The sequence below is a fragment of the Protomyctophum bolini genome, assembly GCF_963924005.1.
Source record: "Protomyctophum bolini genome assembly, chromosome: 11".
In the NCBI taxonomy this organism is placed as follows: Eukaryota; Metazoa; Chordata; class Actinopteri; order Myctophiformes; family Myctophidae; genus Protomyctophum; species Protomyctophum bolini.
Genome location: NC_137872.1, coordinates 19,379,434 through 19,667,791, shown reverse-complemented (window position 1 = coordinate 19,667,791; position 288,358 = coordinate 19,379,434). Strand labels below are relative to the sequence as shown.

At 42.3% G+C, this 288,358-nt stretch overlaps 10 protein-coding genes and 1 long non-coding RNA gene across 13 annotated transcripts; 4 read left to right on the top strand and 7 right to left on the bottom strand.

Annotated features, from left to right (window-relative positions):
- Positions 1 to 15,187: 15,187 nt before the first annotated feature.
- Positions 15,188 to 17,245, top strand: LOC308324355 (protein arginine N-methyltransferase 7-like; the record flags this gene model as incomplete). Its single annotated transcript, XM_080776397.1, has 1 exon — positions 15,188 to 17,245. Exon 1 carries the CDS (start codon positions 15,191 to 15,193, stop codon positions 17,243 to 17,245), a length of 2,055 nt encoding a protein of 684 aa, XP_080632523.1. The 5' UTR covers positions 15,188 to 15,190.
- A 3,463-nt stretch (positions 17,246 to 20,708) lies between these two features.
- smim36 (small integral membrane protein 36) lies at positions 20,709 to 21,452 on the top strand (the record flags this gene model as incomplete). Its single annotated transcript, XM_080775910.1, has 2 exons — positions 20,709 to 20,732; positions 21,153 to 21,452. 2 exons carry the CDS (start codon positions 20,709 to 20,711, stop codon positions 21,450 to 21,452), a joined length of 324 nt encoding a protein of 107 aa, XP_080632036.1.
- A 15,687-nt stretch (positions 21,453 to 37,139) lies between these two features.
- On the top strand, positions 37,140 to 50,599 carry mmd (monocyte to macrophage differentiation-associated). Of its 2 annotated transcripts, none has more exons than XM_080774932.1 (7): positions 37,140 to 37,626; positions 39,080 to 39,161; positions 40,348 to 40,508; positions 41,788 to 41,862; positions 42,645 to 42,746; positions 46,209 to 46,278; positions 48,742 to 50,599. In XM_080774932.1, the coding sequence occupies exons 1-7, from the start codon at positions 37,598 to 37,600 to the stop codon at positions 48,949 to 48,951; spliced, it is 729 nt and encodes a 242-aa protein (XP_080631058.1). In that variant the 5' UTR covers positions 37,140 to 37,597; the 3' UTR covers positions 48,952 to 50,599. The 2 variants fall into 2 exon arrangements, with proteins under 2 accessions (XP_080631058.1, XP_080631059.1); XM_080774933.1 differs by lacking the exon at positions 37,140 to 37,626 and adding an exon at positions 38,291 to 38,468.
- On the bottom strand, positions 50,261 to 53,703 carry LOC308323241. Its single transcript, XR_013964813.1, has 2 exons — positions 52,347 to 53,703; positions 50,261 to 51,687 (listed from the first exon to the last, which is right to left on the bottom strand). It is a non-coding gene; the product is annotated as an uncharacterized lncRNA (long non-coding RNA).
- Positions 53,704 to 55,597: 1,894 nt separating this feature from the next.
- Positions 55,598 to 78,310, bottom strand: LOC308324600 (hepatic leukemia factor-like). Of its 2 annotated transcripts, none has more exons than XM_080776722.1 (4): positions 77,847 to 78,310; positions 74,840 to 75,226; positions 59,854 to 60,071; positions 55,598 to 58,587 (listed from the first exon to the last, which is right to left on the bottom strand). In XM_080776722.1, the coding sequence occupies exons 1-4, from the start codon at positions 77,959 to 77,961 to the stop codon at positions 58,372 to 58,374; spliced, it is 936 nt and encodes a 311-aa protein (XP_080632848.1). In that variant the 5' UTR covers positions 77,962 to 78,310; the 3' UTR covers positions 55,598 to 58,371. The 2 variants fall into 2 exon arrangements, with proteins under 2 accessions (XP_080632848.1, XP_080632849.1); XM_080776723.1 differs by having other exon boundaries at positions 59,854 to 60,068.
- Positions 78,311 to 85,054: 6,744 nt separating this feature from the next.
- On the top strand, positions 85,055 to 86,641 carry LOC308324354 (E3 ubiquitin-protein ligase TRIM39-like; the record flags this gene model as incomplete). The annotated part of the gene is made up of 1 exon (XM_080776396.1): positions 85,055 to 86,641. One exon carries the CDS (start codon positions 85,055 to 85,057, stop codon positions 86,639 to 86,641), a length of 1,587 nt encoding a protein of 528 aa, XP_080632522.1.
- Positions 86,642 to 98,897: 12,256 nt separating this feature from the next.
- foxk2b (forkhead box K2b) lies at positions 98,898 to 120,114 on the bottom strand. The gene is made up of 9 exons (XM_080774925.1): positions 119,390 to 120,114; positions 110,833 to 111,027; positions 108,013 to 108,166; positions 106,336 to 106,482; positions 104,657 to 104,850; positions 102,819 to 103,030; positions 102,342 to 102,575; positions 101,677 to 101,919; positions 98,898 to 100,741 (listed from the first exon to the last, which is right to left on the bottom strand). The coding sequence occupies exons 1-9, from the start codon at positions 119,719 to 119,721 to the stop codon at positions 100,518 to 100,520; spliced, it is 1,935 nt and encodes a 644-aa protein (XP_080631051.1). The 5' UTR covers positions 119,722 to 120,114; the 3' UTR covers positions 98,898 to 100,517.
- Positions 120,115 to 130,460: 10,346 nt separating this feature from the next.
- tmem238l (transmembrane protein 238 like) lies at positions 130,461 to 133,311 on the bottom strand. The gene is made up of 2 exons (XM_080775876.1): positions 133,072 to 133,311; positions 130,461 to 131,927 (listed from the first exon to the last, which is right to left on the bottom strand). The coding sequence occupies exons 1-2, from the start codon at positions 133,248 to 133,250 to the stop codon at positions 131,531 to 131,533; spliced, it is 576 nt and encodes a 191-aa protein (XP_080632002.1). The 5' UTR covers positions 133,251 to 133,311; the 3' UTR covers positions 130,461 to 131,530.
- Positions 133,312 to 141,425: 8,114 nt separating this feature from the next.
- Positions 141,426 to 142,327, bottom strand: pirt (phosphoinositide interacting regulator of transient receptor potential channels; the record flags this gene model as incomplete). The annotated part of the gene is made up of 2 exons (XM_080776395.1): positions 141,426 to 141,789; positions 142,242 to 142,327. 2 exons carry the CDS (start codon positions 142,325 to 142,327, stop codon positions 141,426 to 141,428), a joined length of 450 nt encoding a protein of 149 aa, XP_080632521.1.
- A 24,109-nt stretch (positions 142,328 to 166,436) lies between these two features.
- LOC308323923 (ATP synthase subunit e, mitochondrial-like) lies at positions 166,437 to 166,649 on the bottom strand (the record flags this gene model as incomplete). The annotated part of the gene is made up of 1 exon (XM_080775787.1): positions 166,437 to 166,649. One exon carries the CDS (start codon positions 166,647 to 166,649, stop codon positions 166,437 to 166,439), a length of 213 nt encoding a protein of 70 aa, XP_080631913.1.
- Positions 166,650 to 176,768: 10,119 nt separating this feature from the next.
- Positions 176,769 to 266,512, bottom strand: LOC308324352 (shisa family member 6; the record flags this gene model as incomplete). Its single annotated transcript, XM_080776394.1, has 8 exons — positions 176,769 to 177,532; positions 187,900 to 188,073; positions 190,783 to 190,806; positions 191,656 to 191,718; positions 240,059 to 240,127; positions 243,254 to 243,352; positions 251,267 to 251,421; positions 265,935 to 266,512. The coding sequence occupies 8 exons, from the start codon at positions 266,510 to 266,512 to the stop codon at positions 176,769 to 176,771; spliced, it is 1,926 nt and encodes a 641-aa protein (XP_080632520.1).
- Between the last annotated feature and the right edge of the window lie 21,846 nt (positions 266,513 to 288,358).

Sequence of the window (288,358 nt, the reverse complement as noted above, 5' to 3'; positions counted from 1 at the left end):
TTGAAAAAAATGAAAAATGAAAAAAACGGTGGGTTATAGCCCATGTTTTTTGAAATTTTGAAAAAAAAAGTTAGCCTCGTTTCTCATCATTTTGGACCGTGGGCTATAGCCCATATCGTACGGCATACTATGGCACGCCGTTTTTCATCATTTTTGAGGATTTGAAAAAAATGAAAAATGAAAAAAACGGTAGGTTATAGCCCATGTTTTTTGAAATTTTGAAAAAAATAGTTAGCCTCGTTTCTTATCATTTTGGACCGTGGGCGATAGCCCATATCGTACGGCATACTATGGCACGCCGTTTTTCATCATTTTTGAGGATTTGAAAAAAATGAAAAATGAAAAAAACGGTGGGTTATAGCCCATGTTTTTTGAAATTTTGAAAAAAAAAGTTAGCCTCGTTTCTCATCATTTTGGACCGTGGGCTATAGCCCATATCGTACGGCATACTATGGCACACCGTTTTTCATCATTTTTGAGGATTTGAAAAAAATGAAAAATGAAAAAAACGGTGGGTTATAGCCCATGTTTTTTGAAATTTTGAAAAAAAAAGTTAGCCTCGTTCCTCATCATTTTGGACCGTGGGCTATAGCCCATATCGTACGGCATACTATGGCACGCCGTTTTTCATCATTTTTGAGGATTTAAAAAAAATGAAAAATGAAAAAAACGGTGGGTTATAGCCCATGTTTTTTGAAATTTTGAAAAAAAAATTTGCCTCGTTTCTCATCATTTTGGACCGTGGGCTATAGCCCATATCGTACGGCATACTATGGCACGCCGTTTTTCATCATTTTTGAGGATTTGAAAAAAATGAAAAATGAAAAAAACGGTGGGTTATAGCCCATGTTTTTTGAAATTTTGAAAAAATAAGTTAGCCTCGTTTCTCATCATTTTGGACCGTGGGCTATAGCCCATATCGTACGGCATACTATGGCATGCCGTTTTTCATCATTTTTGAGGATTTGAAAAAAATGAAAAATGAAAAAAACGGTGGGTTATAGCCCATGTTTTTTGAAATTTTGAAAAAAAAAGTTAGCCTCGTTTCTCATCATTTTGGACCGTGGGCTATAGCCCATATCGTACGGCATACTATGGCACGCCGTTTTTCATCATTTTTGAGGATTTAAAAAAAATGAAAAATGAAAAAAACGGTGGGTTATAGCCCATGTTTTTTGAAATTTTGAAAAAAAAAAGTTAGCCTCGTTTCTCATCATTTTGGACCGTGGGCTATAGCCCATATCGTACGGCATACTATGGCACGCCGTTTTTCATCATTTTTGAGGATTTGAAAAAAATGAAAAATGAAAAAAACGGTGGGTTATAGCCCATGTTTTTTGAAATTTTGAAAAAAAATGTTAGCCTCGTTTCTCATCATTTTGGACCGTGGGCTATAGCCCATATCGTACGGCATACTATGGCACGCCGTTTTTCATCATTTTTGAGGATTTGAAAAAAATGAAAAATGAAAAAAAACGGTAGGTTATAGCCCATGTTTTTTGAAATTTTGAAAAAAATAGTTAGCCTCGTTTCTTATCATTTTGGACCGTGGGCTATAGCCCATATCGTACGGCATACTATGGCACGCCGTTTTTCATCATTTTTGAGGATTTGAAAAAAATGAAAAATGAAAAAAACGGTGGGTTATAGCCCATGTTTTTTGAAATTTTGAAAAAAAAAGTTAGCCTCGTTTCTCATCATTTTGGACCGTGGGCTATAGCCCATATCGTACGGCATACTATGGCACACCGTTTTTCATCATTTTTGAGGATTTGAAAAAAATGAAAAATGAAAAAAACGGTGGGTTATAGCCCATGTTTTTTGAAATTTTGAAAAAAAAAGTTAGCCTCGTTCCTCATCATTTTGGACCGTGGGCTATAGCCCATATCGTACGGCATACTATGGCACGCCGTTTTTCATCATTTTTGAGGATTTAAAAAAAATGAAAAATGAAAAAAACGGTGGGTTATAGCCCATGTTTTTTGAAATTTTGAAAAAAAAATTAGCCTCGTTTCTCATCATTTTGGACCGTGGGCTATAGCCCATATCGTACGGCATACTATGGCACGCCGTTTTTCATCATTTTTGAGGATTTGAAAAAAATGAAAAATGAAAAAAACGGTGGGTTATAGCCCATGTTTTTTGAAATTTTGAAAAAATAAGTTAGCCTCGTTTCTCATCATTTTGGACCGTGGGCTATAGCCCATATCGTACGGCATACTATGGCATGCCGTTTTTCATCATTTTTGAGGATTTGAAAAAAATGAAAAATGAAAAAAACGGTGGGTTATAGCCCATGTTTTTTGAAATTTTGAAAAAAAAAGTTAGCCTCGTTTCTCATCATTTTGGACCGTGGGCTATAGCCCATATCGTACGGCATACTATGGCACGCCGTTTTTCATCATTTTTGAGGATTTGAAAAAAATGAAAAATGAAAAAAACGGTGGGTTATAGCCCATGTTTTTTGAAATTTTGAAAAAAATAGTTAGCCTCGTTTCTCATCATTTTGGACCGTGGGCTATAGCCCATATCGTACGGCATACTATGGCACGCCGTTTTTCATCATTTTTGAGGATTTGAAAAAAATGAAAAATGAAAAAAACGGTGGGTTATAGCCCATGTTTTTTGAAATTTTGAAAAAAAAAGTTAGCCTCGTTTCTCATCATTTTGGACCGTGGGCTATAGCCCATATCGTACGGCATACTATGGCACGCCGTTTTTCATCATTTTTGAGGATTTGAAAAAAATGAAAAATGAAAAAAACGGTGGGTTATAGCCCATGTTTTTTGAAATTTTGAAAAAAAAAGTTAGCCTCGTTTTTCATCATTTTGGACCGTGGGCTATAGCCCATATCGTACGGCATACTATGGCATGCCGTTTTTCATCATTTTTGAGGATTTTAAAAAAATGAAAAATGAAAAAAACGGTGGGTTATAGCCCATGTTTTTTGAAATTTTGAAAAAAAAAGTTAGCCTCGTTTCTCATCATTTTGGACCGTGGGCTATAGCCCATATCGTACGGCATACTATGGCACGCCGTTTTTCATCATTTTTGAGGATTTGAAAAAAATGAAAAATGAAAAAAACGGTGGGTTATAGCCCATGTTTTTTGAAATTTTGAAAAAAATAGTTAGCCTCGTTTCTCATCATTTTGGACCGTGGGCTATAGCCCATATCGTACGGCATACTATGGCACGCCGTTTTTCATCATTTTTGAGGATTTGAAAAAAATGAAAAATGAAAAAAACGGTGGGTTATAGCCCATGTTTTTTGAAATTTTGAAAAAAAAAGTTAGCCTCGTTTCTCATCATTTTGGACCGTGGGCTATAGCCCATATCGTACGGCATACTATGGCACGCCGTTTTTCATCATTTTTGAGGATTTGAAAAAAATGAAAAATGAAAAAAACGGTGGGTTATAGCCCATGTTTTTTGAAATTTTGAAAAAAAAAGTTAGCCTCGTTTCTCATCATTTTGGACCGTGGGCTATAGCCCATATCGTACGGCATACTATGGCACGCCGTTTTTCATCATTTTTGAGGATTTGAAAAAAATGAAAAATGAAACAAACGGTGGGTTATAGCCCATGTTTTTTGAAATTTTGAAAAAAAAGGTTAGCCTCGTTTCTCATCATTTTGGACCGTGGGCTATAGCCCATATCGTACGGCATACTATGGCACGTCGTTTTTCATCATTTTTGAGGATTTGAAAAAAATGAAAAATGAAAAAAGGTGGGTTATAGCCCATGTTTTTTGAAATTTTGAAAAAAAAAGTTAGCCTCGTTTCTCATCATTTTGGACCGTGGGCTATAGCCCATATCGTACGGCATACTATGGCACGCCGTTTTTCATCATTTTTGAGGATTTGAAAAAAATGAAAAATGAAAAAAACGGTGGGTTATAGCCCATGTTTTTTGAAATTTTGAAAAAAATTGTTAGCCTCGTTTCTCATCATTTTGGACCGTGGGCTATAGCCCATATCGTACTGGCATACTATGGCACGCCGTTTTTCATCATTTTTGAGGATTTGAAAAAAATGAAAAATGAAAAAAACGGTGGGTTATAGCCCATGTTTTTTGAAATTTTGAAAAAAAAATTAGCCTCGTTTCTCATCATTTTGGACCGTGGGCTATAGCCCATATCGTACGGCATACTATGGCACGCCGTTTTTCATCATTTTTGAGGATTTGAAAAAAATGAAAAATGAAAAAAAACGGTAGGTTATAGCCCATGTTTTTTGAAATTTTGAAAAAAATAGTTAGCCTCGTTTCTTATCATTTTGGACCGTGGGCTATAGCCCATATCGTACGGCATACTATGGCACGCCGTTTTTCATCATTTTTGAGGATTTGAAAAAAATGAAAAATGAAAAAAACGGTGGGTTATAGCCCATGTTTTTTGAAATTTTGAAAAAAAAAGTTAGCCTCGTTTCTCATCATTTTGGACCGTGGGCTATAGCCCATATCGTACGGCATACTATGGCACACCGTTTTTCATCATTTTTGAGGATTTGAAAAAAATGAAAAATGAAAAAAACGGTGGGTTATAGCCCATGTTTTTTGAAATTTTGAAAAAAAAAGTTAGCCTCGTTCCTCATCATTTTGGACCGTGGGCTATAGCCCATATCGTACGGCATACTATGGCACGCCGTTTTTCATCATTTTTGAGGATTTGAAAAAAATGAAAAATGAAAAAAACGGTGGGTTATAGCCCATGTTTTTTGAAATTTTGAAAAAAAAAGTTAGCCTCGTTTCTCATCATTTTGGACCGTGGGCTATAGCCCATATCGTACGGCATACTATGGCACACCGTTTTTCATCATTTTTGAGGATTTGAAAAAAATGAAAAATGAAAAAAACGGTGGGTTATAGCCCATGTTTTTTGAAATTTTGAAAAAAAAAGTTAGCCTCGTTCCTCATCATTTTGGACCGTGGGCTATAGCCCATATCGTACGGCATACTATGGCACGCCGTTTTTCATCATTTTTGAGGATTTAAAAAAAATGAAAAATGAAAAAAACGGTGGGTTATAGCCCATGTTTTTTGAAATTTTGAAAAAAAAATTAGCCTCGTTTCTCATCATTTTGGACCGTGGGCTATAGCCCATATCGTACGGCATACTATGGCACGCCGTTTTTCATCATTTTTGAGGATTTGAAAAAAATGAAAAATGAAAAAAACGGTGGGTTATAGCCCATGTTTTTTGAAATTTTGAAAAAATAAGTTAGCCTCGTTTCTCATCATTTTGGACCGTGGGCTATAGCCCATATCGTACGGCATACTATGGCATGCCGTTTTTCATCATTTTTGAGGATTTGAAAAAAATGAAAAATGAAAAAAACGGTGGGTTATAGCCCATGTTTTTTGAAATTTTGAAAAAAAAAGTTAGCCTCGTTTCTCATCATTTTGGACCGTGGGCTATAGCCCATATCGTACGGCATACTATGGCACGCCGTTTTTCATCATTTTTGAGGATTTGAAAAAAAGTGAAAAATGAAAAAAACGGTGGGTTATAGCCCATGTTTTTTGAAATTTTGAAAAAAATAGTTAGCCTCGTTTCTCATCATTTTGGACCGTGGGCTATAGCCCATATCGTACGGCATACTATGGCACGCCGTTTTTCATCATTTTTGAGGATTTGAAAAAAATGAAAAATGAAAAAAACGGTGGGTTATAGCCCATGTTTTTTGAAATTTTGAAAAAAAAAGTTAGCCTCGTTTCTCATCATTTTGGACCGTGGGCTATAGCCCATATCGTACGGCATACTATGGCACGCCGTTTTTCATCATTTTTGAGGATTTGAAAAAAATGAAAAATGAAAAAAACGGTGGGTTATAGCCCATGTTTTTTGAAATTTTGGAAAAAAAAGTTAGCCTCGTTTCTCATCATTTTGGACCGTGGGCTATAGCCCATATCGTACGGCATACTATGGCACGCCGTTTTTCATCATTTTTGAGGATTTGAAAAAAATGAAAAATGAAAAAAACGGTGGGTTATAGCCCATGTTTTTTGAAATTTTGAAAAAAATAGTTAGCCTCGTTTCTCATCATTTTGGACCGTGGGCTATAGCCCATATCGTACGGCATACTATGGCACGCCGTTTTTCATCATTTTTGAGGATTTGAAAAAAATGAAAAATGAAAAAAACGGTGGGTTATAGCCCATGTTTTTTGAAATTTTGAAAAAAAAAGTTAGCCTCGTTTCTCATCATTTTGGACCGTGGGCTATAGCCCATATCGTACGGCATACTATGGCACGCCGTTTTTCATCATTTTTGAGGATTTGAAAAAAATGAAAAATGAAAAAAACGGTGGGTTATAGCCCATGTTTTTTGAAATTTTGAAAAAAAAAGTTAGCCTCGTTTCTCATCATTTTGGACCGTGGGCTATAGCCCATATCGTACGGCATACTATGGCACGCCGTTTTTCATCATTTTTGAGGATTTGAAAAAAATGAAAAATGAAACAAACGGTGGGTTATAGCCCATGTTTTTTGAAATTTTGAAAAAAAAGGTTAGCCTCGTTTCTCATCATTTTGGACCGTGGGCTATAGCCCATATCGTACGGCATACTATGGCACGTCGTTTTTCATCATTTTTGAGGATTTGAAAAAAATGAAAAATGAAAAAACGGTGGGTTATAGCCCATGTTTTTTGAAATTTTGAAAAAAAAAGTTAGCCTCGTTTCTCATCATTTTGGACCGTGGGCTATAGCCCATATCGTACGGCATACTATGGCACGCCGTTTTTCATCATTTTTGAGGATTTGAAAAAAATGAAAAATGAAAAAAACGGTGGGTTATAGCCCATGTTTTTTGAAATTTTGAAAAAAATTGTTAGCCTCGTTTCTCATCATTTTGGACCGTGGGCTATAGCCCATATCGTACTGGCATACTATGGCACGCCGTTTTTCATCATTTTTGAGGATTTGAAAAAAATGAAAAATGAAAAAAACGGTGGGTTATAGCCCATGTTTTTTGAAATTTTGAAAAAAAAAAGTTAGCCTCGTTTCTCATCATTTTGGACCGTGGGCTATAGCCCATATCGTACGGCATACTATGGCACGCCGTTTTTCATCATTTTTGAGGATTTGAAAAAAATGAAAAATGAAAAAAACGGTGGGTTATAGCCCATGTTTTTTGAAATTTTGAAAAAAATAGTTAGCCTCGTTTCTCATCATTTTGGACCGTGGGCTATAGCCCATATCGTACGGCATACTATGGCACGCCGTTTTTCATCATTTTTGAGGATTTGAAAAAAATGAAAAATGAAAAAAACGGTGGGTTATAGCCCATGTTTTTTGAAATTTTGAAAAAAAAAGTTAGCCTCGTTTCTCATCATTTTGGACCGTGGGCTATAGCCCATATCGTACGGCATACTATGGCACGCCGTTTTTCATCATTTTTGAGGATTTGAAAAAAATAAAAAATGAAACAAACGGTGGGTTATAGCCCATGTCTTTTGAAATTTTGAAAAAAAAGGTTAGCCTCGTTTCTCATCATTTTGGACCGTGGGCTATAGCCCATATCGTACGGCATACTATGGCACGTCGTTTTTCATCATTTTTGAGGATTTGAAAAAAATGAAAAATGAAAAAACGGTGGGTTATAGCCCATGTTTTTTGAAATTTTGAAAAAAAAAGTTAGCCTCGTTTCTCATCATTTTGGACCGTGGGCTATAGCCCATATCGTACGGCATACTATGGCACGCCGTTTTTCATCATTTTTGAGGATTTGAAAAAAATGAAAAATGAAAAAAACGGTGGGTTATAGCCCATGTTTTTTGAAATTTTGAAAAAAATTGTTAGCCTCGTTTCTCATCATTTTGGACCGTGGGCTATAGCCCATATCGTACTGGCATACTATGGCACGCCGTTTTTCATCATTTTTGAGGATTTGAAAAAAATGAAAAATGAAAAAAACGGTGGGTTATAGCCCATGTTTTTTGAAATTTTGAAAAAAAAAGTTAGCCTCGTTTCTCATCATTTTGGACCGTGGGCTATAGCCCATATCGTACGGCATACTATGGCACGCCGTTTTTCATCATTTTTGAGGATTTGAAAAAAATGAAAAATGAAAAAAACGGTGGGTTATAGCCCATGTTTTTTGAAATTTTGAAAAAAATAGTTAGCCTCGTTTCTCATCATTTTGGACCGTGGGCTATAGCCCATATCGTACGGCATACTATGGCACGCCGTTTTTCATCATTTTTGAGGATTTGAAAAAAATGAAAAATGAAAAAAACGGTGGGTTATAGCCCATGTTTTTTGAAATTTTGAAAAAAAAAGTTAGCCTCGTTTCTCATCATTTTGGACCGTGGGCTATAGCCCATATCGTACGGCATACTATGGCACGCCGTTTTTCATCATTTTTGAGGATTTGAAAAAAATGAAAAATGAAACAAACGGTGGGTTATAGCCCATGTTTTTTGAAATTTTGAAAAAAAAGGTTAGCCTCGTTTCTCATCATTTTGGACCGTGGGCTATACCCCATATCGTACGGCATACTATGGCACGCCGTTTTTCATCATTTTTGAGGATTTGAAAAAAATGAAAAATGAAACAAACGGTGGGTTATAGCCCATGTTTTTTGAAATTTTGAAAAAAAAGGTTAGCCTCGTTTCTCATCATTTTGGACCGTGGGCTATAGCCCATATCGTACGGCATACTATGGCACGCCGTTTTTCATCATTTTTGAGGATTTGAAAAAAATGAAAAATGAAAAAACGGTGGGTTATAGCCCATGTTTTTTGAAATTTTGAAAAAAAAAGTTAGCCTCGTTTCTCATCATTTTGGACCGTGGGCTATAGCCCATATCGTACGGCATACTATGGCACGCCGTTTTTCATCATTTTTGAGGATTTGAAAAAAATGAAAAATGAAAAAAACGGTGGGTTATAGCCCATGTTTTTTGAAATTTTGAAAAAAATTGTTAGCCTCGTTTCTCATCATTTTGGACCGTGGGCTATAGCCCATATCGTACTGGCATACTATGGCACGCCGTTTTTCATCATTTTTGAGGATTTTAAAAAAATGAAAAATGAAAAAAACGGTGGGTTATAGCCCATGTTTTTTGAAATTTTGAAAAAAAAAGTTAGCCTCGTTTCTCATCATTTTGGACCGTGGGCTATAGCCCATATCGTACGGCATACTATGGCACGCCGTTTTTCATCATTTTTGAGGATTTGAAAAAAATGAAAAATGAAAAAAACGGTGGGTTATAGCCCATGTTTTTTGAAATTTTGAAAAAAATAGTTAGCCTCGTTTCTCATCATTTTGGACCGTGGGCTATAGCCCATATCGTACGGCATACTATGGCACGCCGTTTTTCATCATTTTTGAGGATTTGAAAAAAATGAAAAATGAAAAAAACGGTGGGTTATAGCCCATGTTTTTTGAAATTTTGAAAAAAAAAGTTAGCCTCGTTTCTCATCATTTTGGACCGTGGGCTATAGCCCATATCGTACGGCATACTATGGCACGCCGTTTTTCATCATTTTTGAGGATTTGAAAAAAATGAAAAATGAAAAAAACGGTGGGTTATAGCCCATGTTTTTTGAAATTTTGAAAAAAAAAGTTAGCCTCGTTTCTCATCATTTTGGACCGTGGGCTATAGCCCATATCGTACGGCATACTATGGCACGCCGTTTTTCATCATTTTTGAGGATTTGAAAAAAATGAAAAATGAAAAAAACGGTGGGTTATAGCCCATGTTTTTTGAAATTTTGAAAAAAAAAGTTAGCCTCGTTTCTCATCATTTTGGACCGTGGGCTATAGCCCATATCGTACGGCATACTATGGCACGCCGTTTTTCATCATTTTTGAGGATTTGAAAAAAATGAAAAATGAAACAAACGGTGGGTTATAGCCATAGACTGTAAAAAATATGGACAAAGCGTTCCGCGGGTCTAACGTGAACGTAAAATGAAGCCTGTCAGTCCTTGCAATGGAAGTCGCCATCTTTCTAGATCCGTTTTGGCCCAGCTGGCCATTGGCTGGCCCAGACAACGAGGCGGGACTTCCCCCTTCTTCTTCGTTGGTTTTTATTTTGACTCGAGTGGGTGGGGGATCCCGTTCATAGACTGTAACGGTAGCCACGCCCCTCAGAACATGCGCGACTTTATGGTCATTTTTCTAATAAATGGGACCATAATTTTCCAAAAAGAATATTATGACATTAGAAATGAGACTTTAAACTAGTGACTGGAAGCAAAAAGTATTCATGACCATGTTTATTAAGGTAATACAGTCTAGGTGAAGTTGGGCCAAAATACATGGACTTCTATGGGGCTATGGGTTTTTTTGAGCCCAATGAGAGCGCCACAACAGGCCATTATATGAACTTTCATTTCCTTAGTGGCTTCACAAAATATCCGTCTGACTGCCCCCCTGGTTATAGCCCATGTTTTTTGAAATTTTGAAAAAAAAGGTTAGCCTCGTTTCTCATCATTTTGGACCGTGGGCTATAGCCCATATCGTACGGCATACTATGGCACGCCGTTTTTCATCATTTTTGAGGATTTGAAAAAAATGAAAAATGAAAAAACGGTGGGTTATAGCCCATGTTTTTTGAAATTTTGAAAAAAAAAGTTAGCCTCGTTTCTCATCATTTTGGACCGTGGGCTATAGCCCATATCGTACGGCATACTATGGCACGCCGTTTTTCATCATTTTTGAGGATTTGAAAAAAATGAAAAATGAAAAAAACGGTGGGTTATAGCCCATGTTTTTTGAAATTTTGAAAAAAATAGTTAGCCTCGTTTCTCATCATTTTGGACCGTGGGCTATAGCCCATATCGTACTGGCATACTATGGCACGCCGTTTTTCATCATTTTTGAGGATTTGAAAAAAATGAAAAATGAAAAAAACGGTGGGTTATAGCCCATGTTTTTTGAAATTTTGAAAAAAAAAGTTAGCCCCGTTTCTCATCATTTTGGACCGTGGGCTATAGCCCATATCGTACGGCATACTATGGCACGCCATTTTTCATCATTTTTGAGGATTTGAAAAAAATGAAAAATGAAAAAAACGGTGGGTTATAGCCCATGTTTTTTGAAATTTTGAAAAAAAAAGTTAGCCTCGTTTCTCATCATTTTGGACCGTGGGCTATAGCCCATATCGTACGGCATACTATGGCACACCGTTTTTCATCATTTTTGAGGATTTGAAAAAAATGAAAAAAACGGTGGGTTATAGCCCATGTTTTTTGAAATTTTGAAAAAAATAGTTATCCTCGTTTCTCATCATTTTGGACCGTGGGCTATAGCCCATATCGTACGGCATACTATGGCACGCCGTTTTTCATCATTTTTCATCATAAATGTAGACGTCTAAATGTAGACGTCTAAATGTGTACGTCTAAATGTAGACGTCTAAATGTAGACGTTTAATGTGTATTAATGTGTTTAATAGTTATAATAGCATATCTGTGTTATAATTAATGGGTTTGATTGATTGATTGATTAAATTAATATTTTATTAAAAATGTAACAAGTACAAAAAAACAGTACAAGTACCGTCAAAACAAAATAATTCACAAAGGCAAAAAAGCACCGGTATAGGTACTTACAATTTACAATTTAGGCATTTAGCAGACGCTCTTAATCCAGAGCGATTTACATTAAGCAAGAACAAAAAAGCATGCAGGGAATACATCACATAAAAACATTTATCATGAAACATGCGTAAGCTAAGAAAGTAACAGTGGAAAATCTATATAATGAAACTATACATATAAATACATCAGAGACACTGGGCTCACTGCTACAATCAAAAAATCAAAAAACCACATATTACACACATAAAGACCCCCAGGAAAGTGTTCCAAAGCTTCTAAATGTCATGAACATGTATTTTTTTGCAAAAAGGGTGAAGTGTCCCTTTAAAGAAAAGACGTGTTCCATAATGTGTGAGGCAACTTGAATTGTATTGAGGCAATAAAGTGCAATAACAGGCACAATCATTGGCTGAAAAATATGTGTGCTCAAAATATCAAAGTGAAATAACAAAATAGGCACATAGCATGAATCACTTGAACAGTGCATTACTTAAACCTGTTGGGAAAAGATGTGCAACATGTTAGCATGAATCACTTGAACAGTGCATTATAAGTAGGCCTACTGTAGCCTACTTATGTAAACCTGTTGGGAAAACATGTGCAACATGTTGCATGTAAACGTGAGGATAGCTCATGTAAACAGGTGTAGATATAAACAGGTGTAGGCTGAGGATAGGTGGAGTAAAGTCCAATACTTACTATCATTAAATACCAACTTCAATAAATGCATATTCATTGCAGGTACAATAAATATACCAAAATGATCAAAAATGATTCAAAATAATAAGTGCAATTTGCTTCTTCCTTTCCTTTTTTTAATAGGAAGGCAACATCAGGAGAAAATACAATGATCAACACACACGCACAGAGGCAGGCAGGCAGGCAGACAGGCAGACAGACAGACAGACAGACATCTTTGTGTAGGCCAAAAATAGCTGATTTCAAAGTGTCTGGAGACATTAGCCAATAACATCACAGGAAAAAACAATCACATTCCGTGAAAACTATAGGATAAAACTCTAATAAAACTATAGGATAAAACTCTAATAATATAATACAACTATAGGATAAAACTAAAATAAAACTAAAATAAAACTATAGGATAAAACTTGAATAAAACTTCAATAAAACTCAAATAAATCTGAGATAAGCGATAGTGCGATAAGTGATAAGCGATAGTGCCATAGGCGATAGGCATTAGGCGTTAGGCGATAGTGCGATAGGTGATAGGCGATAGGCCCATAGTGGCCCATTCAGCCGACCGGCCGACCCATGGGCCAACCAGCCGACCCATGCATGCGACCCATTCGGCCGACCCATGGGCCAACCAGCCGACCCATGCATGCGACCCATTCGGCCGACCCATGGGCCGCCTGGCCGACCCATGAGCCACCCGCCGACCCATCATCATACATCACATTCCGTGCTCAGCCAATCAAATAATTTCCGTGGTACACACAGACACACAAAGCTGGGCATAGGATGTGGCTAGCACCCCTCAAAAAACACTTGTGTCAAGTGAGGGGTGCTCTTATCATCATACATCACATTCCGTGCTCAGCCAATAAAATAATTTCCGTGGTACAAACACACAAAGATGGGCATAAAAAACCCAAATCACATCCCGTGGTACACACTGACCATAGACCCAGACACACAAAGCCCAGTGTCACTGATGTCATGGACACTGGGCTTACTTACGTCCTGGACTACATGTTGTCTCAGGCCCAATCCCAATTGCCTCCCTCAAACCCTGAGCCCTGAACCCTCATTGACTTTAGTGACGTCAGCTGTAAGTGCTTGAGGGTGAGAGGCTGCAAGGGCTCCAAATTGTTGTGAAAGGAATGGGACAGCACTTTGAATATGAGTCCGCCATTCATGACACTTTGCATCACTTTATAAAAACTGTCCTTATTCACAGCTAGTGCCTACATGCCTATATGTCTATCATGTCTATTTTAGTATTTAAGCTGATTACTTGCGCAAGCAGAGCGCGCAAGTAATCATTTCGCTTGGTCTCTTCGAAGTGAAGCCAAGTTTTCTTCAACCGTAAGTCTGTGCCTGGTTTGCTGGGACTAGTTACAAGTTACAACATTACGTCATATACACACCATGTACTCTGGTCCCAGTTCTCAACGATGACGTAATGTTGTAACTGGTCCCAGCAAACCAGGCACAGATTTACGGTTGAAAAAAACTTGGCTTCACTTTTTGGAACCAAGTAACCACAGTATACTGCTAATCAAATTACAACTACATACTCTGTATGTAGTTGTAATGTGATTTGTAATTTGTAAATCTGTGCCTGGTCTGCTGGGACCAGACTACACAGATGACCATATCTCTTACGTCATCACTGAGAGCTAGTCATACATATACACACCATGTACTCTGGTCCCAGTTCTCAACGATGACGTAATGTTGTAACTGGTCCCAGCAAACCAGGCACAGACTTACGGTTGAAAAAAACTTGGCTACACTTTTTGGAACCAAGTAACCACGGTATACTGCTAATCAAATTACAACTACATACTCTGTATGTAGTTGTAATGTGATTTGTAATTTGTAAATCTGTGCCTGGTCTGCTGGGACCAGACTACACAGATGACCATATCTCTTACGTCATCACTGAGAGCTAGTCATACATATACACACCATGTACTCTGGTCCCAGCTCTCAACGATGACGTAATGTGTAATCTGGTCCCAGCAAACCAGGCACAGATTTGCATATACATAAAAACGGTTGAAAAAGACGGCTGTCACTTTTTGGCACCAAGTAACCACAGTATACTGCTAATCAAATTACAACTACATACTCTATATATATAGTATAATGTATATGTATACGTATGTCTAGTCATTAGTCATTGCTGGGACGGTGCATACGCATCGAAAAGGCTGGGACGGTGCATAGGGCGCAAAGTAACCACAGTATACTGCTAATCAAATTACAACTACATACTCTATATAATATATGTATATGTATACGTATGTCTAGTCATTAGTCATTGCTGGGACGGTGCATACGCATCAAAAAGGCTGGGACGGTGCATAGGGCGCAAAGTAACCACAGTATACCGCTAATCAACTTACAAATGACATATAAATAGAGGCAGAAACTGAGATTTGACAGTTTGTAGCGGTTTGTAGCGGTCGAAAGTACTTGCGCGCTCTGCTTGCACACTAGTAGGCCATTTATGGCCTACTAGTGTGCAACAAGCAAGTATGCACTCGGCAGAGTGCAGTTCTAGTTTATTATTAGTTTCGTAAATACACTTTCCTGTGTGATAGGGGTTGTAATATTCATATATAATAATATTCATTACTGCTCAAATTTAAAATATCTAAAAACAAATAAAGACCCCCAGGAAAGTGTTCTAAATCTTCTAAATGTCATTAACATCATATATTTTAGCAAAACGGGTGAAGTGTCCCTAACTGGAAGTGAATGGTGGTTGGATTAGGTTGAAACCTTTCCCAAATATGGAGTCATACTGTACATCATAGATATCTGATGTGACGATGTCAGACATAGACAAGTCACATGAAGTCCGAAATCTATATGGAAGCCAATTTAGTTCAGGCTTCAAGGAAGCATTTCTTGCATTGCAGCCAAGTTCCTTGTTGCTAGCGGGGCGATGAAGGTTTTCTGTGGACGAGCAAACCCAATCTCGGGTGCTTTGGATTGGGTGGAGGAGAGTGAGGAGTACGACTATCACCAAGAGATTGCCAGGTCCTGCTATGCGGACATGTTGCACGATCGTGATAGGAATGTGAAGTATTTCCAGGGAATACGTGCTGCGGTCGCCAGGGTCAAGGCTCGTGGCGAGAGAGTCATTGTTCTAGACATTGGGACAGGAACAGGTCTCCTGTCCATGATGGCTCTCACGGCCGGGGCTGACTTCTGCTACGCCGTGGAAGTGTTCAAACCCATGGCCGACGCAGCCCAGCGCATTGTGGAGAGGAATGGATTCTCCGACAAGATCAAGATTATCAACAAACACTCCACCGGAGTCACCGTGGGGCCAGACGGAGACATGCAAACGAGGGCCAATGTCCTGGTCACAGAACTGTTTGATACAGAGCTGATAGGGGAAGGAGCGCTGCCCACGTATGAACACGCTCACCGGAATCTGGTTCAAGAGGGCTGCGAGGCCGTGCCCCACCGGGCTACCGTCTACGCCCAGCTGGTGGAGTCGGAGCTGCTGTGGAGCTGGGCTCAACTGCAGCCCATGGAGGTGGAGAGCCGAAGGTTGGTGCCCCCGTCCGGTATGGGCCGTTGCGCTGGAGCCCATTCTGCGTGCGACATCCAGCTGAGTCGGGTGACCCCAGACAGCTTCACCCCCCTGGGTCCTCTCTGCACCATGTTCACTGTGGACTTCAGTAAGCCAGTGAGCAGCGCTCCTCGGTCCTACTCTTCCCGGTTCTCGGCTCCGTCCAACGGACGGGGCCAGATGGTCCTATCCTGGTGGGACATTCACATGGACCCTGGCGGAACCATCGTCTGCTCCATGGCTCCCAGCTGGACCTACCCAGAAGCTCAGACCGCTCCGTGGCGGGACCACTGGATGCAGAGTGTTTACTTCCTGCCGATAGAGAAGAGGGTAACAGAGGGGGAAGAGGTGGCTCTGACTGTCTGCCATGATGACTACAGCCTGTGGTACAGCCTCCAGTCAAGCAGCCAACAGGACACAAACACAGAGGCATCTCCATGTCGACCCCGTTGTACCTGCCAGGCCCACTTGGTTTGGACACGGCCGCGGTTCGGGGAGCTGAACGACCACCATCGCAGGGAGAGCTATATCAGTGCACTACGCAGCGTGTTAAAGACAGACAGCGTGTGTCTAGGAGTCAGTGATGGGAGCCTCCTCCCCGTCTTTGCCCACATCCTCGGAGCTAAGAAGGTTTTCAGTTTGGAGCATTCTAAAATGTCCAAACAGGTGATTCAACAGGTGCTAGAAGCCAGCTCCATGACAGGAGGCGTCCAGCTGCTGGAGATCAGACCTGAGCAGCTGACCAGCAAGGACTTAGGAGGAGAACAGATCTCGGTGCTGCTTGGTGAACCTTACTTCAGCACCTGCCTCTTGCCATGGCACTCCTTGTTCTTCTGGTACTGCCGGACCGCCCTTGAGGGCATTCTACGGTCCGACGCCACCATCCTGCCCCGCGCCGCTACGCTCCACATGGTGGTGGTGGAGTTCCGGGATCTGTGGAAGATCAGAGCGCCGTGTGGGACGTGCGAGGGCTTCGACATCAAGCCCATGGACGAGATGGTCCAGCGATCCCTGGACTTCCGCGAGTCCCACGAGTCAGAGCCCCACCACCTGTGGGAGTACCCCTGTCACGCACTGACCCAGACCAGAGCCGCCATGACCTTCGACTTCACGCGGTGTGTCCCTCAACAGCCAATCAGCAGCCAGGGGTCGCTCCCGCTCATAAGGAGCGGACGCTGTCACGGGGTTGCGCTGTGGATGGAGTACCAGCTGACCGTTGACATCGCTGTCAGTGCGGGGCTGACGGGACCAGTCAGTGAACAGGGCGTCTGTGAGTGGAGCCGGCACAGGAAACAGGGCGTGTACTTCTTCAGGTCACCGTGGGACAGCTTAGAGGAAGGCAGGGCTGCGGTGTCTTACAGCTTGACATTTGAACCCAGTTTAGGAGATATCAAAATGGAGTTCACTGTAGAGCAGTGATTCTCAACCGTTCAAAGTTTGATCATTTGTTTCTCGTTGTCGGGCAGAAACTGTGTCCCAAACTGTTAACTGCTCAGGGAATGGAAGAAGAAAAGATAACCTGTGTTCCAATTGATCGCTTTTTTGTGCGACCCTTTTGTATGATAAAGTACAGGGCATTAATTTATGAAAGAAACATAAAACATTTAAACATGGGCTCAATAGACTCAGTATTGTCAGATTGGGAAATGGAAATGTGCCCGATAAGACTTAAAAAATGCCCTTTTATAACATACATGGGGTCGATTCCATAGAGGTGTGTTGATACAGTATGTAACATCAGTCTACAGTAGCCTATGTATAGCCTCTATTATACTTCATGCGTGTTTTCAGACCCTACTGTCTATTTAGGGTGCTGTCACACTGAGTGATTGAACTATGATTTTGCCTATGCTTTTCAATGCAAGCGGTTTGTTGCCATTCGAGTCTTTGCAAAAAAGAATTATAATGATAATAATAAATCTCAATTCTCATTGAAAAGCAATGGCAGAATCTGGACAGACAGAACTAGAACTGCACTCTGTCGAGTGCATACTTGCTTGTTGCACACTAGTAGGCCATAAATGGCCTAGTGCGCAAGCAGAGCGCGCAAGTACTTTCGACTGCTACAAACTGTCAAATCTCAGTTTCTTTGAAATGTTGAATTATTAGGTTTAACTATTTGCTACCTACCTACTTTATGCATGTAACGTAATGACTACTTGTGCCTGAAACGGCAGTGGTGCCAGATTATATACATGTATGCATACGCATCAAAATTGGCGGGACGGTGCATATGCATGGAACGGCTGGGACGGTGCATACGAGTCCCGGGCGAAACTAGTACTTGCGCGCTCTGCTTGCACAAGTAATAAGGCCTAAGAATATGGCATAAGGCAGCAGAAATGTACATGGCCTATTATGACACACACACACACACACACACACACACACACAAGCACACACACACACACACACACACACACACACACACACACACAGTGTTCTCAAGCAGTGTATGGGACTGTCAATTGACAATATTGCACACCCAGGCAATTAGCAAAATCACACTGTGGCTAAACCACATATATGCTGCAGTGTAATTATCAAGATGACATACACCTGCACTGCTCTGCAGACAGCAGCAAACACTGTTTAGAATTCCAAACTTCCAAATAAACATTCACAAAACATATCACAGAAAGATACAATTACTGGATTCACCAGCATAACTTACGACATTGCTTAAAGGCAAGACACACACCATTTTGCCTCTTACTCCCTGTATAAGTCAGCTAAAATAAATATATATATATATATTCACACAAGTGTGTAGTGAGGTGAACTCTTGTCATCATACATTTTCACATTCTGGCCAATCGCAATCTTCACTAGGTAGGTAGGTAGCGGTACCATCCATGTACAACTGTATGAAGCAGGGGTCCAAATGAACCAATCAAACTGTGGGTCCTTGAAATACTAAAAAGGTTGAGAATCAGTGGACCGTCCAGCCTTTCATATTCTACATCAAAAGCTTATTTTTTGCAACATTGTTGTCATTGTCTCATAAGAGCTCATTTGGTTCAAGACTGCTGTTCCCCATTGTTGTTTGCTGCCCTCTGCTGGTCGAAAGGAAATGGCACTATTGCACTATTGCACGCGCTTACACACACACACACACACACACACACACACACACACACACACACACACACACACACCCCAACTGGGCACATATGTGGGCACCTGGAAGACACACCTGTATGTGTGGGCACTTTGACAACTGGTCACCTGGACAAAACCTGTGTGTGTGTGTGTGTGTGTGTGTGTGTGTGTGTGTGTGTGTGTGTGTGTGTGTGTGCGTGCATTTTAAACCCTACACTTAGTTGACTGGATTCCCAAGGGCTCTGTGGGCCCCAACCTGTTTTCGCTCGACACTGAATATCTTTGACGAAAATAGCTGAAAGTAAAAGTATCAAGAGTTACCACTCTCTATTATACTTGTATAATGGGATTTAATTAAAATAATAAAGGATTTTGAATCGTGAATGCTGGTGTTACAAATAATATAGATTTTACAGGTCATGTCAATAATACAAACCAATTGGTTAAAAAGCCTGCGCTTGCTTTTTAGATCCCCCTCCACACAGTAAACTGCTCAGTGTTAATTCATCTATGTGTAACTCTCTCAGAGTTAAATCAGCACTGAGGATTTTACGGTGTGCTCTCTCTCTCCATTTAGCCAGATGGCTCTGTGTTGCAATCCCCTCTCACAATCAAGATTAAGATTACACAGTCGCACACACACACACACACACACACACACACACACACACACACACACACACACACACACACACACACACACACACACACACACACACATACACAGGCAACAAATCGCACACCCACGCACTCTTGCACATATACGTCTTGGTGCACAACATTCAACACACAAGTGCCCCACACACGTGGTGGTAACACACTGTGTGGTAACACTGCGTTTATCCTGAGTTGACTTTTAATTCTGCGTACTGTGCTGATCCACACAGAGAAACTGCACAGTATAACCCTTACTGATCACTTTATCTCTTTGGTACAAGATGACAAGCTTGTGAGCTTGTGGATCAGAAACGAGATTTGGGGTGAGGGCGCTCACTGGCCTAGCGGTCCAGGGGCATACCACGAGGCACCAATGCAGCCTGGCAGCACACCGCAGGTTCGGATCCCCCTGTCTACTATATTGATAAAGGCAGAAAAGGCAGAAAAACAGATCTAAAAGAGAGATTTGGGGGTGTAAAAGAAACCCTATATTTGATCAAGGGTATCAAGTATCAACAGTTAGTTCTTCCATTTGTATACTCGTCAGAGTTACAGACGTGTCCAGAGGAAATAAGGCAAATAACTCAGAAGACACATGAGGGTCCATTTTGTTTCATTTGTATACTGATGATATAACACTGACACTTAATAGTCCGTAGAGTAGCAGCAAGGCTTTGCAAAGGGACAGATCTCTCACCACCGCAGACCCCCACCCCCCAGGCTTAAGTTATTAAACGGAGCCGTAGATTGCGGAAATTCAAGGTTGGAAGAAGGAGCAGTGTGCTGGATTAAAGTATTTTTACCACAAAGCCATGTATCCACGCTCGCTTATCTGAGTGCTGAGGGAGAGAGAGAGAGAGAGAGAGAGAGAGAGAGAGAGAGTGACAGATTGAAGAGGATAGACGTAGAGCCCTGCTGTCGCTCGACTGTCCAGTCTGGCGTTTCTCTGTCTCTCCACTCAATCTCTCTATCTCTCAATCACTCAATGTTTCTGTTTCGCAATCTCTCTACCTCTCCATCTCTGTACTTCATCTCTATCTAACTTCTGGCCTCCTCCCGCCTCTCGTTCTCCCCTCAAGGACCCCCCGGAGGGTGGGCCTCGACGCAGCATGAGGCAGGCGCCATGGGCTTTCTGGCGAACTTCCAGGTAAGCATGGGACGACAATCGTTTATTTAAAAAGAAATGTTATTTAGTTATTATTATTTATAAAGAAATTCGTCATTTCATTTCGTGGAGATTAATTTTTTAAGGACAATGTTATATGTACACTGGGATCAATTCGCTTTTGCCAAGCTGCATATCCGGTACCCTCTTAAACCCTCAGTCTATACTTAGTAAAAACGGACAACTCTGCACCAAATCTCTTCGCCAAAAATAGCCGCTGTTGTAGATTGGCCATTTTTGGGGCGAACGTTCCTCTCTGAATATGGATGCTGGGGAGTCAAGTGCTTGGTTAACAAAAAGTGCTATTTGAACAGTTTTAAGCATATTTTTGATCATCGCGATAATATCGTTAATCGCAAGTGTTTTTGGGGGCCACAATAACCCGTCCCCTTAACCTACCAGGAGATCGACCCGGTCACGTTGAACCTGTGCATCCTCATCGCCAGCTACGTCATCCTGCTCCTGGTCTTCCTCATATCGTGCATCATGTACGACTGCCGGGGCAAGGACCCCACCAAGGAGTACGCCCCGGACCCCCAGCCCGACGACGCGCCGCCCGGCGCCCAGCAGTCCCCCATCCGGCTGGTGGTTATGCAGAGCGCCCCCGCCCCGGCGCGCTGGGACGCCACCGCCAACATGATCACCACCTATCACGAGCCGGCCCGCGCCGACTTCAACGAGAAGAAGAGCACGATGGTCTGAGCGCGGGACAGACACAAACGAAAAGGTGTCAGGACTCTTTAAGGACTCTTGATAAGGACTCTCTCTGGCTGTTGGATAAAGCATAAACTTTGTATATATTGGACTTTTTTTGTATATCTTTATGAATATCTTTTTTATTTTGGACCTTTTTTGCTCCCTATAGTGCTTTCGGGACAATCCTTGGGTTTGATCTACACAGGACCAGATTTGGACGGTAAGGGGAGTGTGTGCGTGTGCGTGTGATATTTAAATGCTGTGCTGGGTCTAGAACTGTCATATAGCAGAGAAATGGCAACACTATAGAAATGTCTTACTCTGAGAGTGTACAGTTAGATTTGTACACTCTCTGAGTTAGACGTGACTCAGGGAAATAATGGTTGCATTTGTCAGAGTTACAAATGTATAAATGAACACCAAGGATTTCACTGGGAAAGAATAAGAGGGGTTTTATTGTTTTATTCTTATTGTTGGCAACTGTTACTCTCTTTTTTGTAAAGCTGGATTATTGCCTTTTGACATCTGAGAAAATATATTTGTCCCACATTGAGGTCACTGAACTTTGCAGCTGAATCAAATTGTACACTTTGTACTGCATGAGGTTGTTTTGTTTTCGTGCCAAGTTCCGACAACACACAATAATTCTCTAAATCAGACCCATGCAACTCTTACATTCCCAATGGGGAATTCAGTTGCTACAGAAGCTATTAAACACAGGACAGGTACAGGAAACTAAATAAGGGTAGATATAACTAAATAATAATACTAATGATAGAAATGTAAAAATAAAATAAATAAAAAAAGAGAGAGAGAGAGTAATCAGATGGTAATGGGATTAGATGAAGAGTACCAGAAAAGGTAGTGCAGATATCTTGCTTTGCCCTCAGTACTGAGAAGTGGGAATGGTGAAAGAGCTTTCAACAGGTGTAGTCAAAGTGCACTCACAGTATATTAACAGTGACAACGTATTATCAATAAAATAGTTATATTTTAGGTAAATGTGTACAAAGACATTAGCTTGCCACGTATAGGCTACTTTATTCTTGTGGCAACACACAATAATAAAAGATTGGACACCATTCAGGGATATAAAGTTCTGTGTTTGTGTGAGTGCGGAGGAACGTGTTATGGCTGTCAGGAAGACCCAGATACACGCCTTGAGCCTTGTGCGAAGATCAGCTCCTGAACTGCATGTGAGGCCCACGTTCTAATTTAGAACATGACAGGAGTCAGGAAGGCATATTCACCTAGCGTTGGAAGCAGTACTCTTGCCAAAATGGGTCAGCAAAAGTATTTCACATCAAACTATATCCATCACTGGATGCAGGTTGATGCTTTTATTTGTGTTGGGGTTTGGGGAAAACAAAACTCGGCTTGTTTCGAAGCATAATCATGTCACGTGATGTGATGTTTGAGTTCTGAGTGGATGTAGGCCTATTCGTGACACAAACAGCAATTTAAATTCACATTAATCGCATGATGTAAACACTCCCAGTGGACCTTTTATAGTGTAAAAATGACCTTGTTAAAACGGTATAAGTACTGCAGTCAAAATATGTACAAGTCAAAGTACCAAAAGTATTAGCTTCAAAATTAACTTAAAGCAGCTAAAGTAAAAAGACTCATTATGATGAACAAACTCAATCTACCAGAGACTCTGTCAGACAAAAACATGGGGTGTGTAATTGATGTGTGTGTGTGTGTGTGTGGGGGGGGGGGGTGTTGTACTATATAGAGACATATATTTCCTATTCAAGAGGAAGAGACAGCAACAATTAGGCTGTATCTACAAGGAGGTACTTCGTAAAAAAGCAAACGACCCCTCTCATCCACTCTGCAGGGAGTTCGAACTACTTCCCTCTGGTAGACGGTACAAAGTACCAAGAGCTAACCATAACATTTTTTTTTAATTCTTTCATACCAAATGCCATTAAGGCACTAAATTATACCATGTCTCGCTAGATTTGTTTGTTTTCCAATGTATCTGCCACTGTTGTCCTGCACTTTTTTGCCATGAGAAAATAATTGTGTTAAGTGTTGTTGCTGTTGTTGTAACCGTTTGTTTTTCATGTTGAGACCGAAGACGAATTTCCACACGTGGACAATAAATGAAACTAACTAACTAACTAACTTATCCACATTAATGAATGTACACATATATGAACCTGAATATGGCATATATATGCAGCATAGGCTATATTCTGCATATACTTGCCATATATTGGCATAATATGTTAATATATTTAAAATAAAATCATAGCATCATGTCGCGCACACCCTAGAAGGTGCCCGCGCACCACAAGGGGTGCACGCACCACAGTTTCGGAACCACTGGGCTACATGGACTATATGGTGATTTGTTATGTACTTATGTTTACACAGTTACTTCAGTAACTTTTTGAATAAACTGTACAGCGCATCTTTTCCAATATCAATTCAATCCAAAGGAGCTTTATTGGCATGAGAGAACCAATGTTTACATTGCCTCTGATTGGCCGGTAACGTCCCCTTCTGACACACACGGAAGGCGGAAGCTTGGCAAGAATCACAAGGACTTACTACAAAATAAAATAGAGCAAGAAATAAATAAATGTGCAAAACAGAGAAACACAGTGACACATTCTGATAATTCAGACAATAAATAAGCTTTTGTGAAGTTACTACTACTGCACATACTCGAGTAGTCTTTTCACCAGATTATTTGACTCTTATTTGTAATACCACTTTTACTTCTACTTGAGTCATTCTTTTAAAGTAACAATAATTCTACTGGAGTATAGCCTAGTAGTTTTTTGTGTATACTCCACCCACCTCTGTGCATATAGACAAATCCATGGAGGGGTACCCTGGGGGTGGCCATAACTGTGGTGTACCATTAAGCACAGCTTTACACCGCAGCACTGATTAGCTACAACTGGACTACAGGGCACTGCTCCATGGATTTGTCTATAGCCACAAGAAAGCAAATACTCCCAAGGTACAAAAGGTAAATATGATCTGTTAAGGATGTGATAACAGATACAGGTTTATGTTAACAAAATGGGGCCAGGCCAAAGTCAAGTGTAGTTATCATACACACACCAGCCACATGCAGATAATGAAGTATGCAAACAAAGTGTGGAGAGACCTAAACTGTAATCTATGTAATAAATACATGATAGCTCTGTTTGTTGTGTTGAGCATTATAGCATTCTCAAGGATACAGCAGGTTGGAATATAGTATCTATCTATAAAGTATAAACGCACCACATCTGTCTGTACGCACGCGTGTACTGCTGTAACGCACGTAACTCGAGAATCGTTCACCCCACGACTTCAAATTTGACACACGCGTTCCACACCCCAACAAGAAGTGCAGTGCCCGGTGTGGAGTCGGTCGGACCCACGGTTGTCCAGAACCGCCACAAAAAGGCCTCTGGACAGGCCCCTGCCCATGCAGGGTATGGAGCTGGCCTGTTCTGACATCACAACACTCCATATTTGGGCTTGCCTGACACAGAACTCCATAGGAATAAAGGGACACGGTAGATACAGAAATCTCTATACTGTATATGGGCATAAAAGGGACACAGACAGATAGATGCATGGGTGGAATGGGTACTGACACGGGTACTGCATACCCAGGTGGGGCATGGATCTCAAACTTCCATCGTTACCGACTCAGTGCTCTACAGCTGGGCACCAGTCTAGTAGATTGATACATTGACTTTGCAGTGGCCTAGACCAGTGAATGAGAGACGGAAACATAGATTGCTGGTTTGAACGTAAAGATATATTGAACTTTTCAAAACCAAATATGCCATTTAAAGGGGGGAAAATGTTGTCCCTTTAAAGGGAGACATTGGGAAAGTGTGTGCGTATTCAAAAGTGCGTGCGTGCGTGCATGCTCTCCTACTGGGTGTAACTGAAATGTATTTTGTGGTTGCCAGACCAGAACCCCCGTGATCTGTGCAGGTCCGCTGTCACTGCAAAACCCTCCGGCCCTGCGATTTGCAGGTTAGATTCTTTTTTAGCAATGTGAAAATGACCAATCTTCAAGTTAGACAGTTTAATATCTAATGGATAGATTTACATGCTACTAGCAAAGCATAACCATGCCATAAGATAAACAGGGGCAGAGATGGGTGGGGAAGACACGCAGTAAAGTTTGTCAGGATCGGGACTCGAACCCACGACACACTGTCATGCTGGATTACCAGCCAAGGTGCCTGGACCTCTTAGCCGGCCCAGGCCACAAGAGAAATCTTTAAATTAGTTATTCTTTTCAGAATCAGAAAGGCTTTATTGTCACACCTTAAAAATAATTAACAGTACAAGACGGGTGAAATTAATTTGCCAGGGCTCCTCAGACTTTAAGTTCATTAATAAAATAAATAAATAAACTTGTGATGATATCACTATATAAAAAACATCAACACAATAAAAAAACTAAAAAGAGTATGCTTTTCTCAACAATAAATACAAATATAATTAAACATGAGTGATGGACTTTGCAGCAGCAGCCAATCTCTGGTCTAGATATAAGCTCGGAGAGTGTGCCAGTTTTTCTGGTTTGATATCCCAGCAGCGGCCCGCTTGCTGATGATGTCAAATCTCAAGTCCACCAAACGTTCGTGTGGTTTCCTATATGGAACATGAACTTGAATAGTTCACATCCGGCTGTGATGATGTCCTCCTTGTTGGCTTGGACGTCCATAAACTTGTCCATAGCCCTCTCCACTTTGTCAAATTCCAAATACATAATTCAATTGGATTTATCCTAACACATGATAAAAAAAAACATCCTACTCCAAAGTACTTGGCACATTCCCAATTCCCAATTCTCAGTAGGATTGCCTTGCCAGCACTGCAGATTAGAGACAGTGCTGTTACCTAATAATGTTGGCAGATGTACACATGCAAAGAAAACGTGCAACAAAACACGACTTATATCACTCTCTCACACACACACACACACACACACACACACGCACACACATCCCAGCCGGCTTGATGGTGATTGACCAAAGGCCCGCAGGAAGTACTTTACACTAGTAGGGGGGGGGGCTGAGCGTTTAGTAGGGGTGCGCGTGGTTTAAGAATACTATTTATTTTATCCTCCAATCAGTCCACTTTTTATTTATATAAATAATAACGTGATATTTCAAAAAATAATTCTCCTGTTCGAGGGGGGGCTGTGCCTGGGGGGAGGGGGTGCTTCAGCCCCTCCAGGACCCCTACTTCCCTCAGCCATTTGACCATCAGGAGCAGCTGTGGGTGCAGCCAAATATTCCTCATTACTGAATGGAGCTGCCCCGTGACAGGTCCAATTAGATTTCCCGCTCAAATTCAGGAGGGACATGACTGCAGATCACAGCAGCAGAACAAACCATGCCAGTGTATACCAGAGTGACAGTACACATACATAACATAGTTTATATACCCCCAATAATAGTGTATCCCATGTGGCAATTATATCTTACTATACTGTTCTGGATAACCTGTCCGTACACTGGGCGTCACCAAGTCAATTGGTTGGACAGTTCTCAAGACGGACTCACAGACTCATGTATTGTAGTAGGCCTATGTACAACCATTTGAGCAATGCGCGCGCACACACACACACACACACACACACACACACACACACACACCTCCTGGTGGCGCTATAATAGGCCAATGTGAAAAGGGTGCCATTTGTTCTTACGCCTTTGATGGCAAGGCGATGATTTGAGGCATTTTGTTAAAAAAAAATCCACCTGTTGGTGGCGTTATAGCAGGCCAATGTGAAAAGGGTGGGATATATTCCTCAGCCTAGTAGGAAAGTGCGTAAAGGATTTCACGTAAATTGCACGCTGCGTGATTTCAGGCTTTTTGTTTAAAATGGGGCAATCCTGTAAAGCTGTGCAAAACAGCCTTCGGCCTGGTGGAGACAAAAAGGAAAGGAAGGAAAAACAGCTATACTGTATCACTGTTATTACTCTATTATAACACTTCTTCTAATTGAACGTGTACAAAGGGAACCAAATGGGCCAGTGAGGGTTTCACATTGTAGCAACCTGCGTGGCTGCCATGCACACTAATCCCGCACCAAAAGTAGCGATGTGCTTTGTACAGAAACACGTTATGTACAGCATGCTAGCAAGTACAGAAGTTAACCCCTTCTGTGAGACTGTGAGAGCAGCACACTTCACTGCTTCCAGTCTGAGAGCAGCTATAGGCCATACCTGTAAGCTTTTTGTTAAGTCATAGTGCATGCAAATATAGAAAGATTGAATAGGTTTGAGTGTGGGGATGTTCATTATATCTCTCTCTTCCACACAGGCGGACGGGCAGGGGTCGCAGACAGACAGACAGACAATACGGTTACTGCTCTTGTTTAGTGTATAGCGGTTACGCCACCACCAGTGGCTGTGGCCCTCAATGTGTATAGCCTGGGCACTATTCCATTTCGGGTTCATGAACCGGTCGGGAGCGGATGATATTGCTACGTCATGTTGTAGTATTGTTTTGTAGTCCGGTTTGTAGTTCCGGTTTGAAGGAAAAGGAAGTTCCGTTTGATTGTTTCTGCCTGCTGACTACAAAACAATACTATACAACATGACGTAACGATATCATCCACTCCCGACCGGATCATACGGCACTTTTGGAACAGAGACCAGGCTTTCCTCCGAGGTGGAAAGCCTGGTGAGGCGAGGTTACCAGAAGGCTATAAAACAAAATATCAAGCTGACTTAGGTGGATATGTGCTTTTACTTCTCAGACAGTAGTCGTAGCAATAACATTTTACCATGTGCTGAATAGAATGCATGGCCGTGCATGGTATGACAGTGTACTGTACTGTGCTGTACTTGGTCGTGTAGGGTTTCCTCCATTATGGATTCCCTGCCCTGCCAGGGGGAAAAGGTGCAACAGGTTGTGTTGCATTCTGACATGACATGGTAAACCAATTACAGAGCTGTTTAACCCTGGGTCACGTGTGCCAAGGAAAGCCTCTTTTAGCCCAGCCATATTCCCACCACTCTCTCTGTCTGTCTGTCTGTCTGTCTGTCTCCTTCCGTCCATCCTACAGGAGCAGTGTGCAAGTTGCACACACACTTTTTTTCTGGGAGGTCCCTGGAACCAACTCGGTCCTTGGTGGTTTTGAGCACCACTAATATAGAAACATACAGTGCCTTTTCAAGGAAACTGTTCTGATTTAGAAGACACTTTGTAGAACCGGCCTCAGGTGTTAAGGGGTTCACCTATAATTTAACCTAGTGACTAGGCATGTCCTTATAGGTGAACATTGTTCACAAATCGCAAGACAGAAGCTGTCACGGCGCGACTAAAGATGTGGAACCCAAAAGTAGAACAGACAGGCAGGAGTAGAGCAGATCATATGCAAAGTATTTATTATACTGAAAACACTGGACAGAACACCATAACATAAACTATAATCAAGCCGGGAACACAAGGGACTGAGGGTTTAAGTAGACACAGGGATCACAATACACAGGTGAACAGAACAAACGATCAACACTGGGATTGGCTGGGAGACTAACAGGACACAGGTGGAGAAAACTAGTAAACACAGGGAGGTGAGACAAGACAGGCAAACACAACTAGGCAGAACAGGAAACACTAGGGCAACACTACATAATAAAAGTGTGCAACAGACTGATATCGTGACAGAAGCTCACAACGAGTTGCAATGAATGTGGTGTGTCGTGAGTTAATTTGTTCTAATAGCTTCTACTGCAGGTTTGATACACACACCTTCACTCAGGAGAGGGAGGAGCTGACCACCAAACTCCTGTGTAACGCAGCGACTGACACCAACCTAGAGCTCCACCCAAGGGAGGTGGAAAGGGTGTTCAAGAGAACAAACCCCCATAAGGCCCCGGGCCCTGACAATATTATGGGCACCTGCTGAAGGTCTGCCATGAACAACTGGCTGAGGTCTTCTGCAATCTCTTTAACCGCTCCCTGTCTGACCACTCCATACCAACCATATGGAAGTCCTCCACCCAGTGTTGCCAACTCTCCACTAACGGAAGTAGCTAGTAGCTCCTCGAAAAGTAGCTAAAAGTCGCCAGGGGTGGGATATGCGCGCCGCCCCTAGCGACTTTTTTGCGTCCCTAGCGACTTTTAGGCGCCCCTAGCAACGAAAATATGTAGCCAGCCCAGATTTTTTTTTTTCATTTATGTGCACTTAGTTTGTATCATCTCTTGCTGTTTTTTTATATTACAATGAGTTTAAACGAGCAGCGAAATTTCAGAGTTCAGACCACAGCACAGAGTGCCTCTGCAGCTGCTGCGTCGAAAAACCCCTACCCATTAAAAAACAACAAAAAATAAAATCCTCTCCAAGGACCATCACCTTACCGTGGTGGCTGCCTGACACTGTTTTTTTACACTGTTTGGATTTTATCTCTGGCGCATATCTGGCGCCTGTCAACACGATTTGTCCCCAATTCACTGAGGAAAAAAAGCTAGATTTCTCGCCAGAAGCTTTTCACTAATTCAGTCGCTAGGGGGGTCTGGAAAGAAGCTAAATATGGTGACAAATCCGCTAAGTTGGCAACACTGCCTCCACCATCTGCCCAGTCCCTAAGAAAACTAACCCCACCTGCAATAATGACTACCGCCCTGTAGCTTTAACATCTCTGGTGATGAAGAGCTTTGAGAGGCTCGTTCTACCCCAGCTACAGAGGGAGGTTAGTGGGTTCACAGACCCAGTTTGCATACAAGCAGCAGAGAGGTACGGATGATGCAGTGATAACCCTGCTGCATCACACCTACGCACAGCTGGAGAAGCCCAAGTCCTTTGTCAGGATGGTATTTGTGGACTTCTCGAGTGCATTTAACACAGTGCAGCCTCACCTGATGGGACAGAAACTCCTCCGGATGAATGTCAACTCCCACCTCATAATGCTCATTCTGTCTTTCCTCACAGACAGACACCAGACCGTCAGATTCAATGGCAACTATACAGCTCTAACCGGGGCACCACAAGGATCTGTCATCTCACCAGTCCTGTTCACCCTGTACACAGATGACTGCAGCAGCCCAGACCCTGACATGCTATTCATCAAATATTCAGATGACACTGTTGTTGTCGATACCACCAACACCAATAACCGCATCATTGGGGTAATGGACTATTTTGCTGAGTGGTGCAATAACAACTTCCTGGACCTAAACCCCAGCAAAACTAAGGAGCTGCTGGTGGACTTTAGGCAGGGCCCGCCCACTTCACCTCCGGCCCTAGAGATAAATGGCCAGGCAATAGTGTCGAAGAGTACAAATACCTCGGCACCACCATCGACCATAAGCTCACATTCAACGCGGAGAACATTCACTCCAAGTGTCAACAAAGGCTGTTCTTCCTCAGGAAGATGAGGAAGCTTCGATCCTGCAGGCCATCGATCCTGCAGGCCTTCAACAAGTCCTTTGTAGAATCCATAATAACCTTCAACATCACATCATGGTTTGGTGTGATGCGTGCCATCAACCGGAACCCTCTCGACAGGGTGGTTAGGATCAGCGGCAAGATCATTGGGAGGGACCAGGAGTCATTCAGCAGCATCCATAAAAAACAGACAATAAAGAAGGCCTCTCAAATAGTTGAGGACAACACACACACCCTCCATAACCACTACGAACTAATGCCCTCAGGCCGGCGATACAGAGCATCAAAACTCACTAAAAGGGGCTCAGCTAGCTTTGTGCGCACCTCCATCGGACTCTTGAACACATAGGCTGAACCCCCTCCCCATTGGAATCCATAACAAACAACCCCCCCTTTCCACCTGATGGACTATATAGAGAATGATGCATAGGTTGCATACAGTAAATAATTAGATTTTAATCATTAGTACAGTACTTATAGAACAGATTTGAAATATATTATGCTTTTAAGTAGTTCCTCTTAAAAAAATCGTTTTTATGAGCTTTTATATAGTAACTGTGTTTGTGTGTACTGTGATCTCTGTTGTCTTTACCACTGCACAAAAGAAGTTTCCGAAAGGAAAAATAAAGTTCTTTGACGTGAAGTTGAAGTAATAAACCCTCACATGTGGCCCCCATGGCATTCTTCTGTTGACAGTGCTAATGTCTCTTTTAAAAGCCAGAAACAAAACCCCTCTTTCTCACACTGTGTGTGAATCGACGCTATTCTTTAGCCCACGGACAATAGACGTGTGTGTGTGTGTGTGTGTGTGTGTGTGTGTGTGTGTGTGTGTGTGTGTGTGTGTGTGTGTGTGTGTGTGCACGCGTGCGTGTGTGCGTGCATGCGTGCGTGAGTGTCAGACTAGATATACAGTAGCATAGTTTGTATAGGCTTGCTGTTGGATGCTTTTATTGCGTTCACAATACATAGACTAGGATCTACTGTTGTGAGGCCTTTGGTGTGCAGCCTTTTGAAAGCAACGAGAAAGACACATACTGTACAGATCTAAACTTGGCATGACGCCAAAGATCAGGAGGGCATGAGGGCTTGTCTGTTTGGAGGTAGCACAAAAACATAATGTTGCACAAGATCATGACTTGCATTTTTGGATCATTATTGTAAAAAATAAGAATATAAGAAATAAGTAATCCCTTTTCTTCTTATTATTTTTTTTAAGCAAAAAGCAAAACAGTTCCAATGACTGGACGCGCGTGTCCCTGGCCGCGCATGTCCCTATGTATGTTTGGAGTTAGCCATGTGGTTCACGTACTCCAACAGTAGTGGTCTCAGCCACCGCGGTGGATATTTGGACATTCCGTTAAAAAATAATTTAATGTTGCCACTACTGTTGGAGCAGCCATAAACTACACAGGTTCATCCCGATGTTCTGGGCATCTTTGTAATGTTAGAGTTTAGTAAAAAGCAGGTAAAAGAGTAACGTTTGAGGCAGACTGACATCAGTTACTCTGCCGTTCACTATAGTAGAAGAGGTGCGCCTGGTGAGGGTTTAAACCCGCAGCTATGTCGAGTCCGCCTACAGGAAATACATAAGCTGCGACCATGAGACCCGCTCCTGGATTCGTCTATCTATACTGTGTAGGCTAAAAGCTCTGTATTATTCAATGGCAAACGATCAAATTACACTGTTAACCGAGCTGTGAGGGTTCATCAGATGGGCCTACAGCACCTCATGTTCTATTCACCATGAAGCTCCATTACCTATTTATTACAGTGGTTCTCAGACTTTTAATAAGCGTTGTCTTTTACAGCTGGCAGCACCGTTCTGACACACATTACTATGGTGAAGACGAACTGCTGGTGCTCTCCTTTTCCCAGGGCCTGAGCATTGTGTTTAATCATTATTGCGCATAGGCCTATAGGAAATATTAGGTGAACTAATCATGACAGATGAACTGATTCACGATAGATGAATGATTTTTTTAGAATATGAAGTTTATTAAATTTGTCTTTTTAAAGTGTATTGTAGGATACCGGCATCTGTAGTCTTGTATAGGATGTATGTTCATTCTGTCTGTTACGGCCTTTTGTCTAGGGGTATAAAGGCCGTAACATAACTAAAAGGACAAAGAATTTAAAACTGTCAAATGTTAACTTCCTGTTAATTTAGCCATTTTTGTTAGGAAGAAAACCTGGACTGGGTCTGTGGATCCAGGTCCAGATCTTCAAATGGGCCTAGTAAAATCAACTGGAAGTTAACATTTTTATTAAAAAATAAAGCGGTAGGCCTACAAGTTTTGGTTATGTTCTATATTACTCTGAATCAACTTTGTGCTTGTTCACATGAGGCATATTTTGAATTATCAATTTTTAATCACTGGAGGAATTATTATTGATTTCTTGTCCACATTTGGAGTTACATCATGGCAAGGTAACTACTCAACCCAAACCTCGACCAAAGTGGTCTTGCACTTTAAAGGAGCATTCAGTGATTTGGAAAAACCCCCAGTCACGCAAGTGACTCACCAGGCCAACAGCACGCACACCAAGGCCCGCCCCCACTCGATCATGATTGGCGGAAGGACCCCCTCTATCCTGATTGGATGAAGGCTGGGCCACCTAGCCAAAAACAAAACCCTGGACCCCAGGGGTTAACTGGGGACAGGGAGGAACTCCTTATATGGTCAGCAGTGCACACTCAGTGAAATCTAGAGAAAGAAATACACCTTTAACTAATAAAAACAAATCAGAATCAGCTTTTGAATGGGCACAACAAGGTGGCTACAAAGCCCAGCAGACCAGAGGCTTAGTTTGGTCGGGTGGAGTGAGACGACAGAGGAAGCGATTCTCTGCTGTCGAAGCTCAGGCTGACATGCAGTCCAAGAGCCATTAGCCAAATTCCAATAACTACAATCTTGGCCATGCGCTTGCTCACTCACACTCGGTCACTACACTAGCATGGCGGTGTTATGGTGAAATTAGTGACCTGCCGACATATGTGACCATAATAAATAATAATAAAACTTTTTTTATATAGCAACTTTCAAATTGCATTACAAAGTGCTTTACAACAACAACAAACAGAGAAATATACAACAAAGACATTTCAATAGAAAACAAAAGCAGGAAAATATATATACTAAAATGTTAGATTGGCAGTGGCAGGCTAATCTATAAAAGTGGGTTTTTAAAAGGGATTTAAAAGAGGACACTGATTCAGCGCGCTTGATGTGTAAGGGCAGTGCGAGCAGCAGCATTCTGTACTAGTTGGAGACGATGAATAGATTTTTTAGTGAGAGTTACAATATACTAAGCGTGAGAATATGAATGCATGAATTACTTTTGTCAAGTCGGAGGTGGATAGAAATTATTTTATTTTGAGCTGGAGTGAACAAATGTGAGTGAACGAGTGGCCGAGATTTGGGGTATTGGAATTTGGCTAACATTTGAGAGTCAGCTTTATTTATTTTTATTTAGGAGAATGGGTGTGGCCCCCAGTCAATCCACTCCCATGTGTCAGTCCATTTCATAATCAAGGCTTTAGTCTCCACCTCCAACTCTCCACCTCAGAACAAAGGAAAATAATAAAATTCCAAAATATAATACAATTAATCTAACTTCAAAATATAATACAATAGACGGCGAGCCGTAATGTAATGTGCAATTTCTGTCTTTTTTAAAGCCGACCCTGGGCGCTGAGCTCCAAGATTTACTATTTGTGCAAATGGCAAATAAAGTCTACCGTATTCCATTCTATTCTATTCTGTCAGTGATCCCAAGGACTGTCTAAAGAGGACGGGAAGTGAAGACCGTAAGGGCGCCGCCATGTTGCTCACATGGTGCTCCATGGAAGGAAAGAAACATGCACAATGGGCTTTATGCAGCCAACACTTCCGCGTTCCGTTCAGCTTCCTTGGTCTGCAACTGCGCATGTTTCTTTCCTTACGGTCTTCGCTTCCCTTCCCGTCCTCTTTATACAGTCCTTGAGTGCTCCCAGGAACTGGCTTTTTTGCCACAGCACCAGCAAGCAATGATTAAACTTTTGGAATGGAGCGTTGCTCTTTTGATCTTCCTAGTCGTGTCTGACAACCTGGCCGTTGAATAGTTATCACAACAATGAGAAGAAGGCCATGCTTGACACTGTTTCAGCTAAGATATTTGTGTCAACGGCAGGATTTTAGAGCACAGCACAGCAACGGCAGGTTTGAGTGATGCGCATGTCAATAAACACTGAGTGCACTGACATGATTATCCAAAGTGCTCTCATAGAACACTCTCTGTAGACATAGCCCCTCTTAGGCCACGGGACCCCCATAACTCAGGCACGTGCACACAGAGACATCAAAGAGGGCTTCAGCACCCAGCCCTTTTACCCGTCTGTAAACAATTGCCCTCTCCAGACCATGAATGCAGCATTACCATTTACTATGGTGAAAGAAATGTAAATGTGGATGCCCTGGAACCCCCTCAAGGACCCCTGGGGGTTCCGGACCCTCGTTGAGCCTATAAGTTGTAGATGAGCTATTTGTGGCTTATTTGTCATACAACAAAGTACATACGTAAGGCTTTAACAAAAAGAGAACCGGTTACATTCCCTGAAACCGGTTCACTTTTGCTGACTTGTAATGTCTCCATTATGAGCAGTAGGTAGCATTCTAGAATCATGCATTCATACATTGATTGATTGATTGATTGATTGACTGACTGGTGTTCCACCCTCCAGAGAGAAAGGAATCTATCCCTCCATTACTAATAATTAGTATATAAAGTGTCATAATACCATGGCATAGGCCTATGCCAGAGAGAAGGTTGCACTGTGCCATATGCCAGAGAGGGAGGGTTGCACTCAGATTTGTCTCTATTTCTGGGTCACAGTGACACACGGGGAGGAAAGACTTGCTCTTGTTTAATTAAACTACATTTCTGGCAGTAAATCTACAGGTTTTCCTTCACGAGAGGGCTCTAGTCTGAACTATCACTGCATGCCTGTCACGTAGAGTATATGTTTTGGTCTCTAAAGGCAGATCTTACTTCCTCCCACACATTTAACAGTATTTCATAAGTTTAACAATAGAGCTGTAGCCTATATTTCAAAATAAGCTTATTGTACAGTTCTATCATCTGAGAATGAGCCATGAGCCATGATGAATTCCTGTTCTGTTCTTTAACTATATAGAAGTGTCTATTTGTATGTCTCCAAATGTTTTGATGAATTGAACATGGTGGACCCAGTGTTGTAAACAAGTGTAATGCTTAATTGGGTCGTCCACTCACAGTTAACAGTCTTTGTATTGAGTTTGTGTTTGAAATGTACTGTAATTCTGCAAACTGTTAATAAATATTTCAATCAATCAATCAATGAACAATGTTCAAATATTTTTACTTGAACGATGAATTATTCCACATTTTGGTGGCATAGGAGCGACATCAGACAGACAGACAGACAGACAGACAGACAGACAGACAGACAGACAAACAGACAAACAGACAGACATGGGCCGCTTAGGCTATACTTATGCTGCATGCACTAAAGCCTAAAGGCAAGGGTTTTTCATTAGTTTTGCAATATTTCACATGGCTGCTTTGGTAGAATCCTACTCTTAATACTTACCGTAAGTAAAGAATAATTGTCGTGTTCTGACTTCCACCTGTGTGACATTCAAACATTACACACACTATTGTTTTTAGACCAAAATGTGCAATACATTTTCCGGTCGCCACCGCCCACATCGATCCCTGATTGGCTTCTACGACTGTTTCGTCATTCACGTTTAACACACTCATTGGTTGAATGGTTGCCCGTCACGAATAGCACGGCATTTCTCCAGAAATGGATCAATGTTGCCATATCTGCTTATTATAAGCGACCATATAGTTTTTTCCTGCAGTTTTCTTTCTCTGTAATCGAAATAACGAATCCCTCAAGACAGATTTAGCAGCCAGAGCCAACAGAGTCGAGAGATTCCGTTTGTTAATAATTGCTAGTTGTGGTTTGCGGTTTTTTGAGGGTTGTTGTGAAGTGTAGCATAATTGCTTGTTTGTGCCCAATGTTCATTAAACCATTGGTGCTCAAACATTTTCATGTCGGACCTCCAAATTAACATAGTATTTGTCCACGGACCCTCATCATAAAAGATGTGTGTACTTAAACATTTTCAGAAATATTCCCCCCCCTCAAGATTAGATATTTAAAAACATTAGCCTACATAGCTGGGTTTGTTTTTGTAGACCTGTCTGCTTCGTCTCTCACAAAACCTGGCGACACTGAAAAACTTGATAAATGATGCGTGTGTCGTTCTGGTGTGCTGTGGATCATTCTTATCGAGCAGCAGGGGGACCAACCTGAGCGACAAGGCCGGCGGTAGTGCGCTCCTCCTCGGCTTGCGAGGCGGGTATCGGATCGGTGTTTTGGTGGAAGCGGCCGGTGGTTGCCGTTGCGTCCTCATGGATGTTGTGAACCGTATAATGTGGATTTAATAGAGATACTCGCGTCACAGAAAGATGGTGTTTAGGAAGAGACTCAAAGCATTGTGCGCTGCTGTTGGCCGCTGCTAGGATTGTGTGCGCGCGTGCGTGTGTGCGCGCGATCTGTGTGTAGTGTGGGGTGTTTCAGACACTAGAGTGAAAGTGAAGCTGATTTTTGTTGTTGCTGCTGCTGCACCACCACCAGGCCTTTTATTCACCGATCTGATCCTCTTCTGATCAGCTGTTGCTTTTCGATTTTTTTTGTTTTGTTTATTTATTTTAATATTATTATTTTCCAAACACGTTTTGAAAGATGAAGAGTGTTAACATCCGCTCCCAGAGGTGGGTGTTATTAGTTTAATTTAAAAGAACGAAAACATTTACCTTCTGTCAGGTCATGATTATTATTGTAACTTCGACAGACAGTGTATAGATATCCATTTAGTTTAATACATTATAGCCTACAATCTAACTTAGTATGGATAGGCATTGCATGAACACACGTTGCTCTGTCTATGGGAAATGAATGTTGTGTGATAAGGCTGTTTTAAAACTTATCTAAAAACCATTATCTGGTGTTTAATAGATTAGTGAATTCAACTGCATCAGAGCTATTTGCACTGCAGTGCTAAATCCTATACTACTACTACTACTACGAGTACTACTACTACTACTACTACACTACTAGGCCTACTTTCATTAATGCTAAGTTTAGTGTATAAGTAATACCAAACCTCTAATGTTGTTAAATTCATCTTAAGAACTGTAGTAGCCGTGCACATTTTGACCAAACGTTTATGGGAAATCTACAGTGGCATGCATGGTTGTCAAACCCTCAAACTTCAGACTACAGGAGTTTGTAGAATTATTAACTTTGTCATATTTATTGCATGTACAGTGCAGGTAATTGTTTTATGATATAGATATTTGGCAATAAATTATATTGAACTAATCAATGTAATCAATTATTGAAACTATTTTAATGGTTATCACTTATCAGTCAATCAATCCCAATTTTCAAAAAACAATAGTGAAATAGCCAATCTAACACTCACTCTCACACACACACTAATGGAAAAAAATAATCAATGGAGTACATCACTGCTTTGTCATGGAAGTACCGTACTAACCCTTGTGTCATACAAGAACCAAAAATAAACAAATCAGCCCCACGATTCTGTCAGGTATGTGTGTATAATTTATATGACAGATTTACATTTGATAACGTCTGTGTTTCAAGAAAATGTGTTTATTCTGTTACTCTTTGGATAAATTAATACTTTTTCACTGTCTGGTGATGCTTCATATCCAAGAGTAAACTTGCGGAGCTGATTCATTTATTTTTTTGGAACATCAAGATCTAAGATGACCCTATGGCATTTTCAATAGAAAAAAACGGATAAGCGACATAATGTACATCAGACTTGTATGTCAGGTTCTAGACATTACTCACTTTGCTGAAGTTTGCAGGCTCAACATGTTTGACATAACTAGAATGATGCAATTAGCAGTTGCAAGTGTGGTTGCCTCTTGTAAGTGGAGATGCTGATGGCATGCATCATAATAATGGAAAACCCCATAGATTATTATGGCATCAGCATGATGACATAATGTAAAATCCCATAGATCCACATGACGTCAGAACTCAGAAGTTACTCTAGAAACAGACAAACGGACAATAACAATGGTGCGGTTGCTCGGCCCACAACGACATTAATAGATAACAGTTGACCCTCGCAGGCAGCTTTCTTTCTTTAAGTTGGACAATTATGTGTTGTTTTTCATGTCTTTGCAGGTTTATGAACAGGCCTGCCTCTGCCAACTGCCGCTACCAGCCCACCTGCTATGAGCATGCTGCAAACTGCTACACTCACGCGGTTAGCAAACAATATATTACTGTCTGTCTATGAACTAATATAATACTAGGATCTCAACCTTGTCTGGAGGATCGGGCCTGCTTGAAGACCTCAAAAGCGTTGGCGGGCTGAGCTCGGCTGACCACTTCAGTCACTTTGCTCTGTGTTTACATAACAAAACAATGCAGTATATAATGTTGTGCCCATTCTTTTCCCTCTATACCAGCAGTCATCAGACACTGGAGTAGTGTGGTGGTGTTTACCTGCAGAAACATACTTGCTTTCTGGCTGTATTTAGGTATTAGTTTGTTTTTTTGGGCAGCCAAAACAAACGGTGAAAATGCAAGAGGACAAAGTGTTTCTGCAGCTAAAGGGCACCACACTCTGTTTGAGTACCACAGACGAAAAACAGTCCAAATTGCATTCTGACCCCTCCACAAAAAGGCCTCGTTGTCCTGAACCCTTATCTATCATTTATACATTATGGATGAATAGTGTGGACTTGGACTGTTTTTCGTCTGTGGCATTGAATGATGGGTAAAAATGTATGTATTGTTTTATGAACACAGGGCAAAGTTATATGCTGTGCATACCAAATTGTCCCATTAGGGTCCATTTGGTTCCATTTGTACACGCATGAGTTACAGACCCATAAGGGTCCATTTGGTTCAAAACTATCATTTAGCTGGGGAGCCCCTGGAACTCCCTCAAGGAGTGTCCCTGGACCCCACTTTGAGAACCACTGCTGTAAGCGACACAACTGCAGCTATTGAAATTAACGATGGGTGTTGTTAGATTTAGGTGCGCGGGCATGGACCCGTGACACACCCATGGCTCTGGACACGCAACGCCTACATCTAAGTAACACCACACATTATTACATTAATTATCTGTTGCGTTGCATACTAGCTAGCCTGCCATGTTTTTGTTTTTTTCAACCCATTAAGGCCTGATGCCTGATGCTCAAACCTTTTTTTTCTTTTTAATGTTAAGGACACCCAAAATATTATGTATTTGGCTGTCTGAAAATGTTTTGTGCTAGCGACCCCCCACAGAAGAGACAGGTTGCATTACAAATGTCAGTTTTTTTCAAACACTTAGCCAGAAGTCAGGTTAGCCAATAGTTGCTCCGGGGATAAATTGAATCTTGACCATCAGATGAGACATGACCTTTGACAACGTGTGTTTTTGTGCATCATGCACGTAGGTCCTCATCGCGCCGGCCATCGTGGGGATGTCACTGCTCCACCGACTGTCTGACGACGCCTGGGAGAGGATGACGGCGTGGGTGTACGGCACAGGCCTGTGTGCCCTCTTCATGGTATCCACCGTGTTCCATGTGGTCACCTGGAAGAAGAGCCACATGAGGTGCGTGCGAGGATGCAGTTATTTTGAGATGACTGCCAAAAATGTGCTGTGAGCTTGTAGATCGGCTATTTCCACCACATATATATATATATATATATATATATATTATTATTATATTATTATATTAAAGAATATTTTTTCCAATCTGCCCAGTACAATTGCTGTTGACGAACCCTAAAATAAATGTATTTTTATATACATGTCCCAATGTGGCAAAACCACAGCCCATTCAGATATACGAGCTCTGATCTGCTGTCACTATTATTTCTTATTTTGTATTGATCGTTGATCAATACAATCAATCGTTGATCGTCATGGAAAATGTCATGATCAAAAAACAAAATCATTAAAAAAGGAGGCGGACCTTTACTGTACACGATTACATCACCAGTTCATTGAAATTGCATTTCAGCCACGCCGCTGTTGCACAAGGTTCCTTATTTCCTTATTGCTCATGTCTGTTAGGCGGCAAACCATGCAATTGGAACAGCAATGTCCGTGTTAACCTATGTGTGAGTGAGAGAGAGAGAGAGAGAATGAACAATGAGAACAATGCCATGCGTTACACAGAATGCACAAAGTGTCTGTGTGTCTTTTCAACAGGGTGAGAGGAAACGATTTCACTAAAATAATCTCTCCAATCTCTTTTGCTTCCCGTTGGACCAGTTGTCCAATCTGATCAGGCATGGAGCCAATTTTAGATGGCCCCAAAGTAATTTTGTCCCAGGCCATTAGTGTTTGAACAAAATCCCATATGACTGACCGAAAATCATTTTTGGATAGTCAGTTCTCAACCACTTAAACCCTCTATTCTTAGTCAAATGGACCTGCTTTGCAACTGTACTTGGACCAGCAGTTATTTTAGTCTATACCAAAGCTCTTCAACAAAAATGGACTATCTACAAGCTCACAGCGAGTTGCAACACAACCCGTTGTTGATTTGCGATACTTATTTTATAACTTTTTAAATGTATACATGAAATTCTTTTGAAAAACTTAAACATTTCTGGGTTTTGTCATTTTGAAAATCTAAAAAAATGAGGGGGAAAAAGGGAACAAACAAAAATTGGCAGTTACTCGTGACCCATAAAAATGGGCCCAGCGACCCCAAGAATGTGTCCCGACCCACTGTTTGGGAACAGTGCTTTAAATTGATGGCATCACAGCAGACACTGGCTGACTTGTTAGTGTGGGTCTTGTGACGGGGACAGTGTCACTCTGCATATCGGTGACATCAAGTGAATTCTATTTCAGGAAGGGGTGTGTGTTTGTTTTGCAGGTCTGTAGAGCACTGCTGCCACATGTGTGACAGAGTGGTCATCTATATCTTCATCGCTGCCTCTTACACGCCATGGTAAGACCCCCAGAGCCAGAATTCCTAAACGTATTATGTGTGTACCGTAACAGTGCTCACCACATGCCCCCATAGGGTTTAAGTGATTTAATTTAAAGCAAACATTTTAATGTCAAGGACCCCCAAAATGTATGTGCATTTTGACAGCGGTACGCCATCTCAAAAGGGCCTGTGTGATGCCAACCTGATGGGCATCACTGATCCTGGTGGGTTGGTCCCTTGACTCCCTTAGAGTATAGAGACGGCACCCGGGTTCTCCTCCCATCCACTTGCATTAAGTTGCTCAAAAGCGCATGAGGCAATTAAACTCCTCCTCCCGGGTAGGAACAGATTGCATTCTGGGATGGATTGGGCCCAAACACATGAACGCGCTGCCGTTGACTATCATTGCACGCGTTCACGTATGAAACGGCGTTCACGTGTCATCATGAATGTGCGCAATGATAGTCAACGGACCAGCGTGTTCATGTGTTTGGGCCAGCGCTACAATACCATTTCGCCTCAGGGTTTCCTCCGGGTGCCGTCTCTATTAATATATACTCTAAGCTTGGTCCCCAAGACAAAGAAACAGACCTGAGGTGTACATGGCTTTCTCAGTTGCAGCCCCACTCCCTTTGAAACTCGCTCACAGCAAAGTTGCGGTTGCCCCCACCCTTTGCCTCATTCAGAATCGCCCCCAGAACCCACCTCTTCTTCAGTCTTTCATCCCCCCACCTTGCACTTGTAGATCAGCTCTTTTTGGCTAAGATAATAGTGCTGATGTTTTGGTGATTGTTTCTCAGGCTGAATCTACGTGAGCTGGGTCCTCTGGCTTCCAACATGCGCTGGTTTGTGTGGCTAATGGCTGCTGCCGGCACCCTTTACGTTTTCAACTATCATGAAAAGTGAGTGAAGCATGACACAACCTCCACTGTGTGGTATATAGCAGGGGTCTTCAACAGGGGGTCCGAGACTGCTAGGGGTCCTCAAGTGTTACCACAGGGGGGCTGCCAAATCAACAACATGAATTCACACAACACTGATGACAGTGCTATCATACAAAGCTATCTATGAAACATATGACACAAGTTTCTGTGCCGGGGAGGGGGGGGGTAAATTAATTAAAAATGAATAAATCAATAAAGGGTTGAAATCTTATTTGAAATGACCAAACCTGCTTACCGATGATAACAGTTCACAGCCCTCCTCTGAGGTACAGGCCATCGTATAATGAGCATTAGTGTGTGTACCGATTATATGAAGATGTGGTCCTTTAATGTCAGCTGTTCTGGCCACAGCATCTTTTTTTACAGGGGTTGTGCGCGGTGGCTGCCTTTAGCATCACGACTGTCAACAACATGTGGCGTGTTGTGCAGTACAGCACCAATCATAGAGATTACCACATGTCCTTCAGGCATGCTTATTCAGTTGGCAACGAGCAGCATTTAGAGAAACGCATGGATTAAATGACTCCGTATCGCCAATATGACGCATTTGAGTCATTTGGATTCTGCCAACGCTGCTGCTCTGCGCACTGAAGTCGAGCCCTACACTAATAGCGGATATTTTATCTGGTCAAACTAACAACAAGAACACATTCAGAAGCATCTCCCATGAACCCTAGAAGATATTTGTTCAAAGCAAAAAATTAGTCTCAATCTGTTATTTCTCCAACTGGTTGGCTCTGTGTAGAACAGTGAGAAAATGGGTTTAGAACAATAATATCAAAACATAAACATGTATTGTGCCAATAGGTTCTTGTTCCACAAATAGCAGATCGGGGCTTGGCCTAACAAAAAATGTTCAGTCATGAGATTATTTTGCTGTTGCTGTAGTCCCTGGTGCCGATTAAATTGAAGTGCCTGAAGGACATTTCTGTGAGTGTTGCTAATCCCTATGACCGTCAAGGAACTGTTTAGCCCGTACACCCGCTAAGAAACTACTAAACTATTACAAGTTGGAGGTTGTGCTTGCATTATCTTGTAATCTTGGAGTAAAATGCCAAACATTTTTAATAATGCATTTGATGATTAACGGGGTGACCCAATACCCAAGTGCACACACCACAAGGGTGCAAAAAATCCCCCGTTTCTTTTACCTGCCGGCCGGCCGGCCCTTATATTCTGCAGTATACTCTCTTTATAATTGTCTTATATACTCTATCTACAAGTAAAGGCTTAAATTATTCCCCCAAATTAATGTCAAAGTCCTCATTTTATATAATTGGTAATATGTGGTCTGATGGGTGGACTGAAAGTGTTTATTTTTTATAGATATATATTTCTTTCACATACACGTATACTTGTTCATATCAATGTTATATTGTCATTAAAATCTTATTGTTTTGCTAATTAAACGGGCCCACTTCATAACCTCACAGCCCACAGGTTGAGAATCAGTGCTTTACTAGTTAAAACGTGTGAAAGTCCAGCAAGTTCACTAAATCCTCCACCTGCTCCCTCAGTTTGCACCGTAAGCAGCAGTGCTAATCTCAGTTATCACACACGCTAACTTGTGACCTTTGCCACCCAGCAAAATCCTCTGTGTCAATTCATCCATTTGAGACACCTGAGAGTCTACCAATGCAACCACATTGTTTCCATTTGTATACTTTCTGATATATGTTCAATTACAAGCGTTAAGCGTTAATTGGTTCTATTCTTCCATACTAATCATTGCTATACATTTATGTTCAATAATGGGTCTTGATTGATTGAATAGTTTATTGAACATAAATGTAAAAACGGCAACAGAGTACAGTCAAACACTCTGTTCATAAGAGATAGCACCATAATAAAGTCCTTGCAGTCTTCTACACTGAATCAGCTCCCAGGAAACTTTTATTGAAGTGGTACAACGTTTCGACCCTTACGGGTCTTCGTCAGGTATGAGTACAAAACACAAGTAGGCGTGTTATCTACAACAGCATATGGGCAGGTCAACAAGGAACAAGCCGTTTTGCAATGAAGGAGATTAAGCTGATACACCCACCGAATCTGTAAGGATAGGGCTGCAGGCATATAAGGGCCGATTCATACTCCTATTTTAGAGCCGAATAAAAGTCGGTTCGGCGCTGTAGAGCCTACAATTTGACGTCATTTGAGGTTCGGGGGGGCGGGTACCGTCCTAAAGTCGGCGCTTCGGTGCTACTGAAAATTTCTGACGAGCCGAAATCATTTCGGCACTACAGCGCCGAAACAGCGGTAAAATAGGAGTATGAATCGGCCCTAAGAGCATGACAAGCAGAGGAAAAAAAGAATTGGAAGTAGAGGGTGAGGTGGTACAGGGCTTATCCGACATACCATAGGACCGACATGCGGAAACAACGATCGGATTAAGGTTGGCGAACATGCGTTAAGGTTGGCGACCGGATTATGGTTGGCGAACATGCGTTAAGGTTGGCAAACATGCGTTAAGGTTGGCGACCAGATTATGTTTGGCGAACATGCGTTAAGGTTGTCGAACATGAGCTGCTCCAAGCTTGCGGTTAAGGTTAGGTTAGGGTTTTTTGATCACCTTTGTTGCTATGCTTTCACCTGTCAGCTTGTTGTCGAGAATACAGCCCAAATATGTAATCTCTTCTTTGCTGTCATCAACTTTAACCTTGAAGTAATTTACATTGACCTTACTGAGGGAATGTTTGGAACCGAAAATAATAGATTCTGTTTTACCGAGATGTAGAGTGAGTTTGTTATCGGTTAGCCAAGTACGGATTTTGGTGAGTTCGGAAGTGAGAGCCTCCTTGACTTGCATTTTGTTCTCGCCCGAGATCAGGAGTGCTGAGTTGTCCGCAAGCAAGAACAATTTGCAGTCATAGGCAGCATTAATGTTGTTAATGTAAAGGAGAAACGGTAATGGCCCAAGTATACTTCCTTGGGGAACCCCACAGTTCACGAGGACATGGTTCCATTGATGTCAACCACTTTTTCTCTTACCTCCAGGTAGGATTTCATCCAGTTTATTGATGTGTTATCAAAACCGATCGCTTCTGCTCTTGAGTGAAGCAGAAAATATATGTTGAGTTTGTTGATACAATTTTATCCAATCAAGAGAGGGAACTCATACAGGATACAGGATGAACAAGGGGAAGTGATGAAACAAAGACATGAGCAGACATTGAAACTGGAACAGAACAGAATGTATTTTCTGTTGTTTATTAGGTGGCACTCATTGTGTTGAGGTGCGCATGTCTGGTTTGAGGCCATCTTGGATGCTAAAGAGCTGGAGAGACGTGAGCAAACACCGTTATATAGAGCTTTAACTATTTTGTATCTGATTCTGTGAAAATAGTATGTGTGCAAAACTACTGGAAAAGGTGAACTATGAAATGTGTTTGAATGTGACAGTTGCCCTTTCCCCCCTCCCAGGTATAAACTTGTTGAACTGGCCTTCTACTTGGCAATGGGGTTTCTCCCTGCATCGGTAGTGACATCGATGGTAATGTTTTAATTTTTTACGCTAGCAGCCACAGTTAGGACAACATGACATGTAAACACCTGTTGCTTCCCCGGTTGAAATTTAACCCATTTAGACCTGAGGCCCATTCTACAAATGCCTTCTAAGCCAGAAGTTCTCAAACTTTTCCGTGCCAAGGACACCCAGAATGTATTTGTTTTGTAAATTGTTTTGTGCCAGGGACCCCCAGAAGAAGAGTTACGTTAAACAATTCAAAATTATTCGAAAAGTTTCAAACACTGTCAAGAGTCGAAGATAGCAATATCACAATGTAGACATACTACAATGTAAGTATCTCTGCTTCCACCTTGTGGATTTCCCATGAATGGCAGACCCTTATATTAAATTCTTATGTCTTTACTGCATTATATAACACACTTCTAAGGCAATATACTCTTGAAAATCTCTCCTTGTGCTAAATTTGGCCATAGCCAAATGTGCTGACCTCACATCATTTGTGATGACGGCTATGGCAGTTTTTAGCCAAACGGCAAAACGAATGCTTGCAATGGATTCCCCTCGTTTGACCCGTCACATGCTACTTAAAGCATAATGAAACTTTTAAGATTTTGCCATATATTGGTTGTTAATGGTACCCCATCTTATGCTAATTATGAAAATTCCCCAACATATGCAAGTTGGCATCCCGCAGTCTAAATGCTGGGGACCCATACTCAACATTTCTAACATAGACATTTCTAACATAGACCTGACGGGGGACTCGCCCTTCCCAACTTTAAGTACTATTACTGGGCTGCTAATATATCCAAGTTGGTCAGTTGGGTTCACAATCCTGATTTGGACTGGTGCCAAAACGAAGCCAGTTCATGCTTGGGCACATCTTTATTGGCTCTTATCACATCCAACCTACCCATTTCCCAGAACCGCTATACCTCCAACCCTATTGTTAGGAACACCTTGAAAATATGGTCCCAATTCAGATCCTCTTTCAACCTCAGAGAACTTTCTCCCTATAGCCCGATACGTAATAACCACCTGTTCACCCCCGCACTGTCAGACCCAACTTACTCTCTATGGTCTAGATCAGGACTCGTTAGACTGGAGAATCTCTACGTCAACAACATTTTTGCTAACTTCAGGCAACTATCATCTAAATTCAATCTACCTAACTCTCATTTGTTTAGATATTTCCAGATCCGCCACTTCGCCCAGTCACATAATCCTTCTTTTCCTAACATCTCTCCCAAATCTGGAACTGAATCCATCTTAGATGCCCCGTTGCAAAAAAAAAGGCCTTCTGTCTTATATTTATAACATTATCTCTAATTTAAGGACCACTTCTCTTAATACAACCAAATCAGGCTGGGAAGGGGAACTAGGTGAAACCATAACAGATGAGACGTGGAGTAACGCCCTCACTCAGGTAAATAGTAGTACCTCATGTGCCAGGCTAAACCTAATCCAACTTAAAGTTCTGCACCGCTCTCACTACTGCAAAGCTAAACTAGCTAGAATGTATACCAGTGTTGACGACAAGTGTGATAGATGCCACATATCCCCAGCTAACTTAACACACATGTTCTGGTCATGCTCCCAATTAACACAATACTGGACTGTTATATTTCGATCCTTATCAGAAATGTTTAGTATATCCTTACTCCCCTGTCCTGAAGTGGCAATCTTTGGTGTACTTCCAAAAAATATTAAGTGTAACAAAAAGGTTCATAACTGTATAGCCTTTCTATCACTACTCGCTCGAAGGAGAATCCTCCTAGAATGGAAATCCCCACTCCCCCCTAAACCAGACCATTGGCTGAAAGATACCATGCTATTCCTGAATCTCGAAAAAATTTAATTCGATCTACGCTGCTCTCCAGGAGGATTCACCTCCTCCTGGGGTCCGACAATAACCTATCTGGAGAATCTCTCAAGTCTGCTGAACATAGACCAATGGTTATAAACCATGATGTTCCCCTCCTACTCCGCACACCTACTCCGCACACCAACCCCACTCCTTATACTTCCGTCTATTTTTCTCTCTTTTCTACTTCTCATATATCCCTGCTGGCTATTACTACTATTTACCCTATTGAAACAAATGTATAGAAAAAGGCGTCAAAGTTCCAAGTGGGAGGGTGGGGGGTCGTTACTCGTCCTGTCTCTTGTTCCGTTTCGTTTAGTCTAATTTTTGTTTTGTCTCAGTGTCAGTTTTGTGACCAAACCAACTAAAAAACAACTCTGTCCATGTACTACCAGAACTGTCCTGTTCCCTGTCTGTTCTCTGTATTTGTAAAAATAGAAAAAGAAGCATGACATATGTACTACATTACTTCCTGTCTATAACCCTATTCTATGCTCAATAAAAAACTCTAAAATTAAACATTTCTAACATAAAACTTTAGGGTACTCAATGTCTGGGTTCACAATGGGGCTCTATAGGCTGGCAAGTAGACTATGACCTAACGCTCATGTTTCGTTGTGCAGAGCAACACTGAGGGCTTCCTGGAGCTGGCGTGCGGCGGACTTATCTACTGCCTTGGCGTTCTGTTCTTCAAGTCGGACGGTGTCATCCCCTTCGCCCACGCCATATGGCACGTGTTCGTGGCGCTGGCGGCAGCCGTGCATTACTACGCCATCTGGAAATACCTCTACAGGAACCCTGGCGTTGGCAACGACATCCCCGTGGACTCCTGACCCGCCCCCGGTGCCCGCCCACCCTACACTCCAGTGGTTCTCTAAAAATGCTGTCGATGGAGACACATTGGTGACTACAAATTCACGCCCACAAATGAGACAGCCCCCCCTCCGCCCCCCGCACCGCACACACACTTCTGGTCCGTTAGAACAGTGTACTGCAGCTATCAATGCAATCCCTATGAGAGGTATCATAAAATACCGTAATTTCACTGGTTGATTACTGAAGCTGTAGGCTGTAGCGCATAATTATTTTGTTCTAATAAAGTCTCCCATTTGTTTGATTTGTCCCTGCCATCTCAATATACAATCCACAATATGCTATAATATACTCTGTAAGTGTGTCAAATGTGCGACCATCGGAAATCTAAAGTTAAAGTCGCCGCATGGGATATACGTCAGTCGCATTCCTTGAGGTTTTCAATACCCAGATACAAATTTGTGTTTAGTTTCATAGGCAAACAGCATCTTGCAAGACTAATTATTAATACGAACCTGGAGAATTCACTGGGTAGTTGAAAATGTCGGGATATGTCACTCCTCCATTTGGTTGGATTATTTCCAACTACATAAAGCCAAGTTAATACAACGGTAAACACACACGTTTTAATTTATCATGTACCGTCAACGCGGTATGTAGAACATTTATATAAGCCTCATAACATGACATGTTCAAATAGACATGAACAAAGTCAGGCAGGAACGGAATGTATTATTGAGAATTGCCCTCTTCAAAGTGGGCGCTCATAAAGACAGTGTAGGCCTACTGTCTGTCTCCCGTCTGCTCTGTTAATATTATGGGTAACCCATTCAATTGGTAAATTAAATGTGAAACATCCTCTATTGAGAAAACAAGAAGATATGTTGACAGACACATTTGGAAACATTTTTATTCAAATTGATATAGTCTTCAGTTAATTTTGTATTATTTTAAAAGTATAGGCTTAACTCTAGTGGAATTTCAATGGGCTTCTATGGGCTGGCCTGCAGTACACCGTTCTAACGGACCAGAAGAGATGGCGCTGTCTCAATTGTGGGTGTGAGTGAACAAATGGAATCAAATGGACCCTTAAATATCTGTAACTCTGAGTGTACAAATAGAACCAAAATGGACCTTTACAGGTCTGTAACTCTGAGTGTACAAATGGTCCATTTGGTTCCATTTGTACACAGAGTTATGGGGTTTCAGCGTGGAGCAGCATGTTGGATATCACGTCCGTAGTGCTCACATCAACGAACGATCCATAGTGAGTTTGTAAAGGACACAGCCTGAGCCAGTTGAAGTGCAGTTTTCTTTTTCTTCAAAATGTTCTTCTTTTTTTTGTTTGTTTGAAGCACAGACTTTATTCTTTTTGGATTCTCACCTCAGCCCACCTGGCATTTAGTGTGTGGATTTGTGTTATTTTTTGTTTGTTTGTTTGAAGCGCCCCCCAAAACGATGCTGGGAAGCGGAGCACACCCATAGACTAAGCACACCAAGCGTGTCTTTACCATAGACATGCATGACAAGAGACAGGCACTGCCAGCTCAAAAATAATTAGTTTTCTGTGGACATGGCCCTCAGTACATACCTAACCTCCTTTTTAATTAAAGGGTCCCTAAACAAATAAGTTTGAAAACCACTGATCTACTTGGCAGCCCCCCACACACACACTCACACACACTGCCCAACACTTCCAACACCTTCGAATGTTTACAGGGAAAAAAAGACTACACATTGTTTACCTTTTCTTTTTTAAACGTGACGGGCGTCAGGCGACTTTCTTTCTGACCACCTCCTCCTCGATCCCCCAATCTGCATGAAAAAATAGGAAAGATAACTTTCAAAGCTCTTTTGTATACAAACGTTTGTTTCTTCCCAATCTGAACCCAAAGGAAGAAAAAACTAGTTTAAAAAAATGTACCTATAACCACATTATTGTTGTTTGTATCCTCTGCACGGAGTGCACGCTGATCATGGACATTTTGTGCAGTGTTTGATATTGGTATTTTTTTTTAAATATTGGTCGAGGTCACATTCCACTTTTATGTACATTTGTGGTGATTTGTTTTTGTCTTTCACCCTCTTCTTCGGTCACAGCTGCATCCCTTCTCTTTATTCTTACCGGTATAAAATTAATGGTCTGAACAATGGGGTTGTCAGATGTTACAGTAGACTTTGAGTTGGATGTAGGGCTGGGCGATATGGACAAAATCAAAAAATATTTTTGGACCAAATACCTCCATTGATGTTGTGCAATATCAACTTCCCTTTTAATGTGTCAAAAATGCTGAAGAATGGCAAAAATCTACAAGCTCACAACGTGTCACATCTATGCTATTTTCACAATTTCTGACAATTTGACCATTTTTGAGATGATAATAAAGTGATTAACGCCAGGAAAAGACAACACTTTTGCCACAATATTATGATATACACAATGCCAGATGATATCTAGACTCATATCACCATTTTGATGTCATTGTCATATCAATAATATTGCTGAGGTGTAGTTGGACACTGGCAAAATCATTTTTCTTGTGAGCATAACTTTTCCCTTTGGGCTAGTGAGGTAGTTTTTGTACAATGGGATGTTAATGTCATACTGTGTACCTTTCAAATAAACTAAAGAGTTACTTGCTATAATCTTTCACTGGTAGATTTTTTACAATAAACTATTCCACATAAATATGACAACTTATCTAAACACCTCAGACATTAGCGCTGGAAATGTATTTCTCTTTTTTAGTTTAATACTAATTTCCACAATTTCCATTTCCGCAATTTCCATTTCCACCATTTCCGCAATTTACGCAATTACAATTTCCGCAATTTCCATTTCCGCAATTTCCGCAATTTCCATTTCCACCATTTCCGCAATTTACGCAATTACAATTTCCACAATTTCCGCAATTTCCGCAATTTCCATTTCCAACTATTAATGGCAGCTGGGTTTCATCATTCAAATAAAATAGAATTCTGTCCGTTTAGCTATAAAATTATGTCAGGGAATAGGGATACACAGTATATGTCTTTCATTTGCATTGCATCCCCCCCCCCCCCCCCCCAAGCTTTTATTTTCGTTCGAGTAATAGTATACAACTCTAATAGTATTACTTATAATAATGTAATTAAAGATAACTTCATTCAGATTTATTTATTTTTATTTCATTTTCCAGATTTTATTTTCTTCTTTTTTTTTTGATTTTCATTGGTGGGCCAGTCATAATGGTCCCGCGGGCCTGATGTGTTAAATATGTTTAATTGATGCCAATTAAACATATTTCCCCAACTGGGATTTCTTGGGACTTTTAGTATGTTGTTCTGGAGACTTCATAGAAATGATCTGTGAAAAAAAATCTTTTGTTACAATTACTTTTGATTTTAGGTCCCAAATGAGCTAGAATGCCTGGACTAACTTACTGTTTCTGAAAATGCTAGACACCCTTGGTGCCCAGGACCCCACAGAATTTGTGGTAATTATTTTTGTTCCAAACTGGATTCTGGGAATTGCGGTTCTTAACAGTCGACAGAGCTACAGTACCATGTTGCCAAATAATAATAATAAAAATAAAACTTATTTGTATAGCACCTTTCATGACATGGAATGCAGCTCAAAGTGCTTTACAGAGCAATGGAGAAAAAAGAAAAAAGTTAAGCAATGCATAAAACATTAATAATAATAGCAGTAATGCAATACAGTGAGGACATGAATAACAAGGAATTTAAAAGATCAATGAAAAGCAAGAGTGTAGAAGTAGGTCTTTAACTGTGCTTTAAAAATGTCTGTCGAAGGTACAGTGGGAGTTTGTTCCACGCCGTCGGCTTGCAGAAGCACAAAGCTGCTAAACTGTGTTTTTTAGTTGCCATTTTTTTAAGCACAGTGAGCAGGCCAGCAGTGGAAGGCCTGAGGCAGCGGTTTGGGACATATTTAGGCAGGCAGGAAGGTGCCGGTGCGAGACCATTGAGAGCTTTATAAACAAGTCAAATAAATATTAAATCAATCCTAAAAACAACTGGAAGCCAATGCAGTGAAGCTAAAACTGGAGTAATATGTTCTCTCATCTTAGTTTTAGTTAAAACTCTGGCTGTCACCAAAAAGACTATTAAAATGGCTGTTACACAGTATGACTTTAATGCTTGATCAACATGCACAATACATTTTTGTTCAGAGTATAGCTGGCTAGCTAAGAACACCAAAACATCAGTCCTCCTTCCTGTAAATACTTTAGCACATTCTGTTTGTGAATTTAATATATAGTCTGATTATGAGAGTATGAGCTGGTATAGCATGGGATGTTGGTATTTTAAGCTGGGGAGAAAAACTAAATGTCATCATACAACTATAAATGATTGAGGAGGTCTTTGTAGACAAGATAATATTGCCTCCATTTGGAGAGTGACATTGTGACAGAGCTTCAGTGTGTGTGTGTGTGTGTGTGTGTGTGTGTGTGTGTGTGTGTGTGCATGTGGTCAGAACAGCGAAGCACACAGCAGTTGGTTTCATATAGTTATTTTCTTTAATTGTTTATCGTATGCTGAATGGATAGTATGGTATGGTATGTGTACCTTGTAGGCTGTCCAAAACTATCCTTTTATATTATCATTTTAACTGATTTTTAAAATGTTCACTACTTTTGTGAAACACTCTTGGCTAATAAGACAAATGTGTCTTAAAACACTATATAGGCCTACTTGCCCTCTATAACTAAAATGACAAAATAAAAACACCATCAATATTTTTTTTTTTTTTCGTAAATAGAGAATATTTCACTCAATAGGAACTGCTCCTGTCACAAGTTGATGAAGTCATATGTCCATGTGTGGTCCAGCCCTTTGGAATGTATGGAATGCATGTGCTAATAAAAAACAAAATAAAAAAGTTAATATGAGCATCAAAGCAATATTTTAAATACTTTTTTATTAGCATGTGCATTCCATAAATTCCATCGGGTTGGACCACACATGGACATATGACATCAACTTGCGACAGGAGCAGTTCCTATTGAGTTGAGTTTTAGTTATAGAGGGCAAGTATAATGTTTTAAGGCATATTTGTCTTATTAGCCAGGGATCCTTTTAACAAAAAAAGAAACTGCCATGTCATGGATTTACCTAATCTATAATCTTGAGTAGAATCAGATAAGGGACTGTGAGACAAGCAGCCTCTTAAAGAGGGGGGATAACTGCCATAAATGACGAGATAGGGGAACCTACATGTGGTCAGCATGCTTCCTGGGCCAACTCAATTTGCCCAGCCAATGACTAAGGTTTAACTGTAACCCACTCCCAAGAGAGCTGACTCCAGTATACCCATAGCAACCAATGACTGGTAATCACAGTTGCCACTCTCTAACCACTCCTTTAAGGAGGATCCTAAAGGCAGAGGTTTAACTAAATCTAAGAACTACTGTAATGCCCCCATGCTGGGCGACGAGAACCCAGATGGGGAATGGTAGGTGTACTGATTATGCTCTGTCTGCTAATTTAATTCATGTTAATGGAATGTATTATATGGGAGAGTACTAGCAATTATATGCTCTCTGTTTTCAAGTTCAATACAATATTCATTGCAATACTTTGTGCAGATATCTGCTTAGGGCCTGCCTGCACTAATGTCACCATTTCTTACTTTGCCATGTAGTATTGTGTAGATCAGGATGTGTAGAGAGGGTAAGTTACCCTGGGTAACTTCCCACTATAATCTTTACTAGCTCTGGTCCAAAGCTCGAGTCTAATGCAAAATGCAACAGCATTAGAGCTAACTCTTTACTAACCCTTAGAGATAAGTGTTAGGGTTAGAGTTCAGAATTAAATTTATCACACTGTATCAGAAATGTATTACATCAGATCGTAATTCTGTCAGAAAGGCAGTTACCAGACTAGACTACCACAGTGGTAATTCTGTGTTCACTGAAAAAGGTGGACCCTAGCTGTTGTAAACAAGTGTAGACCTAATGCTTTATCAGTGTGTCGTCCACATAGTCTTTGTATTGAGTTGTGCTTTCATGTGAAATGTACCCATTCTGCAAACTGTTAATAAATACTACAAACAATCAACGTTTTAACATTTCTGATGAACTGAAAATGGTGGACCCTGTCTGTTGTAAACAAGTGTAATGCTTTATCAGTGTGTTGTCCACAGTAACAGTCTCTGTATTAAGTTGTGCTTTCATGTGTAATGTATTATGTAATGTACCGATTCTGCAAACTGTTAATACTTCAATCAATCAAATGTGTTTTGCAGCATGGTTTACGGCTGTGGTTTCAAGAGTAAACAAAACAATGCGTGACACTTTGCAGCAGTGCTGCTGAACATGGCGTCGCGCTTCAGCAGTGTGTTGCAACTGACCGACCTGGATGATTTCATCACCCCCTCTCAGGTCACAGCAAATTAATTTGAATCTTTATTACATTTAATCATCATGTTTATTAAAACATCGGTCTCCTTCAGAGACAACTGCCATCTTAATTTATCCCCGTTTCAGTGACGACTGACGTTACAGCACATCACATGATCTGAACGTTGAGTAACTTAAATTCGCAGTTATATATTATTATTGCTTAATATTTTTTCAAAAATGTTCACAAATTGTATGTACAAGCTTGCATTGTGTGTTGCTTGTATATCTGCTATTTTTTAATAACCGACGCAAAAACCTGAAATGACACAGATGCTTTCCCGGTTTTAATGGCTTAAAGTGATCACATCACTACCTATAATTTACATACCACTCTCGGTTTGTTTGCTTTTCTGAGGAATAGACTTGTCATTCTTTAACCCATTTTAGGCGGGAACCCCTTTTGGTATTAGCATTATGTTATGCTTTAGCTATTGAAAAATAGCAGATCTACAAGCGCATACCTACGAGCTTGTAGGTCTGCTATTTTAGAAAAATCGAAGAACGACTGACATAGAAACACAGCTTTTTCAGAAAACTGTCATTTTCAAACAGACATTTTTAGAATCTGATCTCAGGTCAGAATGGGTTAATAATATTCTGGATCTTGTGTGCCTTAAAATACATAGTCAGTTTATGTAGTATAGGAAAAATACTGTACAAAAAAAAAGAACAATCATAGAATAGCTTTATATAAACATATCTCTTGTTATAACCAATATATCATATCTCTGTTGTGGTGAACGGTTTGGTCTGCAGTAAACAAATTGATTGGGTTAACCACAGTACTGGACAACAACACCACCTAAAAACCCACCCACCCCGATTATAGCATATTTTACATTCATTCAGCCATCTTAAAAGTAGGCAGACATAACATACAACAGAAATAATAAAACGCAATGATGGACAGCAGTTAACGGTACTCGATTTAAAAAAACAGCCGTGTTAATCATGCTAAGAGAATGAAAAGAACAGAACAAAACTAACACAAAATGAGGAACAATCAACTTGGGAGAGACTAAAAGGAGGATGGTAAATTATTTAAAAAAAAATACAATGAGATTAGTTTTCATTAACAATTAAAATGATCAAATACTTAATAATAAAATACACATGTCCACGTATAAGTAGATTTGATGAGGTCAGATTGTGGGACAACAGTTGTAGCACAGAGACGGTGAGGGTGCTTTGAATGTGGTTCAGCAAATTTCAATAGTTTTTTGAATAAAACTAGTTGACTAAATATTACAAGGTTTTAGTCAACATGTTCTTTAGGCATGCCTTGATGGCGTCATAATGCCTGATTTATACTTGCGTGACACCCACTTGCAGCCAAGCATATATAATAACTAATGACTGGAAGTCTTCTCCACTTGTCCCTCCTTAACATCTAGTTTGTATGTGTTGACGAAATTGTTAGTGTATTTAGTCATCGTTGGGAGTCATCATAGCTTAGTTTATATTTAGTTTCGGTCAGCGAAAGGTTTCCGTCAGTTTTAGTCTATGAAATGAACACTGATTCCGATTTTTGTGAGGGTGAAACTTGCAGAGAAATTGTTGTTTTTGGCAAGGAACACAATGCTGTACAATGGTACTATGACATTTAAATTAACGTTCAGAGAGAAAAGCTCAAGTTTTGATTCGTTGAACACAGACACCATCAAGAACACACTTTACGCTGGGAGATCGCGCAACAACACAACTGCGTTTTATCGACGGCCGCCAGCCAACGGGCTGAAACACAACGCGTTGAACGTGGAGAAGAGGTGGCCCTTTTGACAGCAGATAAAACGGGCAAGCAAAATAAAATTGCACATACACACCCTCTGCTAGTGAAAAGAGGTGAAGTAAAATGGCAAAACAGAGGGCAGATCTCAACGAGAACACAGAAGGGTCAGGGTCACAGCATGATTTTTTTGTTTTGATTAGTTAAAAAAAAAGAAAAAGTACAGCTGGGATTGGAGTGAGGAAATGTTCTCGCTCCGGGATGTATGTAAGGAAAAGAAAAACGGGTATATGAAACAGAACCACAGACAGCATGGCATCATTTTCAACATGACGTTCATCAACTCCTCAGAAAGACCCAAGGAGTAAACTATGTATACAATTTTATGTGTGTGTGTGTGTGTGTGTGTGTGTGAGAGAGAGAGAGAGAGAGAGAGCGAGAGAGAGAGAGAGAGAGAGAGAGAGAGACTATTCATTTGAATGTGTAGTCTACACGACAATAACGAAGAGGATCGAGACAAACACACAAGAAAGCTTATGTATGACAGAATTCAAAACAATTCAAAATGGTAATTATTAATACCAAAAACATATAGAATTGTTTCTGGGGGGCATTGTCCTTCAAGCTTGAGGGGAAGTGGTCAAAGGTGGTGTAAGTCATGTTTTTGTGGTTCATTGGGAAATTAAAGTAATCTATATATTAATAGTAATCATTGCTGTAGACTGTTTGTTCAGCAGCAGGGATCTGGAGAGACCCCTATCTCTCCAGCTCTGAAAATACATTACAATACATTGCATACAAGTCGGGATAGCAATTGTATCCAATCAGGAGTGAACCCCATGCACCAGCTTCCATTTGATGGTGTTCCAGTTCTAAATGTGTCGGCTCATTCATTTGTGTCATTACTTCCAATTGCTCCTATCCTGTATGTCTTGAGTTTTTTTCTCCCGACTCTCTCTAGACTAAAATTGGCCTCCCAACGTGAAAATGTATATTATTGTTTACTGAAGAGCTGGAGAGGCAGGGAGTTAAATGAACACTGGATATTTTACAGTTTGTACTGCAGATTCTCCATGAATAAAAATGATTGCATCAAATGCATATCAAATGGAGGGTCCTTGAGAGACTGGAGACTTGCTGCTCTATAGCAATGATTGCTATCAGAGTATACTGTAGATCTAGGTATTTAAAAGATCACTTACAGCACCTTTAAGAGAGGTTGTGTGAGCGTTTGGGGGGGTCCAGAGACAGGGTGGGGTCTGTCGGGGCGCAACAAGGCCCTCACAGGGGCCTGTGGCGCAGCAAGGCCCTCACAGGGGCCCGTGGCGCACCTCGTACTTTGCTAAAACGTTCTTGCATCGGCCCAACTCTTTGCGCAGGTCGGCCACCTCCATGCGCAGCGCCCCGTTCTCCTTCTCCAAGAAGCTGGCGCGGATGGCAATCTGGTTCTCCTTGAGGCGCCGGGCGTCCCGCGACCGCTTGGCCGCCACATTGTTCTTCCTGCGACGGCTCCAGTACCTGTCGTCCTGCGCCCAGAAGCACAGTGTTAGGACCAGGGAGGAAACCTATGATGTTTAGAGCAGGTGTGTAAAGCCCTACACACACCGTCTGCGAACACCGCGCGTCAAAACAGCCGCCTGCGTTATTTTCAATGAACCTATCCCACACCGGCGGCGTCAGACGTGCGTTCACGCCTCGCCTGACGCCACCGGTCTATTTTCCAGGCGTTGCCGCGCAGCAACACTTGTGCCACGTCACTGTGCACCCGGTGTGTGCTGGGCTTTCGCCACAAGGCAGTAGACGTTAAAGAGGGAGACCCGCCACACCCGGCTCTGTTTAGAGCAGGTGTGTTAGCCACAAGGCAGTAGACGTTAAGGAGGGAGACCAGCCACAAGGCAGTAGACGTTAAGGAGGGAGACCAGCCACAAGGCAGTAGACGTTAAGGAGGGAGACCAGCCACAAGACAGTAGACGTTAAGGAGGGAGACCAGCCACAAGACAGTAGACGTTAAGGAGGGAGACCAGCCACAAGGCACTGAGGCAGTAGACGTTAAGGAGGGAGACCAGCCACAAGGCAGTAGACGTTAAGGAGGGAGACCAGCCACAAGACAGTAGACGTTAAGGAGGGAGACCAGCCACAAGACAGTAGACGTTAAGGAGGGAGACCAGCCACAAGGCAGTAGATGTTAAGGAGGGAGACCAGCCACAAGACAGTAGACGTTAAGGAGGGAGACCAGCCACAAGACAGTAGACGTTAAGGAGGGAGACCAGCCACAAGGCAGGACGTTAAGGAGGGAGACCAGCCACAAGGCAGTAATGTTACGGAGGGAGACCAGCCACAAGGCAGTAGATGTTAAGGGAGACCAGCCACAAGGCAGTAGATGTTAAGGGAGACCAGCCACAAGGCAGTAGATGTTAAGGAGGGAGACCAGCCACAAGGCAGGACGTTAAGGAGGGAGACCAGCCACAAGGCAGTAGATGTTAAGGGAGACCAGCCACAAGGCAGTAGACGTTAAGGAGGGAGACCCGCAAACTATCACTTTCTGGTTCAAGAGTTTTTATTAAATAAATAGCAACGTTTCGGGCCTGTGACCTTCCTACAGGCCAATTTAGTATTGAAATGTCTTAAAGGTAACTCAATTATAAAAAATGTGCAGATACCCTGTAGCCTGTATACATTTATTACTTTTCTTTAGTTTTTTTTGTTACTGTTTTTTGTTACTGGTTTTTTTTGTTACCTGGGGAATCCCCACGAAATACCATTGAACCACGGGAACCATTGCTCTACTTTACCTTGAGGCCCTCAGGGATGAAGATCTTGCGTGCTTTTTTGATCATGGGCTGAGGTTTGAGCTCCTCGGCGGAGAACTTGCGCTTCCTGGGGTCGTACATCTCCTGGCCCGGCACGCTGGACAGGGCCAGGTCGGCAGGGTCCGGCTCGTAGCCCGACGACACCTGGATGGACTCTGGGTCGATGGGACTGGGGGAGTCGCAGGCCGATGGCATCGCTGCTGGACATGATGGGACAAAGGAGACGTGCATTATATATATATATTATATACGACTTGTTAAAGCAACACACACCCATTATGTATGGTTTTGCTGCATGTCCTGCAAGTGCAACATTTGGGGGTTCCCAGGGGATGGTAATTGCCACCCCCCTTAGCTTTGGCATTTGACCCATTAAAACCGGGAAAACACCCATGTCATTTTTGACACAGATGTTGGCTATACGTTGGCTATTAAAAAATAGCAGATGTAGAGTTTGTGCCGATCTGCTATTTTTGAAGCTTTTTGTTAAATCCTGAAAGTGTGAGTACTGATTTAAAAGGGTGAACCTGGTGTAAGGGTGAAATGCCATTGTGTTTGTGTAAGGTCCTGGTCCATCTTTTTTTCATCTTTTTATAGAAAGGGAGAAAAAGAGAGCGGCCTCTCTTGGCACAAAAGGTTTTGAGGTGGGGGTCCATGGCATATACATTTCGGGGTCCTTGACAGAAAGAAGTCTGAAGAACTCCTTTCCTGAAATCATGGCATGTTGCAGTTCCACAAGATAACCACCGGGTGGTACTAACACACAGGCATTGAAACCAGTGCAGGTTCAGTGGTTGATTAAAAAAATAAAAATGCAGTTATTCTTAACCTTTTCCTCAATGTTAATGTAACTCTGACACTGTACAAATGGAACCAAATGGACCCATAGGGGTCAGAGTCATAGTTACAGACCCGTAGAGGGTCCATGGGCCCCCAGGGGGTCCCCGGACCAAACGTTGGGAAACGGTGATCTGGACTCAAGACAGTTTGTGTCATCAGTTGATCGCACCAGTCAGTGCTGTCTTTACATTGATTTTAAGCATGGTTCAGGAGGTTTCTGTTAAGCATGGTTCAGGAGGTTTCTGTTAAGCATGGTTCAGGAGGTTTCTGTTAAGCATAGTTCAGGAGGTTTCTGTTAAGCATGGTTCAGGAGGTTTCTGTTAAGCATAGTTCAGGAGGTTTCTGTTAAGCATAGTTCAGGAGGTTTCTGTTAAGCATGGTTCAGGAGGTTTCTGTTAAGCATAGTTCAGGAGGTTTCTGTTAAGCATGGTTCAGGAGGTTTCTGTTAAGCATGGTTCAGGAGGTTTCTGTTAAGCATAGTTCAGGAGGTTTCTGTTAAGCATAGTTCAGGAGGTTTCTGTTAAGCATGGTTCAGGAGGTTTCTGTTAAGCATAGTTCAGGAGGTTTCTGTTAAGCATGGTTCAGGAGGTTTCTGTTAAGCATGGTTCAGGAGGTTTCTGTTAAGCATAGTTCAGGAGGTTTCTGTTAAGCATGGTTCAGGAGGTTTCTGTTAAGCATAGTTCATGAGGTTTCTGTTAAGCATAGTTCAGGAGGTTTCTGTTAAGCATGGTTCAGGAGGTTTCTGTTAAGCATAGTTCAGGAGGTTTCTGTTAAGCATGGTTCAGGAGGTTTCTGTTAAGCATAGTTCAGGAGGTTTCTGTTAAGCATGGTTCAGGAGGTTTCTGTTAAGCATAGTTCAGGAGGTTTCTGTTAAGCATAGTTCAGGAGGTTTCTGTTAAGCATAGTTCAGGAGGTTTCTGTTAAGCATAGTTCAGGAGGTTTCTGTTAAGCATAGTTCAGGAGGTTTCTGTTAAGCATAGTTCAGGAGGTTTCTGTTAAGCATGTTCAGGGGTGTAGTGGAAACGTACTTCCTTCACCACTGATCAAATCCAACCCGGTCATGTGACACCAACCTCCATGGCCCCGCAGTCACCCCGGCAACGCTACAACTGCCATGGAGTGGCATCGGGCTCCTCGGAAATCATGTATGCTTTGGTGAAAAAGGGTTGGGTGGGGCACCCCATTTCAACGAAGCATAAAATGAGGCTTTAGACACATTAGGTAGCTCCTGGAAGCAGCGTGTCCTGACATATGGCTCTTTTTGTGACTTCCAAGAAGAAGAGAACCGTGGCGTACCATGAAATGCATTTCACAGGCGTTTATTTCCTCCAGATCTACAAGCTCACAAGTTTGTAGATCTGCCATTTTATTGGTGATTATTTCTAAGGCGGTTCAGTTTAATATAATATTTAATACCGTATAATTCTTTTCATCTAAAGCGCGTTAAAGCCACAGTAGCAGTCCGGTAATATCAGGCTATGCTTCACGACAGAGCTCAAATTAATGAAGTCGGAAATCCCCATTCAGGGGTGGTTCTGGTTATAACTAACGGAAATAAAAACGTTAAAAAGAAAGAAAGAAAGAAAGAAAGAAAGAAAGAAAGAGCATCTCAGAACTTCTCGGGTTCTGGGATGTTGCGAGGTGTCGTTCGACACTAGTCGCTCCAAGCATGAATTGTCCCTTACCTGTCTAACCATAGTGGAAAGAAAAGGGCAGTGGTGCTCAAATGTCAAGGAACCCCAAAATGTATTTGGCTGCAGAGCCCCTATCTCAACAATATTATTATTTATATCCTTAGACTCACTACATTTAGAAAACGCAATCATGTCACCGTCCGGGGTCCTGGGATGCAATAATGTACTCTGTAATACTCTAATATCGCTGAAGTAGGACTCATAGCATGTCCCTGGGTCCCGGGACCCAAAACCTATTTACAAGATTGCAGAACAGAGTCTGTTTTCTATCTGCGCCAAACACAAGAAGATGCATCCTTACTCAAAGCAAAGAAACTATCAGACTATCGCTATCAGACTGTCAGACTAAAAGAAAAGTGCTAATTTCACTTAAATTAATATCATTTAACCACTTAAGCCCTATATATACTTTGTTGTATGACAACGCGTTGCATCACAACGTGATGAGAGATTGTAGATCAACTATTTATTTTTTATTTTTTAAATATGTTTTGTACAAGGTTTCCACCCGACAGCAATGAAATGCAGGATTTCTACTTCGTAACAGAGGACATTTCTACATTGTGATGAAAATCACACTTGCCCCAAACAAACATTAAAGTCAATAGACTTCACTTGGCTGGTGACGGGGAATTAATCATTAGGCTCTTAAAAAAATCCATAGACTTGGCTGGCCTATTTTTTCGGAAAGCCATGCATTGGAGGAGCAAAGAAAACCAACCCGAGTGCTTCTGCCAGCACTTTCTCCAGGACATACAGTAAGTAACGTAACACAGCACTTGAAATAGATAGACAATGTCAGATATAGGCTGAGCTAATCACGAAGCCATTTATTTAAACAGGAGCGTAAGGCACACACATAGACAGAAAGCTTCTTACAGGGTTCAATGAAGACACATAGTGGATCACCTTACACCTGAACAGAGACCTTATAACCTCTACAAATTGCATGCTAGCATAATCATGAACTCCTGATCACTAATAGCTGATCTGCTCTAATGTCTAGTTTGAGGTAACTTTGTGCCTCGGTGGACCTTTTCATGTCAAGCACCCCCAGAATTATATGCATTTGGTCCTCCATCTGAAAATGTTTTGTTCTTTGGCCAGGGACCTCCAGGAGCCAAGATTTTAGTTAGCTCAAAGATACCAAGGACACCTGGGGGTCCCCGGCCCCCACTTTGAGAACCAATGGTCTATTGTATTTACTTGAAGTGTGTAGTGAGGTGTTGTGTACAGACCGTATGTTTTTAATCCATTATTATTTAAATTAGTGTAATTACTGTGGACAGTGTGTTGGTGTTTTGTTCCGTTCTGTCCATATTATCATTTACTGGTTGACTTGTGTCTGTTTGCTAAGTATTTCCGGGGCTTGGGTTCAGTGAGAGAAGCTTCTTTCTTACCGACATGTACTACCACTGGCTATTTTAGGAGCCGGATTATGTCGGACCAGCCGACTATGTCTATATAGCCTCGTCCATATAGATTTAACACCTGAGACAGAAGCTGGGGATTAAGCTAATAATGCTTAATTTACACAACAGTGTGTCACTCGCTGGAAATGGTCTACAAGCTGACTGGCCAACAATGTCAACAAGCTCACCGAGCTTGTAGATCGGCTATCGACTGGTGATTTCGGTTTGCCTTTTTTTGGAGAAAAAAAAAAGGAAAAAAAGAAAAAAGATATACTGAAATGGGTTAGAAATGGATAAATGACTGACAATGCTAATAATCAAAATAAATGATATGGCCAAATATATCGTCGCTGTCGGGCAGAAACATCTCAGCTCCATATTCTGATGACTTTTTGTGTTTTTTGTAAATTGATGGCTTACTTGATCACACTAAGCGGTGAAAGTTGTAGCACACCGTCACCGTGCCGCATCTGGAGTTTATACTAAAGTTGTAGCACACCGTCACCGTGCCGCATCTGGAGTTTATACTTTTGCTATTTTTTATTTTTTATTAGAATCCTGAACAGAAACCATTTTGGACATGTTTCCACCTGATCATTGTATTATGTTCAAAAGCAAAAAAAACAACAACCTGACAACATTTTGTGAGGCCTGTGGAGCTACACAAAGAAGATTGCCAGGTTTAAACCGTGGCTTACTGTTATGTAATACGTGTGACACAGTGACAGGCCTGGCCTGGACACACACACACACACACACACACACCCTGGTATGGCGAGGTAAGAATGAGTCTGAAGCAGTGGCGTGCAGCCAGCCATATCCTGGCTGGGCAGAGGGAAATGTATGGAACTCTGCCCTGGGTGTGACCCAAGCAGCAGCAACAAACAAGCCTGTTCTTTCTCTTTATACTGGCCAGCCGAGGGGGAAAGCAAGACAAAGGCGGTTCTCTCTAACAAGCTTTAAATAGCCTTTTCTCTCTCTCTCTCTCTCTCTCTCTCTCTCTCTCTCTCTCTCCCCCCTTTTCAGAAAGAGACAGAACACACAGGTTTGGGGCTGTGTTTGGTGCATGTTCCACTGTGATTCATGATAGGAGCTAGTCACAAAGTTCACCAACACCTCACCCTGATACCCTGATGACACATCTATCAGCAGATGGGACTTTTTTTCTTTTCTTTTTCAGACGGTTCACAGCCTGCGGTAGAGGACAACGTCCTTGACCTCCACTTCTTGAGTGAAAGTATAAGAAAAAAAGGGGAAATCGGCCAGGTTAGGGCAGGTCCAGTTTGTCACAGAATGATGCGTACACGTGGAACTAGTGATGCACCGAATATTCGGCCGCAGAAAATTTTCGGCAGAAAATGGCTAAAAATGCATTTTCGGCCTATTCGGTTTCGGCCCGAATAGGCAGAAAATATATCACCGAATAGTGTATGCAATTAATGCATTCAAAAGAGCTGAATAAATGTTTTATGGACCCATAATAGTGATTGTTATTTAAGTTAAGTTTTGCCATAAATCAGGTAGCTTTAAGGTACGGCCATGACAGCAATGGTAGGAAAAAAGATATATAATATTAATCATATTCGGATATTCGGTATTCGGTTTTCGGCCAACTGTTTCCTATATTCGGTATTCGGTTTCGGCCAAGAATTTCCCTTTCGGTGCATCCCTACGTGGAACCAAATGGACCTGTGACCTGAGTTATGGGGGTCCTTGAAATTACAATGTTTGATAACCACTAAATGGAACCACACTAAATGGAACAGAGCCTTCATTAGTATCTCTGGTAACACCTGTGAAGGAAGAAAGGAAGAGGCCCAATTTCTTAGACTAGAATAGACTACAGAGGTCATGACGTCAATCCCCTGGTTTGCAGAAGTAATTTCTCCATGGAGAATAACATTGGGTTATCTTAAAATTGTCTCATAAGAGTATTGTGGTCCAAAAATAAACAAACTGTCTCTGCGATATTGTCAGGGTGGTGTCTCTGTATCGTTTATGACAGTGAGTCACTCATATTTGACACAGTCAATGTGTAACTAATTTAGCGGCAGTCAAGTCAATTCTTCATATCCATAATGAGTGAAACCTCTGGGACCATTTGTTTATTTTTGGATCACAGTTATTATTTGACACGATTCGGAATTCAGAATGTGGGGAAAAGAACACAAACCAGGTAGGATGTGAAATGACGTCACACAAGGGCGCTCTATGGCTGCCGTGCGTGCACAGAGCATATTTAAGCCCCTGTTGAAAGGTGCTACAAAACAACCAAAACAACCACGTGACGGGCTCTAGACAGCCCGACAAAAGCTTGCCTGTGCAACAACACAAGACAGTACAGCAATATGTCGCAAGCAGGTAAAGATTTACTCCCTATCCTCTCTGTCCGGGAATGACAAGCATCCCTGCTTGTTTTGCAGGTCACCGCCCCGGGGCTGACGTGTTGTTGGACCAAATATTTCAACATCTGTGACGAGGGCCGGGTCACCGAGGTCTGGAAATACTTGAAGAAGCTAAACTTATTACCTACCTAACAAATTGTACGTGTTTTGTAACCCTAAACAGCTCTTTGTTGCGACCGCAGGTCGCAGTTGACTATTGATGTCATCAATATTGACCAGCAACTCTACATCTCACCTCAAACCGCAAACGCTTAGATCTCCATATATGGAGCTGACCTGTTCTGACATTACATATGTTGATCCTTCCCCATCCATCCTTCCTCTTCGATGTATCCCTTTTGACTGATACCTGTCCTTTTAAACTCTAGACAGGCCTGCCCCAAAGTTATTAGTGCAGCCGTACCCAGCAGCCGGCGAAAACTATTGCCCGGCCCTACCTGGGCCCTCATCAAACCCTGTACACTCAAGACACTGCCCCCGCTGCCTTAGATCTCCATATATGGAGCTGACCTGTTCTGTTCATTCCATATGTTGAACTGACCTCATCAAACCCTGTACACATTTGATGCATGTGTTTACCTTGCTTACTGTAAGTCGCTCTGGATAAAGAGTGTCTGCTACATTGTAAATTATCTATGTTCCCTCAAAACTAAAACTGTCCCGAACCCCAACCCAACCCTAACTCCATGAAAGCCTAATCCTAAACTGAGGGAACATATCGGGCTGAGCGAACATAGGCATGACCGCCATGTTGTGTTTGCGGTGGCCTAATAATCTCCCTCACTTTTATGTTTGTGAGCCCCCCAGCTCCATTTGCAACACATACAGTTAGTTGCTAGTGAGATCAGCACATTTCCTTTGGCCTGTCAGAACAAATCACGCAGCACGTCTGTGATTTTCCAATATTAGGGTAGGGTCCGATTCAGCAGCTCAGTGTCTGAAAGGAAACTTTTATTTTGCTTCCTCAACAGCTCCTTTGAATTGAAAAAGAGTCAATTAGTGAATAAGTTTGTTTATTTTGGCTTGGGTGGTGGGGCAAACATAATTGTGTAGGATATTTATTGGACAATAGACCTTGTACAGACCGCGGCCAACTAGCCGCAATTTGCCTTTGACAGTCCATACTGTACATACATTCAAAACAGAAAAGTCCTAACTGAATCTGATTGTATTAAACGATGTCAAACACAACGACATTGTAGCTGTACGAAAAACTTGAATTATCCTTTTTCTATCTGCAAAGTGGAAGCGCTCGCTTTCAGCAAGCAAAGAAAGTCCTACTGCCTCCTGCATTATGTGCAAATTCAGAACAGGTAGTACGCAGGGCGGTTGAGTGATATCCAAGGAGCACTTCCACACTTCAAAATAATCTCCTGCAAGGAATTTCTTGACAGAGCGTAGCTCCTAACATATCTACAGTGGATTTTTATGAAACAAACACTTTGCAGATAGAAAGAGGATAATTCAAGCTTTTCATACAGCTGCAATGTTGGTGAGTTTGACATCGAATAATACAATCAGATAGGACTGGATGTATAGGCTGTCAATGGCAAATTGTGGCTAGTCGCCACCCTGCCATTTACTTAATGGTCTATGATGGGCAATGTTTTAGGTAAGTTTTAGGTCCTTTTATAGAAAGACAGAGAAAGAGGCTGCATGCTGTCTACGGAACGCAATCACAACACGACCTTTAACATCTCCACTGCGGTCCACTGCCAACAGTGTACCAATGATGACGACCACGTCAGCCAAGCAACACAGCCACCTGTGCCAGTGTATGCTTGAAAGCTGCAAAGCAAAGAGTATGAGGTAGTGATGGGGGAAGGGAATGGGATAGTTGTTGTCTGTGTGTGTGTGTGTGTGTGTGTGTGTGTGTGTAGTAGCTTTTGCCCTGGCCTTGACTAGGCTATGACTTGACTATAGTGTGTACAGTTTCAATGTTCCGATATTCTACTGACGGATGATTAGTTTACTTATGATCCTAGATGATTATTTCTAAGCATTTGATGTATTACCTTGTGTTATTCTTGCTTATTTTAAGTCACTCTGCATTAAGAGGGTCTGCTAAATGCCAAAATTGTAAATTGTATTGGGGGACCGAATACTCAACCTTCCCAGAAATGTAGTATAGTCTTAATTTCTGCCCACCACAGTCTGTAAGAGCCAGCGGTCCATCCCTGTGGTGTACAGTAATTTGTACATTTACTTGAGCACTGTAAAACAATATTGTGGCTGCCCGCATGTGACCGGAGCACAGCCAGAGCCATGTGATGTGTACACACACACACACACACACACAAACACACACACACACACACACACACACACACACACACACACACACACACACACACTGCCTCTCAGCTGAGAGAGAGAGAGAGAGAGAGAGAGAGAGAGAGAGAGAGAGAGAGAGAGAGAGAGACAGAGACAGAGACAGAGAGTGAGAGGGGGGGGGGGGGGGGCTCCCATGCTGGGTGTGCTTTGTGCTACATGGAGAAGCGGAGAGGAAGAGAGAGGGAGGGGGAGATGGAGAGAGAGGGGGGTGGATCGAGAGAGAGAACAGTGTAATAACTAATAACAGTGTTATAACTATTACTATAATCCATCTCTGAGAATGTACAGAGAGAGAGAGAGAGAGAGAGAGAGACTTTACAGTGGTAACGTTTGTAAACACTGTAGTACCAGTACCGATACTCCAGACCTATTATTATTATTGTTGTTAATGTAGTTTAGCTTTGGCCTCCTACTTATTTCAATTCATCAAACATTGGAATATATTTCCATGAATTCAATTCAGGTGGTGGGAATTTGATAGTAATACCAATACGTATTTTTTATAATGTGTGTGTGTGTGTGTGTGTGTGCGTGCGTGCGTGCGTGCGTGCGTGTGTGCGTGCACGTGCACAGGGATACGATGTACCTAGGCTATTACACCTGCACCGACAGACGTGCAGCTTCATTCATCCACCGCCGTGTAGTATTACGGGCGATTTATAGTTTGGCGGTGACAAAAATAGCTGATCTATTAAGCTGCGACGTGTTGCAAGCTTACAGATCAGCTATTTTTGTTTACCCGCCGGAGGACAGATGGCTTGCGGAGGGGTTTTACGTCAAATTGAACGATGAAGGTGGAGTGGAGGTGTGTGTGTGTGTGTGTGTGTGTGTGTGTGGGCGTGCATTTTTGTGGATGCAAGCACTGCTTATACTTGAGAGCGATTTACTCAGGCCCACTGAAAACCTAAACAGCTCTGATAGGGTGGCCATTGAAACCTAAACAGCTCCGATAGGGTGGCCATTGAAACCTAAACAGCTCCGATAGGGTGGCCACTGAAACCTAAACAACTCTGATAGGGTGGCCATTGAAACCTAAACAGCTCCGATAGGGTGGCCATTGAAACCTAAACAGCTCCGATAGGGTGGCCATTGAAACCTAAACAGCTCTGATAGGGTGGCCATTGAAACCTAAACAGCTCCGATAGGGTGGCCATTGAAACCTAAACAGCTCTGATAGGGTGGCCATTGAAACCTAAACAGCTCCGATAGGGTGGCCATTGAAACCTAAACAGCTCCGATAGGGTGGCCATTGAAACCTAAACAGCTCCGATAGGGTGGCCACTGAAACCGATGGGGAACCAAACGGTACTTTGGATACTGCTCAGTAAACCCACTCCTGACACCGGCAGACTTGATTCGGAAACCCAGCGGGTTATTCAGAGCGACGGCGATGTAGAGACTCCATTGTTGCCAAAACCACAAAGACCTTGGGCCACCCTAACCCTAACCCTCCATCTGTTGTTAAGACTTAAAACCCCTGGAACCCTCTCAAGGGCCCCTGGGGTCACCACTGGACCCCGCTTTGAGAATCACTGGGCTAAAGCACAAAATAAAAACAACAGCCATGATGCTTTTTAAAAGAGAGTTGAACTTTATGTTGTTTTTTATCCGGTCACATGTTGGACAGAACAAACACCAGGTGAGAGCTAAAAAATATATATGTAAAAATAATAATCAATCTAAAAGCTCACATGTCGGCTCGTAGATTGCCTTATATTCGATATGTAGCACAACAAAAGCAGGCTTAATTCCCAAACTTCCAGATTCATAACATCACCTAAGGTGGGACCATCCAAAAACCCTAAATTACTGTACTGGGCTAAAGCGAACTTTAACCCAGTACAGCATATACCCCTGTAACGCCAAAGTCCAGGGCTACAGTATAGAACACCAACGGCACAAACTATCTGCGTATACATACATCCAACTGCTCTGCAAGGCTCAGCTGTGGTCTACACAGGGTCACGCTTGTCAGCCAAGGCAAATGGAAAAAAACAGCCCCTGGAAATAGTTTTGGGTGAAGGTCAGGGAGTACTTGGAGGGAGAGATAACATCTTAGGGGACAGAGATTAAGGGTGCAAGGCAAACAGCAACAACTTGTTCCCTCCCCTTTGCTCCCGGAGTTGACAATCACGTATTTGCGGAAGGCGATTCTGGCGGTTCTGCTGCTTGCTCCATTATGAGCAAACAGAGGCGTAAGGCCTCTCTGCCCTAAACATCACACCAATAAACGTTTTAATAGGGATGTTAACAATTAATCTAAAATCGATAAACTATAGTAGAAATTATTCGATTAAATAAACAATTATAATTAATTGTATATTTGATGTTTCTTTCTTTCTTTTTTATTTTTGGGGGGGGGGGCTTTGATTGATTGATTGAATAGTTATAAATGTGCAAACAGCAACAGAGTACAGTCAAACACTTAGTCAAAGGGATAGCACCAAAACAAGTCCTTGCAGTCTTGTTTTCATTCAGGCCCTACGCAATCATTATCTTGGAAACACAGTCCTGACGCGATCTAAAGATTTCCCTACAGTATTTTCAATACAACAGAAATATCGTTCCGTGACCCATGCAGCGGGGTAGCGGGAGTGACGTCAGTGACTTCGGTACTCTTTATTATTTATAACGAGCATGTGTGAGGTCCAATTACATGAAGATTGAAAATGAGCGAAGTGCTCATTTAAGTGCAGTACTCAAGTAGATGTACTTGGTTACTGTGCACCACAGACTATAATCAGCCACATAATGTTATTCAGCTGTCTCCTCTCCACCGCCCACGCATCATCTCGCCATCACCACGGCAACAACCAGTGTCACCAGCTCCTCGGGCAAGGTACAGTACAGCAGCGGTGCTCAAAGTGAAGCACCGCTATAGAAGGACTTATATAGCATTATCTACAGTATGTAGCATCATTTTAGCCAGTTTATCAATATTTGTAACTTGGGCTATTAAAAACAATAGCATGTCTATAAGCTCACAGTGTGTCACAATTTTTGAAAATGTAATGTTGATGACACATGATGTTTTTAAGAAATACAGCTGCAATGTTGGTGAATTTGACGTTATTTAATGAATGGGCTGCCAATGGGAAGTTGCACCTAGGTAGCACCTTACTGGCAAAATGGCAGCCGTGTGCAAATCATTGATTGATTGATTGATTGATTGAAATATTTATTAACAGTTTGCAGAATTACAGTACATTTCAAGCACAACTCAATACAAAGACTGTTAGTGTTAACCAGTGTTGTGACTAACGCCCTTACATGCGTTACGTTACATAACGTAACTACTATTTGCAGTAACTTGTAACCTAACGCTTTACATTTCCCCAATCCATAACGGCCTTATAGTTATTGTGCGAGCGTTATCCGCGTTATGGCGTTATTATGTCAACTTATGTGATCAGTGAAAAAAAAGTCTCGCAGCTCCGTGAGTCTATCATACAGGCGTCTCTGTGCTGTGCTGACTGCAGTGCAGAGCCAGAGAGCGCTCTCTGTTGACAGTTTCGTTTGTGCAGTCATACTAGCCTGTCAGCCCACATGGCTTGATACACCCTAACGTGATAAAAACAGAGGTCATTGATTGGCTAACGTAGGGCCAGATTTCAGGGTAAGCCAATCAGAGACAGTCTACAGGGTGGGCGGGCTTACTGGCTGTTGTAAACAGTAACACATTTAGTCACAGACACCCAAACCCTTGTAACACATACATAGATACTACACAGACAGAAATCTCCGGTAGAACGAAAATCATAATACAGTACCACACGCAAAAATGGCAAATGCGGATCATGATGACAGCGAGATCGGTTGCTTTGGGAGTTGGAAATTTAAACACTATTTTGAGTACTTGCGACCCAAGGACGACAAAAACATTGAGGTGAAATGTAAATTGTGTGGCGGACATAAAACATTGTCCTCAGCCAAAAAAAGCAACGCAAACCGTGAAAATGTGAAAAGCATCTCAATGTGCTTATTTATTTTACTTTACGGTGTAAGAAGAGTGTACTCATTTTATTTGATTATTATTTATTTTCTTCATATTGCACTGACAGCACCATTTGTTTAATTGTTTTGAAGGCAAGTTGAGGCTACAATAAAGATGCCTGTCAAAATTCCTGAACATTTTACATTTTTAATTTTTAATGTTTTATTGTTCCACTACATTTCATATAATGTTAGGAGGGAGTTGTGTTTTCTCTTACTGTGCGACAGAACAAAAAACGTTCTTTTAAATCGTTTTTTATATTATAATTTTTTTAAGTAAAGTAAAGTAAAGTAAAGTAGTTACTTTCATAATTTCATGTAAAGTAAAGTAACAAATTACTTTTTTAGATAAGTAACGATAACTATAATGCCTTACTAAGTAACTTCCCCAACACTGGTGTTAACTGTGAGTGGACGACCCAATAAAGCATTACACTTGTTTACAAGAGGGTCCACCTTGTTCAATTCATCAAAACATTTAGAGGCGTACAAATAGACACTTCTATACAGCCAAAGAACAGAACAGGAGGTAAAAAGGGAAAAGAAACATATGCAGTGAGGGGGGAAAGGGGTGGGGGATTCCGATTTTACGGGGGCCAGTTGCATGTCTTAATGACTGTTGGTAATCAATGGGGAAATCGATTATTAAAATTAATAATTGATAATCGCTGTATTTTTTTATTTTTTTATGAAAATCTGTTGGAAAGGCAATATTGTCGTCAAAACAGGACAGGGCTATAGGCCTAACAAAGTGTGCCTGGGATGTGTCTGTGTAGCTGCATGAGGAGTGTGAGTGGAGATTGATTCCAATCAAGATACAGGTTTGGAGGATTTAGCAGGTTTTGGGAAATTACCTAACCAGGCCAGGCTGGGGTTGCTATGGTGATCAATTGGCTCAACACTGGTCCAGGGACCACCAGTGGTCCTTGAGGGGGTTCCAGGTGGTCCTCATCCAAAAGATGGAGTTAGTAACCACTACCACTACTTTTTGGCCAGAAAGGGATTTTTTTTTTCACCAGAGGAAAAATATTCTCTATGAGGCAATTCTCTGGGCAATATTGGTAGAACGCGCAGTGGAGTAACTAAAAGTATTTTTTTTTTATACAAGTATTGGGTTTATACGTGTGGTGGGTGGCTCAGAGTGCTTCCACTAAGGAAAGTAGGCTTTCTAATGACACAACCCGCCTTTGTTTTGGTGAGTAGCAAAAACTAAAGACGAGAGGCTGGTCTGCATTAATGCGAGCGGCGGAAGTTGAGAGTAACATAGCTCTAAATGCAACGCATTAGAGCCCCCCAAACGATTAATCGATTAATATTGAATTATACAAATTGATTTTCATTTTGGACACAAAAGTAATCAACAGACTAGTAAACTTGTAAAATATTAGCCAATATAATGAAGGTACAGTATGCTGAATCTATGGGAGAAGGATGCTTACAGTTGTTTCTATGCATGCTTTAGCCTGTGGACCCTGCAAGAGACTCATCTAATTAGGCTAATTGCATATTAGCTAGTAATAGCTACACTGCATTGTAGGCTAGACTGGCAAATCTCTTTTTTTCCCAAGGTCGGACCCTCACTTTGATATGCATTAGGACACAGTGTCTGAGACTCCCGGTCTACACTATCAAATCCTCAGTGTTAATGTAATTGTGTGTGTGCAAATGTAACCAAATTGTCCAAATCTCAAAGATCTCTCAACTGTATTCAATCTGTGCAAAATAGCCCCTATAATACCAGTGATCACTAATGGCATATAAATATATATATAAATTAGTCTATCACTCTGTATAGTATATGGCAAAATTAAGGCACACCTGGACACTATTTGGGAACCGCTGGGCTAGACAATGTCATACGATGACGACTATGAGCAGCTGAATGCCAACTCTGAATGCCAAAGACGCAATTTCTCCTCTTTTTCTTCCAAGGACCAGAGTGCCAAAGATTGATTGTTTTTCCTCTCTGTGTGAAAGGAGAGTTCCTCTGCCGCCCACCTGTAGCTTTATTTATATCGTGGACACATTCACCACATCGTGCCTGCAGTGGCTCTTCAAAAAAAGGTAAAAACTCTGAAAACACTGGCACTGTCTGCGTGCGTGCGTGTGTCTGAATATGCTTTGACTGATGATCGCACGACATGGTGATGGCCAATTCTCCCAGCCCTCATGATAAATGGCCAATTTAATGGTTAGAGTTGGGTTTAGGTTTAAGGTTGTTAACAGTGTTAACGTTAAAAATGGACAAAGGTTAATAAAAGTGGCGTGCGTAATAAGAACATTATTTTACCCGCTCTGCTGGGGCTGTGCTGCTGGCAGTTGGGGGCGCCACCGGCATGAGCGGAGACGGTGGCTCGACTGCTGCTGAGGTCCACCACGGACGGACTGGTGGCGGCGGCGGGCGAAACGGGCGCCACCTGTTGCAGAGGAGGGGGCCGCTGCTGCTGTGCGGAGGGGGCCTGGGGGTGGAGCCGGGGGGCGGTGTCTCTCCGGGACGATGGGTTGGCGGGGATGCCGTTCTCCGACAGGAACTCCTCCAGGTCCATGTACTCCAGCTGGAAGTTGTCCCCGTCGTACGGCAGGGTCTTGTCCCACAGCGTGGGCCCCAGGAAGGCCGACTGCGGGTGGCTCTCATCATCCAGCTTCTTGATCTCCTTCTCCTTCTCTTTCACCAAACCTGGTGGGAAAAAAATACAAAGTGTTGAGAATATGATTTAGATGGCATGCTATTTAGACAGATGCTAGAATCATTGTTTGCCTGGCCTCCTATAGTTTCAAAATGTACAGAATGTTGTTTAGATAGCATATTGTTTAACCTGAGGCCGATGTTATAAAAAGGCTTCTAAATCAGACAGTTTTCTGAAATAATCTAATATATCAGTGGTTCTCAAACTATTTCATGTCAAGGACCCGGCACTCGGTGCTACGAGCTTGTAGATCTGCTATTTTTCAATAGCTAAAGTATAAAAGAATGCTTAAAACACCAAAAGGGGTTCCCGTCCTGAATGATGCTAGGATCATTGTTTACCTGGCCTCCTATAGTTTCAAAATGTACAGATTGTTGTTTAGATAGCATGTTGTTTAAACAGATGCTAGCATCATCGTTTACCTGGCCTCCTATAGTTTCAGATGCAAGGCTCATTTCTTTGAGGCACTATGTTGCCCTCTCTGTACTCTTATTATTGTTATTATCTACCTTGTTTATTGACTAGGGTTCACGTTTACATGAACGCTTACATCAGCATCCAGCCTCTAGATCGGTAGCCTCGGAAACCCAGACGTTTTTATTTCCATGGAGAAAAAAATCTGGGTCCGAGTCCACTTCAATACGGCATAGAGTAGAACGTCGATCACTCTCTGCTGATTTCTGATCGTCTGCACCTTTGTTAAATTGACAGACGCACACTCCTCTCTCTGTCGCTCTAATTAATTAGTCTCATGTCCAGCAGCTGCGCACAGTTTCTGCTGGCGGATCCTGGGGAGCTGCCTATGCCATAGAAAGCATAGGTGAGTTCCAGGCTACTAGATCGGTGTTTCTTCACCTTTTTTCTATAATACACGGGTTGTCGGGTTTAATGTTTGTCTTTAGTTCAATGTTTATGTTGTAAACGCCATTGACAATGAAGGGAAAATTTACGTCATAATGTAACTCACTACGTCATATTGTCTCTTTATTGTTAATGGCGTTTAATGTTTGTTTTTCCTTTACATCACCATTACATCACCTAATTAACACGCCCCTCACTTGACACAGGTGTGATTTTTCTGGATCTGGACAACTGGCACATTTTATCAGTTGTGTATGATTTAAGACTTCAATGTCACTCAGAAACAGATTCAAGACCAATGCATTGTAACTGCAAAACTGTACCTACCAACACACCCTCCCCCCAGACTTCTGACCTGCTCATTAACACTATTACATCAATCAATCAACCAACACATGCACACCATCTGAACTTGTGAGCCATGGCTTGTTAAGAAGGGTTTTCCCTTGATATTGTGGCCTGCTATTATTATTATTATTATAGTATAATTTAAGTAAAGGGATGCTGACCATTCTTTATTGGTGCTTAACAGTCAATATTTCGTTTCAATCTTTTCTCCTACACTACTAAGATTAGTTCAAACATTTAAGGTACAGTAAGAGATTTTACTTTGTTAAAATAAATGCTAAATTGTCCTAACACAAACATTAAATGCCATTGATAATAAAAGGCTTTTTTACATCATAATGTAAACACAAATATTACAAGGAAATTATGATGTATGATGATAAGAGCGCCCCTCACTTCACACATGGTGTGATTATTTCCCCCCCTTTTTTACATGTTGTTTTAAACAAAAATATCACTTACACTACATTTAATTGTGATTATGACATATTTGTATAACGATGTATGTGGTTGCTGTTTCTTTACATTTCCCCATGGACCGGCCTGTATTTATTTAGTAATTAATTACCTGCTAATCAACTGTCATCAAAAAACAGCTGCCCAGTCTGATGTTTAACAGAAACGGCGCCCTCTATGGACAGCTCCCAGAATGACAATACCCTTCAGAGACCCTGTATACAACCTACTCACTGCCATTATAGTTTAAAGTAAAAAAAAAAACAAAAAAAAAAACACATTATTATGAGACCCATATATGAATATTACTCCCAGTGTCCCACCGCAATATGCCGTGGCTATATCGGTCTCATATCAAATATATAGACAACAGTCAGTCACGTCACGAACCCAGCTGAGCATAGCTGCGAGGTTTTTAAAAGCTTTTTTTACGACTGTCACTCAACCACAGTCAATTCACTATGTTATCTGGCTGCTATGATTTTTACTAGATTCAAAACAAACAAACGAGGGGAGACGGCCGGGATCATTATTATTGATTTAACGAGGGGAGACGATCGGAATCATTAACAGCTGCTTCAAATTAAACGCAGTTATTCCCACTGCGGTTGTGCTGGACTATATAATCTGTGAAAAACAGGCTGTAGGCTACTGTTTACTGATTTATTTTGATAAACAATCAACAGAAATGAGTAACCCCGCTAGACTGACTGACACTTATAGTGTCACCAGGCATGTAGGCTATTTATTTTATTTATCCAATTCAATTAAATTAGAATCGTATCAATCTTGCAAGAACAGTGATTATCCTACGTTGTGGGTTATTGATTGCCATGGCATGTACCATTATGCATTGCACGGTCAATCAATCCATATTCACTGAATTTCACTCATGTAAAATGCATGCAAATATACATTGTATTTGTAGCCTACTAATTAGTGTACCTTCGTGGTGGTGGAAAGGCAGCTTCAGCGGGTTCTCCAGCAGGGACTTCAGCACGCCATGTGTCGGCGGCAGAAAAGTTGGGTTTATCGAGAGAGGTCTGGCCATTTTCTCCATTACACTGTCTTATTATTATTTTTAAATGTTTTGTCCGGGGGCAGGGGGGCACAGGCAAGAAGCGCACAAGGGCCCCCGCAACAACAAAAAGGGAAAAAAAGGAAAATAAAAGTTATGTGTTGTCCAAAATCCTCCGGGGAAAAACAAATCTCCTTTTTCCTCTTCGGCTGGTCGGACGGACCCCGCGAGTGTTGAAAGCTCCGTTCAGTCAGTCAGTGCTGTGGTGGAGGAGGGCGTTTGTCCTGTGTTCCCTCTCTGTGCTTTGCTGTACTGTTCTGTTCTGTAGCCTTCTGTTCTGTTCTGTTCTGTACATTAGGACTGTGTTTGTGTGTGGAGGAGCGCCTCTCTCCATGTGCGGACACTGTGGTCCTGACGTGGAAACTACTCCCCCTCCCTCCCGATGGATGGGACCGTCTCGTTGGCTTAGACGAGGGACGAGGCGTGGTCTCGCTGTGATTAGTTGAATGGACCATTAAATGGTAAACAAACCATCAAACTCACTTTAATAAATAATATACACAGTGACACTAGGCTACAACTAAAAATAATAACACTAATGTGATATAGGCCTACAACAAATACACTGTACAATATGCAAAATAAAATGCACAACAAGATGCAATTTACAATAATGCACTGACTATGACATCATTGAAACTCATGTGTTCAAACTGTATAGCCTACTTGATATGGAGGTGCCTGCGTCTATGCTTTAAAAGACAGCCTATGTCTGCAATATACTGTGTGTGTGTGTGTGTGTGTGTGTGTGTGTGTGTGTGTGTGTGTGTGTGCGTGTGTGTGTGCGTGTGTGTGTGTGTGCGCGTGCGTGTGCATGCATGCGTGCGTGCGTGCGTGGCTTTAAAAGTAGGCTATTAATTAATTCAGTAATTAATATTGAATGAATTAATGAATTAATGAATGAAAAACAGAGTTAAAAGTCACACCTGCGTGGAAGAATCTTTGGGTTCACTGAATGCTTCACTGAAACCCTGCAGTGTTCATTTTGTTGACTGAGACTAAAGGACTAATATTTTTTATATTTAGTCAAAAGTCTAAAGACTAAACAATTCCAGCTAACTGAATCGGACTAAAACTAAAAGGTGTGTTCAAAAGACTAAAAGATACTACATCAGAATTTGCTGTCAAAACCAACACTGCCCTAACCAATAGGCTACACAGTTCAAATCCTCAATGTTCATCTTAAACCCTGAGAGTGTGCAGATGGAACCAAAAGGGACCCGTGGCTTTTTTTACAGTTAAGCTCATGAATTAACACAGCTCATATGCATAGAATTGTGCATGTTGTATCAGAGACAATTTGCTTCCAAAAGTGCCAGCAATGTAATAAAAAATAAAAAAAGTGAATCCCTATGAAGTCGTCACGGTTGTGTTCCATATTCGGACAGACTTTTTCCAGGGGAGTTGTACAAATTTATGAGCAGCACCCCTTTTCGGGCCCCTTAATCATTTGGAATTTACTGAGCCTCGAGATTGCCGAGAAGGCTATAATATGCAATAAACCCAGTGGCTTCCACTATCCTCTTGAAAACATATTGAAAGCATTCGCGGCCCGCCCGTCCGACCACTTTACGGCCTCCGTGAAGACGTCCCGACTTGTAACACCATCGCGGGCCACCATCGGGGGCCCAAATACAGCCCACAGGTTGAAAACCATTGCAATAACGTGCATGATGAGTTACCATCACTTGCACAGTAAAATCCTGTGTTAACTTAACTCAGACTACTGTATGTGATACGTAACATGTACAGTCTCAGAGTTACGAATGGATGAATTGCAACACATCAGATTTTATACGCAGCATCCTCTCATCTTCTGTCTCTATTGCAAATCTTTAATCATGCACCCTTTTTTACTTACTGTAAGTAAAAGTAGCAATATCACAGTAAATAATAAAGGTAAAGTATTAGCATCAAAATATGCTCACAGTAACAAGGTAAATGTACTCAAATACCTCAACTTGTGTCAAACCTTTTCACAAAAATACAAGCTCACGTTGTGATGCAACGAGTTGCGAGCTTGTAGATCGGACTGGTATTTGCAAATAGAAAGGTAGATTATAGCTTAATTGGTTAATGTGTGTTTTGCAATAAGAATTATAATGTAATTCTCCAAAGTAACTTAGTTACTAAAGCTGTCAAATAATCCTACTGTAGTGAAATGTACAATATTTGCCTGAGATGTAGTGTAGTGGTAGAGCTCTACAGTACATAATATAGCATTATATGTTCTACAGAGCATATAAAGCATTGACAAATTGAAATACTCAAGGTAAATGTTTGTCCAAATTGTACTTGAGTACACACTACAGTACTTAAAATATACTAGTTACTTCCCACCACCCACTGAGTATATTGGACTTTGTATAATTATTTGATGTGACTGCATGTGTCTTCCTCTTATTTCTGTTCCTTCCTCTGTTACTTTCTTCTTCTCTCTTTCCCTCTTAATTCCTGTAAATACATGCTGAGAGCTTGCACAAAAACTACTTTACACCTGTAATTGCTTGATGCGACAATACAGTAAATACATTTATAAATAATTGTTGTGGTAAAGCGTCCGTTTGATAACTTGACACTGAAGCCCCTAAATGCTCCCAGTGAGCATGGTGCCTTGCATCCATCGTTGGTGGTGTGAACGCATTTGTGAATGTATTTTTCTTAAATGTTTATCCCATGATTTTGCAACCCATTAATTTGACAATAAACTTGATTCTGATTCCTTAATTGTTTACCAACACAGTCCGATAAGAAAAGGAATCAACTTGATTATTTCAGCATTCATTATCATGACCATTCAAACAATGGGGAAAAAAGGCCCAATGATGGCCTACAATTTACCACTGTCTACATGGGGGTCAATACGAACACGTTCATATCATGACGTATTATTAATGTGTAAAAAAAACGATGCTATGTTGATCAATTGAATAGATAGGACTTTATTGTGTTATCGTAGCCAATTATTTTTACCCCTTTTTTCATCCCTAATTTAGTCATTATGCCAATTAATTCACTAAATTCACTAGAAAATGATGTATAGGACTGTAGGATTTGTTTTACTGGAATTAACTGGTAAAGGGGCATTTCACACATTTCTACTCTGGCTTGTTTTGTTAATTTCCACTCAGCCTTTCCTCTCTGCCTCTCTGGTTCAGCATAGTGTGTTCCCAAGGCTTACAGTATCTATTTTACTTGAGCTGAATCATACTGATATGGACAATCAGGGCATATAATTAAATAGTTGCAGAGTCAGTGAAGCAAGGCACACACTGAAGACATAGATATCACTTCTTGATTTCTGTTTTTCAGAATTGCTTTGCGATGGATTTATGAGCAATGTGATTCTATAGCCTGAGGGGGTGCCAAACATTTACATGCCAATGTAACCCAGGGACTACCAAGTCTTAACCCCTTTATGATTTTTTGTATTTTATTTGTTATAATTATTATTATTTTACTGAAAGACAAGGTGTAGCCGTAGTAGGGCATTAAATGTTCTCTCTCTCTCTGCCTCTCTCACACTTTCTCATACGTGAGAGAGAGAGATAAAGAGAGAGAGAGAGAGAGAGACAAATGGAGGGAGAGGAGAGTGAATACATTTCAAGTCAATACAATTTGATTGGATGTTGATAGAAATCATAACTGGCACATGGAAATATCAATCAGACATTTTTCAGATTACAGTGACGTTTGAATGACAGAGATTCAGTATTGTGTGCAGAATCAGACCGGCGGGGACATGACACGAGGTTATCAGTGCACGTCACTAAGTACAGATCTGCTAGTTTTACCCACGGGGCACAGTGCACTTGACATGCCATTTTTGAATAGCCAAAGTACAAAATTATACTTGTTCGAGCAAATCTAAAATCTTCATTGGGTTAAAATAAACATGAACACCTGAACAATTACTGTAAAGTGGTCAGAAGGGCAGAAGGTTGGATCGTACACGCACGTGTGTGCACCCACACATTTGGCATCTGCATTTTGAGGACACGTGCAGCAGTAGCAATATTTATGCCATGGATATGCACCGTAATAAACGCAAAGTACCGCAATCACTATAGCCTTTTTCAAGTGGGCCCATGCCATGATCCCCACCCCAAAAAAGGTCGGAAAATAATGTTGTATATAATATAGCCTACAGTCTTGGGGCCCTGGTATGCAGCATCAGAAGTTGCACACAACACCAGGGTGTGTGGGCTTCCTGTGAAAGTCTGTCTTTCCTCCAGACTGGAGGAAAAAAAGAGAGCATGAAAGACGTGGAGGTCAGCATGATCCTGACCCTGAATGTCTGAACATAATCTTTTAAGACAGATTCTGCCGTTAGCACCAGAGTGTTGTTGGTGGTGGGGAACCCAGCAAGCATGGTCAGGACCTGGCCAATTAGTGACGTCTCTATTGGGGCCAGAGTCAAACAAGTCAAGTCTCTATTGGGGCCAGAGTCAAACAAGTCAAGTCTCTATTGGGGCCAGAGTCAAACAAGTCAAGTCTCTATTGGGGCCAGAGTCAAACAAGTCAAGTCTCTATTGGGGCCAGAGTCAAACAAGTCAAGTCTCTATTGGGGCCAGAGTCAAACAAGTCAAGTCTCTATTGGGGCCAGAGTCAAACAAGACGTCTCTATTGGGGCCAGAGTCAAACAAGTCAAGACTAGTCAGATCTATCTAATTAGTGACGTCTCTATTGGGGCCAGAGTCAAACAAGACGTCTCTATTGGGGCCAGAGTCAAACATGGGGATTTTCTTTAGGAGCTCAACTGGTTATATACGTTAGCTCCATTGACCAGATAATTTAATTAATCATGATGGGTGGGTTGCAAACACTATGCATGTTAAGATGTTTAAGTCTCGCACGTAAACGCATGCACGTACGCGTACGCATACACACACACACACACACACACACACACACACACACACACACACACACAAAGCAGTGACAGCACTTCAGAGAGAGAAAAAGAGAGAGAGAGAGAGAGAGAGAGAGACAGACAGACAGACAGACAGACAGACAGACAGACAGACAGAAGCGTGCCATAAACAATACATTAACAGCATGTAATTACATTTGCAAGTGGTCTCTCTGGTGGTCTCTCTTGTGTCTCAAACCTCATCTCCCTCCATGTCTTGACAAAAGGACCAGTGTCTGGTGCTATGCTTATAGCCAGCACTCAGTTTTACCCAAGAAAAAGTATCAATACTGCAATATAGAAATACTCTGTTATTATAATAATTATATATATTTTTAATTTTTAATTTATGTTAAGTACAAACGTATTGGTAGCAAAATATAGTAAAAAAGGAGAAAGTACTCATTAGGCTCATTAGGAATGTATGAAATGTATAAAGATCTTTTGAAAATAGCTCACAATGTGCCACATCACGACGTATTGTGAGCTTGTAGATCGGCTATTTTCAAATGGCCGAAATGTACAGTTAAGGTGTACATAATGGAGTATAGAAGTAAACATATTATGAATTGGAAATTGGAGTGTTGAGTGAGATGATTAGGACGGAGGTGTTGCATCCTCCCGGTGGGGGCTCCTCATTGGCAGGTGGCAACACAAAGACATATGCCAATTAATGGGCATAATGTCTAAATTGGGGAGGACGGGGTGAAACTAATTGGCTAAAAGAATTACAACACTGCACTGCAGAATTTACAGTGTGCATGGGGTCACAGAGCAAAAATAAACAACAAAAATGAAACGGGACATTCGGCATAATGAGTACTTTATACTTCTGGTACATAAAGTACATTTTGACACCAATATTTTTGTACTTTTACTCAAGTACATTTTGAATTTCAAACTTTTACATGACATAGAGTATTTCTACATTGCAGTACTGATACTTTTGTAAAAAAGAATATGAGTACTTTTTCAACCACTATTTAAAAAAAAAATCGCAAGAGATGTTGAAGGCAGAGAGGTCAGCCTCACATCCCACACACTGCAGCAGCATAGAAGCACTCGGCAGGCCGCCTCAACACGCCTGTAGCTCACCCACACACCTCATCATCATCAGCAGTGTGCAGGTGCACATGGGGGAACAAGTGGGATATGACAGATACAATGGCATGTGTATTTCTGGAATACCCTATAGCTGTTCCATGCAGCGCCAAGACCACGAGGCATGCTTTTTGGGAGGTGTAGAAGGGAACACAGGATTTTATACAGTGTAGATTGGGGTCCCAGAGTAAAACAAATGAAGATAAAAGGTATTTAATGGGTTTGTGTAGTTATTCATAGCATATCATTGAAATGAAAAATAAAAAGGTTGAGAAACACTGTGGAATCACTGTGTCATCGCACACACACTCGCACGCAAGCCTACACGCACACACAGTTCTCACCAATGCACACCCTGTGGGAAGCCTTGCTTCTGCCATAAGTACGTAACTACTACGCATGCAGGCAGGTTTGTAATAATATTACGATTCTGAGGCCAACATTTTTAACCGTAACGCTGAAGCCAAAAATAACCACTCTAAAAGCTCACCTGTCTGCGATATGTTGTGAGCTTGTAGAGCGGATAGTGCACAACGTATCAGGCATAAATCCATGAAGCCCAACCCATAAACCTAACTAAATCTTTACTAATTTACTAACCTCTACCAGTAGAGGTTAGTAAATCTTACTCTCTCTTGTCCTCATTGTAAATCCCTTTAAACCATAAATAAACAGGATTTCTCCTTTCAGGACCAGGAAAAAATGGTCCTCACAATTGTCAATTTCTCAAATTCTGCTGTACTTGTGGGGACATTTGCTTTCATCCTTATGCTTTCTGTTGTTTGTAGACATGTTTGATGTAATGTTTTGTCTGTGTTGTGCCAGAGGACCCCCTCTAAAATGAGATGCATCTCAAGGGGCTTATCCTTTAAATACAAATTCAATAAAAATCCACAGCTAGGGAGAGATGGCAGTCTTACTGCGTCCCACTGTGCTCTCTGCCTTCTCCATCTCATTTCCACCTCTGATTCAGCAACAGCGTCTGTGTGACGTCAGTGTGACGTGGTCTGACAGGGGGCCAGTACAAATAAAGTTGACTTGACCGTGTAATTTTGTTCAGAAATGGCGTATGCAAGTGTTATGCTCACTGAGGAGCGTGTGCGGTGTGCTATCTGTCTCGATCTGTTCACTGATCCAGTCACCATTCTTTGTGGACACAACTATTGCAAAACATGTATCACACAATACTGGGATAGCAATGATGTGTGTCAGTGTCCACTGTGCAAAAGGAAATTTTCCAAGAGACCAGAGGTCTTCGTCAATAACTTTATTTCTGAGATGGCTGATCAGTTCAGGCAGTCACAGCAGCAACCCGAACCTGAAGATGAGGTCTCCTGTGACGTCTGTATCGAGGCCAAGCTCAAAGCCCTGAAGTCCTGCCTGGTGTGTCTGGCCTCCTATTGTGAGACTCATCTGGACCCTCATCAGAGAGTCTCAGCGTTAAAGCGACACAAACTAATTGACCCTGTGAGGAACCTGGAAGACATTATTTGTAAGAAACACGAGAGACCTCTGGAGCTGTTCTGCAAGACTGACCACATGTGTATTTGTCAGTTCTGCACTGAGTCAGACCACAAGTCACATCAAATTGTGTCCCTGGAAGAGGAATGTGAAGGAAAGAAGGCTGAGCTGAGAAAGACAGAGGCTGAAGTTCAACAGATGATCCAGGAGAGACAGGTGAAGATTCAGGAGGTCAAACACTCACTAGAACTTAGCAAGAAAGACGCAGACAAAGAAACAACGGAAACATGCGTGCAGGTGCTCCATGCTCTGATAAGCTGTATTGAAAAGCATAAAACAATGGAGAAACAGGCTACATGCTTCATCAAAGAGCTGCAAAAGGAAATCACAGATTTAAAGAAGAAAAGCTCTGAGCTGAAGCACCTCTCAAACACTGAAGACCACCTCCGCATCCTCCATCAGTTTACATCCATTAACACCCCTCCACCCACCAAGGACTGGACAAAGGACAATGTCCATCAGTCTTCATATGTAGGGACTGTGAGTACGACTGTGGTTCAGCTGGAGAAGACACTCGGTCAAGAGATGAAGAAGCTGTATGATGCTGAGCTGCGGAGGATACAGCAATATGCGGTGGATGTCACTCTGGACCCTGACACAGCACACTGCAGACTCATCCTGTCTGAGGATGGAAAACGAGTGTATCATGGAGAGTCTCCCAAGAGTCTCCCAAACAACAAAGAGAGATTCTCCTATTGTACAAATGTCTTGGGACAGCAAAGCTTCTCGTCAGGAAGGTTTTACTACGAGGTTCAGATTAAAGACAAGACTGACTGGGTTATTGGAGTGGCCAGAGAGTCCATCAACAGGAAGGGATTCAACACCCGGAGCCCCAACAACGGTTACTGGACTATATGGTTGAGGAATGGAACTGAGTACAAGGCTGCTGCTGGCCCCAATGTCCTCCTCCTTGTCAGAGAGGAGCTCCAGAAAGTGGGAGTGTTTGTGGATTATGAGGAGGGCCTGGTCTCCTTTTACGATGTGGAGACAAGAGTTCACATCTACTCTTTCACTGGCTGCACCTTCACTGAGAAGCTCTATCCAATCTTCAGTCCTGATCCTAATTATAATGGTAGAAACTCTTCTCCTCTGATCATCTCCCTAGTCAAATCACAGACTAGAGTCTAGTCTCAGTTCAATCCTCAGCTTTTTATGAAAGCGAGAGTTTTACGCCTATAGGATCTAGCCAACCATCTGCATGATAAATTGTGATTCGTGAATAAAACAATTGATTAAGATAACAAATGAATGAACTACTACTGCTACTACTAATAATATGATAATAATAATAATAATAATAACAATAATAATAATAAATAAGAAAGTGTGACAATAACTATAGTCTGGTTGCCCAACCACACTAATAATAATAATTTAAAAAAATGTATATATATGTAATAATAATAATAAATAATAATAATAGTATAGGAAATGGTACTCTCATTACTTGCGCAAGCAGAGCACACAAGAACTGTGGCCGGCTGTGTATGTAGGCCTGTCCTTGTTATTATATATAGCGTTATGTATTTAATTACAGTCCAATTAGAGATATCGCTGCTACACTTTAGGATTGTGGGTAGTGTAGTATTTCTCCTTTGTGGGGGTGCCTCAACAGATTCTGCCCTAGGCTCCATTACATGGTTTTGCAGTTATTTTTCCCCCCTTCAATATTTAGTACTTTTTATTGTTCCTTTATTGAGGGGCTGGCTATGTCCAGCATTTGGTGTGTGTTAATACAAACTTTGTGCTTCACAAACATTAAATCTCCTTGATCATGAATGTACAATGTTGAGTGTTTGTGCAAACACAAACATTGCGTAACACAAACATTGAAGACCAAAAGCTGGAATGAGATGATGTATGATGATGTACGATGATAAGATCACCCCTCACTTCACAAGGGTGTGATATTTTTAAATACACACTGCACACTCAGTTATGACAACCATTACTTTTACCAGACTTTCTACGCTAATATGCCACCAGGGTTCACCACTTTTAACTCCACGCCAATGAAGAGCGCTAATCACATTAACTAAATCACTAAAAATCACTAAAAATCTAAAAGAAAAAAAAATCTAAAATCTAAAAGAATAACTTTTTAACTAATTTAACAAATTTCTGTTTCCTGCAGAGGAAGAGACTGGTAGCACTATACGCCTGTCTGTGTGTGTGTGTGTGTGTGTGTGTGTGTGTGTGTGTGTGTGTGTGTGTGTGCGTGTGTGTGTGTGTGTGTGTGTGTGTACACACCCACCAGTAAGCCTGGCAGAGGACTAGATGAAAAGAGGCGAGTGAGCATCACATCAGAGAGAGAGAGAGAGAGAGCGAGAGAGAGAGAGAGCGAGAGAGAGAGAGAGAGAGAGAGAGAGGCGCGGGCACGTGTGTGTGTGTGTGTGTGTGTGTGTGTACACCCACCAGTATAAGCCTGGCAGAGGACTAGATGAAAAGAGGCGAGTGAGCATCAGAGAGAGAGAGAGAGAGAGGCGCGGGCACGTGTGTGTGGGTTGCGCAGAAACAACGCTGACAATGTTCCTTTGACAGAAAATGTTTAGGCTCATGACATGTTATAGCAGACCTAAATGCTTTTCCCTCTCGATGAGAACACAAAGCCAGCTGTACTGCTTCTAGAACATGTGGTGTGTGTGATTTCTTCCCAATATGTATGGTTGTACAACTTGCTCTTCTATTGAGACATTCAGGTCCTGTCTAGGTTAGACATAATCACACTTTGACACAATCCTGTTTGTGGTTTGACACAAATTGTGACCTGAAGGTCAAAATTATATTTGGCCCCAAAGCAAGCATACAGGCAGGCTCTATTAGCCACTGGTGGGAGAAAGTACTGAAAATAAAAGTAAAAGGCTAGAATTCAAAATTTGCTCAACTAAAAGTGCAAAAGTATTGGTGCCAAAATGCACTTAAAGTACCAAAAGTAAAATGACTCATTATGCAGAATATCGCATTTCAAGTTTTCCATAAAAACAAATATTTAGAAAATAGCAGATATACAAGCTCACAAAGCGTATATTGTGAATTGTGAGCTTGTAGTAGTAGGCCTACTAAAGTACCACTTTCTTTATTTGACAGTCCAATGTTAAATTTTTGAGGGGCGCTAGGCCCTGCTATGTCTAGCTTTTAGTGTATGTGCACAAACTTTGTCCTACACAAACATAAAATCCCATTGACAATGAATGGACAATTTTGAGTGTCTGTGTAAACACAAACATTGAAGACAAAAGTGAGGATGCAAATTGTGATTGGCTGGAAAGAGATGATGTATGATAAGAGCGCCCCTCACTCACTGCACAGTGCCTCACTGATTTTATTCAAATACAGTTTGTTGATATGTTTGACGTAGTGATTGTTTTACTTAACGTTTATAAGATGAAAGATGAAAATAAATACATAAATGGTATCTATTTTCATCTTTCATCTTATAAACGTTCTTAAAAGTCCTTAAATGGTCACTTGGCCAGCATACTGTTATATTGTTTGTTTATGTGGAATGAGAAGAGAACCCACCCACTCTGTGTGTGTGTGTGTGTGTGTGTGTGTGTGTGTGTGTGTGTGTGTGTGTGTGTGTGTGCGTGCATGCATTTTGATCACAGCTGAGATGAGAACACGATGGACACATTTCAAAGACGCCCGGTGACTGTAATCTGTGTCAGCTAATGAGGAAATGAAAAGGTTATCACTGCAACCCGGGGGGGGGGGGGGGGGGGGGGTAATGACAGCTGCCTTCTCATTGGCTATGCTGGGTTAATGTGTCTATCTGAAACGATACCACGTCATGGCATTATCATGTTTAGTATCAACGCCGTGTGACAACCTTGCATCAGGTGTTGCCACGTGTGTGTGGATAGTTAGCTACACCGAGACGAGACGGAAGGAGAAATGCACATACTGTACACAGGACAGCGACCATTCTCCATATTATGGTTTTGGACATAGGCCTCAAGGTTTCGGAGAGACTCAACATTCCATTGGATAGTTTAGACTAGTCATTGGTTAGACCAGTCATTAGTCCTACAACCTATCTCAAACCCTAACCCCCCACGGGGCAGCACACCTAAACCTAACCATAACCCTCTCCCAACCCTTAACGCACCCCTCACCAACCTTAATCCGGTCGTTTTAACACACCCCTCACCAACTTTAATCCGGTCGTTTTAACGCACCCCTCACCAACTTTAATCCGGTCGTTTTAACGCACCCCTCACCGACCTTATGTCTAACCAACTAAACTAAGTGCACCCCGTTATCATTAGTCACAAGCTCTTGTTCATGTTCATTGTACCTGTTATGCTTTTGATGCTTGTGACGCTGTGGTGTAGGGCGTTTATTTATGAAATGTAAGAATTAATGAATCTGAAGACTCAGCTCTCTTCAGAGTCCATTTTAGCCCATATACTGTAGCACTTGCCCTATAGGGCCTTGTCGACCTTGCAGGCTTATGCAAAGGTCAAAATGTAATTTAGATGCCATATTTTGTTGACCAGGCATCCTATCGTTTGAATAGGTTCAATGGACATGTACACTCAAGACATGCTCCATATATGGCCAGATCCCATCAAACCCTGCACACTCAAGACACTGTCCCCGCTGCCACCCTTAGATCTCCATATATGGAGCTGACCTGTTCTGACATTCCATATGTTGATCTGACCTCATCAAACCCTGTACACGCAAGACACGCTCCATATATGGCCATTACATAATTCATCCCCCCCCCCCCCCCCAGGTTTCTTGCCCGACGACAGCAACGGTTAGTGTGCGTCACTTCGAGGTTGCGTGAGCATAAAAGTGTGGAGTGAGGAAAGGCTCTCTTCTTTCCACCCAGTGTCCTGCCGTGCTCTGAAGTGTTCTGGAAGCAGAGAGCATTCGAGGTCCTGTGGAGTGACTAGTTACATAACAGCTAACATTCCAGGTAGGATTTCTGCACCCTCCTCTGCTGAACTAAACACTGACAAAGCCTCGCGGAAAAGAACACATAGTGCCTATAGCCCTAAAGAACCCCTTATTGATATCGTTGCTGCCGGGCAGAAGCCTCCTATCTCCATATTCAAACTATTTGTGCGGTTATTATTATAATATATTTTTTAAATTAACACCACATCAAAAGTAGCACATCTGCTAGCTCTGGTCCATAGCTCTAATCCTGCTCTAATTTCCTGGTGAAAACAAAATCCCTTTCTGGCCAGTGGTGGGGGGCTCAGAGTGCATCCACTAAGGCTTTCTAATTACACAACCCGTCTTTGTATTGGTGAGTAGGTAAAACATTATTTTTATTTTCGCTACAGAGGAGAGGCTGGTCTGCATTTAATGCGAGGCAGGAAGCCAATCAGTTCCATAGCCTTAATGCAATGGCAGCAAGAGCAGTAAGGCTATGGACCAGAGCTACACATCTGCAAGCTGGAAACCACATGTTGAGCTTGTGGATCCGCTACTTTGGATGCATATTAATTTGAATCCTGAAAAGTAACAGTTTTGGACATATGAGGTTTCCACCCGACAGAGCCGATTCATGTTGCATTACAACAGTGTATGAATTAAGTCTGTGATCTTCAGCGCCTTTTATCATTTCAAGGACCCCTTGAAAGCAGGCCAGGGACCCTAGCTATATTTAATACTCGTTACTTTTCAATGGTTCTGTATTTACAAAATTCATTTTGGACCCGCACAAGGGTCCATCTTAGACCCCATGGTGGTCCCCAGACCGGATGTTGAGAAACAGTGACTTAAGCCGTACACGCCCCACAGGCCTGCACGCATAGGGTTTAGTTGTTTATATTAGAGCTTACTAATGTACAGTATGTGGCCTGAGGCAACTTGTACATAATGTCCCAACATCACTGTCCTCATGTGTCCCATGGTAGGAAACTTGTACATCATGTCCCCACATCGCTGTCCTCATGTGTCCCATGGTAGGAAACTTGTACATCATGTCCCCACATCGCTGTCCTCATGTGTCCCATGGTAGGAAACCTGTACATCATGTCCCCACATCGCTGTCCTCATGTGTCCCATGGAAGGAAACCTGTACATAATGTACGTGAAGGGAAGGACGTGGACGGGACGGGGTGGGGGACATGAGGACGTGAACTCAGATTGAGTTCATCCCCCTTGTGTGTGTGTGTGTGTGTGTGTGTGTGTGTGTGTGTGTGTGTGTGTGTGTGTGTGTATGTACTGTATGTGTGCCCGCCCACATGTGTACATTGCCGTGAGAAATCCTGCCTCTAAATTTGTTTCCTCTGTCTCTCTCTCTCTCTCTCTCTCTCTCTCTCTCTCTCTTTATCTTTTTATGTTTTTCCAGTATTCTTTGGCTGCTAGGATGACAGCAACAGCATCCCTATGCAGAGTGTCCAAATTTAATGTAATGTAAATATATTTTGAAATTTGTACAAAGTAACTAGTAGCCTAACTAAAGTTTTCAAATGATTGTAGTGGAGTAAAAGTACAATATTCTCCTCTGGGATGTAAACTCGCGTCACCAGACTTTCACATTGGAGGAAAGCCTGGTTTGTGTTCCAAAATTGCCTCTAGACCGGTGATAAAAAAATAAAACTCTTATTCCTGTAAGGTGGTTCCGTTTTTTCCCACCGTTGCTTTGTTTTGATTTTAGTTTCGCAAGTCGCTACGAGTGGGAATAAAATATGGATATTACAAACCCAAGAAGTGCTTGAAGAAACTTGTCGGATTCATACGCAGCATAAAATGCCCTAAAATGATGATGCCCTTGATTGCGGGGAATTCTTTTGGGTAATTCTGATTCCTGTTTAGTGGTTCCGGCCTGATGACTACAAACCAGAGCGGCCGGGTTGCATTTGTTTCGGGGCTTGTTTCTAAAGTGTAGTTGCTTTTTTGGCCTTTCTACCTAAATGTTTAAACCAGCTCCTTGACATTGAATGTCATTTGTCGATGTATTTTGTGGCCAGCCACCCCCATACAAGATTTGTGTAAGTGTTGTTCAAATGTTTTGATACTTTTCCAGTCTCCAGGTGTTCTTCAGAATAAATGCACATTGCACAGTGGCATAGACCAGTGGTTCCCCAACTTTTTCATGCCAGGACCCCCAAATTGGCATTTATTAGCCCGCGGACCCCCATTTGAAAAATATATGCCAGGGACCCCCCACTAGAGAAGAATTGTATGGCTCTAGCAGTGATTCTCAACCGGACACCCATTTAATGGCATTTCTATCTCTGGGACCCCCAATTTATATTGTAAAATCAATGTTAATGTAACCCTCTGAGTTACAGACCCATAAGGGTCCATTTGGTTCCTAACCAAATTTAGCTAGGTACCCCCTGGAACTCCCTGTATTGGGTGTACAGGGTTTGATGAGGACCCAGGTAGGGCCGGGCCTTAATTTTCGGGCCTGTTGAGAACTCTAGTTTTCGCCGGGCACGGCTGCACTAATAACTTTGGAGCAAGCCCATCTCAAGTTTAAATTGACAGGTATCATTCAAAAGGGAGACGTCGAAGAGGAAGGATGGATGGGGAAGGATCAACATAGGGAATGTAAGAACAGGTCAGCTCCATATATGGAGATCTAAGGGCTGTCTGTCTGTCTGTCTGTCTGTCTGTCTGACTGACTGACAGGCCGGCCGGCCAGCCGGCTGGCTATCTGGCTGCGTGTCACAGAGATCACAGTCAAGAACCCTCCCCACACAATCATTCCAGTTGCTGAATAATACAAAGCAAACAGTGACCTAGTTTTTTTCCACGCAGGGAACAAGTGAGAGGGAAAACACGGCATGGAGTCCACTGCAGAACTGGAACGGGGCGAAAGTCACTGAGCATGCACAAAACGCAGCCAGCTGAGAGAGACGAGGTCTATTTCTGGCACGCGAGGGTGCATTCAGAGGAGCAGCATGGGGGCGGGGGTTAGGACTCAGACTGCCTTGTTTTCAGGGCACCGGGCAGAGTGGAACCTGAGGGATTTTCCTCCCAGAGCAACTGGAGACTCCGGTTCGGAGGGCCTCCGGACCCCGGTCCGCGACTTCTTGCCACCTGTAATGTGATTAAACACGCAGGCACAAGAATACTGCAGCGAACCCCTATCCTGGAGGCCTCACTGCACAAGGAATGCACTTCACAGAGAAGGGGCCTCACACATGTGTCACACCATCAATCTGAGCAATGTACACTTTCTACACTGTACAGCCTACTTCTCCTCCTACATTCTGCTATACCCCCTGCTATACCCCCCCCCATATCTTGTTTTCATTGATCTTCTTGGTCTCATTTTGACCACAGCGGGCCAGACCTGCTTTCTGCCACTTGTTGCTAGGATAGCCTTCACGCCACGCATGTAGATACACACAGTGTGTGATTTGTGACCACTTAAGACCTATAAGTACTTCAGTACAACAAATAGTGAAAGTGCGCCATGTACATGCATCCCCTGCACAAGAAATGCATCAATTTAGACCCCGGCAAATAACCTATTCTATTCTTAGCTCCATCTCGAAAGTGATGGAAAATGTGTCTATGAACAGGTTGAAAGGTATCTTATTCTTGCCAGAGAACATCCCACTCCACTGACACATGCCTCCTCTATTTGGAGCGACCACATCAAACACGAGGTGGATGCTGGCAAATTCTGCGGCATGATCAAGCTGGACCTCCTAAAGGCTACCTGGAGGGGAGAGAACAGTTGGTGGAGGTGAACAGAACTGAACAATGAGCTGTGGTGAGTCAATTGTGGTGTGACTGGTGTCCCACAATACAAGGAAGCACTAGGGCATTTACTGTTCCTAATAATATGTAAACGACATGACATCAGCTTGTGTGACTGCAACTTGTTCCTGTTCGTGGAACTGCTGGTCTCAGACATGAACAAACTGCAGGTTGAAAAGTCCCTCAGCTCTGAACTCAGTAGAATATATACCTGGCTTGCTGATAACAAAGTATCATACTGAATCCATTCTCTTTGGAGAATGGCCTTGCTGAGTAATCTGAGCAAGGCCGACGGCTCCATTCTGGAGGGAAATCTTTCCAGTGATAAAATAGCCACCAATATAATCAAAAAAGTCAACCGAAGGAACCGGGTTCGAATCCAGGGCAGAAGAGAAAATTGTTCACCTTTAAGTAGGCCTAAGGGCCGATTCATACTCCTATTTTAGAGCTGAATAAAAGTCGGTTCGGCTGTCGGTTCGGCTGTAGAGCCTACAATGTGACGTCATTTGAGGTTCAGGGGGGCGGCATAAAACGACATAAAAACTAAGCTACGATGACTAAAACTATGAATAAGCCTATAGACAATTTTGTGAAAAAGAAAAAAACTAAAGAAAAAAGAAAAAAACAATAACAAAGGGAGGGACTAGTGGAGAAGGGATCCAGACAAGTCATTTTATGCGTGGTGTGTGCAGGTGTCACTCTCCAAAAATAGACGGTAATATACAAATATATACAATATATACACATAATGTGGCTGTGTGTGGCATTTAAGTTATGTCAGCCCATTTATCTCGGAGGATTCACTGCTGTGACAAACGTCTTGTTTAGTTTCCTAGGGAACTGAGCGGAGACATTCTGTGATGGAGCTGTAGAGGAACGACAGCCACACTAACCAATTAACCCATACGATTCGGAAAAGTGTCATTTTAACCACTTTGAACCATCTTTTTTTACACACCATTATAATGTTCATAATGTTCTTATTTTCATCATGTTGCAATTGTGTTTCACAGTGTATGCCTTAAAATTGGAAAATCGTCTTACATTCTTGAAAGCAAGCGAAGACATGACCTACACATCAAACCTAATGCTATAATTTTGTTTGTTTGCGGGGTGCACAGCTACTATACGTCATGTAGACACATCAATATGATTGGTTGGAAGTTGGAACCCAGGCGGTGATAGACAGACGGTCGCATCCAATCACCTGATAAGTAACTTGAAAAAAGGGACAGGCTTCTTCAGCGATTGGGCTACAGAGATCCCAGATATAAAGTACATAGGTGAAACAAATGTACATCTGGAGTCAGGTTAGATCATTGATGCACTGGTTGTATTTTCCGCCCCAATATGTAGAGATGTAGACAAAAGCTTACTGACCCCATGCAGGCTCTCTCTGGAGGAGGCTGTACAGTTGTGCTCAACCAGCAGTGGGTCTCTGTGTCAAACACACTGATGTTGTTGTAGTAGTCCTCGTCCTGACGTAGATAGAATCCCTCCAGCATCAGCACCACAGCCGATTGGTCGATGGAATCCCCTCAGCATCTTTTCCCAAGGCACCAAAGAAGATTTGTGCTAGGGTTCCCCTGGCCCAAAACATTTTGAGGGTCCTTGGCCACAAAAAAAAGAAAGGTTTGTGAACCACTGATTTTAGAAGACATTTGATTTGTAGAATCGGCTTTAGCAGGTCTTACTGAGTTAATAACACTGTCATGTCGGGTTGGCTGTAAGGTCTATCGAAGCTCACATGCATGCAAGGCGTTTAGGGAATGTGTGTGGACAGCCAGGGCGGAATGTGTGTGGACAGCCAGGGCAAGCTGTGTGTGGAGAGGTTGGTGTGTGTTATTATCTGGGGGCCGGAGATGATCAACACAGAGGCAGGGGTCATGCAAGCCACTCACTGCCCACCCACGTAGCCTGCTGTCATTCAGCCACTCACCCCTCACCTCCCGCCTCTCTCTCGCTCTCCCTGTAGATTCTCAGTGATGAATGCTACTATTAAATCAGTTGTGCTCAAAGGTTTTTGTGTCAAGGATCCCCCAAACTGTGAATTTTGAAAAGTAAGCAAGAAACAAAGGATCTTGGAAGTAAAACAGACTAAACAAAACTACAGCAGCTGAGCAGCCTACAACATAAAGGGTCAGACTGATAATTAAAATAATTATTCCAACAGAGGTGTTGTTGATGTTACAATTTACAATTTAGGCATTTAGCAGACGCTCTTAATCCAGAGCGACTTACATTAAGAAGATGTTGATGATCTTGGCTTTTCTTGACGTCTCCTCAGACTTGGTTGTTTCATCCATCATATTCGCATTTTGCACCTTAAAAAACAGCAAAAAACAAAACAAAAAATTAAAGAACAAATTATCAACATAAATTAAAACGGGTACAATTAAGATTGCCCAAAGTTGATATGTACAACCTAGGAAAACAACAGAGCTGTACTGGAGTAAAGTCTGTAAGGTGTTCCAAGTGTGCGGGGCACAGCATTTGAAAGCAGATTTTCCAAACTCAGTGATGGTATCTCAAGCATCAAATAGTCCTGAGAGTGTGATAAGAAATAGTTTTCCATTTTAAAAGATCATTTAAATAAGAGGGTGGACTCCCAATTACAGCTTTAAGAACCAAGGGAGGGTCAACCAACCTTATTGTACAATATGCAGTGATGGGTGTCGCCTGTTATAAATCTGAGGGCAGAATGATAAACTGAGTTTGGAATTTGAATACTGACACCTAACCACCACACACACGGTTATCACTGGTCTATCTATACACAGCATCACCACCCTGCTACTGGTTGCTATGGAAACCCAGCAACACAGCGAGCAGCGGAGTGTTGTATTCATTATGTTAACCTGTCCGTCTCTCTCTCTGTCCTCTTTCCTCACCTCTCTCATCGTTCTGTCCTCTTTCCTTCTGTCCTTTGAGAACCACTGGCATAGAAAAAACTCCCTGATCTGAAAAGTGGAGGTTGAAGCCATTGAAGGAACTCTTTATCTGTTCCTTCACAACAGCACCAAAAAACAGTCCTACACTGCCCCCCTGTGGAGAAGTCTTGACATTTCTGACATCAATAGGATTTCAAATGTACACAAACCAAACAACACCCTAACATAATCATACTAGGCAGTGGGCACCCTGATAAGCTTTGACTCTATCCACACAATTTGCCATTTCCATTGTTTATTTGGATCCCCATTAGCTACCATCTTAGTAGCAGCTACTCTTCCTGGGGTCCACATGCATTGAAAATTATAATTTTACGTAATTTGTCATATCTACCCGGTGCAATTTGCCTAAAAAGCAAACGTAATGCATATTTTTATTATTCCAAATGTTCAATGCCAAAAACACAATTAAAAAGTTGATAAATTATTTTTGTAAATTAGCACCCTGCTTGATCATACTAGTGTCATACGAAAGCATCAAAAGTAGTAGATCTGCAAGCTTGAAACTTGCTGTGAGTAGACGCATTTCGAGCTTGTAGATCTGCTACCTGAAAAAGTAGCAGTTTTGGACATACAACTCAGGGGGTTGCTATGCTGTTGTAGAAGCATACCACAACTCGGCCAAAACAAAACTGAATGCTACAGGCTAATACGTTTTAAATTAATTTATTAAAAAAACGGGGGGGAAAAAACAAAGGGATAAAAAAACGGGAGAAAAACAAATAATTTCTCCACCGAACATACATCAATCATATTTTCCTTTCTATTCATTTTGGGACGTGTACAATAAAAAAAAATAAACAAAGACGTGTGTCAGGTTGCCAGAACAGAGTCAAATAATTAAGCAAAAAGTGTCTGTCAACGCCACAAATTCAACACAGCCAAGGTGAACGAGGGAAATAAGGTTGTCTGGAAGTAGGAAGAACCACAAAGAAAATAGAGGCTAAAAAATAAAACACAAACATTTAAGTGCAGGTCTGTTTTTTGTCATTTTTTTTTAATGTAAAGCATGTCTTTTTTTTCTTTTTTCTTTTCTTTTCCTCTGTTCAGTTTACAGTTATCGACTGGGGTTAGGGGTTCTCTTGTCTTGATACATGCAAGGTCAAAGGAGACATCTGAAACTACACATGGAGAGATTCATAGGTTTATAGCATATCGGTTATCTGTGCAAGTATTAAAATATGTAGGTATAACTAAGCAATTTCATATATGGATGTGACAGAACATGGGTTCGACAAGGAGGGGAAAACAGTCCATTCACAGAGTTCCGTTAAGAAACTGAACTTGGGTTTCACCGAACGGCAAGGAAGTCCACGTTTTACAAAAAGAAAAAACTAAAGCAAAAGGGTGAGAATTCGAAACTTTGCTCGGGTCATTTTTTGAAATGTCACCGACCTCATCGTTCGTCTTTTATGCTCCCTTTTATAATTAAATTATTATTTGTCCTATATAAGTGAAATTACATCCAAAAAAGGAAGAAAAGAAAAAAAAACTAAACTCCAATGCTCCACGTTTCATGAACAATGTGCTGCATTTCTACATACAGCTGCGATAAAAGGAAGGTCAGTATTTATGTAAAAAGGCTTAGCTGCCGAAAAAGGTTCAGGAATATTGTCTCTGAAGTGACCCCCTCCCCACCCCACCGGACTCTTCCTCAACCGTGTTGTGTTTTGACCACTTAAGCCATAAAACATATTAAAATAATAAAAATAAAAATAAATGGTTAAAATAAAATTAATTAAAAAAAAGAATTCAAACACAGCTGATCTACAAGCTTGTAGACCTGCTACTTTTGAATCATTTCTAAAATGTTTTGGAAAAAACAAAGATATTATAATCGAACATACATGATGCCCGAAACAGGGAGGCTAGGGTTAAAGTGGTTAATTTGTTTATCTTGTCTTATCAAGCCAATGCTCTTCCCAGAGCCCAGTCTGCACTGAGGTATTAAGAGACAGAAGAGGTGTGGCCTCCGGCCAGGACTTGAAGCGCCCACACCAAACCCAAACCAACCGGAACGGACCCGGAACCAACCGGAACGGATCCGGAACCGCACCTTCAGATCCACATCTTTAAGGTTCAAAGGCCAAACCTCTTTTGAAGCCCGGTTTATATTTCAGCACAGGACAGTGTCGCACAGACGAACGTAGGCCCTATATACTGTCGGGGCAAAAACCTCTTATCACAATGTTCTAACTTTTTGTGGGTATTTTTTGTGTCATAAATGAACACCGTACTTGATCATACTATAGCATCACACAAAAAGCATCAAAAGTAACAGATCTGCAAGCTCGAAACGTGGCACAAAACGTGGGGCGAAGCGACACCTTCTAGATCTTGTAGCTTGTAGATCTGCTACTTCTGAATTTTGAATCCTGAAAAGGGACAGTTTGAGTTTTTGGACATATGAGGTTTCCGCCCAACAGTGACGATATACACGTATATTGGCTAAGTCCGCCGCTCAAAACCGCTGTATGACGGCACATAAATGGAACATAAGGTTTCATTGTTGTTAAGGCTTCCTGTGGTCTTGTTTCCTTATTCTCATTGGCAGAAATGTCATCCTGTGGTCCTCAAGTCCTTATTTTCATTGGCTTAATGTCTCACGGGGCATGGTAGAAGAGGAGGGGGTCCATCGGGGGCGCACACCTTTTTCTTTCTTTCTTTCATTCATTCTTTCTTTTTTTTTTTAATTATTCACAAGTTTATTCCTTTTGTCCGATTTTTGTCCCCCCCTTCATTGTCCAATCACAGTCTGCTTCCTTTTTTTCTGGTCTCTGAAAGGGGCTGTCTGATTTGTTTAGATAGTCTTTCTGTATTTATTTTTTACTGTTTGTCCCGTTTCCACTCTGGAACAAATGACCACGAACTGAAGGAAACAACAATACGAACAGTTCCTCTCCGTTTGGCACCTTGGGAGTCAAACACGGTAGGAGTAAAATAATATTAATACAAGAAAAACATTTAAACTAGTGGTTGTCAAACTAGGGACGGGTCACCAGAGGTCCTTGGGGGGTTGATAGTTAGGAACCAAAATGGGACCCTTACAGGTGTTTCAACTCAGAAAGTGTACAAACGGGTCCATGGCATAATGAATACCAAACCGGGGGTCCTCGGAATTAAAAACTATATGGAAGGAGAGAGAGAAAACTAAAAACAAAGAGATTTTGAGTCCTAGCTTGTTTTATCCATTTCCAACTCTGAAATGGTGCAAAATGTAACCACATTAATTACATTTGTACCATTTCAGAGATAACTTAATAGTAATGAAATAACGGTGTTCTATAACACTCGTTATTACATTAGTATGATTTAGGATGAGAGAGAGAGAGAGAGAGAGAGAGAGAGAGGTGTGTGTGATTGGGAAGCTACTAGTTGACGTGGTGGTCTCCCTGGTTGGTAGCTGCCGACGAGTCTGAGGGGTCTGCTGCTGCCGCTGTGGCCCCGGAGGCTTCCCCCTCCTCCTCCACCTTGATGCGCTTGGCGTCGGGGGCGGGGCCCTGCTGGTCCCCGTTCTGACGCTTGGTGGGGAGGGAGGCCGACGCAGAGGCGTGGGCCGCCAACAGGTGGAGGGGGCTCGCCACGGCAGTGGTGGCTACGTAGGACACACACACACACACACACGCACACGCACACACACACACACACACACACACACAGAGAGAGAGAGAGAGATAGAGAGAGAGATAGGGGATGTGGGGGTTATTGTCACGTTAGGGCTAGAGATTGAAAGAACGTTTATTTTGAACATTAAAGTAAAAAGAAAAAATATATATTATTTCCGAAGCCGATTCCGATAATTCCATAATTTGCGTATTAGTCTTTACTCGATACAGAGCACCTATCTGACCAACACCGGTTTGTAATATAAAAACATCTAGGGCAGTAGTTCTCAAGGTGCGAGCCAGAGACTCTCAGGGTTCCTGACTCTGAGTCCAATTCCCCCCCCAGTCCTAACTGTAGCAGAAATTGAAATTGAAAGCAGACATTTTTTAGAGACTATGGGCCCAATATATGATTCATGAAACACCATGAAAGGAGTACTTAGTATTGTTATTGTAGTGCACAGCATGTGCCACCAGAGGGCAGTGTGAGCTGAGTAAGATGGAGACTGAAAGACTGAAAGTCAGCAAGAGATCAAATTATTATTCTGCCACTGGAATATTTTGAGTTTCACATGGCAATGTGACATGCTGTGCGCTTGCAGATTAGCTATTTATAAACCATAATTTTTTTTTTTTTATAGATTTTGCAAATCGATTCATAATCGTCCATGTTCGCATTGCGATCTATGAATCGATTTCATTTTCCACCCCTAATGTTAAATACTTTAGCTGGGGACGCACTTTGAGAACCAGTGCTTTTAGGTCAATGGTTCGCACACTTTTCAGGTCGAGACCCAAAAGAGAAATTAGACGCTTGCCCAAACTAGTGAAAATAACAGATCTTTGAGCACTCAACGCAGCACGAAGCTACGCATTGTGAGCTTGTAGATTGTTTGGGAAGCAGTGCTTTTAGTCCAGTTCTCACCAGAAGTGGCCTGTCCCTGGTGGTGGATGGCAGTGGTGAGGCAGTGGGTGCCGTTCTGTGTGATCATGGCCTTGATGGGCAGCTGGTGCTGGCCCAGCGGAGGGGGAGGGGCCTGTTGATGCTGCTGCACGATGGTGAAGGTCTGCAGGCCCGTGGTGGCCGACTGGCTGCTCTGAATGACCCGGCTGTTCAGAGAGGCGTGGTGGTGGCTGATGATGGTGGTCGGAACGGCCTCCACTTTCACTGAGGAGACAGAACAACCGTTTTTAATTGGATTAGTTTTTACGTCCAGGACAGGCTTCAGACGCGCCTCCTCAGGAGACTTTGCTCAGATCTGAACCCATTTGATTTGGCGTGATATTAGGAACCCGTTGCGACCGCATGCTCTTGCTGACGTCGACGCCAGGCAGGGATCGAACCCACACCCTTCCGCATGGAAGGCATATCCACTAACCACTACACTAGAGCGGCCCGACCGTTTTAATTATTTCAAAAACTATATATTTTTAAAAACATTCCCGAATAAGACTTTCATGAATTAAAAACAAAATTCTGTTTTATTTTTTGTAATTTCATGAACAAATTAAAAAGACATCTAAGAAAGATTACAAATGTTTAAATTGCCGACCGACAGGTTCACAACGCAACGTGGCGTGCCTCCTCACCTTTGACGTCGCCGTGCTCTCCGTTTTCCTGCGGCTCGGTCTTGGGGACGATGGTGGCCTGCTGGGCGGCGGCGACGGCCGGGATCTGCTGGAGTACGTGGATGGCCTGCATGGCGGCCGGCTGGGAGCTGCTGGTGGTCACCGGAGAGGCCATGGCGTACGTCAGCGGTTTCATGCTCTGAGGTAGCTGGCGCTGCACCGCTATGAGGACCGGCTGGTTGCTGATGGCTGAGCCTGGGGCACAAGACCACACCGCGGATTAAAGCTCAAATGTTTAGAGAAGTGGTTCCAAATCTTTTTCATGTCAAGGACCCCCAAATTGACACCTATCATCCCGCGGACCCCCATTTGTAGAGATATGCAAGGGACCCCCACCGCTCTAGCAGTGACTCTCAGCCCGTTTAATTTCAGTTTGACCTGCATTAGGCTACGGACCCCCATTTGATGGAAACAATTATGATTGTCATTCATTCTTACCTGGCGTGTTCTGTGCAAAACGTGCCTCCTGGATGACAGCTAGCTTGGGCTGCAGTGTGGCCACGGAGGGTGGAGGGGGTACGGCCGTGGCCGGGGAGGTGTCCAGCTCCAAGGGGACAGGAGAGCCCTCTCGGGACAGGCTGTCGGGGGTCTGGACTCCACTGGAGTGGGCAGACAGGACCCCGGCGTGATTGGGAGAGACCGGGGCGCTCCTAATGGGGGTCACACACACATACCACTTAATGTTAAAAACAAAATGCTAAAACAGTGGGTCTCAAAGTGGGGTCTTGGGGTACCAGGGGGTCTGACCGCCATCTAGTGGTGGCTTAGGGCAGCGCAGAGCGCCACACAACTCATTGACTGAGGCTCTTAGGTCGCATTCTCACCTAATACTTCGGTAGACTCGAATGCGTATGGGAGGAGAAATGGGATTCTTGCATATTTAATTGGCTACGGTTTGCCTTCACACTGTCATGATCCGCAGCAATTGGAAACGCAGCAGGGGGGACCTTTATCAATGTGTTACATTCATAAACTAGCCTACACAGTGAAATGATAAATCTATGGTGATAATTATACTCATAACGTGCATTATGTGTCGTGCCGACGGTCTGGGACTGCCCCCCCCTCTCTCGCTCTCTCACTATAAGCACGCAGCCACGCACGCACTGTTCTTTTGGGCATGGAGGCACAGCGCTGAGCGCACTGATATAACAGACAGCAGCGCAAAATGTTTACAAGTTTATCGAGATGAAAGTTCCTACTCCCCACTAGTCCCCACACAGTGACAGCACTCCATGTTTACGGCACGCACAGACAGACAGAATATTCTGTAGGCTATAATACTATTACACTGCACTGCAGTGTTTGTGTTTTCTTAAGCAATTGATTAATGTACTTGTCCTCATTTCGATCAGGGCTTCAGTCTCCACTCTCCTCATTCGACCACGTCTATCCACGGTAACGGGACATCTTTGCGCTGCGTAAAATATGCCTTCTCCGTCTCCAACTGTGTTCAGCTCCTCACCCGCCTGACGTATGTTTGCTTCATTTCCTGTATTTGCTGCGGATTGCATTCACACCTGCACCGAATCGTAGTCAAGCGCGATTGGAAGCGAAGCGAAACCCCCGTTTTTGCTCGGAGTAAAATGCGGTTCTTTGTTGCGCATTAGGATTCGAAAGAGCCTTCACACCTGCCAAACGAAGCGCACTTTCTGAAAATGCGCAGCAGGATTCGTTTTAATCGCAGCAAAGCTCTCTGGTGAGAATGCGACCTTAGATTGAAAGCCGTTTTGGCCAGAAACTCAGAATCCACCAATTAATGGGTGCCGCAAATGTCATTTAATTCACCCAAAACATACTTTTTGTAAGCGAGGCTCAACAGACCGCTACCGGAGTGTTATGAGTGCAAACAGGAGACAGTTGATCACATTTCTATATTTCTGCTTCACTTTCATTTTTAATGGGTTGGCTCTTAAAAATAAACTAAACCCTTTGCTGCTCTGAACCCTGATAAAGCTGATGAGCTGAAAAGAGACTTCTAGGAAACCACAAGGAAGTGTAAAAAAACACATTACCCGAAAGACGTTACTTGAACGCTGTTGACCTTGCAGGTTTACTGATTGAAGCACTGGACTGCCAGTCAACAGTGCATCAGAAGAAGTGTAGCTTAAGTATATCTAACAACAGAAGTGCTTTTAAAAAGTCTACCATTGTAAAAAACATGTGCTACAGGGCTTAAAGTTCTCCGGGGGTTTTTTTTACGCCCCCCCCCCCCCCCAGTTTTATAGAAAAGGGTAATAGACAAGAGCCAATAGTTAAGCTGGTGGGCGTCCAACCTGGAGGAGAGGGGTCCATGGGGGGTCCTGAAGCATGGTACGCCCCGGGGCCTTCGTTTCCTGAAGGCCTGCTCGATGAGCTTGCTCTCCGAGGAGGGGTCTATCCTCCAGAAGGAGCCTTTGCCCGGCTCCTCCTGCGACCGGGCCACTTTGATGAAGTAGCGGTTCAGCGACAGGTTGTGGCGGATCGAGTTCTGTCAACACAGAGGAGGGAAAGGAAGCCTTTTAGATCAGCTTCAGAGAAACAAAAAATAATCCATGAATTCAAGGCTTCATGGGGTGTGTAATCGCTAGAAAATAAGTCATTTTGGGGGAGAACTACTGCTTCAAGGGCAGTTCACATGCACTAACTACCATTGTCTTTGTAATAGTGGTGTTGTGTGGACTGTCCCATCGACATTTTAAAACTTCAAAAAAGTTCGGAAGGTTAAGTGGATCCATTCACAAAATGTCAGATCTGCTTAACATGACGCACTACGGGTGTTGGAACATGTCACAGCTGGTATTCGGAACTTGAAAATAACAGGGCATGTTGCAACTTCTCTTGCCGTTTGCGTACCTCGGTGTCAGTGAGCAGGCCGCTCATGGGGCTTCTAGGGAAAGTGCTCTCCCAGCTATGTCAACTATGCATTGAGGTTTCAGAGGTACGGTATTTCGACAGCAGCGGTGTTTGTGTGTGGGTGTGTGCCTAAGTTTCCTGTGTAACGGTGTCATGTCATCTGTTGCAGGTCTGCACTGACATAATGTTATTAAAAGTGGTGCAGCGGTTCCTGTGTTAAGTGGTCAGATAAGTGGGCCGTGTGCATTTTCAGAGCATCAATCAATTAGTGTATACTTTAAGTTCCTATTATATGTTTTGATTGATTGATTGTTTGATTGCTGTTTAAGCACGGAGGTACAGTAAAACATTTAGGCTAAAGGGATAACACTAAAAAGTACTCTGATTTGTTTCCATTGTGGTCTCATGTATTAAATTAATCAACAGGGTATAGAATATTGACACATGAATACATAACAAAACAGCTATATATTTACAGAGAAAAATAAAAAGGGCAAAAATGGCATCAGTGTATGACCCCTCCCGATGAAAACGTATTTTCAAGGTTTTAAAGAAAAAATACCATTACCATTCTAGATATTATTTCCATCCATCATAAAAAAGGGATATTATATTAAATTTTTTAAATCGTAGTGTTTTCTTTTCCCAATTATTTGGGGGCCCACTTGCAATGTCCTCATGGCACCCCTGTTGGCCCCCACCAACAGGTCGGGAATCATTGAACTCACCTTCCAGCCCTCGTCTGCAGTCCTGTAGTAGGAGAGCAGAAGAACTCACCTTCCAGCCCTCGTCTGCAGTCCTGTAGTAGGAGGCCAGAAGAACTCACCTGCCACCCCTACTCTGCAGTCCTGAAGTAGGAGGCCAGAAGAACTCACCTGCCACCCCTACTCTGCAGTCCTGAAGTAGGAGGACAGAAGAACTCACCTGCAAGCCCTTGTCTGCGGTCCTGTAGTAGGAGGCCAGAAGAACTCACCTGCCAGCCCTTGTCTGTGGTCCTGAAGTAAGAGGCCAGAAGAACTCACCTGACAGCCCTCGTCTGCGGTCCTGTAGTAGGAGACCAGAAGAACTCACCTGCCAGCCCTTGTCTGCGGTCCTGTAGTAGGAGGCCAGAAGAACTCACCTGCCAGCCCTTGTCTGCGGTCCTGTAGTAGGGGTAGTTCTTTGTGATGTGTGTGTAGATCCCGTTCAGCGTGAGCTGTTTGTCCTGAGCGAGGGTGATGGCTTGGACTATGAGCTGTGCGTAGGAGTACGGAGGCTTGGAGTCGTCCTGCAGCGTGGGAGAGGCAAGGCAGGTTGATTTGTATTAGCACCTTTCAACATCGAGACAATTCAAAGGGCTTTACATCAGTGGTTCTCTCAGTGAGCTTGTACAGTAGATCTGCTATTTTCGACACGCTGTACAGTGAATATAACTTTAAGTTTAAAGGACTGGGGAGCAGTTCTCACTAACGAATGTATCGTTAATAATCTGCGATTGTGAGGGCGGTCGATGTCCAACAGGAACATTTTATTGCCCAAACTTACAGCAGACTCACATCTGAAAGTAAAATTGACACAGATGCTTTCCCGGTTTTAATGGGTTAATTGGATGAGGCCACACATAGTTTTGTTGGATTAGTGCACATTTTGTTGCCAACTTTGTTGCAATAAAACAGAAACAAAATGTTAACTCTTATGCATAGCAATGTTCTAGTGGTTCGCTTGCCTATGAGAACCGATTCATAAGCCAACAAGGTGTCAAATCACAGTTATGTTAGCTTGTAGATCAGTTATTATTTGGCAAGTCTGGGTCCTCTGGTGGACTATTTTAGATTCACAGTAACAAGATCTCAGAAACTTTATTAAGGCCACCTAGATTGGATTAAAGTCTTATCTAAATTGTCCAGTATTTTAAGATGCAGATTTCCATTTGTGCACGTACTTCAATGAACACAAGCGCGCCGGAATAGGCAGTCCTGAAACATGGAGTTTTAAGTAAAAACTTTTTTTCTGAATGTACGCACACCTCAAAATGCATGACTAAATATGAACAGATTAAACAGATTTAAAGGGAGACTTTTTGTACATCACCATTGAAAAACACACAATTGTCCATGAATTCAAGGCACATGAGTAATTGATAGGGGGGAAAGGGCCTTTAGGGGATTAACTATTCCAAGTGGTTAATGCACACTGACTGACGATGCAGTAGATTTTAGCGGTGGTGCTCGCTTCCATTTCAAAACTGATGCTCAGCTTCATCATGGGTAACAGTGAAATTAAATCTCACGACTGAAAAAGTTTGCCTCGACTAATGTGCGATTTGTGAAACATTTAGAAAGAACAATAATAACCAAACATAGTTCATCTAAAAACTGTCAATGTGTCGCAGATTATGAATCAACACTGTTAAATAGCTGCGACACTTTTCCAATTGTTACCAGATTGCGTTTGTGAAAAGGTGTGAAATGGTGCATTTATATAGCGCCGTTATTTAAATCACTTTACAATGTGCATTACATTCTCATAACGATAGCGGTGGAAACCATGCAAGGCACCAATCTGCTCATGGGGAGCAGAGAGGGATATTTTTTCTCAAATATTTTCTTCTGGGGGGTCCCTATTTTGAGATGGGGGTCGGCAGTCTATATAATTGTGGGGGTCCTTGACATAGAAAGGTGTGAGAACCATTGATAAAGCAACATTAGCTTTTCAGAAAACTGCTAGGATTTAGAAGACATTTGTAGGTCTTAACGGGTTAATCGAGGGTTTTGACATATTTTGGGTTAATTGCCCCGGAGCTTGAAGCCTGCCTCACCTTGGGACTGTCGCCCCCGGAGGCATCTTTGTCGTTGTCGGGCTGGGAGTTGTCATTGATGAGCTGCAGCTCGGCAGAGCTCACCATGCGACCGCCCATCCGGAATCCGGACAGGCCGGCGCCTCGTGGACTGGAGGGGCAGGAGTTAGCAGCACTGTGGAGGGAAACATAGAAGTTACAACTGTCATGCTTTGGGTTTAGCTACCCCTCTGGTGTAAGGGGGGGGAAAGGACGAGGCCTAGTATAGACACCTGGGGGACAGGCCAGAACATGGCAGGCATGACAGGCCTGAGAGTGTCTGTCTGGAATTATAAACCATCTGTCCAGGTTATAAGGTCGAGAGGATCTTCAACAGAAACGCCTCTCTCTCTCTCTGTCTCAACTCTGTCCTCGGTATACTAAAGGCTAAGCTGTGGGCGTGGCTGATCCCCGACAGGGCAGGCCGTGTCAAGGTCGACGTCTATCTCAAGGTAACCGTTAGCCATCTAGGACATAGCAATCTCCTTAGCAAACATAGCAATCCTAGCCTTTTTTGTAGAGCCGGTCATTGCCTTCTTCTTTTTTTCTTTTAACACAGAGCTATTGAATATCGGCAAGACAGAAACTTTGTATTATGGTATTTCTTATTTTTTGTCATGTATTTTGTATTTTTTGCCATGTATTGGAGGGGCGTTAGCCCCTCCAATACATGGCTTTTGAAGATTACGTCATGTGGCAGCCTAGTCTCTATGGGATTAATTATGTTTGTGCCCCCTGCAGCCGATTTTAAAACCGGTGGTCAAATTGGACAGTGATTTTAAGTTAACAGATCAATTCTGTTGAATCCAGTATTTATCAGTTGAGGCTTTTAGCGAAAGTCAAGTCTGCTGTAACCCATTATGATTTTGAACGTCTGATACATGCCTCCCTACACTGGCTCCCTGTGCGTTAAAGGGTCCAGTTTAAGATTTTAAATTTGTTTTAAAGTCTGTAAATGGGTTGGAAACAGTCTACATATGGGAACTTGTAGCTCCCAAAGATTCGACAAGGGCCCTTAGGTCGACTGACCAGTCCTTTCTCAAGATCCCAAAATCAAAGCTGAAATTGCGGGGGGATAGGTCCGCCCACGCTGTGGAATGAACTTCCACCTCATGTTAGAGCTTCTCAAACCTTGCCTGTATTTAAATCATGTCTGAAAACTCACTTGTACTCCCTGGCGTTCCAACATACTGATTAAGAGTTGCTGCTCCCACTGCATTATGTCTTTATATTGCCCTGTTTATGTATTGTTGTTTTTTGCCCTTTTGTTTCAACTCTGTTGTGTTAAATGTGCTTTATAAATTAAGTGGAGTGGATCTCGTAACAAATGTTTTATACAAGAAACAAGCCAGGATGGATAAAGGAAAGAAACAGTACAACTTACGAGGAAAAAGCTTCACAAGAGAATTCATAGAAGAAACAAAGGGCTAGATTTGAGAGATGGTGGGGGCATGCCACCCCACACATGAAGCTCCGGGTTTGCCTTTGAATGCACTGCCCTACAAAGGAGTAACTACCGGTATGTTTTTGGACAAACCAACTTATTTGTCTATCCAAAAGGTCAAATTGAAATTAGCCTTAGGGAAAAACAATAACCTCAAGAACAGAGTAGTGTAATATTATTTATATGCCGATTTCTCATTTGGCTGACCAGTTGAAACACTTTTAAATCCATTATCGGTTAATATTTTTTTCGTAGTTCTGTAGGGCAGTACAGATTAGGGATACATGCTAGTCTTTATAGAGAATGAAAACATCAGCAATCACTATTTTATATACTTATGTACTGTCGTACAACGTGTCGCACAAGGAAATTAGCAGATCTGCGTCACAATGTGAGCTTGTGGATCTACCATTTCTTACATGTTCTGGCCTGTAATGACTTGCCCAAAATAGTGATGCCAGGGTTAAGTGGTTGAAGCTGACCCAAGACAAGAACAGAACGTTTCATAGCAGTCCTCGGTCAAATAGTGGTATGTTTTGGCTCCTCAAGCGGCCACTTTGGCAGACTACCAAACCCAATATATCCCAGAGGGAGACATTGGGTCATTTCAAGAGTATATGTTACCACGCAAAAAGGATGATTGTCCATTTTTTCACCTCTAAACTAAAGAAGAAAAACAGAATCCACTTGACCAATGTACTCGTCTCTGTCTGGTGGAAACCGTTCAGGATTCAAATTAAAAAAATGTTTTGAGCTTGCAGATCTGCTACTTTTGAGTGACGCTGTAGTATGATCAAGTAGGGTGTTAATTAACCAAAAAACACAAAAACGTAAAATATGTAGATATGGGGTTTCTTCCCGACAGCAACGGTATGCATTGAAACAGTGAAAGTTACAATCACAAGGTATACCTGTAATGTATGCATAATGTCCTTCCAAAATAGCCTCTATAACACATGATATCTCTCCGTTAACAGATTGAAGTCCCAAACAGTGCCATTATTATTATAAGTGACTTTGGGCTTGTTTTTCAGTAGAGGTGGGCTTGTAAATATTGGTAGTTGGGCTCGTTTCTAAAGTGTAGGTGTAGTAATGATTGGTTCTCATTTCTCAATTATTTCAAAGTCAAGTACCCCCAAATTAATCCCAAGTATTTTGTGCTAGGGACTTTGTTTTCAGATTTTGTTTTCGCGTTGTGAGCTTGTAGATCAGCCATTTTCAAATATCCGATGCATATAGGAATAAATAGCTCATGCGGCCTCCTCTTTTGGGCTCGTCTTCATAGACCTGGTTGTTTTACATTTTCTTTGGCAACTGGCAACACAGGTCGCAGAACAGTGCTGTAGATAGACGAGTACCTGATGGTTCCAGTGGGTGAGGGCAAGGGGCTCATGAGGTGGGCGATGTTGTCTGGAATGTTGATGGTGAGGGGAGAGATCTGGGGCTGGACGTGCTTCAGCGGCGACTCCGGAGCCTCACGCTTCGCCTTCTTGCCGCTGGACAGGGCCGTGAACGAGATCTTGATGTTGGTGCTGGGGAACCTGAAAGTGCATCTGGCACGACAAAAGACAAACGACAAAACAGAAGATCCAAAGTTAAAAGTCGAGCATTTCTTGACTGGAGAGGCTGACCAATGCCCAGAGTACTGTTTGGCTCCAGTGCCGATCCGCAGGTTGGAAAAAAACACCTCCTTTGAACAGCGTCGACCGAAGCGGTTCGGTCTGTGTCCCCTAAAAATATTATGTATTGAATTCCAGTACCGAACCTTACTCTTCCCTATTCTACAACTTTGGCCCAGATCTTGCCTTACAAGGGGTAATGCCTAAACTTTTGTAATATTTTACTATTTTGAAAAGCAGCATTTTAAAATAGTTCAAATAACCCATCTACAAGCTCACAACGTGCCAATGTAGATGGGCTAGTTGAACTATGTTCAAATGTTTAGGGATAAGGGGTAAAGGTGGCACTTATAAAATCAAGCTGCAGGATGTGAAAATAGAAACTGACTTAAATTACAATTAAGAAAATATTAAATGATACCCGTCGGCATGCTAAAGAATAAACATGCTGAAGGTAAATTCAATACAGGTACAGTTGAAACCTCCACACAATCATTATATTCGCCACTGACTGCAAAAAAGGACTGGGCAATAAGACAAAATGACTAAATTCTGCAGCATCGATATTCGATAATGTGACAAATCTGTAAACATTAAACTATATGATAATTGTGTGCGATGCTGTAGTTAGTATGATCAAGTAGGGCCTTAATTTACGAGGGAAAAAAATAAGAAAATAGATATGGGCGAGCCGTACGGCAAAGTACACATCCCTCACTTGTGTGCACACTAGTGCAGTGTTTCCCATATTTGTTTAGCTCGGGATCCAAAACCAAAAGATACATTTATAGTCTCCCTGGGACACAACAAACAAAAATACATTTAATAATGACAACCATAACCGATATACAAGATTGCAATGCTTTGTGATGGGGCTGAGAAGCACTGCACTACGCAGCTGCTAGCATGCAGTGAGCATGCAGGCAGCAATCAGAGAACCCTCTGTGTGTTTGTCTGTCAGGTCTGGAGCAATAGGTCTGAGGTGATGGCAGAGTGGAGCGCAGCCACCTCTAGGGGGGCACAAAGAGCCTCACTGGAGGATCTGGATAAATTTAGGCTCTGTGGTAAACACAAACACATGCTGTGAGGCGAACAGCGGCTGCATGTAAACACCAGCGTGCCTGCCTGGGGCTAGAGGAGGTGGGAGAGCATTGGTTCCAACTAAGAGGAGAGACTACCATTTTCGTATCATTCAACCTAACATCCCCATTATGGGCATGTCAGTATTATAGCAGTAACATCTTATCCATCTATATCTAAAAGAGACGATAGGCAAATTTCACCCAAAATAGCAAATAGCCAATCTAGAAGCTCACGATTCAACACATTGTGAGCTTGTAGATCTCTGCTATTCTTTGCTATTCATCCTGCAACGACGTATGGGCTTACGTGATTAAGAAAACAATGTTAACTTAATTATTTACTAAAGAAAAGTACCACTGTATGTCTAAAGGGAAACCAGGACAAGAATGAGGACAGGCAATCTGCATGATTAGCCTGCATGTTTCACAAATACCATTGAATAGATCGAACAATTCTACATACAAGATCAGGCCGCCTCAAACCCCAGAGACAGAGAAGGCCCAGATTGTTTGCCAATGCCCTGATTTCTCTTTGCTTATAGAGTGCCAGGCGAAGCACTTTCATTGCCAAGCCCTAACGGAGTTGGCATGAGCTAAGAGAACTATGTCCCCGATACCTAAGTCTCAAATTAGCTTTGCCACTCAGAGAGAGAGAGTGGAGAGAGAAAGAATTAGGAGCCAGACTGGTGCAGGAAAACTGAAGAAAGCAGTGTCTATTAGTTGTTGTTCTTAGTTACAATCTGCAGGTGACTGTTAAATAGTATGCGTACAAGACACATTTCCAAAACAATCAAAGAAAACCGGGATGCTTTCAAGACAAACACAGATTTAACATTAGAGCATGGTATTGGCTACAGACACATCAGGAGGAGAGTAGATAACACATGCCAAAGTGTTGAATACATCCGTGACTCATGCCTAGGGATGTGCCGATGAGACATTTTGGCCGATATCAGATATAATTAATTGCCGTTATGGCCGATAACAGATATTACCGATGTCGATATGATCTCATTTTGTGTTAAAAAATTATAATAATTTTGTCTATTCTGAAAAATAGTATACATAACAGGGTATCTGCACTGCAGGCTTAGGCAAGTCATATTTACCTTCAATACCATTATGTCATATTGTGAGCTTGTAGATCTGTTCAACCCGTTACTTTGGGGTTCTTTATCTGTAAAGACAATCTGACCGATTAATTAATCGATCCGATTGATTATCATTAAACGGACCAATGCCAACTAATCAAAAAACAACTAGAATGGGTCGATACTGATGTGTTTGCCGGTTAATCTCCCATCACTACTCATGCTGTTTTGCAGGTTGTGGGCAGTGCCTGGTGTGCATTTCATTTGACTTACATTGCGGCATTCCGCTCATTGAAGGAAAACTACAAGCTAAATAACTGCCAAGGGGGTTCAACTACTCTTCTTAGCTATTGGTCGACGCCTGGACTAAGTTGACAATTATTTATACACATCACCACACAGTTAATCAACAAGATTTCAAAGACTATTATCAGTTCTGTTTTATGACTTTCTGCCCCGTTTACAAGTTGCCCGTTTACAATACAAATAAATTCACACAACTTATGGCTCTACCATTCATTTAGTGACCCCTAAAGCGATCCATTTAAAAAAGGTACACGATGGCCCTTGCTCTTTGCCAACACTCTGGCCTGGCACCAACTAGGGCATCGTTGGAAAAAGAATGCCATGATTAACCACATGAATCCTAGCTTCCAAATTCTGGGGCAAACATTTGCAGAAAATAGTTTACACAGAAACACGTGGTAGCGTGCTGTAAAGTATTTCCAATCTAGGAGGTGGTTTCACTATGTTTTCAACCCTCAAAAACACAGCCGGCAGGCTAAACAGAAGGCACATTTGATGTTTTCTGTATGGTTAGTTTCCGTGTAAAGTGGGCCATAGGGTTTAAGTGGTTATAAGCAGTGGAAGTACAGATCATCATTAAGAATGTAAGACCCCTACACTCAGCCCAAAACAATAAATAAATAAAAAGCTTCTTGATTATTCTAAAAAGTAATTGATGGAATAGAATATAGTGTGATTGATGAAGATAATAAACAGCTGCAGCAGCCCTAGTTCAGATTTTGTGTGGGCGCCAACACATGCTTTAAGACTATAGAGGTGTTTGTGTTTCTTGCCTTGGGGGGGCCCAGTTATGTCAGACACAAACTAAATGTGTGACAAATTCCTCAGGAGGGAAGACCATCCCCACCCTCGCTGACCACCTTAGGTGAAATGTCCACAAGCAAACTGGATCTAAACAACAAACACAACCTACTATATAAATACCTAATAAAGGGTTTTATCATATGAAACAATAAATGTGTTACTATGTAAAACTTCAATTGAATAATTCAATATGTTAAAGTTACACACGGAATGAAAAGCTTGTATAGCATTAGAGTGCTCAGTATGCAGCAGCAGAATGGGTAGATTTCAATACAAAAACTGTTACTGTAGTGTGGACGACACCAAGACAGACAACACTTGCTAAATCAAAATGCACACTTGCATAACACTGCATGCAAACTTTAGATTTCCATTTTATATTGTGGACTTTATTAACCACATTAACCATAATCATCCTTATTTTGGGGGAAATTATCAGCACTTTTTAAATAGAGCCAATTAAGCTCACAATGTGCCGTTGTAGATCGGCTATTTTTGCAATTTGTCAAAATGACTATGTATATTAGGTGGTTAAGCAGCATCTTTCTTTTTTTCTTGCAGAATGTAAATAAACAAAGGAGTCACACAGCCATCATAACAACTTGAAGAACTCCTGTGGGGGGGGGGCTCTGGGAAAACACAGTGGGGGAGGGGCAGGGAGACACGGGGGGTGGGTGGCCGTTTCAATGTGTGTTTACATCACCATAGTGGAATCCCTGGAACACAACCAACCAGTCCCCTAGGCCAGGGCTCAATGTTGCCATGTCGGCTCATTGTTAGCCACTTTGGCCTTGTTTTTCTGTAAAGTCAATTGAAAATATTGGTGGTTCAGGGTTTTTTGGGCTTGTTTCTTATCTTTTTGTGTGCCAAAGACAAGATATTGTCTTTTTTGCCATGGTTCTGGTTGCCAAAGCTGAGAGATTTTGTGTTTTCTTTGTTGAACAGGCACTTGCTTGTGTCATCTGATCTCAGATTTATTTTCCCCAGGCTGTGTTTTTAGTCAAAACAAGCTTTTTTCCACAGCTCCTAACTCATGAACCAATGGACAAGGACATGTGCCTCTGACTCCCAGGCCACATGTAGCTTTGTTTACATCCTGGACACATTGCGTCTGCAGTGGCTCTTATTAAAACACTGGTGATTTAATGAAATCATTAATACCTGACACACAAAGAGGATGGATGGATGATTTTATAAACCTGGTTGCTTGTTTCTCTCGCAAAAGCTGGCAACACAGCCAGAGCTCAGCCGACACCACCATGCTGTCAGAACGCTTCCTGGTATCCTTCTTCTTTGCTTACAGTATTATGACTGCACCAGCTAGTCACAATAGATTCCTGTAAAGTAGGATGACTGTGAACTGCCTTTTAGGAGCATGGCAAAGACATTAAGGGGCTGCTGTAAGTGATATTTTTAGAGGGTTCACAACCTTGTGTTAAATAGATCTGTATTCCAATAATCATTGCTGTCTCCCCGTCTCTTTAATAAAAATTATATATTCAGGTCGGCATGCCAATTTCATTGAATCAGGAGACACCCATACACTCATGGATAAAAAATGAAAATTGGAAGTGGAACACTATCAAATTGTAGCCAATAAATGACACCCTGAGCGGCAAGGACGGCGTTCTCCGCCCTATCAATTAGTAACGGCCAGCACTCAGGACGGAGAGTGATCAAAAGGACAGAGATTATTGCGATTAATCCGTTGCGCAACATTCCGTTGCGCACCCATTTTCCGGTGGGACGTCATCGAAAATGTTCCCCCCCCATTTCAGCCGACGAGATCGAAAATCTTAAAACGTTATTAACTCTTGATCTAAATCACTCCGTCCAATTCTAAGAAAAGATTATGTGTTAGACGGCCCATCGCGGTCCCGTTGCTAGTCGCGTTAGAATTAATCATACCTCCCGTTGTTGTTGATCGTATTGAGAGTGTTTTGGCTACATCAAGCTACTTCAGCCACATCCGAGATAGCATCCGGTCCGTCGCTAAATGTGCTCTGCTGCTATAAATTGCTGGGCGCTATGATTTAATGGGTGTTAACCAACCACCTGAACATTTTCTGTTTACTAAAGAGCTGGAGAGATGAGGGATATCGTACCCCTCTTACTGAACAAACAATCTATAGCAATGAATCAGAATATAGAGCTTTACATTTTTAACAAAACAAAACAGTTGGCGGCTGGCTGTGAACACCATGATGATGGTCTGACTCTGCAGTATGTTCCTAGTGGGAGTGAATGTAAGTACATTAGGAGTCCCGTTGATTAAAAGCTCTTTAGTGGCAGACGGCCTGATCAATAGTGTAAACCTGAAACCACTTGGTGATCCTTTCAATGTGAACTGGCTTTTGGGGCAACAGCACAGCAATTTCCAGCAGGTTTTACAACAACAACAAAAAAAACTCAATACAGCCTGGCTAGATGGTGCACTGTCTATGCATCTGATATTGTGTCATTTCTCACACATGATCATGATAGCTCATTTACACTACATTGGCATTCGGCAAACAACAATGTGTGCAGCATGAAGAGTGTAAGTTAGCAAGCAAAATGGCGTTCTCTGTATGCATTTGTTAATGTATAACAACAAATGGTTTTACCTGAGCCAGAGTCAGACCATATAACAATGATAGTATCACATGCATAGGCATACTCGCTACACTATACAGGTGCTAAAAAAACCTGTATAATTTCAGATCTAATATTTGAGAACTCCATCAACGATATTCACTAGAAAAGATTAGCTTATTCTTACAATGCTCTACTTGACTTCTATAACGTAATATTTCATTCCCTGAAGAAGACCTTACAGGTCGAAAGTTTCGAAACGTTGATTTCTTTTTAATACATTTTCAGCATTGTGGCTTTTTTCTTCTTTTTTCTATGATTAACGCCTAAGGCCATTAGCACCTCACCAATACTGGTGTGCGTCCCAATACTGGTGTGCACCCATCTCCAGTTTGTCTACCACTATAACGGTTATAACCACTTAAAACCTACATAATTTTATACAGTATATACACTAATATACCGGGGTCCCCGCAGGGTCTCTGCTGAAAGGTTGGTTTGCCTGAACGTTTTCGGCTAATGTTTACTATTACGACAGAACATGTGTTCTTAACCATCTGATTTCAAATCATAATGTGACCTTTGAGGATTAATGTGTAATAAATGTATCGTCAGGTGAAAAATGTTGGGCGTGGGTGGTACGTTATGACAGAACCACAAACACCCCAACACAATGACCCGACACCACCCAAAACCTAGACAGGTACATTATGTTTATCATGGCTTAGTAGTATCTGGTAGAGACGTAGAGCAGAACTGTTCTGGTAAACGTGCACTAACTTGTTTTCTAACAGCATTCTCATCTGTATTGCAAAGAAGCCCAAACACTAAGGGCCGATTCATTCTCCTATTTTTGAGCCGAAAAAAAGTTGGTTCGGCGCTGTAGAGCCTACAATGTGACATAATTTGAGGTTCAGGGGGGCGGGTACCGTCCTAAAGTCGGCTCTTGGGTGCTACTGAAAATTTCTGACGAGCCAAAATCATTTCGGCACTACAGCGCTGAAACAGCGGTAAAATAGGAGTATGAATCGGCCCTAAATAGACAAAAAATGTTTAGGTTGCTTTTCACAACATTCTGCACATTGTAAACAATAAGTTCAAGCTACCATCACTGGTCTGGCATGCACAGTGCACACCCAAAATATTGTAATCTAATGTTATTCATTATTAGACTAGATAAATATAGTACTACTCTCATCTTACATGCCAGCCAGCGGCTGCTTTAAGCATTTAACATTTAAGACACAATGCAAACGTCCTGTTTGAGGATCACCTCCAAAGGTCTACTCTAGTCTAGGCAGAGGCCCAGTCATGGCATGCCCCTGGTTCAGGGCGAGGACATTTGGTTTGTTTACGTTTAGGAAGTCTCTCTCCACACACACACCATGCGCGCCCGCACACACACACACACACACACACACACACACACACACACACACACACACACACACCCAGGAACCAAGCCCCATATACATTTTGTATTTTATAGCTTTCATCATTCAACACAGTGAGCACATCTGACATCTCTGATGTGGCTAACATTAGCTATATATATAGGCCTTCAATGTTACGTTATAGCCTCACACTTTAAACAAGCGTTATGGGTAACATCTCAAATTATTATTATAATATCTGCCACTGAGAAATCATTTATTGTAAGATTGTGTTGTTGATAAATTTTCAGAACGAAAATGGAGCAACGGCTAGATAGGATTGCTCAGTTTGGGAGAGAATGCACAAATGGAAGATTGACAGATTGTGGAAACAAATGCACCCTTTTGCGTCAATAATGGCCTGTACTCAGAGTGGTTAAAACATGGAACCAAAGCAAATGACCCTATATGGTCCATTTCGTTCTATTTGTTACACTCGCAGTTAAATTAACACTGGAAATGTGACTGTGTACACTCTGTCCTGCTGGGCTAGCGAGGAAAAACACGTGCTCTGCTCCACCTAGCAGTGCAGATTCAAAACAATGTCGGTTAGCATCAGCATCATTAGCATCCACATGTTGTTGTAGTAGCGTAGCTCTAAAACAACATCAACAATAATAATTACCAATAATAATAACCAGTGGCGTAAAGTAACTAAGTACATTTACTAAAGTATTTCCAATTTTCAGTACGTGTACTTCTTCTATACATCTCAGAGGCAAATATTGTACATTTATTCCGGTACAATTATTTGACAACTTTAGTTACGAGTTACAAAACATACCACTTTCAACCCAAAATATTTAGGCCATTTGAAAATAGCAATGCGTCGCCTGGATCTACTATGAGTACTTCTACTTTTGTACTTTTACTCAGGTACATCTTGAATTCCGGACTTTTACTTGCATTTCTAAAATGCAGTATTGATATTTTTACTTGAGTAAAAATGATAGTATTTTCTTCCCCCACACTACTGTACAATAATAATAATGACATTAAAACTCACATTCTGGGGAGCTGCAGTGGGGGCGCCCCCCGGCGGAGGAACACGCCGTCCACGAACACCCCGTTCTTCCCCAGGCAGCGCAGGTAGAATTCCCCGCCGCCGGTCCCTCCGCCGTCGTCTCCCCCGGCGGTGAACACCTCCAGGTGCCGCCGGGAGATGAAGCTCGAGTGGCCCATGCTGACGTCCACGGAGCCCTGCGACGAGTTGCGGCCCACGGTCACCGAGCGCTTCTTCATCGTGTACTCGAACTCCCGGCCCTCGAGCCGGGCCACCGGCCCCCCGGACGACGAGCCCACCGCCAAGGACCCGCTGCTCACCAACACCGCTGCCATGTTTTTTCCCCCCTGTCGCTCTAAACGTTATGGAGCTTCTAATTCAATTAAACAACGACTGTTGTGTGTTGTTATGGGGGTGGGTGGATGTGTGTGTGTGTGTGTGTGTGTGTGTGGTGGAGGGAGGGGGGTAAATAAATATAAAAATGTTAAAGCTGCTGGCGCGTGCTGCCGTGGCCCCCCGTCCCGTCCCGTCCCGTCCCGTGCGGTGGTTCAACCGTCGGGTTGTGTGTGTGTGTTAAATGAAAGGCATCCGAGAATTCAAAACAAGCTCGTGCGGTGCGGTGCGGTTCCGGGGGGGGAACGGAAGGAACGTGCGTGGTGCGCGAGCGGCGAGGCCACACACAGCACGGGAACACACGCACACACACTCAGCAGCAAGGCACAGCACATAGCCCAACCTACACTACCCTACTCCCCACCGCGACAACCTAACCCAGTCTACCGTCCATTCAGGCGCCGCCAAGGGCGGGCGCGGACAATGCGACGGCCAGTGAGACTCGAGCGGAGAAGGGGAACCGACCGAACGTTTCTATTATTCTCTCTTTTTTTATTTATTTACAATCATAATAACAATAATAATATATCATTATTATTGTAACAATAATATGATTATTATTGTAACAATAATAATAATGTATTAACTCTACAGTTGACTCAAATCTCTATAAAGCATCAAACACATTTATATAGGATATATTCCGGTCTAGAGCGGATACGGAAACAAACAGTGTGTTTGCGTGATAGGTGCGTGCAAGTAACGATGCAGATACAGTAGATCCGGGGTGGGCTTTAGCCCGGATCTGAGCACTGAGTAGTGAATGGAAATCCATGTTTTCCTCTGACAGACAGTCCTGTAGCAGAGCCCAGAGGACTGCAGTAACTACTGGATGTACAAGCTCACCCCCACGTGTCGCGTTTTGACTGTCTGTGAGGTTGTAGCAGATCATCTGCTATTTTTAAGTCACCGTCGCATGATGAGGTAGGCCTATGGGATAAATAAATATACACATAAAAATGCATGCTTGACTCAGCAAGGTCGGTTGGCCAGTGTAGTTGGTGGTGGTGAGACGCAAGGCATGGCTTTCTTTTCCAGAACACTGGAATGGACTCGTGAGTTTTACACGTGCGAGCTGTCCATCAACCGGCTGCCAAACGCCACAGGACAGGAGGAGACTGATCTGTCAGTATCTGACTGTATCCAAAACAATATTTTGCTATTGTGATGTGATCGACGAGTATTTATATATTAATAACATAACACACGATGATGATGATCCCGACCCGCCAGGCTATGCCTATGCATCGATCTTGATCTTGTTGAATCACTCACAGCAAAGCATACATTCCTTGTGACTCGTCCACTACAAACTCCATGCCGGTTCGTTGAACATCCCTCCCTTTGCAGCAATAGGGTGCGTTCGGAAATGCGTACCGGGAACGCACTCGCCTATTCATTTGCATTGCACAGTGCGCTCAGTGCGCTATTTCCGAACGCGCCCCTTACGCCACAGTCCACAGTAAACTTAGCAAAGACAAGACACTATTGACTATTATTGATTTTCTGAATATGGTTTTGATGTAGGCAAAAACAATGACAATTTCACAAATGTTCGCTGATGCTGCCCGCGATTTATAAACGGATTGAATTATTGTCTGAGTCTCAGAGTCTTTTCAGTAAAGTTATTTAGTACCGGTAAGTAGATCGGCTGGATTTGTAGCCCTACGGTAGACGATAACGTCACCGTGAGTTGAACGGGTAAGGGTGTGTGTGTGTGTGTGTGTGTGTGTGTGTGTGTGTGTGTGTGTGTGTGTGTGTGTGTGTGTGTGTGTGTGTGTGTGTGTGTGCGTGTGTGTGTGTGTGTGTGTGGCGATTCTGTGCGGTTTGGCCTCTAGGTGCTGAAAAGGTTGAGAGCCACTGCCTAGACTAGAAATCCTACATTGAAATATTTGCTTGAGTACACATTCAAGTTTGTATGCATGAGCTGGCTATGTTTTGTAATCTGCAACAAGCTATAACAAATTGTATTGTATTAAAAAGTACAATATTATTTATTTTCCTATGAAAGGGGAAGGGGAAAAAGTAAAGTAAAATACACAAGTGATGATCATCATACATTATCTTCGTAAATTGGTCCTCACTAATGCTCACAGATGATGCATCTGTATCTCAGAGGAGGGCTGTGGACACAGAGTTGTATTAATGCAAGGGCATACACAAGACACCACTCTTGCATTAAATGAAATAATAACAAAACAATGTTGAACCTGTGATATTGAGTTGAGTATAGCCCAGGCTTTCAGTAGAAACCTTGAACATTAGTTGCTACTCTTAACCACTGGAGGGAGACATACACCTTTATAAACCTTTCCATATCAGTCACTCGCAATATAATTATTTGTGTTATTGTTTTGTTTTGTTCTGTTCTCTTTTTAATGTTTTTGTTTGTTTTGTTTATATGTTGTTTGTTATGTATATTATTATTAACAATAGTATTTTGGAATATATTGTGATAAGGATAGTACTAATAAGCTATAAGCTTCCGCCCATGCCTTTTCGATCACAACTGTTTCATTTGTAATGTCTCTGAAAAATGAAAAGATCGAAATAAACCATTCGTTCATAATAATAATAATAATGTCACTAGCAATAAGCATTTTAGCCAAATTACATTTTCAGATAGTGCTTAAATGCTGGCCGGTTATCTGTCAGTGTGGACAGTAGCTATAGACCAACCAGTAGTACTGAGCCACAGTACAAGTATAAAGTCCACATAAAGACACATTTCTGAGTTCAGTACTGGCGTAGGTCTACTTGCTTTTAAAGATACTATTCAAAAGTATGTGCATGCTTTTAAAGTGATTGAGTCTTCAAAAGTACAAATTACAGAAGTTCTTTTTGGTTTTGATATCATTACTGTATTGAAATGTAGAATGTATATTTTTTCCCTCCCTATAAATGTATGGAGTCAAAAGAACAATATCTGCATCAAAGTATCAAAAGAAAAAATACTCAAGATACACCAAAAAATTGTGCATGCGTAAATGTAGGCTACTTAGTTAGTACTGTCACAGCCCAAATATAGCAGCATCTGGATGGCTATATTTATCCGTGTCCTAATTCTTCTTCTGATTGAGTTGAAATATTCTTAGAAGTTGCTGACTTCCTAAAAACTGCCTAATCACAATGATCTTCTCAAACACAACTGGGACGTAATTAGGGTAATGATTTACTTATATCAGTGGTTCTCAAAGTGGGGTCCGGGCAACGGCGGGCATCCTCTGGGGTTCCAGGGGGTCCCCAGCAAAATGAGTGAAAATCACCAAGGGTTGAAAAGGGTTAAATGCTGTCTGGGGCCATTGTTGTGAGTTGTGGACTTCAGTCATGTATAACGAAGCAGCCTACATTTACTCTACTAGTACTGTACTTAAAGGAAATAAGGGATATTTCACTTTCAAAAGGTTTTTTTAAGTTGCTTGATTTAGTATTAGATATTTTATATTCATTTTAGCAGCCCCTATAAAAACACTCCTTGACCTATAAACAGCCATAGCCGTCATCACAAATGTGATGAGGTCAGCACATTTGGGCACATTTGGGAAAGTGGCTATGGCCGAATTTAGGCCAAGGAGTGTTTTTCGTGCAAAACTAATGCTTGGAATGGATTCAGAATCATGAAAAACCCCTAGATTGTCACAAAAATGTGTCTGCGGCCCACAAATTGCTCCCAACCCAGGGTTTGGGAACCAGTGTGCTAAAACACCTATAGATTGTTCCGTGCCTGCACCAATTCTGCTATTGCTTCTCAAAGTGAATGGATCTCAGAGCAGCCTGCAAGCAGTCTCTCACGAGTTCCAGGAAATAAAACGTCTGGGTTTCCGAGGCTACTCACGAGAGACGGTGATGTGTGTGTGAGTGATCAGCACAGTCGTGATTAAGCTGCATCTCATAGAGACACAAATACCTCTCCATGACGACTGGAGGCCTCCATCATAACAGGTTTGATCAGTAAATCCCAAATGGGCCTTATACTGCTCTCTCTTGCTCTCTCTCTCTGTGTGTGGTGGAAAGTAAGGATGAAGGTTACATTTACTTTATTTTAAGTAGTTTATACCATTTCGAGGTACTTTAACATTTCTTGAGTATGTCAATTTTTTGACACTTCATGCTTCTACTACATCTCAGAGGCAAATGCTTTTTTCTCCACTGCAAATATTAAAACATGTTACTTTGTAGATTTAGATTATTATTATACTAAAACAACCGAGTACTTCCACCACTGGCCTGCAGCCTCTCTCTGTGTGTGTGTCTCTCTCTCTCTCTCTCTCTCTCTCTCTCTCTCTCTCTCTCTCTCTCCCTCCATTATGCCTTCTCCTCCATTTCCGCTCTCAGGGGCAGGAACTAAATGGATAGACATTAATAACACTCCAACGTCTGGGAGCTAATGCTGCCCTGAGTGCTGATTAAGGCACTGAAGAAATGGGCGTGGAGTTGTAGCTTCATGATCCACCACCCTTCCTGCACTATGCACAGTCAAATCTTGCAATGTGCTAATGCTAATTTAACTCTCAGTGTAAGTACAATTGGAGCCTGTTCCATTACACTTATTAAGATATTTCCCTTATTGCCTGTCTAGTTATTGGATAGGCTACAGGTCCAGCGGGCACCTAAACCTTGTGGGCACACATGCATCGCAATGTTAATTTAGTTTGGTTTACAAAATGTAAAGGAAGAAGAAGAGGAATAAATGCATGTTGGAGACCAAACAGCTAATCATCCAAAAACGCCTCATCATTCATTTGTAGCCATGATGGCGTTCTTGTGGGGGGAAACAAATATGTCCCCGGTTAGACTGGTTTAGCACAGCACTCATGTGAATTCCGCCCATCATTGTTGTTTTTTTCTCTTTCAGTAAAAATGGGAGAGATGTTTATTTACAGACGCTTTGAGTGGGTGGATCTCACTCAAATATCCCTTAGCAAAGTGAACGCCACCTTGCCTGCCTGTTTGGCCGGTTCCCAAGAAGAGCAAATGTCACAAGAGGCCCTCGAGTGCATTGAAATTCGTCACGAAACATTCTAGACTTAAATGCACTCTTTGGGGCAAAGTACTGGATGAATGATGAATATTTATTGGCCTTCCACAAAGAGAGGATCCAATGAAATAAATTAAACATGGCATACTGTATCTTTTAAACTCTTTATCCCTGTAAAAAGTGCTCGTAGACAGAAATGCTTCCCTAATGCCAGCAACGTGGTGCTGATAAATTGGCCACCTGCTGCTATCTACTGTACGTAAAAATGTCATCATATTGTCACTTGTCGGTGTCCTCAGCCTCAATGAAATGCTGGAATAAAGTCACTTTTTTAATCTTCAGAGTTTTCTATAGCGCAGCCGCAGCGGTTCTCTGCAGCCTTCGGCCACGTTCGCAGCCCACCCATGTGACCAATTAACAACACGGCAGCCGAAGGCCCTTAATGATCAATCGATCGATTGTGTTCCAGCTCGGATCAAGCTTTTTCTTAAAGAAAAAAATGCCATGGCATTTATTTCCACTTTCATTTATATTCACACTATATTATCATTACAATCGTAGTGATCTGCCAATTATTTTGGCGCACACTTGCAATACTCTCCCACAGGTTGAAAATCACAGTTCCAGCGCCTTTCAGGTCCTCTGCACGTGATGTATTGTTGGAATGTCGATGTTTTCCTCAGTGAGACGGAGACTACCTCACAGCAGGAGCACATACAAATGAGCATTTGCGCCTGTCGTAGACATGCGCAGAGCAAGTTCAGTCAGGGAACCTCAGTCAGCGCGCCGGCCGTTAATTGGGCCACCGCAGCATCAGGCTCTCATCCACATGATTCACCCAGCCAATCACCCAACTCACCCAATCTCATACCGGCTACTTTAACCAAAGGTTTTGCATTCATCCTCCTGCTTGCTTGCTGCTGCTTTATTGTATACTATGCGCTGCTGTATACAAAGTGCTCACCCACCTCCACCCCAGCTACCACCTGTCGTTTTGGATCTACTGTTTTAGGTACGGGGGATTCGGAGCCCCTATGTTCGGGACTGATGCGCTTGACCTGAGTACCTAAAAAGCAGATCCAATACATCGCCAAACCATAATAAATATATTGCATTGATTATCTTATATTCGATATTACATCCTCCTTGAGTTGTCTGACTGAATGACAGTCAGAGAGAGAGAGATCGATCGAGAGAAAATAAAATTATTGAATTTATTTATTTTTTCTTATTTATTTATTCTCGATAAGAGCATTGATATTTAACCTTCATTTGCAATGCATTCGAGATTACACACATATAAAACAATCAACAATTAAAGACACATATAAAACACAGAAACAACAAATATAAAACATACAACTAGTAAAAAAACAAAACAAAGTGAGGTAGGGAGTCAAGTCCAGGCAGGGAGAACCAATAGCCAAATGGTTAGGGCGCATCTCTCTCTCTCTCTCTCTCTCTCCCTACGTTATCCTCAGATGAGCCCTCCATCGGCATCCCCTGTCATCTCCATTCTCCGCAACAGCATCTGTCTTTAGCACATCCACGTAGGTAGGTGTGGGACGTCCTCTTGATTGATGCCTGCGTGTTGGTTCCCCACAGTACAAGCTTGATAGCAGGGTCGATGGCAGTGACAAGCCCGACTAGTCTCCTCCTGACCACTATCTTCTCTGATACACTTGATATATATATGCAGACATAGGCTAACACCCATGGGCTCTACTGGCTGTCCCCGGTTAGATTCCTGGCTGGCCGGACTGTATGCTGCATGTCACAGTGTGCTGTCTCTCTACACCGCATCTGTCAAATAAAGCAGTGTTTCCCGAAACCTGTGGCCATGGGCCCCCTGTGGTGACGCGGCAAAGATCACAGTGGCTGCACAAAATCGTCCCAATTTTGGGCAGTCATTATACTGTCCACAAATAGTCAAAAATACTCAACATTTCTTTGAAAGTTTTTTAAAATTGTTAAAAAAATATATAATAGCACAAATCCTTCTGTCCTGCCAAATCCCTCCTGATGTTGGCCTGCAAGGCACTTCAGAACCATAGTGTGGGGCTTACTTTACTTGTTGTCCTAATGGAGTGATCACTTTGGCAAACCCAGCTCCTCCATCGGCACGGGAGGCTCCTCAGGTACCAAAAGAGTCCTAATGGAGTGATCACAGTGGCAAACCCAGCTCCTCCATCGGCACGGTGAGGCTCCCCAGGTACCAAAAGAGCCAGAATATCAGGCTGAGGAATATGAGCAGCGGTCCCGACAGCACCAAGAAGTCCCAGAAAGTAAACGGTGCAAAGATCCCCACCAGGAAGAGAAGGAGGCCAACCAAGTCGAAGATCAAAGCCACTGCCATGAAGAAAGCGCATCGGCCTCTGTCTTTGGGCTCCAATCGGTCCATGGCCACGACCAGAACCTCAGTGGACGCAGGGGTTGATGTTGACTGATGATGCGAGTGTGAACGAGTGACACAGAGAGAGCACAGGAACCTTCTCACGGGGTGGCTTTAAAGTGGGGAACATTCTTTTGGACTTAATTAGCATGCAGCCAGCAACGCCTAACATTTCTGTGGTAGGACTGGTATCCATGTGACAACCATTGCCATGGGTGTCAGGCTGACAAAACCTCATTCCTTCACAAAGCAGACTTGTTCGACACCTTTTATGTGTTGTCTGTGAAATGGATATTGAGATTGATGCGCATAATGGAGTTTACTATTGGCTGCCTCAAAACCATAGCCGATACTGTTTACATTATGATAGGATATAAAAAATACAGTTGGGATAGGAAATCAATTAGGGTAATATGTCGGCATGGTCCAATTTATACAATGGTGAGATTATATACAGACAAAACAAATATTTGTCCGTTGCCAATTAAGACCCATTTATTTGGTCGTATACGACAACCCACATTGCATACATTTGCACAAAATTGGGAAGCCAGGTCTAAGTGGTTAACATACATTGGTTAACATATTTGTAAATTAAACTGTAAAATTGTGATATTATCAAAATATAAATACAAACATATAACAAGACAGTCTGCAATTCTCAGAAGGAAATGCATGCATTTAATTCAGTCTGACCAGAAGCAGATCCAACACCACCAGTATCTGCATTTCTCTCCCATCCACAGTCTCTTGTTTTGTTGTGTGTTTAGTTTCTACTCCCTCCTATTGTTGAGTTGCCCCCACATAAAATCCAACCCTGATTCCAGGGTTGGATTTTGACTTCATATTTCAGTACTTATTAATACATCCCCAGGATGTCAACAATAGGCTGCTAAACACAATCCTACAATCCTACAATCCTACCAAAATATAGGTCAGTGTTTCTCAAACCTTTTCAAGTCCAAATCGATAAAGAAAATCCATTTTTATAAAAGAAAAAAAACCCTGGGGGTACTCGGACACCACTTTGGGAACCAATGACATACTGTAGATGATGTACAAGTTCATCATTTTTTTACCAATCCTTCATACTTAGCTTGGCAGCCGTTTGACATGCATGCCTGGTGGTGTCATGCATAGTAATGTCATGGAAATGTCTCTCCGAAAACCTTGTTTGACCAGTTAAGCCGTTTTGTGAAGGTTCCGCTTATATAGCAGCTCTCAGCCCAGCCTGTGTAAACACACACAGTCAGAGGTGGAGCTCATAACATAAACAATAAACCCAGTCTCTGCTTGTGACGTCAGCGTTACCAGCTTAATTAGACAGCAGTATCTTATCAGTATCCTCTTTCTATGCTATTTTCTTTATTCACTGAAATAGAGGGTATGTGCGTGACATCATCATACCCGGAAGTTATGTGGGAACACCTACTGAGTGGCAAAGAAACTACTTTCTGGCCTTGACGCCCATACATCCAAACAGAAAAGTCTGATCTGATTGCATTAAAAGACATTAAACTACGCTAGACTCACTTTGCCGCTCACTTTTATGCATGCGCAATTGCGCATACCCTCTATATCTGAATGACCAAATAAAAAGGGGACATCAGGTCACCAGGTTGAAAGTGGTAAATGAATCTCCATGATACATTTGCAGAAGGAGAAGTCAACTGGCTCAGAATGAGATGTGACGTTTGCACAAGGTGTTAGTCTATCCGACCTGTCCATCTGCCTGCTACATGTTTTATTGTGCTGTGTTTTGCCCCAGTTAAAATGAATGGTCACATGTAATAGTACACACAGTAAGATAACAACTGTCAGAATTAGATGTGGATACATTAAAACATTCTATTCACAAAACCAAACTCAAGGTCCAGTTTGGTGTTTGTTTTGTTGGGGTTTTTTAAATGCATCTGACCCACACCTAGGGTGACAAGGTGGATGTCCTCCCGAGCCCTGACAAATATTCTTAAAACACTACAAGTGTACTACAAATGGAGTACTACAAATGGTACTACAAATAGAACCAAATGGACCCCTACGGGTCCATTTGGTTCCATTTGCACACTCTCAGAGTTAAGAGGGTCCTTGCAAACAAAACGTTTGAGAACCACTATAGTACTAAACTCCTAATGTGCCATATAGTGTCGTAGTAAGTCACTGTCATACATATTCTGAAGAAAACCTGTAGACATGGCATTCAATAATTTGATCAAAATAATAACATTATAATGGTGTAAAAATGTTACCGGTGTCTAAATCACATTTGAAAACTCACTTTGTAGGCTACTATGTTGCCTTATTTATTATGTATTGTTGTTTTGCTCTTGGTATTTTAGTATTTTCCGTACTTTTGGTACCGAGTGTACAGCACTTTGGTTCAACACTGTTGTTTTAAATATTATATTTATTTATTTATTTATAAATAAAGTGGATTGGATAAGGTCAAATGATGGGTCTGTTTTTTTGGGTCACCCCCACCGTCCACACAGGCAAAAAAACCTGTTTGACTGGGTGTTGTTTTGACATCAAATTACAATAGCAGAAGCGATTTTATATCACTTGTTGTCTGTGTCCACAAGGCACTGCTGTCTGCTACTACTGTATTTAACAGGTTGTTGCTGTCATTTAGGAAACCTTGTACGGTATGTAAAATAAGAAAAAAAATAAGCATTTTTTACATTTTTAATTATTATAAAACAAGGTTATAGTAAAAAATAGTATACAAATATAGTGTACAAGAATTGTCTACAAGCTCAATGCGTTGCATGGCAACACATTGAGCTTACATTTGAAACATGGAGATACAAGGTTTCTTGCCAGACAGCAACAACATGCTTTATCCCTGGAGTATACCAACCACATGAAAACACATCACTAGGAGAGAATACAATGCTAAATTATTCACACACAGACCTTATTGTAGTTTTGAAAATGTTTGCTGTATCACAAGCTGCTAGTGGCATTATTAAATGTAATAAAAGTGATATTTTATGGTTAAAACAAACCCTTTTGGTTTTTTTTGTTAATAAAAAGTTAAAGCTCTGAATTCAGACGGTAATTATTGCTATAGTGTGTTTCATTAGTAAGAGACCACACCTATAATTCCTAGGACGTCTGGAGACGTCTTGGGCACAAATTAAGTTTGACAGTTTATTGAAACAAAATGAGATGAATGTGAAATGGGATGCGGAACCTTATGTTAGGGTGAGACTCGGAGCGAAGTCTCGGGAACTGACGGCCATCGTTGCTCTACTCGGGGAGCGGTCGGTCGTCTCTGCCCCCCCCCTAGAGAAAGTCGTCACTGAAGGTAGAGTGCGAATCGAGGAGGAAGGAGGAGGTTGGGGTGGAGGAGAAAGATGAATTTGAAAGCAATGAATGGCAGAAATAGCCGATCTACAACAGCAGTACTCATGACCCATGTTTGGTCTGTTGTGAAGCAGAACAAGCCAGCCGAGAGATCGCAGGTGTATTTATACTGTGGTGATTGCAGCAAGTATTGGCTGTAGTGAGTGGAGGCAGGTGTAGTGCATACGGGTGATTGTGAATGGGGAGTGGCTAATGAGTGAGGGCAAGTTTAACCTCCCGATCTGGAGCGGATGATATCGCTAACGTATTGTAGTATTGTTTTGTAGTATAGCACTAATTAGAACTCATTTGAACAAAAACAAGTCACTGCACCTTTAACGCAAGTTAAAAATAAGCATCATAACCTAAATTACACTATCGATTGACTGATAATGATTGTGTACATATTTAGACCTGTTTAGAGGCCCAGTTATTGATGAATAGTTTCAATGCATGTCCAAAACAATTGACCGTGAACAATTAGCTCTGTGACCTATTTTTTGGTCAAGGCCTATAAATAGGCCAGTGGTTCTCAAAGTGCGGTTCGGGGACCCTCAGGGTCCTTGATGAGTCACGTGAGGTCTGCAACTCGGAGCGTGTACAAATGGAACCAAATTGACTCTTAAACGTTCATTTGGTTCCATTTTATGTAGTGCTACAAACCCCTTAAGCGTCTATAGATGGGTCCTTGAATTTTGAAATCTTGAAGGTTTGAGAACCACTGGGCTACACTAAATGTAACAAGAGCTTTAATTTGTATAATCGTTAAGACCTGTGAAGGAAGTAAAGAGGCCCAATTTCTTTCCAATAGGGCCTATATTGAAAGTGCTTTACATCAATGGTCCTGAAACATTTTGATGTCATATATTAGTTAAAGTTTTACAGAGTAGATTGGGGTCTCAGCAATTGTACATCGTATCAAATGGGGGTCCGTAGCCTAATGCATACATTTTGTCCTTGACATGCAAAAATACTCGCTGATATACTTTCAATGTCAGAATAGGCGTCCATCATTAAGGCCTTTCCGGCGGCGTTACAGTACGGGTCCCGTCCCATCACCATTCGGGGGGAGTTCAGGCGTTTCCGTTATGGGTTCTTTGGGACACTGGTCCGAGCTGGCGGTGCTGCTGGTGCCGTCGTCATCGTAGCCCTTGTTCACGAAGCCGTCGAAAGAGGACGACTTCCCCCACGTCACCTTGCTGGGTTTGTGAGCGGGCACGTGCTCCGCGTCTCTCCCTCCACGATCGCCGCCATCATCATTGTCAAAGGCGAATTTCTGATGCCTTTGCGACGGAGGGACGTTGGCGTTCAGCCTCTCCGACAGCTTCCTCGCCAGCCGCGCAAAGCTGGTCCTGTTCTTGGAGGACGGGTCGAGGTCCTCGTCGGTGACCTGGATGTTCCCCACGTACCACATGAGCCACAGGGCCAGGCTGCAGAGAGGGGATAGGCTGAATTGTAATAACATCACCACACCCAAGAAAACTGTGTTTCCGGGTAGATAATGCCAGCAGTGTTGCATTAATGGAGCAGTGTTATTCAATAACCTTATTTCTGGAAGAACAGGACACTATGACAGTGGTTTTCACCAAGTGATCTGGGGACCACCAGTCCTTGAGAGGGTTCAAGGTACACGGTCCCCAGCTAAATGATGGACAGTTGGTAACAAAATGGGCCTTTATTAGATCTTTAACTCTTGAGAGGTCTTAAGAGCCATGGCTGTATTTTGCGTGTCTTAAGTACCTGGAGGCGTGATCAATGCCATTTGGCTATTCTGAGTGGCCAAAGAGCATTGACCACACCTCCAGGTCTTAAGTTAAGTAATAAGACCTGGTACTTAGACACCAGCCCTTTGGAAATTTATATAAAAAAAAGGTTGAAAACCACTGCATATGGTTTGGGTTATTTTTTACTATTTGAGGGAAAAAAACAAACAACATTTTAAGACAGTTCAAACAGCCCATCTACATTGACAAACTGTGAGCTTGCAGATCAACTATTTGAATTACCGCAGGCCTATATATTAAAATGTTTGTAAAAAATAAAGGGCATAAGGCATAAGGGACAATGAAGCATGCAAAATAGGGCCTTACATTATTATTGACTAATTATGTATTTTTGTTAAGACTAAGCAAAGTCTGGACACTTTGTTACATTTTATTTTAATGTTTAATAATAGCCTATCATCAAGTAGGCCTATACGGCAGACTACCAGCTGCTATGTGTTCATGGCATGCACATTGTCCTCTTTGTAGCAGCGTAGCCTAATAGGTAGGCCTATAGGCTACTATTAGGCCAACCTATTACGTTTATCTTTTGTATAGCCTATTTTTTCTACTTGCTCTGCCTCTGCTGCCCCCCTCCTTCTGAAAAGAGCAAAAAACGATGGTAGGCCTGCCTCCTTACACAAAAACGATCTTCACCCACTTCTTTACAATTCTGTGAAGTGACCATAAAGTTGATACCTATTAAGTGCCCTGCGTGCCCACTCATGTTTAACAGGTGTCCACTGCAGTGCACTGCCCAGGCACTCGTAGGGAAAAACAACAGGGTATTTAGCGGCCGGTAAGGCTATACCTGCAGAAGATGACCAGCGAGCCGCTGTAGATCAAGAAGTCGCCGTAGAAGCGACCGTTGAGGGTCAGGTTAGCGAATATGCCCACGAATAGAACCACCAGGCCGAGGATATCACAGATGATGGCCGCAAAGAACAGCGACACGCAGCCGCCGAAGCGCTTCAGATGATGGTCCCCCATGATCTCCGCTATGGAGCATGTTTCTGCGGCCGTGTAACGGGAGGATGATGCTGCTGCTTCATCATCACACTGTCACATAGGCTACACAAACACACCTCTTTTTACCTGGGCGGAGTGTGTGTGACACACAGTAGCGTGTGTGTGTGTGCGCTCGCGCGCGCCAGTGCGAGAGAGAGCGCGCGCACCTGTCCGGGAGACGCCCTGCCTGCCTCTGACGTCGCTATAGCCTACGTGGATAGGCTTACAAGTTACAACATAGACAGACCTACTGGCCAGTATTTACATATACACTGCAAACATCCTCTGTTTATGATGTAACTCTGGGAGTGTTTAATGTAACCAAATGGACCCTTCATTTGGTTACATATAGCTAGGCCTATACGGAGTCTACTCTTAAGAGTTAAAAGAAATTATACATTCAGCAGTGGAAGGCAGATTGTGTTAATATAATATATACCAAAACATTACCAAACATTGTCAATATTGTAATTAGTAAGCAATAAGCATTGATGTTTTCATATAACTTTAATGTTGCAGAACTGGTAAAGGAGGGGCTGGTTTTAGCGTTGTGTTGCTGCTGGGTATAGTACTGTATGCGTGTGACTGTGTCATCATCATCAAACCCCGGCAGTTCGCGGTAACGCGTACCGAGTGGCAAAAAACGACTTTCTGGCATTAACAGCCCACATCAAAACAGAAAAGGCCAATCGTCATTTTCAAATGATTGGAATGGGATCAGGAGGCCAAAAAAAAAAAACCTTATCGTTTCTCGAAAACCTGACAGAACGGTTCAGCCAGAACTGCCCTTCGGGCTTGGTCCCTAAATAGACTTGTAACCCAACTGTAGAGAGTACAAACACAGTAAAGAACCTGGGGGAGTGGGGGTTATCATCTATGAAAAGGCAATGAGCAGAAAATGAACCATGTAAATACAACAAATCGAGGGCACCGCAGGGAGTTGAACCCCATTCTGGTATACCAGTAGAACCACTGTAATATACAGGTCCAAAAGCAATCACATTCATAACAATTTGAATCATAGACTATAAATGATAGCCATGATTATATCTTTATACTCACTCCACAAATACCTTAAGGAAAACTCCTCAGACATAAACTAATCTTCAATTTCTTCGTGTTCATAAAGTGCTGCAAAGTGCTAAAAGTGAAAAGTGCAGCAGAAAACTTTAGGGTCATAGGCCCATCATCAATGCCTCGCCTACTGACCGGCATGAATGAAGTTTTAGCTGCAAATGGCAGCATAAATAAATCACATCAATACACAGTGATGTAAACTGACACGATGAAGCTTCACTCGCACATTATAAAAGACATACATCACATCAATCCACATCACATACCTAACCCTAACCTAAACCATTATGTGATGTGGGGATGACGCGATGAAGCCTTACTCACCAAAGTGAAATGATACGAGACTAAACACACATCACATACCGGGCCTGTGTTCATATGTGATGTGGGCTTACTTGATGAAGCTTTACTCACAAATTAGATCTGATAATATAGCACCAACAATAGTCGTATGACTCCTAGGTTTGCTGCTGGACTTCACTTTAAGCACAGAGCGCTTTATGAACATGAACAAAAAAAAAGATTCTTAATTGGTCTCTGCCCAAGCAGTTGGCAAGTGTTTTCAAAAGAATTGCCTACATTTAAATATACATTACAATTTATGCCATTTGTGGATGATTGACATAAATTATACGAGGTGCAAATTATGCAATGGCAGCAGCATTCTTTGGACCAGTATTTGTCAGCAATACAGCAACACTATGAACATGAGAAAACATACAACACTACGGATGACATTAGAACACAAGAGCAATGAACAAAATGTGTATGGCGTGCGACGAGCTATCCGCAATTTGTGAACTAATCACATAAATGCACATCACATACCGGGCGTGATGGCGCTTTACCGGCAAATGACACAACACAAATGTGAAACGATACAGCTCCAAATAGAAACTGTATGTGAGACACGACCCGACTCACGCACCACATACACTAGTGAAGAACTAGTGATAAGCAAAAAATAAATTACATATAAAAGAATAAAGCAAAATACGATTAAATACTCTGAGACCACAAAAACCAATAACTTTATTAAAGCAAAGAATATAAGAGATGAAAGGTCGGGTAGAAACCGTGCATGTCCAAAACGTTTAATTTTCTGGACCTGTGATCCGATATTATTTATATAATAATCTGTGTTCCAATGTTATTATTTAGTCACAAGCTCTTGTTTATACTTAAACATACATTGTGTTTACATAAAAAAAAATATAATGGGTTATATTCAATAATGGATGAGCTTTGCATCGTGAGCTTGTAGATCAGCCATTTGCTACTTTAATGTTTGACACTGTAGCATGACCAAGTAAGGAAATTAATTTACAAAATAAGTTTGGAGACTATGGAGATACAAGGTTTCTGCCCGACAGCCAGAGATAATAAACTATGCTCACTTACCTTCAATATCAGCACTAAACAAAACACACACACCAACCAAGGAAGAAAATCTGCCATAATTTTCTTCCTGTTAGTTTGGACAGATCTACAGCATAGAAGGCTGTAAACAGTGTTAAGCAGGCTACATGCTACCATAATGATACCGGACATAAGTCACATACCGCCACATCACATTTGTACACAGTCCACTAGTGAAGAACTAGGGCAATAGATAGGCAAGGAGAAATAAATACAATAGAGTGTTTTTTTTCCTGAGACAACCAAAACAAATAACTTTATTAAAAGCAAAGAGAAAGGAGACAATAGAAACTCAAATAACTCGACACAGAAAACAGTACAGAAACACTAGAACAGAACATACATATGTGATGTGATGTGAAAGCTTTACGCGTAAATTATGTTAAACAATAAATAAATCAGTGGCATGTGATGTAGAGTGGCATTATACACAAATGATGTGAAACGATACGAATAACAACCTACGGTATGGTAGCATGTAGCCCACTTACACAAAAAGCAGGAATCAAAAGGTTCATTACTAACCTTCACAGCCAACAGCACCCAGCAGTGGCAATAACAGCATAGAGTTTGTACCTTCAATACTGACGTCGCCTTGTCAGCTTCACGTTCTGAAATGACAAGAAAAAAGGAACATTTAGTTTCGGCCTACAGGATGACATTTGGAAGTCACAACAGTCACTGACAGGGCTGTGTCAACAATATTTTACTTTAATATAGTCACAAATTGTGATTTGTGAAACATTTGTTTGATGGCTGTGTTCTGTCCCTCCCCTCCATCAAACAAATGTTTGCTCAAACCATGTGACTTCCATTGGAAATACATTGGGGCGGCCATTAAACAAAGACAAGACAAATGTTTCACACATGAACATATGTTCTGTGCTCTGCTTGTGTTTGATGGCCGCCTCAATGCCTTTCCAAAGGAAGTCACATGGTTTGACCAAACATTTGTATTTGATGCAGGGGAGGGGGGCAATCAAACACAAGTGTTGTCAAACCATGTGCCTCCCATTGGAAAAGCATTGAGGCAGCCATCAAACACAGGCAGGGCAAAAGAACATGTGTTCTTTATGTGTGAATGAGGCCTAAAAGGACAAACATTCATGACATTGTCGTCCATTTAGTGTCACAATAAACAGTCCTATAAATCCTTATGTTTAAACAATACAGTCCTATAAATCCTCTAATGTCTAAACAATAACAGTGTTAAAGGATAAAACCATGTATATCAAACAAACGCTTCTTACCTTGGAACAAACAGCTTGGCTCTCAGACAGCATGCAGTGAAACAGCCTGGCTGGATCCCAAACCAAACAGCATGCTGGGAAACAACATGGCCGCTCCTATTTAAATCCAAAGCCCCGCCCACTGGATCCGGTCACCTGTTCAACTAGTCCGTCCGTCATTGGTCAGAGTGATGTGATTGGATCATCCACTGTTGATCATCACAGCTGTGTGCACTGTGCACAGGCATGCACACACGCACATTATTTTACCCTTTGGTTGTTTATAAACACTAATATTAATAAACACAAGGACGTGTGGCTGTCTGTATCAGGCTCATAGGCCCTTTCTGAAGCCAGTCCCTTGACTTGAAGTGCTCTCGGGAGGTTCCCTCGTCAGGAAGTGCCCCTCCAGCTGAATCAAGTTCCCTTGATTAGGGTGCTGGGTATAAAAAACTGTTTGGAAATACACTCGCCCTCCTTGTGCAGAAACAGGAAACAGACACCATTTGTTGCCATGGTTACCATGATACCATCATGCAATTGTGTTACCTTTTATTTTGTTTGTAGGCCTACAGTTACATTGCATTACATCGTGTTTGTGTGACATGTGTGGATTTCATTAATATGGAAAAAGGAAATACAGCGTGACTGTCAAAAATGACATGTCATATGACGTTAAACAGCGTTAAACTCACTTTGCCACTCGATTTGCACTCATTTTTGGCATGCGCATGCAGCCTACCTAAAACACGTCAGTTTTTTACTGATAAGTAAATCTCCAAAGTAACTAAACGTATAGAAGGCTACAATGTTTGCCTATAGTGAGATCAATGAGATGTAGTGGAGTAGAGGTGAAACAAATTGAGGAATGGAAACCCTCAAGCAAAAGTACCAACCACTTCCGTATTGTGGGCAAAATGTACTTAGTTAGTTAAGTAAATGTTACTCTGTATACAATCCCACAGCCTTCCGTTTCACCTCTGCAGGATGCAAATGAGCTGGCTGTGGAGGACGTTTACCATGCTATTTGACTGGCAAATTACCGCTCATGTGATGGCTAGGCTATACACATCAAAAGCGGCATGCCATTATTTGCCAACATCCACACACACACACACACACACACACACACACACACACACACATACAAACACGCACGCACACAAACACACTCACACACACACACACACACACACACACACACACACACACACACACACACACACACACACACACACACACACACACACAGCTAGATCACACTAAGATTGCTTTATTCTGGCTCTTAATAATAGGGGAACCTGTTTTGGTATATTATTATAGCCTACATATAATCTTCACCATTTAAACCCTATACTTTGTTGATCGGAGACCCCCAGGGGTCTGTAAAATACTACTATATTGTGATGTCGTCCTTTGGATAGAAAGCTTTGGGAACCACTTTGGTAAAGCACTACTATAAAAATGCACACCATTCAACATTTAGGTATAGTACAAGGTATAAAAAACACCTTGTCAATATGGCAGACAGGAACAAACACTCAAAGGCAGCAAGGCTCAGAATGTAGAACTTATATCTCACTGATGATGATCCAGCCAACTGATTCCCAAACACTGGCTCGAGCCGGGACCCTTTTTGGGGTCGCGAGTAAATCACTCAATTTTGACAAACAAACTCAATGATTCTTCAAAAATCATTGGATGAATAAAAAAATAAACAATTCCAGTAGTGAAACTATGGTGGAAATAGCAGATCCCGGGGAGACATCAACATTTTTCTTTTGGGTCTTGAGCTATAAAAAGTTTGAGAACCACTGGTCTAGTGAACTGTCCAACAGAGCTTGAATCCACCAGCCTACAGCCACCGGCGCACAGACAGACAATCGTGGGACATTTACTTAACAAACCACTTAAATACTTCCTTGTATCACAAATAGCAAAACTAGCCTATCTACAAGCTCACAGCACATCACGTGTTGCAGACTGCACAGTAGCCTTAGCCTCGGTCCCAGCCTTACTCATCTGCGAAGAGAAAAGCCTGGTCACAACCTAAGGCAGATAGTGCATATAGCCGGAACATCCGTCAGATGTATTTCCTCCAGATACAATATTTCTCGACCAATCACGACACTCGTTTCATACACAGAGATGTAAACATTTGTAAAGCATCAACATAATTTACTACTTTACGTACTTTACTACTACTTCCGGCAAATTCCAGCAATGCACTCTACAGCGTAGGTCTTGCCCAGCGTGCAATAGCCTATATTCTTGTTAATTGTATGGTTGCTTTTTACCAGCTCAGTTGAAGTTGTACCAAAGAATGCCTCCCTGAAATGCCTCCTGGAGCATTAGATTTTAGGTCCTGGATTCCAGAGTGCGGTCTAGCCAACACCAACCCGGGACTCCTGAATCGCTGCCCTCCACAATCTCCCATCTATCATCAGGTCATGAGCTCTATAGTGTTGTTAGATAAGATTTTTCGTCGCAGTGCATCTAGGTGTCACAAGTGATTAGCCTTGAGGATTAGCGTTGAGGACTTGAGAACTTGAGAATAAAAAGTGAGGATAGAAAAGCGAAGACTTAATTTTTGGGTGTAAAATTTGCCTCTGTAATAGGAAATGGGTGTGCACAAAGCACTGATATATAGTAAATGAACATAACATGGTTTGTATTGCTGTATACTGCAATAATGTGTGGTTGTCACAACATCTCAAGGCACACTTGCACATGTATCTCGCCACAGCGTTTGGACCCCCCCCCCCAGACCGGACTTTGAATACCAGCGATGTAAATTAATCACTTGACTGAAGATGTTTACCATGCCACCATTTTACTGTCAAATGAGCCTCCTGTTGTATAATCTTAAAAGTCATGTCAGGCAACAGAAAACCATCTACAATATGGTGCAATAGTCAGTTTTGCCACAATCTCGACAGTTACCACGTCGCGATTACTAAGTCAAATTATAGACAACTAATATAGGCAAACACCGAACAACATTTCAAGGACATAAATATCCCTCTTTTATATGTCAAACTATTCAAATGGTTTCCCTTCATGGAAGGCAGTGGTGAGTAGTAATTAATGTCCACTCTGGTAAACTCACCTAAACTCCCTATAAACAAATACAAGGTCACTCTAATACAATCACACTTGTGTGAAGTGAGGGCGCTCTTATCATCATACATCATCACATTCTGTGCTCAGCCAATCATTTCCGTGGTACACACACACACACACAGACAGCTGGGCATATGAGGGGATGGCACCCCTCAATAATGTAATATTGTCAATTGTCATGGGAATGTTTGAGAATCATTGCAATAGGTGCAGCTGGGCATATATGTCAGCAGAGACAAATTATAAGCTTTTACATAGCTTTAATCATTAATGAACCACATCCATAAAACCTTTCCTTTCCCTCCCCACCACTCAGTGCACCCACTCTCTCTCATGGATGTCATACAGTATCAGCTTGCCTTCCCTCTCATTGCATAGACATGCATGGAATAGTTCCTTTTCACACAATAGCATCATTTGTTGTCCCACTCCTCACAATGCATTTTGATAATGCTCACCAACAAAAAGGTTATTCCTCCATCATGTAAATCTTATCATGCACAAGAATTACCCGGACTAAGGTAAAGATAAACGCGTAATTGCGGGGGTTTATCAGCGGTCTTCTTGTCAGACTGATCAAATCGCCATTGCATTGTATTTTAGCAATCATGGGGTTCAAATGGCACAGATGGTGAAGAGCTAATCTAATCAATCAATCCTTTGTGCCTTTATGGCCAAGGTCCTCAATAAAAGGTTCCTCAGTTCTGAACAGTAAGGGTCACTTAAAGAAGCTGTGTAGGTGATTTATTTGTATTTTTACAAGTGTTAAATAGTTGTAGATCTGCTATTTTCCTGCGAAGGTTTCCACTCAGAATATGGATCCTAAGTGAAATGTTATTATGTTTACCTTTCCAAGGTTGAGGTGACTAAAACCTGCTCACTACCATTGTCCTCAGCAGGGATCATTGGCCATGGACATACAAACTGAGTAGACAAAAACAAAGAGATAGTCCTAAATGACCATTGCGGGTCTGTAACTCTGAGAGGGTATAAATGGAACCAAATGGACCCTTACAGGCCCGGGTCCATTTGGTTCCATTTATACACTCTCTGGGTTATGGGGGTCCTTAGAAATAAGATGTTTGAGAACCACTGTACTAGTGGACTCATAATGCGCCATAGTGTCATAATCAGTGTATGTCTACACATTCAGAAGAAAACCTGGAGACTGACATTCAGTAATTGGGACTTAATGATCAAAATAAGAACCTTAAAATGATAAAATGTAGAATTGCCACAGGCGAGGCCAAGTCTTTGCCGCGGAACACATTTTGCTTGCGTGAGGACACATCGATGACCCCTGGTCCTATCAGACATTGAGCACGGCAGGCGGCGGCCTGTAGTAGCCGAGGTGCTTCTTGAGGATGGGCTGCTGCCTCCGGTTCTCCTTGGTGATGGGGACGAGCACCAGGCCTACCACGAACACCATCAGGCCGATGGAGACCAGCGCCGGGCCCAGGATGTTAGTCACCTTCCGGGAGTGGCCGGCGAAGTACAGCCCGCTGATGATGAAGCCGCATGCCAGGAAGCTCCCACCCGTGGACATCAGGTGGATGGGGAACCAGTAGACGTCGCAGATGCTGTCGCGGCCGCTGCCACTGCCGGGACCCCCGCCGTCGTTGTTGGTCCAGAGGGATTCACTCCGGGACAGGCTGAACACGGTGCTGTCGGTCCTGTGGGTAAAACCAAACGGATCGGTTTAATCGGTTGTAACAAATAATACAAATAAATCGATAATTTTATATGATATTGAGCAATTGATGATCTATCACTGATTCAGGTGTGCCATTATAGGTGAAAAGGTTCAGAAAATGTAAATAAAATCACATAAAAAAAAGATAGCAGACCATCTACAAGCTCACAACGTGTCACAAGGCTATTTTCAATATTTCTGCAAGACACCGCTGAGTGGCATAAAGTAACGCTTAAAACCAGGAATGGATCTGTGTCATTTTAGGTTTTTGCATTGGCTATCCAAAAATAGCAGATCTACAAGCTCACAGCTTGTCACTTTTGGTCTTAATGGGTTAGTTAGTTAAGCGGTTCATCGAGTTGTTGATCACATCAATGTTGTCACATTGTAAAAGTAATCGCTAAGGAGATAACTGACGGTTGCAGCCCTTACCTGCTTCCTAGCGGGGTCAGCTGGTCCCTGGAGCGAGAGAGGGTACACTCCCCGAGGGGGATGTTCTCTGGGCTGCCGACTGGCATGCTTTCACCGGTGCTGCCCGCGTCCTGAACCCGCCTGGCGCTGCCGCTCTCCTCTGCAAGGTTGGAACAGAAATGATTTTCTATTCAAACAGACAGATGAGCATCAGCCGCAATGACTCTGTCTCTCTGGAGGGGAGCACCAGAGAGACAGACACAGAGACGGCCATAGTTGTCACAGCAGGCCTTAGCTGAATGGTGTATGGTTCCTAAACTTTTTACATGTCAAGAACCCCTCAAATTGAAATATATTTGGCCACAGACCCGCATCTAAAAAGGTTTTGTGCTAGCGACCCCCCAGAAGAGAAGATTTAGGTTAAAAGAAAATGCTAAATTATTCACATTCATATTTCTTGTATAAAAGCATAAAATAGGCTATGGTTAAAACTATTGTGACATTATTATACTAATCATGCTGGGGAGTCCATGGACCCACCCCAAGGACCCCTGGGTGTCCCCAGACCCCACTTTGAGAACCTTTGGTGTCCGAGTGGGATGGCATTGCCACCCCCTTAGCTTTCGTATACTCAAAATACAGGTCATTTATTCAAATTTCCTCCACCTCTTTTTTTGTTCTTTTTGCAGATCAGATTTTAGATCAACACTCATAGACATTTAAGTTTTCTCCCTGAAACCGTACATTCATAAATCACCTCCCTATTTTAATGAGTGTGTTAGATTTTCATAGGTGTGTCCGGCATGCCAATGTGCAAGTCTGATAGACAGCATTGACACATGCACCTAAAATCTAAAAACACCCTTGAACTTGATTAGCTGCAGCTGTGTTTATTACATACATCACTGTGTAGGCCTACTTTAAGGTCAATGTTATGCAGTTTGCCATGTTTTGACCCTGCTGTAGTTTTTTTAACCTCAAGTTGAAAACAAACTACAAAATCAGCCTAGGCCCTAGGTTTCATGCCCCTTAAGTTTTAATATTATTTTTATGAAAATGGTAGAGAGGCGATCAGGGAAACAGACGTTCACGTGCCGTCCACTGTGTTGAAGACACTAAACTCCCAGACCTGCACCTCATGATCATGCCATCAGCTGGGTGAAGCCGAAACGCCCCATGGGAGTAACAAAGGCGTCCCCTCCATTCAGTTTGGTCTACTTTTTGCTCTACTTTAGGCTTATGAAGTTCCGTGTCATGTGAAATAAATGGTTCCCACGACGGGCTCAATTAAGGGTCGGTAAAATAAATTCACTGACATCTGGGAGCACTCAACAACATGAAAAGTATACTGTAATTAATTACTGACTGACATGTTCATTAACTGCATCAAAATAACTGAAATTGCACATCATTATTTAAACATAATCTGCCTTTTATAGCTCCAAAACAATACAGGAGAGTGTATAGACAAACACCTACCTTTCAAGTCTGATGTAAGTTGCTTTGGGCTCTATTTCTGAGGATGTGATAATATAGATTTAAAACCCATTATCCGGTAACATAGAGGCATGGACACGCTGTCAAAACTCCTGCATTCAGGCCGACGTTCAGCCACAAACAACAAGTAAATGCATTTGGACTACACTAAACCCACCCTTTTTCTCTCCACCTCCTCAACAGCATCCTCTGGACACCATCCCTTACCATCATCCACCAGCGCAGGCACTTATAGTCCTGATGCAGCATCCAGGGCAGGGGGCTCGCCTCCTGGTCCCCGTGGAATAGCCATTGCAACCCCACCGCAGTGAGCTCACAACTCAAAACCTCAATGGCATGGCGTCTCTCTATGGTCTATTGAATACATACAGTATCTTTTCTAAACTTCTCTGAGTGGCTTGGACGTTTCCCGTAGGTCAAAAACGGGGCAAGTTCCTCCACAAATTGGACAATCAAGGGAAGATAAGCGCGGGCGGACAGACTTTCCACACAATGAAGAGCTGGGCAGGGAAAGTGGAAAGCAAATGGATCTCTGTCTGTGCTGCTGGCTGGATTGATGTAAGCAAGCAATCACCAATACATACGGGGGCTTTCCAATATGGCCTCATATGTTGGTACCGTATTGATCTTGAAATACCCCCAGAGCTATTATCCGCAAGTTGTAGTTTTGTTCCGTGTATGTGGGATCAATGAAATCTGTGTGGCTGACTGTGGCATTACCAGGCCTCAGACAATGCATAGAGAAGCACATATAGAATTTTGAGTTCCTGGCTGTAAACAGAGCATTCTTGCCTCATTTTGACTGTGTGAGTGTGTGTGTGTGTGTGTGTGTGTGTGTGTGTGTGTGTGTGTGTGTGTGTGGCTACTGTACATTTTTCTGCCTCTGAAGGGGAAATGCTATTTGAAACGTGATACCATTCCACACACGTTTCCAGTAAACGTCTTCTCTGTGAAACCTTTGACCAGTGGTGGAAGAAGTACTCCCATTTTGGACTTTTTGGACTTGTTTAAAAGTCTGGTATTCAAAATGTACTACTTGAGTAAAAGTATTTGCATTAAAATATACTTAAGTACTGAAAATAAAAGTACTCACTATGCAGAAGGTGCTATTTCACAAGTTTACAAATGTATAAAATGGTTTGAAAATAGCAGATCTACAAGCTCACAACGCAACAAGTTGGGAGCTTGTAGATCGGCTTTTCAAATAGCCTGATTATACATACCGGTAGGGATGAAGTGGTTAATGTATGTCTTGAAATAATAATACAAATCTACAAAGTAACTGACAAAAGTTTTCAAATAATTGTAGTGGAGTAAAAAGGATATTATTTAATTGCCTCTGAGATGTATAGTGGAGTAGAAGTATAGAAAATTGGAAACTCTCAAGTAAAGTAAGAATTCCTCAAAAGTGCACTTATAGTAGCCTCCTCAAGTAAATGCATGTAGTTACTTTACAGCACTTTCTTATTGCCATCGGTTGTTTTGCTTCGGAACAGTTGTTGAGATTGCGGCCATTGGTCGGAAACGTGATCCTTCACTTTAATCCATTTATAATCTACAGACAGCTGCTTCGCAGGGAAATGGCTTATTAGGATTACTACTTAGCAAGCACTTGTCATTATTAGATTGCTACTGTCATCTGTCTCAAATATACTGTCTATGTACAAGATGTTTCTCCACCCTAGGTCCATGCATGCCACTCTGCCGGTCCCTGGCTAGCATATACTGCCTGTATAGTTAACTGAGCTCTATACTTTTGTTTTAGTATAGTCTACTCTAAACAGTCCTCAAAGTAAAGCCCTCTCGAGTTGCGGATTGCCACTCCCTGGCACATGACAGGTTAAGAAGCACCCTATCATCATGACAACACCCTGTGTGGCATGCAAACGACAATTTGCGCAATAGATGAATGAGCCCAGCAGAGGGCAGTGCTTCCCTGTGCCTTGGTTTTGGTTTAGGTTTATTTATTTAGCATGTAGTACAAAAAATAGACAATAACATATCAAAGAAACAAAAACGCATCAAGGTAAAACAGGTAATCTACAGAGAGGAAAAAATAAGATATTTCTTTAGATGTTTTTTGAATATTGGCAAGGATAATGAGGATTTAAGTGAAGCATTTAGGGAGTTCCATAGATGAGGGCCTCTAAATTTGATGAAAGATTGATGTTTGGACGTGGGTAATTCAAAATGATCTCTTTGCCTTGTGGGGTAGGAGTGAATGTCAGAAGTAACACGGAAGACATTGTGAAAAGAAGACGGAAGGTCTTGTATGCATTTTTTGAATTTAAACATAAATAAACAGGTCTGAAAAACGTTTACTTTGTCAATGGGTAATAGTGAGTATTTAATAAAGAACGGGGCAGACGGCTCATACCGATTTGAATGTGAAATCATTCTCAGAAACCTTTTTTGAATGATCAGTAATTTAGTGAGATGTGTTGAATATGTAGCAGCCCAGACAATATTACAGTAATTAATATGAGGGAAAATTAAGCTATAATAGAGTGTTAAATGACATGAAGGAAGAACAAAAGGGCAGATTTTTCTCAATATACCAAGCATCTTCATAGACTTCATACATACAGCATCAATATGTTGTTTCCAATTTAAATGTTCGTCTATAATGACACCCAATAATTTAGTATGGGGAACATGGCAAATTTCAGAGCCATTGATTAAAATTCTAGGTTTTTCAAACCTATAGCCTTGCCGCATGCATCAAATTCAATGCTGTATGACTTGTGAAATGTTATGCATCATTTATGCTGTCTTACAGAAACAATATATATATATATATATATATATATATATATATATATATATATACTGTATATATTCATGTAGTCAGTATAGTAGCCTATAGTCAGTATATAGCATCGTGGCTCTGCTTCAAATTTAATCCGTCATGGGCAGGCTTGAGGTTGTGCCTAAAAGATAACAGTCATCTACAATATATATTTGTTTCACCACTTGAAGCCCAGCATTCATATACTGGGTGAGAATTAGCCCAACTCAGTGTAGCTTTAAAGGAGCACTTCACCCAATTTCAACCATATCTTCATATAAGTGGTCCTCAATGATGCTCATTTAAAATACTATGGCACATTTTTGTCTACTCTGGGGGTGGGCTCCCTTCATGTGGACAGTTCAGAAACCTGCCTATAGCAATGACACCATCGATGGACATATAGAACATATCCGCTTTCATCATATGGGCATGCCTAGCAATAGATGCCAAAACAGTGGGAACATTTCCATGTTTGTGTCGATGTGTCGAGCGTCACATGAATAAAATTATTTAATTCACCTGTTTTATTCCCATTGCTGCGTCGTCCTCCAAATACATGCAGCTGATGTTGTTTACAGAACTACTCAGGTTTTAGTCTCATTCAAGATGACATTCAGACAGTGTATTACTAATTTTAAACTTAATCAGCACGCTAAAATATGTATCTGAAAACATTATAGGTTAGAAATAAGCCACCCAGGCACCTTGGCCGGTAGCCCGAGCCTGGCAGTGTGAGACTGCCTGTCTCTCTGTCAGTTTGTAAACAAACAACCTGCATGCGTACGTCCCATAGCCTGGAGGGATGCAACGTTCTGATTGGTTAAAAAACACACAGCTTTCTGTTTCAGAGTGAAACTTCAAAATAAAAGGCCTGTATTTTTCATTTCCCTAGGTCTTTAAGCTGCAGGGCCCGCAGCTTACCGGGCCCTGTGCGAGACTATTTCAAATAGGTACAGCTGTTGCTTCCATCAAAACCGTATTCATAGTCACCGATTGCAATGTAACGCAACACAGGAACCCTGCAGCTAGTGTTTTTGGTCGTCCAACAGTTTCTTAACCACTCGGTGGGAGGAGACTCAAAAGCAGATACAGCGTCGGAGAGCAGTCTAATAACAGCAGCGGTAGTGCTAGAGGTGCACTGAACACACTGGTCCTACCCCCCCCCATGAGACTTACAAATCCCAAATGTTTATAAACAAATCCCAAATGTTTGTAAACAAATCACAAATGTTTATAAACAAATCACAAATGTTTATAAACAAATCACAAATGTTTATAAACAAATCACAAATGTTTATAAACAAATCACAAATGTTTATAAACAAATACCAAAATGTTTATAAACAAATCCCAAATCCCATGAGACTTGGTCCTACCCCCCCCACACGTTCATTCACTGGGCACGCAAACACAAAAAGTGTCATTCTTGAATGTGAATACGCACACGCAAATCACACGCATGGGGCCTTTTGATTTGGTGTAGCTCCAGGGCCCTCGGAGGGGTTGACTGAAAGTGGACAGTGGACGTCACAAACATAACATGCGGACCTGCGAGGCGCACCCTTGCTTCGATCCACACCAAACTTGGGACAAGTCTGTGTTCCAGTATTGACTGGGCTTTAAACAGCCATTTGTTTTCTCTTTTACTTTTAATTTACTCCTTAGTATTTGGTCAAAATGTAAATATATATTTCATTAAAAGTGAAAAAAGTGAAGTATGTTACCTTAAAATTAACCAATTCAAAATTACTTTATTTACAGGTAAATATAACTAGTCTAATGATTACTACCCACCTCTGCTCTTCTTCTTGTTTTGGATTTAAGCTGGGTTGACCGAGGGGTATACCGCCACCTACTGCACCAAAGTATATCTACTGGGTTATATCAGCTTTCCATTCTACAACCCACACACCAATTTCTTAGTTCAAGTTGGTCCAAATCCTTCCGTCAGTGTATCGTCCTCCATATCTTATATCCACAACATTCAAGAAGCTCCTGGTTGCATCCGGCAGAATCTTTATTCTGTCTGAATTCCCTTGTATTTCCACGGGACAGTTTATGAACACCAACAATACATTTTTGTCCAAGCAGACGTTGTGTTCAGCTCCATTCCATTTTGTCCTCTGGTAATGTTTTGCTCTGCCACCCTTTCATTCCCGTCCAGTCTCTTGAAAGCTTCAGCATGTGACCTTCTCTTTTCTTGTCGAATTCTATTCACCTTCACTTCATTAATTCTTTGAGGATATTGTGCTGACATTATCCTGCATAATGCTTCCCTTCCTAATGCAGACACTTGACTGTACTTGCTTTTCTTCACATGCAGTCTACCTTTACACGTCTTCCGTCTCCTCTACACACCTCCGCAGCAATATGCCCGTATTTCTGACATCAAAAACACATGATCAGAGTTTTCTCAAATGGCCTGACTCTTTAACACACATATTCCAAATATACTCTGTCCGGCGAATGCCCTTCAAAGTCAAACGTATTGGCTTGCTGTCCTCCTTCTTCCCTTCCCTCTAAACTGTGTCACCCTTCAGGCCTCATACAGCTTCAACTAAACCCGCCCACCTTTATTTGTACATCTTTAAATGTTCTGATGAATTGAAAATGGAGGACCCTGATGTAAACAAGTCTTAGTGCTTTTCCTGGTTTCATCCTTTTCCTGGTTTCATCCTTTTCCTGGTTTCATCCTCATAGCAGTTTTTGGATTGACTTGTGCTTTTGTTTTGTTATGTACCCATTCTACATACTGTGAATACAAAATGCAATCAATCACTCAATTACCAATGGTAGCTACAAATGAAGGCTCTGTTCCATTTAGGACTACATTATGACTTGGGAGAAGTGCTTTCTAATCGAGAAAGACAACAACACCAGAGACCACTGCACAGTATTATTTAAAAAGATAAAATAAAATAGTGAAAATAGCCGATACTACAAGTCCACTACTTGTCACATCGCGATGCGTGGTGAGCTTGTAGATCTGTTATTGTCACTACTGTGACACAAAAACACAAGTTGAAATATGGAGATATGAGGTTTCTGTCCGACAGCAACGATAATCAAATTGTTAATAATGTTCCATTTGCAGGCACATTTAGACAGTATAAAAAAATCTGATTAAAACATTATAACGTTCTTTGTCGGGTAGAAACTTCATATGTCCAAAACTTACTTTTCAGGATTCAAATAAAAAAATAGCAAAAGTAGCAGATTGACCAGCTCAAAACAAACTTGTGGAGCTGCTATTTTTTTTTTACCTTTGTATGACGCTGTAGGATGATCAATTAGGGCATTGATATACAAAACAAAAAAAAAGGTTTCTGCCTGACAGCAATGATAAGGTGTGCATGCAGGCAGGATGAACATGGCCAACAGAAGGCTGATAACACGAGCAGCATGTATCTGGACCAGGGTTTTAAACCAATAACTCTCTGTTTGAGTCCGCATGAGGCTGGCCTTTGAGGCGCTTGGGAAAACAATATTAGTCACAAGATGTCTTGCACACGTCCTCGGGTTAAAGCAACCGGAACAAAGACCCTCTAACAACTTCTGCCCTCACTGTTTGCCAAGGTTGAGCATTAAACAGCGTTAAATTCTCACATACGTTCAACAGCACCATCCCTCACCGTTTGTCAAGGTTGGGCATTAAACAGGCAAAGTAAACAGCAATACTCTAACCACAACTCCAACTCCCACTGTTTGTTAAGGCTCAGGATTAAACAGCAATGAGTAAATATATCAATAACACAACAAATCCTAATTCAACATTCATTTAGACCAGTGAACAAAGTGGGGTCACCAGAGGTCCTTGAGGGAGTTCCAAGGGGTCCCCGACTCCCCAGCAAAAAAAGGAGGAACCATTTAAACACTTAAGCCTTGCCTATTTTATACTTTTAATGAGCATTTGTGCCTGTCGTAGACATGCGCAGAGCAAGTTCAGTCAGGGAACCTCAGTCAGCGCGCCGGCCGTTAATTGGGCCACCGCAGCATCATCCGCATGATGCACTTAGCCAATCACAGCTCACCCCATCTCTCATACCGGCTACTTGAACCAGAGGTTTGCATTCCTCTGCCTTCTTGCTTGCCCACTGCTGGTGTATCAGCGTGCTGCTGTCATACATCCTTTGCCGTCTTGCTGGCCTGCGCTCAATTCTGCTTGCTGCTTTCTATTGTATACTCTACGCTGCGGTATACAAGTGCGCACCCACCTCCACCCCAGCTACCACCTGTCATTTTGGATCTACTGTTTTAGGTACGGGGGATTCAGAGTCCCTATGGTCGGGACTGATGCGCTTGATCCTGAGTACCTAAAAAGCAGATCCAATACATCGCCAAACCATAATAAATATATTGCATTGATTATCTTATATTCAATAAATATATATATTACATCCTCCTTGAGTTGTCTGACTGAACTTTTACTAGCTCATGTCATGACACATTTTGATCAGCACTTTTTTACTGTTATTGAATATTGTCATGACATGCCCAAAATAGTATATATTTTTTTCAATACTACGACGATATAGCCAGATAGATGTATGGCGGTTTGATGTGACTGGAGACTGAGACGCCACTATGTGGGGATCATCTGGGGATGAATTAGAGAGTGGCTATTGGCTATAGACAAATCCACAGAGGGGTGCCCTGGGCGTGGCCATTACTGAGGTGTACCATGAACTGATACCTGACCTACAGGACACTAGTCCATGGATTAGTGCCCTCTAGGCCAGGTGTAGCAAATCAGTTAATGGTACACCTCTCAGTAATGGCCGCGATTCTGTTGATTCGTATATATCTCTCTATCCATGGGCATATCCATTGACCATGGGCATCACCAAAATGTGGAACGCCCTACCAACAGTCATTAAGACATGCAAATCCCTTGACTCCTTCAAAACCGCTCTCAAAGGGCACCTACGGCTGCAATTCGAAACTGGCCCCCGTAAAATCTGAATTGTTCCACCTCTCTCCCTCCCTCTGTGATATGGGACTGATGGAGGAGAGAGACAGCCGACACTAATACAATCCAGGGGGAAAGGTGTAGAACAGATTGTATAAACAGATCAATAGTATTTCTTACAGCCTGGTAACTGGGCAGGAGGAGCTGGCCTGGCTCACTCCTCTCGTTAATCTGATGGACGGGCCGGAGTCCCTCAGGACTCTATTCTGTTTTCACACTACATTACATACAAGTATCTACGCTGAAAATAGCAAATATATTTAACCAAACTGACCCTTGCATTTGTTTCCATTCGCGCACTTTCAGAGTTAAGTACTTTTACTTTGATTATCAAAATGTTTCAGAAAATAGCAGAAATAGCCCATCTACGAGCTCACAGCGGTTGTGAGCTATTTTTTAATCTATCTTTGTGTTACAGCTTTATATAACAACTATGGCACTTATTTGTGAAAGGACATAAAATGTTGGAAGATGGAGATACAAGGTTTCTATGATGACTCACATGCTCCCATTCTGTTCATGTTGGGTGAATGGCAAGTCGATAAACAGAGGGAACACTCCATGACGGAGATGTCTGTTGAATCAAAAATAAAGGCACAATAGTTACAAATAACTAATTTCAGACTGTGTTGAAAATGCTAAAAGTAGAACATTCATTAGTTGTTAATAATTATGTTTTTAATTATTGTTTCATTGTGGTGGTTTGTGAATGGAGGCGTAGCTCAAGCACAAAACTATTGAAACAAGGTTGTTTATGAATCCTCGCTGTCGGGTAGAAACCTTGTAAGTCTGAATCCATTACTTTACAGTTCCCAAACTTGCCAGGCTGTGACCCCTCTTTTATTCCCTGAAGAAGACCTCCTAGGTCAAAACGTTGGATTCTTGTCAATAAATAAACAGCATCGTGGCTACGAGTGTGCTGCCTTTTTCTCATGTTTACTCATTTACTGCCTTAGGCCAGCACCTCACCAACTTTAGTTTGACTCGGTTCCACAGATGAATATTGTGAAAATAGCCAATATAGTAATATTTGTTTACAGTATAGTTTGTTTGTTGTATAGGGTTCCCAACCAAAGAGCACCTTCATTACACTTGTTTTCTGTCTTCCGAGCACTCTAGTCTCTAGAGACCATTCCTTTTTTATGACCATTGGTTTGTTTTCTTTGTTAAGGTATTATATTCAAATGGAAACAAATGCACACTTACGGGTGAAGACATGACCTTTTCAAAAGTGTTCGCCTGTAATGACATGCCCAAATCAGGGACGTCAGGGTTAGTATGTATGAAGATTTATTCCGTATTTATGCAGGGTTAGCCATGGCAGTGACTGGCTGTGCCCCGGCCAGTGTCCCCACGGCTTGAGGTTGCCTCTGAGTGACACTCCACAGAGAGACCAGCCGACAGCTTAACCTTTCAGTGAATATCAAAGCCTCAAGAAGAAGTTCAGTTGGAGTGGTGAGAAAGAAACACTTGGATACTGTATATATCGTTGCTGTCGGGCAGAAACCAAACCTTCTATCGCCATATGAAACCTTTTAGTGTTTCTTTGTAAATTAATGCCCTACTTGATCGTCACACAAACATAGCAGATGTACAAGCTCAAAAGGTCAAAACATTTGGTGCTGCGTTTCAAGCTTAGATCTGCTACTATTTTGGAATTTGAATCCTGAAAAGTAACAGTTACATGGATATAAGGTTTCCACCCGACAGAGACGATATAATTTTGTTCAACTAAGTAGCAAAGCTATAGCTATACCATAATGCAAAAGTACTAAAGTATTGGCTTCAAAATATACTTACGGTAATACAGTAAAGTACCAAAATGTATTTAAAGAAATACCTAAAAGCTTGTAGATTGCCTATTTTCAAATAGACAAAGTATAAATGAGGGCTTAGGGGTTTTGTAGGTTTTGTTTTTAGATTAAATAATAATAATAATAATAATTATTAGATAGATAGATGATAGACAGATAGATGTTGTGTGATTGTCTAAAAAGCAATAAAGCTGTAATGACCAGGGGGCTGAGCTGGTTGCATCAAGGTTACCGGGCAGAGTTTCATACTGCCAGCTATGTCGCATGCGGCACCGCCATGCGGCAGACGCAGAGCTAAACATTATGGGCTTGAAAGCAATGATTGCACTTCACGAGAGACTCCCTGACATATAATTTCACAAGTCAAGAGAGTGACTTAACGCTATCGCAGGGCGTGTGCGTCCAGAGAGCCATGGGAAATAAGAGCAATCTAGCTGTAGGGGGGAAGGGGGTCAAATGGATAAAAGAGCGGGCATCTGACACCCACCTTTAAATATGACTGAGCTATGACAGCTCTGCCACTTTATTTTGTCACACGTCCGGGGTTACTGCATGGGGGCCATCTCAACAGAGCAGCGGAACTATTGGAGGGTGTGGCTCTGCCGACACAGAGTTCAGAGGTCGCGGTATCGATCTCTGGCCTGTGGGTGGGGGTAAACATCTTTGATGGAGACCCATCGCCATACAAACTGTGATTTATTAACGTTTTATAACATGGATAATTTACCTCAGGGTGTACAAACCATAGACTGTAAAAACAATATGGACAAAGCGTTCTCCGGGTCTGATATGGACGTAAGATGAAGCCTGTCAGTCCTTGAATTGTAAATCTTTCTAGATCTGTTTGGGCCCAGCTGGCCATTGGCTGGCCCAGACAACGAGGCGGGACTTCCCCCCTTCTTCTTCGTTGGTTTTTATTTTGAATCGAACGGGGGTTGGCTCCCGATCATAGGCTAGCCACACTCCTCAGAATATATACTCGACTTTATGGCAATGTTTTTAATAAATGGGACCATAAATTTGTGTTTAAGAAGAGAACACTTAGGCCATCAATAAATATTTGGCGTTTAATTATTAAAAACTGGTTAAACGTGTCGCATGTTCCAGGGATTTACAGTGAACTTTGCAAATCTGTGATGTGACAAGTAAAGCTGATTCTGACCTGTGCAATATTTTCCAGTTATAATTGAAATAATTAGAGAGACTATCATCAATTGGACAAATATATCATTCTAACTTTGCAAATTACTGTAGGCTACAACATTAAGCACCTATATTCTTTTCATTTAATAGTCAGAGGACTTCATGACTTCATGACGATCCAGACCAGGAATGCTACCAGGGTCATCGTCATGAGTCCCTGCTGAAATGGGAGGGTGTTCAGCAGGTCCATGAGGAACCTGTCGTGCCTCTCCTCCCGCTCACAGTGCTTGACCTTCTGCATCAGCTCGCTGGTCTTTTGCTCCCGCTCGTGGTACTGCCCCATGCGGTGAGGTGAGTTCATTCTGCAGCTGAGTTTGGAGGAGAGTGGGTATAAAGCAGACAGCTTGCAGGGCTCTGTCAAAGACTGTAATGATCAAGCAGACAGAGATTGGGCCCAATTATACAGGTGGTGTTTTCAGGTTGTATTACATAATTTGCTCAAACCGTGACCTTGTTATGTGCCCTTCATATTATGCAAGGCTTGCTGAACGCACACACATATGGCATACCACTTATCGGCATATTTTAGCATTAGGGGAGTCAAAGTGTCCATATGTTAATTATATTCGCTTTGTGCTATCTGCTTAAGCCCTAAAAAGAATAAGGGCATACCGATTACACCTGGGTCTGACCAGCTCTTAAATGCAAAAGGCAATGTTTGATTTGACACAAGAGCAATCCGTGCGCTGCTCAGCAGTGTTGGAGCAGTGTTTGAGATGACAATCTATCCTATATTACATTTTGATACCAAGTGGGCCATGCCACATGGAATCAAGAAGCAATCAGTTAGGGTGGTTAGGGTTATGATTAGACATAGTTTTTGTGAGGTTATATAACACCGCCCTACTAGTAGTAGACAGCGCTGTAAAACGAGCGTCCCATCAGTGCCCATCGACTCCCAGGCTGTGCAAAAAAGGTAGTCCCGTAGTGTTACTGACAGACATGGAACTTTTGTTCTGCCTCAGAAAGTCATCGCATCATATTTTTAACCTCACATGAACGTATTCATTATGTATCATGAAATCACTATGAATTATGAACTCATGACCATGGATTTGAGTATTTTAGCTATTTTAGTAATTTTACAGTAAGCATCTTAATAACAGCACTTACAAACTTTACTTTAAATTTGTGAAGTAAACTATAGTATAATTATACGAAATACTATAATATAACTAGAAGTAAACTAGTAGTTATATTACATTAACTTTAAAAGAATGTTTGTGAAGTAAACTAGTAGTTAAATTACAACGTAGGCATTAATCATTGCATTAATCCAGAGTGGTTTTCAGTAAGCAAGATACATAGTCATCTATATGATCACATGTATTGATATAATATGAATTATTCATGATGAATGGGATGGAATATTTGTAATGATTGAGACTGGATCATGAGCCTTCTATCTAGCACCTCTGCTGCAGGAACACTCCATCATTGCAGTTCCTGTTTACACTGAGCGTGTGCAAACCTCCTGCAGGAGGCCGTGCCACGCCCCGTAGGTGTTCCTTCTTTATAGAGATACACAGGGACTACAAACTTCACACCCCCAAATGAGACAGCGTCCCCACTTCTGGTCCGTTAGAATGGTGTACTGCAGGCCAGCCCATATAGAAGTCAATTGAAATTCAACTGTAGTTTAGCCTACTTTTAAAATAATACGAAATTAACTGAAGACTGATTTTAATAAAAATATGTTTCCAAATGTATGAAGTGTCTTTTTTTCTCAATAGAGGATGTATTTCACATATAATTTACCACTTGAATGAGTAACCCATAATGTTAACAGAGCAGAGGGGAGACGACAGACGTCGCTTTTAAGGGACGTCACTGCCTTCACGAGGCTACGAGTGCCGACTTTGAAGATGGGATCTCAGTAGGAAAACCCCGTTATAGTGAGCGCGTTGCCATGGTGACCAGCCACGCTTGTCTGTCGCAACGCACGTCAGAGCGTGAGACGCCCACTCGGGCAGGTGATAGGCCAGGTGTATTTGCCGAATCTCATACTAGGCCAGACGGATATGATTATAGTATAAAAGCTCACTCTGAGCGCAGCAGCAGCTGGTTCACCATGAACTGACAGAGGCACGCCTCACCAGAGACTTCGGGTGGCAACAGAACTGACAGAGGCACGCCTCACGAGAGACGACGGGTGGTAAGAACTGACAGAGGCACGCCTCACGAGAGACGACGGGTGGTAAGAACTGACAGAGGCACGCCTCACGAGAGACGACGGGTGGTAAACAGAACTGACAGAGGCACGCCTCACGAGAGACTTCGGGTGGTAACAGAACTGACAGAGGCACGCCTCACGAGAGACGACGGGTGGTAAACAGAACTGACAGAGGCACGCCTCACGAGAGACTTCGGGTGGTAACAGAACTGACAGAGGCACGCCTCACCAGAGACTTCGGGTGGTAACAGAACTGACAGAGGCACGCCTCACGAGAGACTATGTGTGGTAAGAACTAACAGAGGCATGCCTCATGAGAGACTACGGGTGGTAAACACTGTCTCCCGGCCCGAGGCCACTCTGGCAGGGCGGCGGTGACTGAGGTACAATAAACAGGCTTCTCTTCACTTCGGCCCTCTAGGTTCTACGGCAAACAACGGCTCCACCGGCGAGTCCGGGTATACATGTGGTCTAACATAGAATAACACAGTTCGTTAGCTACGTCCTCTTCTCCCTGCCGGGTCCCTGGGACAGGTGTTGTGTCACTCAGGTATGATGATAACACGGGTGTGCAACTAGTGCAAAATGCTGCTGCACGCCTTCTGACAGGCACAAGAAGGCGTGACCACATATTCCCCATTTTAGCTTCACTGCACTGGCTGTTTCAGGATCAAGTTTAAGATTTTTTGTTTTTAAATCCCTTCTTGGGCTAGCACCTCCTTATATTTCAGATCTCTTAAAATTGTATGTCCCAGAAAGGTCATTGAGATCAGCAGACAAGCTCCTGCTGGAGTATCCGAAATCCAAACTGAGACTTAGGGGAGATCGTGCCTTTTCTGTAGCTGCCCCTAAACTTTGGAATGAACTCCCCCTCTCTGTAAAACTGTCCCCTCTATCCCCGTCTTAAAACACATTTTTATTCCCAAGCTTTTACCGTTGCCTGTGTGTTCGTGTGCTTATAGTCTGCCAGTTTGAAGAAGTCAACTGGTTTCCCCGTGAAATTCCTGCCTTGTCTTTCCTGCACTGCCACAACAAAGCCACAGAAATGCAGACTGTACTGCACATTGTCGATAACATTGATTGTGTCTCTTTTGAGACAAGTGATTTTCTTTTGCTTTTGAGTGGAGCTCATCACACCAGCCTGACATCTTATTTATGTATTTATTATCAGGAAATGTGGATGGCACACTATCTTGTAGTGCAAAGTAACTGAATATGTATTTACTCAACATAAAACAGCGCTTTAGCTATAGGCCTAAGCATATTATGTCCCACAAAATGTAATGTAGTTTACTGCACTACAATTACTTGACAACTATACTTACTAGTATACTTTGCCAATTTAGGTTGTTAATGCAACATTAAGTAATACATGATGATGTATAACTATATCTACCCATCAGCAAGTCATTAACACCAGCTGCAATATGAAAGTGATCAACACATAATGCATACTTATTACAATGCTATAATATGATTGTGAACACTGTTGAGTTATTTTCCAATTGGTACTGTAAGTATACAGTATTTTGATGCCAAATCTATAAAATGCATAATAACAACATGCTTTTTCATTCTGCATATCATCACTGTCAAAAACTGTTAAGGGAAATGAGGGGGGAAAATAACCTGCGTTCCAGTGCATCCAATTTAGTCAAGCTTACACTTAACCACTTTCCCTTTCACTTTCCACGTTTTTCAAAAGTGACTGAAATAACCGATCTACAAGGCCCATTCACAAGCTATAGATTGTGTATTTTCTCTAATTTATGCCATATACGAATGCCATTCATTAAATTAAATAAATAAAGTTGTAAAATATGGAGATACAAGGTTTCTGCCCGACAGCAACGGTATGAGAGGTGTGTCTGATGAGAAACAGTTGTTCATGTCATATAGACTCCGACGCTGTCAGTGTCAACATAATATTGCCGGCAGCTTTTAATTTTCCTGCACTCACAGTTCATTACAGAGACGGTGTTTTTGCCCAGAGACTAACATGCTGAATTATTCATGGGGTGTGATGTGTGTGTTCTCTCCTACCACATCTGCTTTTTGCTCCCAACAACCACCTGCATTTTAATTATCCTTCACAACCTATAGGGGACAAATGGAGAGATTTGACCTCAACCACATACTGTAAATCCCCCCCACCGATACGTTGCTGAGCGGAGAAGGCCTACCTCAGGGGGACTTCTTTTTTGTTTTCGCTCTACATTAAATATCTTCATTGAAAATAGCCGATCTAAGCTTGTAGATCGGCTATTTCCACCGTAGCCTGACCCAGCCTGTGTGCTCTCTGGTCTAGACTCTAGAGCGGCAGGTGCCGGTCAAAAACAGGCGTTGGATCCTATTGGTTCACCGTTCACACACACACACACACACACACACACACACACACACACACACACACACACACACACACACACACACACACACACACACACACACACACACACACACACACACACACACACACACACACACACACACACACACACACACACACACACACACACACACACACACACACACACACACTTCAGTCGTGAGGAGCCTGCAGGCAATGAGTTCAGTCCTGGTGAAGAAAGTAGTGCTTTTGGGTTTTCTGGTAGAGCAGGGGTCCGATTAATCTGCAACCTCTCGTTTTGCCACTTAGCAAACTGACACTCCTCAAAATAGGCCTACGTAATTAGGTTAAAAGTGAGTGGGAGAGGGGGAGAGAGAGATAGAGAGAGAGAGAGACGAGAGACCCGTGCCCCACTTTCTTCACATAGTGGCTGGTGAATTCAAATCTGCCACCATATAAGAAGCCCAGAGTAGGCCTATGGGACTATACCAGATTTTTCTGTCAGATGCCAATCCAGATTTTAGGAGAGTCATGTACAAATTCACACCGCGGTACGTGTTGTGAGATTTTAGACCTACGTTCTTCTGGTTCAATCACCGTTTTGTTTTGTTATGGCTTTCGTGTAGCTAAAGTTAGCTCATAACATTAGCTGTCGTCCATTTTTTAATTTTTTTCACATGTATCAAAATATATTGAAGATAGTAGATCTGCAAGCTCACAATGTGTCACATTGCTTGTGACACATTGTGAGCTTGTAGATATGTATGTAGGCTATTTTCAAATGGCCGGAATGTATATGGCTGAAGTGGTTAATGTATGTTTTGTTATAATAATCTGCAAAGTAACGAGTAATTAACTTTTTCGAATGATTGCAGTTAACAGTACAACATTTGCCTAAGATGTGCAGTAGAATGTAAGCTACTTGGTTGCTTTCCACCTTTGCACACTCCCAAGATCAAACTGCATGTGCCGGTGTTATGTGACGCAGACACATGTACGAAAGGCAGCAGGCAGCTGATCATTTCTTTCATATGGCATGTAGGATTTTCCTCCTTTTTAATAACGTGAACTCTGTGGCGGGTTTGTCTCCAGCACAGATCAAGGTCACAGAGTATCTTGTTAATCTGGGACGGCTCGCCTCGTGAGGCATGCCATTCATCGCTCACCTATTATGCTGGTGCTGCACGTATGCGTTTGTGTGCGCGTGAGAAGCGTGCACGGATGTGCGCACAGGTGCATTGGGCGCCAGTCACGTTTCTGCAAACACGTTGTGTGAACTGTGATGGTTTAGTGGACCCGTCTAGTGTGGCCTTCATCGTTTTTTGTGCACGCATGCACGCAACTGTGTGTGTGTGTGTGTGTGTGTATTATGTGAGGGCCAAATGTCCTCACAAATGTAGCAGAATTTAAGAAATAGATTAAATAAAAAATGGGGACATGGTGGACATTTGGCCCTCGCAAGTATAGTAACACAAGTTCATGCACGCACGCATACACTTTCAGGGACCGTTTTCTTCCCATCCCAGTGTGTGCTTACCGAGTCCTGCATTCAATTCCTCCGAGAGGTTCCAGCCTAGTTGCCTAGATTAGGGATCTGCGCCTTCAGGAGGTGCTGCTGGAATCTCTCTCTCTCTCTCCTTCAGGAGGTGCTGCTGGAATGACGCTTAACTTCTCTCTCCTTCAGGAGGTGCTGCTGGAATGACGCTTAACTTCTCCTTGGACTGGGAGAAAAGAAAAAAAAGTGAATCTCTCTCCCTCTCAAATATTGAGCCACTTGAACACATAGGACATATTCAGGGGCGAACATTTGGGGAAAATATCAGATCTGCAAGCTTGTATAGATTGGCTAAGAGATTTGGTGAGTAGAGGGATATAAAAAGATCGTATCTAGTATCGGATCGGCCCTTATTTGGTCATATCGGTATCGGCAAATATGCCAGTCTAACCACCGAGCCGACACAGGGGTAAGGGGTTAACACTATGGCAGGTACATTTGAATGAGGAGTCTGGTATAAACACAACACGAGATATATAGCTAGATAGCTTTACACTATTCCCGGTCGGTGGACTTCAAGATAAGATCTTTTATCTTTTTGTATTATTCTAAATATTATTCTCTGGTATCGGTATCAGCTAACACAGAAATTGTGGTATCGGGATCGGATCAGAAACGAAAAAATTCGGGACATCCCTAGTATCAAGTATATAGAACCATGGGGGAAACGGTCAAATAAATCCCTGATTGGCCAACCCATGGGCTCTGAAGAACCTAGTGTGAGGCCTTCATATACAGGAGAGACATCAGAGAGCTTCAACAGGGTCCGAGGTTCAGTCTGCATGTACGTGTTGAGAAACAACATCAATCACAGTTTCAGACCCACTGATGAAGCTGTAAATTATAAATTATTGAAGCCTTTACTGGTGAAGTTGGTGATCTTTAAACAAACTATGATCAAACATGCACAATACAAAGTTACAGACCAGGCACACATTAGGCTTAGGTATGGAGCTTCATCAGTTTCTACAAGAGGAAGAGGAGGCCAGACAGACAGAGTGGAGGAGGGGGCAGAAAGAGTGGCAGAAATACAGAAAGAGTGAGTGAGTGAGTGACAAAGAGAAGTATGGAGTATAGTGGAGGTTTGTGTGCGCGGTTGTTTTTGCTCGCGTCCCGTGCATGTGCGCCCGCGTGACGTGCATGTGCGTGCGCACGCGCGATCCTGCACACTTTTGCCCGTCTGAGCTTTTGTATGTGTGAGGGGGGGTGCCATTGTTATCTCGGCAGCAGATGGGGCCTGAATTGTACGTATGTCTGGTGATTAATGGAGGTGCTCGTCAACAAGACAATGCAGCCGGGATATTAATTTGTCAGTCTGGCAGGAAGCGACGACTATAATTGAAGACATGTTGTCTCAGGAAGTGAACAGAGAGGGGGTCTGATGGCCTTAACCACTTAAACACTGTTCTTAGTAAAAAATGGACCTGAGTTGCTTATTGCACATGGACCGCTATTTCCCTCTACACCAGTGGTTCTGGCTCTCAAACTTTTTTGTCTTACGTCAAACTCTGTAAATAACACCTGTAAATATTAGGTACACAAATTTGTCTATTTTTCTAAGATACAGATTCACAAGGAAAACTGGAGAGAATAGTAGTTTCCATTACAGATTGACAATAACTTCATACTTCATACATGTAACCGCTTGAAACTCAGCATCCCAATAGAGGGTACGTTGTGCGGCGTTGTGAGCTTGTAAATCGGCTATTTTTGGAGGAGGTTTGGTGATCCGGTACCAACTATAGAGGTAATATAGGGTTTAACTAGTGGTTATTCCGGGGTATACATGTTTTTATACGGTTGTATACGTTTTCTCATTATTTGTGGTGTTCATGTTTCTACAATTAGTATTTTCTCTTGCCCTGTGTATTAACTTTTGTGCTGCCTCTGGCAACTGGATTTCCTTGGCTCTACAGGATCAAGTCTTGTCTTGTTATCTTTATCCTTGATCATAAGAAACCACTAAGGTTTTCATTGGTCAGCTTAAAAAACGAAATAACAAAATATTAGTGTGTATTTAAAGTAATCATTCAACTGCAGTATACTCTTGGTATTTAGTCCGTATTAACCGGCATAATGTTCTCTGTTGCACAGCCATTGGTTGATGAGCCACCAGGGCAGGAGCAGCAGTCATTAATTAACTGCAGCTATATTGTACTTTAATATATTTACATTAACCCAGCCACATTATACTTAAATATCTTTACATTAACCCAGCCACATTAATATCTTTACACAGCCACATTAATATCTTTACAATCTACAAAAATCGAACATGAGTTTTTGTAATTTATGGCACACACACACACACACACACACACACACACACACACACACACACACACACACACACACACACACACACACACACACACACACACACACACACACACACACACACACACACACACACACACACACACACACACACACACACACACACACACACACACACACACACAGCCAATCTTGCAAACTTTGAAAGCCAATGTTAGCAAATTAGGATGGAATATGAAAACATGGCTGTAGAGACAGTGTGTAACGATTTGCGTTATTTTTTAACCTCATCAAACCCTGTACACTCAAGACACACTCCATATATGGCCAGTGCATATATATTGCCCTTTAGGTCCATTTAGGGCGACCTCGCCCTAAAGATCGCCCACAGGCGTCTTATTACTGGTATAATATGTTACACAGTAGTGTGAACAATGAATCAAATTCAGTTCTAAGATGTGACCACAATTGTGAGACACCACACAAAACCACACAGTGAGGCAATTAAGTCCAAAGTTAATGTTATTTTATTCCACTATAGAACAATCAAAGCAGAGCAGTGGTTGAGTGATATCTAACGAGCACTTCCAAACTGCAACACTTGCAAGGAACAAAGAATCACTTGCAAGGTCAGAACGTAACTCATAACATGTCTACAGTGGATTTTTAAGAAACAAACACTTTGAGGATAGAAAGAGAATAATTCAAGCTTTTCGTACAGCTGCAATGTTGGTGAGTTTGACGTTGTGTATACAATCCTTTTTTTGCCAAGTATGTAAGTATGTCAGTCATTCCTTGCAGATGATTATTTGTGTCAGAGTTCGGAAGCACTCATTACCAGTTAAAACTGAGAGTAGACTGAAGCTGATTATGATGTATCAAACTACTGTGGAGAGCCGATCAGAGCTCTATGTTTCAAAGATGAGGCTTGTGTTCCACATGAGTTGTTTCATTCCCTTAATGTTACAGGTGTGGTTCTGAAACAAATACAACAAATACACAAATCAAATATGCATATATCAATTTAACTAACATAAACATGACTCACTTGCTTTTCCAATGGACGCACACATGAACAGAAAAGGCTCAACACTGCACACCAAACTTTTCTCTACTAGAGCTGTGGTCCAGCTGCCTTACATAGCAATCAGTGAGTTCTGTCCTATAATGCTAATTGGCCCCACCTGGAGGGCCTTTTCAACACCAGTAGAACAACCACCTGCTGCCTCCTGCATTATGTGCAAATTCAAAACAGTATCCATTGATGAGGGCAACACAAAATGACATGAGTAGGTCCATATTGCCTGAAAATATTACATGTGTAGTTAAACGGATCTCTGAGTAAAAAAATGAAACGTGCAAAGTGTTACAACCATGGCGGCTCTCCCTTTTTCCACCACTGGTAGTTACACCCCCATGGTGGACAGCCCGCTGGGCAAGCTAGCACATTGATCAGTGCAGCACACTGCCTCAACATGTTTTAATGAGAGCAGCTCAATATCCACAATGTTCTCACTGGGTGTGGAGCAGTGCTTCTCAAAGTGGGGTCCGGGCGGGGAACCCCGGGGATCCTTGAGGGAGGTCCCAGGGGGTAAGAAAAAGAAAACTGCCAGCACTCAATAAGTGTCCATTTTCCCCCACATTGGTTTATTTGGATGCTTTTCAACCAAATGGGTCTTCCTCAGCATTGGGGGGGGGGGGGTACCTTTTAAAATGAGAGTACCTTTTTTCACCAGTGTATACTGTGTGTACAAAGGCTGAAGGTCATTTGAGATGCTTGAAAAAAATGCTCTTTAAGGCTCTCTCTCTCTGTCTCTCTGTCTCTCTCTCTCTCTCTCTCTGTTTTTTATGCAAGCCACAACCTTTCTCAATTAAGAGGAAACGCAGCACTTTTCTGCAGGTAATGATCCATGATGTGGCTAACTTCCCGCTTGTGCGTGCGTGCGTGCGTGTGTGCGTGCGTGGCATTGTTCCCACACATGAGGTGAAATCCGTTCCACCAGGACTGATGGTAAATGCTGAGTTATAGCCGTGCAACCGAAAACAGCAGATCTACAACACAGTGCGGTGCGTTCTGAGCTTGGCTATTTGGGTGCTTGACATCACTGGCATCACTAAGTATAAACGCTGCAGGACGGAGGCAGCTGCCTGGTAAATGGTGATGATAATTGGCATAACCGTAAATATGGCGATCAGGGGAGCGACGGTAAAATGCCTCGCAAATATCGTGAGAGCAGTTTTGTGTTGCCCTCATCAAGTGGGAAGTAAGTAAGCAGGGTACTTTTTCAGCAAAATGTGATAATACATAGAGTATATCCTCACACAGATGTTTTGTAGCCTACAACTGAAATGCCAATAGGGCCTACTTAAAGTCAATAATTAAAGCGATTTCAAATTTTAGAATACTATTTTAGCGAGTATAAACCAGACACACTGTTCTATGTGTCTAAAATGGCCACATAAATACATAATTTTAAGACTTTCTGTCTCATAATACCTGATGATCATGTTTACGGCACTCCGTCTTTAACTAATGTTGCAGATGATCCCCTGGAAGCCCCCTTAAGGACCCCTGGTGGTCCACTAGTCAGCCTGGCCTGTCTATTCCTGTACTTTTTATTCTCGTCTTGATTTTTTTTCTTGTTATTTTGTTTCTTTGAAATACAGTGTTCTTTTTGCAATTATCTTGCTGTCGTTCTTGCGGACATATGCCTCGCCAACTTTTCAGTGCACATGCCTGCATGAGTGAAAAGTAGGCTACAACTGCTCGTACAGTAAATTCCCATTAATACCAGGAAAGCGTTTGTGTCATTTTAGATTTTTGCGTTGGCTGCCTTCAAATATAGGCAGCAGCTACTGTATGCAAGCTCACAGCACTTCGTGCCGCGACACAATTTAATTGTCAATTTTGAATTTATTTTAAACATCTTGAAACTACTGATTTAGAGTAGCATTCGTAGCCTCAGTTCTAACATCATTATTTCCTCCTGTCGGCCCATACCTTGACATTGACCTCTGGACCTTTTCATCCAAAAGTGCATCACGTCTTCAGGGCGGAACACAGATCCTTCCCACCAAGTTGAATTTAAAAAACCCACTTTTTTACCTTGTCCTTTTACGATCCAAAAGTTATCCATTTCTCGGGGGCAGACCACTAATCCTGCTCACTGCGTTTAATTTAAATTCCAGATGGACGGACGATCAGACAAATAGGGCTACAGACCCTGAAGCATGTGCATTGAGCAGGGGCTGCCCAACTGCTGTACAAAGATGACCTGCTGCTGGTCATGATTTATTTGACTATTTTGCTTGGCTCAGTACCAGATTGAAGATCCAAATAAGGGGCTAGGGAGATTTTCTTTTTTTTATGACATCATGAATAGGTCTCATACATATAAGAATGAGCGACCTGAGTCGTAGCAATTTTATTTGAGCAATTACATTGACCAAAGTCACTTGGCTGAGGTTAGAAGACCCGGAACTATTGATGCCACGCGTGTCTGCAAAAGATGTATAAATATGCTCAAAACATTTTGCTCTCAGTTCTATTTGTGGAAAGAACATGACATATCTGATCCATAGACATTCTACTTCAGGATGGTGTCAGAATTTGCTTCGGACAGCTCTTTGTAGATCCGCTTCTGCTCCTCCCTGGACTTCTTCTCTGCCTCTTCAGTCTTCCTCTCCTCTGCGATGGGCTTCAGGTACTCTAACCGCTGTTTTCCATACAACATGCCTAGGAAGAGGGCCGACCATCTGGCCGTCTTGATGAGCGGCGACACAGCAACCGGAGGAACCATAATGCTACTTTATGAAAGTTAACTCCCAGAAATCTCTCACCAACACCACTGTGGAATGGATCAATCACTACTCACTACTATAGGTTTTGCTTACATTATATGAATTGGTAGAGCAGAACAAACATCACACAAAAGCTCTGTTGTCATATGTATGACCTCATACTGATGATGTCATTGTTGTCCAAACAGCGGGATGATGGATCTGAAATTACGAATTCAGGGTTGTGCAGTAGACGCGCTGTGATTGGCCAGTCGCTGTGATTGACAGCCTGAACCTAACCCTAACCTTAACCTCAGCAAAACTATACCTAAACCTAACCATAACCCTAACCTTAACCTCAGTAAAACTATACCTAACCTTAACCTCAGTAAAACTATACCTAAACCTAACCATAACGCTAACCTTAACCTCAGTAAAACTATACCTAACCTTAACCTCAGTCCTTGGGCGTGGTTATAAGCACAACCCGTGTAGGAATTCGTCTCACCCCCAAAAGGCATATTGTGACCAAATATGACATTGACAACATGTGACTTGACGGCTACTCCATTATTCCATATATGGAGACATTTGTAGAGAACCGCTGATCTGACCAATTTCGCTATTATTTATTGTTTGGTCTTTATTTGCACACTCTCAGGGTTACGGACCTGTCCATTCATTCGGTTCCTAACTAGCATCGGTCATTTAGCTGGGGACCTCATCAAGGACCTGCAGGATTCCTCAGACCCCACTTTGAGAACCACTGATTTATTAGACTGTGGTCTTGGCTCCGTAGCAACAATCACAGAGGACCTCGCCCTTCATGTTGTGCTGGTCTCTGATCAGATTTGATGATACCAGTGACGTAGACTCCGTGGGGGTGGCGGCGCTCGAGCCCCCATGAGGAATTAGACCTGAATACATCATTACTCTATGGCAGTGATACTCAACCTCAGGCCCGCGGGCCACATCAGGCCCGCGGGACCATTATGACTGGCCCACCAATGAAAAAAAAAAAAAAAGAATAAAAAAAAATCTGGAAAATGAAATAAAAATAAATAAATCTGAATGAAGTTATCTTTAATTACATTATTATAAGTAATACTATTAGAGTTGTACTATTACTCGAACGATGTAATGCAATGCAATGCAAATGAAAGACATATACTGTGTATCCCTATTCCCTGACATAATTTTATAGCTAAACGGACAGAATTCAAATTTATTTGAATGATGAAACCCAGCTGCCATTAATAGTTGGAAATGGAAATGGAAATTGTGGAAATTGCGGAAATGGAAATTGCGGAAATTGTAATTGCGGAAATTGCGGAAATGGTGGAAATGGAAATTGCGGAAATGCGGAAATGGAAATTGCGGAAATGGTAATTGCGGAAATGGTGGAAATTGCGGAAATGGAAATTGAGGAAATTGCGGAAATGGAAATTGAGGAAATTGCGGAAATTGCTCTTCACTTATAGCTATCTATTTTCAGGTAGATTGTTTTATTTTACTCAGTCAGCCATATCACTACTCATTTTTTTTCATGAAAAAGGTCATAGCTGGGTAATCTATTTTCAGGCAAATTGTGTTTATTGTATTTTAGTATAGTTAATATGGGATCCCCAGCAAAAGTAGTTAATATAGCATCACAATCATTTTAAAGAGTTTATACATTAATGTTGGCTATGGGTCCACAAAAAACGTTTCAGATCACACACCTGCACATAGTAAGGTCATTCTCAGATCTTTGAATCCTTCACAAGCTGGCTCAGAGGATAACGGGGGACAGAAATACAGGCAAAAAGGCTGCCATACTCCAAGGGTGTATATGTGCTGCAAAACGTCTCAGGAGGCAGTAATTTTCTTAGATGGAAAGGTCATCTTATCAAAATCTATAAGCTTAAAAGAGAAGAGTCTCCTGATAGGCCAGAACCAGATGGAGAGAGATGTGATTTATGTGGACTTAAAATGGCAATGGGGTGTCTGAGCCTCTTTATCAAGTATAGGCACAGCATTTGTTGTATACTTTGGAAATAAATGTGGCTTTTACTTTCAATGCCGAGAACACTTGTTATTGTGAAAGCTAGACTTTGTCTTCAGTGCCATTGCTTTTCAGGGGAAATTAAGCACAAAGCACAAAAGGGGATTTTTAGCTCGTTTTTATACAATACATGTGGTGTGCTTTAATAGTCGGTACGTAAACAAAAGAAGAACAATACACAGGAACAGTCATATATCTTGTCGTTTTTCGAAAGCCTTTTAAAATGAAGTCTCCCATGGTTTGTGCAATTACACACTCCAGCGGTCCACAACCTTTTTGTTGTTTTATCAGGGCCCACTCACCCATCTGGCGGCTTAAGTCAGATGAGTGGTCAGATTGGTGGGCCTGCGTGCATTTCCAGAGCATGTTTACTTTAATGATTGCGTTCTGGCTTTGATTCGACGGCACCAACATAGCATGCCTTAAGTTCCTATTTATCAGTTTCACAATGAAAACTCATTCACTATTTAATTTATTATTATTATATTTTTTTTACATAATCATGATTTACTATTGTGTTCAATACAATCTTGGGTGTTTTGCCAATTATTAATTGGGGTCCCACTTTCAATATCCTCACGGCTCACCATTGTGCCCCGGCCCCACAGGTTGGAAACCGCTGACATCCATCACACCACATTTAGCCATTATAGAAAACCAACTCCCTCTGCCTGGAGAGGACAATTACAAGACATAAAAAACAAGACACCAATGCTTTTATGACAGCAGATGAGTCATATATTTTTTGTTCTTTTTCTTTTCTCTGTTTAAATAACTGGCAACATTATTATACTGCATGAGTAGGAAGTATTGCACATTATTGAATTAAAAGGCTCTAGGAATGACATCATTTTTGATAAATATAAATTAATAAATACATACAAATCAGGACCAAGTGATTGTAGAAATGTTGGCGACAAGAATGGCGATTTGTCAGATGATGTGACGCCTGATTTTAAAATGAGTTGCGTGCGTCACAGACCGGAAGTAGCAGTTTTACAAGTTCTACATACAAGCTCACAATGCACTGCAATGCATGTGCATATAGTCAGCTGGTTGAGCTTGTAGATCTGTGGGCAAGCAAGTATAAATCGCCTGTCGGGTGGAAACCTCATCACGTCTTCGTGAAAACACTTCATTTGAAATGTAATGTTTTCAAGGTGGTTAACCAGGCTAGAAACCTCATATGTCCAAACCAAAACTCTTATACTTTTAATTTACAAGCTCGAAACATGTCGCTTTGCACACCATGTTTCGAACTTGTAGATCAACTACCGGTATACTTTTGATGCTTTTGTGTGACACTGTAGTATGATCGTTAAAACACAAAGGTTTCTGCCCGACAACAACAAAATCAGGCATGACTCAGCAAATCGACACCGTGAAATTTGTGAGTGTTAAATTTACAATCAGGATTTTACAGCGTATTGGTGGTTGCCACAAATTGGCCATGACCTTCAAGTGCTGAAAAACACGCATGCACACACACAATGCAGTAAAACAGCACTTTAACTTGATTTAAATCTGTTAGGAGTCGTGTCCACACTGACAGTGTTTTATGAGCAGGCGAGCACCTTGGATCTCATGTCCAGAGAGCTCGCGCACACACACACACACACACACACACACACACACACACACACACACACGTTCAAATGCTATGAACCGTTCATGTTCCCAAACGTCTTGTCATCAGCGTTATCAGCACACATACAGCCTAACTCAACGGTTCTCAACATTGTCTGGACTATGGATCAGGGCTTTTCAATTTTAATGATCACAATACTAGAAGGGCACAGAAGTCCCGAGATGAGGGGAGCATGGTGTCGCTGTCGGTAGCGCTGACGCCTGACAGCTAGAAGGTCCTGTGTTCGATTCCTTCCCGAGGATGCTGTGGGCGCTGGGGGCGTGTTCTCTCCTCCGCGTCATCAGCGCCCATACCCAAGGTGGGGTTGGCGAAAGGGCCTTTCTCTGTGGAGTTTTCATGTTCTACCCGCCTGGTATCTATACTGCCTCCCCCTGGTCAGCTGGGATGCCTGATGGAAGGGAAAGGAACTGGTTGGAATAACGTGTTTCTTCCATGCGTTACATCCTACCGGGGAAACTCCCCCTGTCAGGTGGCAAAAGCGTCCAGCTCACTCCTCAGTCATTGAAGGAAGCATGAACTCATTTTGGGGGTCTCCTCAGGTTGGCAGGGGGAGAGTATGCTAGCGCCCAGGATTAATGCTTAGGCAATTGGCACCGGTTGAAAAATGGGTTACAAAATCGGGGTATAAAAATGTCGTCCCGAGATGAGAGTGTTCTACTATCAGTAGTTTTAGAGAAGGACATACGAGTGGCAGACTCCGGGGAACAGTTTATATACAAACAGTCCACACTCACAAAGTGAATTTTCTTTCTACTGCAGCAGCAGTCTCTGACCGACATGTTTCGGCTTCATCAGAGTTGCATCATCAAGCGCTGATGAACGTCAATCAATCAATCGATTCTAGTCTTAGAGAACTGGACTTATACAACTGTTCTTTTGAACACCTTTTCCAGTGTTACCGAATCTCTTCGTCAAAAACTTTGCAGGCGCAATGTGTAGATCGTATATATTGTAGCTAATGTTCACCGCCAAAGTAAAATAAATAATGATAAATACCATAACACTGTTTATAGAAATCTTTTAAATCAATTTGGCCAACAGTTTGTGGGGCTCACACTCACTTGCAATATCCTCACAGCCCACCAGCGGGCCTACAGGTCTCTGGCCCACAGATATAAAAAGCTAGATGTCTCATTTGTCACGCAGTTCATTGGAGCGACATGTATCGCACTGTAAGGAGGAAGTCAAGTGGAAGTGCGGAAGGCACGCTGCGTCGCTGCCACTCAAGTGACAACTGGCCAATCACAGCACGTCTTTTCCGGGAATTTAATCCAAAGGAGCTTTATTGGCATTAGAAAACAAACCTCTACATTGCCTCTGATTGGCCTATACCGAACGTCCCCTTCTGTGACGCACGAAGCTTGGCAAGCTTCCGTGGCAAGCTTCCACGTGCATCACGAAAGCTTGCCTCCTTTCAAGATTCCCACACCCCAGAGCCGAAGGAGGCGTCTACCATTATGTCTATGTCCTGGCCTGTATAGCTGACACGATGGATGGCATGGACTTCTCATGTTCGTGGCAATGATTTATGTAAAATCATTCATCAGGCACAGCCAGGAGGATCAACACGTGACGTGATGAGCGAACGGCAGTACGGCACTCTGCAAAAGTTTAACTATTTTCCGATGCATGACAGAAAGGTGCTGGCAGCTCAACATACTGTACCTTTCTGTGTTCCTGGCTCCCTAACTTTTCCTGTGACATCTACGTTTATAAATGTAGCTAGGCTAATGGTACCTACTGGTGCTATCTACATGTATGTACAACCTTATACTCCATATATGAACGCGCCTTCCATCTGTTTACCTTTCAGCATTGCTCCGGCAATGGAGAGCCCCCGTCCCCATCAGCGATAGGATTTTAAAATCCAGCTCCGTTGAGCCGCTATTATAACAGGATTTTTAAAGCAAGGCGGGCAGCCACGCCATCGCTGAGAAACTGGTTGTACTGCTAGCTAAAGGCTGTGAGCTAATGCGAGGAGTGTTGTACTCTTCACAAAGGCCCCCACCTTCCTGTTTAACCCGGAAGGGAAACAAGCTCCGTAGAGTGAGATCAGACCAAGGGGCCAGCTATGCACTCCAATGTTGAAGCGCTGGGCCCTAGTGGTAAGAGGAAGGTCTGCAGGCGGACCCGTGGATTCTTGACGAGGAAGCCCCGTGCAACCGAGCGCCCAATGTAAAGCCCAGCTGCCCTTCCACATTTGGACACCAAAATTTGGTGTCCAAATGCAGAAGTGAAATGCTGAATCAGCAAATAGACGGTACTTCCGGCAGCCACTGAGCAACTTCCACTGACATGAATAGCGGAGGGGGCGGAGCTTCGCGCCAGTTTAGTCTCTATCCTTTCAATACTCTATGGAGCAGACAGGCGGCATTTCTTAGGTGTGCACATGCTAACACTAGATGGCGCTAAAGGAGTTAAGCTCCTTGTCTTGTCTGGCTTATGTACCCAAAACAAATCTGAATAAAAGTTGGGGTAAGAAAGAAAAATATATATATTAAAAACACTACTTTGTTGACATCAAGTAATGCAAGCCAGTGAGACAATTAAAAGCATCACATTGATTACAAAGTAAATCTCAAGAACACTGTTGAGCTTGCAATACATTTGTAACACATACATTCTGTCATGACATTAATGAAATATAAAAAGAAAATGAATCTCTACGTGGACAAATTAGCCACGTGAACCCTAGTGTCCCTATTCTGGGGTGAACAACCGTCAACGGAAATTGTTACAATCTACAAGCTAGCTCACAGCACATGCAATGCAACGTTTCGTGATCTTCTAGATCTGCTTTTTTTGACGGAGACATTTGATGCAGAGGGAACCATCTGAGGATCTATTATAGAGCCCTAGCTGGGGTACTCTGCTCAACCAAGTATATTGGATTTAAGTGGTAAAAATGTGGTCACAGTATTATGTGATTGCTGTCTGGTGGAAACCTAATATGTCCAATGCGGTTACTTTTCAAAATTCTAATTCAAACAGCAAAAACTGCTACAAGCTCTGCAATTTGTACTACTTTTATGTGACACTGTAGAAGGACGAAGTAGAGCATTAATTCACGGAAAAATATAAACAAGTTAAAATACGGAGATAAGAGGTTTCCGCCCGACAAATAAAACTTCTACAAAGGGTTGTGTAGTTGTCTGTTGGTTTGTATCATTTAGGCCTATGTTGTTCTGTAAAAGTGGTGGTATTAGGGCTTGTTTGTTTGTGTGTGCCGCGATGGAGCGGGCGGTAGAGTTTCTGCTATCTGCACGCTGGTTGTGGTGGGCCGGTCTGGGCCAAATTCACGCTAAAATACCCGGGCCGAGTTTTTGTCCCAGTCCAGCCCTGGCCGTCGCATCTGTCCTTGAAAGTCGGTCCCAACTGCAGTAACGCTGTATTCTTTAATATAAGACATGCATTCTTTATACAGAAGCATATAACTCAAAGATTGGATGACAGTAACAGCATTTGCTGATGTTTTATCTGCCCAATAAAGTAAATTCATAAAAACCAAGAGTCCCAAATCTGTCCTTAGCGAGATTGATATGGTACCGTCACAAAGAGTTTATTAGTCTTGGGAATGGACAGTACATTGTCTTTGTAATGTGCGTCTCTCTGGACACCAAGAAGACATTTGATTTTTAACATTTGAAAGTGCTGTGCAGAGCTACTGACAAACTTGTTTTTCAGTGGGAACTAGTCAATATCGCTGTTTCGCCATACACATACTGTCTTTGTTCCATCTTTGGACAGTCAAGTCATCTAAAAACCTTTTTCTAAGAATTACATATTTTATTAACTAATAATAATAATAGCCTATATTTCAGTCTGAATGTGATCCTGCGAATAAATGTAATGCCTTACCTTTTCCATTTCCATGAATTCTACCACCAGACTTTAGTCTCAATAGATTTTAACTTCTACAGATCTACAAGCTCACAATGCAGCTTGTAAATCGGCTAATTTTGCCTAATGTTTCCCACAGGCATATGGATGCTGGGGTTCAAGCAGTTAAGCGGTTGTACTGTATAGGCTATGTGCATAACTGTAGTCCTGGGCTGAAGGTTCCCTGTTCCGGTTCATTTATCCCATATAGCTTCAGTTGATTGGCTCATTTGATTGGCTCATTTGATTGGCTCATTTGAGTGGATTGCTGTCGAGCCAAACAAACAAAGCTATGGGGAAATGAACGGGTACAGGAAACGGGCATGCCACAGCCTATTGCATTCACTGATTCACATCGTTTGCTTCCAATTCTGTGGGTAAATCCTCGTTGCCGACTTGCCGTATAAACCTCCATATTTCCACTTTAGCCTGTTGTTTTTATATATATAAATATAAAACCGAATGAAAAGTATTAACAAAAAATTGCAACTAAATGGACCATTGTAACATCATGTTCCTTTTGTCCATTTCCTGAAAAGTAAGGGTTTTAGACAAGCTTTTCCACACGACTAGTGATGTCATACTTCAAATATTGCACAGAAGCCGACACAAGACAATGCAACACAAGCATGATTGTACAGTTAAGAGCATATGGGAGTTCACACAATAAGGCATTGCTGTAATGAAAAAAAAGAGTAAAAAATAAAAAATAACAAAAATGTCCAGCCATACGATTCACAGTTTTAATCCTTTAGCTTAGCTAGAGATCACGACAACGCCCTGTGTACTGACTGTGGCAGTCACATCGACACAGCAGCAACAATGCAACCAGTGTGACCACAACACGACTAAAGGCTAATTCATATTCCGTCGAGCGACGGTGCCGTGTGACAAAAAAAAAGGAATACAAAAAACCCAACATTTTGACTGAAAACGGTCGGCAATGCGACACGCGACGAAGTACCAAACAGCCTTAAAATGTCGCTGTTCGGTTCAGACATCATCATGCGGAATACCCATAACTCAACTCGAGTGTACATAATATGGAACCAAATGGACCCGCTTGGCTCTTGGAGTTACAGACCGGTCAATTTATGCTTTGAACAACGAGTGTCGACCGGCGTGTCCCGCGCCGAAAGTGGCGTCAAAACAAGAAAAAACTAAATGGTCATGGAAGCCTCACGCGACGAGGTATTAAATCTGCCTTAAAATGTCGCTGTTCGGTCTGGACATCATAAATATACTGTACAGGACCATGTAATTGATATGTAGAGATGGAAAACTATTCCTGGGCTAATGCGACACGGGAGTTTCGCTCGTCCTCGAAAATGAGGAAATGGGTGAAAGGAGGAAATGGAACTTATTCAAACCATCCTGATTTATTCTCAGCTGTACCACATTGTCCCTGGCCAGAAATGGCAGCTCTACAAGCTCACGACAGAGTTATTTCCGACATGCGCCGTTGGACCAGGTCTACGTCGGGTTTAGGCTGTGTCATACATCTGCACCTAAACAGTTTTTGAAGGTGTGACGAGGTTAATCCAACCACGGTCTCTCCTTAACGAGCACAGTTCGAAAAGGGGGAAAAAATAAATAAAAATGGGAAAGAAATAACAACATACAGTACACTATATCTACGCATTATTGTAGACATATTTCAATTTGATCAATATTATTCAAGAAATTTGACTTATCTAAAATCAAGATCATTGAATCTATAACAGATTTTGGGTGCAAATTAATCCAACAAAGAAAAAATAAAATAAATTAAAAATAAGTCAAAACAAGAAAAAAATAATTCCAAAAAGGGCCAGCTGTCCTTCGTTAGGCCTATAATGCTGCTAGCCTATTTACAATCATCTAATTGTTACAAAATAAATTAGATTGCTTTCACTAATAAGCTGATATGCTCTGGCCGTGTTATCAAAGAAGAGTAAAACAAGGAAAGGAAACAAATGGAATTATCAATTAATTGTGCTTTTCAACCCACAAATCCACTTTGCTAAAGTGGGACAGTTTCAAGAGGCACCACTTGAGAAGTGCTTTAACACCAGTCAATAGGAATCTCTAAAGCTATAACAAGGACTGAAAATACAAATAGTAAATATAGTGTATTTATATTATTTATAAAGTTGATACAATTCCTGTTGTTCATGTCCATGACCGCGGTTCTTAAAAAATATCTTTTTTTGCCACGGCGTTAAACCCATGGACATGGAGCAGTCCTCGTGTGACAACGTGCAAAGCCCTTATGTTGCTCTAAGAGACGAAAAGTACATAATGTCTTTGCAATTGTTGATCCTAATAGTTTTACGTCGGCCCAGGATTCTAGACGACATGGGCGGAGGAGGAGGAGGCTTGCGCTACGAAGCGGAGAGTCTCGAACGTGGAGGGTTTTCCAAAAAAAGACGAGCTGAACGAGGCGAAATCTCGTCCCTGCCTGGGAGACTTGCGAAACCTTTCTGCCGATTCCCGTCGTGGTGTCTTGTGTGTCCGTCCGTCCGTCTGTCTGTCAGTCTGTCTCTTGTCTGTCTGTCGCTTTTGTCCACAAGCCAACCCGTCGGGGGGTTAAACAGTTACCTCGTTCTTGCTGGCAGTGCGGTGGTTCCCGTGGTGGTTCCCGTGGTGGTCCCCGTGGTGGTTCCCGTGGTGGTCCCCGTGGTGGTCCCCGTGTTGGTGTCCCGGGATGTAATTGAGGTCCACGGTGTGCGTTCGCCGCGCGCCGAACGCCTGCCTCTTGTTGGCGCCTCCTCCTCCCCCGCCCTGGTGGTGGTTGACCTGCAGCTTGTAGGCATCGCTCGGGGATGAGGAGCTCGGGTGGGAGAGCATCTTGGTCATCTTGTGGCGGTCCACCTTGGGCGTGGTGGGCATCAGCATGTCGGCTTGCGACAGGGCGCGTGCCATCAGGGCCTTCTCACGGAACTTGTTACGCGGGCGGGCGGGCGACAGCAGCGGGTCCTGCGAGCGGAGGCGGTCCGCTGAGAGCAGCTGCTCCTCCGAGAGGTGGCGGCTACTGCCGTAGGCGGCGGCCGCCATGCCGCCGTACGAGGAGAGGCCGTAGTGGTCACGGTCACGTTCGCGTTCGCCGCCGGCGCTGCGGCGCGGCGTCCGCGGAGGGGACAGGACGTGGTCCTGGGACATGGCCCGCTGGACGCGCGGGCGCCGCTGCTGCCTCTGCTGCGGCTCTTCGCGGCTCTCTCTTCTGTGCTGGTGCTGGTGTTGGTGCTGGTGCTGGGGCGAGGCGGCGCTCAGCTTCACCATGTGCGTGGCGCCCTGGAAGTCGCGGTGGTGGTGCTTCCGGCCGTTGTAGTAGTCGTCAGCGTTCTTGTCGCCTTGAGGAAACCAGAGAGAGAGAAAGAGAGAGAGAGAAAACAGAAAATATAATAAGGTATAGAGAAATGGATTGAGATACTGTATAGGCCCTGTTCTTCTGACTACACATATGTCATGTCCTAGAATGAGCGAATAATATAGGGCGGCGGATGCAGCGGCGGAGCTACCGGGGGGGTAGGGGGGGTGGTCACACCCCGGCCCGGACCTCCTGGGGGCCCGGGCTGTCAGATGATCGATGGACGATTTTTTACACAGTCACTCACGACTGATAAAACCAGCGGGCCCCCGCGAGTCCCGCATAGGCTCCCGCAAGTAACTAACTAACTCCTCTTGCTTCTGAAGAAGTCGCCGGTCGCTTTCTTCTTTTTCTTTTTTTCTCTGATGTAAAGAGAAGTTTGTGGCAGCGCGAGCTGCGCGACCCATGCTGCTGCGGCCCGTGCACTCACTCAGCACATCGCTATTTCGTTTTTTTCTGCTGCTGCAGTTTAGAATTAACCAGATACAGAGCTTATATAGCCTATAATAGCCTACACTTTAACAAAATGTCATGTCTGTCTGATGAGAATGTACTGCGCTGCCGAGAGAGAGTCGCTGTAAGCGGTCCAGCCAGGGCTACAAAAGTGGCATCACCTGTCACTCATTAGTAGGCTAATCACTCTGTGTGAGGATTTAGGAGTGCATATGTGTGGACTTCCTTTTCTCCACAACGGACTGTTTTGATTCTAAACCCCTTCTTGTTGCTTTTCCCTGTGTGCGATCACTCAGCAATAAGGTGAAACAGAACACAAAGATGAGTAGTAGCCTATTTATTTTTTTAACACGCAGCACCGATCTCTCTCTCTACGTCTCTCTCTCTCTCTCTCTCTCTCTCTCTCTCTCTCGTGTGTGTGCACTGCTGCGCAATGTCACAGACACAGACGCGATCAATAATATATAGCAGAAATAATAGGCAAAATATAACACTTTCCCTCTCTATCTGTGACTGTGATCAGCTCCTCACACACATAACTCCTCTCTCGTTCATGCACGCCTGCTCAAATTAGCAGCAACTGTTAGCGTAAATTATTTATTATTATTTATTATTATTTATTATTTATAAAATTATTTATTTATTATAATATTATAAACATTGCGGGGGGGGGGGGTTCGGTGAGGCCCGGTCGTGCTGTCTCACCCCCCGGCCCGGCCCAATGTTGTTCCGCCACTGGATCAATGTCTTCTTTGTTTGATGCTGCAAAAAGCCGGTTGTGTGTCTCAAAGAATACAATACTTGCGGTATGACCAAAAAGCATAACATTTAACCATGTATAGTATGTTCCCTAAGCTGTGCTGTTTTCACCCCCTGATAACCCCATGATAACCATCCGCCAATGCTTAATGGCGGATTCGGAAACGCCCCGAAAATACCCATACACAGGCCACATACAGTATAGCCTTTCCCTATCCATTAGGAAAGGTTGTGTACTCTGTGGGTGATGTGCCAAATGAATGACTACGTCCTAAGATCCTCAGTGTTCTTTTTTTTTTTTACTCTGAGAGTGAAGAAATGCATTGTGTATATTGGCTGGGTTTCCCAAAGGAAATATGCATAGTGAGTATGCATGTGGTTCTTCTCAACAACACCCCCTTTCACTGTGAACATAGATATTCCATGCATAGATGTGCCATGCAATGGTAGGCCTGAGGCCTGGGGCCTGGTATGGTAGGCCTGAGACCTATGGTACCATACCGGCCTGACCGGTCAGTAAAATAATGCTGAATTAACTAGCTTGTATATTAGTAACTTTGACTGCACAATAACCTCCTTGTCTAGGCCTATATTTATTAACCCACAATCAAATGTTATTAAATTTAATTAACTTGCACAATGGGACAGTATAGTGTTTTCATATAGGCCTACATTTACCTTGCCGACATCACTTCGCCTCTGAAATTTAATTTAATAATATTTTGACTGCTGGACAGCTGACAGTATAGGCTCTCTTCACTCTTATAAATATACCTAAACATGTTTGTTTAATTTCTAAATAAGATGAAGAAAGTCACCACTCACATTTCTCTGCGAATGGTTTTACTACTGCCACATGTCAACAGGTGTGTGTAGGATGAGGACAGGTATGGCTGTGCTCTAGTCTAGGTTGTCTATTTCTATGTTGTGTTTGACACTGTTCCCAAAAAAGGACATAGTGTCGGATTGGCTGCCATGCAGCCAATTAAGGCTGCACACAGGCTTCTGTTTGCGGCCTAGAGGGTTGTGTTCAAGATACGTGCAACACAACATTTATTTGGGAAACCCAGCCATTGTCAGAAACCAATCATAAGTAGCAGTGCTATAATGGTCTAATAACACTGTTTTAGCACACACACACACACACACACACACACACACACACACACACACACACACACACACACACACACACACACACACACACACACACACACACACACACACACACACACACACAGAGAGAGATTGAGAGAGAGAGAGAGAGAGAGAGAGAGAGAGTGAGATTCTTATTAAGAGAATAAGAGAAAGAACGATAGAAATACATACATACATATACATACATATATATACGTACATACATACCTGTATAGGGCAAGGTTGTGAATATTCTATTGTATAGAATATGCAAATATTATACTAATGTATATAAGCTATACATTAGCCTACGGAGCCTGTGGATGAGACTGTGGATGACTGCAACGTTAAATCCTCAGTGTTAATGTATCCATTCAAGGCTTACGCTTTCTAATTACACACTCTCTGACTTAAATTACAATATAGTGCAGTGTAATAACAAGGTTATTACGCCATTGCAATTTGAGCACACATGCCAGTGTGTAACACAAGTCCTACTTAAACGCCACTGAATCCCCTTCCATCCTATATCTGTGCCTTCATCCCCTGGAAACTAGGCTGCCCTTCATTAGCAAGCAGAGGACAATCAGCGCACTGCAACAATTCAGCTGCAACCGGTGGTGATAACCCTCCGTCTATTTCCTCCTGCTAAGCAATCCAGGAGGAGCTCTTCTTGGCTTTGGCGTGGAGTCATTACTCGTTTCGTGTTTACCGCAAAGCAGTGGTGCAAAGTGACTTATATACCCTAAGTACTCATGTACTGGAGTATTTCCAATCTTCAATACATGGTGTACTCCGCACTACAACCGTTCTTTAGTTACTAGTTGCTTTGTAGATTACAATTATTATTACAAGACAGTGAAGACACACATTAATCGACTCTGAGTTGTGTTGTTCTTTGTGCTACAGTATGTATGTCAAATGTGTGTGTATGTGTTCTGCATACATGGCTGCTGGGTTGCAAGACCAATTTCAGTGTGAAGTGACAATAAAGTATAACATTTCAACGCTACATAATACGACTATTTTAGTTGTTCACAGTAAGCTCGTAGATCTGCTATTTTCAAAATATAGGCCTACATTTGATGCCTTTGAAATGTGAAATAGGGCATTATTCCTAATGAGTACTTTTACTTTTTACATGTCCGTATACTTTTACCCGTTTGAATACAGGACTTTTACTTGTAACAGCTATAGTACATGATACTTACACTTAAGTAATAAGTAAAAGTACCCCTTCCGTCACTGCCGCAAAGACAGCCGCATTCATTCACCTCCCAGAAACAGGCTAAAGCTAAAGCTTGTTTTTATTTGGGGCGGAGTCCACCGGCGTGGACGGGGAAGCAAACGCCTCGGCACCCTGCAAAGTGCTCTGATTAACTGTTATAGGCCGCGGGGGGGTGCTGTGGCCTCGGGGCCGCTTTAATTACTTCGGGACACTGAGGTCGAAATGCCCATATTAGGAAGCATGCCGCCGCGCTTCAGCGGGTCGGGCCGTGAGGGAGCAGTGGTGGGCAGCGACGGAGTGCATTTACTTGAGGCAGAAACCGTCTTATCTCCAGCTCGAGCTTGTAGATCTGGTACTTTTAATATTTTTTAATTTAAATCCTGAAAAGTTTTGGGCGTTTGAGGTTTTGAGGATAATTATGTAAATAACTTGAGTATTTGTCCATGAAAATGTGCGTTTCCCGTCAGTCATTCCATCACCCCACTCCTCCAGGTCACGCATCGTGACATCACGTCTCCATATATGGTCACACATCGTGACATCATGTCTCCATATATGATCTGGTCTGACATCATCAAACCCTCTACACTCAATATATGCTATATATGCCCGTGAACCCTAGCTGGCCATGGCCATGAACCCTGGTATTTATTTATTTTTGGACACGTATATGACTTTGACTCCACTATATTTCATATAGGCCTACATATTGTACTTTTGATGACTCCACTACATTTCTAGGATGGAAAAAGGCCATATATAAAACAGTGAAAATAGCAGATCTACAAGCTCCCAACGCATTGTGAAGTGATTGTGAAAGCATCGGCTTTCAAGCCTGCTGAAAGTATAGCTCCTCCACAACTAGGTCAGTCTCAAGGATGTCCTGGTTCTGGGAGATTCGTGTGGGGACTTGGGGTGACTCTCGGACCATGATGTAAGGCAACGGTTCCTTGCAGAGGTCTGTGTTTAGTCACGCCATCAGGTGTGAAACCCATACCAAAATGCATAAGTTGACTTCTGTGTATCTTTTAACTAATTTACTGCTCGATTTAGTCTGTAGTCCCTTCTCTGCCACCGGATCCAGCCGGGACTTTTATTTTGAAGACCAAAAAATTCACTCCAAAATTAACCGAAGAAAAATCGGCTAAAGGTAATTTGGATACTGTCTTTTAGTAATCCAAAGCGTTAATATTAATGTTGAATAGAGGAAGGGAGTGCTGCTGTGGTCCTTTGTTTGTTGAACTGAATACAGGTGCTCGTTGGCGAGGTTAAATCATAACATTAAAAGAAGAGGATCCAAGGCAAGGCAAAAAAGGTCTTTGTTTTGTAATGTTCTTTGCCATGCCTCTTAAATAAAAAAGGCTTTTTTTCATCTCACTGGAACAGAGTGCCTTGGATCCTCTTCTTTTAACGTTAATATTAATATTGTAACCGAGGTAGTGACGATTTAGTAATGCGCCGCTAACATAGACATTCAAACACCTCAATCTGAGAATGGATTAAGAATGCTGATAACATGGCAGTGGACGGTGCAGGGGAATCATTTCATTGAGGGAACACAGGCTAGCCAAGCGTTATAGCGACGAGGATGCTGCTAGACGGTGGCTAGCGGTGAAAGCTATATTTACTCTAGTTCTTGTCATAATTCTTTTTGGTTTTCATCAATGAATAAAAATGTTCTTTACAAATTCTTACTTACTGCTTACATCCCTGTATATAAAACTCATAACTCAAAACTCAAAGTCAGGACTTTGGCACAACATGAATTGTCTCATATAGCCATCTAGAAATGATATTCTAAGGTCCTCACTGGCCTTTCTGGGCTATATAAGAACAGTGGTTTGAAGCCCCTGTTTATACTCTAAGTGATTGAAACAGATAAAAGGGGACCATGCGGCACGCCACGTCTTTGAACCATGCTCATTTTCTGCACCGCAGGCAAAAAATGCAGCACGGCACAATTAGCTGGAAGGGCCGAGGAGGGACCTACACGTGAAGTGGAACCACAAGACAATGTGGGCCGGTCACTCACTGCGCCAAATTAAACACAGTGGCGCGAGAAATACTCTATTTATACTCTATTTCAAGTAAAGGTCCTATATATTTAACTAATTTATATTTATATTTAAAATTGTGTAAATCAAAATATACTTGAAGCACTCATTTCACGTTTTCAAAATGGTTCAGAATCTTTAAAAAATAGCAGATCTACAGTACAAGCTTGCATCACGTCGGCCCTATTTTCTCCATGCTATCCCTAAATGTCTTTTTTACTACCGGGTATTTACTATTTTGAAAACATTTTAAAATTGTTCAACTAGCCCAGGAGTTCTCAACGTTTTTGGCTGGGGACCCCCGGAAATGCTTTGGCCATGTCTCGCGAAAATACTAAAAGTTAAAATATGGAGATAAGAGGTTTCTGCCTGACAGCAACAAAAATATTACTTCCCACCACTGGGAACCATGAAGGATGTGTGCGGTTCGCTCACGACTCCTAATTAAACCCTGGCTCCCCCACTCTCCCAGATTAGATTGGATGTGGTGCGCACATTCATGGGTCAGTTATTGATCCCAGCAGGCAGCCATGAGGGAGGGAGGAAGGGAGCCACCGGCCCACTGTAATCACATAATGCAACAGAACACTTGTGAAAGTTGTGAAACAGCAATTATAAAGTGATCTTCGGAGAGAGAGCGGGAGAGAGAGAGTCCTGTAGTCTTGTTCATATGCACCCTCTCAGAGTTAAATTGCAATAATATATGACACTGTAATAACTGTGTTATTATTCAATTACTCTAGCCTTACTATGATCTAACTCAGTGGTTCCCAAACCCCTTGTGGTACGCAAGGACCTTCTAGGGGGTGCGCAACATAAAAAGGCTAATGGTGGTGCTATGGTTTTATTTTAAATATATTAACATATTATGCCAATATATGGCAAGTATATGCAGAATATATAGCCTTTGCTGCATATATATATGCTGCATATTCAGGTTCATATATGTGCATATAATGTGGATGAATAGGAAATATATATCTCTATATAGCTTATGCAATTTATATTTCCGCTGATCTAATTAACTCAACTGAGAATGTACTGAGAGAGAGAGAAATGTAAACAATATTGTATCATGCCAATAAAGCATGAAATTGAGAGAGAGAGAGAGAGAGAGAGAGAGAGAAGTTATATTAATTTACCGGTATGTTTTTCTTTCTTTTTTTGTATTTGACTCTGTTTGCGAGGATTAATTAATTAATTAAGGAGGGCTCATTTGGTCTGAAGGGTGCACTAATCCCATTTATAGGGTGATTAGTCAGGGTAGAGACAATCCTCTCCTCTGAGGAGTCCAACAGGTCTTCATCCATACCAGATGCGTACCTGTGGTGAAAAGTAACTAAGTACAATAAGCCTATGTACAATTTTAAAGTACTTTTGCTTTAACTTGAGTATTTTGTTGTTGTTGATACTTCAGCCCTCAGGCACTATAGTTACTTTGTCATTTCATTTTTTTGTCTAAAATGTCTCAATATATTGCTTCATTTTATGTTTACAATGGCTAGTTTATTTCCAATTATTATTTCCAAGTATTGCCTATCTCGGCCTTGCCGAGGCCCATAGGGCAGGAGCCTATCTCCTGTTTCTGTATAGCGTGAGGCAGCTTGATGTACAAGTACACCCCCTGGACATGACGCTAGTATGTCGCAGGGACTTACCCCCAATCCAACCCTTGATGCTGAGTGGCAAGAAGGGAGGCACTGGGTCTTAGGTATGACCCGGCCGGGGATGGAACCCCGACCTCCCAGTCTCAGGGCGTACACTCTAACCACAAGGCCACTGAGCTGGTTAGATTGTACCGTGTGAAATTATGAAATTGATTATAGCATCACTGAGTCGACAGCACGGCCATCAAACTGCCTGTCTTGCGTTATCAGAATCAAAATTTATTTTAATAAAAAGGAGATTGATAGAATCTCTTCTATAATGTTATCGTCTGGTTTTGACTTTGCGTTCATTTCCATCTGGGTCGCCAGCCAATGAAATCATCATTGCCACGCGGGGTACTCCTAGAATTGTGATTATGGCAGAAGTTGGTTTGGGGGGAAATAATAACAGCCGGTGCACTTTGGTGGAGAGAGAGAGTTCTGCACACGGCAAATTGCTTGTTGGACAAATCCTGCAGGGTTTTTGTACTGTTGAAATCCTCTTTGAAACTCAATGTGATTGATCTAGGTGGGCTCCTGTAAGGCTCCCAGAAAAGATAACAGAGCAAAAGCTTCAAGTGGATAAGGGAGGGCCGATGGTCGGCAACATATCGTCGTTGTCGGGAAGAAACCTCGCATATTTTAACTTTTTCTGTTATTTCCGTAAACGTGATCATACTACATCTAAAGTATCAACAGTAGCATATCTACATGCTTGAAACACGAGGCAAAGCAAATCATTTATTTTTTAAATTTGAATCATAAAAAGTTACAGTTTTGGCATATGAGGTTTCCACAGAGACGATATAAAGAGACGATATAAAAGAGCGTGACAATAAAGTAACACAAGATTGTATTCCTTATTTTTTTGTCATAACATTTTAATAAAAGGTGACCAATTATAGTCTAGGCCTAGGGCAGTGCTTTTCAAAGTAGGTAGGGTCCAGGGACCCCCAGGGGTCCTTGAGGGGGTTCAAGGAGGTCCCGGACAAAATTTGTATGCAATCACTTTAATCATTAACAGCATCTTACAGTAAAATAAATGCCGCTCTATACTCTCGGAAATACGCTATTTCCAAGAGAGAAAATAGTTGAAAAAATGTCAACAACGATCTTCTCTTCTGGTGGTCCCTGACACAATTGGATTACGTTCATAGTATAACCAAGCCACCGCCATGCATGCGTCACGGTTTAGGAATGCGTGGTGTGAAAGCACACAGGAACATGCTTTTCCGACGAGGTACCTTGAAGCGTTCTGCTGCGGGACGCACACTGTTCAAGTAACAATTCCTTGGGCCTCCTTGGCCTGGAATTTGAATTATTCAGTGGCGGAGTTGAGCGTAAAGGACCTTAGACGTGACCCTGTCAACCCCTTCAAATTATTTCTAAAGAAAACATAATGTAAAAAAAATCCAGAACGAGGACAGTGATTATTCTTCAGAATATAGAGCATTGACAATGACTCAAGTAACTCGAGCACTCAAGTTAGCAAGTTACGAACTTGACGAAGTTAGCAAGTTACGAATTTGTGAATTGATTATCTTTTATTTATTTTATTAATTCTTTTTTTTCTCTCTCTCAATGGCCACTCCTTACCCTACCTGGATATCACTTACACTACCTAACAAATGGATACATGGACACTGATGATTATTACTATGCAGGGATTGGAATCAAATCTATTCGTATTCTAATCAAAAAAAGTGAATGAGTTCATTAATGTTCTGTTAGTATAAATTATCTTCAGTTCCTTTGCTGCTATCTATGAATGGGACCGTTCTTTGTTAAGAACACAAGACGTTCAAATCCAGAACAGTGGAACCCTAAAGTTCTATTCTATTCATTGCAACATAATGTTCAAGTCTAAACTAAGGTTCTGCTTTAACCTTTTCTGTTATAAGAATGGGCATCATGCCAAGTATCACATTGAAAACTCAATTCAAAAGTGAAACTTATAGGCCTACATATAGGCTACTTTCACTTTTAAATTGTGCTGCATCAAAACATAAAGCAAACAAACAAGACAAAACAATCCAGCACAACACTTTCTTCCTGCTGCAACAAACGGAACGTTCCAGAAGGAAGGACAGTGACAATGGCAATTAGACACATGCAAACAATCACAAAGTTTGCAGAACGGGCAAGCAAACCAATCACAGGTTTCACAGAGCACTGCGAGCGTCACGGAAGGAGCACGAGGACAATGGTTAGACGACACATCACTGCAGTGGTGAGGGAGAGCGGTGGTGGGGGGGGACCGCCATTAGGATAATAATGGGGCCCATGATTTGCATTGCTGAGACATTAGAGCAACCATCTTGATGCCATACAGCGGCTGTATCGCTGGACTAAATGGCAGTTAATACATCATTAGCGGACATTAGCGACACAATGTGAGCTGCAGATGGGAGCCAAATTACTTAGACGCCAATTAGGATGTCAGTCAAGCGGCCCAATGTTTAGATGCTGTGTGGTGTGGTCTTGCATTTTGAGAAGTTAGTCATCTCACTACGATTAGATGTTTGTGTGCATTGCCAGTGTCCCAGGCAGGTGGCCGGAATCCCGTTCTGGATACGAAAGCCTTCAAAAATGGTGATTTGAAGCAATTTAATAATTTTTTTATCCCACAATTTTTGTAACTGATTTTTTTCACCTGGTGCCAATTGCCTAATCTGTAATCCTGGGCACTACTCTCACCCAGAATTGAGCTCATGCATGCTTCCTTCAATCCATGAGGAGTGAGCAGGCAACTTTTTATCGCCTGACATGGAGGAGTTTAGTACCTTTAGTAAACATTGCCATGAATAAGTTTTGTTTTCAGTCGGTAGTTTGTAAATTATGGTCCCATTAATTTCACAATTAAATTGGGGAAAATTGGGGAGAACGGTAATTCCAAGATGGTGGATTGGAAGTTGATAAAATAGTGCCTTAAAAACAGGTCTGTTGAAACCAATGGGTGACGTGCGCGGCTCCCTTCGTCCATTCTTTTCACAGGTTCCAGGGCAAGCATTCAAGCAAAAATAATACAAATCAGGCGGATGCCGGATGTAATGTATAAGATGGTAGCACCTACTTAATCTGTGGAGAGATGAGGAGTAGTATTTACTTAGTTCAGGCTTCATAGCCAGCTCGTAGGAGGGCGGCAGGTGGCTGAGGTTCTGGAAGGAACGAGACAGGGACAGGTCGTACGGCTCGCCTGTCCTGTACGGTTCTGTGGCCGCAGTCAGAATGTTGTGATGGGGTCTCTCTACCAGAGAGAGAGAGAGAGAGAGAGAGTGAAGAGGGTGAGTGATAAAGTTTGATGCAGTGCAGTGCAAATACTGTAGGGGCTCTATTGAGAACCATACGCTGCTAGAAGAGCTTGTACACTGAGGGTCCTCTGGCTGGTAGAATGCACGGGGGTTGTGGCAGCTGGGGGGGGGGGGGGGGGTGGTGTAATTGCAATTGGACATTATGATCTAAGGGTGGCGCTAGAGGAAAAGTGGACATGTGGCTGCATTTAGGTCTACGGTCTACCACAGGTCTGTGGCTGTACTGGGCCAGCTAGACTAGCCTTTTCTTTTTCTTTTTTTCTTGTCACCGGCAGATTCGAGGCTAGGACCTCATGCAGGCAGTGGTGGAAATTAACTAAGTATATAGGCCTACATTTACTTGAGTACAAGTTTGAGGTAATTGTACTTTACTTTTGGAGAATTTCCAATACTTTAACTTTAGTTACTACTTACTTCGAAGATTTTGAATATTAGTACAAAACATACTTAACTTAAACCCTATATATTTCAGCCATTTGAAAATAGCATAACAAGGTTTTTATGCATTTGAAAAGTTGTGAAATGGGACATTCTGCATAATGCGTAGTTTCTACTTTTGGTACTTTTGGCTAGCATTATGGATAAAGATTTATGGATAAAAATAGCCTGATGAAGGCTGCATAGGCCGAAACGTTGCTGGTTCCCTTTATTAAAGTTTTTCACTGCATTTGAAGACAGTGTTATTTCTTTGTCATGATGACGTCGGGCACTTAGTTGTCCCTCTTCTACGCACCTGTCACCTGTAGGCGTGCAAAAGCCTTGCTTTTTAAGTATATTTTCATAACAATACTTTCATACTTACCTAAGTAAATGTTCAATTCAGGAGTTTTACTTGTAACAGCTGTATATTTCTACATTTCAGAATTGAAAAAGGCCTTTTTTTCCACCACTGCATGGGGGACAGAGGAGAGTGGTTTATCATCTCTAGTCGTGGTGGGAGGCTTAAAACAGGAGTTGGCCACAGAACGCAGCGTGGATGGAGTGATGTCCACAGTTCAGTGCAAGGAAAGGAAACAGGAGTTTGTTTACATGTTGTTGTTTTTGTTTCGAGAGATTGTATCCAACAGTTGGACACAAATTGGAGTTTTACTGTGTTTTTGAGTTGAAGTGTACCACAGGTGTAGGGAAAGAAAAGGGGAATAAAGCCTGAGTTAGCCAGTTTATAGCGGCCTCCATATATGGACAAGTTATGTTTGTGATGTCCACCCTCCCCCCCCCATATAGGTTTGGGTTTCTACCCGACCCTCACACCTCTGTTGCGCCGACGGACAAATTGGTGTTGTTCCATTCAATGAGGCCCTTCTGCTGTGTCTGACAGCCGTGCATGTTGAATGGTTTCTGTTGTGTTGATTAATTGTCACACGAATATTGCGTTTAACGATTGAATTGTGTTTTTTATTTGCATTGAACATTGGAATGTTACAATTTGTATTTCCGTTTGCCTTTTTGGCTTCGTAATCACAAATTGCACAGGGCAGATATGACAGAGATGACTTAAATATACAAAGAAATCAATGATATTTAATACTTAGATCCAAACATTTTACAAAATAGCGGAAATAGTTGATCTACAAGCTTACAACACCGTGATGTGTTGAAACGCGTTGTTGTAGATCTGCATCTTTTTATCTAGAATGACACACCCAAACTAGGGATTGATTAACAATAATCAATTATTTCATTAAATGATTGATTATTGATTATATATTTTTATAATTGATTCAATCGATTAGTTCCATTAACTGTTGGACGGGGAAATAAATGGACAGAAGATCGGCCAACCTTGACCCCCAGCGTACAACTACACTGTCTATAACAACAACATCTATTCACAACACATGTTCAATCACGTTGTGTCACTCTATAACGACATCTATTCACAACACATGTTCAATCACGTTGTGTCACTCTATAACGACATCTATTCACAACACATGTTCAATCACGTTGTGTCACTCTATAACGACATCTATTCACAACACATGTTCAATCACGTTGTGTCACTCTATAACGACATCTATTCACAACACATGTTCAATCACGTTGTGTCACTCTATAACGACATCTATTCACAACACATGTTCAATCACGTTGTGTCACTCTATAACGACATCTATTCACAACACATGTTCAATCACGTTGTGTCACTCTATAACGACATCTATTCACAACACATGTTCAATCACGTTGTGTCACTCTATAACGACATCTATTCACAACACATGTTCAATCACGTTGTGTCACTCTATAACGACATCTATTCACAACACATGTTCAATCACGTTGTGTCACTCTATAACGACATCTATTCACAACACATGTTCAATCACGTTGTGTCACTCTATAACGACATCTATTCACAACACATGTTCAATCACGTTGTGTCACTCTATAACGACATCTATTCACAACACATGTTCAATCACGTTGTGTCACTCTATAACGACATCTATTCACAACACATGTTCAATCACGTTGTGTCACTCTATAACGACATCTATTCACAAGTCACAACACATGTACAATCACGTTGTGTCACTCTGGATCAGCAACACTTATTCACAACACATGTAAGCAGGAAACGTGAGAATGAGAAGAACAGATATACACATATACACCGATGTGTAGATATGTGTATTACTTACCTTCGTGTCTCATTTGCCTGTGGGCTAACCAATCCAAGCCAGAAAGAAAGGATCAATGACGCACGCACGCAAGCACGCACACACACATACAGTACATACACTCCTCTCTCTTGTCATAGAAAATTGCATTTGGATCAAACAGTTATAGGTTCTAATGACAGTAATTGGTTTTTCAATAACTTCTGCAAACCGTACTCCTTTTGATCCTTTGATCATCACACATTTAGTTTTTCTATTCCTTCCCCCACGGCATGCTTTATCTTTATGGGTTTAATCAGTGGTGGAAAGTATTGCTTGTCAAGTACTGTACTAGAGTACAGTTTGAGGTACATTTACTTCACTTAATCGTTTCCATTTTTCAGTATTTTAAAGACACAAATCTAATCTTTGCTCCAGTAAAATGTTGAACACGGGCCTTTTATACTTGTAACTGCATATTTTTCATATTGTGGTAAAGATACTTATTTAAGTAAAAATATAAAAAAAAACAACCCCAAAACAGTCTTCTTCCACCACTGGTTTTAATTCCCCGTTGTGATGAATACTTTTGTCCTTGGCTATTTTAAATGGTCTATTATTACATTCAAATAATATCTGGGAGACAGTGTTATTGGCCGACTTCCCACTTGTACATGGATGGTTCATATATCGTCTCTGTCGGGTGGAAACCTCATATGTCCAAAACCGTTACTTGTCAGGATTCAAATTCAAAAATAAAAGTAGCCGATCCACAAGCTCAAAACTCGACGCTTCGCACCACATTTCAAGCTTTCGGACCTGCTACCTTTGATGCTTTGGTGTGGCGCTGTTGTGTGATCAACTAGGGCGTTGATTTACACAAACAAATGAAAGAAAAAAAGAAAAATAACTTACCTATTTTGGGCGTGAGGGCTGTGAGGTCCATGTGACTCCGCTGGTAGTCCTGTTGGGGGTTACCTGTGGTGAGAACAACATTTTCATGTTAACAATAATAACACAAAGCTTGTAAGAAATGTACAGCTAAACATATTAGGATTGTGAAATAATCATTGGATTAATTGAGTTTGGTCCAAAATGATTGTTTTGTTTAAACGCTCTTAATCTGGCTGGTACACAATTAGTACACCTGTGACATGACAATTACGTTGACGGAATGATGTCTATAGCAGTTTCTTGTCATGGGATCAGGAGACTGGAATCTTAAAAGTCTGTAACTTTCAGAGATAAATACGTACTTATATTTCACGGTAGAATAGATTGGGGTCCAAGATATTTAAAACATATATGGCACCTGGTGTATCCAAAATGTATCCATGCTCACTTATAATAAGCAGGCATGGCAATACTGAACACAACAATCCCAGCACACGCACGCACACATGTGCTCTGGTACATCCCTCAAATCATCCCTCACAGTTTGGTGCAGTTCCAAAATAATTGCGATGCAGCCGAATATATACAGCAGAGGCACTTTGATGCTTCAAATCATCCCACCTTCGATGTGAACAAGTGACCTGTCTTCCTGACGCGGGCCACTGACGCGATTGATGGCCACTGGCTGTTGATGCTTTCAATCTGTCAGTGCCTTAATGACCAACTTGAGCAAGGAAATTGATTCTGTGGTGAGACTGGTGACAATATTGTTTTTGCTGTAACAAACATGTTTTTACAAACACAGCTTTACAAATTCAGATCTCCATTTAGACCAGACGTCAAAATAAAATAAAGTCTTCTGAAAGAATATATATATATATTCAAAGATTTGTGCCGCATTTTCACAAATTTTCAAAAATAGCAGACCTACAAGCTCGTAGCGAGACACTCGGTGGCTACTGCCTAATTGTCCATGAGTAGCTGTCTGTCTGCCTGTCTATGAGTAGCTGTCTGCCTTCCTGCCTGTCCAATTGTCCATGAGTAGCTGTCTGTCTGTCTATGAGTAGCTGTCTGCCTGCCTGCCCAATTGTCTATGAGTAGCTGTCTGCCTTCCTGCCTGTCCAATTGTCCATGAGTAGCTGTCTGTCTGTCTATGAGTAGCTGTCTGCCTTCCTGCCTGTCCAATTGTCCATGAGTAGCTGTCTGCCTGCCTGTCCAATTCTCCATGAGTAGCTGTCTGTCTGCCTGTCTATGAGTAGCTGTCTGACTGCCTGCCTGTCCAATTCTCCATGAGTAGCTGTCTGTCTGTCTGCCTGTCTATGAGTAGCTGTCTGCCTGCCTGCCAGCCAGCAAGTTGGTTAACAGAAAATAAATTGTTATGGCTGAGTAAAATAAAATACAATAAACACAATTTGCCTGAAAATAGATTACCCAGCTATGACCTTTTTCATGAAAAAAATCAATTTCCGCAATTACCATTTCCGCAATTTCCTCCAATTTCCATTTCCGCAATTTCCATTTCCACCATTTCCGCAATTACAATTTCCGCAATATCACTGCTTTACACCACTGCCAATGCCAATGGGCACTTGTATTCCTGGCAAAAAATAAAATAAATTCATAAAAATCTAATAAAAGCGAATCTACAAGCTTGTAGATCTGGACTTCATGGCACACCAGTGTACCTCGACACACTGATCTGTAACCATTCACATTTTCCTGCAGTTACTTTGTCTCTAAAGTAGTCTTATACAGGTCAACAAGACATATCATTATTTGCTCATGAGAAGCTGTGAAGTGGCAAAATGGATGCATTGGAGTGAATTGGAGTCCCTTTAGTAGCAATACGCGCACACACACACACACACACACACACACACACACACACACACACACACACACACACACGCACGCACGCACACACACACACACACACACACACACACACACACACACACACACGCCACGCACACATACTGTAACTCCTGTATTTTTACTTGAGTCACTACAAAGGTACTGGCATCAAAATGTATACAGAACCAACGTAAAAAATACTCTTTTCGATATAGCCAAAGCTTACAGTAAGTGGTAATGTTGATTAACAAATAAATATAAATGCAGATGAATGCAAATAAATGCAGATAAATCTGAAAAGATATAACTAATGCTGTGAAATAATTGTAGTGGAGTAAAACATACAATATTTGCCTCTGAGATGTAGGGGAGTAGAAGTATTAAAGTACTGAAAATAAATGACACTCAATTAAAGTAAAAGTCATAATTGTACTTAAGTACAGCACGTGATTCATTTCCATGACTCCCCGAAGTGAAAGTGGTTAAGCGTGGGTTTTATAAACATTTAATCAACGGAAAATATTAGCACAGCCTTGTGACTGAAAAATAACTATACATCGGATGCATTATGGAACAGTTTTGGACAGGTTTCCCCGACCGACAGAGACGATATATCTCCCATTCATTGGAGAGCAGTCAAGTGATGTGGGCCGGCGCGTTGCCGGCGCGACGGCTCGTGACTGCGGGCCGCTTGACCCTCCAGATGATGATAAGGAGGAGGAGGAGTGGCACGAGCAGAATGGCAAATGGGACTCGACGCCACTTAAAGCTGTCCGCCCTCGTGCGTGTCTATGCATACCATCTCGCACGCCGCATGACTCCCTGATGTTTACGCCAGATAAGGAAGGACCTGGGAAGACAGGCGCGACCGTTTTCCGCTGTCTCTTTCGGTTTTTAGACAGCTGGTGGATGGAAAAGAAGCTCCGCGGGGGCAAGCGTTTCCGGGAATCTGGCCGTCGCGGCATTCAGCCGCGTGGGTGGAGCTTCTTTTCCATCCACCAGCTGTCTAAAAACCAAAAGAGACGCCGGCAGACAGCGGAAAACGGCCGTGCCTGTCTTCCCAGGTCTGGAAACACTGACAGAGAAGCAACGAGAAGTCGGTGTGTTGCTCAGTAGTAGGATATCAAGAAGCAATGAATATTTGCAATGAATAAATGCGGAAAAAAACTCACATTATTTTACTGAGCGACCCACTGGCATTTGTGTTCACTTGAATCGTTATTCAAATGACATGACGTAATAGCGTACGGACATGATTGAAAATCATGTGACTGAATAGCCACAATGTAAATATATAGACCCTGATGAAAACCTTATAGGTCGATATGCATTGGTCATAATTTTTTGCCTCAAAATAAATCCTTCATATTTTTTGCCATGGAATTATTTTCTTTGCAAGTCTGTAGTCCAACCTTTTGGGAACAAAGCAGTGCTTCTTTGAAAACCCATTTTTGTTCACATGTTCCCACCTGTATCACTAAAGACTATAATTATGTTTTTAAGAGCCACTGCCTGATCCCTGCAGCGCTTCTTTTTTAAATTCTAATATTAAAGAGTTCCGGCCCACTGTTTGGGGAAGCAGTGCAGTATACAGTACTTGAACAAATGCCCGGTGTGTCCGCAGGCCAGACGGATGGGGGGATCCCACTGTGACCCAGATCTGTTTTAAACGGCTTGCTCTGGGGGGACCTGATGGACAACGAGCCCTTACAGTACCATGCATGGCACAACGCTGGCACACTGTGATGCACTGTACCATGAGGGCCTGCTGCCGCCATTCACCTCCCTTTGCCCTTGTGTGCCCGTGTGTGTGTGTGTGTGTGTGTGTGTGTGTGTGTGTGTGTGTGTGTGTGTGTGTGTGCGCGTGCGTGCGTGCATGCATGTGTGTGTTTGCCTTGTTTTGCTGTTGTTTTTTTACCCTATTCAATTTATATATTTCTTTACTCTTCATTTCATGTATTCCTACAGTTACCCACTCACTCTCTTGACTTTGATACCTTGTTTATTTGCTTCAGTACATTCTGCCTTTATGACCTGTGAGTATGTGAAAAGTCGACAAAACTCAATAAACGTAAACACAACAACACAACAAAACAAATAAGTACTTTAGTTACTCTCCACCGACGATGGCCTCTTGAAGAGAAGTGGGTGTCCATGGAGCACTGTGACTTTCTAACAGGGATAAGCACAGATTTATCTGATGTCTTCTTCAATACACCAGAAGTAACATCATACAAAGCTGCCGTTATCCATGCCGGGAGAGGAACACAGACAGTCAGGGACGCCTCTTATAACAAGGGGAAGAGATGGTGGCAGACAGCAAGGGACAGTGGTGGAAGAATCACAGTAAAAGTATCAATACAACAATAGAAATGCTCCGTTATACAAGTAAAAGTGCAAAAGCATGCATTGGCATCAGAATACACTTATAATTGCCAAAAGTCTTTTGAACACTCACTGCGATATGTTGTGAAAATAGCCATTGTAGATCATCTATTTTCAAAGAACCAACATATAGGGCTGAAGTGGTTAAAGTTTTGTAATAATATTAAGAATCTTCAAATTAATTAAGTAACTAAAGCGTTTTTAGTGGAGTAAAAATAGCAATATTTGTTTTCAGTGTTCTCAATGTCCCCATGGTAGGCAGGCTTCCTGTGAGACGCAGGCTGAACAGACAGAAATAGTGCCATCTTATAATGAGCATTAGTGAGGACCAATTATGTGAAGTTAGGTTGACAACGCATGATCTTTTTAGCGGCAGCCATGTTGACATAAATCATTGTGTTATGTTCATTCCTTCACAGTGTTGTTACCATCGATATATTCCAAGGTCAAACAGAGTCAGTGTGCTACTATTGTGCATGTTGGCTCAAAGGAAAGTCTGTCACTCTGCTAAATGGAACGGAGCCTTAATTAATATAATTGATAGCACTGGTGAAGAAAGTAACAATACAAAACTATTATTAGTATTGTTTCAATATGGCTGCTGTGAAAATGGTCTATTATCATCAGTTTTTTTGATAATTGATTGATTGATAAATTATATTAGACAATAAAAACAATAAACAGTCAAGCACATTGGTCCAAAAGTACAGCACCGAAGAAAGACCTTGCGGACTCATTTCCATTTGGGTTCCAGGCATTCATTCACAATAACAACAATTGAGATATCTCAAAAACATTCAATCTAGAAAAACTTAAATTGTGCTGTATTTCCATCCAGAAATAATAATAACTTGAATATGTTGAATAAAACCATACACCACTACTTGAGACATGAATTTGGCTTCTTGGTCTCCCCAATCCCTGCCACTCTCCATTATAATGACAAACTAAATGAAAATCCCACCCACCTTTTTCTTTTGCCAGTAATTGGCACAAGGTTCTAAACATGCCAGAGTGGGTTGGTCAGTCGGTCAGTTAATTAGCACAAGGTTCTAAACATGCCAAAGTGGGTTGGTCAGTTAAAACCACTGAGGTCAGGGTTCAACTAGCCAGAGGGCCTGCATGTTGCTCTGAAAATGTGTGCGGCCCACCTAGCCAAAATTACAAGCCGTGTTACATGTTCAGCTGGGTCTGGACTCTGGACGTTCCGGGGACCTCCCGGGAACCCCCACAGTGTTGCAACACTCACTTCACACAGGTGTGATTCTTTTGTCCATAAATTAATGCCCTACACACTACAGCGTCATTTACAAGCTCAAAATGTAGCACAAAGTGCATAGCTTGTAGATCTGCTACTTTTGATGTTTTTGAACTTGATTCCTGAAATGTCACAGATACAGACAATAGATGGCATTTGATACGCAGAATAGATATGCTCAAGTTGGTTACATTTCAATGAAAGGGAGAAATGTCAGGCACCACAAAGTAGGAAAATTACATCAGAGATTAATGTCTTTGCAATTATGAGCCGAGCTCATAGCTGCACTCCAGGCACTACTACTCACATACATACTACTGTACACTGTTAATTCCAGTTCACAGAGAAATTCGCAATTTGATGAGGGACATGCTTAGATGATGATGATGATGCTGTGATGTTGTGTTATAGGTAATATAAATAGGTAATAAAAATGCAGCCGACTATTTCATAATATTAACACATTGAAAGCGGGTTAGGCCATTTTAGATGTTAGCGATAGCTACTCAAAAATCTTTTGCATTTGTGCAAATCTTTGAATATCAGTATACATATATTTGCTTTACCGTACTTTGTGGTACAACAAATCTGAAGTCCAGATCTTCACATCTGGATCGGCTAATTTTGACAATGTTGACATTTGAGAAAGTTGCAGTTTTGTAAGATTGTTTTTTTTAAATAATAATAATAAATATCTTCAAAACATAACGCCATGCCCAAAAATAGAGATGTCAGGGGTAAAGCAATGACGCAAAATCGAGAAGAAGATAAAATTATTGTTAATTTAATTTTTCTCAAGCCAGGTATACTTTCCAAAATTGTTCTGTTTGTGAGATTGACACACACTGTGGTGTAATGCGACTGAATCTCTATTCTGAAATAGAATAACTGTATTTACTGTATGTACTGTGTTACTCTGGCATACAGTATCTGTGTCTGTATCCATGCACATGTGCATATCGTCGCTGTCGAGCAGAAACCTTGTATCTCTATGTTTGAACTTGTGATGTTCTGTTTATGCCCTACTTTGTTGTACAAGCAGAATAAAATAAAGTAATAATAATAATTGCCAATTGGCAATTTTTCTTAGAAGAGTTAGAACTACTGATTTGGACGGCATTTGTAGAATCGACCTCAGGTCTTAATGGGTAAAGTAGCCTATATATTTTATTTTTTACATACAAGGTTTCCACGCAGTGACGATATCAGTGTCTTGTTCTCTGCGCGACTCAGACAGACACACAGACATGCACACACAGACACACCCGCACGCACGCACCCACTCACGCACGCATGCACGCACACACGCACGCACGCACACACGCACGCACGCGTTCACCCACGTGCACGCACTGCCTGGCATGGCACATGACGTCTCCCCACCAGGTGCCCCTGGGGTTTTATTGATTAGAGCTAGTGTGTTGCAGGAGGAGCAGCCTGTGTGCATCATGCGCTCCCATGATGTGCTTCTGTTCCACTTCACTGAGGACACACGCCTCTCAGTTTCACCACACGCAGCCTTTTTGACCTTGTTGACTTCATGAACAACGGTGTCGTGTCACACACAGTGGGCAGGGCAGGGATTCCCAAACCTTTCAGTGCCAGTAAGGTCCCTGAAGTAGCCATAATTATAGCCCCCACAGTGCAGCCCCCCTCCCTATTGTAAAATGGCTTAACTCCCCCACCTCACCTGAAAGTATAGTGAACATAGCTGATCTACTATAGCTAGTCCCAACACACACACACACACACACACACACACACACAGACACACACACTGTGTGGTTCCGCCAAAACCCATCACTGGTGTTTCAAATCTTGTCCTATTGATCAGTGTAATCTAATAACTTCATGAACTATTTTTGAATCTATGTTTGAAAGTGTTCCCAAAGCTATAGGCTATAGTATTCATTTTCAATGGTAGACAGTGACATGAAGATACAAAGCTGTATACAGTATACTGTAGGCTAGCATTTGATTTCAATGGAAGCCAGAGAGATGAAGATACAATGTGACACCCGGGCCTAGCTCTACATTTCAGCTTGAGCTGGCTTTCAACTGCAGCCACTAAGGGAAAAAGAAAAAAGGGTTGTTTGACGAATTAAAACCGGGAAAGCGTTATTTTTTATTTTAGCTATAAGCTTTTTCCAGAAAACTGAGTGGTTCTCAATTTTTTGAAAATGTTGAATAAATTAGATGTATTACTTTTAGCCGAAGCAAAATGTTTCCTTTTACATTTTCCTCGCTCGCCGGACACACACATACATACATGCTTGACGTCAACGAGCGTGTTGTTCAGATTTGTAAGCTTTGTGTCTTTTGTATAGCAGCCTCCATCTCGTCACAGATACATTTGTTTAATTTGGAGTGTGTGCACAGAGGTGCCCTCTTTCTGAAGCTTTGCCCACGCTCACTCCTCGACGCTCCTTGGGGGATAGCATTGAAGAGCTGTAATGCAATCGCTCTCTTGCTACTTAGCCATTAGTCATGGCATCTTTTATCAGGAAGCTGTGAGTAAGCCGGTGTTATTTTACAGCCATTTCGGGCTTTTGTCTCCTTAGCTTCAATGGTGGAAATTAAGTGACTAAGTAGATTTACTCAAGGCCAAGGGCTGTACTTAGGTACAATTTTGAGGTACCTTTACTATAGTTCAGAGGAAAATGTTTTTTTTACTCATTTTTTATCTGTCGGGTGGAAACCTCATATCCAAAACTGTTACATTTCAGGATTCAAATTCAATAGTAACAAAAGCAGCAGATATGCAAGCTCAAAACGTGTCACTTTGCTATAGGGGCTTTCATTTACAAAAAAGCAAAAGAACACAAATGGAGATATGGACCGACAATTCAATGAAATACAATATACATAATATAAAAATAGCCTACTCAGTAGCATTAAAACTCAATTACACAACTCACGAAGCCTTGTATTCATGGCGATTTCTTGTTTTTTTCACCTTCCTGAGCCAATAATGTGATGACCGGGTCATCGCCGGTCAGTAGAAGACTCAGCAGAAGACTCTACTCTTACCGGACTCCGTCAGTCATCAAATGATTTGCTTCGGAAAGCAAAAATAATAGAAATTAGGCCTACATGAATTCAAGGCTTTTCATGATGGCTAATTGATAGAAAATAAGTAAAAAAAACAAATTGGGTGAACTACTCTTGAGTACAAATACTAAAATAGTATGCTTAAAGAGTACTTCTTCCACCATTGGTCTCCTCCTCCACAGGTTTGGTAGCCTACTTTCCCTCCGTCTAACAGCGTCTAATTTCTCCCCGACCTCGTGGGTAATAAACTCAATGCGAAAGGAATTATGCCCGATGATTAAAGCCCCATAATTGTATCTATTTACATAAATTACTTAATTACGTCAAATGTGATTGATACTTGTCCTGCGGAGATATTACGCCCATCTCAAGTTGCCGCAGGAAGCCGTGCTCGCCGTGGTGATCCAGTTTGTAATCTGAGCCATAATATTTGGATCAATCATCTGAAGTGTAACCTAATTAAATGATCAGTCACCACGAGTATAAACATTTGGCGACGATGATGCTAATTAATAGTGGCTGAGCGCCCACGAGGCGCTGCGTGTTCAGACACCATTATGGCATTTGTCTAAAAGAGTTTAATAGTATAGACTTTTGATTAATACAGCGCCATAATGAGCTTGGAGGCCCAGCAGCTTCCAACCTGACAGACTGGAGAGTGATGGCAGGGGAGGGGAGGGGAGGGGAATGGAGGGGAGAAGCTGGCTGTTGCCAAACGCTTGTTTGGGAACGCCACACGAGTTGTGGGAGTCGGGGGCCTGGCTGGCTGGCTGGCTGCCTTCATCTGCCGTATAGCTTTGTAAGGATGTCAAACGAGAGACGTTTGCAGCTGGCTTCAACTTTGGGAAAGTGTCATAGTAGCTTGTTTACAACTGAAACGGACTTCCTGTGCACTAACTTCCTCTTCAAAATAAGAGCCTAATCATATTTCTAAGTCTACTTACGGGACATGATCTCGACCACGGTCTGCACCAACATTTAAATTATAATTAAAATAGTAATAATGAAACGATTCCATCCACTTCTTTACACCTGAAAACTTGTAATGTGATAATCAAAGTTGATTCAGATGCAAACGCTGTTTATGCCACTATACGACCCTATTACAATTTAAGAGTAGAATTGTATTTGGTTACATTACTACACTCTCAGAGATATGGATGAACGGATAAATGAACATAGGACGTGATATAATCAACCACCACTAGCTGTTCTATCAACAGACAAAAACCTTCTTTTTTACGGATGAAAATGTAGTTGTTACCGGGCAGATTTTCGTTTTGTTCTTGTGCCTGGCGGCTTTTCAAGGAGTGGTCAATGTTATGAGGCAAAGCCTTTTTTCAGTCTGACCACTGTGATGTATTGAACTGGATAAGTGTCCATGTACCCTGCCAACGTGCGCATGGCATTTCATACGCCGGTGGAGACATATACTGTAAGGGGCAGAGAATTTGGCACCGGCTGGAGCGTCATGGTTTATGAGAACACAACGTCAGGCGACAGGTTAAGATGACAAAACGAAAAGGCAAGACTGTTCCGTCCGCAGAGTTATGCTCACGTTCGGATGCCAGCCCAGTGATGGGATTAAAAAAATATCCATCGCCAAGTCATGTTCATATGCCAAGTCATGTTCATACGCTTGTTCATACGCCTTGTGAATATAGTTTTTCCGCCGCTGCACCACGCCTGTGCACTGGACCCTAGCCCTGAGGGGCGAGAGGAGTTCAACAAATTATTGTTATGAGGTACTGCGGCGACCAAGCCCTATGCGGTGATATATCGACACTGTCTAGCTCCATATTGGGTCCTGCTCATGGCTCATGTGTGGGGCTTGTTAAGAGCTCAGAGCTCAGCTCCCCAGACAGACACTCTGTCTGGACTGGACCGACTGCTGTCCTCATGTTACCCGGAGCCATATATAGGCGAGGTCAGATGATGTCAAGAGGTTGATTGGTTAAAAAACAACAGCCCCAAAAGTGTCTGGTTTCTCCTTCAAGTGGAACTGTGCCCAGAGCTTCCTGGGCTGTGGCGTCCCCCGGGGCTTTGCTGCCATGGTACCTGTCTACATGGGCTCTGAGATGCAATCCAGGGTCCGCTATGTCGTTGGAAATAATACACCCTGACATGCAGTGATTGTTGCCATGCACCGGTGATCACGATTTGTTGCCCAGGACCTAGAAGTAGCAATACTTTGCAAAAGACCCTTCCCATATCTCTCCAACAACGTATACAATTCCACGTGGAAATACTCTGCCCGTCTCTCATAAATATTTGACGTAAAAGTGCAAACGTATTGGCACTAATGAATACTTGAAGTATACAAAAGTTAAAGTACTCATACACACATCTGTGAGTATATTTCAAAATATCAAGCTCAAATTTCATCAAGTGCATCACAATGCGACAAATTGTGAGCTTGTGGACTGGCTATTTTCCAATGCAAAATTGGGGTTTTGTATTCAGAATCTGCAAAGTAACGACAATGACAATGTATCCGCTCTGCGAGCCTCATGTCCCGGGGAGGGTGTGTTGATAGGTCTGGGTGTCTTTGACTTCATAATAGTGAAAATGTATTAAATACTGTCATACTGAATAAAGCTATTTAACTAAACAAAACGCAGAATATCACATCATCTCATGTTGCGTCAGAGTTAAATATAACAGTGAGAATCCTACAAGTGTAGATATTTTTCGTTACCAGAAGTTTGAGAAACACACTGGAATGAATAATGATTTGATTTGAACGTACAATACAGTATCACTATCTTCTGATGCATACCGTGTTAAGCCCGGCACGGCACCGGCCCTATGCTGCCATGCCCTGTTGTCTTGGGCCCCATTTCTTGTGACAGAAAAAAGGATGCATGCACGGGAAGGAAGAGCGGCCACACTTGAGAAGGAGACAAGCGACAGTTAGAGGGCAAAGAAAGCCGTCTGGGATAAGTCTTAAAATACCCCTTTAACTAGGGCAGTGCGTGAAGACTGGGGGTATTGCGCTACACCCATGCCGCACTGCTTTAACCTGTCCACATAGCACACAGCATATAGCACGTTTACACACACACACACCACACTGAAGCCGCAAAGACTTGATATTGTTTCTGTCGAGCAATTTTAACATTCTCCATAAATGAACAACCTACTTGATCATACAGTACTACTGTACAGTGTCATAAAGACGCATTGAAAGCAGCTGATCCTCAAGCTCAAAACTCGAAGCGACACTTGCCGATCTGCTATTTTATTATTTGAATCCTGAAAAGTTATTATTATTTTTATTTACTGTCAAATCCTCAACGTTAATTGAACTCTGGAACCTTGGTTCTCCGGACCCGATATTAACCAGTGGGTTAAAGCTCTCAGAATCTCTCTTTAAAGCTTTAAAGTGGTTTAAAGGTTCTCAAAATAGTGGGGTCTGCTCTGTGAAAAATACCAAATCTGTTTGGAAACTTTTGAGTGATTCAGATTATTTAGTTTCTCTTCTCGGGGTCCCTGACACAAAACATTTTCAGACGGGGGGTCCGTGGCCAAATGCATATCAATTTGGGGTTCCCTGCCATGACAAAGTTTGAGACGGTGGAGCATTCCATTTTACATTCCACCACTTTGCCAGCTGAAGCAAACTTCTGTAATCAGGCCCCTTTTTTTCTAAAACAACCTGACGGAGCGAGGTGGGTTAAAACAAGATTCATGGCGCCCCACATCTCCTTTCCATTGATGAGCTCTCCGGCAAGGGGATTAGCTGCCTTTGCATATTGTTAAAAAGTAAATTGGTGCCTTTCAATCCTCCACAATATCACCCCACAGCCGCTGTCCAGTCCAACCGCACATAATGAATTCCAGTAATGAACCTGGAGGCCGGGCCCCTTGCATGGGGAAAGGTACAATATAAATTGTAAAGTGTTGTACTATGCGGGCCCACATTTGTCACCATTACAGCCAATATTTGGTGACTCGCAGATGAATGCGTCCCCGGAGAGCAATAAAGGAAAGGCCTGGAAGTAATCTAATGTGAGTCATGATAGTCGTCGTCCACAGGGTTCCTGTGAGGTCCAGGTAATGGGCTCGGCATTATCCGATTGCAATAACGCCCTTATTGCAAAGCACAAGAAGACGTCTGGGTGGAAACCTTGTATGTCACGAAAACCATTAGTTCTCCACAAAATGGGGGGGAATAAATAACCTGTGTTCCAATGGATCCCAATAAGGAGTTGTTTTTATTTTACAAGAACAAGCAGCGGAATGTTGTTGGGTAGATTGTGCAACATCCTAGGCATAATATAAATACCTAATTAATGATACAGTATAACAACTTCACAAGGTCTTGTTAATGCTCTGGTTCAGAACCCACACACGTTTAATTAAAAAATGTTTATAAAATAGCAAAAATGAATTGCTGTGTCGCATGGCAACGAGTTGTGAGCTGAGCTTGTAGATCAGATACGTTTGTATAACACGCTGTAGCATTAAAGGACCACTTCACCACTTTTCTTTTCTTTCTTTTTTCTGCTCTGTCTTTGTCTCATGGGAGGGCTGTGGGCAGTTCAGAAAATAAATCTGTTTAACAATGTCACTAGTGGATGGATTTCTGAACTGCACACAGCTGTGCTATATGAGACACAGACAGAGTAGAAAATAATTGTGGTATTTTATCATGAACATTACTGAGGACCAATTATATGAAGATGAAAAGTGGTGAAGTGGTCCTTTACGAAGTACGTAGGGCATTAAAGCTGCACTATGTAACTTTTCACTTCTATCCTACGGAAGTGCTGATTTATTTTCTTTTTTTTTACCATTGATCTAATAGAGCCTGCCTGCTTGCTCAGGGGATGAATTGAATCTCGACCATCAGGGCAACATTTATGTCAGATCATACAAAATACAACAACACAATTGTATAAGTTATATTGTATTAACATACAGATTGGACAAAATCTAACTTTATTCATAAAAATAAGTTACATAGTGCCGTTAAAATTTTACCGGGAAAAAAAGTTCAAATATTGCATGGAGATACGAGATTTCTGCACCACAGTGACGATGAGTTTAATGGTTAGACCGTTCACTGTCATTTCTCTGCCGCGCGGGTCTATTAATAATATGTTTGACAAACTAAACATAGATGGATCAGGGTAGCCTAGAATAAATGTGAAAAGGTTAGAGCTCTATATTCTAATCATAATTCATATTGAGTGTTTCTCCAATAACACGTGTCACCCTTTCCCTCCAGCTCTTTAATAAACAGAAAATGCATTTTTCAGGGTGCCATGCATGCATGTCATTATTCTGACCTCTCAATATTCCGACCTCCCATAATTCCGAACTAACACTATCCCAAACCCTATAACCTAACACTATAACCTCACCGGTCTGAATAACGGGATGTCGGACATGGGCTGCAGTCCCCTTTATCAGATTCGCCAATTTCAGCTGATCAGGAGAGAGTATCCATTCATCAGCTTCATTTCTTTTTATTATAGTGTTCCCATTTCAATGTCTTTCTGATCATTGCTTTGTGTCGTCACTTCCAATTTCACGTGTCTATCCTGGGTCCATGTACAGTATGCCCTCTCTCTCTTGCCTCGGCCCCAGCCTTACTCATCTGCGAAGAGAAAAGCTTGGTCACAACCTAAGGCAGAGAGTGCAGAGCCAGAATTGTCGGGCTGGAACATCCGTCAGATGTACTGTATGTCCCCCAGATACAATACTTTCTGACCAATCACTACACTTTAGAATACACGGTCGAATGTAAACAGATTTGTAAAGGGTCAATGTAATTTGCTTGAGCGGTACTTCCGCTAAAATCCCACTACTTCTGCCAAATTCCAGCAATGCACCCTACAGCGTAGGTCTTGCCCAGCGTGGATTGGATCAAATTGGTATACCGATGTGAAAATGCATTTTCAGTTCACTAAAGAAGAGCTTGAGATACACGTAGACCCCTGTTACTGAACAAACACTCTATAGCAATGATGTCAGAACACAGAGCTATATTTAACAGTTATTTTGACAAAAGACATTTAAGGGTCCATTACTGAACGTGTACACTCTTAGAGTTACAAATGGATGGATAAACACTGAGGATATTGCTGCGTAGTATCTTCTGTTGAGTACTATTGCATTATCAGGGCAATAACTCACGTACTGTACGTAGTATGACTCTTATAACCCTTTTATGCATTGTTAAAAAAAAAAGGCGTGCTTTGTTTAACCCATTCTGACCTGAGATCAGATTCATACGAGGTTTCCACTGGACACACACTGGTCTGATTAACCCATTCTGACCTGAGATCAGATTCTAAAAATGTCAGTCGTTCTTTGATTTTTCAAAAATAGCAGACCTACAAGCTCATAGCGCGCCACTCGGTGGCGCGCTATGAGCTTGTAGATCTGCTATTTTTCAATAGCTAAAGCATAACATGATGCTGACACCAATATGGGTTCCCGGTCAGAATGGGTTAATAGCGTTGGGGTTGCATCACTCATACCCCAACAAACCTTCCTTTAGCACACTTAAAGCATTCGCCATAATCTCTCTCCCCAAGTCAGGGGGCAGAAAGTAACTACAAGTTACATGTTACTGTAGGTCTACATAAGTGCAATTTTGATGGACTTATTTATTTTGAGTATTTCAACTTTTTTGTACTGTACATACACTTTATGGTTTTACTCCGCTAAAACTCAGAGGCATACATATATTTACAATTATTCAACAGCTTACTAGTTACTTTGCAGATTTAGATTATTAATACAAAACATCAATCTCTCAAGCAGTATTTTATATTGTACTTTAGTCTTTGGCTATAAGCTTGTAGATCTGCTATTTCTGAGGGTTTAATTGGTATATTTTGATGGCCCCAATTTTGTACTTTTACTCGTTGCACAGTTTACTTAACAGAGTGGGATCTACTTTTACTTAACTTAATCAAAAAGACAAATCTGAGAGTATACTTCTTCCAACCACTGCAACATGCCTCTCTGAAGCGCACTTAAAAAAGCTTTCCTCACAATCTCTGTCTTGGTCCGAGTATCGTATATCATTGCTGTCGGGCAGAAACCTATTATGTCCATATTCTTTATTTTTTATCCCACGATTTTGTAACCCATTTTTCACCCATGTGTCAATTATCTAATGTGATACTGGGCTCTACACACCCTCCACCAACCTGGGGAGAGCAACGGACTTGAACTCATGCTTCCTTCAGCCTGAGTGTCCAAGTTGCTCCTTCACACCTGACAGGGGGGAGTTTCCCTGGTTGGACGTAGCTCGTGGAAGGAACACGTTATTCCAACCAGTTCCTTTCCCCTCCATCAGGCGCCCCGGCTGGCCAGGGGGAGGCAGTTTAGAGACCAGGATTACTGCATGTTTTTTGTGAGGGTACCTACCTATAGGGGACACGGGGAGAACATGCAAACTCCACACAGGTATGTCCATATTATAACCATTCATTTTTTAGCTAGCCCCTCCTATAGTGTAGATTCTTGTCCTAACACAAACATTAAATGCCATTGACAATGAATGGAGCATTTACGTAATATGTAGACGAGCAAATCGTCTATTTTTATCCTACACAAAAATTAAATTCCCATTGACAATGAATGGAGAATAAGATGTACGATGAAAAGAGCGCCCCTCACTTCACACGGGTGTGATTTTAAATCCATGCCCTAGTTGATCATACTACAGCGTAACACAAAAGCATCAAAAGTAGCAGATCTGCAAGCTCAAAACGTGGCGCAAAGCGAGAGCTTGAAGATATGCTTAATTTGCTATTTTTGAATTTGAATCCTGAAAAGTAACAGTCTTGGACACGCAAGGCTTCCACCCGACAGAGACGACGTACCCTCTGAACCCATCCACCTGATACTCATTACACAAGCAGAGCGGATCGGCGGTGCGAGCACACAGATCTCCACTAATTGGGTCCCTGGCATGAATAAATTCTCACATTGAGGAAAAAGCAGGATTTGCTGGGTGCGTCATTCAGCAGGCCGCCCATATGCCACCCTGGCTAAATGATTACATCTATTGTCGGGGCTATAGTACGTGCTACGAGTGCTGAACCTTTTCTTTCTGGAAGAGGCCGAACGCAATTAGCCTGACGCGCTTGGCAGGGATCCGAGGATAACACAAAAAAAAGAAAAAGAAAACGGCTTTTAAAATGGAGCGCGGCTGCGATGGAAAGAAAACATCCATCGACTGCACCAAGCAAAAAACGAAGTAACAAGCAGTGGAAGGTGATATATTAGAAAAGAGATTCAAGGACGGGGTGTAGTTACTGTTATCCGCTTAAACCTAATAGGCCTATACTTGGTTGACCGGAGTGCCCCAGGGATTTGCATTAGGTCTGCTAGTATCTTGAGGTAAATATAGTGCATTTATATGGCTTTATCCATAGCATTGCATTCACCCATTCTCGCACGCGCACACACACACACACACACACACACACACACACACACACACACACACACACACACACACACACACACACACACACACACACACACACACACACACACACACACACACACACACACACACACACACACACACACACACACCATGCAAGGCACCAACATGCCCTGTACTGTGTTGTATTTGAATGCATTGTTCATTAGAACCTCTCGAATAAACAAAGAGTTTAATTAAATTGGCTTCTTTATTTTTATTACATTTTTGTTCAAAACATTAAACCCCTTTCTTGGGAACATTACTTCATATTCATGAGCATTACGCATATTATTTATCATAAATTTATATTCTAGTTAATAATTCTGCTCAGTAGAAGTTGAAAACAGTAGTACTTTTTAAAATAATTTGTAACTCGGCATACGCTCTCATAATTAGTTAAAGCAAGCAAACGCCTAATGCCAATGAAAAGGGAGGGCCAGTCTAACCTAATTCAAGCGAGACCAAACATAATTTCCTGCGAGAACTGTCATCTTTAACACTTTGACCCCATTCTGTAGGCCAAGCAAAGAGGTGTACGTTTTTTCACAGAACTGTTTCATCTCAGAAAACTGTCGTGCATTCACACATCTGCCAAGATCTATGGCTTTAAGGGCTTTTATATCTGCTATTTTTTGAATAGCAGATTAACAGTTGTAACATGCAGCATATTTATTATAATATCATCACTGTCTCAAATGTAGCTGTGAAAATGAAAAGTAGAGAAAATAGCTGATCTAAAAGCTCAAACAACGTGGCATGCCATGAGCTAGATCAGTTCATTTAGAAAGATTCTGAAAGTGTAAGTTACAGTTCACTCCAAAAATTACTTATTTTCTATCATATATTTGAGGATAGGCTGCTCACTGCTCATTGCTCATTGTGAACTCATTTGAGTTCACATTCCTGTGTCATAGACACAGCACAATATGCAGAACTGCCGTTTATGCCTCTGCTCTGCCTCCGCTCTGATGTCACTCACTTCAACTCTGCATTGTTGACCAAGCTTCTCAGTTTCCGGTCACGGCTGCTTCCATTTGTGAAAGCGGCCATTACACTCAGTCCCTCCATCGTAAACTTCTACTTCTCTTCAGAAGTGTTAATATTGTAACCTCGACACAGCATAACATCCAAAATGACCCCAGAACGTCTGTGTTCTGTTCACTCACGCGGATGCAGCCTAGATTGCGAGCAAACAGCCTCTTAAAATGCCATAAAGTGGGCGCCCGTCTTTCTGTGTTTCCTTATTTTGATTGGTCTATGGCCGATGACGTGGCACGTGCGTCGACACACTGCATTACATTGTCACACACGCGACACAACGAATGACAGAGCGGGACAGAGACAGGCAGAATACTTTTTTTACTTCAACTCTCCTCATACAGTACACACAGCACCGCCTCCAGCACACCACAGGCTACTCTGACAGCACACATATCCACAGGTCCATTTGCTTCCATCTCAAGCCAAAATGATCCCCCTGAACGCCACACCATTGGGCTCAACAAACCCTTCACTACACGGATGCCGCCGCATACCATTACCGAGCGGCGCTCCTGCTGACTTGACAACTCACACCACGTCCCCCCTTTCGATAGTCAGTCACTCATATTTGCTGTGCGGGTGGTGCTGGGTTCAACCAGTTTTTATAACTCAGACAGTGAGAGGTTATAACTCAGTGGATGCCAGACCACACGCGTACCACAGCTCCATACCCTCTGACTTCCATTAGCAACTCTGCTGCTTCTGAATGTCCCCACACTACTGGGAGGACACTACTGCGATCTTCAGTTAAAGTGTGAGCCAATGGAGTCGAAGTGCACCGTGGCACTGCCACGTGTGATCATCATGGATTTCTTATTAATCGAGGTGCATGCAATTTCATGTCATTGTCGTACTGTAGGCTGCTACAGCATGGAGTTGCATTTAGCTACACACACAAGTTCACAACATGCACTGCAACACGACATATTTCTAAACACTTGAACAGAGCACTCTACTATCCCCCCCCCCCCCCCCCCCCCCCCCCCCCACACACACACACACACACACACACACACACACACACACATATAGTCCTACTGGCTGCTCTGTGAAGGCAGCCAGTCATAATTGTGACCAATGACAAGCAGATTGGTTTGTCTGCAAAGCTGAAACGTATGTGTCCATCGCAAATGAGAATGGCCTACCTCTCTTTTTCTAGAGACTTAAATCAGTATAGTTCTCAAACCTGACTGTACAAATAAAAACAATGGACATAAGAGTCCCATTTGTACACTCAGAGTTACAGACCTGTAAAGGGTCCATTTGGTTCAATTTGTACACTCTCAAAGTTACCCCCCCCCAAGGAACCCTGCGAGTCCCTGGATCCCGCCTTTGAGAACCACTGTTTTAAATTAACACGGGCAGAAACCTGCTATCTCCATATTTCATCGTTTCATGTTTTATTTGTCTTCCCCCAGTAAATGAATGCCTTACATCATACAAGTTGTGAAACAAAAAAGTAGTGAATGAAGCATTGTGAGGTTAATATTGTAAATCGTCTATTTTCACAATTTCAAATTGTTTTTTTTAAAATACTAAATAATTATATGTAGTTTTGGACATGCACGGTTTCCCAGCCAACAGCAGCGACAATAGACATTATACTATGTATGCCTCCCTGCTGTATATTAAAGGACACATTCATTTAGGTTGATTATGAATGCTTTGCCATATACTGTAGGCAGGCCCTTATGGCGGTAACCACGGCAACACACCTTGACAGAAATCGTGTTTTTCGGAACGCCTGGGGGGAGGTGTGTGTGTGTGTGTGTGTGTGTGTGTGCATGTGCGTGTGATATGAATCTGCACTCATACTTGAATCATGCGACAGTCATGTCCCTGCTGTATGACTACAGCAGTACACTAGTAAAAACATCTTCATTTAAGACTCCACAGACTAACAAATCATCACTATCGGACATATACTGTAAAAATGTGTACCTCCACCACCATTATATATATATATATATATATATATATATTAATGGATACCAAACATCGTTGTACATTAGCGATGTCAACAATAGCCTTAAGTCTTACTAAGTTACTTCTATGCCACTTTATCTGCCGGCCTCGCCCAGGCTTTTACACTATTTCCCGTTGAAAACAAAATGCCTGTCGTCCCCGAAGTGGTTAAATATCAATGGCGGCTTGTTACGAAACAAACACTATTTCACTTACAGTATAAGGTTTATCAAACACAAACTGTGTCTGATAGCATTTTGGGTCAATATCAATAGACGTTGACCTTTAGAATGCCTCGTTTAAAAGTTAGCTAAAGGTAGTGTAAGTGATATTTGTTCAGTTAAAACAAACAGTGGCTATCGGCTTAGCATCGTGCTGTGCTGCACAGCCGCGCTGCTAGCCGCGATAATGCACTCCCTCTTCTGTAAACAAAGTTTCATTATGCTCAGGCAGAAATGAGCTGGCTTAGGGCGAATTAGCAACAACAACTCTGCCTGGTACCAGGGGAGATAATTATGGTTTGTCAGAAACAAAGACGGCAAGGAAAGGAAAGGAAAGGAAAGGAAAGGAAAGGAAAGGAAAGGAAAGGAAAGGAAAGGAAAGGAAAGAAAAGAAAAATGAACATTCTTTATCCACTGTTGAATTTACATCTTAGAACACGCTTGAATTAAACATTATTGTGGCTGTCGGGTGGAAACCTTGTTTGTACCCAAACTGTTACTTTTCAGGAAATGGGGTAAAAATAACCTGTTGTTACAATGGACCCAATGTATAGCTATTATTTAGTCACCAAGCTCTTGTTAAAACTTGCTGTTGGTTCACTATTTTTTAAACTCTCTCTCTCACACACACACACACGCACACGCACACGCACACGCACACACACACACACACACACACACACACACCTTTAACTTAAAGGGGGAGTGTCAAAGCCCGAGATTAACATTGCTGATAAGGTACATCACGTGGTCTGAATGAAAACAGTTTCAAACGACACGTGACTATATCTCAGGCTCTGACGTGACCTAGCATCTAGCCGAGCTGAGTGGCTAGCGCAGTAAAGGCTAGTGGTTTTGAGGTGGCCTTTTGCGTCATACTAGATGAAAGTGTAATAAAAAAAAAAAAATTATTGCTCGAAAAGCTTCCTTACAATGACATTGAGTTGACGTGTAGGTCTTAGGGTAAGCTGTTGCATAATCGCTATTTCGCACTCGGAGTTCCATGCTGCGGCAGAGAGCTGGGATGCAGCCCTGCTCACGTCCGTTTGTCCCCTCTCACCCCTGGGGCACAGCCTAGTGCGCACAAGGTATAGCCTCTGGTAGTCATGCAGGCTGCTCTCAGCCGGTCGGACTCTAAATGTGTGAAAATAAAATGTATATAACGTACTCAAATGTGTTAGTTTTACCAATATTGTTTGTTCATGTGAAATGTTTGTTTATGCATAATGAATTGATGAGAAGGCACATCAAAACGGGGAAATTGCCGTACTCTTTGAGTGTGTGTAAACGTATGTTTTCTCATGCCAATAAAGCCCTTTGAATTGAATTGAATTGAATTGAGTGTGACTCTGTACCAAATAATAAATTGCCTCAACTGATCGTCTGACCTGTCCTAGATTATAAGCCATGAAAATATTCTGCATTCTTTCCCATTCTGCAGCAAGGGGCGATATAATGCTGTGATTCATTCCACTTTACTGACCGTTTCATTGCCTATATGTCCGATTGTCCGTCATGAGTGACTATACTCGTCGCCATAATATAAGAAAATGTGTGCTGTAACTGCAGACCCGAATAGTTCTGATGATCCTCATGGGGGCTATCCGCAGCCCCGCCTCCCCCCCCCCAGCGGTGAAAAAAAAGAAGTTGATGTTTTCTCGCGTTTACGCTGATATAATGACGTGAAGCTAGCGGAAAGGCATTTACGTGGATTTCATGTGTCCCGACCTAGAATGCCTGTGATCAGAGGCGGAAAGTTCTTATAACGGCAGGGGGTTCAAGCAGCCCCCCCCAAAAAACGAGTTTTGTTTTTTCGAACAAAAGCCACCTTATTAGCATTTGAATGCGGCATGCGCGGCGGCCCAACACCTATCTTGTAATGTAACCCCTCGTAAAGGTATGTGTGACTACGTGCATGACAACATGACCACTGGGGAGGGGGAATTTCAGTGGACAGTCAGTGGGTGCATAATTTACTGCAGTGCATATAGATATATTTTGCCAAAATGCAGTGGGTTCAGTCGCGCCTTTGCCAAAATGCCAGGGGGTTCAATCGCGCCTCTGAACCCACGGAGTTTCCGCCACTGCCTGTGATCATTTAATTATACTTCGTACTAGTCTATATATATATGATATATAAATGCCGAGTGCACTTGCATGCCTATGCATGCATTCTAGAGGCAAGTCCCACAAGGAAACTGCCCCTGCAAGCGACACCTTTTTATTTATTTATTAGGATATTTCTATAGCATGCGCGATTGCGCTGCTCACTTGACAGCCTTCTCTAGGCTACTCGCAGTGCAACGCGTTGTGAGCTTGTAGATCGGCTCCCGTGGACTCGCGGTGCATGTTAAAAAACAAACTCACAATTATAATAAGAACATAGGCCTACACTTATCTGCATTCTGCACTGTACGAATCCAACGTTGTTTAGTGTTGTTTAGTGAGTCAGTTCTCTGACTGTCGGTGTGTGTGTGTGTGTGTGTGTGTGTGTGTGTGTGTGTGTGTATGGAGGGGTATAATATTTGATATACATAAAATGATCACCCATACAAGTTGATCATTATAGCCTAAATAACGCTATGTCAAGTTTCATCATACTTCTGGTGGCTATTTGGAGAGCTCCAAGTTGTGCATGGAGAGAGAGAGAGACCGCCCCCCCATATCGGTGTGTGTGTGTGAGAGAGAGAGAGAGAGAGAGAGAGAGAGAGAGAGAGAGAGAGAGAGAGAGAGAGAGAGAGAGAGAGAGACAGAGAGTGTGTGTGTGTGTGTGTGTGTGTGTGTGTGTGTGTGTGTGTGTGTGAGAGAGAGAGACAGAGAGAGAGAGAGAGAGGGGCGGACACAGGTTAGGCCGGCCGCTAGAGTAGTCACAAGCAGTGATAACGTTACGTGAAGCTCCAGGGCTCCGTGAGCCCTGTTCAGCACTTAGCCGGCTGAGGGCGTGTCAGCGGGGGGAGACAGATAAGACAAGATAGGTACGATGGAACCCGTCACGCGAAATTGCGATTATGCAACAGTTCACCCTAAAACTTACACGTCAACTCAATATCATTCTAACGAGATTTTCGAGCAAAAAAATTAATTTTTCCACCAAACTTTTACCCAGCTATGAAGCTAAAAGTGACCTCAAAACCACTAGCATGAGTTGATAGCCACCAGGAACGCTAACTCGCAGAGCCCAGAGCTATGCCCAGAGCCGCTCTGACATTTAGACCAGATACAAGATCAATTTTATTGGTCAAATTGAGCTGGCCCGTAAGTACGTCACAATCTAGATGCTAGCGTTAATAGCCTTAATAGCTTCCCGAGGGGCGTGTCATCCCCGCTTTAACTTCAGAAGTAGCTAAAACAAATGTAGTATGGCACTGGTTTACAAAAAACAACACCCCCACCCATCCCCAAGGACCCCTTAGGGTCCCCAGACCCCACTTTTGAGAGCCACTGCTCTAGACTACATTAAAAAAACTATTAAAAAACAGGTCTGTGGATGAATTGCTTTTTTTCCTTTTCATATTATTCTTTAACGTTCACCCGGTGTCTTGAGACGACGTTGACACAATAACGGCACCGTGGCGCGGTCCAATAATGAAAGGCGTTTTTATAAAAGTCAGCGTTATAGTCATATTTAATTTGAGTTTCTTTGAATATGGCTTGCAAATATCACGACCTTCAAGAAACAAGCGGCCCGGCGCTTACAAAAGTGCTACGGCTGCCTCTCGCCTCGCCTAGCATCAATTAAAATGTGTAAGCTGCTTTTAAGCTGCGGTGCTCCAAAAGCCTTCTCTGAGACGCATAGTAATGACCTCATTACTGGATATGGATGCTCAGGCATTGTGTGGGGGAGATAGGATGCAACATTGTTTATTATTAAAAAAAACTTGGTTATGTTTTCCTCAGAGGACTCCAAAAAGGTGCACGAAGGTGTGCAATGGAGTGTACAGCTTTCTTTAAACACCATGGGGTGCATACTTAGTTTAGAGTATTCATTGGTTAGAAATAAGGTTGTGTGATCGGAGCTGAAAAAGAAAAGAAAAACATAAATAATGTACATGTAAAGTAATGCACTTGAACGCTAGCATCCCTATTCTGGGGGTACAATTTACCCCGATCCACATGCAGCGCGATGCAATGTGAACTTGTAGACTGGCTATTTTCTGTGGAGCTAAAGGTCACGTTATATCTGAAAAATACACATAAACACAAATCCGACACTGATGGATGAAGCAAGTATACGAAGCTATCTATCTAGGCCCTATCTTGCATCAGAGACACTAAATCCGTAATTTGGGCATTTAGCATTGCGTTAAGAGACGTTCCCCCATAAAAATTGTTATCTTGTACCCCAGCCTAAATCCCTAAAACATTATGCATATACTGTAGGTGTGGTTTGGGCGTTACAATAATGAAACCAATCACGGTGCCATTGCCTTTGCACAACCCATTATTCATTACCATATTCATATGCTGCCTTTGAATACATTTATATTTGATAAAAATATCGGGATTTTATTGTCTCTATGAAACGGTATCAAGCGAAAAGCAAAGTTTGGATTAATTAAACAGACTTGCGATGAACTGAGGCGAAATAACATTGGATATCACACCCATTGCTTCCTTACCTATAGCCTTTCAATAATGTGCAGCTCCAACTCAGGAGCGCCTTCTTCTATCAAACAGAATTCGCATTGCGGGTGGTTTGAGGAGGCACTTTCCGCTGTCCTAAACCTGTGTGGGCTACATGGCAATTTCAAGGAAAGCACATCAACACGCCTATTTGGCCACAAAACGCGTTGCAGTGTTATGTGTTTTCAGCTTGTAGATCTGCGATTTGGCTCACTCGCTTGGAATCCTTAAGTGTTTTTGGTTTTTTTGTATGTATTTCGTTTATTTATGTTATCTTTATGAACTTAAATACAAATACATTGGACATAAAAACATCAATCAATAATATATCAGTATTCCGCATTAAGTGAAGGTGTGGTTCCCACTTTGCGAACCAGTGGGCTCTCGGTTAGGGTTTTGGTTAGGCATAGTGCAACATCGGTTGGGGTGGTGACCCGTCATGTTGCAATGTTGACGTTTTAGGGCTACTGACACCATGGAGTTAGAACATGTTGCCTTTGAATGTACTGTATGTACTAGGGCGCGACACTGCTGTATAGCTAAAAGCATACAGTAGACCTATTTTTTGAGAATTTTGACCTAAAATGACATGCCCTATAGGGACTTGAGGCTTTATAAAGGTAAAATAAGCCAGTCACTCCTTGCAAAAATGTAAACTAGGTTGTAAGAGAAGCAGGTGGGGCTTGTCGCAGGCTCCGTACTACATGCAATATTTTGCAAATTGGCATCTTGCAAGGTAGACGAAAAGTCAGTTCTGTCAAGGGCACGGGGATTTCTCCTACAAATGAATTGTATCAACTCCTCCTAGTCGGTTTGAAAGACTCAGCAGTTATGGAAACAAAACAAAACAAAAATCACTACCCTTGGTTTTCCGATTGAGAAAGGCCTTGAAATGTAGTGTATATAATCACCCAGAAAGTCTACAGATTTCCTGCTCTCCGGCATGGAGTTGACCTCTTAATTCAATTCTGACTTTCTGAGACCAGTAAACTTTTATCTCTGGGTTGCCTGGGATATGTACATTTGTACGTTTTTTTCTTTTTCTTTGCCCAATCGGTATGTTAGAGTATGCCACTTTGCGGTGGTTGTATTTCATCTCCTTGTTCTTCTATTGAGACAATTCGATCCTTGGTGAAATTATGACCTTTGACACTATTCACCATGGCGGCCATTAAGTTAATGAAATGTCACCATTGCCACCCCTTCAATGCAAAATGCCTGGTCTATACACATTTTGATATGATGGTCAAGATTCAATCTGTTAGCTCAGTGGTCAATGGCAGCACTTATGCAGGAACCTGATTTTAAATCAAGAGAAAATGTACATGGTGCAGCTTTAACTCTGAGAGCGTACATATGGAACCAAATGGACCCATACGTGTCCATTTAGATCCCCTTCTGGTCCCTAGATCGAAGGTTTGTTCACATGGAGTCATTTAGCTACCAATCACTGCGTTAATTTAACTTTGAGCATGCATAAATGTAAATGGACAATTATGGTCATTTGCATGCAATCAGATTTACAAATGGATACATTACAGTCTAATTAGATTAAGTTAGATTAAATAAAATTAGATTCGATGCAGAACACTTGAAACTGTGTGAGTACTTATTAGGTTTGTCCCTATTCAGCATAAATCAATGGCTTTTAACAGAGTGTCAGGAAATGTGAGCTTTGTGGCTGTTGAGGCGTTCATCCGATTTATCCATTTCATCACATTCTTGGCTTTTCTCATGCTCCAATACGATCCTTTTCTCATGCTCCAATACGATCCTTTTAGAAGTTGGAACATCACGACAAAAAGCAGCGGTGAGGTGAGGTTCTTTTAGTACTCCACTGCATCTCTGAGGCAATCATTGTACTTTTTACTTCAATCCACTTTAGTTAAAAGTTACTTTCCTGATTCAGACTATTATTCTGAAACATATTGAACCACTTAGGCCCTGCTTTGTACAAATTCGTTTGACACATTTCAATACTTTTATACTTTTACCAAAGTCTTAGTCTTCTTCTTAGTCTTAGTCTTAGAGGATTTCGAAGTGATTCTCCACCGGGCGAAGAAAACTCATTTCAGCCGCTTGTATTCGCGACCTTATTCTTTCGTCATGATCCACACTTCATGACCATAGGTGAGAGTAGGAACGAAGAGTGCTCGGTAGACAGAGAGCTTTGCCTTCTGGCTCAACTCTCTTTTCGTCACAACAGTGCGGTACAGCGACTGCAATACCGCCCCTGCCGCTCCGATTCTCTGGCTGATCTCCTTCTCCGTCCTCCCCTCACTTGTGAACAAGAGTGCTGTCCATGGTGCTGAGGCCTAGTTATGTGTATATGTGGGTGATGTCCATGGAGCTGAAGCCTAGTCATGTGTATATGTGGGTGCTGTCCATGGTGCTGAAGCCTAGTTATGTGTATATGTGGGTGCTGTCCATGGTGCTGAAGCCTAGGTATGTGTATATGTGGGTGCTGTCCATGGTGCTGAAGCCTAGGTATGTGTATATGTGGGTGCTGTCCATGGTGCTGAAGCCTAGGTATGTGTATATGTGGGTGCTGTCCATGGTGCTGAAGCCTAGGTATGTGTATATGTGGGTGCTGTCCATGGTGCTGAAGCCTAGTTATGTGTATATGTGGGTGCTGTCCATGGTGCTGAAGCCTAGGTATGTGTATATGTGGGTGCTGTCCATGGTGCTGAAGCCTAGGTATGTGTATATGTGGGTACATAGCAGTGACTCTGGCCTGTGGTCCGGGGACTACTTGTGGGCCATGATGATATGTGGACAGTAGGGCATTAAGCAACTAGTCGACTATTCAACTAGTCGACTAGTAAATCCACTAGTTGACCTTGTTGGTACTAGTTGACTAGTTTTTTCCGCCCGATTTTGTAGGCCTCAAGATCAGGTAGATTATAGTTATAGTCACCAATGTACAGTTTTTAAATGTACAAATATTTATTTCCCCCCCCCAAAAAACTAGGCAACTAGTCAACTAGTAAAAATGACTAGAAGTGAATGCCCTAGTGGACAGTAACCAAAACATAGCAGATCTTACAAGCTTGTAGATATGCTATGTTTGGCGAAGACATTTGGTGTAGATGGAAAAAGTACTGTTGTAATTTAAGTCCAGTTCTCTAAGAGTAAGGGTTCAAGTGGTTAAGTATAAAAATGCAGGAGGGGTTCAGCTGCTGGTTGTTTGATTAACAGGCATAACAGAGACTGTAGGCTAACCACACAGCGTGCCTCAGAATGTTCTTAGTGAATCTATTGTGCATCAGGTTGTTTAAACCAAGCCTTGTGGCTCAGCCTGTATCTGTCGTTATTCACCAAGGAAATACATTGGCATCAAAGAGGGCTGATTTTTGTATAGTGGAGCGCGGTGAGAGTTCCTGTTTACACACGCAGAGTGGTAGTGTCATCTGGGAGCTTTCAAAATGCAACCCCGAGGGCACTAAACATCCCAGAGGGGAGATTCAGCATGTTGAGAGGCGCTGAAACTACATTTTATCAGACTATTTGACTCTGCTGACTGAGGGGCAGATTGTTGCTCCATGCAGTAGGGCTTTAAGCAACTAGTCGACTATTCAACTATAGTTGACTAGTACAGTTATTCCCAACCTGTGTGCTGCAGCACTTTAGTGTGCCGTCTGAAATGTCAAGGTGTGCCGGCAAAGAAATATCACTCCACTACTTTTACTTGTATCACTCCACTACTTTTATCACTCCACTACTTTTACCACAAATATTTCACTATTTTCTTGACGAAAGATATTTGAAAACTTTAGTTACATGTTATTTTGTAGATTTAGAATAATGTTACAAAACATGCATGAACCAATTAAATCCTATACATTGTCTATTAGAAAATAGCAGATCTTTGCAACGTGACACGTCTTCATGTCTCGTAGATCTGCTACTGTTTTTTCTGCTACCAATTGTAGTGAAGTGATGAAGTGATTCTTTAGATTAGATTAGATTAAATGTATTGTCACTGCACAGAGTATATACAAATACTTTGACAATGAAATGAATAGTGGCATCTAGCCAGAGTGCAATACAGTAATGCAGTAATGAGATGATGGCAATCATTTTGCACATTTACTCAATTAAAATCCAGACTTTTACTAATAGAGCATTGCTTTGTTGTGGTATTGCACCTTTATCGGAATATTATAGTATAGTATTTCTCTCCCCATGTTGTTCAAACATGGCTGCACAGCTGGTTTTGTCTTGTCGTGCGGTGAAAGGGGGAGGGGGTTCTTGTTTCTTTAGGGGGCTACACATGCACAGACGCCACAACATAATTAACTCCCCCCGGTCTTATCGCCGAAACGGGAGCGGCCGAGTGAACGCTTTATCGATTGTGAATCAGACTTCAGTCATTAAGGGGAGCTGTACGTGGAGGAAGGTGACGGGAGAGATTAAATGGATCTTTTTAGCCGCTTAAAGTCTCAGAGAAACGGACCTGAGTTGCAACTGTACTCGGTCTGGAGTCCTTTTTTCCCCCTTCTACACCAAATACAGCACCAAAAAGAGCTATATCTGAAAGCTGACAAGGCGTAGATCGTCTATTTTTTTCGAATGTTCCCCCCAGAACAGGGATGCTGTTCTTCACGTAGCCTGGCATGGCCAGACTAATATCACTGCATAGATATTAGTCTGGAACTTCGGTGTGGAAGATTTATTTCCAAGGGACGGTTACAAACATGACTCCAATGTCACAGCAAATAAGTGTCCTCATTTACGTGGTCTTTCACAGCATGCATGCAGGCCTCAGGTTACCCTGCATGTTTCAACATTCACCTTAAAACCAAGGACTGAGAAGAAGAGACTGCTGCTGTGATCAAAATGCTGTCCAAGAAATGAAAGTTTGTCGAGGAAAATCAGGAGAGATCACTATTTTATTCTATTAATTCAAGGGCAAGCCTACTGATTTCAAATCAATTGTACAAAGGATTGCAAGGGCAAACGACGACGTTACGAGACGCACAAAGACAAATATGGCCAGTATGCAGGAGAATGCAGAACGAAAAAAAGATAGATGGCCTTGAAGCAGCTCTCAAAAGACAACAATCCCTGTCAAAGCCAGTTACATTATTGCCAATAATAAGGAGCCCCCACCGGGAGGACGCTCTGTGCCCTCCCGGTGGAGGCTCCTCACTGGCATGTCAGTCAGTAAAAAGCAGTGACAACACACTACATGTATGTAACTAAAACCCATAAATAATGGGGAGAAAAATGGGTGAAAAGCAAAGAAGCAAGCAACAAATTACTAGATTGGGTCCATTGGAACAACAGGTTATTTTTTGTCCATTTACTTAAAAGTAACCGTTTTGGAAGAAAGAAATAATATCCACCCGACAGAAACCAAATACTAATTATTAAATATTATTTAGAAAAACTACTAGAATACTGAAACAACGTAACTAATTAAGCACTCGACACTTTTTTGTGCGGTACCATGTCAAGGGCACTCATTACTGTCGGGTAGAGACCTCCCATCTCCATATATTAACTTATATTAGCATCTACAAGCTCGAAACGCGGCGCGAAGCTTTTCAATTTAAATCCTGAAAGGTAACAGTTTCGGACATATGAGGTTTCCACCCGACAGAGACAATATCTAATCTCATCTGGGCCTCGTGGGAGGCCTCTCTTATTAGCGCTCATATTGCTGCAATCGATCATTACGGGATGTTATTAGGAAGTGTGTGCTGTGTTTAATAACTTGCGAACGGTCTGCTTGGTTTTCACACCTCAGCAGTGTGTTGCTGTGTTTGCAGGTCATGTGTGTATTAATGGTATACTGTACAATTTAGGCATTTAGCATACTGTGACGTCCTGAATGCTCGTTTAAAGAAGGGATTCTCAACCCCTTTTTTTTTTGCTGCCAGTTTGCGAGAGAAACAAGCAACCAGGTTTATGAAAACAAGCTCAAAAGAAATGTCTATATCAGTGGTGATCAAAGTGGGGTCCGGGAACCCCCAGGGGTCATGCGGGTAAGCTCATAGTGCATACAAAAGTAAAAGAATATATATAATTATAAGAAAGCGGCCAAATACAAATAGCCTAATTGTGATTAGGTGATTATGTAATAATTTCGTGCCAGTAATAATGGACAGACACACCCTTGAGTGTAATAGTGCTTAATTAACATTCTTCATTCTATACAAGAATGGTCAAAATAAGGTTTTTCAATCACACACAAAAACATTTTGGATTGAAGATTTAATTCTCAGACTTAAATCAATTCTCTTGCAGGGAGAGTATAGGTGTCAATGTTATCAGTGTCCACTCCGAAATTCTGTTTCTTTCAATAACCCCCCTGGCCCCTCTGTGTCATAACCTTATTTCCACCCAGACATTCCCACTGGTATGGGCTTCTATATGACTTTGTTCATTATAGCCTAACCATCATTCCCTTTGTGCACTGTCCTCATCTGGCTCTCCTAGCTTTGAGAGAGAAAGGCACAAAGGAACAATATTGGTGGTAATTTTACTTGTACTTTACTTGAGCATTTCAATTTGTCTACACTTTATACGGGTCCTTGGTAGGGATGGAGCTCGTTCTTTTATTTTATTTTATAAGGAGCATCTTAACGATCAGGCTAATCAAGCTGGGTTGTTATCGAGGCCACTATCGAGCATTTTCTATTATTTTGTGGAAAGACGGGAGACAACATAAAAGTATATATTTCTTATTATGGCCTTCAAATATATACTTTTCTAACAGACAGAAGGCAATTTAACTTTTTACTTTTGGAAAATAATATTGAAGAAACTGTTAACTGGTTAATATGTGTAACGTCACTTTAAAAGTGTAATTTTGTTAACCTGGACATACCTGGTTGTCACTTATCAATAAAACAAAAATGTGCCAGCTGTGTGATTTATTTCTTGATCGCCTCTTGTGTTGCTTGTTTAAACATGATGACGTCTTGGGCCACTCTGCTCGATAACAGGCTTGATAAGTCCAAAGCTTATTGATACCGTGTACTCAATAAGCTTGTTCGGGGTTTTTCTTTTTCGGGTATCAGGTATCGAGCTCCATCCCTAGTCCTTTACTTGGGGAGGATCCATCCAGGGGGTCCCCACCCAGCTTAAATAGTTCACAGTGTCACACATCTACAAACTTTGGATTTTGCAACACATCTCCTCTTGAGCTCAAAACGTTTTCAGATGGAGGTCCACAGCCAAATACATTATACATTTGGGGGTCCTTGACACAAAAAAGGTTTGAGATTCCACTGCTCTACTTCTACTCAACTACACACTGTGGTATAACTACCTACTTTTACCTATAAGACCAAGATTTTTAGAATGTCTTCCACCTTTTCTTGCTTCTCGCTATCGGCTGAAAAGCTTGTGAAAAAATATGAAATGGAAAGAAATCAAGTGAAGTGCTTCGGCAGGCGAGTAAAAGTGAACTGTCCATACGCCCTCCGTGGCAGGCCGTCCCTCCTCTCAGTGACATGTGACAATGCACCTGGCTCTGTTGTAATTAGCCAAATTAATTAAGGCCCCTCTCAAAGTCCCCTAGTAGCGTACCTCTGCGCCATCTGCCCTGCTGAAGCCACCCCCCCCCACACACACACACACACACACACACACACACACACACACACCGTGAGACCTAGCCAATGCGATCAATTAGGATGAATCCCTTTACACGTGTGCACTGTAACATCATCTGAATCAAAGACATTCTCATTCCACGCCACAGCTATGGGGGGGCAAAGGCAGCCGGGAATTATCTAGTTTATGGATTGCAAAAAAATGCGCAGGCAACATTGAGTCTATAGTACCGAAGTCATGACGTCACTCCCTGACGGCCAAGCTACACCAGGCTTTTCTCGTGCGTTTACTCTAAACGCGCGGACCGTGCGTGCGTAAGCCAAATGCCCTGGCTACATCGATCTGTCAGACGCGTGGCAGATTTGTGCAGGACCTTCCGGGAGGATATATAGATACGCGCGCATGGGGGCATACGCACGTAAAAAAAATTGAACCGATCCTATTTTTAGAGCATGCGTAGGATGGCCCGCGATATCCGTGCGTCTGGTGTAGCTGGTATCATTGACATATATTGGTCCTATCCAAACGCACTGTACGCGCGCAGTAAACGCATACGCACACACGCAAAATTGCCTGGTGTAGCTTGGCCGTCATCCCCTGGTTCACGTATAAGTAATTAGAATCGTCTCATGTAAGAACTGTGGTTCAAGAATAAAGAAACTGTCCCGGCGATATTGTCACTCTGTGACCGTCAGTCACTCAAATTTGATACTGTCCATTTCTGGCGAAAAGTGTATTAATGTGGGCGGTGATAATGTTAGCGATTTCTCCCTGTCAGTATATGTTTCATATCCATATCAAGCTGCCGGGATCATTGGTCATTTTCGGAACACAGTTCTTATATGACCCGTTATTGTCTATGGGAATGATTTACATACAGTAGTGATTGACACACTGTGAGCTTGTAGATCTGCTATTTTCAGCATGCAACCAAGCATAACATGACTTGTCTTTTAGTTCTCTCTTCTCCACTATAGTCCCTCCCTAACATTTTAGTCTAGTTTTTATTTGTTGACAAAATTGCCAATATACAGTATTTAGTTTTAGTCATCATAACTTTAAAAGGTAGTCGACATATACTTTCCAGTCGATGAAATTAAAACTAATAAAAGCATTGGAAAATGGAAATACTCAAGGAAAGTAAAAATAGATAGTAACTTTCCAAACAGTGCTGGCTGTGACACCATTGGAGTTGACCTGGAATACTTTTGGCCTGCCTGGCAGTATGGTGTTTTTTGTCACAGAGCGCTGCATGCGGCAGTGCAGTGTTCCTATAGGCACCTCCAGGCTCAGTCTCCGTAGCCCGTCATCACTCTGCACTCTGCACGGGTGCAATGTGACCTGGATAATAAGGAAACCGGAGGATACTGAGCTAATGTGGGGCGGCACACAGCACATTGTATCCGTAGTGGGCTATTCAGAAATGGCAGATATACAAGCTCATAGAGCTCGTATGAACTTGTAGATATGCTATTATTGAAAATGTGTGAAAATGTGTGCAAATCTTTGAAAATATTGTATAAACAATTAAACAAAAACACTGCTTCCGGGGGAGGAGGTCCCTATGTTAATATATTTAAAGTAAAACCATAGCACCACCATTAGTCTTTTCATGTCGCGCACCCCCTAGAAGGCGCTCGCGCACCACAAGGGGTGCACGCACCACAGTTTGGGAACCACTGGGTTACAGCAAGGCGCTTGGTAGAGATGGTATGCAGTGGACAATGTACTTCAAAGTCTAAGTATAAATACTCCTGGTCAAAAATTAACTCCACAAGTTAAGGTTGGTCCAGGTTAAAGTATTCAAATGCACAACATACCTTAAACTTTCATTTTAATTTCAATGAATTGCTGTATTAAATGTTTGACATTTCGCCCAAAAAAATATCACAGCTCTCAAGCTTGCAAGTTGTGAGCTTGTAGAGATGCTATTTATACTACTTGAAATAGGGTTAATTCCTGATACCCATAATGTAATGGAGTCAAAAGTAAAGTATGTGTCTTGGAAATGTACTGTAGTGGATGGAAGTCATCCAAAACATACAAACGGTGTAGTACTCAAGTGAATGTACTTGCACCAAGACAGTATAAACAATGAACAACGTACAGTACTACACTGCAGTTTATTTAGAACTTAACTTAAGAAAATACAATATTTCTGTCCAATCTGTAAGGTAGAGTCACGGTTCTCTCTTTTTGTTGTAGTTGGTTTCTGTCTATGACTATGACATGGGTCTGAATGATTTTTATTGAAACGTTTTTAACACAAATATAGTTCCAATGGCATCTATTATCAGTGTTGCAAGGATGGGGAGGTACTGCTAGAGTAACGATCCATTAATTTGTGATCTGGTGCGAAGATACACTAGGTAGGTACACACACTAGTCCAACTGCTCCATGCAGCACGTTGGAGAACAGCCGATAAACATGGTAGCAATTCAACGCGTTTTAGGGATGTACAAAATGTTCATGACGATATGCTGCAGACAGTTCCGAATCAGAATGGAGACAAAAAGCAAATCATGGAAAAGAGGGAAACAGGAGGTTACCGTGTACTGTACTGTTCTGTACTGCATGTGTGAATGTACTGGGTCAACACTGCATGCTTCTCATTCTTGGCAGCAGTAGAGTACAGTCGCAAGTCGCTGCTGTCGAGCAGAAATCTCAACATTTTATGCATTTTCATAAATTAGTGCGCGCCTACTTTGTCGTACTAAACAGTCTCGCACAAAAGTAGCGAAAATAGTCGTTAAGTGTCTCTGTGGGCTTTATACTTATTTAACACACACAAACACATTGACAAGAGCTGGTGACTAAATTATAACTGCATCGGAACACACGTTCTTCATGTACAATATGTCCTGAAAAGTCACAGTTTTGGATATTACTATCTTTCCCCCTGACGTCGATTGAAGAACACCGCTGTCAATGTCACCGCGAGTCAAGCGAAGCAGTAATCTGTCCGCAGACATCTTGCATCTCGGAGGAAAGCCTTGACCTGGGCCCGGCACGCCGTCCGTTGTGCCCGTGGGGCCCGGCTGTTGCTGTTTATTTCTTTTTTTGGTCGTTGGCTCAAAGGTATAAGCGTAAACGCACGCGCACGTGCACACACAGGTCTGCGGGCACACACACACACACACACACACACACTAACACACACACACACACACACACACACAGAGACAGACGCCTGGATGTCGCTTCCTACTCCCTCGGATCACAAAGTTCAATTAATTTCACAGTCGGCGAAGCCCGCAGACCTTTCCTTGCCGAGGCCTGGTGGTTGTGTGGAACCCAAAGAGATGAAAAGAACGTGATCCACCCCTGAGCTGCCGTTCGCCAACCCACCCGCCTCACCAGTGGTGGACAGTATAAGTAGATTTACTTAAAGGATGACTTGACCCATTTTCAACATATCTTCATATAATTGGTCCTCTATAGCTAAAATATATAAAGAATCTACCCTGTCCTTATCTCATAAGAGGGACACTTCAGAAACCCGCCTACCAGTCATATCATCTTTTTTCCATTATAGGTTGGTCAAGCGGGAGATCCCGCGAGACCGACCAACATCCTGCGGAGCCGACCAACATCCTGCGGAGCCGACCAACATTCCGCGAGACCGACCGACAATGTCAGTTGGCATTTTGATATCGCTGTCTCTCATAAAGCCTATACAGTTCAAAGACAAACATTGCACTTTTGACTCCAGTACATTTCTAGGAAAAGGAAAAAGCACATTTATGAATGAATGCAGAGCTAGCCGATCTGCAAGTACTCCCCTCCCCAACTCCATATGAGTCTACAATTATATTTGTTGCTCTCTCTCTCTCTCTCCCTCTCCCCTGTGTTGTCAGGCAGGTCTGTCAGCGTTGGCATATCTTTCCAGGACGACACACGGGGGACAAGGCTTATACAAGTCCTATCATCTACCCCTCTCTCTCCACACACACACAATGTGTGCTCTACTGGCCACTTTAGCTGTTTCAGCGACGCGCACGCGCACACACACACACACACACACACACACACACACACACACACACACACACACACACACACACACACACACACACACACACACACACACACACACACAGACTTCTTCTGTTCCCTGGCACAAAACATTGTGGGGTGTCAAAACACATGTCTTAATTGTCTTGTTTGGTTTTTTTGGGGAGGGGGGGGGGGGTCCTCCTTTGCACGAACAAGTTTGAGAACTACTGATTTAGAACACATTTGTAGAATCAGGTTTTAATGGGTTAAAGCCTGGGTTTATCGGTGTGATTATTTGCATCACTGCACTTTGGGCTTCGCAGGGCAGTATAAGACTATGCATTCCGTAGAGCAGCTCTCTCCTGCAATTAAGTATTCATTGTGGGTGGTGGTTACAGGCTGCCGGTGTCCTCTCACTCCGGCTGCGTGTGCTGACAGAAGCATTTCTGTGTCCAGTCCACTGACCCGTCCTTGCTCTCCTCTCATAATAGATATTGACAGCCGGGGTGGACATAATGCTAATCTGCCTGCTAACAAGGCTATGATAGAAGACAGTACAGAAAGCCTACTGGCCAGGCAGGAAGCACCATTGACTCGCATGCAGGCAAAAACTGGAATCCGGAAGTTCGGTGAAATACATTGGAGTCGATGAGAGCTGTCTGGACCAGCTCCCGAACAAACGATATTTCGGAACAACTGCGTTTGTCGCTTAATCGGTTCAAGGATATAAAAGAAGACAGGTTGTTTTCTAATCACTTGTCCACGGCGCTGTATCATTTTTAATGAGTGGCATGGATGGACAGTCTCGTCATACTTGCATGTCATGCATTGACATGTTGAAAAGCAACACAGAAGCAAACAATATGTCTTATTCTATTTTCCTCGACCAAGTCTTTTATAAGGTTCTCAATCATTCATAAGTTTGTCTACCTTGCCCTCTTTGACTGCAATGCATTCCATCGAACATCCTGGCTGCAGTTTGCCACCCAGTACGACAAATCTGACTGCTGGAATTGCTGCATAGCGGAATTGACGTAGTTGACCTATGACCTGCCACTGGCACCTAGCCAGTGGAGCCAGGTGGAGTGTGGCTCCTGCTGCCAACTATTGTCCGCTGCCCCAATTTTTGGAACACAGTTCTTAAATGACGCAATCTAAGACTTGCCAATGGGAATTCCGATACAAAAGATAACTTTGTGACCCAGGGTTATAGTGGGAGTGATGTCAGGACTCTATACAACAGAACTGGCCTGGAGGACTGGCGCTTATTGTGAAGATCAGATATATTATATTGATATATCAACGGCACGATAGCGCGAGGTAACACAATCCAAACCTCTGCCAAAGTGTAATTTAGCTTTAAAGGGATCCAACTCAATTGCACCCAAAAAACCTGAACTCCAGTAGATTTTCTGTGGTTTTCTGGCTCAAACAAGTGCTCTGATTTCCCTGTGGACTGTGATGTATAAGAGTCCACAAATCCCATATATGACGTACCAATTTGCTAGCAGATGTCACTGTTGAGGCCTGATTGCCTGTTTTCATTGCAGCTCAAAAGGCTTCAGAACACACTGCAGAAAACCCCAGACCACAGAAGATCCACTGAATGTTCAAAGTTCAGATTGTGTGGGTGTAATTGAAGTTATACAACCTAAAAGAAAAACAAAAAATACAAATAAATGAAAATGAATGCCATGCAACCTTTAAGCCCAATTAAGCTTACTAGCTCTGTACTTGGACCGTTTATTTCCCCCACTCACACCAAATCTCTTCACTGAATGTTCCTTCCCCTAATGTTCCACCACATGATGTGGATGCTGGAGGGGTTCAAGTGGTTAAATGATTGAAAATGTTTGATCATTTATACGGACAAAATACGGAAATAGTGCTGCAAAGCTGACATTTGAATTCATGGTTAGATATTTAATGATATTCTGAAGTGGCTGACACCAACACAAGCCCGCTATACGTGCTACTAGCCCTTGATAGGAAGATGGAGGGGGGTGCACACATAGGCCCGAGTTCCAATTTGAGATAAAAGCCTATTTGGGGAAGAATATGCAATGCATGCATGAAAGATAGGGCCGGGCAACGACCCATCAGAATTCTGATGGGTATGTAAAGTCACACACGCACGGACATACCCACACGCACGGACATACCCACACACACGGAATTACCCATGCACGCAGGCAGGCACACACACACACACACACACACACACACACACACACACACACACACACACACACACACACACACACACACACACACACACACACACACACACACACACACACACACACACACACACACACACACACACACACACACACACACACACACACACACTTTACACTCCGGCCAGAAAGGCCAGATCTCTTTTGGATGTGATTTCAGTGTACCACAAACTAGCACAACAGCACTGCATAATGCATGAGGAGAAGGCGGATCCAGACAGATATAGGAGGATATGGTCGCAGTTGGGCAGAAACCCAGAAACCTTGTATAGTATCTGCACATTTCAACTTTTAAGTTGTTGTTGTATACAGTACTTTGCCATAGGACAGTATTATGCAATATAATATTTAAAAAAAAAATATATATAGCAAATCTGTGCTGCAAGCTTATACAGCTGTGAGCGTGCAGATTGTCTATTTTCACGATTTTGGAAAAAAATATTTGAAATATTTTGTCTATAATGGCATGCCCAGAATAGGGAACCATAGTTCGGCAATTTTCACCACAATTGGCCCCAGAATATGGACCTTTTAGGTTGAGGTGGTTAACAGGATGCATTGGCCCCAGAATATGGACCTTTTAGGTTGAGGTGGTTAACAGAATATGGACCTTTTAGGTTGAGGTGGTTAACAGGATGCATTGTTTGTTTCACCCTCTCTCATAGAATATGGACCTTTTAGGTTGAGGTGGTTAACAGGATGCATTGTTTGTTTCACCCTCTCTCATAGCCCTTTGTGCCACGTCATTGCACCACTGATCGCATAGAGCCTATTCTGGATACAATCCCATTTTGACGATGATGTGCAGAAATCTCTTATATTCATGTATACTGTCACACAAAAGCATCAAACCTAGCAGATCCACAAGCACAGTGCAAAGTGACGCGTTTTGACACAGTTTTGGACATAATGAGGTTTCCACCCGACAGAGGACAATTTCTACAATGAGCTTCACGTTTGTTTTTTAGATTAAGTTATAAACTTTTCCATTCGTAATTACTGTATAGTTGGTTTGTAACTATTGCATGGCACGAATAAACTTGAACTGGCTCTCTCCTGTGCTCGTCTCATTTCATTTATTTATTTTATTTCATTTTTATCTATATCCCATTGCGATTGTGGTCTCTTTCATAATGGAGTCTTTGGACAAAAAAAGCAAACAAGCAAGGAATAACAATAAAATATTGCACTAAAACACTGCTACACAAATTTCACACTAATACAAAGTCAAATAGACTACTTCAGACTATACTACAGACTGGCAGTCGCAACCGATTTTCAGGTGTCCAAAAGTTGTATTGCCGATGTTGCACCTTGTTGTGTGCATGTGTCACAAATTAAATAACAAATTAAATAGCAGTAGTCTGCAGGAGCCGGCAGTCCTCAGAGGGCAATTGGACCAATACAGAAACACGCAGTACTGCTTTGCTTTGGAGTTGATCAATATAGGGATATTGAGAGTTGAGAATATGGTTCAAATGTGCGACGGATGATTATCTTAGGCTTGCTCTTGCACCAGAAGCAGACAAACGATCTACTTCTCTACAGATGTGTGATGTTTGTGTCATATGTGCCAAAGGTGCCCATGAGCCCACATGGACTTATAAGGTACAACATCATTGCATACTGTATGTAGATGAACAATATAGAACAACTTGAATGATGTTGAGAAGGATGAGGCCACACGGCTTTTAGCAACCATTGAAAAATATATATATAAGAGTTGAGTAAAAGTAGTATGAGTATGTTAATACAATGTAACATTTGGTCTCACTGCTCTTCTATTGAGACATTTCGATCCTGTGTCTAGGTTGGACACGGTCTTTATACTATACCTTGAAGAAGTAGTTGCATGATCTGCCGAAACGTTGGTTCCTACTCTGCATCCTAATACATAATCTGCACTTGTATCAGTGTGTGGCCACTATTTTGTCTTTTTAAGACTTATCTCTTTGGACACAATCTTTGACATGATACTGTCTCTGGTTTGGTCAAAATGTAATTTCTCCCCAGAGCATGCGGGCAGGTTATATTAGCTCAGTGGTGGTATACAACAAATACAGTACAGTGCAACTATAATTTGAACAGAGGCTTTTATAGTGTATATACAAGCATGGACAATATACTGGAGGGAGGCTATGAATGTGGTTGTTCTCTGTGGAAAATGACAGGTGCAATGTGAGAGGTGACAATTATCCCAGAGTGGCTGGGTTCTGCTCTATCCTCCTGTAGGACAAGACCCCACATGACTCCGTTGTTGTCACACAAATGGATGGAGCATGCATGATGCTTCGCGTTCTCTGAAACTAGTCGACTGCTATCAAGAGAGACAGTTCATCACAGGGTGATTCTTGAGGCCACATTCCAAATTAGTTTGTGTTTTATATGCTGTGAATCTGTGATCAAGGAAAAAGAAAGACACTGTCTGTCTGTCTGTCTGTCTGTCTGTCTGTTCGTTCTCTCCCTCTCTCTCTCTCCCCCTCTCTCTCTCCCCCTCTCTCTCTCTCTCTCTCTCTCTCTCTCTCTCTCACACATTGGGGCGTGCATAAACAGCCAGCCTGCAGGGATTAGAGGTGGCAGCAACAGCAGTCAGTTTGTGTCCTGACGACACAAGGTCACCTTAAGTGGCTCCGTGGGACGAGGGGGCGGAAAGCAATTCCCCCCGGGACCCAAACGGGGGAGAGAGTCATGAAAAAGTAATTAAGTAAGATGGGAGCTGATGAGTGGGACGCGAGAAGCACGGAAGGCATGGTTGAAGCGAGAGGATAGTAGATTGGGCCCCCCACCCCCCCAAACACGGACATGCACGCACACACACGGGTGCCCCCGGGGGAGGCTAATGTTTGTGTGCAATATCTGCTAGATGCTAGCCTGACGCACAAAGGATATCATTTAGCCTCCCACACATAAATGGGAGGATGGGGATGATGTTCAGAGGAGGGAGCTACTAATGATGGGTATCAGAGGCAGTCTGTGTGGCGCACTGGCACTTTGGTCTGTGAGACAGTGTTTCAATACAAAACTGTGAGTAAAAATGTCCGTTGACTACCATTTGTCCATTGACGAAAACTACATCAAAACGAAGCAATGATGACTAAAACTATGACGAAATATACTGACAATTCTATCAACAAACAAAAAATGTATTATATTTAGTCAACTAAAACTAGACTAAATCTAATACAGGTGACTAAAATATGACTAAACTAAATCAAAATGGGTTACTGCTGTGAGAGAAGTTATCTTTCATCCCAATTAGGGATGGGACAATAACTTTTCATGTCATGTTATCTTGCTATGAAACTTATGCTTGTAACTTTTTTTAACCACTTGCACCAACAGTACAGAGTGAACTCGGGTCCCGTGTGACGAAGAATAACTTCATGCTACATTAAAATCTCTAAGAACTACTCACAATCTGGTCTCTAAACTGCCTCCCCCTGGCCAGCTGGGGCGCCTGATGAAGGGGAAAGGAACTGGTTGGAATAACATGTTCCTTCCACGCGCTACGTCCAACCAGGGAAACTCCCCAATGTCAGGTGTAAAGGAGCGACTTGGACACTCATGCATGAAGGAAGCATGAGTTCAAGTCCGTTGCTCTAACAATTGACACAGGGGTGAAAAATGGTTTACAAAATTGTGGGATAAAAAAAATAACTACTCACAAACACATTTCTTCCTCGTCGCCTCCACCATCCTGTTTCCCCAGCGTGTTACAGTGAAATTGGTGACCTGCCAAAATATGTGACCAATCTTGTGGACTTCACATAATGCTCATTGAGGTCTTGCAATATACTGTATACTGGCCTAAATACCACCTACTGCAGCTTTAACTCTGTTAAGCAAAACAGCTATGATTTACGTTCTGACATTGACGTTATGCGAAGACCACAAGATGGTCACATATTTTGGAGATTCCAAACTAAACATGGAAGAAGCAGTGTTCAGTTTCTTTATGCCCCGCATATCTGGGACAAACTCCCAGGAAACTGCAGATCTGCTACAACTGTTGGCTACTTTAACCCATTAAGACCTGAGGCCGATTCCTTCTAAACATTTTTACCAGCTGCTTCGAAGAAGCGGCGGTCAATATTCACCTGGGAAACTTGCGACACTGGTAGTTGACACTGGTAGATCTTCCTGGTAGATCTTTCTGCTGAGTGTTGCCTAGTCTGGCTGATGTTTGTGCTCACAGCAAATATGTCCAGGCGGAAACGAACGACTCAGAACACAATAGTTCCGCTTTAGAGAATCTTGGTTCCTACCTAAACTACTGCACTGAAACTGACACAGAGGCAGTTACAGTATAGCGGACCCCCGCAGATGATAATAATGCAGCTGGTAATTAATTGATTTATCAATTAGAGCTTGTTTGTGTCAAGGAAGCTAGGACCCCCAATGATTATGTATTTGGCCACGGACCACCCCATCTGAAAATGTTTTGTGGCAGGGACCCCAGAAGAGAAGATTTGTGTTTTTTATTTGTGAGATGACCTTGCTGTTTGTGGCTTATTTATTGTCTTCAAATGCCATTTTATAATGACTTTCTTTTGCAATCTCATAATGTTCGGTGTCTTAAGAGTCTAAATGTATAATGTTTCATTAAAGCACTTTGAAATGAAATACCTTGTTAAAATGCTCTCTATACAAATAAACTTTGTCTTGTATAAATGTCAAGGTGGAATGTTGTGTTGGCTCTATAGCTCACAGATAGAGAAAGGAATGTCATCTCTGTCGGGTTATACAAAATGGTTATACTTTTCAGGGTTTCAAATAAAAAAAGTAGCAAAAGTATCAGCTATACAACTCAAAATGGGTCGCTATATATCACGTTTCGAGCTTGTGGATCTGCTTCTTGTGATGGTTTTGTGTGATGCTGTATGGGATCGAGTAGGCCAGGGCATTCGTTTACGAGAAAGAACACAACAAATTGCAATACAGAGATAAGAGGTTTCGCCTCTGTAACGTACAAAGAACATAGGTCCATCCCAACTGCTCTTGATCAATGCAGAGTTCCTCATTTCAATTTCATTTTATTTATTTTTCAATTTCAATGATGATGATTCAATTTCAGTGATTCTCAACGTTTCTTATTCCATGCAGTCTCCTCGAGACTCCACTATCATACATCATAATATCATTACATTGTTGGCGGCAGAAACATCTTATCTCCAAATTCCAATTCTAACTTTTTGTGTTTGTGTTCATTGACCTTATGCACACCGCTGACATGTCGCCAGCAAGGTGGTGGGAACTATAGGTGCAATTTTCTATTGAGAGCCCCTAACAATGTCAAACTCACCAACAATGCAGCTGTATGAAAAGCTTGAAGAATCCTCTTTCTATCTGCAAAGTCTCTCTCTCTCTCTCTCTCTCTCTCATTAGCAGGCAACAGAACAGCAATATCTCTCTCTCTGTTTGGCACAACAGAGTACCTACTGGTACTAATAGTCATACTCATTAACACATAGGCGGACACATACAGTAGGCGGACACGGACATTGCTGTTCCTTGGAGTGGTTGCACCACTCAAAAATAGTCTACATGTTATGAGCTACTTCCTGTCAAGAAATCCCTTGCAGATGAAGTTTTTTGAAGTGTCAGGGTTTGGAAGCGCTCGACATCAGTAATGCAACATCCGGCTACCTCCTGCATTATGTGCAAATTCAAAACAGGTGGTACGCATGGGCCGTTGAGTGATATTCAACGAGCACTTCCAAACTCCAATACTTGGGAATTAAAAAAATCACCTGCAAGGAATTTCTTGACAGGAAGTAGCTACAGTGGATTTTTATGACCCAAACACTTTCTTTAATACAATCAGATTATTTTTTTCCTATTTGGATGAATGGGCTGTCAATGGGAAAATGCACCTAGTTAGCACCTTGCCGGCATAAGGTCAATACTTACTAGTACTACAGCGTCACACAAAACGCATGGAAAGTAGCAGATCCGCAAGCCAGTAATGCCTGTACTTTTGCTTTTGAATTTGAATCCTGAGAAGTAACAGTTTTGGACATACTGTAATGAGGATTCACTCAACAGGGACGATATATAAATCACGCGCTTATATGCCCTTGGCACCGTGGCTTCTACACTGTCACCTGGCGTCCCCGACGCACTCTCTGATCCTGAGCAACCAGCCCCAAGCAGGTGGCCCTGTGTTGCTGCCACTCCTAGAAGGGTATAGCATGGAATCGGATACAAAAAACTAAAATATGCCGGAATGTCATATCACTATAAAGCTATGAATATTAATATCAATGTTGCCAGAGGCATTTGTTTTCCTGCTCGTTGTTGTCGTTGCCCCCCCCTCTCCGGCGGACATTGGCTAGTTTATGTTCCGGTATAGTCACAGGCCGGGGAATATCCAATCTACATGCTCACAAAGCGCTGGGGACTTGTAGGCCGGCTATTTAAGTTACGACACCGCAGTATGAAACGTAAATCCGGCTGTATTCATGTTATGTGCTGTGCTTGTACTGTGCTTGAGGTCTCTCTGACTGTGTTTAACTCACTCAGGCAAATGCAATATTACACACAATTAGATTGGGGACGTGATACAAGTTATGCAGCGTTACGCTCGACAGTAGTTCCGAATTGGATTTCTGTAAACCCGACGTGCTCATGAATAAATATACTGTTGTGCTTTCATGTATATATACCTCGGGGATGCCTTGATACCGTCAGGGCCATGGCCCTTGTGACATTTTGAGGAGCACAAGCTCATGATGCACTGGTGGTTCTCAAAGTGGTAGTCCAGGGAGCCTCAGGGGTCCTTGTGGAGGCTCCAGGGAGCCTCAGGGTCCTTGTGGAGGCTCCAGGGGGTCCCCAGCCAATCAGTTACTATAACATTGATACCAGTGTAACCGCTTTAAGCCTAAATACGTCAGCAGTGAAACATTGTGAGCTTGTAGATTTATTTGGATATTTATTTATATTTATTTGGAATAGTTTAGAAACATTTGAACAACACCTACGTTTTAAGAGGGGTCCCTGGCACAAAATCTTTTCAGATGGGGCTGGGGTCCGCAGCCAAATACATATTAAATCAGGGGTGCTACAGTAATCCCAAATGGGGCAACGATCAGAAACGACGACGTCTCCCTGAAGGTGCGAAAGCGACTCGACACGTCCCAGGGGGCCGCATGAGATATGACTTGTTTGTAGAAAAGAGCCATATTGCGGGCAGAGCGGCACTTTGGCACTGACAGACACGCACATCTGTCAGTCTGGAGTTGAATGGATCGCGCGCACACACACACACACACACACACACACACACACACACACGACAAGACAGAGTGACAAAACCTCCAATTGGAAGTGACAGCCACATATACCACCACAGCATACATCACACCATACAGTACACAGCCCTGTCACATGAGAGAGAGAGAGAGAGAGAGAGGGGGGGGTTGGGGTGACACCTGTTTAGACCTGTTGTAACCTACTGTATACGTCTTATGCCTTTCAATCTGGGACTTTTAGAGTAGACTATACCTCACCAACATCGCCAATTGTTTTCCATGTGGTAACTGCAGCCTTGAGGCTTCATTTGGCAAAATCTCCCTCACCTTAACTTAGTCAGTCCACTTTCCCACAGTCGGTTTGAGGGGGCAGAAAACAGCCTGATCATGTGGTTCATGTACTCGCGCAAGTCCCATGAAGTGAAGGGAGTTCACTTCTGTCTTACTCTATGGCTCTGGGTCTACCGACAGAGCAAAATCCTTGTGAAATATATTTCCAGTTCTCAGCATTGTCACACTGCACCAGTTGTGGCCAGGTGTAGGCCAACGCTGTTTTTTAGGAAATTGTCACATTTTTTGTTTTGTTTTACATTTCATAATGAAAGCGGAGAATCGTAGCAAAATTATATTGATACAAAAATAAAATAAAAATAAATAGAAAAACACACACACAAACACACGCACATGATGTATGATGATTTCGGGTGTGCCAGTACAGTACAGTGACAGTAGAGTACAGTAGAGGGTACAGTAGAGGGACCGGCACATGGTAACTGTCATTTCTCAACCGTTTCGGACGCGGGGCAGCACCCCGGAACCGGCCCGCCCCCCTCGGCGTGTTCCTGGGGGTCTGGAGCTCCCCCCACCCCCATCCCCGGGGACCCCCACATGCAGGTAACTCTGTCATTTCTCTACCGTTTCGGACGTGGGGTGGCTCGCCGGAACCCAGGGTGCATTCCTGTGGGTCTGGAACTGGATATATTAGTTCAAAAACTATTTACTCAAGCTAATTAACAAAAATCGGTTGATTCAACACCTTTGAAGTGTTGGGAGAGGAGACACACTTCCACTTACCTTGCAAGACACTCTAATGTGTTGGATGTGTATGTTGCTGTAGCTTGCCAACGCAGTGACACCTTCACACATGAGCTGGCATAATTAATAATGCTCCAGAAGAAGAACTAAAAAAGTGTTCCATGGTGGTGTGCGAAAAGCCACAATTGAAAAATGCAAGCCAGATATTTTTCCTTGGGCTGTAGGGAGTGGGCATACAACGTTTTATGCAGATCGGTGCAGTTATATGTGAAGACGTATCTTGGCCTGTTCTAGCGCCACCAAGTGCCATTTTATCCTCAGCCTAGTGGGAATATGCGTGCACAGTTTCACCGCAATCGGACACTGCGTTGATGCAGCATTTTGTACAAAACGGGTACAAACGGGCTACTCCTGAAAACTTTGGAAGCCAATGTTAGCCAATCAGGATGGAATATGCTAAATCAAACAAACCCGTCTTTATCACATGACTATGGAAATCATGTGTACTGATTTGCATGACATTTTGATAAAAGCTGAAGGAGTACCGTTAGAAAGAACAGATGTAAAAATTCAGGCAAAGGTTTGTCCTTGGCTTCTAGGGAGTGTACTATACAAGGTTTTATACAGATCGGTGCAGTTATAGGTAAAAACACGAATGGGCCAGTTATAGCGCCACCATGAGGCTGAGTTGAAAATGTTCAAGTGGCATTTGTTCCTCTGCCTATTGGGAATAATGTGTGCAAAATTTCACGGAAATCACACAATGTGTTCATGATTTGCGGCATTTTGTTTGAAACGGAGCACTCCTGTGAACTTTGGAAGCCAATCTTAGCCAATCAGGAATCAGGATGGAGTCTGAAAAAAAGACACTTTTCGTTGAATGGCTATAGAGAGACTGTGTACCAAAAATCTGTAGGTGTACTGGCAAATAAATTGGCCTCCTGGTGGCGCTATAAGGGCAATGTGAAAACTTTGGGGCAGAGGTTCAGCTCTGGCATCCAGGGGGTGTGTGTGCAGAGACAGAGAGTGGCTGAGATCAAGCCAATGGTGCCAGAGATTAGCTGTCCACAGACGGACACACATACAGACACACGGACGGAGTGCAAAACATACTCTGTCCCCATGCCTTGGAGTGGCACTGTTAGTGGTAAGCGATGGTCACTCCCACTCCTATGACACATTCCCTGGCTCGTTCGCCCAGACGTTTTTGTTTGTTTGTTTGTTTTAAGAAAACAAAACTACGTCAGTCTAATGGTGTCACATGATACATCATGCCCCTTTTAAGACCTACGCAGCAGTGGCTGTCACGTCCCTATCAGCCCGAGCCACTCTGCGGGCCCAGGCTATGATGTGGGACACATGGCATATTTCCCCACCTCTTATCAGATGTGAACAGAAAGTGGTGCAGTGTGCTGCTGAGCTCCTCCTGCAGAACACATTACGAAGCAGTGTGTGGTGGATATCATCATGCTTTACGTACTGTAGGAGATTGGAATGTCCAGGTCACCCTCCCAGGACATCTGGCCCAGATCGTCCACAGAGAGCTGGGCTGTGGAGACAAACGAGAGCCCATTTGATTAATTTGAAATGCAATAAGAGTTCTCAAGTTCAACGATACGCACAGTGCAGTCGTAAGACTAATTTCCATCGTGGGTCCTCAAGCAACAGTTAATATTTAAAAACACATTACACGATTAATGACTAACATAAAAACAAGTGCTCCACTATCTTTCCCTATAGACAAATGAGACATTTTACGGAGAAGGAACCTTTTGATAGCCATGCTTTAGTTTGCTCGAACACCTATTAGTAGGGGTTATTATCGTCAAAATCGTTACGCGGCGGATTAAAGCATTACATCTAATACATGTCCCTTGGGTCATCCTTCAAGTGAGTTATGGACAAAATTCAAAATGGCTACATAAACTTGAAATTGGCATGCATGTCCCTTGGGTCACCCTAAGACATCCTAGAAGGGGTGCCCAAAAATATCTTTAACAGGAAGTGATCTGGCTTTTGGTTCAGAAGCCTGAAAGCTATGCAATCTCTACCATCTTCTGAAAAATATGGACAGATTAAAGTCGCTGATTTGTGGACACTTTTATGGACACTCTTGCCAGAGGCTTCCACTCAAAGTACATAACAAATGATACACTTTTATGACCCTTCTTTTGTATCAACTGCTTTAGGTGGCCATTTTGAATTTAGTCCATAACTCACTTCCTGTTTAAGATTTGTTTGGGCACCCATTGCAGGAGGGTTAAGGATACCCAAGGGACATCTGTATCAAATGTCATGCTTTTATCTGCCGCATATCGATTTGGCTATTTTTGTTTACAATAATATCCCCTACTATATGTTATACCTTTCAAGCCGGGAGCACGTCTTTTAGTAGGTTCTTCTATATCGGTCAAAGATGAGACAAAAAAAAGAGGAAAACATATATAAATATAATATTAAATGACTCAACTCATACCCTTCTTTTGACCCAGACATATTTGTACTGCAAACTATTCATTTGATATATTGATGTTAGATATTCAGTTTTTAAGTGTCAAAATGTCATTCAGTATAACTGCCCAAGCTAAAATATTAATGACAAAAGTATTTTTTGAATGTTGAAATCCATCCTGAAAAATAAGTGAACACATGGCATAATTGTGTTGTAGTGTTTATAGCAACATTATACTGTATAAATGGGCAATATATTCTACACAAATATTTAAAAACACGAAGCACTTTTGTGTGGATTGTGTGCTTCATCAATGTCATTCAGTGCAATAGTCATTTTAAGCACATAAATCAGTTTCACTTCTGTGTTTCCTAATGGCAGCCAGTAGGCTCCCATCATAGGCCTACATCCAGTAGGCCAATGGATAAGATTAACCTACTACTGGTGATTATTGGTTGATAACATTGATTATATGGTATTATTAAATTAAAAGGTATAGCAATAATAATTTGTTATAAGTAGTTAATAGAGCATTTACAAACTGTTAGTTGATGAGTTATTAATGACACAGTCTTATAAGCATTTGTTAATAGTTAAGGATAATAACAATGCCTTATAATCATTTTATAGATTGTTTATAAACCATGATGAGTTGTTAATGTATTGTTACATATTTGTTAACAGTTAATAAAGGAGTTATAAATATGACAAATATATAGTTAATAGATTACTAGATTATTAGTTAATGAGTTATTGGTGGCTTGTGGAAATGTGTTTTAATAGTTTAATGTCTTAGATAGCTAATAGATCACTCACAAACTATGAATTGTATGCCCTTTATACACATTTAATAGATTATGAACAAGCTATTAGTAAATCACTTAGGCTACATAATGGCTAAATAAGTATTTGTTAATACTTTATACATACGTTATTCTAAAGTCGCAATTATTCTTCATTTACTCATGTTAGTAAATGAGGAGTACTTTAGAATAGCGTCCCAATAACGTAGCCGTATAAACTATTAACAAATAATTATCTTACCTTTTACAGATCAGTTGTTAATTATTTGATTCCCATCTACTCAAACACATTTCTGTACCTCAACATTGTTACCCCATGCAGAGATGAAATAGTGAACTTTTTATGTATGGATTCAGAGATTACACAGTGATGGCAGTTCATGAGTTTTTATATAAGGAGGTGATGGCAATTGGATACACAAACACGAACTAATAAATAGGGAGAAATAGCATGAACAAAACTATGGCTGTTATTACCCTAACCGGGATATAGGACTGATAGTTATAGATTTAACACATGATTAAAGTTCACACTTAGCTGAAAGACACGTGAATCAAGGAAACTATGTATCTCTATCTCTCCAACTTGTTGTGTTTGTTTTCTCCTTGTACATTAATGCTATAGGTATACTGTTGTGTGACGCTGCACCGTGTAGCAAACATTATATAACCATAGTAACAGTGTCTGTGTGTGTGTGTTAGATATATAATTTATATATACATAATAATACACATATATATATATTCTCAGTTCCTCAAAGAACTAGAATGATGTGATAATGGCGCTCCATATACGAGGCTATTTGATCAACATGTAGCTACTGCGGCTCAGTGCGTGAGCACAGCCAGCCAGGGAACATGATGCACAATAGAGCGACATTCTCATGAGGAACAATGCAGTACAGCACACAACACTTATGCTTTGTAGCAAATAAATTAATCTGTCAATCATAGCTCCATGATTCACAAAAACAAATTATTTTAGCGCCATAGCCTTGTGAATCCACCGTCACCACTAGCTGCTTATGAACAAGAGGGGAAAAGCACATGCAAGCCACACTGAAGAACATCACTGTGGAAAAACGGCAGAAAACCTTGTATCTCATCTCATCTTTTTTATTTTTTTTCATAAATGAATGCCTTTTGTAGACCTCATTGTACTGCTTCACTTGCCAAGGAAAACCCACGGTGGGTTGAGGGGACTGCTGAACGCATAATAGTATAGGGCTCCCCTCCCTACAGGAGCTGTACAGGAAACAGTGTGTAAAGCCACAACCAGTTTGTTCACCCCGCTTCTTTGACCGCGGACGGGCAAGGATGTCTACTGCGGTATCATAGGCAAGAGTAAGACCACCAGGTTTCTGAGCAGCTTTTACCTGGGTGCCATCAGACTATACTACTGAACAAGGCTGAAATGTACCTTTCAAGTGTCCACGCCCCAGCGTGACGTAGCCTGACGAGATGTAGTTGTGAATGTCCTGCGACTGAGACCGGATGAAGTTCTCCTTCATGTAGTGTCCTGTTGACAGACAAACAAAACAAAAATAGGGCTGTCATGAATGATTACAAAATGCATTCGTTGATGTTTAATTGTCGTACAAACATTTGCATGGTCCTAAAATGGTCCTAAAATGATCCTGACTGGTTAAGTGTATAGCTCATTTCATCCTTGGTTACACTGAGGTGGTGAAGGCAGAGAGTGATCAGTCAGTCAGGATTACCTTCCGACCTTAACGTTAGTTCACAAGCCCACCGCTACAAGCTATAGTTCAAGTTTAAACCAGTGTTCCCTCCCAACACTTTTCCCTCCATTTTAAGGGACAGTTTGATATGCATGTATGCCAAGGGATTTTTTACCTCAATCTAGCCTGTATAATCCGGAGTGTTCATTTAACTCTGAGATTGTGCAAATAGAACCAAATGGACTCGTGAGTGAATGGTTTAGGGCCAAATTACATTTCGGATCATGTGTTTGATATAATGCATATATCATAATATCACTTGCAAAAGAGACTCAGTTTCAATGTGTTTTATAAAGGTTAAATACAATAAAAATCATGAACCATCCAGAATCAGAGCTAAATGTGGAGAAACTCCCAGAAACTAATAATAATAATACAAAAGCAAGGGTTGTTGGACATACAAGGTTTCCACATGCCAGCGACAATAATGTCCCTCAGTGTTAAAAAAGAAAACTTTTGGTAACAATGTGTTCTGGACCACTGTTGTGCGGTGGTGGAACCAAGCCTGTAATTGAGAGAGCAGAGGTACACAATGGTACGTGTCAAAAGCTGCCCGCCCGCCGACAAGCTCCATTTGTGCTGTCAATCACATGGCAGGATACCCCCCCCCCCCCCCAAGCTGTCTTCATGTAATTGGTCCTCAACTGATGATCATTGTGAGACGCCACCATTTCTGTCTAGTCGGTCTTTGTCTCAACTAAGAGGATGGCTGTGGACAGTTTAGTTTAGACCAGAGTTCTTGACTCGCATGCCCAGGCTTTTTGTTCTCCTTTTAATAACAAAATGCCTGCAGTCCCGAGGCTAGGGAGATCCCTTTTATTGAACAAACACTCTATGGGCTCCATCTTGCGCCACCCTTATCCTTTATCCCTAAACTTATTTGCCGTTTTTTACTATTTTGAAAATCATTTTAAAATAGTTCAACTATTTTTTTTAAATAGTCAAAAATGGCAAATAAGTTTATGGATTAGGGTTAAGGGGTGGCGCAAGATATAGCCCTATGTCTATAGAAATGATTAGTATTAGGATATAGTGCTTTAACATGTTAACAAAACACCTTTTATTTTAACCAACACATATCACTACCTTTAATGTAAGCATAATGGCTTGATCAGCATGCTAACTTTCTAGGAAGAGAAAGGATGTCGATCGTTTCCATTCACTTGGAATGCCCGTTGATGATGTCATAGGTGGGCAGGTTTCGGAACTTTCCACAGCCCACCAATGAGACACAGAGTAGATGGAAATTGTAGTGAGGGAGAATTGGACAAAGATGAGGTTGAAAATGGGGGAAGCACTCCTTTAAGTTGAACCCTATAGTGTCCCTGTTCTGTTGCGAACATCTGTCAAAAATAGCTTTCTACAAGCCCATCAACATTCATTCATTCATTGTACCTTTCATTGTACCTTTTTGGGGTAAAAAAAATACAATATTTGGTAATACCAAATATGGCGGGTGGAAACCTCATTCATGCTTTTCTCTGACGCTGTAGTGTGAGTGTGATTAAAAAAAAAACACAAAAAATGAAATTGAGTACAGCACTCAAGCAAAATGTACTTTGTTCCTGTCCACCACTGAGTGCGAGTGCAGAAATGTTTCTCCGTCGATTAGGGCTTGTTTAATCTAAACCACGGACAAAGAAACTCCGGGATCGATGGAGTCGGTCTATATAAAACCGAACCTCCCCCTGCATTAACTGACAAACAGTTCAACGGCTGCGTCTCAGAAGAAAGAGTCAATAGTGTGGCTCCGAGCTCCGCTCCGGGGGGCCGTGGTGGAAGAAGCCTCCATCCAGCACTGTGTGAAATGGATCGTTATGAGAAAAACCTGCATGGGACCGTGACCACACTGAAGTCAGACACAATGGCTGAGCTTCAGTCACGTTTAACCTGTGTTGGGTAACGTTAATTTCTAAAGTAACTTTGTTAGGTTAACGGATTACTGCCATTAAAAATAATCCCAGGCCATTACATTACAAGATTACTTTCTGAGAAAAGTAACTCGTTAGATCATTTTTGCATTATTTTGCTTTACCGAAAACCCACCCTCGAGAAAATAAAATAAAAAATACAAATAAAACCTACAGCCTACCAGTGTTGTCGAGCTGCTGCTTGCTGCTTCACAAATTTGCATTGACGTTGATCTCCTCCTTTCGCCAATACATCCAAAAGTAGTGTGCTGGGAGGTGGAGGGGTTACAGCACTTCTGTAATCCACGTAACTCCAGAACCGCTCGCACAAATTCGACCCACAGGGAGTGCAGTGCTCGGTGTCGAGTCAGTCGGACCCACGCTTGTCCAGAACCGCCCCAAAAAGGCCTCTGCCCGGGCTCTGGACAGGGCCCCTGGCCCCCTGCCCAGTGTCCATATATGGAGCTGGTCTGACATCATTCTGACTTCTGCATAGACTCCATATTTGGGCATGCCTGACAAAGAACTCCATATATGGGCATAAAAGGGACACAATACCTGGGTGGGGCATTCATTACCAACTTGCATTGTTCCAAGTAAGCCAGTGCCCAACAGGCTCCGCTCTATATATATAATGCAAAAAAACATTATAAAAAAAAAGAAAAAAACACTTTTCAAATCATGAATCCCAATTATTTCCACTGAAATTAATCAGTCAACGAGGATTCTTCCAGCCCTAGGGGGGTGTATAGTTTGACACGAGAGCAAAACGCCTAAAATAATCTGGGACATCATTCTGGGGCACTTAGCAGAGCGAGCTGATCCCAGGAGCAGCCAGGGATCTGGAGGTCTGGATAGAACACTATAGGAGCAGCCAGGGATCTGGAGGTCTGAAAAGAACACTATAGGAGCAGCCAGGGATCTGGAGGTCTGGATAGAACCCTATAGGAGCAGCCAGGGATCTGGAGGTCTGGATAGAACACTATAGGAGCAGCCAGGGATCTGGAGGTCTGGATAGAACACTATAGGAGCAGCCAGGGATCTGGAGGTCTGGATAGAACACTATAGGAGCAGCCAGGGATCTGGAGGTCTGGATAGAACACTATAGGAGCAGGAAGAGCGTTTCCAGCAGTGGTGGGAAGTAACTAAGTTAACTTAAGTACAATTTTGAGGTATTTGTACTTAATTTAAGTATTTCCAAATTTAAATTATTTTCTAATCCACTATACATCTCAGATCCAAATGTTGTACTTTTACTCCACTTATTTGAAAACTTTAGTTACTAGATTCGTTACTTGATTTTGATTAGTTACTTACTTACTCCTCTTCGTCCCCAATGGGACATAAGGCTTCAATGAGCGCTCTCCATTTCATTCGATCCCTGGCAGCATGTTGCGCCTCTCCCCAGGACAGATTCATCTGTTCCAGCTCCTGCGTCACAGTTCTGCGCCAGGTGGTCTTGGGCCTCACAGGTTTTCTTTTGCCTGGTGGTGTCCATCTTAAGGCCACCTTTGTGATGCAGTCCTGCTCGTCCTAGCCATCTCAGTCGTCTGTGTGTAATGTCCTTGGTAATTCTCCGGCTCCCTGTTTGTTTGTACAGTTCATTGTTGGATATTTTATTTAGCCAAAAGATCTGACATATACGTCTTAGGCATCTGTTGTGGAACACTATTTTCCTTGTGTCTGTCTTGACCACTCTCCAGCTCTCAGATCCATACAGCAGAACAGACTTGACATTGCTGTTGTATATGAGCATCTTCGTTTTGAGGCTATATTTTTGGGATTTCCAGATGGATCGGAGTTGGGAGAAGGCACCCTGAGCCTTTCCCAGCCTTGCTCTGATGTATTTTGATGCCCCACTGTCCTTACTGATAAGGCTGCCCAGATAGGTGAAATCGTCCACAAACTCGAGTGGTTTTTCATCGACAAGGATGGGTTGTGTGGGGGTGGAGTTCACACACAGCACTTGTGTTTTTGAGGTGTTAATACCGAGTCCGACCTGTCTGGCGAAGGTGCTAAGCCTGTCAGTTTTTGCCTGCATGTTGTTGTGGTTTGTGATTTTGATTAGTAGCCTATTACAAAACATACATTAACCAATTCAACCCTGTATAAATGATGTATATTTGAAAATAGCCTATCTAGAAGTTTACAATGTGTCACAATGTGTCACGATGTGACACATTGCGAGCTTGTAGATCTGCTATTTTCAAAAGATGTTAATATACAAATACATACAAAACTTGAAATTGGACATTCTGCATAATGAATACTTTTACTTTTGGTACTTTAAGTACATTTTGATGCCAATACATTGAATTATAGTATTTCTACATTGCAGTAGAGAGTATTTCTGCATTGCAGTAGTGATACTTTTACACAAGTAAAACGTTTGAGTACTTTTTCCACCACTGAAGAGTGTTTCCAGGCAGCGATACGGAGAAGGAATTAAATCTGGACAAAAACAGCAACGTGTCCATCTTCTTCTCACAGATGTTTAATTTGCATCTACATTTTTAGCCGATGCTGAGCAGGCTTATGGGACCCCCGGCATTAAGGGAGCATGTTCGGCACAGGCCCCAGGATCACTGCTCTATATTCTCCTTCAGAAAGATTAGTGTGTGCGTGTGCGTGTGCGTGTGTGTGTGCGTGTGTGTGTGTGTGTTTGAAGGGGGGGGGGGTTAATTCAGACTGCCCGTTCCGTCTGTTTCGGTGGACGTCAATCAAACTCCATCCTGGCAGTAAACATAGCATCAGTCATTTTAACCGCATTATCCGTTTATATGTTGGCCATTCAAAAATAGCAGATCTACAAGTTTACAGCTTGTATATGTGCTATATACATGTGATATATATATAAAAAATATTAAAAACTAAATATATATATATATATATATATATATATATATATATATATATATATATATATATATATATATGACACAGTGGGAGCAGGGTAAGTGAAACAAATCTAAATGTACTGTACAACTCACTATCTTATCTACTCCCTATAGCTGGTAACCCTCATTTCAACCATCCCAACTTGATGACATGTTTGCAGTGACAATTTTAGATAATTTTGATTTTTTTTTTTTTTTTTAATGAATCTTCTCTTCTGGGGGTCCCTGGAACAAACCCGTTTCAGAATGGCATCCACTGCCAACATATCAATGTATAGGGTCCTTGACCAGAAAAGGTTTGAGAACCACTGCAGTAAACAACGTACACCTTCAGAAGAACACTGCATCTGTGTGATCACTTGAACCCTAGCATCCCTTCTCTGGACCAACGTTCATCAAAAAAGAGCAAATTGTGACGGTCAAACGCAGATAGCAACTTGGGGGTCCTTAAACACAATAACTACTCAGGTGGTCGACACTTTTAGGAGAGCAGAAATGTAAAACAGCAACAGAGTATAGTCAAACTTGGTCCTTGCAGTCTTGTTTCCATTTTTAGTCCCTATGCAATCAATTCATAAGCATGACATGAATAACAAAAAAAACGAAATATCATTAAAAAGGGGGTTGTAATGAAGGCGGCAGGAGGGGGGGGTGTGGGGGGTGATCACCTGTCTAAGGGAGAATTAAATGATTATTTTCTCTCCCTTAGGCCTGCTGAAAGGTGGATTTTCAAGCATGTCAGTGTTCTGGATATATTCATTCCAATGGGAGAAGTGAACGTGAACACAGACTAGGTCATTAAAATGGTCTTCTTCAAGACAGACAAATCATTGTCCTTGTTCAAGATCTGTCCGTCAGTGACACACTCTAGCAAGATAGCAACCGCAGTACATTCGTGAGATCTGACGTCAACTTTAGGAGATGATGGGAAACGTGCACGTCCGCTATTTCGTACTAGTGGCGAGGCTATCTTGGTTCTCGGCTATCTTGGTAATTATTAACCAGTAAGACGCGCAAACGCGGGAAGCGAACTCAGCTCATACATATTTGGGTTTTTTTAAGATTTATTTTTAAGTTATTTTTTTAAGTTAAGTTATTTTTAAGTTAAGTTTTTAACTTAGCCATAACCATATAAGGAGTCCCCAAAGCAGCTATACGTCCAAATATGGAGTGTGTTGCATCAATCACAAACAAATCACTCAGCTCCATATATGGGCACAAAGGGGGGGGACACGGACAGACAGACAGACAGACATGATCTGCTAGGTCTCATAGTAAGTGCTCACAGTATTCGCAACAACATCCCAGAAAGACCTGAGGGCGATTCTATACAAATGCCTTCTAAATGAGTAGCTCTCAAAATATTACGTAATTCAAAATGATTCTGCATTTTCCCTGCACTGGTAGATATTCCCATAAATTATATTTTTGAGCTCATCTTCCATTTTAGCATACCGGTAATCCAATGTCCAGGTATAGTTTTCTGCACTGTGGCCCTGCTTTCACTGGTATTTTGCTGATAGTTCCCTGAAGGCAAGGGACCTACCGTTGCGATGGGAAGCATGTCCTCAACAACATACCTGGCAATCAATCCGTTTAGTTGAGTCATGCTGTGGCTGACGCTTAGATGAAGTACCTCTATCTGGGTCACTGCCAGTCTTTGGCAACTAGTTATATAGCCCAATGTACTTTTGTTAGGCGCTTCAAGAGATCGGTATTGCAGTTACTCGATGTTTGTGTGTGCGTGTGCGTTTGTGTGTGTGTGTGTGTGTGTGTGTGTGTGTGTGTGTGTGTGTGTAGGTGTGCACCCGCTTCATCAGCATCAACCGATATATACTAGTAGGTTACTTATCAAGAGATGCCGCCAAAGCGAAAACAATGTGAAACTGACCTAAGTGGCAGGTTATGTTTCTGGGTTAAGGCCACGTCGGACGGCTCCGGTCTCCAGACGTAGCCAGTAGGCTCCAGTAGAGACTGCTGCCTCGATTGTCTTGATAAGTAACCTACTGGTTGATATTGGTTGATTTTCATTCAAATCCGCTAGTATCTGTGCGTGCGTGCTTGCCTTTTTATCCCCTAAGGCAAGTCCTGCCAAACTCTGTCTCTGATTGGCTTATCCTGAAATTGTACCATAAACAATGATTACTCCTCAGTGCCAATTTCACTTTCTGGGCAACGCGCTTTGTCTCATGTTACTACGAGAGCACATCGCCAGTAGGTTAGACGACAGATAGACTCCAGGGGGAAACAGTTCCGTTGGATCACTAACTGGTAACGTACCCAATTAAACCACAGTAACTATAACGGCATTAATGAATTGGAAAAGGTAACCATTAGTTACCACAAAAAGTAGTTGCGTTACAGTAACGCGTTAATGCGTTAGTCCCAACATTGAACATGACACAGATGCCGGTTTTAACAGGCTAAGGATCTTTGGTGAAAGGCCATGAATGCATTGGCAGTCTCGTAGCAAAATATTGTTTGTGTTTCTTTGACCAGATGATTGCTAATAACTACGTTTCAGAGGAGCCATAATTACTCACGCCATTTCAGAAGAATCCAAAATATTGCAATCACAATGCAACACATTGTGAGCTTGTAAATCGACTAGTGTTGCTATTTTGGTGTGTAAAACGAAAAAACTTTTTGAAAATGTATGAAACTATGATGGCATGCCCAAAATAGGGATGACGGGTTTAAAGTGGTTAATAACTGTATGGTTGGGTTGCAGACAAGAAAATGTATAATAACACGTGTCATATGTAAATGATGGACAGGCGTGAAATGGGACACACTCAATATGCATAAAATAACTGAATTTGACACAAGGGGGTGTTGACATTGGCAATTGCCATATCCTGAGACCCCATATGAGGGCCCTTACCCTGGTTTGAGATCTTGGTGTGAACGGGGGTGTAGTGGTTCTTGGAGGTTCTGACGGGGGTCTCCTCTTTGGGCGAGCTCTCCATGGACGTGATGTTTTCATGCTCGTACTGCGAAGACGGTTGAGCCTGCTGCCTCATAATATCCGCCAGTGCTCTGGAAAAACAAAAATCACACCCACGTGAAGTGAGGGGCCCTCTTATCATCGTACATCATCATGACATATAATAGACTATAGGCCCACATTTATCAACGCGTCGTACCCTGGAATCACCACAACTTTCGGTATTTATCATTCCAGCGTGACTTTGAACGCCAAATATCACGTCAGATCGGGAGCTGTTTGTCCTACACCTGTTCTGTCATTAAACAAGCGGGGCAGAAATGACTGACCAGCTGACAGGCTGTACAGGCATCTAAACATAAGTATTCACTCTTAAAATGTATATAAAACTATTAAATATTATATACCGGTATGTGAAAAATAAATTGTAAAGGCATGTAATATGAAATTGATAAGATATTTCCAATTGTACAAGCAGTTAAAATCTTGCAATTAAAAATAATGTTGAAAGTAAGATGCTTAAGCCATTTAAACAGCTTTGGATGAATGCATACATGCGAGGATTTTGGGAGACCATCATGCAGCCTGTGTTGACTATTTTCATGACATGGAGAGGCACTGGAGTGACTGCTGCAGCTGATATCTCCCACGTGGGTATACAGTAGGCTACTGTAATCTACAGTAGGCCCATGTCTTTCTGGAGTTATGTGCAATATCCTCTGCTCGTCCTCGTACAAGCATAAACCCGAGGCGACGCTTGCATGTCAACTGTGCCGATCACAGTTGACACAGTAGTGTGATCCACCGCCACTGAGGGTTTGCGAGTGGCGGAAGCCGCTACTGCCGTCACGCCATGAGATATAGGTTAACCCATGACCACACCACACACCAGTTTATTCATATAATAATCAGTCACTCCATAAACGTTCATATAATTGACAGCCACCACTGGCTATTGATCTGTCTATTTATTATATAATTCATGGTTCAGGTGTCAATATATCTTAATTTATTTAATATACAACACGTGTTGGGCGTGGAAGTTGTGTGTGCGTGCGTGCGTCTGTGTGTGTGGTGGGGACATGAGAGGCAGCGAGGCGAGAGGTGTTTGGTCCAGTTTTTGTTAACTGCCTCCTGCATTATGTGCAAATTCGAAACAGGTGTTACGCAGGGCCGTTCAGTGACATACGACGAGTGCTTCCAAACTCCAGCACTTGGAAAAAGAATCACCTGCACAGAATGTCTTGACAGAAAGTAGCTCATAACATCTCTACGGTGGATTGTTATGAAAAACAAGATCGGCAGATTGAAAGAGATTAATTCAAGCTTGGACTACAGCTGCAATTTTGGTGAGTTTAATGTTGTTTAAGACAAGCAGATCGCAAACCAAATTGGATGAGTGGGGAGTCAATGGAGGGTATATTGCAACTCTAGATTCATCCCATTATAAAAAAAATCTAGAGTTGCAAATTGCGGCTTTCTCTAAGGGAGATGCCAGGCACTGGTTTTCAGTCATGACAATGATGACACACACTTCATGAGCATAGGTGACTATAGTATGAACGAAGATTGCTCGGTATAGAGCTTTGCCTTCTGGCTCAGCTCTCTTTTGCTAGTTGCAAGTTTAAAGTTTTATTTCATGATATGCGTTTAGTAAATTCATTATAAAATCTGTCAGGTTAGGACCCAGAAGCAGAACCAAGAAGGCAAAGCGATGCAGTCCAATGGTATGTATTAACACAAAACTCACAATGCAGTGTAGCAGGTCATATACACAGACATCAGGAATACACATTAACTTCTGGCAAGGGAACACTGAACACAGGGAAGCTTAAATAGACACAGATTAACTAGACACAGGTGAAACATAACTACAATCAACACATGATTGGCTGGAACTGAACATGACACAGGTGGATTCAAATTAGCAATCAGGGTAGGTGCATGAGACAAGACATGTAGCAACAAATAGAGCCGACAGGAAACACTAGGAACATAACTACACAATAAAAGTACACAGTTCATGACAAAATTAATGATAAAGTAGGGTATGTTTATGTATGGTATGGTTAGGCACGAATGGAGACCCACCCTCGCTGCGGGTGCAGCCAATAGCAGTCGTTTCCGGTTTCATTTTAGGGATGAAAGTTCAAAGATTTCAATTTGACCAAAAAAAGGTGTCTTCAAAACGGTCTGTGTAGAAACAACTGGGCCTGGCTCTGTCCATTCATTTTACAGTTTGTTTAAAACAATTATGGTTTCTCAATGTAGAGGTCCAGGTCCTTGAGAGTGTACAAATGGAGCCATGCAGGTATTTGTTCTATACTGAGAACACACATATATATATATATTATTGCTTAATTCTTGATTCACTCATATACCAAAAAAATGCTTCTCAGAGCAAATATTGCTGTGCGATTAAGCATGCAGCGATAACACATTCCCTGCCATTGACGAAGATCCTAGAGTAATGCCTCTCCACTCTTGTGGGGTGGATGAGGACCTTACCCTACAGCAGTATTCTATCAGCAAGCTGAGTCATCGTCGAACAGTTGCAGCAACAATTAACTGTTCTTTACAAGATGCACACTCCCAGCTGTCCAGTACGTGTCTCAAAGCACTGCTAGTCTGCTACCCCAAGCTGATACCCCAGGTCGAATCACCCAGAGGGTACTACCAAGCCACGCCCTGGAAACCCCCAAGTCAAACACCAAATGCCTTGATAGGAGCTTTTTTTCACTCTGCTATAACAATATGGAGCAGCCTTCCCCCTGTGGTTGTTGGAGCTATCACATCAAGTAGTGTTCATGCCTTCAAGAAGAGGCTGAACAAACACCTCCTCATTATGTGACTGTAATCCCATAAAGCTCAAGGACTTTTAATCATCCAACATTCAGTTTATATAATATACCCCTGACTGAGTAGCTGCAGATCAAAGATAGGCTCTTTGAATATGTTTCTTAAAGCCTATATATGCCAAAGCTTAAAATAATATAATATATATATATATATATATATATATATATATATATATATACGCACGCACGCACGCACACACACACACACGCGCACACAATTGGAATTTATCTCAGATTCTTTCCCAGATTGTGTTTTGTCAAAACAAGCTTTATTAATGAATTAACTAATTAACTAATTCATTCATTCATTCATTCATGACAAAGCCTCTGATTAGATCATTTGTTTTAATTGAGTCCCAGCCTTAATTATTATTATTATTTTTACATTACAAACTGGTATAGTATAGGTACTGGGTATATTATCGAATTATCGGAATGGGTATTGGGAACAAAAAAAACGGTTACATCTCTAGCTAAGAGATAAAATCACAGTGGGCGATCCTTGAAATTACAAAATTGCATTAAAAAAGAAGTACATTACAAAATATCTGCCGGCACTCTGGGAAAAATAAACCCAACCAAAACGATGGAGTTTTAGAAAGATGAAACAAGACAGTTTGATGCCTTGCAGTCATCATAATGTGACGTCACCATCATCTTCCCACCCCAGAAGGCCAGCCTCATTTATTTAGATACAGATTCCATTTAAATCACCCAGCCTTGAAACAAGACGTTGCTGTTGGGTGGAAACCCGTATGTCAAAAACTGTTACGATCATGAATAGCAAAAATAGCCGATCTACAAGCTCAAAACATGTTGTGTTTTGATCTCGTAGATCGTCTGTTTTTTCTAATTTTGTGTGACACTTATAGTGTGACCAAGTAGGGCATTCATTTACGCAAAAAACATCCAAAGTTAAAGTATGGAGATAAGAGGTTTCTGCCCATCAGCAACGAAGTCATACTGGAAATCCTAATTACACACACTGTCACGAAGGAAATGCATTTAGCTAATAAAGTACGGATTGGTTGCACTATACACAAACTGCTCCATATATTTAGGGTTTAGGCCGTTTCTACTTTGAAGACATAAACCATTTTAAGCTGGATTCGATAGCAGTTTGTAAATAAAATATATTGAAGTGCATTTTCTTAATTTCATCCTAGACTTGTTTTATTAACTTTGCAGTCAAATGAGGCATGTTTCTGAATTGTGCATGTCAGTATCATGTTAGTATCATGGTCAGTATCATGGTCAGTTCCATGTCATTATCATGTCAGTATCATGGTCAATGGTGGTGGATTTGAGAAATGTGTGCCAGTATCATGGTCACTATCATGTAAGTATCATGCCAGTATCATGGTCACGAGACCAGGATGCTTTACTATAGGCTATGCGACATATATGGCCATGCAGCCCTGCCATTCCTTGCCATGAGAGGGGCATGGTGTGATTTGGGGAGAGGGGAAAAAAGGAAATTGCGGAATAATTTTGAAACTTTTTCAGGTGGGAGTTCTTGGGCAATTTCATATAGTGCCACTGGCCTAAATTTGCACACCAAACTGTGGATCTGTAAGATTCAAAGAAAGTCTGAGAACGACTGACATGAAGTAGGAGTCCTTTGCTAAGATGAAGTACCATTGTGTTGCTTTCTAGAAGGAACTCCAAAGGGCAATCTAACTGTGTCAATGTCAACTTAAAGCAACCAACTCTGTGACTTTGGGTGATATACAGCATATAAATAGCATTCCCTTCCAGGGAGGAGCACACTTTAACCATAGCTTGCTCACAGAGAGAGGCGACCTGATTTTAAATTGGCCCAGTTGGCCGCTGTGTCTTTATGCAGCAGGAGTTATGGAAATATAAATATAAATACTTCCACACAGCCAAAGTTGAGCAGCCGTCACTATCAAAGAGAGTGGTAGTTACGTCTGTATGTTCATATTGTTGCTGTCGGGCAGAAACCTCCTAAATAGATATGTTTTTATGTTTTTTTGTAGATTTTTATTCTTTATTTATTTTAATTTTATTTATTTTTGTATTTGCACATTTAAAACAACACATTTGTAACAACAGCATATTATTGGGTTGTGCAGGTGAGATTTACAAAACCCCATGTCGTTTGTAAAGTTATTCACACCTCATTTAACAACAAAATAATCCCAAAAAGAAAAGGAAAACATGCACTTGATCATTCTACAGCGTAACAGAAAATCATCAAGATCCTGTGGATCTGCTGCGTTGGCTATTTGTATTTATTTATTTTTTAATCCTGAAAAGTTACAGTTTTGGGCAGTTTTGGGCAGTCCCGCCCCCTTTTGTGAGACCCCAGAAGTGAATTCCAAGTTAATTTTCTCCATAGGTTTTTCAAAAAGTATTTATTTAAAGACGTTTACGCCGCGGACAAAGCCAACTCGAGTTGTGACAAATCATGACAACAAACACAACATTTTATTCCGAACAAATAATTACTAAGAAGGAAAAAAAAAGAAAAATGTTGTAACCTGCCGTTTTCTTCTTCTTTCTAATTATTTGTTCAGCCCGAAAAAAATAGTTTGTTGTCATGATTTCTCACAACTCCAGTTGGCTTTGTACGAGGCTTAAAATGTCTTTAAATAAATACTTTTTGAAATGTCTATGAGGAAAACGAACGGGGAATCATTTCCTGGGCCCTGGTAGGGGACGGGACTGCCTCGCTCTATAGTGCTTATTACTGCTTAATGTAAAAAAATATATCTTATCAATGTCCAATCACACAAGGTTTGGTGGCCCCAATGTACTGTGTAGCCAAGTAACTCTGAGGGGTCCCGGGCCCCGTGTTGAAGGCCCCTAAAGTAGGGAATTAATTTATAGAAAAATAATCTCACTCATGTGCTTTGCTATTGTACGTCATGGTGGGGGCTCCATAGACTTGGCTGCTACATGACGAGGTGGCAGCCTTTATCCACATTGGTTACAGTTGTACTGTTTCTTATCCCCTTATCCATCCTGTCTTGTTTATTGTATGGAACAAAATGGCGTTTGTACTGCCCTAAACAAGCACTAAAGTCCATAGACATGGCTGGCAAACGATTTACATCATGACGCTGAACCCCTAACTGCTCCCGATGTGCAGGTTGGTGCCTTGCAGGGGCTAGCCCGAGATACAGTACAAGGTTCCCACTAGACAGCGATGATATTGCAATAGTGTTACTCATGGAGGACGGAAACACAAAAGACGCATGGTTTAATATTCTCGCCCTGCAGTGTACAAGCCGAGTGCAGCCAAATGGGATGTCTGAGCGTGCCATGGAAGTGGTTATGGCAGCCCCATTTCATAAATGCCAAGAGTGTTTAAACGCGAAAGGCTAACGCGGGCCCTGCATACAAATCAACCAATTCGAGCCTTTTCGTCACATTTGCACAGTGCTGAAAGAGAGTGCTCTGATTTCCTTTTATCCCGGCCTCCAATTGTTTTCCGTTATTGTGGAGGAAGCTTTTGGTTGAGAAAGTAGCCCATCGACAAGCTTGCAGATTATTGTAGACTATGGCGAAAGCTTTCCCCACAATACTGATGCTGGGGTTTATGCAACAGTATACATTCATGTAGAAATACCAACTTTACAATGTTGCAAATAGGATTGCTGTATTCAACATTTTACTTGAGCAAAAGGATCAAAATGTACTTGGTAGTTAGTGGCAAAAGTAAATTAAAGTAGTCAAATTAAAAAAGCTAATCTGCAAGCTAAGAAAAAAATGCCATTGTACCTCTGAGATGCATGCTTGGTTAAATGAACTCCTCTGTGTGTGTGTGTGTGTGTGTGTGTGTGTGTGTGTGTGTGTGTGTGTGTGTGTGTGTGTGTGTGTGTGTGTGTGTGTGTGTGTGTGTGTGTGTGTGTGTGTGCACAGCAATGCATATCCAATTCAGTCCTCATGCAATTAAGTCTCCAGTGTGTGTTCGGGTCAAGAGCATGAATTCATCTCTGTCGGGCAGAAACCATGTATCTCCATATTACAACTTCTTTAAAAAAACATCTTCATAATTGAATGCCCTACTTATAGAACAATGTCAGGTATATAAGTAGCACAGACAGCCGATCTTGTAGATCTGCTATTCTATTTTTGCTATTTTTTAAATAGCGCGTGCGTGCGTGCGTGCGTGCGTGCGTGCGTGCGTGCGTGCGTGCGTGCGTGCGTTCTTCCACCCGTCATCACTCACATTGCATGTCTCTTGACTCTGGAGGAAAAGTGATCAATGTGGGGCCTGTTTGCAGTGGTGGGAAAAGTACTGACATTCTTTACTTGAAAGTGAAAGTATCAATACTGCAATGTAAAAGTCTGGAATTCAGAAATGGCTCGAGTAAAAGTACAAAAGTATTGTCATCAAAATGTAGGCCTATACTTGAAGTACCAAAAGTACCCATTGTCCGATTGCATTGCAACACATTGTGAGCTTGTAGATTGGCTATTTTCAAATGGCCGAAATGTACAGTATATAGGGCTGAATGGTTAGTCTACAGTATGTTTTGTTTTGTAATATTAAGTACAGGATTTGCCTCTGAGATGTAGTGGAGTAGAAGTAAAAGTACTGAAAATTGGAAATACTCAATACTGTAAGTACAGTACTGAAGTAAATGTACTTAGTTACTTTCCACCACTGCCTGTTGAATCGCCTGGCTTTAGCTTTCAAGCAGCATTTCTTCTTCAGCCTCCTCTGTGAAGGTCACAGGTGAGACGGCAAAGGTCACTGCCAACAACATCTCCGGCATTCTGCTCACAATCCACCACCCCTCCCCCCACCACCCCTCCCCGCTCCGCTGAGGTGGACGTCACCACCACCCCTCCCCGCTCCGCTGGACGTCACCACCACCCCTCCCCGCTCCGCTGGACGTCACCACCACCCCTCCCCGCTCCGCTGGACGTCACCACCACCCCTCCCCGCTCCGCTGAGGTGGACGTCACCACCACCCCTCCCCGCTCCGCTGGACGTCACCACCACCCCTCCCCGCTCCGCTCCGCTGAGGTGGACGTCACCACCACCCCCACCACCCCTCCCCGCTCCGCTGAGGTGGACGTCACCACCACCCCCACCACCCCTCCCCGCTCCGCTGAGGTGGACGTCACCACCACCCCTCCCCGCTCCGCTGGACGTCACCACCACCCCCACCACCACTCCCCGCTCCGCTGAGGTGGACGTCACCACCACCCCTCCCCGCTCCGCTCCGCTGAGGTGGACGTCACCACCCCCACCACCCCTCCCCGCTCCGCTGAGGTGGACGTCACCACCACCCCTCCCCGCTCCACTGAGGTAGACACCCCCACCACCCCTCCCCGCTCCGCTGAGGTGGACGTCACCACCACCCCTCCCCGCTCCACTGAGGTAGACACCCCCACCACCCCTCCCCGCTCCACTGAGGTGGACCCCACCACCACTTTAGAGCAGTGGTTCTCAAACTTTTCTCGTGCCAATTGGACCCCCAAAATCATATGTAGCCTATATATATGTAGCCTTTAAGTTAAAGTTACGTTTTAAAAGTTTCCCAAACATTTGCGATTCAATAGCAGATGCATAAGCTTGCAGCTTGTAGAATGTATACTGAGGACCAATTATACTGTATGAATATCGGTTGAAAATGGGTGAAGTTGTCCTTCAAGTATTTTTAAAAGTAGCCTACTCCAGTACTCTCTTTCACTTGGAGTTGAGTCAATATTTGACCAGAATTCGCCTCATAGCATAATTGCCTAAGTTAATTTTTGGTCAAATTGGGCAGAGAAGTTGGGATTCTTGGATAATGAATAATGAATTGCTGCGGTTTGAATTCACACTGCTGTATAACCGCAGCAATTGGAAACGCAGCAGGGACCTTATCAATGTGTTCAATTCATAAACTATAGCCTATACAGTTAAATCTATGGTGTTAAAATTATACTCATAACATGCATGTGTCGTGCTGCCGGGGACTGGATCTCCCCCCCCCCCCCCCCCTCCGGAGTCCGCACGCACTGTTCCTTTGGGCATAGAGTCACAGCGCTGACACCTACTCCCTACTCCCCACACAGTGACAGCACTCCATGTTTACGGCACGCACCTGACAGACAGACAGACAGAATATTCTGTAGGCTATAATACACTGCAGTGTTTTTATGCCTTAAGCAATTGATTAATGTACTCGTCCTCATTTCGACCAGGGCTTCGGTCTCCTCATTCGACCACGTCTATCCACAGTAACGGGACATCTTTGTGCTGCATAAAATATGCCTTCTCCGTCATTTCCTTTATTTGCTGCGGATAGCATTCCCACCTGCACCGAATCGTAATCAAATGGGTTGGAAGCGAGGCGAAACCCCCGTTTTTGGTAGAATGCGGTTCTTTGATGCGTATTAGGATTCGAATGATGCTTCACACCTGCCAAACGAAGCGCACTTTCCGACAGCAGTAAAGCTTTCTGGTGTGAAGGTCACCTTAGGCAAAACAATCCTCATGATTAAGTGAATTAGATGACTTAAGCCCAAACCACACCAAAGGGTTGGGTTGGGACAAAACTGTTTTTAAGTTAAACCTCAGTTGCAATGAGTTGCATTGGTGTGGTCTATACCTTAAAAAATGTTTTGTCCCAACACGACCCTTTGGTGTGGTTTGGGCTTAAGGCAGATAAGTGATTTTTTTCTTTTCTTCTTTTCTGAAAATCTTAAAAGATATGACTTTTGTAGGCAATTATGCTTACGAGGCTAACAATATACTATATACTTTGACTCAAGTACTGGGGTTTGAGTACTTTTTCCACCACTGCGAGGCTAATCCAGGACACTCAGGAAACTCTATACGGTTCTTATTTTAAACGACAGACCCAGATCTCATATTAAAGCTTGTGACGCTGCAGGTTTCGCCATGGCTGTGGTGAGTATATAAGCGCGTCGTAGACGCCAGAGTTTTATCTCCTCTTAACGCTCTCCATATCCCCAGCCACGGGGCGCACGCTTTTCAAGTGGAGCTGCTTAATGCCGCTACTTTTATATTATACACACTGGTGTGGGATGTGTGGAGAGAGAGGGGAGAGCGCCGGAGGAGCAAGGACGAATAAATGAGAAGGCATGCTCAATAGCCTTTTTTTTTCGACGATCATTCAGTGGTTGTACTGTCATAATTATTTTTCCTGGAATAGACGTCAGCTGGCTTTGGCAAGAGACATTTCATTGCTGTCGGGTGGAAACCTTGTATGTTCAAAACTGTTCTTTTTTTTCGTTTTCCTTTTTGTTTGACTTAGTTCCACAGATACAATAAATGTTGTGAAAATAGCAGATCTACAAGCTTGCTTTTCACATGTTTGCCTCTTTCTTATATTTGACAATTTGGCCAATGTTTGACAAGTTTTTATAGTTTGTTGAAGTCTTAGATTGTCACTTCCCTGTCATCTGGGTTCCCCTTCACAAAATCAAGCGGGGACCCGCACGGGGTTTCTACTTCCGGGCCCCTTCCCTACTTCCTTCACCGATGATACTATCTGTTCTATTTAGTGTACAGTGGTTCTCAAACTTTTTAAGAAACTTTTTAAGGAACCCCATAAGTCACACAGGTCCATTTGGTTACATTTGTACTCTCTCAGAGTTACCGACCCATAAGGGTCATTTGGAACACTCAAGGACACTTTTCAGACTCACAGTAACCCTCCAATTTTGGCACTCTGGCTCATGGACTAAGAACCAAAAAGAACTGAACCGGTTCCCAACCAGTGGAAAAGGAGCCATAGTAAAAAACGAAAGAAAATAATGCAAGTACGGTACTCAAGTAAATGTACTTTGTTACTGTCCACCGCTGTGTATTGGCATGATCTTATTTATGCTTTTCATCAGGAAAACATGTGTTGTGCAAACTAAGGCTTTTCTGGTGCTTTCTCACAACGCCGATCTATAAACCGGTCGATTGACCTTTGAGTAAAATATTCAGTCGGTCTGTAAGTAATTGTTCTTCACTGGAAAAGCATCTGTCTTCTGCTCTGATGTCATTGGACAGATTTAGGTTTCCATACCAGAGGGGGCCGGCCTGTGAGCCAGTGTTTCTCAAAGTGGGGTCCAGGGACCCCTTTCTCACAGAACAATGTTCCAGGGTTCCCCAATATGCGGCCTGTGAGCAATTTGCGCCCCCTTGTGGCCCCTGAAATATATATATATATATATATATATATATATATATATATATATATATATATATATATATATATATATATATATACATACATATAAATATACATATAACCGAAAAATGTCTGTCAGTCATTCTGTCTGTCTGTCTGTCTGTCTGTCTGTCTGTCCGTCCGTCCTTCTGTCTGTAGCCTACACTTCCTTATATTAACCTGACTCCGCCAGATGGTGCTATATATATATATATATATAAAATAAATTTAGGTCCCACATATAAATGGCATTAAATGGGGATCAGTATAGCCTATGCATATCAAACTGGGCATTCTTCAAATTAATTGGGGAACCGTAAGGTATTCTGGAATGTTGAGACAAAAAGGAAAAATGTGCCTGTGGGCACTCCGGGGTTCAATGGGGTCCCCGGGCAAAATGAGTTAACATAGGCTATATAAAAAACACTTTAACCACTTTAGCCCTATATATATATGGCCTCTTTTTTGTTTTTGTTTTTCTGAATATTTTTTAAAGGTTTCAACGACTTGCATGGGTTCCCTGGCATGAAATCTTACCAGACAGGGGTTCCGCGGACCAAATCCATATCAATTTGGGGTCCTTGACATGAAAACGTTTGAGAACCGCTGCTCTAAGCCAGTGGTTCTCAACCAGTAAAGTATACGTAAGTAAGTAAGTATAAGTTTGTACATTTCAGACATGAATGTAGTTTAAAGTGCTTTATATTGAATTAAAAAAACACAGGTCAAACAAAGCAATACATTAAAGTCTAGTCAAGTGTGAAATTAAAACAGTGAAATTAAGAAGGGTAAAATCAGTTAATCAGTTAAGATATCAGTTAAAAGGAAAGGCCATATAGAAGTGTGTTTTTAGCTGCCTCTAAACCCATCTGCCGAGGCTGGTGGTGGTTCTGGTAGAACTTTAGACCCAATTAAACTACTCCCACACCAAATTAAAAATCATATACTTCCATGCACCACCCCACCCCTCTTGCATCACTCAAACTTCATAAGCTCAGTTCAGATGAGGAACTTTGTGTTTAATTTAGTTGAAGAAGACGTGTGAGAAATGCTGCAGGATGTGATACGCAGCCTTGAAGAAGGCAAATCCTGAGTGACAAATGGACAATGTAACTTTCGGGTCTATTTTTTTTAACACTCTCAACAGTTAAACTGTCGCTCAGGATTGTGCGTGTCTGGATGCCCTCGTTTCACAATTTGTCAGGACACACGTCTTTGACACGACTGGCAAAGCGGATTGGTCCACATGCGTCAGCCATGTACGCCATGCAGTTGACATGGATAGAACATGGACACATGTTCTTTACAAGATACAAGGTACATACAATGTACCCTCCTGTACCATAACAACAATAGTAAAGCATTTTCAACTCCAAGAGTGTACAAATGCAACCAAAATGTACACTCTTGGAGTAACACAATGTTTGAATTAACACTGAGGATTTTGTGGTGCAGTCCACTTGCTCTTGAGAAATAAAAAATAAAATGGAGCCGCAGCTAGTGTAAAATTTACAGAGACCAATTAGAACACTGCTTCCAAGGCCAGAATCAACATGACTGGAGACTGCTTCGGGCTATCAGTATACAAGTTCCTTTGACAAAAAAAATAAACAAAAAAACAAAAACAAAAAAACGCTTTGTGAACAAATTGAAAATGTTTCAGGCAGTTGCTGCAAAATGAAAGCATCTCTAGAAATGTGGTGCCGGGGCCATGGTGCATGAGCCCCACCCCCAACGTCCTTCATAGATTCTACTATACTGTCTAGAGCAGTGGTTCTCAAAGTGGGATCCGGGGTCCCCATGGAGGGAAAATGTTTGTCATAATGTTTGTGTTTGCACCGTTTGTTTTACATCACCATTACATCACCTAATCAACATGAGTTAGACTTTAATATATTAGCGCCCCTCACTTCACACAGGTGTTATTTTTTTGTAATTCATTGTGTGTGTGTGTGTGTGTGTGTGTGTGTGTGTGTGTGTGTGTGTGTGTGTGTGTGTGTGTGTGTGTGTGTGTGTGTGTGTGTGGGGGGGGGGGGGGGGGGGGGCGGGGGGGATTGTAGGTGTACAGATTGAGTGCTGGTACACTATACTCTAAAGACGGTATAGTTGCTAATAAAGGCAAGTGCAGCCAACCTTATTTTAGGGGGGGTGAAGGCACATTTAATGTTCTCACAGTCCACACGAATCAGTGATTTTAACTTAACTGTTTGAAGTAGTGCTTAGAGAGTTTGAATCAAGATCAAACCACCCTTTTCCTACTAGCACAGACCCCTGCAGTGTGTCGACAAACTACAGCATGCTTAATCACATTTCATGCCAAAGCATTAAGCAGATGATGCAATAGTCACCACCGGAGGCGGAGACAACACACACAGTAAATGACATGGTTGTTTAAACATATACAGAAGCTTTGGAAATGTCTCCTGTTACAAAGCAGCTCTAGTCAATGAATCAATTATTAGTGCTTTTAGTCAAATTGGTATAGTTGGGCAAAGGTAACAGAAAATGCATTCTCAGGTCAGGATACCAATTTGATGCAATTTAGATTGAGAATCAGACATATAGCCAGGATATGGGATTAAATTAAGTGAAATCAGAATTGATGACACAAAGAAATGGACAGATACATTTTGATCTAACTGGAAATATAAAATGAGAAGCTGGTAAATAGGCCAATACTCTCTCCTGATTGGCTGAAATGTTGTCACATACCTGAAAATGTATTTTCTGTTTATTAAAGAGCTGTCACTGAGCTGTCACTGAACAAACACTCTATGATTACTATCAGAATATACTGTGCTTTAACACACACACACACACACACACACACACACACACACACACACACGGTTTATTTTTTTATTTTACTTTTCTCCACCAGCCGATACAGTATCTGTTCATTCTGCCAGACAGTCCTATAAGTTGAAATCAACATTATATATACTGTTCAGTTCTAACACACCGACTTGAAAAGGCTCCTCTCTCTGCATGACTGTATGCAGCAAACCCAATACCAAGTAAAATCATCCAATCAGTCGACACATTTGATATTAGTCGACGAAGGACGTACGTCTTCGGTCAAGGACAGCCTCACTGTACTGCAGTCTGAACTCACTCAACTCAGTGTGTGAAAATGTAACCAAATGGACCCATACGGGTCCATTTGGTTACATTTGCACATACACACTCAGTGTAGGCCTTCAATACCAAGTCAAGACTGCCAATACCAATAAAATAAGTTGAATCATCTAATGAATTAGTCCACACATTAATATTAGTCGACTAAGGATTCATTCAGTCATGGCCCCTAGTGTAACTGAGTGTGCAAATGTAACCAAGTGGACACTTATGGATCCATTTGGTTACACTTTGCACACACTCAGTTTAACCAAAGTGCACTCACTTTGCACACACTCAATGTAAATGGGCCTGGCTGATCTGAGATCCATTATGGATCCTTATGGGTTTACATGCACTTGCACACACTCATTCTCAGAGTTATAATTGGACGCCCCATTTAGCAGCATGCAGTAGGCTGGTAGTAGGTACTGTAGTTTTAGTAGTAGCCTAAAACAGGACCGGTGAGCGGTGACTCACCTATGGACGTTCATCTCCTGCGGTGGCTTGGTGGCTTTATCGTAGGCGACTTTCGCCGTGATCCCGATGAGCGCTATGAGCGCTATGACGCCGCAGGTGATGTACACCGTGGTGTTGGTCTGGTCCAGCGCCGGGTCGTACGTGTCCCCCGTGGGAGCCGGGGACGGCGGCTGCGTCTTGATCCAGTCGGGCGTGTTGTAGTTGGTGCACGTCTTCTGCTCCACGCGCTTGCTCTTGTCCGCGCAGCAGAAGCGCAGCATGCAGCTGCCGCAGCAGTAGCGGTGGTCCGTGTTGTTGCACGAGAACTCCTTGTCGAACGCGCCGCTCACGTCGTAGTAGCCGAGACACGTGTCGTGCTGGACGCCGGCCGGGGGCGCCTGCAGCTGGGTGGTGATGCCCCGACCACCGCCGCCCGGGGCGCCGGGCACCGCGGTGCTGCTGTTGCCGATCGCCTCCTTCATCTGGTTCCGCTGGTTCCGCTTCGGAGACGGTTTGCTCTTCTTGTTCTGCGCCGCGGCGCACAGCACGTTCAGCGGGTCTAAGTAGATGAAAAGCAGCAGGAGGTGTTTTATCCCCATCGCTCCTCTGTCCGTGTTTTTCTTTTCCCCCTCCACTCTGGTTTGTTTCTCTCTCTCTCTCTCTCTCTTTAGTTTTGGACGTTTCCACCCCAACTTCTCTCACCGAGCGGAGCCTTTATTAGTTGCCGATTTTCTCGGTTCTTCGCGGGAGTTCTTCATTCCAGATGCTCCACAGGTGAGGGTCAGCGGTGTCATGCTCCGGTCTGTGCGCTGAGAAAGAATCAACCCGCAGTGAGTGAGTCGGAGGAGCGGCACTTAGCGCGTGGCGCGGCCAAAGTGGAGTTTCTTCGGTCATCCGGTGGTGTAGGGTGTGGAGGAGGGTGGTGGAGAGAGGGGGTGGAGGGTTCGACCCTCAAAGAGCTGAGCCAAGAGTTCTGTCTTCACCGCGGACTGAGGAAAACTCAGATGTTGTCCTATGAACAAAGACAGACAGGCAGACAGCCACATATGAAACAGCGAGTTCCTAAATAAGTGATATAGTTTATGCATGCCTTTGTAACTCTGACAACCTGGTGTGCAAAAGTGACCAAATGGACCGCCACAATATCAGAGTTAAATTGACGCTCAGCATTTATAAATTAATGGTCGTCCGAACTCCGATATATGTGCAGTTTCAGCGCCCTAGCCTGGACAGCTCCGCAGCACTTTTGCCAACAGAAATTAGACATTGTGAAATCTTCTTCTTTGATTTCATTATTATTATTATTATTATTATTATTATTATAGGCTGGGCTAGCTAGCTATATATTATAACGACTTTTGTAGCTCCTTTTTCTGTAAGAGAACATCTCGTTGTATAGGCTACACACGAGAGCAATCTAGAAAAGAAACATGAAAACAACATAATTGTTCCCTTACCTCACAGCAAATGTTCCGTCTTTGTTGTTCCCCATACACATGAGTGGGGGTTTGATCCTAAACTTTGTTACAGTGGAAGATATAAAGCGTCGAGTATAGGCTGGTATAGCCTATAATAACAGACGGACAGGCAGCGGTGTCCTGCGACTGGCCGCCTGAATCCAAGAACCTTAGAAAGACACGAGGAGGCAAGACTCTCTCTCTCCCTCTCTCTCTCTCTCTCTCTTTCTCTACCCCTCTCTCTGTCTCTCTCTCTCTCTCTACCCCTCTCTCTGTCTCTCTCTTTCTCTACCCCTCTCTCTGTCTCTCTCTCTCTCTCTCTCTACCCCTCTCTCTGTCTCTCTCTCTCTCTCTACCCCTCTCGCTCGCGCGCACACACACACACACACACACACACACACACACACACACACACAGCGATGCCAATCATGCCATGCTGCCAACTATAGAACACTATAACACTATAACTAATAAATAACCTGTGCTGGTTAGTTTGTTGGATGTGAACTGATCCCCAAGTTTCTCCGGTCAGAGAGTGTATGTGACACCAAGGTATATTTAAACAGAATAGTAGTTTATTGTCTTCAGTGAGCCATGGTTTGGCTGCAGAGAAGTGAGTGGTGTTGGGTACTCAATGAGAGATGCAGGTTCTGCATTGCATGTTGCCTGTGTGAAGGCTGGAGACTGAGTGAGGAGTGTGCAATGAGTGAGGGCTTATAATAGGGCACACCCAAGCTGTGATCGGCTAGTGAGTTGAGTGGTGTGATGGCAGACACCTGTGTCATTGTGCATGCAGGGGATGGGTAATGTCCACCAGAGGCTGCCAGTCAGACAGCATGAGATAATTCACAACAATAACACTATAGAAACACTATAACACTATATCAAACGAGAAATCAGGAATAAACTGTGGTGTGGAGATCAGTATTCAGTGGTGTAGTGTGTGTGTGTATGCATGAGTGAAATGTATGCGTGTGCGTGTTGTATGTATTAACACAAATGTTGAAAAGTGTGCATGGTGGAAAAGGTGCAGGAGGCAAATGAAAAGAACAGAACTGGGGAAGGACTGGGGAAGCAGTAAAGGGCGTCATTTTGATCAGAGACCTGCTTTACCACAGTGTGTGGACCAGATGCCTGAAAGGTGACCGCTTCCCTCGTTACAAGGGAAACGGACATCACCATTGCTGGTGGCTGAAGCCCCGCCCACACCTGAGCACCAACCAGGTCGCTACCCAGGATCACAGTCACTCCTGGAATCGGCAGTGCGGCAGTGCCAGATTTGCTTCTCCCTGAAAAAGTTCACATTTAAGCACCACTTTATGCAAGGGAACCATCAAAACATTCATGTCCATGCCCCGAACAGGCACCTTGTCACCAGTGTCAGAATCATGGTTTAACGGAAGAACACCATTTTGAATAAATTAATCAAAAGCCCCCGTATCCCTTAGAATAGTTACAGGTACTTATTTTCCCCCTTGCACCAAAGACGCAGACCCCTGCCTGATAAATGGATGGTAAGATCTCAGTGCTGCAAACTCTGTATCCTTATTTGGACCGAAATTAGGTGAAACACAAATGGATACCGGATGAACTGGAGCGTTGCCGCTCCAGTTCATCCGGTATCCATTTGCCAGCCCCTTTTGGTTGCGAATGACCTGCTCTCAAAGTTTCAGTCCTGAGGTTTAACCTGAAACACTCAGATTGCCAGTGGCCACGCCTATGACAGTAATTGCAAACCTTGTCTTCCTCATGCATATGATTGAATTGCAGTGCTCCGGACGACAGAGCTTTGAAAATGAGCCCCCCGTCACTCTGTCAGTCAGAGCGGCATGCACGTCAGGTGGCGTGTTGAGCGGGATGGGGAAGAGGGATTGTCCATTAGCGTTTAACAGCACTGAGAGCGCACAACGCTAGTCTCAGCACAATGCACTGACAGGTAGAACCACTGGCTCCACATCAGTGGCACTGGAACAACAAGTACTTTTAGGGTAAAAGTCTTTTACAAGTAAAAGTGTCAAGGATGCAGACAGAGAGTTGAACCCAAGTGCAAAGCCACAACAAACAAGAGTAGATATAAAGTATTTAATAAAGAATAAGCAGATCTTACACGGTAGATGCAGGTAGGAATCAGGCAATCGAGAATGACATAAAAATCAACGCAGGAACAGGCAGGACATCAATGACAACAGGTTATGAACTGACAGTGAGTGTTAGCAAAGAGTTCACAGGTTGGCTGATGAGAGAGTTGGACACAGGTGTGTAAGTGGGACTGCAGTGTGGTGGAAATGAATATGGGAGTGGCCATGGTGGAGTCACAGACTGAGGGAGAGAGAGAGACTGTGACAAAAGGTCCTCTATACAAGTATCAAGTAGGCCTACCTCAGAAATGTTCAGTTGAGAATAAATCACGCTTGTGTGAATTGAGCGGTTCCTTTTATCATGATGATGTACAGGTACAGTATATTGACCCACATGACATCACAGGGGGAGAGCAGACACACAAACACACTAAAGCGACACGGAGCAGTTAGCACCGCTCAAAAAACAAGGCACATCATTCCAAAAAAAAGTTAAAAAAGCTTTAGGCTGGTTCATCTTTGAACAAAAAACAACACTTTCTTTTTTGCTTTTATGACCTTCTTCAGGGCATATGTAAAGTTTAAAATAAAGTCTGCACAACAGCATAGCTCCTCAGTCAGTACATGGCACAGACATGGTACACAATGGTTTGGCTACAGTTAGCCTAGGTGTATAAAGAAAGAACATTTGCCTACTTAATTACTTTCCACCAGTGCTTAGAGAGTGCACAGTGCTGGCCTCAGCACAACGTGCTGATAGGAAATGACTGAGCTCCACATTGAGCCGAGGAGTAATGAGTCATTCATTGAGTCCATATCTCCAACACAACAATGAAAATAGTGAATGAATGGCACACAGAGATGTGGCGCTGTCCACACCAACATCGTCAAACTGCCCCTTATCGGGGGTGGTTAGAGGGTGTTAAATAAGCTCTACATGTTAAATAAGCTCTACATTCTGGTAAATGTCATTGAGTACGTGTTTGTTCAATAACAGAAGCCTTCTCGTCTATCCTCCATAGAAAACAGAAAATATATGTTTTACCCAATTTAGTCGCTAATTAATTCCTCCCCATGCACACATGACGTCTCATTTGAGACGTCAGAAAAAACAAGATACATCATGTTCATCTAGGAGTGTCAAGGATATATATGTACTGTAGCAGAGTGGCTCTGAGCCTCTGCCTGATGGCCTCAAAAGTCGAATATCTTCCCTGCTCCATAGGGATATCCCTTTGGTCTAGTAGTGGTTAAGATATTGCACTTTTCCCAGGTGTTATAGACACAAGAAAGTCTTACGACTTATTTTTTCACCTGCCCAGTGAGGAACCCCCACCGGAAGGATGTAGCCTACTGTTGAGCCTTAATCCTACTCCTCCCGCCCAACACTCCCTGCTGACAGGTGCCGCCCCCCAGCCCGTGGATTACGTGCAGTGACATCTGATATAGGCTAAGAAGCACTTAACATATATAATGTCTTATAATTACTTCCCCAAAATACATCACTTACAACACACTTACTGTACAGCACATCACTTACAACAATATCAGGCTTTAAGGCCGATATTGACTCTGTCATCATATCCAAATCTAGCTTTCAGGGACAAAAAGTGAAAACATGAAGATAAGAGGTTTCTGCCCGACAGCGACGATAATACTATACACCATACGACACAGAACCGAAAATAGACAATCTACAAGCCCTGCAACTCGCTGGGAGTGTTCAGTTCATGTATGTTCAGAGACTGTCAGACACTACTGCTCTTGTAATTGTCACGTTGATATAAGTGGTGAATATGCCCCATATTCTCTCTCTCTCTCTCTCTCTCTCTCTCTCTCTCTCTCTCTCTCTCTCTCTCTCTCTCTCTCTCTCTCTCTCTCCCTCTCGCATGCACTTGGTCTATATTTTCTCTTTCAATCAGGGATTTCATGAGCTGATAGCTCTGAGCACCATTCAACTAAAATGCATGGCCCACTTCTCATGCTGAGGGAAATTGTTCTGCAAAAATAGAGAGAAAAGAAAACATATATACTAGACCCTTAACATGCTCGCCTGTGTGCACATATTCACACACATGCGAGCGCGAGCATGGAACCAAAAGTCCATTTTGGTCCTGTGTTAAGTGTCATTGAAAACCAGTGCCTTGTAACAGTGGTTCTCAAACTTTTTCATGCCACGACTCCCAAATGAACATGTATTTGGTAGCAGACCCTCGACCCTGAAAAGGTTTTGTGACAAGGACCCCCAGAAGAGAAGATTTGTATAACTGTAAAGTATACAAAAATAGCAGACGTACAAGGCTATAATTGGCGCACTGTGATCTTGTAGATCTGCAATTTTTTGAATAAATGGATAAAGTGGTTAACATGATTGTGATGCTATGTCACTTCTGCGGGGGACTCCCATGGAACCCCCAGGACCCCACATTGAGAACCCTTGCCCTATAACACCATTCAACCAGAGGTGTGTTTGAATACGTCTCTGTTCTAATAGCCACACTGTGTGTCTCTCAGATTTATACATAATGCATCAATGTCACATTATTTACTGTGTGACAGGTCCACTCTGAACACCAATACGAAGCACATAGGCTGGTTGGAGCTGTAGTTTATCTTCATTTGATCACTTTGTCGTGGGTACGGTACACATGCTCATGTGGTCTGCCATATAGAGTTGACGTCTTAAGTAATTGACGAAAGCATGACTTATGTTGTCGCTAGTTCAGGCAGAAACCATTTATCGCTATATGTCATCTTTTCATGTTTCATGTTTTGTTTTTTTTACATTAAGGCTGTGGGCTGTGGGTTGTTTATAAATATGTAACCAATCAAATGTATTAACAAGAGCTTCTGACTAATGAAGTAGCTACATTGGATCCACTGGAACATATTCATGGTGGGTTTTTTTTACATGTCCTGAAAGAAAATTGTTTTGGACATGCAAAGCATTCCACCCGACAACAGTGGTGCTATGCAATGTGTGTCAAGGAGTTCAAAGAACTTGAGTACATAACAGCAAGTCTTAAAAGAAAAGGACAGCTCACTGATGCTGACACAGTAGGATACGGCAGAGATTATTTGGATTGCTCATGCTATATAATCTGGATTACACAGCAATATTTCCTTTTTGCAGAATGCCCCAGCTCTCAGTCGAAAGGCTCAGGAGAAGATGCCATCATTTTCAACCTTATTGAGGGGCGCTAGCCCATCCTATGTCCAGCTTTGAGGGTTTGTGTAAACACAAACATTGTCCTAACACAAACATTGACTGCCTTTGACAATGAATGGCCAGTTTTGAGTGCACAATGGTATTCAATGAGGACGTGAGGACGTAAATTGTGATTGGCCGGAATGAGAGGATGTATGGTGATGTATGATAAGAGCGCCCCCTCACTTAGTCACTTCACACAGGTGTGATTTTTATTATCCTTTCTAATGCTCTCATTGCATGACATACAGTCATACAGTATCACTGTGTTGCATTTGGTGGGCTGTGGACAGTTCAGAAAGCTACCTATACCCATGACAACGTTGAGGCGATTCCAATATAATAGTTTGAAAAGTTTGAAAAGTCGACAATGGGTGAAGTGCTCCTTTAAGATGAACAAAGTGCAAAGAATCTCTTTGAATCCTTGACCCTCACGGGAAGTCTGTCTGAGGAAGAAATAGTTCTCCTAATTAGGTGATGTGACTTCAACCGAGTCAAGAGTAGCGAAGTGAAAAAACTCAACAGAATGTATCAAAAACTCAACAGAATGTATCCAAATGTGAATCCAGCCTGCGACAGATGTGGCCAATCGCCGGCCACTCTAGCTCATATGTTCTGGCATTGCACAAAACTAAGATCTTATTGGCAAAGTATATTTAAATCACTGTCAGACATTGTTGAAAGACCTTTTGACCCGGATCCACTGACAGCAATTATGGGAGTCACAGGGCCCGGGGTCAAACTGTCTACTTTCCAATATAACATGGTAAAATATGTGACTCTACTGGCTCGCAGACTGATACTGTTGAATTGGAAACAAGCACAGGTTCCAACTCACACTTCACTGATGAAAGATGTTATGCATTACTTACAATTGGAAAAGATTAAGTTTGAATTGAGAGGGAGTGAAGATAGGTTCTACCAGACATGGCAACCCTTCATTGACTATTTTAATAGGTGCACGCTAACCCCTCCTACACAATAGCACAATAGAAAATTGGAAAGAAAGAAAAGGAACTGAAAGAAAAGGAACTGAATGTTTTTTCTTTATTTTATTTTTTATTATTTAAAAAAGAATGTCTAACTTACTTAATTCACAACATGTTGGAAGTTTGAGAGCAAGAATGTCTGTCCTGTTGTCTGTTTTGTTTGTCTGTTCACACTTGTCATTGTTTAACTGTTTTTTGTTTTTTCATGTTTATCACACTTATGTTTTTTTGTTATACTGTATGTGGAACATTTACATTGCCTGTTATTTTTTTCATTTTTATTTAACTGAATTACTTATCATTATCTAATCTGAAATTGTCGAACAAAAATGCCTAATAAAAACAGTATTAAAAAAAAAAAAAAAAAAAAAAAAAAATGCAATTCATATAAAAAAAAAAAAAATTTTTTTTCAATTATAAATTTTTTATAATTGAAAAAAAAAAAAAAAAAAAAAAAAAAAAAAAAGAGTAGCGAAGTGATAGGACATGTAGTCTTTGATTAAAATACATTTATTTTTATATGGGAGTGCTTTCATTTGCTAAACCGACTGGTGGAACTGGAAATGTCTTGTGACCCTGCGGCGTTGCATTGGCATGAATTAGGCCACGGGCCACCATATCTCGAGAGTGTACAAATGGAACCAAATCCACCTGTAAGAGTCTATTTGTTTCCTGCAGTTAATCTGAAAACTCACCTCTTCAGACTCCACCTTTGTTTGTGTCCGGATATCTCAGTTGGTAGAGCCTTTAGACCACAAGGTCATGGGTTCGATCCCGGGTACCGGCCACCAACTCAAGCACATGAGTAGCACGGCTTGTGTGGAACCTTGTGCGATAACTAAGTACTGGTGAGATGATATGGTACTTGCGTCTTATATTTTGGAGTGCCACTTAATTCTTCCACTTAGTTGGTTTATGAGTTAAGTTATTTTCAAAGCTGAGCAAAAGGGCCAGAGGAAGCGCACCTGCTTTTCTTTCTGGAACTGATGGTACTGTAAGTGTGGCACCTCAGCATGCAATCTCCCAGGGGTCTAGCACATTTGTAATGGGGATAGACTTTTTGGCACGGACAGCAAGGTTCTAGGGAGGGATAGGGAGACTAAACTGGTGGTGGCCAACTCCCCTGGGTCATATTAGGGATGGGGCCCGGAACCCATGTAGGAACCAGTTCAGATAGCTCAACTGGCACCCATACAGTAGAATCCAGGGTTACCATGGAAATCAAATGATGGCGAGGTCCCAATATTTTTTAAGACATGTTTCCTCGGCTAAACGAGGTACACAACACAACCATTTCACAGGAACCAGTATAGCAGATGTGAGCCCTCCTGCTTTTACGTGGGCAAAGGATAATTTACTTACGGTACATACTGTAGGAGCCACACATCTGAGGCATTTGATGTACAGTATGTGATTAATTGCTTACTGTAATTTGCTTTGGATAAAGAGCACCTGCTAAATGCTTAAATTATAAATGGTAACTAAGAATAATTCAGCTGGGGACCCCCCTGTAACGCCCTCAAGGACCCAATGCGGGGTCCCAGACCCCACTTTGACAAACACTGCTGTAAGGTGCAATGCGTCGTGGTGGCTGATTAACTCCAATTGAGGAGTCATTAGTATTCCTGTTGGATCATCACACGCACACGCTGTTGATGAAGATCACTACTGACACCTCTATAATTGTGGGATACTTTAGAATTTGGTCTGGCTGACCGACTCCTTCCAAGAGAGAGAGAGAGAGAGAGAGAGAGAGAGAGAGAGAGAGAGAGAGAGAGAGAGAGAGAGAGAGAGAGAGAGAGAGAGGAAAGAGAGAGAGAGAGGGAGAGAGAGAGAGAGAGAGAGAGAGAGAGAGAGAGAGGGAGAGAGAGCCTCTCCCACAGGGAGGACAGAGATGTCGCAAATCATTGTTCCTGAACCTTTTTCGAGCTCTGGACCGCTAGCATATTTTTAACAATCCTCAAGGACCACGCCACCCGATTCTGTTTAACTTTCAGTGGTATTGGGGAACAGGGGTTTAGGCCTCAATTACACCTACATCTAGCATACAACAATGTTGCATGGTAGATGTAAGCAAGTTGTAAGTGTCATGCATTTCCAATGGAAGTCACATGGTTTGATACAACATTTTAGTTTGATGCGGGGGAGGGGGGCACAACACAGCTATCAAACAAAAATGTTGTATAAAACCATGTGACTTCCATTGGAAATGCATGATATTGACACTTACATCTTGCTTACATCTTGCATGCAACATTGTTGTATAGGTGTAATTGTTTTTTAGTTTTAGTTTATGTTTTGTTTTGTTTGAGAGAGAGATGAAACAGGGACTGTTATTGTTGACCTATTTCTAAAATATTAGTGCAACTTTCGTTCTTTTTTGACCCCTCTATCACATGGAACTATGCTTTTTGTGTCCATATCACTTCCATGTGATAGAGGGGTCAAAGTTGAACGAAAGTCGCACTAATATTTTAGAAATAGGTCAACAATAGAAAGGACGTTAGTTTTGTGGATTAATTTACTTTTACTGCGTGGCCCCAGTGCCCCCACAAAATGACCGGAACTACTTAATATTCACCAAAACCAGAGCAGAACTCCCACCACGGGACTCGGGCAATCAATTAATACAGTTGCGACCACTATATTAATGGCAGTATTTCATACAACTTCAGTTAAAAAAATCTGAACTATCCCTTTAAAGTAAAAAAAAAAGTAGCAGATCCACAAGCTCGAGAGGCGTCGCTTTGTGCCGCGTTTCTCAATGTTGTGGTATGATCAAGTAGGGCGTTGATTTACGAAGAAAAAAACCCACTAAACGTTAAAAAAATATTGAGATATGAGGTTTCTGCCCGACAACAGCGACATATATATGCAGGTTATCAGCAGTGTATGTAGGTTTCGTCCTTTGAGGCAAGCAGGCTCGCTAGCGCATACTGTACTCTCTGGACTAGCCCAGTTCTATCTAGGGGGGGGGGGGGGGGGGTTGTTGCACTTCCCTGTGCGTGCAGTACACACTACTGTAGAAAATCCTCAGTGTTCAGTTCCAAAAAGAGTGCGTGCGTTCGTGCGTGCGTGCGTGCGAGAGAGAAAGAGGAAAGAGAGAGAGAGAGAGAGAGAGAGAGAGAGAGCAAATGTGAACATGAAGATGTGGAATAAACTCAAGCCCAAGACATACTGTACCAGCTAATAAACTATCCTATTGTTGTTAGATGATTGTGACAGAGACAGTACACCCACAACTAGGCCCGAATAAAAAATTGCTCCTGGTTTTAGACAGCTGCGGTGGATGGAAATGAAGCTCCACCCACGCGCCGTGGGCAAAGCGTTTCCGGTTTTCTGGCCGACGCTGAATTTTACCGTGTGGGTGGAGCTTCATTTTCATCCACTAGCTGTCTAAAAAGAAAACCAAAGAGACTCCTGCCACGAACGATTTTCCTTCGCACCTTGACGCCTACAGTAGCCTAAGTGTGGGTGTACTGAGAGAGTGCGTTTATGTCAAAACGTGCCAGGCGACAACGTCTCTTCTTGCATCACTGTGACAGCACAGGGTTTGGTAGCAGCAGCCAGTCAGTATAGAGACTTATATACGTATAGGAGACGTGAGGTTGTTGCTTTGGATCGCCTCGGCGAACAGATGTGCACGGACGGACCGCCTCCCTGGCGTGCCGGTGTGTGCGATTGGACAGATGCCCTGGACCTCCACGCCACCCTGGACACCGTGATCTGTGACACGTGCAGTGCCACCTGTGGGGGCGCTCGCCGTTAATTGATCAGCTACAGCTAATTGACACTGTCGGTGTCAGCCTGCTTCTGTACAGTACGCCTCTGGAATTATAATGCGCTAGTTCTCAAACATGTTCAGGTCCTTGACATGCATCGCATTTCAGACAAAAAGTTAAAAGAACACCTTATGCAAACAAGCATCGACTAATCCCCAGAGGTAGGCCTACAATGCTTTATGTGTTGTGCAGGATGTTTTAATATTGCGTCTTCTTATTTTTATTTTGATAATAGTTATTGTAAAGTTGATAAGTTGTAATTAATGTTTTTGTTCAAATGTTTCTCTGCTTTTCTCAAGGTAAAAGCTAATGGGGATCCTAATACCAATTAAACTATTTGAGAGTTAAACACCCTTAAGGGGTCATTTGGAACCGGAACCCTCTCAGGGGACCATGAACCACACTTTGAGACCCACTGGTGTATATTGGAGTGTTTCCAGTGAGCCAACATGTACTGTCATGGTTTGAGTATTTGGTGGCCATTTTGACATTGTTTTTTCCCTGCTTTTGTGTTCGGTTTTCACACCTCATTGCTAACCACCATACCTGAGTGATTGCCTTGATTTGTTTCTATTTGAACCCTGTTTGTCTTTTAGTTGGTGCTGGATTCTTGTTTGCATGTACAGGTACAACAGAGGTTCACTTTTTAGTGTTCAACCTTTTGTTTTTCAAGGTACTGGAATTAAGCCTGACTATTTACTGCTGTGGTTTATGTTTATATGTCTTCTGCGCTTTTCGACTTTTTTAGATTTTTGCTTAAATAAATCTAAGATTGTTCATCTGCATCTGAGCCTCCATCCATGTTATTGTTATTGTTATTGTTATTATTATTATTATTATTATTATTATTATTATTATTATTATTATTAGGTGTTTTAGCAGTGGTTAACACATTATAATACATTCATTATTATGTGTAGGCCTACTCTTCTAGAGTAACACATGGACACACTGATGTAACAGTTCACTTATTAATGTAAATCCACCAGGGGAAAATCATAATAATAATCTGGCACAATATTTAAACACCCTCAGTGGGGTGAAGCACATGCGGAAATCCTTAATGCGTCTTAACCAACTACCAAAGACCACTATTTATTATTCTATCTTGCACAATGCTCAATTTAAACAAATCATGCAAAATACAAACCTTTTGCAGAGGAGGCACTTGCATGGGTGAGTATATTGCATTTTAATTTACCGTTTGTGAAGAGGGGCAATCCATCTACGTTTGCATCTCAACAAACATAATTTAGACCCCCTTACTTATCTTGTCCCTACAAGGTAATATATAATGCACTTGCCTTGGTCGACTCTTTTGTGATAAATTAATCAGCCCTCACGTCACGTCTCTTTATTATATGGCCCGGGCATCCTGTGTTGACTGGAGTGATGGCCCGTCCTTAGCTAAATAAATTACATCTAGTCATCATACGGTCCAGCTTTATTGATGCGCCGCAAAAAGTGTCTTGTCATCGCAACGAAGCGGCGTCGTCGAGGCCGTGAAATATCTGCCACTGCACGCTTTGCTTGCTTGTCATTTGGAGGCTATTTCACAACTTACTTGGGGGGGGGGGGGGGGGACACTCCTTTGAATAATTCCTTTGAAAAGCATTAAAAAAGCATTACATAGATGCGTTGACAGTGCTGTAAGAGAGCATTAAATGGAAGATTATGCTCCGATTAACATCAGACCTACAGACATGTCCAGTGATGTTGACTTTAATTTCGTCCAGCCCCCATGGTGTTGTTTGTGCATGTGCAACTACTGCATGGTGTCGCCCACCAGTAACTGTTTGATCTACAACCTCACAATGCGTTGTCAAGCTCAGTGGTTCTCAAACTGGGGGTCCCCAATTCTTTTGGGGGGTCCCCAGATGATTAGTTTATCTGCAACATTGCTTTCACACTCAACAGTAAACAAACCAATATACAAAAGTGTATATAGGCTACAGGGTATCTGCTCATTCCTGAAGTTACAATTGACCTTTAAGACATTTCTAATATCAAAATATTAAAATATGATTATGGGGATCGCGGCCTGAACACTTCGGGAACCCTTGGTCAAGCTTGTAGCTCCAGTTTCGGTGTGCAACTAAGCATAAAGCAGGGATCCAGGGGACTGAGAGGAGATGCTGTCACCTCATGTCTCTGGGCCGTGTGGCCTAATCTGCCGTGCTGCTCGGTGCACCTGCCAATGTGTCCTCATTTAAGACACAGCGCAACCTTGATGGATGGCCGCACAGTCTCTCACCATATAGCTAACAGAGTGTCGGCCACCCACAGGGCTGACGGGGAGTGGTGCTCAATCTGCCGTGACAAAATTACCTCTCATATGGGCCGGTGTGGGACCGAGAGAACGGGCCGGAGGAGGAGAGCCAAATCGCAGCACGGAGTCCTCCCTACTGCTCACTAACCGCGTTATCTCTCAGTCTCACTGTCTGTAACGATATTATCTGCCTTTCCGTCACACTCTCCCTGGAAGAGTGTTGGAGGAAGCAAGGGCGGAGATCTTCTAAAGTCCAGGGCCCCACAGATCGAAACTGGATCAATACCGGGAGCTTCATTTTCTCTTTTGTGTGAATAGGGCCCGTCATTAGCGCAAATGTGTTTTGGTCTTATCTGTCGGCTGTGGACAGTTCAGAAACCCATGCCTAGCAATGACATCATATGGGGATTCCAAGGCTAATAGAAACTATGGCCTTTTTCCTCCTGCAAAGCTGGCATGCTGAAAACAAACAAACAAACAAAAACAAACCAGTCCGAGTGCAGTTGTAACTCAAGTCTGTTTCACTGAGACTAGTTTAACCACTGAAACATCATATGGTTGAGCAGAGTCCCTCAGGGCTCTATACTAGTGTATTTTCTGTTTTCTGTTATTGTGGGGTTAATATGACGAGGTCAGTTATTGATATCTATTGATTCAGAAAGAGGTCGCTGATAGCCACCACCTAGCAGTGTCTCCCTCGCTAGGTATAAGGCTCCGCTATAGGCTCTGGTCCGTCAATGAAATGATTCCCCACATCCACTGCCAATTGCAATCTTAAAAACTCTGAATCCTTTCTCGGATTGAGGTGTTTGATCAAAACCTGGATCTTAGCAGCTCATTACTAAATTGTCGCTACCTCGTGGTTAGTATATTAATTGCTTCAGACGGTAAAAAGAAGGTAGCCAAATTAGCTTTAGGCAATTTTGGTTGATTTTGGGGTGAGTGTTGGGGTCTTCAGAGTAAATCATACAGCTCAAGGCTCTGGCATGGAGGAGAGGGACACAGACTGAAACAATGCTGGCAGTCAATGTGGTAAATTTAGATAGCATGAAAGTTTGTTACTGAAATTGAACATAATGTAAATCCCTCTAACATGGATTGATTATCTGTCAGGTTAACATAGTCAGATGTACAGATGTTTTATGAAACCTGCTCTCATTTAGTTTCAGACGCCGAGTGGCTTCAACCTTGGTGGATATTCTATTTTTAGCTTATCATCCAACGTTTATAGATCAGTGGGCCTCTCTCTCTCTCTCCCCCCCCCCCCCCACCCCCCTCTCTCTCTCTCTCTCTCTCTCTCTCTCTCTCTCTCTCTCTCTATCTATACTGTATCTCTATAAGTAAGTAAGTGTCTTCAATAAAGGGGTCACAGGATGAAGACAGAGTGAAAGGAGGGGGGGGGGGGGGGGGTGATGTAAGCTCTCCTGTCATCACAGGGGACTAAATTTGGTGACGTGTTAATTTTGAACTTGCCCCTCTCGTCTAGTAGACCCGCTTGATTAATGTGTCTCCTTGTCCCTGGCAGCCACTAGAACCAGGCCAGGAACATCCTGCTCTGCTCCACACCGCACCGTTTCCCAAACAATGGCTCAGGACCCATTTTTATGGTTCATGCGTTAATGTCCCCCTTTGACAAAATCCAGGGAAAGCAAACCTTTGTTTCTAAATAAAGAAAAATAGATAAAGATGTGTCTTTTGGGTCTCAAAATGCTCAGATTTAAATTCTAGTATACCGATTATCTTGTTTCTTTGAAAGTGTCCATGTCTCGGAGCCATAGAGTAGAATCGGCTCAACGGTCGTCCTAAATATTTTTACTTTTAACATCTTACTAAGCTGGGATGACCAGATCTTATCCAGATCTTATTCCTAGTTTGAAAGTCCTTCAGCATAAGGTCTTTTAGCATAACCTTCAACTGTAAAGTACTGGTAACACACATGTTAAAGTATTCAATCAATCAATCAATCAATCAATCTCTATGGGTAATACAATGTAACTAGCATATGCATGCTGTAGGTGGTCTGTACGCACTCCATCCGGAGGGAAAGACAAGGGGATCGTAGCTTTTAATTCCAGTACACGCTCCGATACTAACTCCAACTCCCTCTACACTCTAATCTATACAGTCATCTCATCGTTCCTCATCAGAGCATAAAGGTATGCGTACATATAGTGAATTACATTTTCTTCATGCTGTCCCTTATTATGTCTCATTGGCCTTTTTCAAGCAACTGGAGTCTAATTAATTTCCTCATTCTCCACAGTGGCACAATGGAGGCTAGCGGCTGCATTGTGTGCAGGGAGCGATGAGCAACAATGCCCCGAGACGGCGGGGCAACGCTAACAACGAATGGTAAACAAAAGGCCTGCGTGGAACAGCTGCTCATAACGATTGGAGTGGGGATTGGGTTCTGGGAAAGCACCGTTATCATTCAGATTTACTTTACTTTACTTGATGACTCCACGATTAATCCAAGGTTATAGACGCTATAGATGCTCATATAGGAAACGACAAGACAGTGGTTCTTATAGACCTTTTCATGTGAAGAACCCCTCCATTAATATGTATAATATTTGGCCATGGACCCCGATCGGGAAATGTTCTGTGCATGCAAGATTTGTGTTGTTAAAATGTTTCATTATGCTACCATATTGACACACTTTGGATGGTCAGTATCATGGTCGTTACCATGGTTAGTATGATGTCAGTATCATGGTTAGTATCATGTCAGTTGGTTAGTATCCTGGTCAGTATCATGGTGTTGTGACTTGTGACAGACGCTCGTATTCTCCTTCACCCAGAGAAGACATGTTTTGGCCACAATTACTACCGTTTCCGGTTCATTTTCGGTTTACTCAATTGAATAGCAACCCAGAGCTAATGTAAGTACCTTATAGGCCTACATGACCGCAATGTATCATAAACCACTATTAAGACCATTTGATGTAAATTCACGTCATTGGCGCTTGTGTTGAATAGCAGATGCACAAGCTCATAGCACAGCATTAAGTGACGTGCTATAAGCTTGTATATCTGCTGTTTTTGAATAGGAGGAAGACACTCAAGACAGTACTCTGAAAGTCTGAATAACGTTTGAATGAATCTCCCATACTTTAATTAGTGTGACAATGTCAGATGACAAAAAAATAAAAAAATACAAATAAATAAAAAGGTGAAAATGTTTGGAGATGCAAGGTTTCTGTCTAACAGTGACTAAAATGATCGATTTTCCATTCCATGGTATACTCTCTGGAACATATACTATAAGGGCGCCAATGCCTGCACTTAACATTTGAACTCTGTCATTAAACAAAGCACTGTAACAGTGTGAGTCTAATTCACACTGTTAAAATGACATGTGCCTTTTGGCACATTGACATATTGGCACATTGTCATATTGTCACATTGTCATTTTTGGCACATTGACATAAACCACACATATCCTCTGTATCCTCGCATATTATTCTCTCTTCGTATGTCCATTAAAGACCTGCAGAGGCCGATTCTACAAATGCCTTCTATAGTTCTCAAACATTTTCATGTCAAGGAACCCCAAATTGATATGGACCTCAATCTGGAAATGTTTTGTCACTGAGATTTTACAAAAGATCAAAAAATGTGGGCTTGTAGATCTGCATTTTTATTTTATTTTATTATTATAATTCTTTTACGCTAAAATATAAAATGACAAATGCCTTCCTGGGTTTTAATGGGTTAAAAAAGTACTAGCCTTGAGGAAAGTATTCAGAATTTCAATACAGAAATGCATTGATGCAAATAGTACTTTTGAATTCTTAAGTGTGAACGCATGCATTTGTGAACGCACATACCTTTGAACATTTAAAGGCAGAGTCAAGTGATATTTTTGGGTTAAAAACTAAAAGTGTTTTGTAAAAAGGTTAAAGCTCTATATTCTGATAGTAACCATTGCAATAGTAAAAAGTATTAATTTTCAGGTGGGTTGCAAAAATTCAGCCAATCAGGAGAGAGTATAACCATTCATCAGCTCATTTCTCACTTTGCATATACCCTCTAGTACTCAAGTACTGGGGGGTGTGGGGGGGGGTACTTTGTCCTCATCGTTGACTCATCTGGTCGACTCTGTTCCGGTGGAGCTGGAAGGCCGGAGTGACCCATCGGCCACAGGAGCACTGGTCTCCGCACCAGCTGAACGAGCCCAGCTTGGAGCTACACTTCGGACACAGCAGCTGGCCGGCCGTCACCCCCAACAAGGCGTGCTCCATCCACTGGACCGGCTCTATGAAGTACGACGTGCAACGCACGTTGCCGCCAGAGAGGTTACTGGCCTTCTTGTGGCCGAAGGCCGAGGCTCCACCATCCCCTGCGGGATGGCTGAGGATACTGGCGTGACGGAACAGAGTTCTGCTGCACTTCTTACACCTGTAGGAGGAAAGCTCTGAGGAGCTGGAGGAGAGGGGGGCGGAGTCGGCATCCTGCCGCAGATCCGGGTATTCCCCTTCGGTGGTTTTGGTCAGTCTGTATTGTTTGTGTGAGGGAGCAGAGTCATCTATTTCACACTGCATGGCCTCCCACATACAGGGAGGGATGGATGTGATATGGCTTTGTTGAAATGCGTTGCTATAATATGTCTTCCATGTGACGTCAGTGTCTTGTGTCTATGCTCTATGGTGTATGTAGGCTATGACTCCAAATTTGGGCGAGGGTTCAGCATGATCAGAGCCTCGTTTACTTCAACTGTGAAATTAAAGGGGAGGTCCACAGGTGCACTGTGCTCTAATCCGCCCCAAACTTCTCACAACCACACACTCCAGCAGTAAAACTGGCCATAAAACATGGTCCCTATTGCTCTGATTAGCATAATAATTTTCAGTAGTTACATTTATAGTGAATCTAGAGTGAAAATAGAAGATCGACAAGATGTTTTTGTTTGACATATTTAGAATTGTAATTTTAAAAGAGAGCTGGCAGAGCGACTTTCACTATTTGAAACAATGGCAAACCCCCCCCCCCCCCACACACACACACACACCGAGAAGACAGTGGAAACTGCAGCTATTAAGATATGCCGTTTAATTATGGCTAGGTAATGTGTGGGCGTAATATGCAGGGCTGATAGAATGGCTTTTTGACACAATGTGTGCTAACCATACATAAATTAACTATGGTTTAAAAGGCAAAGGGAGAGCACCGCATTACACTTTAATTATGAAGCGATAATGACGTGTGCGCACAGTCAATCAAAATGTTAACATTCCACTCGCCAACACTGTGAATACAAAATGAGAAACTCTTGTAAAGGGGATGTGCATCAGCAAAAGACACCTAAAGACATTTCCATACATCCGTCCATCCATCCCCATCAAGGTCCCCTGGGGGGACCCAGGCCCCATGTTGAGAACCGCTGTTTTAATACAGTAGGAAATAGATTAGCAGGCTTCTGTCAAACTCTAAAGGTCCTTGCAGACTGGACGTGCTTTTATGAAAACCGGTGCAAAAACGCTGCTAAACATCTGAAATACACAGCAGTGTGCAGGGACCATAACAAGCATTTAGGCAGAACTCCACATTTTGAGAAATAAATATGCGCACTGTGGTTCCCAAAAAACAAATAAAATAATAAAAAGCTGTCAGACAGGCGTGCAGATATTGTCCATATAATAAACTGAATGTTCTTCTTCAACTAAGTCAGGTCACAGGGACAACAGTTCCAGTGGAGAGCTCCAGACTTCTCTTTAGCCACTTCATCCTGGGGGAATCCCAAGGTTCATTCTGAAGGCTAGAGGGGGATATATAGTCTCCCCCATCTGGTGAGATGTGCACCAAGGACCTCCCTATACGGACACGCTCTGTCTGTGTACAAATAATTCTACAGACAAATCTCCGACACCACCAGACCGATCAACGTGAAATGTTGTAGGGCTGTAGACACACTAACCGTAGGCCAAGGGAGAGAGAACCTACACAGTTACACTCCAGAGTTACAGTCCATTGACATTCCACTTGGTTCCATTTGTACACTTTCAGGGCTAAATAAACACAGAGAATTTTCTTTATGTTGGCTGCTTATGGGGCCTACTCCCACGCCTGTTTTCTTTGCCATTCATGCAATTAGGTGAGAGAAAATAATTCCATCAGTAATTCCATCTTCCTCAACGCTAACCACACAACATTTCTCATTAAATATTAACCGACGGTCATGAGCTTGCTTTGCATTTTGATTATTAATGCGTATACTTTTATTTACTGCAGGAGGAGTTGAGAGTTTATGCTCCTCAGATTGCATTAGCTGAGATTCTGTTATTGGCATATTCAACAGACATGCTCCGCTGAATAATCTTCCATGAAATAATCTGGGTAAAGTCTAATGAAGATAATGAAGGCTTGATGCCGACACGCATACGTTATACGGTTGTGCCCACATAAAAACGACATTTTAACAAATACTGTACAATTTCTTGAAATAAATGTTGTGTATAGGTAAAGGAGCCTTTAACACTGTTTCACAAATCACACTTAAGGACTTTATTTTTGCTTTAATCTGTCACAGCCCTGGCCACAGTCTGTGCCACACCCACTCATCCACTGCCCTGATGACTACCTGGACCCACCTGTGTGTCTCACCTCACCTGCTCCCTAATGAACCTATAGCCCTTGATGCTCTCATGTGATTGTTGGTTTATCAGTTTGCTTTGCCTTGTGTATACATTTATTCTTGCCTTGTAATGGTGTACCGTACCTGATTTATACTTTTGCCAAGTAAAGACTTTAAGTTTATTCCTTGTGTCAGTGAGTTCTGCATTTTGGATCCTTACCTGGGATAGAAGCCTGACATAATCCATGCGCTCTCTCAGCCCTCATATGCCATTATTTCAGAAAGTAGACTTCAGTAATGGTAAAGTCAACGACTGTAGGGGTCAGAGTCACAAGCTGCAGGCAGCCTGTCTTGCCGGTTGGTGCCAGGCGTCACTCTGATAGTAAGACTTTGATTATCAGTAAGCCAGCTATTCCGAATCGGCTCGCTACAGCTTGACAAGCTCTGACTAGCGCCGGCACGCCAGTGCTACTATACTGAATTATGAAAACCATTGATGGATGAAATATGAACATCAATCTTGTTCGGCTCCCTGTCTGCTGAATAAATTACTTTTTAGAAGTTCAGTCCCATGTTTGCAGACATGTACTTGATGATTCCTTCATCCTGTCCTGCTTTCCCCTTTCTAGAAATGTCTACCTGCAATGACAAAAAAGCAGCAGAAAACCATGCAAGGATTCGGACCAAGGCGCTGTGTCAAGTAGGCTACAAGGTTAACATGTGTGGACAGGGTTAACTGGCATAAAAACTAGTAAATCGGGAGAAAAATGATTGGCTACTCAAAACAACGTTTCTGCTACTGATAAATAAAATATGTTTTGCACTAAGCAAACAGCATGAGGCAGCCATTTGTCTACTCTACGGGGCTGGCACAGTTGCTCAAGAGGTACAGTTCCTGGTTTGATTACTGGCTACTCCTGGGTTAGTATGAAAGTGTCCTTGAGCAAAACCCTGACTCATCCCTAAGTGCGCCTGATGAGCAGGGTGGTGCCTTGCATGGTTTGTGAATGTGTGTGAATGGGTGAAGCGCCCCTCACTTCACACAAATGTGATTTTTGAGGGGCGCTAGCCCCTCCAGGTTTAATGTTTGTGCCTCATCACGTCATATTGTCTCTTTATTGTTAATGGCGTTTAATGTTTGTGTTGGCACCGTTTGTTTTACATCACCATTACATCACCTAATCAACATGAGTTAGACTTTAATATACTGTATTAGCGCCCCTCACTTCACACGGGTGTGATTTATTACTACACCCATCCGACCCTTTGTGAAACAACTATCCGAAAAACTCTAACATTGATATGCACATGACTGGAAATGTGTATTTGGCTCAGGGACATTGAACCATAATACAGTATATAGTATTTGCTGGGACAGTAATTGCATTAATGCAAAACCACGCATGACGCAGCGTTGAGGTCATCATCATAGCACTATTTTTACACTGCAGCTCTGAAAGATTCTGTGTGTGTGTGTGTGTGTGTGTGTGTGTGTGTGTGTGTGTGTGTGTGTGTGTGTGTGTGTGTGTGTGTGTGCGCGCGCGTGTGTGTGTGTGTGTGTGTGTGTGTGTGTGTGTGTGTACATACACATAGCAACATAAATGTTTTGTCATTTTTATTAATAATATAAATTATATAAGATTTTCTGAAAACTTAGGTCAGGATTTAGAAGGCATTTTTAGAATTGGCCTCATGCAGTGCTACATGGGTTAATTCTTTTTTTAATGTTTGTTTTTTCTTTAGTTTTTCAGCTGATCTGGCCCCAAACCACTGGACCAACAGTATCAGCATCACATGATTTGTGCACGTTTGTGCACGCTGCAAATAGGCCAAGTAAAAAGTTCATATCCCCACAATCAGGATGACGTGTCGTGTAACCTTGCCTAAATATGGAGTCATAGATACAGTCATATATGACTGACATCACAGACTGAACACTGCGCTTCTCATGGAGACATGTACTCCCACTGAGCACATCAACCTTTCTGCTTTTAGTTGTTTTCCCATGCACATGTCTGTGCATTAATTAGTATATTAAAAGAGCATAGCCTGTCTGTCTATGCCCACAAACTGTAACAGGATTGAAGA

Bases quoted from the DNA above. Each gene is read 5' to 3' on its own strand.
- tmem238l (XM_080775876.1), bottom strand. From the start codon at position 133,250: ATGGGGGACCATCATCTGAAGCGCTTCGGCGGCTGCGTGTCGCTGTTC. The intron at 131,928-133,071 runs GTATAGCCTTAC...CCCTCTCTGCAG, and splicing joins TCGCTGGTCATCTTCTGCAG to CCTGGCCCTGTGGCTCATGT.
- LOC308324600 (XM_080776722.1), bottom strand. From the start codon at position 77,961: ATGGAGAAAATGGCCAGACCTCTCTCGATAAACCCAACTTTTCTGCCG. The intron at 60,072-74,839 runs GTAAAATAATGT...CATCATGTCCAG, and splicing joins GCACAGCCCCAGCAGAGCGG to CAGCGATGCCATCGGCCTGC. The intron at 58,588-59,853 runs GTAAAGTAGAGC...TTCTGGGCGCAG, and splicing joins TCATCCCTGAGGGCCTCAAG to GACGACAGGTACTGGAGCCG.
- foxk2b (XM_080774925.1), bottom strand. From the start codon at position 119,721: ATGGCAGCGGTGTTGGTGAGCAGCGGGTCCTTGGCGGTGGGCTCGTCG. The intron at 106,483-108,012 runs GTGAGGCAGGCT...CCCACGCTGCAG, and splicing joins CCGGGGGCGACAGTCCCAAG to GACGACTCCAAGCCTCCGTA. The intron at 102,576-102,818 runs GTAAGAATGAAT...CTTGTGCCCCAG, and splicing joins TTTTGCACAGAACACGCCAG to GCTCAGCCATCAGCAACCAG.
- mmd (XM_080774932.1), top strand. From the start codon at position 37,598: ATGAAGAGTGTTAACATCCGCTCCCAGAG. The intron at 40,509-41,787 runs GTGCGTGCGAGG...TTTGTTTTGCAG, and splicing joins TGGAAGAAGAGCCACATGAG to GTCTGTAGAGCACTGCTGCC. The intron at 41,863-42,644 runs GTAAGACCCCCA...ATTGTTTCTCAG, and splicing joins GCTGCCTCTTACACGCCATG to GCTGAATCTACGTGAGCTGG.